This window comes from Grampus griseus, assembly GCF_964374135.1.
Source record: "Grampus griseus genome assembly, chromosome: 1".
Lineage (NCBI taxonomy): Eukaryota > Metazoa > Chordata > Mammalia > Artiodactyla > Delphinidae > Grampus > Grampus griseus.
Genome location: NC_139017.1, coordinates 101,049,711 through 101,293,503, shown reverse-complemented (window position 1 = coordinate 101,293,503; position 243,793 = coordinate 101,049,711). Strand labels below are relative to the sequence as shown.

At 46.4% G+C, this 243,793-nt stretch overlaps 1 protein-coding gene across 6 annotated transcripts; it reads right to left on the bottom strand.

Moving 5' to 3' along the window:
• Positions 1 to 452: 452 nt before the first annotated feature.
• Positions 453 to 117,139, bottom strand: BCAR3 (BCAR3 adaptor protein, NSP family member). 6 transcript variants are annotated; one of them, XM_082670547.1, is made up of 12 exons: positions 117,037 to 117,139; positions 109,068 to 109,395; positions 79,718 to 79,757; positions 30,142 to 30,270; positions 27,259 to 27,701; positions 23,952 to 24,055; positions 22,159 to 22,811; positions 16,718 to 16,833; positions 12,746 to 12,917; positions 9,956 to 10,067; positions 4,437 to 4,649; positions 453 to 1,097 (listed from the first exon to the last, which is right to left on the bottom strand). In XM_082670547.1, exons 2-12 carry the CDS (start codon positions 109,382 to 109,384, stop codon positions 919 to 921), a joined length of 2,478 nt encoding a protein of 825 aa, XP_082526673.1. In that variant the 5' UTR covers positions 109,385 to 109,395; positions 117,037 to 117,139; the 3' UTR covers positions 453 to 918. The 6 variants fall into 6 exon arrangements, with proteins under 6 accessions (XP_082526673.1, XP_082526674.1, XP_082526675.1 ...); XM_082670548.1 differs by lacking the exon at positions 30,142 to 30,270; XM_082670549.1 differs by lacking the exons at positions 79,718 to 79,757; positions 109,068 to 109,395; positions 117,037 to 117,139 and adding an exon at positions 52,560 to 52,794.
• Between the last annotated feature and the right edge of the window lie 126,654 nt (positions 117,140 to 243,793).

Genomic DNA, 243,793 nt, shown 5'->3' with positions numbered 1-243,793 from the left:
GGATACTGATAAACTAGAAAGTATCCCCTTTGGGAAGTAAGTCAAAAAACCTAGAAAACAAATCTGGAAAACTCATACTTATCAGCTAGAGGAAAAGGTAATTATTTTGAAATATGTGAAATAATGTCATGAAATATACTAACATCTGGTGCTCACTTTGTACCAGGCGCTGTGCTGCACACGGGACTTGACTTGAGGAGGTTAACTTGACCAAAGTCCAACTGCTAGCAAGCACCACAGCTGTTGTTGGAACCTAGGTCTTCTGGAGCCAGCTCTACCTTGTATTCACCTCTGTCCCCTAAGCCAGAAACCTTAAAATTTCCATACCGCTCTCATTGATTTTGGTTTACTATCATCAATCAGGATGTAGTGGCACGGGAAGAGGGTGCCCCAGGAAGGTAGGAGGTAGAATTATTGTACTACAATGAATTGTTTAATGTTAAAGAGACTGGATACAGCTGTTTCACAAAAAGATATATTTTCATATGACTATTTACATTTTTCATATTTAGTTAAAGAATATCATACAACTGATACCTTCTGAAATGTTTCATGCTTTTAAACTCTTCTATTTACACTTATCTGACATGGAATTATTAAAACTAAAATGGTCAAATACCTCGGTAATAGAAAGCAACCAGCCAATGTAGCTGGGTCTTCACTTAAATTTGTTGATCAGCATTAGCAATAGTTACCTTAATAAATTATCATTCATTTTAAAATCAGTAGTAATTTTAAACAATTCATAAATAAGTGTGCTCTGTGCAATTTACATGTTTAATATCCTGTGGATACTAAAAGCTTGTATATTGTCAGATTTGCACATTATTACTTTACTTTATCAAATGATAAGCTTTCTCAAAGAAGAAACTGGATAAGCTTGAAATTATATCCTAAGGTTCTCTGGAGAGTTAGTTATCAAAGCTCTGCCTGCTTTATAGGAGGAGGTTCCAATTTACGTGAGAGGGCAGTTAAAATCTGGTTGAATTTCTCATATCTCTCTGTCTGATTGACTTGTGCACCTTTGCTGCCCCATAGCAATCTCATTTGGAATTCAGTCTTGAAGAGTTCACTCATTTCTTCATCTGGTTGAAAACCTAGTAAAAACAAAACCAAAAAAACTTACTTCAGTTCTGCTTGAAACAGTGTTGAAAATAGACTGAAAACTTGCTTGTTTTAAAGTAGGAGCAAAATGAACATCTCTCAGAACTTTCAAAAAATGCCCCCAAGGAAAAAAAATATAGGATCTACTCTATATAAAGGTGGGCAGAGCCCCCCCCTCCCCAGGACCTGAGCACCTTCAGAGAAAGAATAACAAGTAAACTCACTAAGACGTGAATAAAATTCGTGTGCACAAGCCACCATGGGCCGTAGTGCTGTGAGAAGGAGTGTTCAAAGTACCTTTTTTTTTTTTAACAGCTTTATTGTTGTATAATTTACTTGTCATGATTCACCCATTTTAGCTGCGGTTTATACAGTTGCACAACCATCACCACCACTTTAGAACAATTCCATCAATCACCGTAGAAAATCCCCTCGTACCTCTTTGCAGTCAATCCCTGTACCTACCCCACACCACAGCCAACCACTAATCTGCTTTCCATCACTGTTGCTTTGCCTTTTGTAGAAATTTGATATAAATGGGATTATATAACATGGACTTTTTTTAATGTCAAGCTTCTTTCACTTTGGCTTCTTTCACTCAGCATGATGTTAAGATTATTCCATATTGTTGTAGTTATCAATAATTCATTCCTTTTTATTGCTGAGTAGTATTCAGTTATGTGGACATAACATACCACATATTGTTTACCAACTGATAAGACATTTGGATTGTTTCCAGTTTCTGGCTATTACGAATAATGTGAACATTTGTGATTAAGTCTTTGAGTGGACATTTGTTTTCATTTCTCTGGAAGTGGAATTACTGGGTCACATGGTAAATATATGTTTACTTTTAAAGAAACCATCAAACTCTTTTCCAAAATGACGTTACCATTTTATATTCTCATCAGTAACATGTGAAGAGTCCAGCTGTCAACTCTTGGTATTGTCATTCTAGATAGCTCGTGGTGGTATCTCACTGTGGTTTACATTTACATTTCCGTAATAACTAATGCTTTGAACATTTTTCCATGTAGTTTATTGTCACTGTATATCCACTCTGGTGTAGTGTCTATTCAAATCTTTTGTTGATTCAAATCTTGTTTCTCTTCTCCTTGAGTTGTAAGATTTCTTTAGATTCTAGATATAAGTCCTTTATCTGATGTATGTTTGCCAAATATTTTCTTCTAGTCTGTGGTGTGCCTTTTCACTTCCTTAATGGTGACTTTTAAAGAGCAAAATGTAAAATTTTGATTTATCAGTTTTCTTTTATGGTTCATGCTTTTTGTATCTTAAGAAATTTTGCCTAACCCAAGGACACAAGGAATTTCTCCTATGTTTTCTTATAGAAGCTTTACACTTTAGCTGTTACATTTTGAGTGTATGCTGTGACGTAAAGATTGAGATTCTTTTTTTGTATATGATAATCAGTAGTTCCAGCACCATTTGTTGAAAGATTACTTTATGCAGTGAATTACCTTGACACTGTTGTCAGAAAACAATCTACAGTCACATGTGTGGGCCTGTTTCTCAACTCTCTTTCCTCTTCTGTAAGAGAAGATCTGCTCTACTTATGGCCAAGGATGCTCAGTCAACTCTATTAGAGCAGGGGAAACCTCTAGCCAAAGCGTCATGCAGGCATATGTTTCTCATCCTTGATTACTGCTGGAGTAGTTGGCTCTGTCATTAAATATATTCTCATCATCTAGATCATAGTATCTTCGTGACGGAGAGGATTATAGAAGGCTTCTATTCCATTCATCCATGTGATGCCAAAATATCTTTGGCAGATAACCAGCCAGAGGCCAGATGACAACTTCCACTCATTCAGTTAATATGCTTTGAGCCCCTACCCTGGGCTGAGTGCTGGGATATGTTGGTGAGCAAATCTCTGCCCTTACTGGGCTCACAGTCACTTCTAGCAATGAGAACTTGCTATGAAAACCAGTAGCAGGATCAACTGAGAAATACCATCAGATGCCTTTAAGGTGATTTTCTGTAGAACAGCTTAGAGCATACTTTTCTCAAAATCCACCCTAATATTATTGGCTTAGGCAACATCTAATGTAATATACTTATTGGTTTTGTATAAGCAGGTATTCCAGTATCTGGTGAGTTGAATTACAGGCTTTTATGGTTTGAGTCCTACACTGCCAACCCTGAAGAACTTTCTGAGGAAAAGAAAAGAAACAGGTATGTAGTGCTTATACCTACAGCAGACACAGTGCAAATTGTTCAGTCCCAAATTCTGTTCTGAAGTAACAACTTTGTTTCAGGTTGAAATAATAGGCCTCTTCTGCCCCATATAGTTCTTAACCTTGTGGATCAAACTGGGGGCCCTTGAAGACTGTTAAAAATTATACAGTGAGGGGCTTCCCTGGTGGCACAGTGGTTGAGAGTCCGCCTGCCGATGCAGGGGACATGGGTTCGTGCCCCAGCCCGGGAAGATCCCACGTGCCACGGAGCGGCTAGGCCCGTGAGCCATGGCCACTGATCCTGCGCGTCCGGAGCCTGTGCTCCGCAACGGGAGAGGCCACAACAGTGAGAGGACCGCGTACCGCAAAAAAAAAAAAATTATACAGTGAGGAAGAGAAAATAGTCACCCCTGATAACTGTGTTGGTAAAGCCCTTATTCTTGTACTTGCTTCCTAAATGGTCTTTTTGCCTGCAAGCTTCAGTCTTCCTGCCTTCCTCCACAAAGATGGCAGACTGAAAACAAATCTGACCATGTGATAACATCCTCCCATGTTTAAAACCCTTCACTGGCTCTTCCTCAGCCACAGTCCTACATGGAAGGCCTTCCCACCTGTATCCACCTTCTTCTTTAACCTAGCTGGCCACTCCTTAAGACACACTTTACACTAATACAAAGCCAAGTACTTGTGGTTCATACTTTTCTCCAAGCTCTCTCTGCCTTTGCTTATGTTGGACCCTCTGATGCCAAGAGCAGGGGAGCTCACTTGCCAGTGTGTCTGGGAAGAAATAGGAATACAGATAAGTCAGATAGAACCCCCAACTCCTCATGTTGGCCCATCACCTTTTCTAATAGTGATTATCAGAGGTACTAATGGTAAACAAGCTGACAAATTCTTTCTTGATCCTTTCTCTCCGTTTATACCACTGGCACAAGAGAGAGAATACGTAAAAGCAAGGGAGAAGTAGGATCCCTAAGACAGGAACTAAGTAAGTAGTGATCAACCATACAGGAAATGGAATTCCCATGCCTTAATCTTTCCTACTTGGTCTCTTTCTTATTGAGAGCACCCATGCTTTTTCATTCCTTCATTCCAATTACTGTGCAGAGTAGACAGCTTACCAAAACCAGCTCTTACCTGCCAGGATCCTCTCAGCATTCATCCGGTAGCTGTCTGCAGCTTCTGCCATGAGTCGGGCTGTTGCCAAATGGTTCAGCATAATCTCACAGCTTTCATCGTTTTTTTCCCACATGTCAGTTCCTTCAAAAGTGACAGCCTCGCGCTCCATTAAGGTCACAAGAGGCATCAGCAGTGGGACTGATATATTGTTTGGGGGAACACACGTAGACTCTGAAAAACAAGGGGTAAAGTTTTCCACGTCATGCTTTCTTTCCAAGTTAAGCGCAAAGAGCTCCAGTTGAAGATGGCAACTTAGGAGTGTCCTGGGCTCACCTCCTTCTGTGGACACACTGAATCTGTGGCTAAATATGGAGCAACTGCCTCTGGAAAAAAACTAAAAACTGTCTGAATAACTGTCCGAATGCATAAATGAGAGAAGGTCGACATCAGAGCAGGTAAGAGAGGCTGGGAGACTATCTCTCTATAAACCCCACCCCTGGCACAGTGACCCACAATCGGGAGGGAACTCAAAACCTGGTGCTTCTCCCTGAGGAGCAAAGGGCTTGAACCCCACATGGGGTACCCCAGCTTTTAAGACCAGCACCTGAAAGATAAGCCCCCAAAACATCTAACTTTGAAAACCAACAGTACTCATGTCTGCAAGACCCACAAGGCTATAATCATCTGAGAAACAGGTCTTAAAGGGCTTGCAAGCTTGGACTCACCTGCCCCAAGGCTCAGTGCAGAGGCAGCCAATTGAGAGGTGCCTGGACATTATGCAAATGAGGCTCATTTGCTAATCTTAAAGCTTTAGCCCGAGAGGCAGGCTTCTGGTTTGGCAAACAACTGGGACCTATGAGGCTCTCTCAGCAATGGAGGTTAATGGATGACGCAATCTTTGTGCTCTCCCTCTGCCTTGCTCCACCTAACTCATATATCCCAGAAAGTAGCTCATACCCTTGTCCGGCATTCCAATATCTCCAGCCTTCTCCAGAGGACACCTCTAAATTGCCTAGCTCTGATGGCCAATGGGGCTTATTATGCCCATGGGTCCTATTGGACTGTAACCTTTGTAATGCCACAAGATAAGAAAATTACAGGCCAATATCTGTGACGAACACAGATCCACAAATCCTGAACAAAATATTTGCAAACTGAATTCAGTACATTGAAAGGATCATATACATTGATCAAGTGGGATTTATTCCAGGGATGCAAGCATGGCTCAACATTCACAAATCATTATGATATACCACATTAATAAAAGAAAGGTAAATGATTTTTCTGCATCTACTAAGATGATCAAATTATTTTTAACAAAATTCAACATCCATTTATGATAAAAACTCAACAAAGTGGGAATAAAGGGAATGTACAACAACATAATAAAGGCCATATATAATAAGCCCACAGCTAACATCATACTCAATGATGAAGAGCTAAAAACTTCCCCTCTAAGATCAGGAAAAAAAGGATGACTATTCACCACTTCTATTCAACATAGTATTGGAAGTCCTAGCCAGAGTAATTAGGGAAGAAAAAGAAAGAAAACCATCCAAACTGGAAAGGAAGACGTATAACTATTACTATTTGCAGATGACCTATTATATATAGAAAACCCTAAAGACTCCACCAAAAAACTGTTAGAATAAACAAATTCAGTAAAGTTGCAGGATACAAAGTATACAAAAACCTGTTGCATTTCCATATGCTAATAACAAACTATCAGAAAGATATTAAGAAAATAATTCCATTTACAATTACATCAAAAAGATCAAAATACCTAGGAATAAATTTAACCAAAGAGATGAAAGACCTGTACACTGAAAACTGTAAGACACTGATGAAAGAAATTGAAGACAACACAAATAAATGGAAAGATATTGTGCTCCCGGAATGGAAGAATTCATATTGTTAAAATGTCCATACTACCCAAAGCAATCTATAGATTCAGTGCAATCCTTATAAAATTCCAATGGCATTTTTCACAGAAATAGAACAAACACAATCCTAAAATTTATGTGGAACCACAAAAGATGCCAAGGAGCCAAAACAATCTTGAGAAAGAACAAAGCTAGAAGCATGACATTCCCTGATTTCACACTACATTACAAAGCTATAGTAAAACAGCATGGTATTGGCATAAAAACGGACACATATATCAATGGAACAGAATAGGGAGCCCTGAAACAAAACCACACACATATGGTCAATTTGTGACAAAGTAGCCAAGAATATACACTGAGGAAAGGACAGTCTCTCCAATAAGTGGTGTTGGGAATACTGGACAGCTACATCAGGGAAGTGCAAATCAAAATCACAATGAGATATCATCTCACATCTGTTAGAATGGCTGTTATAAAAAAGACAAATAACAAGTTTTAGCAAGGATGCAGAGAAAAGGGAACCCTTGGGCATTGTTGGTGGGGATGTAAATTGGTGCAGCCACTATGGAAAATGGAGGTTCCTCAAAAAGTTAAAAATAGAGCTGTCATATGATTCAGCAATTTCACCTCTGGGTATTTACCTGAATAAAACAAAAACACTAATTTGAAAAGATACATGCACCACCTCCCTGCCGCATTCACTGAAGCATTATTTGTAAAAGCCAAGACATGGAACCAACCTAAATGTCCATCAATGGACGAATGGATAAAGAAGATGTGGACTCATGCTCCTGGACTGGAAGAATTAATATTGTTAAAATGGCCATACTACCCAAAGCAATCTACAGATTTAATGTGATCCCTATCAAATTACCTATGACATTTTTCACAGAACTAGAATAAATAATTGTAAAATGTATATGGAGTCACAAAAGACCCAGAATTGCCACAGCAATCCTGAAGAAAAAGAACAAAGCTGGAGGCATAATCCTCCCAGACTTCAGACAATACTACAAAGCTACATTAATCAGAACAGCATGGTAATGGAAACAGACATATGGATCAATGGAACAGAATACAGAGCCCAGAAATAAACGCACACACCTATGGTCAATTAATCTTTGACAATGGAGGCAAGAATATACAATGGAGATAAGACAGTCTCTTCAGCAAGTGGTGGGAAAGCTGGACAGCTACATGCAAATCAATGAACTTAGAACATTCCCTCACAGCATACACAAAAACTCAAAATGACTTAAAGACCTAAATATAAGACATGACACCATAAAACTCTGAGAAGAGAAAATAGGCAAAACATTCTCTGGTATAAATCATAGCAATGTTTTCTTAGTCTCCCAAGGCAATAGAAATAAAAGCAAAAATAAACAAATGGGACCTAATCAAACTTATAAACTTTTGCACAGCAAAGGAATCCATAAACAAAATGAAAAGGCAACCAACAGACTGGGAGAAAATATTTGCAAACACTGCAACCAACAGGGCTTAATTTCTAAAATATACAAACAGCTCATACAACTCAATAACAAAAAAACAAACAACCCAATCAAAAAATGGGCAGAAGACCTAAATAGACATTTCTCCAAAGAAGACATACAGATGGCCAATAGGCACATGAAAAGATGCTCAACATTGCTAATTATCAGAGAAATGTAAATCAAAACTACAATGAGGTATCACCTCACACTGGTCAGAATGGCCGTCATCAAAAAGTCACAAATAATAAGTGCTGGAGAGGGTGTTGAGAAAAGGGAGCCCTTCTACATGGTTGGAGGAAATGAAAATTAGTGCAACCACTATGGAGAACAGTATGGAGGTTCCTTAAAAAACTAAAAATAGAGTTGCCATATGATCCAGCAATCCCACTCCTGGGCATATATCCAGAGAAAACTCTAATTCGAAAAGATACATGTACCCCAGTGGTCACAGCAGCACTATTTACAACAGCCAAGATACGGAAGCAACCTAAATGTCCATCGACAGATAAGTAGATAAAGAAGATGTGGTATACGCGCGCACACACACACACACACACACACACACACACTGGAATATTACTCAGCCATAAAAACGAATGAAATAATGCCATCTGCAGCAATATGGATGGACATAGAGATTACCATACTTCATAAGTGAAGTGTGTCAAAGACAAATATATGATATTACTTATGTGTGGAATCTAAAAAAAATGATACAAATGAACTTATTTACGGAATGGAAACAGACTCACAGTAATAGAAAACAAATCTATGTTTACCAAAGGGGAAAGAAGGGGAGGGATAAATGAGGAGTTTGGAATTAGCAGATACAAAGTACTATATATAGGGACTTCCCTGGTGGTGCAGTGGTTAAGAATTCGCCTTCCAGTGCAGGGGACACGGGTTTGAACCCTGGTCCGGGAAGATCCTACGTGCCACAGAGCAACTAAGCCCGTGCGCAACTACTGAGCCAGCGCTCTAGAGCCCATGAGCCACAACTACTGAGCCCACATGCCACAACTACTGAAGCCTGTGCTCCACAACAAGAGAAGCCACCGCAAGGAGAAGCCCATGCACCGCAAGCAAGAGTAGCCCTGCTCACCACAACTAGGGAAAGCCTGAGTGCAACAATGAATACCCAACACAGCCAAAAAATAAATAAATTTATAAAAAAAATACTATATCTAAAATAGATAAATAACGTCCTATTTTATAGCATAGGGAACTACATTCAATATCTTGTAATAACCTATAATGAAAAAGAATATGAAAAATGATACATATATATGTATAACTGAATTATTTTGCTGTACATCAGAATCTAACACAACATTGTAAATCAATTATAACTTCAGTAAAAAAAGAAGATGCATGTGTGTATACACACACACACATACATATATACACAATGGAATATTATTCAGCCATTAAAAAATAATGAATCCTGCCATTTGTAACAACATGAATGCAACTTGAGGGCATTATGTTAAGTGAAATAAGTCAGACAGAAAAAGATAAATACCATATGAGCTCACTTACATGTGATACCTAAAAAAAACAAAAACACCCTTTGAGCTCATGGATATAGAGAACAGATTGGTGGTTGCCTGAGTTGGGGTAGGGGGAGAAGTGAAATGGATGAAGGGGATCAAAAGGTACAAATTTCCAGTTATAAAGTGAATAAGTCCTGGGGGATGTAATGTACAGCATGGTGACTATAGTTAATAATACTGTATTGCATATTTGAAAGTAGCTAGCAGAGTGGATCTTGAAAGTTCTCATCAGAAGAAAAAAACGTTTTGTAACCATGTATGGTAACAGATATTAACTGGTCTTATTGTGATCATTTTGCAACATATACAAATATGAAATCATTACGTTGTACACCTGAAGCTAATATAATGTTATGTAAATTACACCTCAATTTATAAAGTTAAGCACAAAATAAGGTAACTAGTAGCCTATGTCTTGTTTTAGCAACTGCAGACCTACAAAGCGATGCTGTCATCTGATAAAAGCCTTGGTGACCCATCAACAGTCCTGCACATAACTGAGAGCCTCATAATATGCCCTGCTAAATGCTTCAATCAAACCAGAACAGATATGACACTGCCAGAGCTGCCACCAGACCCCCTTGTCCTGATCCTGTGCTCACCTCTGCCTTCGTGCAGGATTTTGCTAAAAGGCTTCAGCTGTTTCTCATAGAGGATGGCGGTTTGTGTGTACTGGTGCCGCAGGGCAGTCCACGTTTTTTCTAACCTTGTGATCTGGAAGAAAGAAAGGTGTTATCGTTTTGGAAAAGGCTCTTTTTAAAACTACCTTTTTGCTTAAATTTTGGAATGGGTGATAGAGGTACATGGTAAAAACTCAAAGCAGTTGAAAGGAGTGTAGAGAGAAAAGCTAATCCCCACCCCGACCCTGCTCCACATTGTTCTAATAACCCATGAGACACACACACCTTTTACAATAAATGCGTATCATACTACACATATTTTTCTGTTCATTGTTTGGAAATTATTCCGTGTAAGTACATATAAAACAGCATAGAACAGTCTTGTTTTGTTAAACTTTTGCCTAGTGTTCCATTTATGCATAAACCATAGTTTAACTAGTTTCCTGTAGATAAGCGCTTTAAACATATTTTTCTATTACCAAATATCTGGAGGATAAATTTCCAGAAGTGGAACTACTGCGTCAAAAAATACATGTATTTTGAGTTTTGATAGGAGTTGCCAACTGTCCTCCATAGAGGTTATACTGATGTAAGGATGTAGAATATGACATACAGCATTTTAATGTTACTTGTAAGTAATAAAGTCTGAGACGTGGAAAATTGCCTAGACCATATGATGCCACTACTCATTCCTTTTCATTTCTTTGGGAACAATTTAGTCAAAACCAACATATGCCACTGACTCTGACTGCCCTAGATAAATGGTCCCCCACTCACACCTTAAAACCAGCAAGCCCGTGTCTGACCTTTTCTACATGAAACAAGGAAGGAGGGAAGGGAACTAATATTTATGGAATGAGAGCCAACTCTGTCAGGTATTTGAGGAATTTCATTTAATCCTCACCATGCCCTGTGAGGCAGGTATTTTGGCTTCATTTTACAGGTCAGAAAACAGAAGAGATTAGGTAACTTGCTCAAGGTTTCACAGCCGCTAAATGGCGGAGCTGAAATTCATTTCCTTGGGCTCTAAGAGCTCCCTGTGTATTCCAAGAGGAAGGTGAGAAAGGATCACCATCAGCAGATTTGTTGGGAAGGAAAGGATGTGGCTGTTTTTCCTCTGGCCTCCTACCACCCCGCCCTCTCTTCTCTTCCCCCTCCCTGAAGCGTCCGCCTTTCTGAAAGGAGCCCTTGTCTCTGGGCTAGGCCCATCTCCTGGATGCTCCCTCTTGACCCCAGAAGCTGAGAAGAGAAGGAGCAGGTTTAGATGATGGCGCACAGAAATGACATGACTCCTCTCGGGTTTTTCCTAGGCCTGCCACTCCCCTCCCCAAGCAGGGCCCTGAACACCCTAGAGGACTCTGCCCCCTCATTGCTGAAGTACTCCAGAAGGGAGGAGTCTGATGCTGCTGTGGGGGGGGAGGCAGCCATCTATAAAGGCATGTTTAGGTGCTTTGGGGTAAGTCCCTAATTGCTGAGTTTGATGTCATGGACAGCAACCTTGTTAATGCCACAAAACACCCCCTTCACTACTCTCGGAGAAAGCTCTGGGCTGGGGGGCCTATGCATACAGCTAGCCTGTTAGCCCTCAAAATTATAGGCAGTTTTGGATAAGAGGAAATAAATATGATGTAAATTAAAAACACCCAAATGAAAAATTATAACTCCTGTTAGTATAGCAGAAGTCAGTATATCATGAAAATATGGCTGAACTTGCTTATTTCAAATATCACCCCTATACAGTTCCAGTGCATCTAAAGAATTTTGAAAGCTCTTGGTATATGATAATTGGCATTGACCCCTCTCAAAATTTCCTGGTGAAAGCATGAGGTTTTTCAGCTTCTTGTTTGAAAGGTGACCTCGCTTTCGTGCAAGGAAATTATGTTCCTAACATGCCCTGACTTAGCAACAGTGCCCCAGTGGCAATGGTGGATGTTCAGTGAGCACCCGGCAGGATTTCAGAGACAATCTGTGGCTGTGAAACAGACAAGCTAAATGAGCTGCGCTTTTGATGTTAGGGGTTGCACACTGGGCTTGTGGGACTGTGGTCTCATACTCGAAGTCGCCGAGTACCTAGGGGTTAACACGACGGAAGTCTGAAAGCTGACTCCTAGCCGTCAAGACAACAGGACCACTTTCCTCTGTGAGGTCCATTTGACTTCAAAGACAGGTTTTCAGTTTTGACCCTCCTCCTAAGAACAGTCTGTCAAAGCAGATAAATTCAAAGTGCCTGATTTCAGAAACTCTGCTTAGGGGGTTATATAGCAGATGGGCCAGGAATCTGAATTTTTTAACAGCAGAGTCTGTTTTAGGTGATCTGAGGAACATACTTTGAGATAAATCACTCTAGGGATTCTTAGAGATCAGTTCCCCAAACGTCCCAGTTTGTCAGTCATTACCCCAAACTGCCCACACGTCCGGTGACCCAGACAGAAGCAGCCTCTTTCTTATACAACACACCCACGCCAGACGTGATCATCCTAACTGGTCCTTCAGGAATATCTATAGTTCCTGAGGATGACTCTTCTTATCGTATATCAAAGAGAAAGTGTAGGTTGTCAGCAATTATCTGCTGTTTTTAAAAACAGAGCCAAAATACTTGGGACACTGCTCTTGTTTGCCCCCTAATTAAAGCAGCTTTCACTAAGATACGATTTACCTTTTGAGGTTAATTAAAATCATCTGTGATTTGCTAAGCATGGGCTTGCAGACCACTTTGCAGAACATTAAGTACACGCAGGCCCACAGGGCCGCACAAAGCAAGCGAGAATTTACCTGCGGCATTTCCAAGGCCTTCATGATGGCCGAGAAAGAATAGAGGTCCCCCATGGAGTCTTTCAGCTCCACTGCCACCTGGATGATCCTATTGAGGGTGGCTGCTCTGTCCTCCAAAGTGCCCGTGCAGCCCAGAATGTCCACCGCAATGCCGATGGCCATCGTGTTGTGTCTGAGAGGGAGGAAAACAGCAGTCAGGCCCAGGGCCAACAGGACTAAGAGGAAACGAAACCAAATGGGCCAGGGCAAGGACTGGCTTTCCACCGTTTGCTGCTATCGCCCTGAGATGTACTGGCAGCTCAGCCGGTTTGCTTGCTGATTTCAACAGAGAGATCGCCCCCATCAGGTTGACTGCAGCAGGGCCCCGGGGAGGCCTCAGTGGGTGTCCTATGGAGAATCAAAAAAGACAGATGCCCCAGCACAGGGCTGTTCAGCCCTGGAGCAGGGGATGTGAAGAGGGCCCTCCTGGGGTGAAGCTGCTCAGAAGTGCAAGTGGCTCCTTGTACCTTCCACCATGACAGGTCTGCGGAGACGCCAGGTCCCCCAACACACTGGGGAATCCCTTCCTCAGGGAAGCCCTGGGCCACCTCCACTGAGCCCCCTGGACTGGAGGATGCAAGGGACAGAAAAATGAGAGAACATGCTTGATTCAGGAAGACGACATGGATGTCAGAACAAAGAAAGAAATGAGGAGCTAAGAACAGAGTGTCTGTGGCTCCGGTCAAGGGGCCAGAAAGGGAATGGAGATGTGGACAAAGACTCAACAGTGGACCAGCAGGACATCCCTGTAAGGTCAGACCTAATAAAATTGAAATCTTGTATCTGCCAACAATCCTCCCTTTTCTCATCCTGAACTACACAGGTCAACCTCGCAGACCCAAAACAGGAAGCAGAATGGTCTTTTGTCTACAGACAATGGGACCAATATGAATGGGGTCGCAGAGAGGTCTCCTTCCTGGTGGCAGCAGCACAGCCTGTAAACCCGCCTCTCCTTCCTCCTGTGGACCAGGAGTTCCTGCCTTGGGCCAGAGTAGCCTCAGGTAAATTTCTCCAGGTGCTGGTACAGTGCTGGAGGTGAAGCCCTGATTCAAAGCGATAGTCGAAACAATAAGACTTTGCCTTTGAAACTGGGCCACCTTGTCCTGAAAGTTCACAGTTAAGGATGTTACTCCAAGACCATGCTTCTCTCTGTGCCCACATGTGCTGGTGTCTCTCTCACTCTTCTAGAGCAAAGAGAGGTGTGATTCATCTAGTGCTTAGCATTACTAGTTTCTCTAATGATTGTTAAATCAGTAACGGGCTCTGCTGTCTGTGAGTGTTTGCACATGTGGGTATGCGGTGTGCTTGCTCTGAGTGTGACCTTAGGCTGTTACCTGACTGCTCTACTCCCCCATTTCCTCATCTCTAAAATGGGAACAAGGGTTGTTGGGAGAAAGACTGTGTGTGTGTAAAGATAATTAAGGCGCCTGGCACCACAGCACCCAGCAAATAGTAGTTACTAAAATTGTATCTATATGTGCATCTCTCCCTCTGTATCTTGGTCCCTTTTGCCTGTTGGCCTCTCTTTCCTTTTTCTTTATCTTTTTTGCTGATTTCCTATCTTTCCTAATTAATGGATCCTAAAATAGGCTTAAAGTATATTTTTATTATCTGTTGTACTTATTGAAGAGTTTTGTTACCCATTTGCAAACTGTTAAGGTTGAGCCAAACATTTTAGATGTTTAGTAGTAAACTAACTTCCCATGTTGCCTTCAACTGATTCTTTAATTTAGTGTTTTTTCCTATGTTTTAATGGCCCTTAATAAAAGACAGGCTCTCTACTTCTTTAAGACCTGGCATTATATCAACAGCTATTTGCGTAATTATATCCATTCGTTTAACCAACATTTGCCTCAAGCCTCCTGCATACACCACCACGAGGAAACCAGCTCAGCAAGGCGGCCCTACAGCAGAAGCTCCCGGGGTCGGCAGTGGGAGGCACTAAACGTTATACGAAGGATATCTCTGCTTGCTAGGCTTGGAATGGGTGAAGTGGTAAGTTTAAAATGAAGGGTAGTTTGTATTCAATTCTCAAACACAATAATGTCATTTGATCCTGCAGGACTGCTACAACCTTGGCCTTTATTTAGTAAACACACTGTAATGGAGAAAACAGCCCTCCAAGCCCTAGCAGGTAGATCCTACAGGTCAGCCCTGAACAGGAAACAAGCCAAGGAGCCAGACCCCAGGCAGGCGGCAATCAGGAGAAAGAGGAAACGGATGTAGACAAGAGTGGAAGTCAGAAAATAGCCCAGAGAGAAGCCTCAAGCCTGCTGACCTCAGCCTGGGCCTAGAATCCATGCCCAACACACCTAATGACACTGATAAAATAAGGCCTGCGACTGGGGAGTTTTCAGGCTGAAATGTATCACATGAGAAGCTGGGACGCATGGCAGCACAGCTGTCTCTGTGTAAATGATGACCACCGGACCCAGACCAGGAAGGAGGGAAAGTTAGTGGAAATGAGAAGCCAGGCCCCTGCGGCATGGGGAGGGAGGAGGACGCCTGGAGAGCGGGGCTAGCATCTAGAACAGTCTGAGCAGGGAAAGTAGGGAAATTCGGAAGTCGGACCTACAATTGCCCGAAGACACTGAACAACAGGCCAACAAGCACCCACCCTGGCCTCTGATCAAAGGCATCAGGGGCCATTTCCTGTCCTCCTGCCTCCCAGAAGTCTTCCATTTGGTACTCTCGATGTTTCCTACGGGCTGCATCTGTGGCTGTGAAGCCAAGGCAATAGCAGTATTGGAGCCATTTTATCTGCTTCATAGTCAGGTAACCTTGAAAGCAGCTGTTATCGACCCTCCCAGGCTATTTAAAATACAATGTTCACTTTCTAGGGGCTGACAGCCTAGGACTGCACTGTCCACTAGCCACATGTGGCTACTTACACTTAAAATAGTACACAGTAAAATTAAACACTGCATCCTTCAGTTGCCACATTTCAGGTGCCTGGTAGCAACATGTGGCTAGTGGCTGCTGTAATGAGATTTCTGCCATCACAGAGTGCTGCTGTACTGGACAGCGCTGTGACCCAGAACATCACGGAAAGCCATGGGCAGGGGATGACGGCACTCGGGCCCCCGGCCCCTGAATCACCCCTGCCCTCTTCTCACAAAAAGCCAGGGCCCTGGCTGTCCATTAAAGACCGCATGTGTGTTGTGGCAATTGGGAACCTGGTTGGAGAAACAGAAAACTTAAGATAACAAGATAGTCTCACACACAAAAAACTATCTTTTCTTTTGTGTCGAAAAGGCCAACTTCTATGGTAATATGAGAATCTAGTCTAGTGCTTCTTTTCTTAAAAACATGCCTCACTACTTCTATCTTTCTAATTTCTCAATATCCGATGTTCAAGTGAGTGGGTTTTAATGGACAGCCAGGGCCCTGGCTTTTTGTGAGAAGAGGGCAGTGATGCTTCAGAGGCCGGGGCCTGAGTTCCGTCATCCCCTGACCTCTGATCCCCCATCTGCCCTCCCTTCAGAGAAAACATTGTTCAGACTCTGTTCTTCCCAACTCCCCCACAAACTCCCACTTAATTCCTAAAGCAGTCTTGAACTCCGGAGACAAGGGGGCCGCAGCTCAGTGAGCCGGGCTGGAGGTGGTACGGCGTCCGTGCTCCGCCTGCCTGCAGTACTGCTCCCACCCCAGGCTGGCAGGGGCCGTGGTGAGCTGTGCTCCCAGGCGGGTCGTCTGTCCGCTCCTCCACCTGCTCCTGGAGCAGGGACGGGAACGTGCTCTCTGTTCCCTGACTTCCTCTTTGCTGTCTCTTTGAGCTTCTCCAGGAATTCTCTGACTACGGCTTCTGGGCCACCCGCCCTCAAGCGAGGCAGAACTGGGGTGGTGGGTGCCTGGCCTCTCCCAGCTCTGAAACCTGTGGCTGTGCAGCCTGTGGAGTTGAAAGTGCCGTAAACGCAGAGCAGCACTGCTCACCTTTCGATGATGTCCAGGCGCAGCTGGTGGCCATAAGGCAAGGTGATGAGCTCCAGCCCTGAGCTCATGCCCATGTTCTTCCTCATCTCTTCAGAGACTTCAAGTATCCTCGCGACCTGTCAAGAACACAGGTTGAAATGAACTGGACCAGGACGTGGGCTTGCTGCAATCACGAATTTATCACATGGAAAGAAATACACTCAACTGGAACAGTGTGGATGCACTTGACTTGTTGCATTTCTTTTTAAGCAGTGGCATCTTAGGATACAGTTTTAATATATTTGGAGGATTTTAATACACATACTGGAATGTAAAACCTGGGAGGAAAGCACCTAGATTGTTCTGCAAAGTCTGCAGATTTGGTGTTTCTGCCCGGTCAGAGAATGGTACAGTTCTTCAAGCTTTTGTCGAACACAGGCTGGATCCTGCTGTGATGTTTTGCTGCCAACAGCAGGGCTGTGTGTGCACACAGCAAATGGATCCCCTGCAGTGGAAAAGCAGAGCTGCGTCCAAATGCTGCTCTGCTGCAGGCTCTGCCGTGCATGTTCTCACTTAACGGCAGGGCTGGCTCCTATTACCCTTAATTACACCTCTCCTGGGCTCAGGAAACGCAGTGTACGTCTGGAAACCATTAGAAACGTGTATAGCGATTTGAAACCCGAGGCCTCAAACACACCCACTTCTCCCCTCCACCACCCCGAGAGGTCTTCCTTAAAGGAAATCTGGTTTGTTTGTCCCAGCCAGCTCTCCCCATCTCAATTCTAGTGTGTGATCACAGCTTATTGGAATCAGGTATTAGTTGACCACTTATGGTTATTACATGCTACCTCCAAATACTACAACTGAGTTAGGCCGTCTCTAAAACGGTGCTGGTGACACTCACAGAGCACTGATGTACTAACAGTGCAACTAGCAGATACAGTGGGTCAAACCAACCCTGGACACGCGGCAGGCGCGGGACAATCCCTCTCCTTGAGCCAGTGTTGTCCTCAACTATAATTATCCCGGGTATATGAACAGTCCAGGTGTCTTCATAACAGGCCACGAAAAACATCTGGAAGTTCAGCTGATATTATTAACCTTGACCCTTAACTTCTGTGGCTGAGCAGAGGCACCACTGTCAGCCCCGGGGATGAACTGTCCAGCACAGACTCCAGAATAGGATGCAGGATTCATACTCTGCTCTCTGGGCCTCAGTTTCCCCTTCTCTAACACAACGGCTAAGTTCACCTTTCTCAAAGACTTTGCCAAGGATCAAATGGCCCTAAAACCCCAGCTATTTAAAAAAGTCAAGTTGTGAATCGTTGGCCACGTGGAAGGGGGAAGAATTCCGGCCAGATCTCTGGAAAGAGATTTACACCTTGACCATGACAAGACAGCCCTGACGCACACCCCGGCCACCTGCAATCACACACATTTTGCTTGCTTGTTTAGACACCTGTCCTGTCAGAGCCTCCAAACCCAACACATCCAATTCATGCACACTCTGTGTAACAAGAGTCAAAGGCTTGTCATTGACTCAGTTTTATTCTGGAAGCTGTTTTCCTTTCCAGTCTGTTTTCCTTCAGTGTAAACGTGCGATCCCCTGGTCACTTTCCTGACGTATTACCAGGAAATGCTGACACCTGCTTGCCCCAAGGCTGAGCTATGGAACAAGGGCGTTGTCGTGAGGTCACAGTGCAGAGCCTGGATTAGGTCTCCTGGAAAAGCCTGGGGCCATGCAGCTCAGAGATGCAGAGGAGGGATGAACACTTGTAGAGGATTTACTATGAGCTGGACCCGGCAGTGCAGGGTGACATCAATGCCCCACGATGAGTTATTCTAGCCACCCTCTGTTCTTCTGATCTCAGCCATCCTAGCTTTGCAGGATCTCAGCACTCTGCTGGATCCTTATCCCATTGCCTCGGGAGTTGCTGCAGTGACCCAGGGGAGCCCTGAGAGGGGCCTGGCCCTGCTCTCCTCCCAGCTGCCAGGGACCTTCTCCATAGAAATGAGATTGCCTGGCTCCACTATCCATGTCTGTTGTCCTCTGCAGAGGACTCTGATTTGCACTGTGCTCTTACGGGCCTGTCTCCCTCACTGAACTGCAAAGTTCTTTGGAGGCAGCAACCTGGCACGAGCCTAAAAGTAGACTTAAAAACAAGAAGGAAAGGGCTTCCCTGGTGGCGCAGTGGTTGAGAGTCCGCCTGCCGATGCAGGGGACACGGGTTCGTGCCCCGGTCCGGGAAGATCCCACATGCCGCGGAGCGGCTGGGCCCGTGAGCCATGGCCGCTGAGCCTGCGCGTCCGGAGCCTGTGCTCCGCAATGGAAGAGGCCGCAACAGTGAGAGGCCCGCATACCGCAAAAAAAAAAAAAAAAAAAAAACAAGAAGGAAAGACCCCAGGCCCTCCCCCAGCTGACCCCATGTGCCCTTCACCACCCATACAGGGTGAATCCTCCATAAACCAACCCCTCCCCCCACGGCTTTTGACCTCTGAGTCTCCGCACGTGTGTGTTGCCTGCCACCTGGAAGATGCCTTTTGTGTTCTTCATCAGGCCAACTCCTATTCAGCCTTCAAAACTCATCTCAGACATCTCCACCCCGATTCCCTCCCTCCCCTATGTTTAAGACCCTACCCCAGAGGCCCTGCAGGTCCTGTGCTTTTCCCTGCAGAGCATTTCCCACCTGGGCTGTGGTCTGAATTTCTGTGTCACTGTCGCTCCTGCCTCTCCCACCATGACCTGGCCTGGCTTGGCCCATGGTTGGTGCTCAACCAAGGCTCAGTACAGAACACTAGTGAACACTTACTTAGCTTCACTCTGGGGCAGGCATGGTATGACGGCTTTGGTATTCACAACCAGCTGGGCTATGGCATTGTTCTCCTTTTAGAGACACCGAGAGGCAGGGGGAGGTGGCATTAGACTCAGGCAGTTCATCCCCAGAGGCCAGGCCCTTGGCCGCTGGGCCTCCCTTCTAGCTTCTGCAGAGCCCAGCAGGTGAGTGAGGCCAAGGCGGCGCCCCTTTGCAGGGTGGGAGGGGCTCAGCCCGGGGAGGGGCTCACACTGCTGGGCAGGCAGCCTCCAGGCGCTCAGGGCCATCCACCTGTCCCGATACCCCAGGCTCTGTGCACAGGTGGGAACCAGCACTTGGGCCCCAGATGCTGCCCAGCGCCTGCTCTCGGCTTCTGGTGGCCCCATCTGGTTGCATTTAGAGTCAGTAACAACAGCCTTTGTTTTGTTTCCCTCTTACAGACACTAGTTGTGCGTGATTTGTTGGCAAAGCCCTGAAGTCAGTGGTTCAGGAAGAGAATAAGGAAATGGCAGGGGACTCTGGAGGGAGGAAGGAGGACTTAACAGCCTGCCCTTGGGGGCTGGGAACGGGGGTCAGTCAGGGGGCTCCTGCTCAGGTCTCTGCCTCGCTGCTTGGGGGATCTGTCCAGCCCCTCTTCCAGGGGTGCCTGAAGGCAGACAGGGGAGTGGGACCCTCACCAGGAGGACAAAATGCAAACAGAGAAACAGAACAAGAAGGAGGGCAGGCTGCACATTCCTTCAGTTGAGAACAGACTTCCAAGGCAGTGGGAAGGTTCCAGACTCTCCTGCAAAGGGTGGTCAGGCATCTCACCTCCTCCTAGACTACCACCAAGCCCCGCCTGAGGCCACAACAGGGAAGGATTCATTTCCTCCTGGAAATTAGGCTGTTCTGTAAACCCGGACCCATGGTCCCACAAGGAGCTTCCTCCATGGAGAACCCAGACAGGTTCACGCCAGGCTCCTGGGCTATTGGTGTGGTTCTGCTCTCAGATCCAGGGCCCAGGATGAGAGCTACTTGCTGGAACAGGAGACCTAAATCCTCTTCCTGCCCAAACAGGTTTAGCTCACATTAAAGTGAGGTAAGGTCTTAACAAGGCAAATTATCTGACCGCTTGGGGCACTGCCCAAGGACACCCAGCCAACCACGGGAACAGCCCTTGTTCTTCCAACACAGCCCCTTTCCTGGCAGCCCCCCAGACTGTTCACCCCAGAGCAGCCAGCACCTGCTTAACGTTCCTCATTAAGGAACATTGGGAGGCCCTCTGCGCCCCCGTGAGCTTCCATCAACTGAGGAACTCACTGGGGGAGTACTCGGAGATTAGATTTCCTGCCATGATTCATGACCCAGGAAATTTATTTAGGAAAACCCAATTCCTCAATAAGCCCTGATCTTTGAAGCTAATTGACTCCACTGAGCTACAAATGAAAAAGGACTTTAAATCTCTCTAAGTCCTTATCTGTTGCTCAAATGAAGGGATCTGTCTCCTTATACTGAGGCATGGGCTAAGCACACCTCAGCCTTAAACACCTACTTTCTAGAAATTTCTCTCTGAAGGATGAGGTTGTCTTGGGGCCAGCTATGAACAAAAGCCACCCATATCTAAAAGAAATGCTTCCTATCAAAAATGATGATGATGTAAACACAGATTTATGTAGTCACATGGAAACATAGTCATGACAATGTTGTTCGATGGAAGACAAAAAGGGTTTGGAATGGTATGTATAGACCTGTGCCATTTCTGTGGTAAACAAATAGATATGCATGCAATTATTATTTACATGTACCTATTTGCAGAATAAATGTTAACAATAGTGATCACCAAGAAGCTGGATTTTGTGTGACTTTTAGTTTTTCTTTTCTCTTAATCTGTATTGTATAATTTTTCTAAAATTGTATCTTATAATTATATTTTATAATTTTTCTAAATTGAGCAAGTAACTTTAAAAATGTTTATCCTGGGGCTTCCCTGGTGGCGCAGTGGTCGAGAGTTCACCTGCCGATGCAGGGGAGATGGGTTTGTGCCCCGGTCCGGGAAGATCCCACATGCTGCGGAGCGGCTGGGCCCGTGAGCCATGGCCTCTGAGCCTGCGCGTCTGGAGCCTCTGCTCCGCAACGGGAGAGGCCACAACAGTGGGAGGCCCGTGTACCGCAAAAAAAAAAAAAAAAAAAAAAAAAGTTTATCCTAAAGACCATTTTTGTAACAATAAAACAAATATATAATGTACATATGTAGCATGTACAATGAAAATAAAAACAACCAAGGCTCTGCTACTCCAGAAACTACATTTTCATCTACAATCTACTCTTCTTTGGACTTGCCTTCACCAGTTCTGATGGAGTTGAGGCTGTGGGAGAACTTGAAAATCTACGCCAGCTGGGAGAAGGACACAGCAGGGGTGGGAGAGGGAAGGCACGGCCCTGGGTAGCAGCCTGTGTCCCTCTGTCTCAGGTGAATTGTACAAGCTTCCTGCCTGGGCAAGGGTTGTCCCGGCCTGTAGTCCCCACCCCTTAAATAAATCCCCACACCCAGGTTATCATCTGAGTTTTCCTGTGAGCAAAGCAGTCACAAGGTAAGGCAAAATGAGGCCTAGATAGATCCCCCTTCCAAACATTCGGCAGTCTGACCAAACCCACCCGCCGGGCACCTACCTTGCAGTCCATGCTCAGCATGTGCTGGGCGATGACCTTGGGGTCGTTGTTGGTGAACAGTTCTTTCGCACGCTTCAGCATCGCGGTTTCCAGGGGCTTGTTCTCAGGAGGAAGGAGCTTCGACTCAAGGTCGTTGGGCTTGAAGGAGGAGGCAGTCTCCAGGAGGGGTGTCACGAATGTACCCTCGTCCTCCTGCCCCTTGTCCCTCTGGGTCGGCAGCGGCTCCCAAGGCTTTGCCCCATCATCGTCATCAAGGATCAAGTAGCTGGTGTCAGAGTTCCGGGCAGCCGGCCCGCCGTTCTGCTTGGCGGTCAGCAGGTCCACGTAGCTGTCCTGGGCACAGAAGGGCGGCCGTGCTGCCCCATCGCAGCCTGCGGCCAAGGCTGGGTTCAGTTCGCAGTAGTTGGCCTCCGAGTTGAGCCAGGTGGACGGAGACCGGGGAGCCTTGAGCATGGGCGCTTTGCAGGGCTTGGGGGGCGGTTTGGGGCATAGCTGGCTGTCTGAGCCCCTCAGCGCCCCCCCTGCCCTAGCGTCCGAGGAGACCCTCCGAACCACTGCTGGGCTCAGGGTGGGCTCGCTGCCTGTCCTAAAAACCGGTGAGTTTGGGCAGGGTCTTGTGCCCACACCTGGGGACTGAGGGGGCAGCTTACCACCTGTGGAGGATAAGAGAGGGTCAGAAAAAGCTCAGCTGTGCGAAAAACATGAAACGGACAAAACTAGAGTGACAGCTCCTGGCCCTCACTTCAGGGCCTAGGATTTTGATTTTTACCCACAAAAGATAAGTCAGTATGACCACCGCAGGCCCGATCTAGAGCAGTCTAGAGCAGTCTAGAGCATGAGCAGTCTAGAGCATGTCAAGGGCTAAGATGGCCCCACCCCACTTCTGGGGGAATTCTAAATCCCAGCGACCACCGACAGCTGGGCAGCAATGTCATTTTATGGTCACAGAAGGTTAGTACAGGCAGAACAGGGAACTACATTGAGCTTGGAGGGCAGTGAGTAATCTAACCTTGCCCTAAAAAACACAAGTCTCTAGCCACATAGCATAAAGCGGGGGGGGGGGGGGGGGCCTGATTCACTCTCAAAGCCAGGGTGGATCCCAGCCAGCTTTAAGAAAGAGACAGAGACACACGTGGAAGGGAGAAAAAGACACTGAGATAACCCACATCCAAGCGGTTTACAAAGGGGCAGCAGGAAAATCAACTTGTGGTTCCCCAAGGAAGGTCAGTTACAAAAATAATGAAAAACAATCCCGTCACCTATTAAGATAATTGCTTACTTGATTTCCCCACATTCCATACCATCTCACTCTTCTGATTGTGGCAGGAGAATGGAGAGGAAGAGGGGTCTCTACCAGGAGCCCCAGGACTGACCCACTCACCATCTGCCCAGGGAGGAGACTAAGGGGGAGGTGCATTCGTTATGAAGACCACCAGTTAGCAACTGGGCTTAGAATCAGGAAACCTGGGTTCAAATGCTGGCTTCACCACTTACTAGACAGAAGAATCTAGGCAGATCACTTAATATCTGCGCCTCAGTTTTCTCAGCCACAAAGACGATGACCATGCCCACCTTGAAGGCTTGTTATGAGGCTTAAAAGCTAGCGCCCATAAAGCGTCCAGCTCAGTGATTTGCATCTGGATAGAGTTCTACAAACCCCTCATCCTACAGCCTGCAGACATGGAGTCTTCTGTCATTCCCAAATTACGTGACCAGATGGGGCAGGGGAAGCAGCCTGAAGGAAGTCAGGGAAACACTGTCACCCTCTCCCTCCCAATTTCCCAAAGACCTACCAATTGGCAGGTAACTTTCCGACTGGTGGGCTTTGAGGGACAAGGCTCTTCTGTCCTGCATGTGATCCAGGCAGGCTGGCTGGCTACCACTCTTCTCTCTATTTCTGAAGCAAAAGACAAGTGGGGCAGGAACATGTCATTAAATCGTAAAACCTTTAGGCAACGTCATGGAAAGTTTAAAAAAAAAAAAGATTGCTCAGAATGAGAGTGTTCCCGCACAGCCTAAGAGTAAAGGAATGTCTGGTGGAGGGTGGAAATTACTGATGGAGGCGATTAGTATGTGACTCTGCCGTGGGCTCCGACCCTGTCTCCCCAGGACCAATCCAGTTAGGTCCTAGGCTGCCTCCTCTGAGCCTTTCCATCCTGTTGAGCAGATCAGGGTAAAGGTTTCAAGATACTCTCAGGAAAATCTGATGAACTGGAATGTGTACTTTTAACGGTGCCTAAAATTACTTACAGACCCAGAAGGAAAGACTTGTGTAACTAACATGCATTCTCCACCGGGCCTCACAGTGCCACGGTTAGGAAGGAAGCTGTGGGGCAGTTTCCATTTCAGTGCAAATCTCAGCGTCCCCCAGATAACCTGCAGGGTTGCCCGAGGAGTCTGTCCTACGCATCTAGGAGGATCCCACAGCCAGCCTCCTCGGGACGAGTTGGGAAAAGGGACTTGGCGGGGTCACCAAGCAGCGGCTGCGAGGCACGGAGCACAGCCGCACAGGGAAAGGTGGAACGAAACAACAAGATCAGCTAGCATTCCTCTGTCCCTTGCCAGTCCAGACTGGGAATTTCTCTAATTAGCACCAAAGAACAGAATTTCTCTTTTGCTAAGACAGAAAGCACTGCACCAGCCAAGTCGTAATGAACTTTAATCGGCCTCCCCCTCTCCAACGTCCCCGACAAGCTTATGTTACAGACATCGCCAAGTTCTTTCCTACCTTTGCAAGCACCAAAGAAATAAAACAAAACAAACCACCCCAAACTTCCAGCAACAGAGAAATTCCAGCAACCCCTCAGAGATAAAGCAGGGCAGAGGGCAAATTCCAAAAGGCAGTAGCTTCAGCAAGGCGATATTTAAGCAGTGATCACCGCCAGCGGTCGGACACCAGGGCCCCATCACCGGCCCGGAATGCAACCTGGCAGAGCGCACGCCTATGCCGGCGGAGGGTAGCCAACCAGCAGGCCCGACGTCAGGGAAGGTGTGGAGCCGCTGACGCGGAGGGGCGGGGCTTCGGGGCATCTTCCGTGCTGAGCCCACGCCACCCCTACCATTAGGCGTCTCTGAGCCTGCAACCTGTGCCAATGGGTGACAAGGCTTAGGGAGCTCTGCTCTCAAAGGGCAATCCGAAGAGTGGCTCTGTTAGGTTTGTATCGTCGACTTAGTGACTTTCTCAGCCTTTCTTTTATTTCTTATCTTTAAAAAAAAAAAAAAATCTGTATTTTAAATCCAGGCTGCTGAGGGCTGACCAGGCGGCCTTCCTCCCCAGCACCGTTCCTGGCAGGGGTTCTGTGGGTCATCCTGGCTCTGTTCACGACACTGACTGCCTGCTCACCAGTTCAGCAGCCAACCCCCGCCCACCACCAAAGAAACAGGAGAGGCCCCCTTTTAATATTTTAAGGGATCTCACTTCCGATCTTATTACCATGAAAAGGAGAATTTCTAAATGTCAGCTCTTGCCTCCTTCCCTGCAACTGCCCTGAGTCCTGCATTCTACTGCTCTCCAGAAAACAATAATAACTAGGATTATGAACACTCACCTAGCACTTTCTATGGGCCGGCACTGTTCGAAGCACTTTGCAGATCTTAAACCATTTAACCCTCAAAAGCCCCACCTTTCCAAAACACGGAGGCCCAAGGCAGGTAAGTAGCTTGTCCAGGGTTGACCAGGTCAGGGGTGGACCAGCGTTGGAGGGCAGGCGGCAGGGTCCACCGCCAGACACTGACTAACATCTACCAGAGCTTCCTAGTAGCACACAGCCGTCATTCGTATTACCCAGAGTCCTGTATTTTGCTTCTGAATTGTTGCAGTCTAGAGATTACAGTTCATGACATTTTCTCCTGGCCCAGAAAGAAAACCAGTGAGTGGAAGAAAATGTGTTGTGCAAGCTTGGACGCCAGGGAGCCGGAGAAGGGGACCCGTGTAACTGAGGGGCCGGGACCCTCCCATGCCTGCCTCTTGCCTGCTTTCCTGTCCTGACAGCTAGATAATAGGCACAAGGCCTCCTCTCTCCATGAGAGACAGGTCCTGTATTAACACAGGGCACACCACTCATAGTCGACAGCGGGGCGCCTCAGCGCGGCCTCCGCTTCTCTGAACTCTTCTCCCCGAGATTCCCCGAGGGTCAGACTGCAGCCCCCGGGCTCTTGACGTCTCCTGTCTTAGGAATCTTGTCTGTTCCGACCTAGTCAACCACCCTCTCCCTTTGGATCAAGCCTTCATCTAAGCCTTCAGGCCTAACTTCCCTCCTGAACCCCAGAACTGTTGCTGGACACTGGCCCTCAGCAAGCCCACAGTCGCATCTCAGATGGAACAATTGGTTTTTCCTCCGAAGTCCACGCTCTCTGGTCCCTCCCGCGGTATCTGACTTGCCCTTCTCCACCTTCCCCTCATGCAGAAGAGCCTGGGGAAGGCTGGTTCTGAGTCTCCTGACCCTCGCCCTACCCCACCCGCACAGCCTGACCCTCCGCGGCTCACTAGCTGCTATCCCTGCCCTCCCCTTCCTCACTCCTCTCGCACAGCGCTGTCCCGTCCAATTCTTAGGACATCCCGTCCCCCACATTGAGTCTCTGAGGCTCCTTCAATCCCCTAGCCTGGCATTAAGGTCTCCCCGATCTGGTGGGGGTCAGTCACCTCCCTAAACCTCCCCCTGCCAGCCCCCTGCACAGCTGCACCCTGTGTTCCAGCTCCACCAGTTTCCTCACTCCAAGCAACACTCGCCCCTTTTCTAACTCTACTCTTCTGCTCATGCTGAGCCCCCTCCCTCCCTGGGAATACCCTTCCCTTTGCAGCATCTATCCACATTTTCCCTAGCCTTCAGACTAGCCGGAATCCTTACCTCCTTCGCTGGGAGGTCTCTCCCAGTCAGCCGTCCCCTTCCTCAGCAACTGCATCATTTATTTTTGGCACCAACTCAATTGGGAACTAATCACGCACTGCCTTGTGACAGTAATTCCAATGACACTTGACATTCTTCTTAACGTCGTTCATGGTTCTTCTGCTCCTGGGGGAGCACGCCCGCCTAGCTAAGCCTGGTCCCGGCCAGAGGGTCCCCCACACTCCCAACACCGACCCAGGAGGCCCTGACCCACCTGAGGAGGTTGCCCCTGGGCAAGCTCTGCTCTCGGGCCTGGGGGCTGCCCATGGTGAGGCTCAGCCTCTTGGCCACGTCCGGCCTTCCATCGACGAGGCTGCCCTCCTGGGCCTGGCTGGGGGAGGTGTCATACTGCTCCTCCAGGCACCGCAGGGGCACCGTCCTGTTGATGGGCTGGAAGATGATGGCTCCGCTCTGCTGGGAGATGGGCCGCCGGTTGCCCACATAGCAGCGCACCAGGCCAGGGATGGAGTCAAAGCTCTCCATCTCAAACTGGTACTGCACTCGGCTGTAGGCCTCACTGAGCCGCAGGACCGTCCGGCGGATCTTGAAGTGCTGAGGGAGGTTCTTCCACTGGCAGGTCAGGACAAAGTTTCCGGGGCTGGACAGAGAATCACGAACCAGGAAGTCACCGTCTCGCTGCACGAGGTTTTCTGACACCTTTGGGACAAAACGGTGCGTGAGGAGTAGGCAAGGCAAGCTTAGCTGCGCTGCTCCCCACTTCTTTGGGCCAACAGAGGACAATGCTATTATGTCTCTTCTTCCTCAGTCGACTCTTTATCAAATGCCAAATTCTTAGAACACCCACTAATTCATTTAAGAGCTATTTGCTGATCACCTACTATGTGCCAAGTACTACTGTAGGCACTGCGTTTACAGCAGTGAATGAAGCCCACGAGAGTCCCCGCTGCCTCAGAGCTTCTGTTTTTAGTGGACAGCTTCTATTTTAGTGAGGACAAACAAGCAACAGGTACGGTATGTCAGATGTTGTCAAGTTAAGGAAGAAGTAAATCAGGATGAGGGCTGTCCTCTTAAATACTGTGGTTAGGAGGGTATCACAAGAAGATGATATTTATGCAGACCTGAAGGATATGAAGTGATGGAAAATACATAAGAAAACTTGTGTCTGGTGGGTCTGATTCTCCCCCTTCCCCCAACAATTGGAGGAGGGTGTTTGTTGTCATCTACGAGTCACCCTCAGAGCCCTCTCCTAAGACACCCCTCTCCAGGCCTGGTCGATGGGGGAGGAGGGTCCACACGCAGGTGGAGTCCAGGCACTGTGGAATCGACCCTTGAGTGTGGTTCTGGGCACACCGATTACTCTGGAGGGCCTGGAACAAAGAGGGCCAGGTCTCTCATCTCACAATGTTATTGGGAAGATTATATACCTGCATACATACTATATGCAAAGCACTAGTACAGTGCCTGGAACATAGCAGATGCTAAAAAAATCACTAGCTATAATGATGCTGATGTTTATAATAAAAGGAGAATTTATACTGTGTTGCAGTATGGTTGTTCCTGTAGCTAATCTGCCTGGGTTTGCATTCCGGCTCGTCTGGGTGACAAGTTACATGGACAAGTTACACTCAGTTTACATCATCTGTAAAACGGGGATAATATCACCTACAGGATAGCTATAAAGGTTTAAAGGACTAAAGTGTTGGCTATAACTATCGTTATTATTGTCACAGTCTTTAGTTATACAATCGGGAGTGATGTATAGCTGAAAATTTACACTCATGGCAAATGGGAAACAAATTTTATGATCACGATAAGGAGAATGATGGTGGTGACAGACATCAGATTTATAAACTTTGATAAGTTTTCTAGGACGTGCCAACATTTGATCAGCTAGCTTAGAATAGTATGCTACCATGGTTACCTTAAAATTGCATCTTAGCCTTAAAAATGTTTTCACACAGAAATTCCATTTCTTGGAATTGAGCCTGAGGAAATAATCACAGTCATGAACACAGTAGTTATCTGCAAGGATGTTGGGGAGAGTGCCCAATACAGAATGCAGAAAGCATACAGTGGACACAGACAATGGAGACTGGTGTAGGAGAACATTTCAGAGCAGGAGAAAATTCCCAGGAAATAGCATTAAGGGAGGAAAGTGGGCTGCAAAGTTATATGCAGCATGAGCTCATACTTGATTTGGCAAAGTCTGGCAGGATTTATATCGAAATGTTCATAGTGGTTATCTCCAGAAGGGAGAATTACAGGTAAGAGTTTAATTTTCTTCTTTTTACTCTATTTTCTACAATCGATTTTACACTAAAAGAAGAAAAAAAAAACAAAGTTAGAATCAGGATTATTTCTTTGATGGTGCTGAGAAAGCTGCTACGTTAAAAAAAAACATCCACAACACGATGCCCTTCCCTCACCCTCAGCCACCCCTTTCCTGTCATGTTGTCCTGCGTGACTGGTCAGATCAGGTTACAGTGAAAACCCAAGAGAAACTCTATACCTCAATTCTGCACTTATTCTATTTTTCAGTTTCTATACTATTAAATACAAAAACATCATTCATGGCTATGGCCCAAAGGACTATCACACAAAGTACATGCTGGCCATGAGACTGTGGTCGCTGGTATGATTCCTCTTCTTTCCCACCCCCCGGGCCAGGGGCCGGGGAGGGGAGGGATGGAGAGTGGATAAGTGCCAGCCCCACTAGGGCACAGGCGGCCTTGTCGCTCTGGGTCACCCGCCCTGATGATACCCCCTCTTCACCTGAAATTAAACCGCTGCCTTGAGAAGGAAGCAGGCTCCACAGGGTATGAGGCTGCAGGCAGTCGGCCAAGAGTTCAATTATCTGAACCACAGCCCAGCCTGATATTCCCCAGGTATCACCCTGCGCGGCTGCCTCCTGCCTGCGCCTTGTTTACAGAACCACAGAACAGCTGCTCTCCCTTCATCCACTCACCGGCCACGGGGAAATGTACTTTGGATTCCTGACCTTAGCTCTTCTCAAGGTCTCCTTAGAGACGCGCCTACGTTAAGTCACCACAGGCCACCCTGTAGTAGTGCGGCTCTGGCTGAACCGGAGCTTGCGCCTGGTAGCCTTGGGCGTGTGACCCTGCGCGGGGGCGGGTACCTGTCGGGGGATGCGGCCGTGGTACCAGGCATGGCTGCGCAAGTCCTCGCTGCTCAGCAGCAGCTCCTCTTCCAGCTCCTTCTTCAGCCTCTCCTGGGTCCTGTCCATGACGTGCCTCTCCTTGGAGAACTGCAACACAGGGTCACCAGTGATCTCCCAGCCTGCTGGGGCCGTGAGCCCAGGCCAGCCGGCTGGAGACGCCAGCCTTGCGGTCGGCTGCTTTGCTGATCAAACCAGTATATGCCCAAAGCCCTGGTCAGGTAGAGGAGCCTGGATAATGATTACAATTAGCTGTGAACTTTCATTTCTCTGGCTGGAGAGAGCATGGAGTAAAATTTTCACCTGCACTCGGGGACTATGATAGGAGAGTAAGCCAAGCCGTTCCTTTTATCAGTCGACTCGGGTAGCAGCTGAAAACATGGGGAGCAGGGCAGGGGGCGCCAGGGAGAGACGTGCCAGGCCACCCAGAGAGCTTCCTCATCCTCCTTCAGAGCTGTCCTAACACAGAGCTGGGAAGGACAGAGTCCCAGCCGGCCCATGGTCCCAGGCCCGCAGGACAGTGCTGCCCAAAGTGCAGTCCCAGGGCTGTCGTGATGGCTCTGAAATCTTTGCTACTGGCAAACTCCAGTTCAGGACCGAGTTTGCCTTTAGAAACGTTTAGAGCAATTGGACAGAGTAATGTCTCTTGAATCTACTAACAGAAGTCTGAGTGTGTATTTTGTATGTGATTTTAATTTCATTTTTCTGCTATTTCATTTTTTACGACAGATTGGAAAAGGAAACTTAAATCAAAACAAAGAACTGGCTCTTCACCTCAAGTAGTTTGAGAATCACTGAATCTAGGTCACTGCACAGCGGCCGGGACAGGAGTTCTGGGTGGGTAACACTTGTTCCGGGTTTAATTTAGAACCCACGCCCACTTACAACATGTGAACTGAACTTGGACACCTGCCTGGTTCCCAGCAAAACCGGCCTCAGGGACTGTGGCTGAAGGTCATATGAGCAGGAAAAGGCTGTGTCCTTATGTTTTCTCAACTTCCCCAGCTGGGCCTCAAAGGCCTGTAGGAATCACAAAACTATCCTCATCACACTGCCCTGCACCTTAGCAAGGAAAGAGCCCCCCAGACCTCCACTCAAGAAGAAGAAAAATACCTGGGATTTTATAGCTGGATTCTGATCCTCAGCCCACGAGGGCACTGGCCGCAGAATGACTCCCGGGCTGTTTTCAAGGTGGGGTTCTGGCTTACTAATTATTTACTTCTCCCTCCACCTCTTCCCCACCACTCTTCTCACAGTGCAGGACCCCCCCCCCGGAGTGTTTGACAGATGAGCTGAATTCCTATCAAAGAGATACTGATGTTGGCTGCCCACAGCGCCCGCAGGCATTATTAGCATTGATGTTTGACACTGTCGGCTTCGATCATTAATTATGTACAGGTACATCTGAAGACATTCTGAGTGCAGAATGTAGATTGTCAACCAGGCCACATCTGCTATTTGTGTATTGTCTGTCTTGCCTCCTGCTAGGTAACAAGCTTCCCGAGACCAGAAGCCCATCTGCCTTCTCCCCTGCTGCCTTCGGGCAATGCCTGAACACAATGGTTACTGCGTACTCACTGAATGAACAAATAACCCAATGTCTATGACTTTTCTTAGTTATGGAGGTTCTCCTGTTTCCTCTCAAATTATTTGAAGCCCTGGTTTAACCGGGCGGGTTGCCACACAGCTAAAGGATGACTGACATTCCTCAGTCTTTCTCTCTTATAGGGAGATGTGGCCACGTGGCTAAGTTTTGGCTAAGGAAGGGTAAACTGCCATGTTGGTGGGACTTCCAAGCTGAGATGTGATGGCCGGAGCTGCAAAACCATCCTGGATAATGAGGAAGAGGCCAAACCAGAGGAATAGGCGAGCAGAAGGCCTGAACGAGCCCAGGTCCCTCACAAGGGTGAGGCCAACACCCCGGCCCTGGACTGCCGGCCTCCAGGTCTTCCATGTGATCTTTTAGCTTTTTTAAGCCTGTTATTTTGGGTGTTCCTGTCACTGGCAGCTGAGCTAAATCCTAACCGATACTGTGACCCTGGCCTCTCTTCAGCCACCCTGACAGTCTGTACACCTAGCCTAAATCCCTTGTGCCGAGCCCTGGGTCCACTTCTTCTTGGTCTGAGCTCTGAAAATGCAGCAACCAGCAGGTCCTATCCTCTGTGTAACCCTCCACTGAAACTGTGTTCGCCCAGACCCCGAAAGCTATCCCCGTACTCTCCTCGCTCCCTGATAGCCAACACCCAGGCCACGTCCCATCCTCCACCCCCTCTCTCTTTCTCGGCATCTCATAAACATCAAAGGTCTTCTGTAGCATTTTATATGGGACAATCTTTTACTTCAGGTTTTGAGATAATATTGTTTTGCACTTGTTACCAAAAAAAAAAAAAAAAAATCAGTTCTCATTACTTCTGTCCTAACTCCTTAGAGGAAAGTCCACAGTTACTGTTCTCTCCCCCTGCAGACTCGGGAGCTGGGGCACTCTAGGGAAGTACCTAGAGAAGAGAGAAAAGATCCGTAAGACTGACCCTCTCACATAATCTGGGACAGAAGACCAGACTTCAGAAAATATGCCCTCAAGCTCTTGCATAATTTGTGAAAAGTTAGGGAGTTCCACAGTTGTCCAGACTTGTATTTTAAATGGGAAGAGGAGAAGGGAAAGGGAGCGAGATGAAGAGGGAGGGGGTGGAGGGGGAGGGGCTTCATTTCAAGCCAGTGAGGGCTGGTTCTGCATTAAAAGGAGCCAAGGGGGCCGCTGGGAGCTTCTGCGTTTACAGATGATGTGGGCAATGTCTCCCAAACAACTGAAGAGGCAATTCAGAAGTCACCCACATATGGTCATTCTCATGATTAAAGAGTGGTTATTTGGGAGAGGATGCCTTCTAGAACTTTCACTCATTGTTTTAATCACATATATTAACGCAACTTTTATTTTTCCCAGGTGCCTATTTTATGACAGCTCCACCTTGCTGACTCTGATTTTGCCGCTGTAGGTAGGTACTTTGATGTGCTGTCAACCCCGTGGTTGGTGACGGGTGACCATATAAGAAAGCAGTTTACACTGAATGGAAGTGCAGTACTCACTGACCTTTGGACCTTATGTTCTTCAACTGCCAGAGAAAGCAAGAAAATAATTACAAATAATCGATCTCTCAAACAAATGCTATAAATATTACTAATGACCACCTTATAGTAACACAACGTTTTCTTCAAGCTCAAATTCTCTAACTATTTGCTCCTAAATTTGAACTTCATTCCTGGAAGATAAGTCTGATTCTTTGTTTCTCCAGTCTCTTATCTTGAGGGGAGGAGGGGGCAGCGAGGGGAGGCCAGAGATGGAATAGGGTTTCATTGCACCAGCACGGGCCCTGGCCATCCTGAGCTCCACCACACACAGCAGCTGGGGCACAACCTCCGGAGGAAGGGAAACTGCTAGGCTTTGGATCAAGAACATTCTGCCACAAGTCTTGCCAGGTTCATTCCAGGGACCAAATCCACCCACAGCCACCATAAGAGAAGGATCCAGGCTGGACACGTATCTTCTACTCCAAGTCTTGCCTGAGTCTGACCCATGAGAGATTTGAGAGCAGTCCTTTTTTTTGGGGGGGGGGAGGTGTAAAAAAATGTGCTATGTATGTAAATTAAGTAATAAGTATACCTTGAGCAGGAAAGAAAGGAAAGAAGAAAGGGAGGGAGGGATGGAGGCAGGGCTTAGTAACTACTGTGTCACGGTTACCCACTCACATGGCTCCACTTCTAAAACTTCTTCCAGTCCCAGTCATTGGCTCTGGGGTCTGAGACGAGAGGTAGGTAAATGGATAACTACAGCAAATGAGGGGATGGATGAGGCCCACAACTGTCCAACCGAATTGAAGTTTAGCCAGAAAGTTCATAAATTACTATCATTGTTGCTTTTCATGGAAATCTGAGTCTAGCTACTACTTTTCTACTGCCAGCATTTTCACAACCCTGACCTCAACGGATGTGACAGCACGGTGTTTAAGAGCTCAGGCCAGCCTGCCCCCTCCATCCATAGGCCACTGTGCCACTCACCAGCTGTGTGGCTCTGGGCAAGTGACTTTCCCTCTCTGTAGAGCTCCTGGTCTGCAAAATGGGGATAATAACATATGACGACAGGTTAATAGGGATGAAATGGATCGATATCCATAAAGCGCTTATGACATACCGTGGTACACAGACCGCGCGAACTGTTCACTGTTTTTATAGGCCTATATCAGAATGCCATTCACCTGGTGAAATAAAATGAACAGTTTACGTTTGAGGTGTTTAAGGTCTGATGCACAGGCATGGTGGGTGGGTCAGTATTTGGGAGGAAAGCAGTTCAGGAAAGCAGCCTGGTACTTGTTTAAGTGCCCACTGGCTACCTCAATCCTCTTCAGAAGCCTGCTGTCCACCTGCCCCAGGCCCTCTGGTCTGGTTACACGGCCAGGACCAGTCCTAGCTTGCTGAGGCCGCCTCCGAAAATCACTCTAATCTGGAAGGAACATCTCTGGAGCCCCACACCGCAGGCAAGTCTGGTCTTGACAGGCTGGAATAGCTGGAGCCCAGGAGATGGTTGGAAAACACATTCTGGAGGCACAGAGCCAGCTCCACCGACGTGCTGGGAACCTCGATTAACAAGGAAACCCACATTTCAACAGTTCTCTGAGGAAGAAAAAGCTGTCCCAGCCCAGGGAGGAATGGAGCTCAGGGTCTCCTCTCGCGACGGCTGTGTGAGGTGCGATCCTGCATTTCAAATCAGGCACAACAATGGGACCCAGACTCTCCGGAGGTTTGTGTTCCTAAGTCCGGGGGATGAAGGACGCGTGCTCACCACCATCGGTGGGAAAGCCCCAGAGCCGCCGTGGGAGACCATTGAGGGGATTAGGAAAAGATGGCATCTGCATTGTAACTAATATTTTATTCCCTCCCTGTGTGAAGGAAAGCATCCCAGTTCCCACAGAATTTTAAATTGTGCAAATCATCAAGAAAGACCACATCCCCAGGCTGGGAGCTGTGGATGGAAAGGAAAAGACTGCAGAGGCACCATCTTGGGGCCAACAACAATGGTGACCAAGCAGTTTGCCAACCCTCAGGCTGCTGGCGGGTGATGACAGGCTGGGTCCCTACCCTCAGGAGGGCACATTCTCCTAGAAGCCCACACAGGGAATAGTTTAACACATCCCTGAGCTCTGGAGACAGAATGCAGGGATCTCATCCCTGCCCCTACAGCTCCTTAGCCTGGGCAAGTTACGCCACCTCTTTATCCTTTGGTTTTCCCATGTCAAAAAGGCCCCATATGGGGTGGGGGGGTAGGAAGGAGAAGACGGGGTATCAGGGTTGGCCCTTGAGGATAAAACTTGAGAACAGTAAGGGTGCTTTGGGCATGTGAGCTAAGAGCAGGTGGGCCTGGTCAGATAAAGGTGCTGTCTGAGGAGGAGAGGGCTAGAGCAGGCGGAGCCTCTCCCCCTAACACCCCAAGCACCCGTTTTCTCTCCCCAGGAGAGCTCCATCTTTTCTCTAAGTATGTGATTCAAACCTACCTCCCTGGACATTGCTGGCTGGCCTGGCTAAGTCCCTGACCCAAGCTGGCCTCACCAAATTTCTTCCTGGGATCTTTCTAAGGGAACTGAGTGAAGGACACCCTACCTGCTTGTGAAAACGTCATGAGACTGGAAGAACGGAGGTTGCTTCACCTTATGTTGACCCGACTGGGCTGAGAGAATGAAGTCACTGTGCAAAGAGAAGAGAAGGAGGAGATGGAAGGGTCCGAGCGGCACACACATCCCTAACCCCAGCTGATCATGTTAACTGGCAAACTCCCCTGATACCTCAGTTAGTTTGTGCTGGACTCCTGTCACTTGTGACCAGAGAAGTCCTGACCCAGGAAGGCAGAGATCAGACAGATCAGACAGAGGGGCACTGTAGACTGAGAGGTTAGACCTTCACACTCCAGACGCTGAAGGCCATTGACACTTTCTGCCCGGGAAGGCAACAGGTACAAAAAAAAGATGCTTTTGGACGGATCAATCTGGCTGCGGTGAGCAGAAGGGACTGGATGGGGCTGGGGTTAGCGGCACGAGGCCAGTTCAGAGTCTTTTGAAATGTGCTGATGATGCCCAAATCCCCCCCTCCAGCCTTTAGGGTTGCTGCTGTGGTAGGGATATTTACCAGAATCCACTTCAGAGCTCAGATGCCGATATGGATAAATGGAACTCATCTTTTCTGCAAAGCCTGCTCTTCTCCTTTCCCAGTCATTGGCACCTCCACTGCCCTCATTACTCAAACTAGAACCCTCAGAACTGGCTTCCACGGATCAAGAAATTCCTGATTATACCTCTCACCAGGGCCCATTCTAATCCCCGTGGAGGTTATCATGTCCTGTTCTCCCTGAACTTTCACAATAGCCTCCTGATAATTTCCCTACCCCCATGTCTAGTGCTGCAACCCACCACCTACAAAGCCACAGATCATCATATCCTCAGAGACTTTAGTCAAGGGGTGCCCCAGCTGGGGCTGACATGAGATCCAGAGTCTCTTCTAGCTCCCCCTCCCCCAAAATGGATCGGCTGCTTATGTCTGGTTTTCGCTCTCCCAGGGCTCAGACCTGGCCCATAAGGGACACAGACCCCCATCGCCCTCTCCTCCCAGATCCCTGAGCTTTGAACACATTACATTCCTTGAAGCCCGGTGAGCTGATGCACCGCTCTTGCTATATACAGACACCTCGTACAGGGACCCAGGTCTGAATTTGCCAGGAGGCCCAGGTCACGAGAAGGCTGTGGATGCCTATGTGAGGCATCTTTGTGGGTCCCCAGAAATAAGTGGCAGAGGCTTGATGGATGGGGGAGATGGGCAAGGGTACTGCCATTATGCAGTGGGTCCATGAGTGGGGTCCATGAGTCAGCAGATTTGGGGCATTAAAGTTTTGTGGACTTTATTTAAAGGGTCCACATGTTCCAAAGGGCTCACAGTATCCTACACATAAAACCCAAAGGCAGGAGATGCCCTTCTCCATCTGGCCCTGAGCTCCCTTTCTGAGGCACACTGACACAGGGCCCTGGTCATAGGACCTTCCACAGCTTCATGGACACACAGTCCCTTATGTCCCTCCTCCATGCCTTCTCTCATGGTCCAGAGACAGTGACCCACCTGCAGATGCCACTGTGTATCCCGGCTGGAGCCCAAGCTGGGGGATGGGGAGAGGCCAGAGGGGAGTTGGATGAGGCAGGCAGGGCCTTGAAGGCCATGCTGAATTAGTCTGATTTTATCAAAGGGAGCAGGGAATCCACTAACACACAGGGGGCAATGCAGTCTGCCAGGCATGAGCTCCTTGAGGGCAGAGGCCATGGCTTACTTGCTTTGGGCTCCCAGAGCCTGGTGGCTAGCACGCAGCAGGTACCCAGTAAACACCTACTGACTGGAACCATGCTTGCCATTTCACCCTCCGTGTGGCAGCTTCCTTGCCACTGGGTGGGGAGAAAAAGAAAGAGTTTGGAGGTTGGTCAAGAACAGGTGACAAAAAACAGAGTCATAGGTCAATGGAACAGAATAGAGAGCCCAGAAATGAACCTACCCTTGTGTGGGCAATTAATCTATGACCAAGAGGCAAGAATATACAATGGAGGAAAGACAACCTCTTCAGTAAATGGTGTTGGGAAAACTGGACAGCTATATGCAAAAGAATCAAACCGGACTACTTTCTCATGCCATATACAAAAATAAACTCAAATGGATTAAAGACTTACATGGGAGACCTGAAACCATAAAACTTCTAGAAGAAAACATAGGCAGTACATTCCTAGACATCGGTCTTCGTAACATATTTTTGGATATCTCTCCTCAGGCAAGGGAAACAAAAGCAAAAATAAACAAACGGGACTACATCAAACTACAAGGCTTTGCACAATGATGGAAACCATCAACAAAATGAAAAGGCTGCCTATTGAAGAGAAGATATTTGCAAACGCTATACCTGATAAGGGGCTAATATCCAAAATAGACAGAGAACTCATACAACTCAAGAGCAAAAGACCAAACAACCTGATTTTAAAAAACGGGCAGAGGATCTAGATAAACATTTTTCTGAAGAAGACATACAGATGGCCAACAGGTACGTGAAAAGATGCTCAACATCACAAATCATCAGGGAAATGCAACTCAAAACCACAATGAGATATCACCTCACACCTGTCAGAATGGCTATTATTAAAAAGACAACAAATAATAAGTGTTGGTGAGGATGTGAAGAAAAGGGAATCCTCATGCACTGTTGGTGGAAATGTAAATGAGTGCAGATGCTGTGGAAAACAGTATGGAGATTCCTCAAAAAATTTAAAATAGAACTACCATGTGATCCAGCAATTCCACTCCTGGGTATTTATCTGAAGAAAACTAAAACACTGATTAGAAAAAATATATGCACCACTATGTTCACAGCAGTATTATTTACAATAGTCAAGATACGGAAGCAACCTTAGTGCCTATCAATAGATGAATGGATAAAAAAGATCTGGCATATATACACAATGGAATGTTACTCAGCCATAAAAGAGAATGAAATCTTGCCATTTGACACAACATGGATGGACCTAGAGGGGGTATCATGCTAAGTGAGATAAGTCAGACAAAAAAAAGACAAATACTGTATGATTTCACTTATATGTAGAATCTAAAAAACAAAACAAGGAACAAACATAACAAAACAGAAACGGACTCACAGATACAGAGAACAAACAGGTGGTTGCCAGAAGGGAGTGGGGTTGGGGGATGAGAGAAATAGGTGAGGAAGATTAAGAGGTACAAACTTCCAGCTGCAAAATAAATGAGTCAGGGGGTGAAATGTACAGTGTGGGGAATACAGTCAATAATGATGTCATATCTTTGTATGGTGACAGATGGTAACCAAACTTACGGTAATCATTACGAATGTAGAGAAGTATCAAATCACTATGTTACATAACAGGAATTAACAGAGTGTTGTAGGTCAATTATACTTCACAAACAAACAAACTCATAGAAAAAGAGATCAGATTTGTGGTTACCAGAGGTGGGGGGGGGGGAGGGGGAATTGGATGAAGGAGTCAAAAGGCACAAACGTCCAGTTATAAGATAAATAAGTCCTAGGGATGTAACGTACAACATGATCAATATACTTAACTCTACTGCACATTACATATGAAAGGTGTTAAGAGAGTAAATCCTAGAGTTCTCATCACAAGGAAAACAATATATTTTTTCTATTTCTCTAATTTTCTATCTACAGGAGATCATGTTCACTAAACTTATTGCGATCATTTCATGACATATGGAAGTCAAATCGTTATGCTGTACACTTTGAATTTAACAGTTCTGTATGTCAGTTATACCTCAATAAAACTGGAAGGGAAAAAAAAAAAAGAACAGGTGACCCTGACCACCTTTCTAGACTTCTTTTAACTTGTGTCTGTCTGCACCTGGGAGTAATAGCGCCCACGTCACAGGACTACCTGACCTGATGTCCCTGGAATTAAAAAAAAAAGGAACTGGCACAGTGCCTGGCACACGGTAGGTGCTCATGTGGAACAACGTAGAATTTGAACTCTCTAAAGATGCTTCTTAGCTAAAAAATAGAAAGTTACTTCACTAAAGAGTTTTTCTAAAAAACGAATTATACAACCCATCAGAAGGTTTGAGAGATATTTGGTCTTTGAGAATTTATCAATAGTTCTGATGGAATAAAAAAAGCTAGAAGTTGGAACTACCAATTTCTACTTAGGCGTAGGTATGTTTATTCTGTTTATTTCAGTTCCAAGTCAATAGTTGCTGGGGTTTTGAGCAGCACTAAACGGTTCCACCTGTGCAGGGTGACGCGTCACTGAGCACCCGTAAGAAGGCACTTTGCTTCGGTGGCACGCGTCTCAGTACTAACATGCACACGTGGTTACTCCAGCCGGCCACACGTCCACAGCACACAGGACAGAGTGGCAGCATGAGAGTGTAAGAAAGCACACAGGACAGAGTGGCAGCGTGAGAGTGTAAGAAAGTTGTGTGTTTTGCCCGAGGGCTGAGACGTCCTGGTACAAAGATGATGTGTCCTTTAGGGCCTTGGAGGCTTAGTCATCAATATGTTTTTTTGTTGAATTTTTAAGGTTGGGATGATTTTCTAGTCATTCATTCTATGACCAAGGTTGGGAATTAACTTGCTTGAAATAAAAAAAGGAGGATGGGAATGTGTGCAAGAAAAGAGGAAGGGAGGGAGCAAGCTTCTGGGCTATTCTGTCCTAGTTCAGAGGGTCGGGCCACAACACCCAGAAAGCTATCAGGCTCTCAGACAAAAGCTTCTCTCTTCTGCCCTAGGCCGCTTTACTCAACGGAGGGAGAGGTCCACAAAAGTCCAGGCCACTCATCGGGTTGTACCAAACAACTCCACAGGTCATGTTTTTCCATAAATCTCATCCAGAAATTACGATCACAAACAAAATTGTAAGTCCGACTGCATGTAAAACTGGTCTAATATCTCAGCAAAGACCATGTCCTCTGATGAGCCGATGGGAAACCCCTCTGAGTCCGCTGTGAACTGCCCCCGGGTGGCCAGGGCAATGCCAGAGTCCGGAAAGACCCTCATCTCAGATCCACTGAACTCCAGCAAGACATGTGATGACGTGACAGCCGTGCCATCTCGAACCCTAACGAATGCTGTAAACACATGAAGAGGCGGAGCTCCTCCACCCTGGAAAACGCACGCTTTTGATCACCATTACAGGAGTATTCTGAAGGCTCACCGAGCCTCTTAGCATCTAGGGTTGGCTTACAAGTAAACCCGCCTGAAAATGAGATTCTTTGGGGATTTCAGAAACTCAGACCCTTTGAAACACTGCCTTGTGCTGAATTTTAAGCAGTGGACCAGTTGATGACCAAATTCCAAAGTATATCAAGGGCTTTCAGAGATCCAAGTGGTATTTTTACTGTTGAAAACCTGCATAAATTGATCACGAAGCCACAGAATGAATAAATCCCAATTACTTCTGCCACTCTTAACCCTGACCACAGGCTGAAAAACAAGAATCCACTTCTCCACCAGTTTCAGGCCCAACAATTTCTAGTACAAACCTTCAACTGTTTTAATCTGAGGTAGAATAGAATGAAAGGGGATGGCATTTGTGGCAATCCTAAGGCCTTGAAATGAAACTATTCGTATATTGGGTTCTGCGCCACCTTTGACTGACACTCGCTGGCTTTATGGCTTGCCTAAAAATATTTTATTATAATCCAAAGATAAGTGAAGAAAGGCTTGAATTTACTAATCCAACTTTTCCCACTGGGGTGCTAGGCTAGACAAATATAGTTTCTCATGCTAATAACTGTGATTAAAGTCAAAGTCTTTACCTAAGTAAAGAATTAATTTGTAACTAAAAGTCCAAAGAGAAAAAATGTCACATTCAAATTTTATATCTCCTATTTGGTAGACAAAAGCAAATGGCGGCATGGGCAGTTGGGCATTTCAGCCTGGCCCAGAGCAGTGGGGGGTGGCCACACCGTGGCCTGGCCATTGGCTCCGGGATGCGTACAACAGAGGGACATTATATCTAAGGAGGGGCCCTTCGTAAACAGCCATTGAAAATTTGTATACCACAGCCGCCTGGCAGGTGGCAATAGAGCGTCTTGAGGAAAGGGTGCCTAATTCTAATTCACACAAGGTACTCTGTGGGCCAGCGGGGAAAGGCCCTGAGCTGTCCCAGAGGCTCTCTGCCTGTTAGGTGTTGGGCTCTTGACAAATGGGGACCTCTGGTCTCACTTGGGCCCCTTGCCTCTGAGCCTGCTCCTTTCCATCCTGAGATTAAAGCTCAGTGACGCAGTCTTTGGAGGCAGCTTCCTAACCCACACAGTACTTCACCCTGTTGGCCAAAGTTCTGCAGAAACAATCAGGTAGTTAGTTTTTTTTTTTTTTTAATTTTTGGTTGCGTCCGGTCTCAGTTGCGGCACGCAGGATCTTTCGCTGTGGCTCGCGGGCTCCAGAGCACGCGGGCTCAGTGGTTACGGTGGCCGGACTTAGTTGCCCCGCGGCGTGTGGGTCCTTAAGTTCCCCGACCAGGGATCGAACCTATGTCCCCTGCATTGGAAGGAGGATGCTTAACCACTGGACCACCAGGGAAGTCCCAGGTAATCAGTTTTAAATCAAGAGCTTGATAGTCACTGGAACACTGTGCCTTTGATTAAACTCGAGGACTTACCAAGTGCCTGCTGTGCCGCTCGGCCTCCTAGGCTAGACCTGAGGGAGATGCAGACATGAGTAAGAAATATTCCATGGCCTGACATGGGCTACAGAGCCTCTTTGAGGAGACGAGACATCCGAAGGGAATGAACAGTAATAAATCACAAGTTGTTTTGCTGAAGTTCTCAGTGTTTATCTTCTTTGAGGTCAGTGAGGGCCTTTGGCTCCTTCTGAGAAAGGACTCAGTAGTAAAGAGATTTCATAAAATTTCAATAAGTTTCAGCATTCTGAAACACTTCAATTAATTTGCTGCTAACCTTTAAGTTCCTTGAAGATATAAATTCCTCTTTTCTAAATCCTAGAAAGAATCTCATCTTCAGCAAAGATTCTACAGATGGGTTTTGATGCCATTTTACCATTTTATAATTAAACCTGAGTAATTCATCACACTTTACATCAGATTCTCACTCCAGTGCCATTAAAAACTGATTTGCAATTTGCTGTTAAATTAAGATGCTTCATTTTTTTACTTTGTGTGATTTTCCTTTTCACAGACAAATGATGATACAGGGGCCGTCAGACACTAGCACAGATAGGAAAATGCCATCAACCCCCCCAGAGAGCCCAAGTCCAAGAGATTTCATTTTATTCATTATCAAACCTTATCAAATGCTTATTAAAAGAGGCTCAGAAACCATGAATAAGAAACATGAAGAGGATATCTGTGGAACTCCGTGCTTATCAAGGTTCTGTGAAATTCGCATTAAAATTCTGCTTTCCATATGTGTAAATGAAAAAAGACTAATTTTAATTTGTGCAGACTGGAGCCTTAACGCAGCGCACTCTCTAAGCAGGCAGCAGTAACTTAATCCTCCGTTCCAAACTAATTACATTAGAATCATTCTGATTGGGACCCACGGCTCCCTTTGATGTTAAACTCCTGTTGCCTTTCATCCACAATCATTCTCTGGGCAAGATCTTCCCCACACCCTCCCATCCTGCTAGATCATGAAGCTATTGCTTTTGAAGTTCAATTTTATTTTGATGAAATACCAAGGGACTGAAAATTATTTTTCACTGAAGGAGACCGATTTCGGTCTGAAAACTGCAGGAAGAATTCTAAGTGTGACAGAATGTAGCACATCCAACACCAAGAATAGCGTTTTTCCTTCACAAAGGTTACTCACATGTGAAAGAACTTGCTGAATGCACTCATTACACCATAAGCTCTCCTCCCCTCCCCCTCCCTCCCCTGGCCCCAGTCGGTTTGTCCATCATGTTTCTTACCCTTTTGACAAAGCATTACCCAGGGGCTCACTCAGTGCTCAACTCCAAGGGGGTCTCACCTTTCTCTGGTAATAGATAAACTGAAACACGATAAGATTTTCAACAAGCCATTTGTTAACATCCTGCCCTGCTGAAAGCTATGGCAGGTACCCTCCCCTCCAGATCAAATGTAGGTGGTGACTCCCTGAAGCAGACATCTACATCACCCCCATGAGGCAGCCCTGTATTCTGATTCTTCCCAGTGAGAAGTTGGATGTGCCACACTTACGATGAAGGCTGAAGGTCGCTGGTTGCACTTAATCCTTTATTGGGTCAGTGAAATGAAGGGCTTCAAATAAAAGCCAAGTACCAGTTCGACCGATGAAAACCTCCTCTAAACTGCTTTGGTCCCTTTAACCGTGTCCTCAAGTGACTTCCGATAACACCTCTCTCTCACACACACACAAGCTAAATAAGACAACGCAAGTGAAATATTAATCGCTCCGTCTGGCAGTGAGATTCCATTCAGTAAGAGTAGTGTTTTGTTAACATCTACAGCGAATGAAAAAACAGAGACTGCCCTGGCTAAGGCAGACCCAGGATAAGGGTTTGAAGACCAGCTGACCAAATTTCAGAACACAAAGAGAGCCAAACCAGAAATCTTTACCATTGGTAATTCAAGCTTGTTAATTCAACATTTAATTCAAATTATGAGTGATGTGGAACACAGCTGTTCACCAAAATGGATTCCCTATTTCCTCTTCAGAATATCAGAAAATAAAAATCAACTTAATTTAAATACTATCCTTTTCAAAAACAAAAAACCACCCAAAACCCCAATTCTATCCTTTCCTTAAATTCACCTCAAATGCATGAGGCATTACTGAATAAACAAAATGCATTGTGATTGAAAGACACTAGGAGATGTAATTGGAAGGAAAAACGAGATATGCCAAACACGTGGAGGAAAATCCAAAGATTCAGAAAGCCCTTCAGTGTGCGGGTGGAATAAATGACTTTCCAAATCCTCTCTTTGCAAAACAGTACGTGACTAACAACTGTCTCAGAAAGTGCATTATAGATCAGAGCTAAGTACGGAGTAGGTTTTCAGTAAAACGAAAGGACTCATCACAAAATGGGTTTTGGCCAAGCATCGACTTCACTGCTTCCAATATACACCTCACACACATGCCACTTTAAAGGCATATATTTCTCCCAGAGGAGTTCAAAGTTCTTGACACCCACATAATTCATCTAAACAAGTTTTTTTTTAAAAAACACACAAACACCATGTTAGATGTCATGGACAGGATCAGGAAAGCAGCAGCTGGACTCAGAGGGACAAGATACCTAATACAACACAACTCAGATCTCATGAATCATATGATGTCCCTGGAATTAAATAAGTAGCAAGAATATTTATATCTCACAAGAGAAAACATGACCAAGGCCCTGAATTTTCGTGACTTGCTCAGACCTATGCAGTAAAGGATTGCCTGAAAACTAGAATCCAAGTCTCCCAAAGTATATGAAGAACCAGACATGTTTACGGGAAAGACCTGGGGAACATGAGGGCTGTGTTGACATATATGAAGGTTTGGGATGTTCTCGTCCCAAGATGGCAGGTCAGATATTCTTGGTTCAACTCCCTCCTGTCTTATTCCTAGGTGTCTACTCATACCAACTAATTTGGCCTCAAATAGACATGGTCATATTATGGAAGGGAAAAACATGTATCTGAAGGGTTATTATACTCATTTAACTTAAGAATAAGGTGGACATTGCAAGGTACAGATTTTGACTCAATACTAGGAGGAACTTTCTAGCAATTTAGAGTTTTCAAAAGTGGGACTGTATTGCCTTTAGGGTACAGTACACCTCCCATCTCTAGAAATGTCAAAAAGAAGGGTAATAAAATGACCTCCTATGAAGATTTAGGGCCAGATGACCAGTTAGGAAGTTACTGCAGAATTTTAAGCAGTAATAGATAATGAGGCCTGAAGTAGTACAGTATTGGTGGGAGAGACAGGAGGAAAGGGTGGATGAGAGAACAGTTTAGGAGTAAAATCATGAAGACATAACTGATTAGACATGGAAGATGAATAGGGGGAAAAGACATGGGAGCTCCTGGAAGATGACTGAGCCATCAACTTCCAGTACAGAAGCATGAGCGGGGAGCAAGTTTATGGAAGAAGATGTAGAGCCTGAGGTACCTGTGGGCCATCCAGATGGAGTGGCTCACGAGGCCATGGGATCAAGGTGCTATAGAGAAGGGCTTGAGAATCCTCAGTGTAGAGGGCGTATGCTGTCTCAAATGCCACGTAAGGGATGGGTTATAGAGGGAATATGAGAAGAGGGCTAGAAGACACTGGCTTTTTTAAGAGGCAGGCTAGAAAGAGAAGCTGAAGACAGGTGTCTTAGTCCATTTAAGCTACTATAAGAAAAATACGATAGACTGGGTGGCTTAAACAACAAACATTTAGTTCTCACAGTTTCTGGAGGCTGGGAAGTCTAAGATCAAGGCACCGGCAGATTCAGTGTCTATTGAGAGCTTGCTTTCTAGTTTATAGATGGCCATGTTCTTGCCATGTCCTCACATGGTGGAAGGGATAAGAGAGCTCTCTGGGATCCCCTTTATAAGGGCACTAATTCCATTCACCAGGGCTCCACCCTCATGACCTAATCACCTCCCAAAGGGCCTACCTGTTAACATCAACGCATTCGAGGTTAGGATTTCAACATGAATTTTGGGGGGACACAAACATTCAGTCTATAACAACACAGCAGGATGGGTTGGGCAGGATCTAAGAGAAACAAGTAGAGTTCAGTGTCCTAGAGGTTGAGAGGAGACTTCCAGGAAAGGATGGCCAACAGTGCCAAGTGCAGCAGAGAGTTCTAATAGCATCAGAATTGGATGGCAGCCACAGGACTTTGCGAGGACAGGTCGCTGATCAGGTCAAGGGGACTGAGTGGCCAATGGGAAGTGAGGAAGCAGAGTCTGTGTTAACCAGCTTTGGGGATGGAGGAGGTCAGGGACCAGGAAGGAAGACATGGATATGATGATTATTTTTAGAATGGGGAAGACTGAAGCATGTCTAAGCTAAGAGGAAAGTGCTGGTAGAGAGGGACAACCTGAAGGTGCCTGAGGAGTCTTTGGGGAGGAGGGTGGTCACGGACACAGGTGGCAGGGCTGGGCTTGGTCAGGGAGAGGGACATTTCATCCTCAGAGGCTGCAGGAAGGAAGAGAGGGTCATGGATATGGACACAGGTAGAGCTGTAGCTCGTGGGGGCAGGGGTGCAGATGGAAAAGTATTGGGCCTGGGGCTTCCCTGGTGGCGCAGTGGTTAAGGGTCCACCTGCCGATGCAGGGGACGCGGATTTATGCCCCGATCCGGGAAGATCCCACATGCCGCGGAGCGGCTAGGCCCGTGAGCCACGGCCGCTGAGCCTGCGCGTCCGGAGCCTGTGCTCCGCAACGGGAGAGGCCACAGCAGTGAGAGGCCTGCGTACCTCAAACAAAAAAAATAATAATAAATAAATAAAAAAGTATCGGGCCTGATGGTCTGAACTGTTGCTGTGGAGTAAGAAACAGGATCTTATTATGAGTGTTAAAAACAGGCTTAAAGAGAAGGTGGAGAGAGGAAAATACGAGTGAGCTGAGCAGGGACAAGCAGAGAGGACGGGAGGCTTCAAGGATGTTGGCATGAGTTAGGGGAGACGCTGGTGATGCTCCTCAAACGCATCCTGCACACAAGGGGCCGACCCCAAACCCTCCCCCACTCCCATCCGAACTGCGTGCTGGCTCCCCGCTGCCCTGTGCCGTCTGTGCACTGACCACCTCTCGGATCTCATCTCCTTCTGCTGCTCAACTTCAGCCTGAAGTCCCGTGTGTGATGCCCTTTTTCTCCCCAGGGCCTCTTCAACCTACGGCTCCTTTAGGAGTTGCCCAGTGTTACCTGCTCGGGGAAGTTCCCTGACCCAGAAGTGGGTTAATACCTCTGCCCAGCACCTCGCACTGTGCTGTGCATTCTCCCTGCCTTTGCACCACCACGTGATACCTCTCCGTGGTACCTTGGAGAGAGCTGCCTGCGTGCCCATCTCCCCATCCGGATACGGAATTGCTCCTTTAGGACAAAAACTTTCACTCTGTCTCCCCAGCACCCACAGGCCCTTGATACACATGCTGGGCATGGGGGCGGGGGTGGGGGTGGGGGCAGGGAATGAGTAGATGAGTTCTGAGTGGGAGACTGGCTCGCTGGTCCCTCGCTGGTCCATCTTACTACAGTTAAAGGATCTAGGATTCTAGCTTGTTGGTTCTCTCTGTATACCTGCTTTTGTAAAAGCACACACGTGTTAGAGTGGACACTGGGGAGAGTTCTCCATACAGACTAAAAGATTGATCATAGCCCTTTCATAAGATAGAAAAATAGGCCATGACATTCTCGTGGCCAGAGCCAGATTCCAATAGTAGCTCCCGGGGCTATGGACATGCACTGAAAATCCAGATGAGGACAGAGATGCTGCAGTGATGTCCAACCCCAGGAGGCACTCCTCTCCTCCTCTCCCCCACCAGGACAGCCTGAGTCTCCTCTGCTGCCCTGGGGACGTCCAAAATGTGCATCAGGTAAAAGGCCTCAGCTCTGTCTCTGAAGGCATCTTTAAACCCAGCGACAGAGGTCAGGGTCCTCCGTGTACGGCTGCCCTCTCACACGTGGGTGCGTGACGACCGTTGTGGCGCACGCACCCCAATGACTTACCAGCATCCTTTCCAGTGTTTGGCACAGCTCCATCTCTCTGCGGTCCTGGAGGTGCTGACCCGCTAACAGAATTTTCCCAGGATCCCAGTCTCGTTTCTGCTTCCCACCCACGACTCTCCAACAAAAACAAGGTCTCAGCCAGGATCCAAGCTCCGGTGTCTGTGGTGAAGGGGGCACTGGGATCCAGCCCCTGTCAGGCACGTCCTTCCCTGATGCTGAAACCAGATCCCCATGGCCCCCAGATGCCAATGAAATGCATTTAGGTTTCTTTTAAAAAGCTGTGCTAGGCCTTTTTTTTTTTTTTTTGGAGAGCAGGAGAAATAAGTGAGCAACTACTAAGTGCTACAAAGATGGGCTGAGTCACTTCGAAAGACATTTCCCCGGTGGCTTTTTCCACCTTGCGCAGCTTGTGCTGGCGATGCATCAGCCCCGTGACAAAGGCAACCTAAGCCACTGTCAACACCAGGGTGTATCACCAGTAACCAACCTGTCACAACAGCAGACAGACCAAGGGATGGGCCACAGGGAAAATGAGCAGGACTTTCACTCTATTACATGACACTCCAACACAGAAAGGTAGTTTCCAATGAAATCAAGTTCTGAGGGCCCAACCCTCCACGGATGGGCAGATGAGACACCTCAGGCTATAATGTGCATTCAGAGAGGCTCCAAATACTTTTTCCAGAGGCAAGGGAAATGATTTAAAGCAAAACAAAACACCACGATAGCAACCGCACGATATAAGCTCTTCCCACCATAGGGCACTTTGTGGCTGCAAAGACAGTCACACCTCTGTACGAGAATGTAAATGCTTAAAATCCACTGCCTTCTAACAATGACTTCTCGTTGACAAGAGCAGTGCCGCTGGACTTAGTGACTGGCTAGCCAAGACTTACTGATTCATTTATTCACCAACTCCCTACTCCAACCTCCTTGTTGGTGCTCTTTCAGAAAGGTGGCTATTCTGCACTTGCAAGGTAACTCCAGTCTCTTTGGTTCCCCTGAAGTTTCCTGACACAATCACACCCACCTTCATCAGGAGTAGCCACTGATGAGGCAGCAAGTTTCAGCTCCGGTTCCCCTGCCCACACACAGGGAGAATCAGGGACTCGAGGGGCCAGAGAAGCGGGCGTTTGTCCCCACGGCCAGTTCCAGAAATGGGATCTATTGTGCTTCTCCTAAATTCCTTCTGCAGTTCTCTAGGAACCGGAAGGTGGCCCTGCCACTGCCGCAGGAAGGCGACCTAGTCTATGAAAACCAGTGCTGCGTCCTCCCTGAAGTCTTTCCTGAAGCTGAGGTTCGCACTATGCTTTCCCAACTGAACAGTTAACTGAAGTATGAGTAGGGACAGAATCATCTTGTCAATGTTCACTGGTCTTACTATGGTATCGGAGAAAGGACACTTGGCTTGAGGCCACAAAATCCGATTTCTACTCCTGGTTCCCCACTAAATGATTCTGGAGCAGGGAGCTTCTCTGAGCCTCGGCTTCTCCTCTGTGGAGAAGGAGTAAACTACCGTCCTGCCTGATTTCAGCTTGTCTTGAGACCCCAGGGAGACAACTTGTGAAGGAACCTCAGACATTGGAAAGCCTTTTGCAAATGTAACGAAATGACACTATGGACTAATGGTCTTGTGGGAAGTCCTTCAAAGGCAGGAACCTGCCTCAGTCATTAAATCACCCCCCACCACCACCACCTAACAAAGTTCTTACACACGGAAAGGCTACGACATTTGCCATTCAGGGATTTTCAAACATCCCCACTAACGTTGCGGATCTGGAATATCTTCATGACAGACTCTTTTCCATTGGCTGTAAGCAAAATGTCCTTTCCTTTTCTTACTCGAGATCCAGAGGTCTTTTGTGAAATGAGTGCCTTGTGTGAACCCTTCTGGGATGTTAAAATCGTGACCCTTGACATGGCCTCAACTCGTGAGGACCAGCAATGACTGCATATTCTTGACCTCCTCTCCATTCTTGGCCTCCCAATTAATTCTTTTCCAGGGCCTTTGTATTCAAGTCCACACAAGGCCCTTAAACACATACTAAATTCTGCAGAATCTCTGCAAATGAGATCTTATTCCCTGAAAGCGCCTGTGTGATTGGTCCCCTATGTAATGAAGGAGCTTTTATATTTTTAGTTTTCTTCCCATACAACAAACACTATTAATAACATTGTACTTTCGCCAGAGATGATATGGATTAGACCAAATGGAAAGTTACCATGGCTACCACAGTGTTATTTTTGGTATGAGAAATTCCTGCCAAGGGAAGTAGCATCATGGTCAAGAATTGGAGCTCTATTTCCGCTTTGCTATCAGGCAATCAATCCCAATTTAACTTTGAAGCTCTAATTGCAACAGAAACTAATCATGGGCCGCAAGACCTGAAACCCCTAATTAAAGTGGGAGTCAATAAAGTGATGCAGCGTTACCACTGGGGCAACACTGGCAGGATGAGGGATTTGAGCACAGGTACGTTTTCTTTCCCAGGTAACTAAGCAAAACCAGACAGGGAAACATATCCCAAGAGTCAGAGGGAAAGCCTGAGCTGGGTTGGAAGGCTTCAGGTTCTGGTGAGTGAGCAGGTCAGGTCTTCTCTCTGTGCTATGAAGATGCAACATACTAGGGTGGGATAGGAAGCCCAGGGGGGAAGGAGGGTGTTTCCACCGACGGTCAACCACCAAGAGTGGCCGTGGTGGGGAGGCCGAAGGATGGTTAGGTCAGACCAACCCCATGTGTTACTGTGGCCTTTCTGTGCAGGCCCTGGAGAAAATAACTGCAGAGGCGCAGTGGTCTCAAAACAGAATCTCATCACGCAGACCCAGATATTTATGGGCTGTTTCCTCAGATACCAAATGGTGAGTTGCACTCTTCTGAATTAGCAGAAGTTGGCTTATGCGAGGACTTCTATTAGAGTGTACATCTACTGCCAGTCCCTGCAGGGCATGATTCCCTTCGGGATCTCCCCGTCTATCTCCGACAGCTTTAAAATACTGTTAATGGCATGACTTCATCTGCCCCACTCTAGAACGATCCATATTTAGGCCAGAAACCACATGCTCCTCACGTCACCCCACTGGGCTCCAGGTTAGAAAGGGGCTCTTAAATCAGGGAGGAAACACTCTTAACCTACGATTACTCACTCTCCTCCAAATTCCTTGACAAAGAGACAAAAATGAACTTGGCGGAACGGTTAGAAAGCTATTCTGAACGCTCCAAAAGGGCAGTAAAATTAGAAGAAGCCTCTCCTCTTCATATTCACTGTCTATTTTTCTACAAAGGGCTCTTTCTCCCTGTAACAGGGTCTCCTATGAAATTTTCCTGTTGTAGCTCTTTCAATGGCACCAAATAAGTCAGTCCCTTAGGAGAGGGAGCTCTGCTGTCAGGGTGGGAAGAATTCCTTGAGAGCTTTCTGATTCCTATTTCCCATGAATAAATGAGGTCCTTAGTCATGCTGGGGCCGACAGGATTTTTCCAAGGCAGACAAGCCCCCAGATCAGTGACAGCGTATACTAAATGCAATTCTTAGTTGTTGTCACAGGTGGGCCACAGAACAGAGGCTTCGTCTTGATTTAGTCCAATGAGGTTCTTTGAATATTTTCATCAAAATAAATAGTGTATTGACATATTACCTTTGGTATTGATGTCTTGTAACAAAGGTTAAGAATGGGAGCATTCTTTAAATTAAAAAAGAAAAAAGACAGTTCTGAATACAGAAACGTTTTGGAACGTGACTACAATTTGAAAGGAGATATTTGGTGGGTTCTGTACTTATATACGTTACTGACATAATGGAACAGCAGGGTATGTGGAGAGAGGGGCTCAGCCTTCATTACAAACAAGGGGAGAGAGAGAGAGAGAGAGAGAGAGAAAGAGAGGGAGAGAGAGAAAAGAAAAATAGTATTGAGCTACCTTGGTATAAAATTTCAGCCCAAGGAAACGGAAAGTCTCTTGAAAAACAGAGCTTCATCCTAAAGCACAGACAAGGAGCTCCCTTCTGTGCGTCCCGATTCTGCTTCCAGAGGAGACGCACCACTAGGGGCTTATGAAGATCCATACGTCAAAGTCAGCACCTCTGTTTTTACAGCCAGCGGGCTGCAAACTTTTCTAGTGCTTTCAAGGCCCCCCAAAGAATTTTAGATGTACCTTATCTCACACCTACCTTTACTCCAAGGAAAGACTTGCGGTGATAGAAGCAGCACAGAGCAGCCGAGAGGGCGTGGAAAGCATTGCATTCCTTAGGCATCTTTCAGTCTTCAGTCCCTGGACCACACACTTTCTTTAGGGTTAAAGGAGAGGGGGCTTGAGGCGTGAGAGCTCCAGTCCCACTGCAGCAGCTGTGCCGCTCCAGCCCGCGGGCCGCAGGGGAGTGAGAGGCTCCTTCTCCCCGGCCGGGCTGGGACTTTCCCTCTCCGCTGAAGCCAATACGATCCACTCGCTCAATTCTGGCAGGCGGCTGTCCAGCCTGCCATGCACACAGTGCCAGAAATCCTCATGTGACCAGACTCACTTTCTGTTGAAATTCTAACCTCTTTTAGAAGAGGCTTGGGGCTTTAGCTGTCCCCTCAATTTAGAGACCCAGCAGAAATCATTATCCCCCCAGGCAACCTTTCCTCCCCAGGGCTGAAGTCACCAGGCAATCTGCTCCTAGAGGCTCTGTCTGTTTGCTTGTCGCCCCAGCACCTAGGAGTTCAAGAAGCACACATCACACCACCTTGTGATGAGACAGAGGCTCCTTTGAGAAAAGGACCCAAAGGCGAACTGGGTGTGACTTTCCCCTAGGAGCAATCCTAGAAGTCCCGAGAAACCTAGGCAGGATCCCCATCCCACTCTCTCAGCCACCCCCAGAACTGTTTATTTTTAATTAGGATGCTCCTGGCAGCCAGTTTGCAGCTGATAACGTTGGCATAGCCATCACTATTGGCAAAGCACTGTTGCCCTTAGGTGTTTAATTAGCAAGTCTGTCAGCTAACACCCTGAGCAGCGGCCGTCCCCACCTGGCTGTGCAGCCTGTTGGGAGGATGGGGGACAGGCTACGTACCCTCTTTTGACCCAACTGTTTGTCCCACTCTCCTCCTTCACTTTAGACGCTTCACTGTAATTGCCCATCCCGCCTAACCCAGATCCAGCATGTGAACCTCACGTCCAACGCCACCAAGCGCCACCAAGCGATCCTCCAGCGCTAAGAGACCTTTACCCCTACCAAGAGCCTCCCGACACCTTAGGGAAAAGGAATTGCTTTTCTTCTTTCATTCCAGTCAGGGTGGATTCTCAACAATTCTGTTTTTTTTTTTTTTTTAATTTTTAATCAAACCCAGGTTTCTGCCTGGAGCGCTTCCTCTCCTACCGTTCCAAATATTAACTTTCTGTGGCTTCGGCCACTCAAAAATGGAATGTGTCCTGAAGCTTTCTAAAACTTCACACAGGCAGAAACTTGTAATGAGGAAGAAACAGAACCTATTCAGTCCAGAAAGGAACAACACCAGATGAGGCATGAGGGAGGTATGAGAAATATCCAACAGGATTAGTGTCAAATCCTCAGGAGGCCTCGGCCTTTGGACTAGGTCAAGTCAGCCTGTAAAAATAGCGAACTGTTTGTTCAATGCCTAGTGTGTGGCTTCTGTGCTTAAATGAAGGCTCTGGAGAGTGGTAGATCTCACACTCACCTCAAGGGGCAGAGGCTCAGCCTAATAAACACCTCTAACGTGCGGATGGAGCTACAAAGGGCCTGTCATCACAGGAACAACCGGGGAGGCTGACTTCCTTTCTGCTTCCTCAACTGGCTCCCCACCCCCCATGATTCTGGGGCCCAGATGTGCAGCCCTGGGTCCTGGGAAGTCTACCTGAGACCTTGGAAGCAAGCACCAAGGGTGGTAGAATTCACGGGGTTTTTGAGCTGGAGGGGCCCTTGGAGATGGTCCAGTTGGTGGGTCAATACTGTCCCCCAAGGTCCATGAACGGGACCCATGAGGAAGCATTTTCTCTGTTTGCCCTCATTTCCATTAGATGGGGTTCAAAGAGTAAGTCCACGTGAGCAGCCAGGGCCCACGGCCCCAGGAGTTTTATGGGGATGACTCATCAATCAGGCCAATAGCCACCAGGTAAGGGGCCCAGTTTGCACCTGTTGTTCCCCTTTGACAGGAAGTGACAAGCTCTGTCAGAATAAGAAACTCCCGGGACTTCCCTGGTGGCACAGTGGTTAAGAATCCGCCTGCCAATGCAGGGGACACGGGTTCGAGCCCTGGTCCAGGAAGATCTCACACGCTATGGAGCAGCTAAGCCCCTGCGCCACAACTACTGAGCCTGTGCTCTAGAGCCTGAGAGCTACAACTACTGAGCCCGCGTGCCACAACTACTGAAGCCCACGTGCCTAGAGCCTGTGCTCCGTGACAAGAGAAGCCACCGCAATGAGAAGCCCGCGCACGACAACAAAGAGTAGCCCCCAACCGCCGCAACTGGAGAGAAAAGCCCCTGCACAGCAGCGAAGACCCAACGCAGCCAATAAATAAGTAAATAAGAAGAAACTCCCCAAGAGGCTAGCATCCCCAGCTCAGAAAAAGGGAGGGAAGCAGCTCCTTAAATCCTGCACAGAAATTCAGTGAGATTAGTCAGCCAAAGCCTCTGAATTCTGATACCCTACCCACAGAAAGACTGAATGAAGTGCATTCTTGAAAGAAAATATACTTAAAATAACTCAGACATGTAAATTACATAGAATTACGTAGTCAAGTGCTCCAGGGCCAGGTAAAAGCAAAGCAAAAGACAGGTCACTGCAGAATCACAGCTCTTGTCACCTGAGGCTTTCCCTGTTGACTCTAAAAAATGTCTCCATAATGCATGAAGAATTGGTTCTGTCAGGATTAAACAGTGAGCTAATCTTATTAGGTAACTGTTTCCTAAGCACTTTTTATTTTTTTGTTCCACACAAAAAATAATTTCTAAAGCAGCACTCAAAGGTTTTAATCAATTTTCCCCTGAAATGGCCAAGGAGAGAGACTAAAATAACATGTTGTTATTGTCACTAAAGATGATAGTTGCATGAATTCGTAAAGTGCCCTTCACTGACTTATGTTTTTTGATGTCTCCCATCCACACCGATCAACTCCCCCCCATTCTCCCCACAATGATGATTCTATTCTAGTTACAAAGAAACAGAGGACCAGAATGGCGTGTCATGCAGTAGAGGACAGACAAAGGACCAGGAACTCCAGCCTGTGCTTTTGCCAGAACCTGGTATCTGATCACCAAATATGAGATTTTTTAACGTCATATAATTAAACCGGTTACTGACACAGCCCCATGAAAAAGAGTTGTGACCTGGGGTAGGTGGCCATTGTCTGATGATTTGGTACATGTGATCTAGGACCAGTCAAAGTTTGTATTCAGGGCTTTCTAAACACCATGCTCTTCTGGGGACAGGGGTCAGCATCTCTAATGCAACCCCAGGGACTGATGGAGGCGGGGTGGCCCGGAGCAAGCAGCACAGAGCTCTGGGAAAGCGCCGTGCTCTCCAGCGCCCCCTCTGGCCTCCTGGGAGGCTCACTCCTCTGAACCAAGAAATACACCTGTGAGAAAAGCCAAGGCTGCGCAGCCAGGTGAACCCTTGAAGAAAATCCTCGTGACCTCCCGTCAAATGTTGCCCACCCTGTCTGGGAATAGGGTTAAAGCAGACCAGAGGAAGGCCCCTGCACAAGCATTGCCATCAATGCCATTTTTGCCTTGGGCAGCCTTAATATTAACCTGCCCTATTTAGTAACCATGGAAACAGGGGGTGCCTGCCAGTCATATTCCACAGACAAGTGCTTCTTGTCAGCAGCAGCCCTTGGGCTGGGAGGGGCTGAGAGGCACACCGAGTCCCTTTCCCAAAGTGCCACAGTCCGCACTAGAAGCTCAGCCTCCCCGTGAGGTAGACCCTCTCTCCAACATGGCATGGGGTGGGGACGAGGTCTCTGAGGAGGAAGATGTGCCTACCAGGTACCTGCTTTTCCCTGTTTCAGGGAAACCGAGAAAATAAAGCTGCCCACACCTCCACTCCCCTTCCCAGGGCCAGCCCGGAATCAAGGCATCAAGCCTTAAACAACACCAAGGTGCTCTCGGTCACTGTCAAGCAGCCCTGCAGACAGCGACACTGCCCGAGGTGGGCGGCAGGCTTTGATCGGAGGGCACTGATCCAAGGCCACGAGGCCCAGCTGGTCTCTGCCCACAGGGGACACACTCGGAACATGAGTCAAGAGATCAGCACAAGTCTACGTGGTCAAAACAGCTCCACCTTTGGGGCAACTGCTGGGACTCCTCACCTCCCTAGAAAGATCCATCCTTCCTGGCTTTTTGCCTCCACTAAACCCCAGTGATCTGGCTCTTAGTGAACAAAAACAGCTTTAAGGAGCTAGGGAGTAAGACATTCCTCCTGGTGCCCTAGAAGCAGGAAGATTAACCCAGACGGGCCCAGTCCTAAGGATCCGTGGCCGCCTTCCGCAGGCCCTGCTCCCTGAAGAGTGTCCCGCCTGGGGGGCCCTGGGCCACAAAGGGGCACGTTTATCAGCAGCCCTGCTTCCCTGCGTGATTCTGATCACAGTAACCAGGAGGTGAGGTGTTAGGGGAGGAGGTCAGGCATCCGAGCACCTGCCCTCCCATAAAAGCCACAGGGCTCGAGGAGAAGGGCTGGGAAACCGCTGAGGGAGGAGGACGCCGTCAGGAAACAGGTCACCTCCTCCTCACGCGAGACTGAGCAGCTTCACAAGCCGCCAAAGACAATTCAACACATTTTCCTACATGCAAACGCAATTGATTTCCTGCTCCAAAAGGGAATGCAAACTGGACAAGGCGAGAGGAGGGCAGGAAGTGCCGGCTGAGCTCTTAGGGCCGGGTTGTGTGTCGCTGGCGAACACAGAGGGTGCATTTACGAGCCTTTGCTGTACGCCCCTCCTCTCGCTCTGACGGTTCCCCCAGATTCCTCAAGGGGATGAAAGAGTATGGCTGTTAAGTGGTCTCTCTCCGGAAGCGGTATTGATCTGCTTAGCACATAAAGAGAGACCAAGGACAGTATTCACAAACAGATTGCTCCCTACCGAGCCTTCCATCCCCTCCACAAATTTGTTTCTCTAACCGGCTATTAAAATTGTATAACTGATAACATGAAGCAAAATCAGGTGAGCATCCAGCCCTGACTGCTTTCTCGCGCTGCCGCGTACAGTCCCGTCCCACACATCCCTCCACCACCACCGCCACCTATTGCCTGATATCACCCCAGAAATCCTATATTATGCAAGCTCAATTTTCTATTTTTAGCATTACGGCCAAATTAAAAGAACATGCACAGGGCGTCATTCCAGCCTCTCCAACAGCAGACTCAGACTTTCTGGCGGCCTCAGCCTTCTTTGAGAGTCTGTGAAAACCACGGACCCTCCTCTCAGAACAAAAGGCACATATTGCAAAGTTTTACATATAATTTCAGGGGATTCCTTGTCTCCTGAAGCCCAGCCTTACACCCGTGGGAGTCTAACTCATCCAAGATGATCCGCCACCCACCTCCCAAGCTTCCTTCCATTCTACACCCGCTGTGCAGGCGACACACCCAGAGCACTCATTTGTTCTCCTGTCATTGTAGCGCCTAGGCTTTCTTTGCTGTACGCTTTTCTCTTTCCCCTTCCAGCAACTAATAGTGACAGCAAAAGCCCCTCAGAGGCCCCTCCCATGCAGAGCACCGCAGAGATGGCCTGAGGGGCATCCGCGAAGCCAGAATGTGCAAAGGCTCACCAACCAGATCCAGCGTGGGCTCCCATCTCGGCTGCCACGGGCTCGCCCCTCTCACAAGCACTTCTGCAAAATGACATCTGCCAAAACGGAGCTGTGAGACACATATCTGCACATTTCAAGTGCTGCTGGGAGGTGGCAGGGTAGAGGGAGAGCCAGGGTGGGTTCAAGTCTTCATTGTACCACTAGCAAGCTGGGTGACCTTGGGAAATTTCTTAACCTCTCTGGGCCCCAGTTTCCTCCTCCAACTTACTGGGTTTTTGTGAGGATCAACAGAGATAACACATAAAGAGCCTGGCAACACAGAGTCTAGGCACTCAGCAAAAGTGAGCCTCCCTTCCCCTCCAAAGGAAGGGACCACAAAACCTGTTTCTCCGGTCCATTCCTCCTACAGGGCACATGCCCAGCTGCACCCTAAATCTCACCCAAAGGGCAGGCTATGGGACCCACGTCCTGCAAGGAGAGTGTGGACAGCACCACCCTGAGCCACTGACCGACCCCAACTGGTACTGAGGTGACTCCTGAGCCTTGAAAGCCAGGGAACAATGAGGAGGAGTTTAAGAGGTTTCTTTAGCCTTAAAATATTTTCTAGCCTTCAGATTTTAAGACTGTGTATTAAAATTGGTTTGAATCACACTTGCTCAGATACCTAAGATGATCTTCTACTGCAGACTCTCTGTCATTTGGGGAGTTAACAGGCAGCATGTGCGTCCAGAGCATCTGCCCACTCGGCCCTCACCCAAGGGGACTCCTGGGTCCACCTGCAACTACCAAGCTCTCCATGTCCCACCACTGTCCCAGCTAGTCTGACTAGGGATCCCGTGGCCCCTCCTTTCCCACTGTCCCCACATCAAGTGACCGCAGAGCTGGGCTTCAGCCTATGTCCCACCTGGGTGCCCTGCCTGATGCTCCTCCAACCTTTCCCCCTACCCCCTGCCTGGCTCTCCAGGCTCTTGCCCTGGGACTGGATCTTCCACGTATGTCTAGAGTCCCCAGAAGGGCCACCTCTCATGTGCCTGACTCCTTCATACTTCACCAGTCCATATTACTGGGTACTCTGATGCCAACCATTTATACAATTAGAACTGTGCCTGGGATAGCCCTTGGACGTGCCTGCCTCGCCCAGCTACCTTCTCTGTGTCATCTCTGATTCTGCTTTCTGCCTGCACCTCCTGCTCTCCAGCCCCTAATGGCAGGGATCGCCAGAGTTACAGTGCACTCTTCCAAGGCCACCACACACCCACCTCCCACCCAGAAAGGGTACCAAAGTTCTGAGTGGATGAAGCAGACTGTGAGGGATGCCTGAGAAGGCAGGAACCCTCGGACAGAGGGCAGGGTAGGCACCAGGTAAGAGGTGGAGCCAGGACTACCTCGACTCATTCCAGCCTTGAAAGCTGTGGCCAAGTGAAAGAGAAAATGATCTTAATGAATCCCTTCTTCTCTGTTTTCAAGCAAATTCCAGCCACCTGAATACAATACTTCAGTGGGAAAATATCATTTTTTCATGGTCATAAACTGATAATGGGTATCATCTGAGGGACATACCAGATAATTATGCATCCTGCCCAAAGAGCTATGAGAACCAGTCAGTCTAGGTCAGGAATTCTTAACCTCTGGTGGGATGGGGCTTCCATGAACCACTGGAAATTGTATATCAGCTGCTGTATGAGTACTGTTCACTGAGGTGAGGGGTCCATGGCTTTTACCCAAGAGTCATGTGACATAACAATCCCCACTGATCCAGAAAGACTTTCAGTGGCTCCTAAAGATGCAGCTCCTGAGGGTCTTAACTTGATCTTTTTTCTAGTGGAGAGGGAAGGGCAGAGGATACCCTGGTCATCACAGACATGGGCAAAGACAGATAGCCCCCCTTCCCTTAGTCACCTTGGACACAGTCAGGTCTTGGCAGGGCTGGGGCTGGTAAGAGGAGGAGATAGAGAGCTTTGAGGCAAGCAGTGCCACTTTCCTTCCTGCTGCTGGAGTAGCTTTAAACACCTGCGAGAGGAGGAGAGCCCTCTCCCCCAGCTGGCGGAAGAGCCTGTCTGCATGCAATGCTTAGTAAACGCTTAGTGAGACCCTCAGCATCCCCTCCCCAACCACAGACTCCAGGGATGCGGTCCCTCCCATTAGACTTCAGCAGTCACAGACATCGTTCCAGCTCTCAGCCGGGCTCCTCAAAGGAGCCTTCACCACCCCATGTGCAAGGTCCCCAAGAGCCAGCATTTATACAGAGGACTTTTACCAGAGTGTCTATTTAATACTCGTGCTAGGAGACACGTATTATTATCTCTATTTCACATATGAGATCAAAACAGTTCTTAGAGTTAATAATTAAAACGACTGTGAATCAGAGTGGCTGGCTCTATCGCATGTGATCATGGAAGCATGGATACCACCTGGTGGCCTAGAGTACCTTATCTTGTGCAAATCCAGCAGGCAGAATTATAGCTGCCGCAAAAACCCTCTCCCTCCGACCGAGTGACAGATATTTTTGGCAACATAGACAGCTGGTCTCTGAAATATCCCTGGTCAGAAGTTCTCAACATTACTGATGGGAAAGGGCAGGACATGTACAGATGGATACTGAGGCCAGAATCTGAGAAAAGCCAGGAGGCAGCAAAGCCCCATCACACAGCTGATAAATGGAGGGCTAAGGGACAGACCATCTTTGTCGTATATGAAGATGTCAGCTGGGCCCATTTCTCTACAGGAAAAGGCCGAATCAGAGGGTGAGCTGCACGGGAAGGACTGTACTGATTACCAGCTCCTTTCTTCACTTCCTAAGGCCGTCAACTGCTAAGCCCAATGCCACCTCAGAAGTGACATCCAGGCAGTCAGCATTCATGCGGGTAATAGGTTCCTTCTGTCAGTGGCTCAAAGGACAGTACAATCCCTGGCCTTACATGTACACCCAGAGGAGTGGGAAGGCAGGGGAAGGAAGGGAGAGTTACCAGGGAGGCAGTAAGAACTCATCTGGATCGTTCTTGAGGATCAACACACCTGCCTCAGGGTTAGGCCACTTGTGACAACAGATGCAGGAATTTTTCCAAAGTCAAACTAGAAATCAAGGGGAATTCACAGCCCCTCTGCACCACCTCCTCACCTCCCACCTATAATTTCTCTGTAACAGTAGGGGTATCTGGGGATCTGCCTCCCAATTAAACTGGGAGGCAATGGATATCCAGCATATAAATAAACCAGGAGGGAGATAAGCTAGAGAAAGGTGAGTATATGACTTGAAAAGATCAAAACAAAAATATCTCTGTAAAACCTAGCATGCATATGCCAACATGCGCCAGCATTTTATATATGTACCCTGAGTAGACAGAGACAATTAGAAACATAGCCTAATAGATTCTCATCCTAAAAATTCAGGGAGAAAAATGATGTAAATAGCAGATAGTGATTATTACATTTAAAACCTTTACCCCAGGGCATGTGTATTCATGCTTGTAATGGTTGTGAAATCCAATCAGAATACTGAACACCTAATGGTCCAGGAGTGGCCATGTGACCTAAGTTAGACCAATCAGAGTCCTTCCTTGGGATTTTTCAAACCAGAGCAGAGGTAGAGGTCCCCTTTTCCCTTTGGACCATAAGCTTTAAGATTATAAGCTTAGAATAGCCAACAGCCATGTGCCCCCAACTACATGGAGAAGTTGATCTGAGAGAATGCAGTCAACATGCTGAGAGAAGCAGATGCAAGGGCTGAGAGTCCAGACGTGTTTTCCTTCCTGAGAACAGTCATCGACCCAGGCCACTCCGCCCCTGCCCTTCCCAGTGATAAATTTCCTAGCTCACATCATCAGTTTGAGAGTTTACAGGTTCACCTTATCATTGTGAGATAAGGTAAACGCTTGAGAGTGAAATATAACACACTGTGTTGGGCTCTGCTAGAGTTCACCTGTATAAAACACGATCCCTAAATCTGGAAATGCTAAAAAGGAGCCAATATAAACTGATGCTACACGAAAACACGTATGATACATGCCCATTAATAACAGGGTGATACACTCATGTTGCAGGGATGGGTGGATATTAATAGTGTTTCATAGCCTACTCCAAGGGCACTCCTTTATAGAACTGGGTTGTCTTGAGTTCTCAAGGATAAAGCAGACATGAATTTGCCTGTAGGAAAAGGGAGAGGGATTCACAGAGTTAGAATGTTCTGTGCCACTGAGTACAGGTGTAAGTTTTGCTCCCACAACCAGCATCCCGCCTAGGCTACAGGAAACTACTAATAAATGGCTCTCTCAATCCTGCTTATACAGGCAACAGCAGCATCTTATGTTCCTGGAGAACATTTCCAAAGGCTATTCTGTTTTGTAGAAAGCCAGAGGACCTGATTCAGAGGCAAAGGCTCAGACATTCCCTTACAAAGGAGAACTTCACCAGGTACGATGGATTACCTGGGAGGGCAACTCTCATGACTCCTAGATCAAAAGAAAGGAAATTTGCATCACTTCCAAATTATATTTACATCTTCCCAAATTTGTTCCCTATGTAGTCCTTAGGTGGGCACGGCCTGGAAGGAGCCACGGATCCCTGGTTCTCAGCCTGTGTGGCCCTATGGGGCATCCTTCACCCATTGCTCTTGTTCTATTCATCCCAGTGAGGAGCCTCAGCCCCAAACCTGTCTTCCAGCATCCAGCTACTGAAGCACTAATTAAAATGATGTGTCCTTGTCTGGTGGCCTCAGGACCCAGGCCTCAGTCATCATCTTCACTCCAATGCCCAGTACAATACCAGAACATTTGAAGATAGCACAGGGATTCTCAATCTCGATCCACAAACACCTTAGAAGATGCACAGTAAGCGTGTGTGCATATTTGTAGAGACAGGTTTCTTATTCATCATATTTGCAAAAAGATAGGGGACCACCCCCTAGACAGTTAAGAACCACAGAAGCATGAGACGTGAATTGCCACATGGGGGTTGCTGTCCTCACTGGTGAACCCACCTTGCCGTCCCTGTGGCTGGATTAGGGCTGGTTCCCACTTCATCACTTAGAAGCACTTTACTCTTTTAAACTGTGACCTACCCGGGTTCCCAAACGGGAAGAGGCTACCAAGACACAGTAATTCCCAACGTCCACCACCTGCTCTGAGTGAGCAACCGTAGAATGCTCTGCAAACTGGGAGAGAAGAGGATACGGCACTGTTCTGCTTAGGCTCCTGCCAGTAAAGACCATGGGAAGACAGAGAGGAGGAGACTGGACCACGATGGACACAACTGGACCACACAGCTCCTTTCAAAAAGCACCCACCTGGGCCTCTGAAAAATAAGGATCCAGTTGGAGACTGGTGGCCACAGGAAACAGTCCATCAGCTTTATCATTTCTTTTGTACAAAAAGCTCTTTTGAGAGTGTGAATGGGGGCTTTATGTAGTAAGTTCTCATCCACGAGCTAATAAATATGTGAAATAGCCTCTCAGACCAGGTTCTTACAGCCTGGACACTGAGGTCATTCAAGGAACAATTAGATGCCATCTGGAGAGAGCTGGAACTCGAAGGGCCAAGAGGCATGCTCTGGTTCCCAGGGTCTGACACATCCTTATCTTCACTGACAGAAAGGATGAATGGAGTCAGCTAGCTAATCCATGCTGGGAGCAGAGAATGGGCAAATACACAGCAATTAACAAAAGCTTAAGGATCAGGGGAATGTTGAGATCAGCCTGCCCCAAGCAAATATACCCCTCGACTGCATTCACACATCCAAGCTGAGCATCTCTGCCATAAACCCGGCATTGACCTCACCAAGCTCTGGGCTTTCATGGTTTTCACATAAAGCAATTAGAGCAGAACAGCAACTGCTGTGGCCCAGCTCCTTACAGTATATAATGAGCAAGGACTTGATCGTGTGAAATAGATTTAGTACTTACCGAGGCTTTACAATCCACTCGATTGTAAAGAACAGGCAGACAATTGTGAACCCTTATTTCTGGGATAGACCCTCAATTTTTTCTTAGTTTTAAATGAAAATGGATGTCTCTTCTCTATTAATAATCAGTATTTTAAATGTAAATGCTATTGTTGAGCACGCTGGGTTTTTTCTTAGCTAGAGAAAAAATATGTATTTAGATAAACAGACAGTGATTATTTGTATTCGTGTTTCTGCAGCTTCATAACAGCTCTTTAGTAGCAGGAGACCCTCTAGGACGGCAGTGCTCAGTGTGGTCTGCGGGCCCACGGGAGCCTTTCAGGGAGTCCGTGAAGTTAACAGTATTTTTGTAATGATACTGAGAGCTTTTTTTGCCTTTTTCACTGGGTTGACATTTATGCTGATGGAGCAAAAGCAATGATGGGTAAAACTACTGGGACTGTAGCAGCAAGCATGGGGGAGGCACCAAACTGGATAAGTAGTCACTGCATTTCTTGACCACCATGCTTTTTAAATTTATTCTTTAAATATTAGAAATTAAAAATATGTATTTCTTTAAAAAATAGCCAGTTCCACTTAAGAAGTCCTTGATGAAGCAGTAAGAATTACAATAGTCTCCCCTTATCTGCAGGCAGTATGTTTCAAGACCCCCAGTGGCTGCCTGGAACCACCCATAGTACCAAACCATATATATACTATGCTTTTTCCTATACATACATACCTATGATGAAGTTTAATTTCTAAATTAGGTACAGGAAGAGAATATCTGAATTGCCAACATCACTACTCTTGTGCTTCGGGGCCATTATTAAGTAAAATAAGGGTTACTTGAACAAGCACTGCAATACCTTGAGAGTCAATCTGATAAAAGATGGCTACCAAGTGACTAACGGATGGGATGCATTGGACAAAGGGATGATTCATGGGTTAGGCAGGAAGGAGATTTCATCAGGCTACTCAGAGTGGCACACGATTTAAAACTTACAAATTGTCCGAAAAAGAAAAAAACACTTATTAGAAAAGATACATGCACCCCAATGTTCATAGTCGCGTGACTTACAACTGCCAAGATAGAAACAACCTAAGTGTCCATCAACACTTAGGATGGATAAAGAAGATGCACACGCGCGCACACACACACACACACACACACACACACACACACACTGGATACTACTCAGCCATAAAAAAGAATGACATCTTGCCACTTGCAGCAACATGGATGGACCTGGAGGGCATTATGCTAAGTGAAGTAAGTCAGACAGAGAAAGACAAACACTGTATGATATATGTGGAATCTAAAAAATACAACGAACTAGTGAATGTGACAGTAAAGTAGACTCACAGATATGGAGAACAAACTAGTGGTTACCAGTGGGGAGAGGGAAGAGGGGAGGGGCAATATAGGGGTAGGAGATTAAGAGGTACAGACCATTAGATATAAAATGAGCTATAAGGATATACTGTACAACACAGGGAATATAGCCAATATTTTATAATAATTATTTATGGAGTATAACTTTTAAAAATTGTGAATCACTATATTGGACACCTGTAAGTTATATAATATTGTACATCAACTATACTTGAGTAAAAAAATATTGTACCACCACATAAAATAAAACTTATGAATTGTTCATATCTGGAATTTTCAGACCATGGTTGACTATGGGTGACTGAAGCTACGGATCAGGGGGACCACTGTATTCACTTTATTACATCCTGGCCCTTGAGTCCATGTCTCGAAATTTCTGTGTGGTGAGACAGGAAGCAGACATACAGCACTTCTCCTGCACACCCAGCACAGTGGTTGTCTCGAGGGAAAGCAATTGTGCCATTAAGTTGTAGGCTGCACTAGCTGCTTTTTCATGGAATGCCATTTTTACTTCAAAGAACGTCTGACAAACAATGGTTATGCAGACACGAGTATTTATTTGGCAGACATTTTCTACAAAATGAACAAAGTGAGCCTGTCACTTCAAGGAAAACAACTGACAGTGTTTGTTGCCAATGCTAAAACTTGAGCTTTCAACTGAAAATGAGAATTTTGAGAAACGTGTATTTACCACCATGAGTGGTAAATACTTTAATGATTTTTTTCATGAACGACGATAATAATGAATGTGAGTTTTGGGTATTGTATAGTGAAATATGTTAACATTTGGAAGATCTGCATATCTCAGCAAAGCAGTATTTTTCAAATGACCAATGCACGATGGTACAAATCATGCATGGGTAAGATCCATTCACATGGCCAGAGAGACCAATGGATGTTAAGGGAATAGAGTAAAAAAAAAAAGTTCATTGATATGATTTCAGATTCCACACTGCAATTAACATTTACGGAACTGCAACTTTTCAAGTTTTAGTATAATAATAAAGAAGAATATCTCTAATGATCTGAAAAGGCTATTAAAATACTATTCCTAGGGGATGAGGAGTGAGCAAAATGGGTGAAGGAGATCAAAAGGTACAAATTTCCAGTTATAAAGTGAATAAGTGCTGGGGATGTAATACACAGCACGGTGACTATAGTTAATAATACTATATTGTGGGCTTCCCTGGTGGTGCAGTGGTTGAGGGTGCGCCTGCCGATGCAGGGGACGCGGGTTCGTGCCCCGGTCCGGGAAGATGCCACATGCCGCGGAGCGGCTGGGCCCCTGAGCCATGGCCGCTGAGCCTAAGCGTTCGGAGCCTGTGCTCCGCAACGGGAGAGGCTACAGCAGTGAGAGGCCCGCATACCGCAAATAAATAAATAAATAAAAAATAATAATACTATAGTGCATATTTGAAAGTAGCTAGCAAAGTGGATCTCAAAAGTTCTCATCAGAAAAAATTTTTTTATAACTATGTATGGGGACGGATGCTAACTGGTCTTATTGTGATCATTTTGCAATATATACAAATATCAAATCATTACATCGTATACCTGAAACTAATATAATGTTATGTCAATCATACCTCAATAAAAAAAAGACTATTCCTCCCTTTTTGAATTACATTATCTGTGCAAGACCAGATTTTCTTTAGACTTCAACCAAAATGATGTAACACAACAGACTGAAGGCTAAAGCAGACATGAGAATCAAGCTTGTTCTATTAGACTAGACACTAAAGAGATTTGCAAAAATGTAAACCAATGCCATTCTTCTCACTAAATTTTGTTTTGGAAAATGAATATTTTTTATAAAACATGCTATTTATAGTCACATAATGGGTTTAATATTGTTATTTTAAATGAATTAAATAAACATTTAAAATTCCTACATTTTAATTTCTCATACAATAAACCAATAGCTAAAACCCACATAACAAAAGCTCTCTGGGGTCCTCAATAATTTGTAACAATTGAAAAGGGGTCTTGAGACCAAAGAGTTTAAAAACTTAGGCTCTCATATATCTAACCTACCTGTTTTACATAATTTTGATTAAGCCATAAGTTTTCAGCATCAGATCTGTGGAGTAGACTAAGGTATATAAATAGAGGAGTATCTATTTTTATAAGTAACTATCATAAAAGCACTAATGATTATCAGAGGAAATTTGGAAACAGAGAGAAATGTGAAAAATAAAACAAAACTCCTTAATTGCCAGGAAGTTAATTTTGACTTATTACCCAACACTCAATCATTCTACTCATACGTGTTTATCTTACAGAAATTCTCGCACAAATGCACACCAAGCCTTCTCAGTGAGGCAATGTATCCTTCCAATACTGAGCTTCACGCTTCTTTTCTCCCACCCATATCCAGCCCCTCTGGAAATCCTGAGGCTCTGCCTTCATATTTTATGTCAAGAATCCCCCTTCTTCACCACCCCTTCTGCCATCACAGATCCAAATCATCACCATCTCTCACCTGGACGGTCACCACGGCCTCCCATCTGATCTCCCTGCTCCTACCCTTGTCCCTCACAGTCTGCCAGCAACATACAGGTCAAAGTGATCCTGCGAAGGCTCCCCATCTCACTCTGTAAAAGTTAACATCTTTACTGGGACATCCAGGCCCTGTGCAACCTGCCTCATCCCCCTTCCTCATTCTCTCACATCAGCTTTCACCACTCTCCCTCAAGGCCACGCCCTCTGGCCCCACTGGTCTCACAGCTGTTCCTGAGTGGAAGAGGTGAGCTCTGGCTTTCACGGCCTTGCCCTTGCTACATCCTCCCCCCATCAGACACCACTCTTTTTTTTTCCTTTTTTTTGGCCACGAGACTTGCGGGATCTTAGCTCCCCAACCAGGGACTGAACCCGGGCCCTTGGCAGTGAGAGTGTACAGTCCTAACCATTGGTCCACCAGGGAATTCCCCAGACATCACTCTTGACTTGCCCCTCCACTAGAAAGTCGCCCTCTGGGTGAGGCCTGCCCTGGCCACCCTACTTAAATTCAACGTCCCCTTAACTCCAACATTTAGTAGTTCTTTCCCCTGATGAATTTTTTTCAGCTCAGCACTATGTCTACCGAACGTGGTGTACTCGGTCGTCTTCTCTGTCTTCTCACCATTCCACCCCATAATATGAGATCCATAGAGGCAGGGACATTGTTTTCTTCACTGCTGTATCCTCAGGCCCTCGAACAGTGACCAGCAGATGGCAGATACTCAATAAACATTTGTTAAACGACTATGCCATATATAACAAATATGACTATATTTGTTAAATAACTGCAAAACTGTTTTTAACAAGAATCCAAATGACAGTAGGAAATTGGTTAAATATAATTGTATTTCACACAATGGAATACTGGATAACCATTCAAAAGAAGGAGGTAGGGCTTCCCTGGTGGCGCAGTGGTTGAGAGTCCGCCTGCCGATGCAGGGGACACGGGCTCGTGCCCCGGTCCGAGAAGATCCCACATGCCGCAGAGCAGCTGGGCCCGTGAGCCGTGACCGCTGAGCCTGCGCATCCAGAGCCTGTGCTCCGCAACAGGAGAGGCCACAACAGTGAGAGGTCCACACACCACAAAAAAAAAAAAAAAGAAGGAGGTAGACCCACATGTTTAACAGGGAATGATGTCCAATGAAAACAGGAAGTTGCAAAGCAATATGTAGTTATACACAATTTTTGGCAATCAATCAAATTGTTCCCCAGCTCAGCATTCTTGCTCTCTTTAACAGTTTGACCATCTCAGAATTTCCTAGGAACACTTGAAGTTTCCTCACCCTTCCCATTCAATAAATATGAGAGTCCCTACTCTTCCCAGAAGACTCCGCCTGCTGTTCTCTCCTGCCACAGTCAGCCTGGGCACACACTTTCCCGCATGCTGGGGTGATATCTGTCTTCTGCCTCACCTAATACCAGCTTCCTTCCTGTCAAGTCACCATTTTTTTCAGCTGTCAAGTCACAATTCAAATATAATTTTTTCCAAGAAAACTTCTTGGTAATGACATGTGAAACTTCAGATCGATGCCAACTCCCCCTCAAAATGTACATACAGTATTGCAGCATCTTAGAGCTGTTAGCCCAAGAACGTTAGACAATTAATTCTAATAATAAAATGCCTTGACAATTTTAATGTCTTATATGGAGCTAATGAAAATGACTTGCCTTCTTACATAATTTAAACACAGACCTTAGTTCTGAGGTTGTAAATATAATGCTATGGCACACTCTTACATTTAATATTAAAAGCTCCCAGAACACACAGAAACTGTCTCACAGCCAAACGCTGTGCTGTTGTGTCATTCAGTTACCACTAGAGGGCAGAGCTTAACAGCAAACGATTCCAATGCTGAAGAGCCTGGCCTCTCATTTGCGGGTTGATGAGTTACTGGGCCCTCACAGCTGATAACAAGATCCCTGAGCTGAGGATTGAGAGATCAGAGCCATAGAGGTTGCCAGAACCACTTTTTAAAAGTGTATACCTCTGGGCTTCCCTGGTGGCGCAGTGGTTGAGAGTCCGCCTGCCGATGCAGGGGACACGGGTTCGTGCCCCGGTCCGGGAAGATCCCACATGCCGCGGAGCGGCTGGGCCCGTGAGCCATGGCCGCTGAGCCTGCGCGTCCGGAGCCTGTGCTCCGCAACGGGAGAGGCCATAACAGTGAGAGGCCCGTGTACCGCAAAAAAAAAAAAAAAAAAAAAAAAGTGTATACCTTTGCCTACATGTGTGAGTATTTAAGATGACAACAGTGATTCTGCAGTTTTTATACTATACCAGGTTGGCAAGAGAAGACAGAGTGAGGTTAGGGGTGGGAACCTCCTTGCTGTCATGAAATAAAATCACTGAAGAATTTCTGGAAAATGTTTAGAGATCTGTGTGTGACTTACTTCAGGAAACTTAAAGATCTTTGGGACAAGCTCATTCCCTCGCCCCTGAATTTCAATGCCCTTCCCATCTGGCTGTATATGGTCATCAGTCAGTTACTAAATATTTATTAAGAGGACAAGAAAGGGTCCTTGCCCTCAGAACTCACATTCTAATGAGGAGTGGTTATTGTTGTATTTAACTAAACAAATAGAATTTGGCACAAGTGCTGTGAGGATAATACTCAGAGTGATGAGGCTGCGGAGGCTGCTTTTAGCAGGGGGTCAGGGAGGGTCCCTCTGAGGCAGTGACATCTGAGCGGGGATGCACCAGCCACCGGAGAACTAGGGTGACAGCTACAAAACCAGCATTTCCAGAGTGCCATCTACCTAGCAGGCACTGTGCTAACAACTTTGTGTGCATGAACTCATTTAAGCCCTACATTCTCCCATTTACTGTTAAGGAAATTGAGCTCCAGAGAATTTCAGAAACTTGCCCAAAGTCACACAACCAAGAAATGGCTAAGATGGGGCTGTGCCTCTGTATTAGTCTCCTAGGGCTGCTGTAACAAATTACCACAAACTGGATGGCTTTAAAATAGAAATGTATTCTCTCACGGTTCGGGAGGCTACGAGTCCAAAATCAAGGTGTCGCAGGGCCACACTCTCTCCGAAGGCTCTAAGGTGGGACCATTCCTTGCCCCTTCCTAGCTTGCGGTGGTGAACACTGGCAATCCTCAGTGTTCCTAGGCCTGTGCACACAACAACCCCAATCGCTGTCATCACATGGCATGCTCCCTGTGTGTCCAAATTCCTCTCTTCTTATAAGACACCAGTCATTGGATTAGGCCTACCCTCACCCAGCATGACCTCGTCTTAATTTGATCACATGTGCAAAGACCTTATTTCCAAATACGGTCACATTCACAGGTACTGGGGGTTATAGGACATCAACACATCTTTTGGGGAACACAGCTCAACCCACGACAGCATCCAAGCACCCTCTTCAAACCACTCAGCTGTTCTACCTCAAAAGAACCTTCCAGGCTTGAGGGAAAGGCAAAGACCGGTGGCAGCAGGAAAAACCAGCATGGAAAAGTTTGTGAGCAAGGTGGATGGCAGGAGATGAGCTTAGAGGTGAACAGGCCACCAGAGGATGGCTGCGAAGTCCAGTTACAAAGCTGAGTCTGGTCAGAGGCCATAGCTTCAATCCCTGCTTACATGTTAGCTCTCCAGTCTCTCCACCAACTCTCCTACTATTGGGGATCTCAGAGGAGTCCTCTTCCTTCAGCCAAGGATGAAAGCTGCAGCACAGAACATGAACGTGAACCTGCCGTTATTCCACTCACAGGCCACCCCGGGCTCCCTCAAGCACCTCCAGAGGGCAGCTCCAGGGTCTGACCTTGATTCAAACCATCAAGTTCAGAAGCCTAGGGGGAATTCACTTCTGACTTGGGACACTGAGAAAACACATCTCAGGCTGTACTGGCAGAGCAATATCTGGCCTGAGGAGTTATCCAGACAAGCCCCAGGCAAGAGCAGTCAGGACTCAAGCTATTTCCGCACACCTGTTCACCCAGAAGAGCTGAAGATGCTAATGCGACAGGAGAGATGCTGCCGCTCAGAGCAGACGGGTCTGCCTGATGGGAGGCTGAGGTGTGTCCGGATCACGCAGTGTTGCAACAGCATTGTCTCTGTGATTGTGCAAGATCACACAACTAGCACAAGGACTCACTGCTGTGTCCTCGGGCAAGGTCAAGGTGATGTCGATGACCCACGGCTGCATCGTGGAAGAGGCAGCATGGAAAGATGGGATTTTTTGTGGAAAGCCTACTACGTATTGTTCAGAGGAAAAACAAGGACAGTGTACGTGCATTCACTCTAGAGCAGGGGCCTACAAAACTTTTCTGTAAAGGGACAGAGAGTAATTAGTTCAGGCTTTGTTCTGTCACAACTACTCAACTCCATCATTATAGTCAGAAAGTGGCAATACATCAGTGAATGGATGTGGCTGTGTTTCAATAAAACTTTACGCACATTGAAATTTGAATTATACAACTTTCACATTCTTCTTTTGATTTTTTAAAAACCCACTTAAAAACATAATATCCGTTTTCAGCTTGTGGGCCTACAATAGACAGCAGGCCACATTCGGTCGCAGGCTGTAGTTTGCCAACTGCCCACCCCACACCCCTCCCCCAGGCTAATGATATCCCCAGCTGCTCATGAATTAACTTAATGTCATCGTGGTAACAAGGTCTCCAACTGGAAATCTTTCCTCCCCTAAAATCCTTACCGGCTTTTGGCAAGATGCCAGGCATTGTGTGAACTCTGGAATTGCCCGTGGCTTCCTCTCTGTCACCACCTCCATTTAAGTCCTGCCGGGAACTGTCAACACACCTTATAAAACAGCTCTTAATTCTGTCTCTAAAAGGCCTCCGGCACCTGCCCTGACTTTCCATTCCCACTGCCACTATCTTAGGTTAGGCTCTTGATGACACTTTCCTCCTACTCGGCCTGACTCGACTGAACAATTACTAACACATAGAATCTGCCCCAAACTATCTGTCGAACGAACAAAGGCAGTAAAGTAGCCACAAGCTCAGCACTTTCTCCATCTGATCGGCAGTCCGATGTGGCCCATCTCAAAACCAAAAGTTTCCCCTAGTGAGGCGGCAGCGCTGAAGGGCTAAACTATGATAAGCATTTAGCTTGCTTTTTTGAAAGTCAGGCTCAGCTGAGGTATAATCTGCCAGGAGTAAAAGTCACCCTTTTCTGTACAGTTCTGTGCGCTTTGAAACGACCCCAATCAAGGAATTCCAATCATTGCCCCGAAGTTCCCTCATTCCCTTTTGCAGCTGACCTCTCTCTCTACTCCTTTCAACCACTGATGTGTTGTCTGTACTGTACGGTTTTATCTGCATCCAACAGTCCAGTTCCTTTTTATGGCCGAAGAGGATGCTGTTGTGTGGGTCTGCAGTTTATCTGCTCGCCAGTCCAAGGACGCTTGAGCTGTTTCCAGTTTTTGTCAATGACAAATAATGTCACCATCGGCATTCACATACAGATTTCAAAATGGACGTACGTTTTCATGATGAGGTTTTACTTTGTATAAATGGCCGTATCTTCACAGACCTGCAGGATAGGATTCCATTGAATGAAGGCCTGTCCTCCATCCCTATTCTTCTGCCTTCTCCCCCTGCCTCAGCAATCTTTTACAAATGCAGTAACATTAAGCCTCCCAAGAATATCTGCAGAGAACTTTTTGGGGTGGGGTGGGAGGAGCTGGATGGGAGCTGTCTTCGTTGCTCCCAGGATGAGCCCCAAAGCTGCTCCCCACTCATGGCGGGCGGTGTTTGGCCTTCTCATCCACAGGGGGCGGTGCTGGCTCTCTGGGTGTGCAAGCTCAGGCAAAAACCTGCAGAGCCAGCCATCGGGCCATTATCTGCTTCATGTAACTCGTTAAAATCTCATGGAATGCACAGCGCACCATTGTTTTGGTAAGTCCCTTTCATGGCTTTGTGAGCTGGCTAATTCAGAGCAGACTGGCCTGTTTTCCCCGCTGGAAGAAAAAGACTCTCCTCAAAGACGGCTATTTAACCGTGACCATGGCTGCAGCCATCTTGAACACAAAGGTGGTGGGGGGGGCGCTACAGCCCCCGCCGCCCCCGCCCCCAGCGAGGCTCCCACAGCCCGGGCACTTATTCTTGGCGCTGGAATTCGCATAATGACTCCTCTTTTAATCTGCTGGGTGACCTCATGTAGCCCCGGCCGACTGCAGGAAACGGCCTTGCTGAGATCTGAGCCTTGGGCAGTCTGTCAAGTCTGTAAGACCCTCTTAGAAAGCATTTTCAGAGTGTTAACCCCATAAGGACCGATCTCCGGGTAGCTCTGGGCTCCTGAGCTGCCGGTGTGCACCCCAGAGGAAGGAGAAGTCCAAGGGCGCTGGTCGCCCCTCGAGATACCGCTCCAGTCCCATCCCTTCTCCTAACCCACAAAGCAAGCTCAGAAACCGCAAATCATCTTAGAAAAGCTCGCCAAGTGGTTCCAGCAAGAGTCGACCAGGGCTGACGACAAAAGAAAGGATATTCGTTCACTAGGGAGCTCATGGGAACAAAAGGCTGCATTCAGTCCTGACACTTGCTCACTGCAGAGCCTGGAGAGCAGGCTCTGTCCGAGGGCACCGTGCTGTTCACAGCCTGGCCTTGCCTACACCTTGCTTAATTTGAAAAAACAGGCTTCCCAATGTCTTCTCGACTTTGCTATTGCTATATTTATTTTTCAATTTGTCTTTCTTAAGGACAGTTTATTTTAAAATGAAAAAATCTATAATAAACATTTCTTCTAAAAGAAAAATCGCAAAACCGTAATAAACATTTCTTCTTAAAAAAAAAAAAAACCACCCAGCTCTGCTGTAGCTAATCACCTCCTCCTCTAAAAAATATACTTTTAAACCACTCTCAGAAAAGAGACTCTATACTATAACTGTAAGGCTGTGTGTGAAGAAGCTAGAAAGAATTTGAATCTTCAGTCTAAAAGGAAGATAGGTATTAAGAGGAAGAAGAAAGGAAATACTATAAATTTATAGTTTAGTGAGTATGGGGTGGGGGAGGGCAACTCCCAAAGGTTAAAGAAGTAGCCCCAGGAAAAAAATGAAAAGAATGATAAAGAGTGAAAATGAAAGCAGGTTTCATAGGTTCAAGAGGCATTGCTAAAGTGAAAGCAAGGGGATCATAATAGCAAATGTAGGAGGGTTGTGGGTAAATCTCCAACCTTTTGAGGTAATACGATGGGTGGGCACTTATTATCTGCCACATCCTTGGTCTCAATGTCTGAGACACAACATAAAATGCCACCCTTGTTCCAATCGATGTGGCAATTTTATGATCAAGAGTGATAGATTTATTAAGAACCCCTTACCACTTGCAAAAACCGTTCTGCTCCAGCTTGTCACAGGCAGAGGGGATCCTAGAAGTCTTAAACTAGAAGAGACGTTGGCCCATCCCCTGGTTTTCTAGTTGTGGGGAAGATGGAACCGATCTCGAATGGTCTTGGCCTGCGGTGGCTTGAAGCAGGATTTTGGTTCCCCGGCCAGAGACTGAAGTCAGGTGGCGGCAGGGGGAGTGCTGAATCCTAGCCACTAGACCATCAGGGACAGTGGCCAGTGACAAGGCCCTGGCCCATCAGCTTTGTAGAAATGAATTCCCACAAAGAGACAGAAAGTAGTGAAATAAGTGTTCATTAGGAGGAAAAAGGATACATGTGAATAGACTCATACAGGCAGACTCAGAGGAAGAGTCATGCCCTCATGGTAGTTTGAATCACTTTTACGGGGCATTTCTTCCAGGCTTCCTTTGGCCAATCATCTTGCTTTGCCTGGTTCTGAGTCTGTATTTGGTTTATCTCAGGGTCTTCCCCTGTGTGTGTGCGCGCGCATCTCTTAGCCAAGGTGGATTCTAGCAAAGAGACCTATATGGGTAGGTTGACATCACCTACTATGGTGTGGTGCCCCCTCCTTTTCTGACCTCCGAGGATCCTTTCTGCGCCTGTGTAGTGGGGAAGGTCTCCTTGACTTCGAGGATGAGGAATATGGGTCTCTTTATCCCTTATCTGGGCAGGGCTCAGCTTCTCCTCCCTCCTGTCTCCCTAGAAGGGGACAAACCCCAGCTGCTCAGCCTGGGGCCCACCTATCTCCTGCCTCAGAACCCACAGAGAGAAGGTGGAAAGTCCAAGGTCATGCTGCTAATTAGACCAGAGCGTGGACCAGGCTCCCCTCCCTGGAGGGTCTTAGGGGCTGTGTAACTTGGAGTCTCCTATTGGAATGCTATCTGGGAAGGATAACACGCTGAGCTATTACCATGTATTCACATTTTAATACAATTATTTTTATCAAATGTTCTAAGCAGCTACCTGACACAGGTCTAAGAAATTAGACACAGAGTAAATACATTTTAAAGGCAGTAAAAATATGGCAAAGACTAAATGGGGGGCAGTAAGCAGGTAAAGCAGCCCAGAAGATAAACTCTACTGAACAATTTTGCCTAGGGCTATTTCCTCTGTTTAAAAAAAAAAAAAAAGTTGGTTTTTATCTAGGGTAAGGTATGCTAGGTACGCGGAGGAAAATTCCAGAGTTGCACACTACTAGCCAAAGTCACTACCTTAAGAGCAAGAGGAAGGTGCAGCTGCTTGGAGGTTTCTGCTTTCCAGTCTGGAAGAAGTGGTCTTGTTCAGATATAGTGAAAGAGAAACAATTATATTTGATTACAGAAAAGGATCTCATGACTCTACAAAACAGTTAAACTCAGACCTTCAAGATGATCATGTTTTAAGCTACTGGGTCGGTGGGAGTGGGGAATGTGGAGAGAGGAGGGGGCTAGGGACACAAGGAAAAGGTAAAAAAGAAGAAGAAGAAAAAAAAGAAAACTCCCCTCGCTAACAGTCAGAATTAAAGAGACAGAAACAGTGGAGAATAAGATTCCAAAATCCCTGGGGGTTCTTTGGATCTATTCAAATTTTCTTATCACATCCAAGCAGGGAATTCATCACTTAGGGTAACCAGGTGCCACTGGGAGGCTCCAGCAGGAGGTAAGCCTGCTGAAGAAATGAAAGAACTACCAAACAGCCCTAGGGCTTCCCCGCCAAGCACTTTTCCCTCCATTCCTCACACAGAGGAGCTCCTCGTAACCTAGCAACCACCTGCCGGGTCCCCTTTCACGCTGCCTTACTGACGTGCAGCAATGCCAACTGTGGGAAGTGCTAGGAGGACACAGAGTACAAACTGGACACGACTGAACGGTGGAGTCACTCCCTGTCTCCTGCCACGACACAGCAGCCCCATCACCCCATGAAGTATGGGTCAGCTCAAGTGCTTCCTCTCGCCCAGACACGAGGAACCAGGGGTGGTCCCGGACCTCGCTCTTAATCAGAGCACTGGGAAAACCAGGTGAAGACGGTTAGAAAGTCTCCATGGTAAGGGAGACTTGGGAAGGCGGCTCCTAAAAGGATGAGAACGGCTGTCAGTTGGCCCCAACTGGGTGCTTCTACTGCCGAGATGATACCCAGTCAGATATCCGCTTGCTCCCCACCCCCCCCCCCGCCCCCATTCTGAGGTCACAATGAACTGCTAAAACTCTGACTCTACCAGAAAGCGCCCTACAGGAGGCAACATACTTTACATAGAATACGTTTGTCCGTGCCCGAGAAAGGGGATGATAGGGAAGAAACAGCTCAAAGTCAGAGGGCCAAACTGCATCCACTTTATCTGCACCTCTCACCTCCCTCAATCATCTTCAGCCACCCTCCAGGCTCTAGGCACCAGCTGGCACAGATATACGAGGGCTTGGAAGCATGGGCTGGTCAGCAGGGCTCAAGAGGGTAGCTAAGTCTGAAATGCTAGGACGGGCCTGCGCTGGCCCAAGACAACTGACACGTGGGTCCATTCAGACCTTGAGGCCCAAGGCCTCTATGAGTGTGTTTTCAGAGCTTTAGTGCCCATGGAGGCAAATGAAAATACCCTACATTCACTCAGCAAATCCCCAAGCCATTCCTCCAAACCAAGGGCAAAGTGAGAAAGAAAAAAAAAATGCAATGCATCAAGGAGGGACGTAGAGATTTCATCTCTAAAGCTCTGACCGGATTCAGATGAGGATGGGAGGAAAGAGTAACCTTCGGAACACCTCAGCGAGTCCTTGAAGAGGGTACTCCTTGAGCCACCAAAAGCAGTTCTATCACTGCCAGGGAAGGCAGGGGGAGCCCAGCTAGATGGAAGCACCGACAACCTCACACCTCTTCTCAGTCAACACGACAACTCACAATGACCAATATTCATGAATGAGATGCAATAGCTTAGATAATACTAAGTAAGTCAGTCCTTCCCAAAGCCTCTGCTTAGGTTTAGAATTCATCACTGGATTATCTTAAAAAGCTGGGACTTCAGTAAAAGAAAAAACTGAATTATGGAGTAAGGGGAGCGGGTGAGCACAGCTTGAGTGAGCCTGCAGTGGGAGATAGTCAGTTTCTGGAACATGGCGTGCAGTGAGTTCTAAAGGACAGCTGTGATTTACACACTGCAGAAGTCTAGGGCACATTTTTTATGTTATGGTCAAGTCAAATCATAGTTTATGTGGATAGTGTCCCCAAATTCCTTGCAGTGTACAACCTGCACAAAAGCGTATGTGATGCCGCCAACACATCATTTATAAAGCCCTGACCAGAGTCTGACACAGCAGCCCTGCTGGTTTAGGATTACACGTTGGCTGCAGTTAAGCTACAGCTTAGACGTAGTGGGGGTAGAAGAGAGGGGAAAAATAAAATCCACCTCCATTCCAACAAACTTTATTATGACCGCCTCCAGTGGCCACGTGGTTCTACTAGAGTTTTCTCCTCTAGGAGAAGCTTTAGACCTTCCATTCTCTGGTCTAAAGGGAAGAAATGCCAAAACCCTGGGGCAGGCACAGTCACAGGCACACAAAAAGCAACAGGCCGAAATACTCCGAAGCCAGGATGCGGGAATAATAAAGACAAAATGTGGCTCCTAGGAGGCAAGAACCTTAAGTCCTAACTTGTACCATGATTTCTCCTAAAATTTAATGATATATTTTTGTTATGAGAAATCTGAGTTCTCTTTTCTGTTGTAGGTGCCAGACGTAATTACAGTTCTCGAAAATAAAATAAAATAAAACAAAGATACACACCTGAAAAATGGGGGGGGGGACAGAAGTGAAAAGCATCATTTCTTTCTGTTCAGAAGATTGTTTAGAAGCGTTGAGTATTTGGACGCACTGAATGTCAGCCTCACTGGAAAGTAAAGTATTACACAGCTCATGGTCCCAGATTAGCCACTGAACAAGAGGGTGGCTGCTGAAATGGAAAGGATGGCTCAGGAAGCCTCAGGGAGCCTTCAGTCCTCCACTGAAGGTAAACACAGCTTCACAACTCCTGTCTGCCATTCCAAAATCCAAAAACTCTGAAAACTGACAATTTTAAATAATTCATTTAGCAGCAGAACAAACCCAACCTCATTTGGTGGCAAAATGTGACCTGAACTAGGTAAAATCATTTGTAGTCTATTTATCCCACTTCACGTGAACATTCTCACATTTCACTGCTGAAATGATGGGCTTGATTGTGGGATGCTGACCCCAGCTCCCTTTGGGGGTGTTATATATATATGTACCATATTACCTTTCCGAAAAATTCTGAAGTTTTAAAACACATCTAGCCCCCAGGGTTTCAGATAAGGGGAAGAGTTTGTAAACTTATAATAGGGTGACATAAGACCCCTGCAAAGATTACTAAAAGCCCAAAACAGTCAAATTACATCCTGGTGGTTTCAATCTAACCAGCTTCCTACACAAGCCAGATGGTGACATTATCTGGCAACACTGTGTTAGAAATGGGAAATCTATTACCACAGGCTCCCTACTACACGTTAAATCCTGGTTTCCTACCTTCACATATTCCAGAGTTGGGTCCAGAAGATGCTGATCCCTGAAAAGAGAAAATATAAATATGAGAACAATTGGGAACAATGCAATCTTACCCTGGGTAAAATGTACCCAACATTATTTCACCCTGTTCATTCACATTATTGAGATGGCCCCACCTCCCAGGCAATACCCACAGCAGACAGATAAGGAAGTTAGAACAGACAGAGATTTCTTTCACAGGTGTCTCCACGGGGTGGAGGACGTATAGGATACCACCATGACCTCAGTCTAGAAGCTCCACATGTTTTCCTGTCAAATTCAAGCTCCAAGAGTTAGACTATTCATATGTGGTAATTCTAGATTCACTCTGAACATAGAAATTAGCCTAACGGTCCGAAGCAAAGAGCTGTGAGAGATGCAAGTAAAGCAGGGCTGGATGCCCAAACCTGCAACACTTTGGACCAGGCAACTGTGTCACACCCACTTTGACAGAAAACGGAGGCTCAGGTGGGCAGATCGGCTGCTCAAGGTCACCCAGCACCCGGGTGAGTGAGTTCTGAACCCAGCTCTGCTTCTAAATCACCTTTCTCTTTTGCTGTCAAGCTGAGCAATTCATCCTAATTTTCTTTGGTGCCCCGGTGTTTTTTCTCTCCCCATTTAATGTCTGCTCATGTCTATCATACTGTTAGGATTAACCAGACAATTAAAAGTAAACAGCAGTGGTGTCACTGAGGAGGCTGACTTATTATAGTGGAAGAGGATCTAAGGCAAAGGAAAAGAGGGAGAGACATGAGAGCTGACGTTTCCAGCACCGGCAGAGTTACAGCAAAGTGCCCCCCTTAACAGACTATGTGAAAAGACAGCTGCCTTCAGAGACTTAAACTCCACAAAATCAACACATCACCCTGCAGAGATGGGATCATTTTTTAAAGGACAGAATGGCTCTGTAGCCGACAGGAGTAGTCTTCTTAAGGTGGGGGTGGGGTGTCAGTATACCTACAAAGTGGACGCATCCTTCAGAAGGCGGGGGATCACTACCGGCAAGCAGCTGCCTCTGGAAGGGTGAGCTCAACCCCAGACCCTTGGGGGCTTGGATGCTTCCCTCTGTGGAGAGACTGCAGCCCTTCTCCCCTGAACAGGGGCAGCAGGACCCCTGCTGGGACACAAGGAGTCGATCCCACAGCTCAGGGGCACACCATCTTGTTGTGAAATGGATCCAACCCCCAAAGCTATTCCTGGAGTGGTCTGTCCACTTAGGGCTGCACACAGGGCACACGCACAGAGGCAGGCTGGCCTCGGAGATGCTCCTCTCGGATGTACAAACGGATTAGGTTCTGAAATGAGTCCCTTTGTAAGGCCAAAGTATCTGAGAAGGGCTTAAGCTCAAAGTCCCTGGTGCATTTCCATCAAAGAGGGGTATAAATCAGTCTTTCAGAGCCTGAAAACCAGGCATACTCTTTGCCTCCAAGCTTGTGTGTGTTAATCAGGCATCTTTTCCCAAAGCAGCCGAGTCCGTCTGCTGTGCTGGGTCACCACCTCTTCTGCTGCAGTCTGGACATTGCATTGATATCATCAGACTTCGCGACCATGGGACCACCCGGCTAGTGACTAAAAACTTTGTCAGCAGGGCTTTGGTCATACTCCCCTTTAAATTCGAAAACTCCTGGTTTTCTACTGAATTAACATTTTAGGCTTATAGGCATCCGGTCTTATGCTAATCATCTGGCCCAGTGGCCTGGCCCTGGGCGTGCAGAAAGATGTTAGAACCACTGAAATGCCGTTTCTCATCTTCTTCAAGTTTCTATTTTTACGTAAGTTCTAAAATGTACATTATATACATTCAGACACATATGTCAATGCATGGATAAACCGTGTAGGTGTGTGCTTTTTAAACCAATGATTTGGTCTCGGGATCTCTTTACACTCTAAATAATTGAGGACTGAAAAATTTTGTTCATGTGGGTTATATCTACTGATTACTGATATTAGAAATTAAATCCGAGAAACTTGCAAAATATTCATACATATTTTTAAAGTAAATCCATTATATGTTTAAATAAATAACGTTTTAATGAAAAACAGATATGTTTTTCATAGCAAGAATTTAGTGAGAAGAGTGACATTGTCTTACATCTTTGCAAATCTTTTAAACATCTGGCTTACCAGAAGACAGGTAAATCCTCACATCTACTTCTGCATTCAATATGTCGTGATATGTCTTGGTTGAAATAAATGAAGAAAATCCACATTCACAGTTATGTAATTGGAAAGGGAGGGATATTTAATAGACTTGCATATAATTATGGATGTTCTACTTCGATAACATGCCAAAACTTGACAAGTAGTAGTTTCTTAAAGGTTAGCTGTGATGTGGAATCTGAAACCATATCTCTTACTCTTTTCCATCTGTCCTGCACTTTGAATGGCCATTTTGTCCATGTGTGATTCCATAACCACTATTCTGGAAAACACTGGTTCACTGAGTTATACAGATTTTCCAAATTTTGACCCATTTCATTATCATGTAAAAGAAGAATCACATTGGTTAATACCATCACTGATCTCATCAGAAGTTACTAGGTACTGGGAATTGCCAAGCTTATGGCAGAGGATACAAGTCTTCTAACTTGAAAGCTTGAATTTTTTCATTGGCAACTAACATTGTCAAATATTTTCCCTGAGCTCCATTCCATTCATTTTGGGGAACCTATCTGCCAAATACCAAGACCACACAGTCATGATCGGCAATTTTAACTCTTTTTTTAGGTGATCAAAGGTCATTCTTTTAGTAAATTCTTTTTAGAATTTTGTCCAGGATCTGCTCTCCGCACCAGATTTAGCTGTAAAAATCCTTTTCCTTTTACCTACTGGAAGCTGAAACGTTCCTCTCTCCCTTTCTCTAGAGATGTACCTGAAAACTCTGAGCTAGTTCTCTCAGGATAGACCCCTCAGACTCTCTTGGGGAGGGTGTGGGACAACCAACACGAGTGCTGTGTATGAGTGGCTCCTGAGGCAGCCCCAGCTGCAGCAGGGTCGCCGCTCAGAGATGGGGTCACCTCAAGGCAGGGTGGCCCATGTAAGACAGGCGGGGACCTGGGACCCATTACTGCAGTGCTTGCACCTGGACAAATATCTCCTGGAGCAACGGAATATAAAGAAACTATAAAGAACTAAAGATAACTGCACACGTGCACGGTTGGGGCAAATTATGAATAAGATACAAAAAGGCCAAAACCCAGCTGCCACTTCTCAGGTGCCAGGAGCAAAAGCAGGGTACTGCGCATGAGCCCTGCACACAGCACCACCAAGAGGATGGGCAGACCACCTAATCCACTCTGGCCCGACCCACCGATCTGCGCCTGCGCTCACCCCGTTTAAGGGACCAGCTCTCCCCCACTGAGGGAGCGAGCAAGGGTACCTGTTACTTGTTTTCACTCCCTCGTGCTGCAGCACGAGTCCCAATAAAGCCTTGCCTGAATTTCTTGTCTGGCCTCTCATCAATTTCTATTGATTAAAGAGTCCGAGGACCCAAGTCAGTAACATACCTGCTCTCCCCACCACCCTGCTCTCCTGCCCAGAGACCCCTGCACCTAGGAGCCTGGGGTGTTCTCCCAAGTGTCTCCCCAGCCTCGGATGAACTCCCGTGTTCCTATGGCGCTCCTCCACCACACACACTTCTTTTGGCAAAAGAGAAGGAAAACAAGAGCTGCTGGTTAGGGATAAAACTGAAGTCCCCTCTTGACCCCGCCCCCAAATGAACTCTGCTAAGGAAACCTTGCTCATTCTGTTCCCAGAGCAGAGGGGGATCCAAGTTCTAGTTCAGTGCACCAAGGGGTGCCCTAGTGGATCCTTGTGTTCTTCTACTCGTCCTTTTTTTTTCTTTTTTTTGCGGTACGCGGGCCTCTCACTGTTGTGGCCTCTCCCGTTGCGGAGCACAGGCTCCGGGAAGCGCAGGCTCAGCGGCCGTGGCTCATGGGCCATGTGGGATATTCCCGTACCAGGGCACGAACCCGCGTCCCCTGAATCGGCAGGCGGACTCCCAACCACTGCGCCACCAGGGAAGCCCCTACTCGTCCTTTTTAGAGAGACGAGGGAAGATAAGGAGAGTATGATAAAACTGAGTGAGTGTGTTATAAATCCAAAAGCTTTAAAAATCATTGCCTCGAACCAAATTAAAATTATATTTAAATGCAGAAGTGCTGTGTCTCCTTTCTCAGCCAGCCTAACCCTAGCCCTAACCCATCTAACCAGAAAGAAGACATGAGCTGGAAAACATAGCAGTTGGCCCTGTAGCCCCAGCCTCTAATTTGAAATCGAATACCCTATTATTCATACAGGACTGTGCCACAAACACTCCTTAAACCATATCTTTATATTCCCCAAAAGAGATCACTGGAAAACAAACACAGAAACTTGGCAATGTAAATGAAAAGCTTTTTTAATCTTTTTTTTGCTTATGTCAATTATGAATCTCCACCCATGTGAAACGGTGATGTTGTGTGCATCTCTCTTTACAACTGCAGAGTCTGGCAGGCACCGTGGCCCCTCCGTCAGGCAGGCTGCCCCGCTGAGCGCCATCCACAGACCGCAGGAAAGCAGCAGGATGAAACTGGACTCTCCTGTTATTTTGTTCTTAGGTTTATTAAGTTTCAAATAACATCACTGTGTTTACTCTGGTTAAATCATTCTTTCCAGCATCCCACTTTCTTAAGTTCATACTGAGGGATGTTTAGCTGGGAGTCACAGAAATGTTATACATATTTACTATTTTAGTTTGTTTCTCATCGGTAACCAGGTTAATAATATCCTCCCTCTCAAAAGGACACTTGATGTATAAGTGGTTGCTATTTTGAGTGAAGAGGTTTTCTGTCTTGAATACACAAACAAAATTTCACTAACATAGATCTTTTCTGAGCAGTTCGAATACAGATGGAGATGGAAGTGCCCTATGTCTGTCTTCAATTAGAGAATGTTTTAAGTGAATGGATGTTTCCTTATTTAAATACTATAGACTAACTTAATGGCTAATGGTGTTGCCACACAAATGTCCCTTTGGATAAAACATAAAACGGAATTGCTTGTAATACATGATTATTTCATACAATGGAGGGATGTGAGAAACTAGATCCAGCTATTCCAGACTGAGGCTCCCCTTAAACTCCACGCACAACAGTGATGTGCAGAGCTGGCACACTTCCTCTGTGCAGGTGGCATGGTGTTTCCATGCATGTTCACTGTATGTTTATTTATTTATATATGGTCTCTCCCTCTACAAGGTGAGCAACCCAAGAGTAGTGATGTGTCTACTTCATGCCCAGTATGTCCCACAGTTCTTGCATTCATCCCACAAACATTATCAAGCATCTACAATATGCTATGCAGTTGGCCAGACAACAGAAATACGAGAACCAAAGACAAAGGCCCTGCATTTAGAGAGGTTGCAGGCAAGTGGGGAACACAGATCAATTGATCCAGCACAATTCAAGTTAGTGAGAGTGTCAGTGGGAGGTTTGAGGGCTGAGTAGGGACTTGTCCCAATGAAGAAGCTGTGGGGTAGATGGTGATGAGACATGCCCAGGCAATGAGAGAAGCACGTGACAATATGGTACGTCTGAGGAACCACAGTGTTGTGGAGTTAATTCCCCGCTGGCCCAGGCCACCATCATCTCTTCCCTGGACGCCTGCATTACCCTCCCCAATTCTACTCCATCTCCACAATCTCCACGATAGCAGCCGTGCTACTACTCAGATCACTCCCCTGCTCAAAATCCTCTAACATCTCCCATCCAGTCAGAACAAAACCCTGAGGTCCCCACCGTGGCCTTCAATGCCCTGGTTGGCATGACCCCAGCCAGCTCTCCAACCTCATTGTGTTAGGCAGAATTTCAAAGATGCCCCCTCCCAAGATTCCTGTCCCTTGGTGAGTCAGTCAAACACTAATCTAGGTACTGCTGTGAAGGGATTTTGCAGATGTTATTAACATCGCAAGTCAGCTGACATTAAGACAAGGCAATTATCTGAGGGGACCTGACTTGAAGAGGGAGGGGGATTTGACATGAGGGACACTGTTGCCAGTGTGACATTATGAGAGGGTCTGTGATGAGGCCCAAGACACAGAACCTCCAGGAGATGGGAGCTGCCCCTGGCAGATGGCCAGGAGATGGAGACCTCAGTCCTACAACTGCAAGGAATTGAATTCTGCCGACGACCTGAATGAGCGTGGAAGCAGATTCTCCCCCAGAGCCTGAGGTGAGAACGCAGCTGTTGACATCTTGAGTGAGACCCTGAGCTGAGAACCCAGTTGAGCCATGAAGGACTTCTGCTCTATAGAAACGGTGAGGTAACAAACAGGTGTTAAGTCACCAAGTTTGTGGTGGTGTTACTCAGCAAAAAAACGCTAATACGCTTGTCTATTCCATCCAAGCCCTACTGACTTTTCTTTCTGTTGCTCAAACATATCAAGCCGGCTCCTGCTGCTGTGGCTTGGCACTTACTGTTCCTTTGCTTGGAATAGTCTCCCCAGATATACTCGAAGGCTCACTCCTCACAGCTCTCAGGTCTCTCTCAAACATCGCTTCCTTAACCATCCCATCTAAATGAGCACCACCACCCTCTATCCCCTTTTCTGGCTTCATCTTCTCCCATATTATCTGATATTATATGAAATGTTTATTTGCTCATGGTCTGTCTGTTTCCCAGAATATAATCCTGCAAGAGTGGGGCTTTCTCTGCTTTGTGTACCTTGGTGTCCCCAGTACTTTGCACATAGCAGTTGTTCAGAAACCACTTGCTGAATTAACGAAGAAAAGAACAACTAACGGAAGCACAGGGCTGGGGGAAGCAGCAGGACTGGTGGGGGTTGGGAGACCAGGATGAAGAAGAGGCAGAGCCGGATCATAAGGGGCTTGGACGCCACGTAAACACATTTAGACTTTATCTTGAAAGCAGCGGGATTTGTTCAAGGCTCTTAAGCTGGAGAATAACCAGAGATTTGTGTTTTAGAAAAATCCCCCTGCAGCAGTGTGGAAAATAGATTAGTGGGGGGCAAAGCGGAGTCAGGAAGACTAAAGGAGAGGGTACTAAAGGGGTCTGGGTAAGAGATGACGAGGCCTGGATTAGAGCGATAGAGGGAGTGGGGGGATGGTGTACAGACTTGAGAGACTTTTAGAACTGTGAATAGATAGACCTTGGTAAATGGCAGGATTTGGTGGGTGAAAGGGAAGAAAGAGGTAAGGACACTCACTGAATTCTTTCTAAGGGAACTGGGTAGATGGTGCCTAGCACTTGGCAGGGACTCCATACATTTGTTAAGAATGAATTAGCAGGGACTTCCCTGGTGGTGCAGTAGTTAAGAATCCGCCTGCCAACGCAGGGGATATGGGTTCGAACCCTGGTCCGGGAAAATCCCACATGCCACGGAGCAACTAAGCCCGTATGCCACAAATACAGAACCTGCGTGCCACAATTCCTGAAGCCCACGCGCCTAGAGCCCGTGCTCTGCAACATGAGAAGCCTGTGCACTGCAACGAAGAGTAGCCCCTGCTCGCCACACTAGAGAAAGCCCGTGAGCAGCAACGAAGACCTAACACAGCCAAAAATAAATTAATTAATTTAAAAAAAAAGAATGAATTAGCAAACACCTCTGCCTCAAGCACCATACTGTACTAACTAGACTACCAGGTTCTGAATTAATAGGACTTTACCTCATTACCATCCATGTTCCAGTTAGCAGTCCACACGATTGCTGCCGTTTAGCTACTGAATGTCTCAAATAAGTTCTCCTTCCTTCTCAACAGATAAATAAGTTACTTTCAGGAGAGTCTTTCACATCCCTCAGATTATGAACACATAAATCTTTCCCTTAAAGTATGATGAAATATAACATTTAAGGGACCCCTTCACACCAGCAAAAGTAGTTAACTCATGAAGGAAAGCCAGAGAACAGCAAAACCAAGTAGCTGTGCAGAAGCTAGACAAGAGTGCCCGATTTTGGGCTTCCCTGGTGGCGCAGTGGTTGGGAGTCCGCCTGCCGATGCAGGGGACATGGGTTCGTGCCCCGGTCCGGGAAGATCCCACATGCCGCGGAGCGGCTGGGCCCGTGAGCCATGGCCGCTGAGCCTGCGCGTCCGGAGCCTGTGCTCCGCAACGGGAGAGGCCACAACAGTGAGAGGCCCGCATACCGCAAAAAAAAAAAAAAAAAAAAAAAAAGAGTGTCCGATTTTATATAACCCTTTGGTCTTCTCCATCACCCCTACCTCAGTTGCCACTGCTTGCTTATGTCTTTTCCGCAGGACTGTAAGCTCCCTGAGGTCAGCGGCTACCTCTGTCTTGCTCACCAATGTGAACAAGCACATACAAAAGTATTTGTCACACAGCAGCCAATTAATAAATAAACAAGGACAAAAATGCACAAATGAAAATATAAACCACAATTAATCACCCTTATATCTATATAATCCAAATAAGGCCTCAGAAAATTCGAAATTTCTACGATGGGACCTCCCTTTGCTAAATCTGGTAGACCAGATATTCTCAAAATTAAATGATAATCAAATTACAGATGTATTTCCAAATACATGTTGAAGTCACAAGAAAGGGAAAGTCTCAGGAAACACATACAAAACAGATACAGAAACAGAACAAATCAAGAACACAAAATGTGAATAACAGCAACAAAAAGGTAAGGAGGAAAGCAGGGAGGCTAAGCCCTGGGTTCATACGAGTGAGCAGCTAACCCCAAAGCCCCACATAACACCCACCTGAACCATCAGAACGGGACTACACCACCCACTACAGAAGGAATGTGCTAAACACAACACAACACGAAACAAAAAACAAGCTCTAGCAAAGGGAACCAAGGAGAGCTACTGTCTCCACCACAGATTCCGATGGAAAAAAAAAATAATAGTCTCCCCTAAGAATCTGTAACCACAAGTAAGCCTTTGGGATTCATATTTATATGACCTGCTTTGACAGAGAATCCAAAACTGAAAAAAAATTAAAGCGTCTGGGTTGGTGGCACCATTAGCAAGGAAACAATGTAAATCCTTTCTGGAGGAAAACTAGATCTGCAACAGAAAGCTACTCAGGATATCCACAAGTTTGGTTAAATACAAAAATTCCCTTTCAGAAATAACCATATACATGAGAAAACAAGCCCCAATGACTGAAAGTTAGCAGAAATGACAATAGATTGAGATCCCCAAAGACTTCAGATATTGGAATTTCAGATATAAGCTATAAAATAATGATGTACGATAAATTTTTTTTAAAGATGGAATAAAAAAGTGACCTAAGAAGAAACAGGCAGACATAAAAATAATCTACTATAACTTCCAGAAATGAAAAGCTAATTGATCAAAATACCTAGATATAAAGAATTATAAAGATAACCTTTTAAATAACTTAGACATGACTAGAGAAAACATTTATGAATTAAAACAAATATATAAAGAGATTACACAAAACACAGCTCAGAGAGAAAAGGTGAATAATAATATAAAAGAGACATTGAAGGTAGAATGAGAAGGCTTAATTAACCAGAACTCTAGAAGGAGAGAATTGAGAGAAAGGCAAAAAGCAATAGTCAAAGAAATAATGATGGGAAATCTTCAAAATTAATGAAAGATACTAATTATCAGATTCAGGCATCCCATGAGTCCTAAGCAGCGTAAACAAAAATAAACACATTGTAATGAAACTACAGACCACCAAAAACAAAGAGAAGATCTTAAAAGCAGCAGAAGAGCAAAGAAAGTCTTCCCCGAGATCAATGACAATTAGACTGACAGCAGATTCTCATCAGTCTAAAGGGAAAGTGAGGAGCACAAAATTTCTTGCTCAGCAAACTACCTAGAACAAGGGTGAATAAAGACAATTTGAGACAAATGAAAATCGAAAATACCCTTCAGGAAGCAGGAAAAGGATGCCAGAAGGAAAGCTTAAGATCTAAGACTGAATGATGCACGAAGAACTGGTAAACACGTAGGCAACTCTAAACCAGCACTGACAGTGCAAAACAAGACAAATATCTAATAACAGTATGGTGGTTCTTCAAAAACTTAAAAGTAGAATTACTACATGATCCAGCAATTTGCCTTCTGAACATATACCCCCAAACACTGAAAGCAAGATTTTGAAGAGATATTTGTGCACACATGTTCGTAGCAGCATTATTCACAGAAGCCAAAAGGTGGAAGTAATCCAAGTGTCCATGAGTAGATAAATGGATAAACAAGATGTGGTATATACACAATGTGGTATATATACCATGGAATATTATTTGGCCTTAAAAAGGAAGAAAATTTTGACACATGCTACAATATGGAAGAAACTTGAGGACATTATGCTAAGTGAAATAAGCCTGTCACAAAAAGTCAAATAACTGTATGATTTCACTTATGTAAGGTACCCAGAGTAGTCAAAATCATAGAGACAGAAAGTACAATGGTGGTTGCCAGGGGCAGGGGAAGAGAGAATGGGGAGTTGTTGCTTAATGGGTGCAGAGTTTCAGGTCTGTCACACAGAGTGAAGTAAGTCACAAAAAGAAAAGGAAGTATATTAATGCATATAAGTGGAATCTTGAAAAATGGTACAGATGAACCTATTTGCTGGGCAGGAATAGAGATGCAGACGTAGAGAACAGACATGGGGACACGGTGGGGAAGAGGAGGGTGGGATGAATTAGGAGATTAGGTTTGACAAAAGTACACTACCATGTGTAAAATAGATAGATGGCTAGTGGGAAACTGCTGTATAGCACAGGGAGCTCAGCTCGGTGCTCTGTGATGACCTAGATGGGTGGGATGGGAGGGTGGGAGGGAGGTCCAAGAGGGAAGGGATATATGTATACATATAGCTGATACACTTCATTGTACAGCAGAAACTAACACAACATTGTAAAGCAATTATACTCCAATAAAAATAAATAAAATAGGACTTCCCTGGTGGCTCAGTGCTTAAGAATCCGCCTGCCAATGCAGGGGACACGGGTTCGAGCCCTGGTCCAGGAAGATCCCACATGCCACGGAGCAACTAGGCCCATGCACCACAACTACTGAGCCTGCGCTCTAGAGCCCGCGAGCCACAACTACTGAGCCCATGTGTCACAACTACTGAGCCCATGTGCCACAAGTACTGAAGCCTGCACGCCTAGAGCCTGTGCTCCGCAACAAGAAAAGCCACTGCAATGAGAAGCCCGTGCAACACAACGTAGAGTAGCCCCCGCTCGCAGCAACTAGAGAAAGCCCACATGCAGCAACTAGAGAAAGCCCGCATGCAGCAACAAAGACCCAACACAGCCAAAAATAAATAAATGAATAAATTTATTTAAATAAATAAATAAATAAATAAAGATGAAAAGAGTTCTGGAGACTGGTTGTGCAACAATGTGAATGTACTTAACATTACTGAACTGTGCACTTAAAAATGGCTAAGATGGTAAATTTTATGGTATGTGTATTTTACCACAATTTAAAAAGACAAACTAAAACACAAGGCAACATTGACGTATGAGCCAAGTGGAAGGTATCCAAAGCTTATGTTCTAAGTCCTGCATTGCTCAGGAAAAAGGAGAGGTATTGTTTCACTCTATTATGTTGTTTAAAGTCATATAAAAGTATTTTTTAAATAACCACTTAGTGAATAGGAATAGAGTATTTTTTAAAAGCCAATTTAAAATAAGGCAATTAAAAAACCCCATAGGTTAAAAAAAATGTACAAACAGTACAGACATACAGAATAAGAGGCAGCTATAAACCCAAATGTATCACCAAACATGGTAACTGTTGACCAGATTAAACTCACAAGACAGATTTTCAGAATGTAGGATATAGTACCTGTAGGATACAGTTAAAGTGGTATTTTGGAGGAAACGTAGAGACTTAAATGCTTACTTTTAGAAAAGACTGAAATTAATTCAGTGTCCAGTTTAAGAGAACAGAACAAACATTAAAAAAAGACTAAAGATAAAAAGAGCAGAAATTAAATTTTTAAAAAATGATACAGTAAGGGAGCAACAAATGAAGCCTGGTTCTTCAGAAGCCTAGTAAAATAAACCTCTGACAGAGATAATCCAGGGGGAAAATGAGAGAAGGCACAAAACAATAGAGAAATGAAGTGGGAGCATAATCATAGATAACAAGAGAGCACTGTAAGAGAATACTATGAACATCTTATGCCAATAAATTTGAAAGCTTAGGAAAAACAAATTCCTGGAAAAATAATACTAAAATAGACCCAAACAGAAAATCTGAAGAGTCCTATAATGATTAAAAACTTGAATCAGTTGTTCAATATCTACAGACCTGGATGGTTTTTCTAACCAGGAAGTTCTGCCAAACTTCGGAACTTATTACTTTGAAAATGAGAGACCTGAAAAAAAGGATACTATAAATTTGATATCAAAAGCACACCAGGTCAATAAAAGAAAGCAAAGGTAGCCTAGGCTAATCTCACACATGAATAGATACGAAAAAAATCCTAAACAAAATATTGACAAACCTAATCCAAGATGTACAAAAATACATCATAATCAAATTGGGTTGACTCCAGGAATATAGGGTCAGTTTAACATGAGAAAATCTATTCACCACATTAACATTAAAGGATTAAAGGAGAAAAATCATTTTGGGCTTCTAATTGATGGGGGGGTAAGGATTTTAAAAAATATCATCATCTTTTCATGATCTCAGCAGGGAAAAAGCTAACTCTTCACAAACTAGAAATAAAAAAGGACAAGTGTACCTATGAAAAACCTCATTCTTAATGGTGAAGTATGAGAATCACTGATAAAATCAATCAATCAAACAGAAACAAGACAAGGATGTCCACAATTACTGCTTCTGTGCACCACTGTCCTGGAGGTCCTAGTCAGTGCAGTTAAATAAACAAAAGAAATAAAAGGTATAAGAATTGGAAAAGGGAGAACAAAACTGTCATGATTCACAAATGATGACTGTAGAACACACAGAGAATCTACACGAAGCTGCTCAGTACAGCAGGGTTCCTGGATATGAAAGCACTGTGCAAAAATCTTCAACTTTAAAACTTAACTCAGGTCAGGGACTAGAAGGCTTATGTGTCTGGGATGGAGTTCTTGCTGATGGGTGTTCATTCATCACAAATGAACTCATTCCTAGAACATATAACTGAAATGCAGCACAAAAAGACTTAAGATGGGTGTGACCAGCAGGTTGTCTCTCTGTTTACATACATGTACTAGTAGGGACAAGGAAGACCAAAACTGCAGCCTAGGGGTCTGCTGGTTCACCATTTTTAACCAACCCATGTACCAGGGCACATCAACGATCAGGAAGGGTGAACCCAACGACCAGGAGAAAGTTCGCCCTTCATTGGCAACCTCAGCCTCTTTGCATGTGGATAGGGCCTTGGAACCTAGAGCTGTCAGTCACCCTTTGTTCTCCAGCATGAAGCTCAATTAACAACTCAACATCTTGGGGAGATGTGGGGATGGAGCGATGGGGCAAGGAAGAGACAGCAACAGGCTTTAAATCTACTAAGATTTTGCTTCCACCGGACGATATTCCTGACTAGACCACATGTTCTTTTAGGTAAGATTAACACGTGAGAGAGTCTAGCATTCTCATTTTAAATTTTATTAGATGATATCGGGGTTCGAAGGCCTTGCCTATCTCACCAGCCTCATCTTGTCACCTTGCTCCTTTCATTCCAACAAATCCAAACTATTTGGAATTCCCTGAACCAAGAAGCCTAGAGTCCCCATCATCTTCCTATTCATTCCCATCTTCTCTGACCACTGTTTCCCCTGCTTCCCTCCCTCCCCAGCACCAACCCACAGAATTAATACATCTCCTCAGCACTTATTTTCTATGCATTATAAAACCTTATTATAATAATTATAATTCAATACGGCATATGTACTCCTGTCTATCTCCCTTACTGGACTATGACCTCACTGAGAATAGGGACCATATTTTATTTTATTCACCTCTATGCCCAGAGCACAGTTGCTCAATCAATGTTGGTTTGAATGAATGAACGAGTATGAGTGTGTGTGTGCGCGCGCGCGCAGAAGATCTAGAATCTAACCCCTCCCATCCACCACACTCATGGGTTCACCAAGGGAAGAATAACACTGGAGAGAGAGAGAGAGAAGGAATAAGAGAGAAATGTTGTTCTTGGACTGATGGGCCTCCACATGAAGGAGATAAGTTAGCCACAGGCCTGTGACTGAGCCATGATGGCCTCACAGAACTCCCTCAGCAATGGAAGGTCACTGCTGTCAGGGCAGCGCCTGGCTCCCCAGCCCCACTGAGACTAGATGTTTTCAAAGTGGTCTTGAGAGGCTGGCTGCTTCAGCTGAATATGAATCTCTCTGGATACATTTGAAATGCCAGGGAGGAGGTCAATCAGGGAGATAACCAAGAGGACAGAGAGTGTACTACAGGGCCATTTCCAGCTGTTTATGGGAAAACGAAGAAATAGATGGTTAAAACAGGGTTGGCCTGGTGGACAGAGATATGATATCACTTGGAAAAATATGAGCTAGTGTGTAGTTAGATGGACAGTTTCTCTGCTGATACTGGCAATCACATTAAAGTCTCAATAAAGAGTTACTTTCTCACTCGAGGTGGGGGCATATTATGTGCATTGCTTTGAAAATTAAAAAAGGGATGTAGCCTGTCAACACTTAAATCAAGTCTACTTGAATAAAAAAAAAAGCCGCCCAAGGGGAAAAAAAGAGAAGTCACCCCAAAAAGCCAATTCTGGAATTAATTATAAACTATAATAAAATATGCATATGATTGTGCTTTGGGAAAAGGGATGGAGCTTTTTTCTTGAATTTTATTTTATTTATTTATTTTTTATACAGCAGGTTCTTATTAGTGATCTATTTTATACATATTAGTGTATACATGTCAATCCCAATCTCCCAATTCATCACACCACCACCAGCCACCTGCCACTTTCCCCCTGTGGTGTCCATACATTTGTTCTCTGCATCTGTATCTCTATTTCTGCCTTGCAAACCGGTTCATCTGTACCATTTTTCTAGATTCCACATATATGTGTTAATATACGATATTTGTTTTTCTCTTTCTGACTTACTGCACTCCGTATGACAGTCTCTAGGTCCATCCACGTCTCTACAAATGACCCAATTTCGTTCCTTTTTATGGCTGAGTAATATTCCACTGTATACATGTACCACATCTTCTTTATCCATTTGTCTGTCGATGGGCATGTAGGTTGTTTCCATGACCTGGCTATTGTAAATAGTGCTGCAATGAACATTGGGGTGCATGTGTCTTTTTGAATTATGGTTTTCTCTAGGTATATGCCCAGTAGTGGGATTGCTGGGTCATACAGTAATTCTATATTTAGTTTTGTAAGGAACCTCCATACTGTTCTCCATAGTGGCTGTATCAATTTACATTCCCACCAACAGTGGGAATCCCTTTTCTGGGATGCAGCTTTAAAAACAGAGAACTATAACACTTCTAGATGTGCACTTAAGAGAATATATTTTGTTTCATCACCTTGCAAAGTAAATATGAGATTTACTCTTCCACATCTCAAGACATATTTCTTATTTGTTAAAGGAGGCTCCCTAGCAGTTGACAGGATTAAGTTTGGTGCTTATTTTCTATTCTTCTCCCAGGGTTAACACATGACATGAGGAGTTCCTTTTCGCTAATACAAAGAAGCTGAGGGGTATTCCTTAATGATTAAGCCAACAGATCTGCTTTAGAGCAGATGAGTGGTCTAGCCAGAAGCTCACTGCTCTGTAGTGGGGGAATTCATCTTCCATTTTTGTTGTTTAGGCCTAAAAACAATTCACCAGATGGGATCTGGGCAGCCAAGTGTGACCACTTCCCTTGGTCTGATTATTAAACTTCAATTAATGCTTCTAAAATCACATTAGCTTTCTTGACAACCATAATATACTGCTGACTCATTCTGAGGCTGCAGTTACCTAAATCCTGAAATACTTTTTCACATGTGGCTATTAAGCCGAACCCCTTACTTTTACTTTGTTTTTTGGACTCTAGTGCAAGTCTCTGTCTCTCCCCATAGCCCTTCTAGGTAGGTTTGGTCTGTTGTTTCAAAACGCCAAGATCTTTTTTGGATCTTACTTCTGTCACTTTGACATTAGTTATTCCTCCAAGATTCGTACCATCCACCAATGTGATTTTTATGTCAGTACCACTGTCTAAAAGATATTTTAAAGTTGGCTAGAAAGGGGCTACGGACACAGCCTACAGCGTGCTTTCTGTACCATCATCTGGCCCGAATCTCTCTCATGCTAAGGATATCACCGATGATTGACATTTGCATATACACTTCCTCAACATTCCTCTAATCTACCAACAAAGTAACTCCAGGAAGGAAAGTTAATCTAGTCTGACTTGCTTTTGGCAAAGCCCTGCTAATTACTAATGGCTGTCGCTTCCTTCACCAAGTATTCAAAAATCATTGTTCTAATAATCCTTTTTAGAATACTTCCTGAGAAGGATGTCAATCATACCATTTTATAGATTCATTTTATCTCCCTAGTTCCGTTTTTGAAATTTAAATACTTATCTATCTGCATCTTTCCTGTCGCTCTTGGTGATGCCAACATTTCTCCAATGTTGTATGCTGGTTTGATGGTCTCAGCCTCAAGCTCCCTCTGTCTTCTTGGGCCTTGGGGCTTCACCTCATTTGGGGGCACCACAGCCTCTTGTCACGGCCTCATCTACTCTCTTCCTTCACCTCTATCCTACCCTTTCCAATCAGAGAAGTCATTTCCATGGCAGAAAAAAATGCAAGCCAAACAGCAGCTCAGCAGTTTGGTTTCTCTCACATTCCCCCTCTCTTTGGTTTTATTATTCCAAACATAATTTTTGAAAGTCCTTTTTGTTACCTGTAGCATTTTTCACAATCCTCTGCTCACTCCGCCCTCTGGTTCTTTCACAGCCCAGAAGCCACTCTCTGATATGGGCCTCGGCTGCATGGCCCAACCTTTCCTAAGTCTGGGGCCAAGGCCAGAACAGCACAGAGGAAGTGGCGGCACAGACGAGGCATGCCCTGAGGGAAGGGTTACCTAGAAAGCACAGCCTGCAATCATCTGGTCAAGGAGAAAAAAAAATAACACAGATACCTGGAAAGATGTTAGGGTCAGAGGTCAAGAAAAGCAGAATTGCTTATCAAGCTAGTGGAGTGATACAGAAGGCTAGCTACACTGTGGATGGGAAGTTAGGTCAGCAGCAAAGAGAGAGAACAGCTGCAGGTAAGCTCAAATGGTTCCAAACCCACATCCCCTTCTCCCTGGGCTATGAGCTCCTCAACTGGACAAAAGCCCTGGACTGTCTTTGAATCTCTAGCATAAAGCCTGTCACACAGGTGCTCAATGAATTCATCAGATTGGCCCTGGCTCATCAGACCACACTGGGGGGATCCTGTAAATGGATCAGTCCAGGCTGGAGACAGTTCTTCCTACACATCCTTAAACAAGAGAGCTCCCTGGATGGTCACATACCTGTTCCTCCTTTGAACTGTGGGCAGCATGTTGTTGTCACTTGTCCTGAAATGCGTTTCCCTTTCAGAGCCTCAGACCATGAGATCCTTGTTATTATTTCCCTCAACTTGGGGAATCTTTCCTCCTACAGCCCAGGGTAGACTGTGGATGAGGACACGATTCTCTCCCTGGCTACCAGAGATCCCAAGGCTTGGTTGCTTCTCAGACTCCTGCTTCTTTCACTTCTAATTCCTGCTTCTATGAGTCAGTTTCTATCTCATCTGAAAATACAGCCATGCCTGATGAATGTGTTCATGACATATTCTAAAAGAATGGCAATTAAACCGCCTCCTCAGGCAGATTCCCTAATCATGTTAAAACAGCACCATTTAAATATCCTACGTATTACACTGTGGTGAGTCTCTACAGGAATCCAAGGCTAATACAAAGTGGTACTGGTTGATGAAGATTTGACGCGGTCATGGGTTAACTTGTGCTCGGCAGAATTCTAGGACAGCATTAAGTTAAAAGCCACTGTTGAAACCTTAACTTGGCGGCAGTCAGTCAAACTGAATAGAGTAACAACAAGAAAAGCCGTATCAAGGCCACTATGTCTCTTGGCAGGCACAGAGGGTCTGGAATCAGTGAATCATCAGGCTTCAGGCTGGCTAAGCCCAAACACAGCACTTTTGATAAAAGCAGATGCTTTGTTTGCCTGGTATCTATCTGCCCCTCCTCCACTCCCACCCGCCCCATCCACCCTGCCCCCAACCATTCCTCCTCCCCTTCTAAAGGAGTGTGCTTGTAAAGGTTTCTTCTCAACTAATTCAAAGGCAGAATACAAGTGCTATGGTTTTGAGCGAGCCTCAAAACCTCAGAGCCTCTGCAAGGAAAGATTTCGCTCAACCAAACATATATAGGAACATACACCCTAGGCCCCTTTTCCAGGGCAGGCACCTTGGAAAAGCAGCCCTCACCCCTCAGGCACAAGCCTGAATGTCAACCACAGTCGGCCATGTACCTCCTCTTGCCCACAGAGCTGTCAGGGAACGTGTAGACCCGTCGGGGAAGGAATTGCGGGCTTAATCACCTTGTTGCTGACACAGGCCCACAGGAAGGGCAGCCCCGGGAACGTGTCTGCTTTAATCAGATCAAAAACTTTTTTAAAAAGAATCAAGTAATGAAAAAATGTGCTTTGTTTTATTACATGCTTAAAAGATTAGATATTTTCCTATTGAATTTTGTCTCTCATCTTTAAAAAACCCCACCTTCCTTTGAACACCAACCCCGTGCGGCTCCTGCCTCATTTCTCTGCTCCCCACCAAACGCCCAGCCTCCTCTGCTGGCTCCCCAGAACAGTCTGTGCCACGATTCCTCAGGGCTGGGTCCTAGGGGCCCTTCCCTTTATGCTTTACACAGCTCTCTCCTTTGCTGACAGCATCCATTTCCGGCTTTGATATCATTTCTATGCAGACTCCTAACTTTATAACTTTTAGCCCAGACCTCTCTCCACAGCTCCAGGCTCATAATACCAACTGGTATTATGATTAACACCTCCACTCAGACACACACACATCTCAGACTTAGCACACGCAAGACGGACGTCCCGATTCTCTGCAATCTACCGTCACCTCCTCCTCCCAGGAAAAAGCCGCCCAACAACCAAACGAAGCCCTGCTCTCTCCAATCTTCTCTGTCTCCGTAAATGGTCCCACCCCCCCCCCCCCGCCCCCAGCTACCCGAGCCATACTTGACTGCCCCTCTCCGTCATCTCAGTCCTAACCCTCGGTATGTCTGGTAGACTCTACCTGCAAAACAGATCTAGAATCCACCCACCTTCATCTCCTCCACTGTCATCCCAGAGCAGACCCCACCGCTTCCCGTACTGCTGCCATCGCCTCCTGCCCTCTCTCCAGCTTCTCTTCCATCAATCACTTCTCCACTGAATCTTCTAAAACTGCATCAGACCATGCTATTCCTTTGCTTAAAACCCTTTAAAGGCTTCCCTTGGCCCTATGGAGAAAATCTAAACTCCTTAGTGAGGTCTAGACCGGTACTGTCCAATAGGAATACAATGTGAAAAACATGTAACTTAAACTTTTCTGGTCGCCAGTTGAAAAGAAATAGATGAACTTAATTTTAATAATCTTTTAACCTAATATTTCAAAATTATCAATACATAGTAACATAAAAATATGAATGAGGTATTTTACATTCTCTTTTCATATTAAATCTTCAAATGTTCCCTCCCGCAGAGAGCCATTCCCTCCTCCCAGTCCAAGGAACTCAGGGCTCTCTGATGTGACCTTCCTTGCACCTCCTCATTCTGCAGTTATGTATCTGTTGATGCATTTGTCTGCGTGCCACCTAAACTGGGCGGTCCCTAAGGACAGGGCCCACATCTATTTTCTTCTCCACTGGGTACCTGGTGCCTAGCACAATACCTGGCACTAACTAAGCTCCATAAATATTCATCAAAGAATAAACAGTGAAGACACTGACATTAAGTACTACAATCAGACAATCAGACAAGGGCTGGGCCAGTCCACCAAAGGGAGGCTCTGTTCTGGGTCTCAGCACAATGGTGTGCTAATCTTTCTGTGCACCGATGTTTCTGTGCACCTGTAAGCACAAGCGGTGGCCAAGATGCACTGCTGTAGGGCAGCTCAGAGCAGACCCAGGTAGAGGGATTCCAGCCAGACTCCGTCAACACGTGGGAAACTTTCTCCCCCATTAGCCGCAGGCATGGAACGTGATCTCAGGTTACACACGAGGATTAAGAGCCTCCCAGGAGGAAGGAAGGGCGGAAACCAACATCTGAGCCCCTGCTTCATGCCAGGTCCTGGGCTAGGTGCCCTCACTTGGGATTGTATTTGACCCCCACAAGCCACCCTTTGAGGACGTGGAGATTCAGAAAGGTGAAGGAACTTACATAAGGTCACAAAGCTACCAGTCTGGTTGCTGGAATCAGCATCAAGGTCGCTAGCAGCTTTCTTTGATGTCCGGGGCTAAATCAACGTCCCAGCAAAAGTACCAATGGCCTTCAGGGTCAGGCGTCACACAGCAGAGTTGGCAGGAGAAGAATAAACAGCTCTGATCAGGTGGAAGCTGAGACCTGCTCCACCCAGAGCCCCAGAAGGCGGTGCCAGGCTCAAGAGTGAAAGCCAGAGTGCTGACACTCGGTGGAGCCTTCGTGTTTAGTGACCAGTGAATCCTCACAGCACTCCTCAGAGGGGATTATTTTCACCCTATTTTATAGTTTAGAGCTTGCCCTAGTTCACACACCTAGTAGTGGATAAACAGGCATCTGAACCGAGACCTCTCAGTTACGTGACTCGTGTTCTCGCCTCTTACCTCTTACTATGTTTGCAAGTGATTCTGGAACCGCAGACAGTCCGCTGCATAAAGGCTGGGTCAGCACGGAAGGTTTCTCAGCCTTCTGTAATTTGTCAATAACGGCACAATCCGTAAACAGGAATACCCTCAGCGCTTGTGTTTGGGGCCTCCAAGGAGAGAGAGCTTGAAATTCTGTATGCAATCCTGCAGCTAGTCTCTTAGAGACAGACTGGGTGGTGACAGCATTACAAAACTGTGAACAGCAGGGTGGCCACGGCCTGAGGGCTTATCACTCCTGTGGCTCCAGTCCAGGCCCCAGGAAGGAATCTCCTTCCAATCAACGAGAGTAACTACAACTTCTCTAGCTCCCATCTCTGGCCAGGCTGGGATGGCTCTCAAATCCACATGTGATAAGAACATGAGTAGTCTGTAACTGCAGAGCGTCTTCTGTTTACAGTATGCTTTAACCTATACTGAGGGGCCTGATAAACTCACAGTTTCTGACTCTCAGAAGACTGAAAAAACCTGACTTTTCTCAAACAGCATGCAGGAGGCCAGAAAAAAAAGGATTTAAAGCAGGTCAGTTGGGGTGGGGTGTGAGGGGTTGGGGGAAAGAGAAGATATTGAACAGCTCCACTCAACAAGGACAGCTTTGTGTAATTCTCTGACCATTCTCTTGGTTGCGGTTTGCAATCAGTTAAAAAAAAATGTCCTTTCGTTTTTCCCAGAACAGCTGAGAATGCACAGATCCCAGCCTTTAGGGCTGAAATCATCCCTGCTAGTAGAGGATTTAGGACTACTGTCAGGCAGCTGGTGGACCTGCAGGCATTTCCTATTCTCTGGGCTCCCCCAACCCTGGGCCGGTACAAGATGCCCAGCAGGGCTGAGCTCACCTCTGACCCAGCTGCTCCTGGCCTCAGCACACCAGGGGCCACCGGAGCCTGGACGTGCACCATTCCTCGGAATTCACTAACCCATCCACAACAGCTGCGCTCAAACACCAAGGGGCGTTTCAAAATGTTAGTAAAACTCAACTTGAAAGTTTAAAAATAAAAATTCAATGCACGGGCTCTTACATTCTGGAGACATTCTTGGCAGTTAAGCCACGGTTATTCTGCTAACTCAATAAATGTACCTTCTATTAAATAGAATCTATTAGTCTATTAAATAAATTTGTTTCAACTCTAAACCCAACTTTTCCTCCGTGCACAAAAAGCTTCCAATTTGCAGACAGCAGACATGTCCATGTATAATAATGTGCAGATGTTTGTGTGTGGACCTTCACACTGCAGAGCCTTCTGATTACCTGTGAGCTAAAGGGTGATTTATTTGCATGTCTGGGGGAACATCTTGCTTTGCTAAGGAGAAAGCAATAGTTATAGAACTTGGTGGTTCTGAAGAGGAACACATGAAACAATTTTTCAGAAGGGGTCACCAACACAGCCCAGAGTTAGGTCTTTAAAACAGCGTTTAGAGAAGGGTCTGCACAGATCCTGCGCCTTACACTTTTTCTTTAACTTTGAAGAGCTGACACCGTGACCTGGTAGGTTACTTACTGCCTGGGAAAGGATACCGGATTTTAACTTGGGATAATTTTGCAGACTTTCTGGCCCCCATCAGTTAAAACACTTGTGACTAGTCAGTCAGCTCCACTCATGCAAATTCATGAAACACCACATTGTCCAGCCACATGCTCCCTCAGCACAAGGGGCAGAAGGAATTAGGCTCTCAGCAGCTGTTCCCCGGAATGCGTGCCTCCACGTATCCACAAGCAGGAAAAGGACCCACAGTGGACTCCAAGCGCTGAACCTTCAGCTCTCCTGGCAACACAGACCTCTCACAACAGGAACTGGTCCCCTCTCAGCCCAAGGAAGGCCCCAGATTGATATAAAAATTCATCCTTGAAGATAGATGAATCAAAGGGACACCAGCCAAACAATGCTAATGTCAAGAGGAAATCCCGTCGGCAGACCTCTCAGAGAAGCCTTGCTCTGCTTGCAGAACAAAGGCTCCTTCTGTGACATCAAGCAGCACGTTTAAGAGCGCTGGGCTTCTTGCTTTGGCTACCTTTCAAAACCACAAGTACATCCAAGGGCAGCCAAGACAACAACAAAGCCAAGAGATACAGGTCTCAGAACGAGGAGACCAACTCCCCTTCCAGGCCCGCCTTCTGCCTGCTCTTGGCAGCCAAGGCTCTATCCTCCTCAAGGGGGTGTGTCTGAGATGCTGCAGTCAGACCCCAGGGGGCCCGAAGCTTTCCACGCAAGAGGATAGCTCAGAGGATGCCCACGGCAGGGCCAGCCTTCTTGGGAGGCTACAGAGCGCAGCATCTGGGGAAGTCCCTACAGTAGTTTCCGGGTCCTAATCCCAGCTCAGTTACCCACTAGGGTCTAATCTCAGGTACCTCAATATCCCTGAACCATTTTCTCAACTGTGATGATGACAACACACTGCTGCTGCTAACGATGAAATCTGCTGTCCCTCTCACAGGTTATGATGTTCAAACAAGGCAATTAATGAACATATCCTTTAAGATGGTAATAATTCATGTGGATATGACGTATGTTTATATGACAGCTTAATAATGCAAAGGTCAAAGGGGAGATTTCCTCTGCTTTGCCTGGGGCCTCCCACAGGTTGGGTATTCAATTGATATTCAATCATAATAAAGGTGACTTTTTAATGACTAACAAGGCAAACATGTTTGTTGGGAAAACAGCGAACTTGCAACTTAGAGTATTTCACAAGACAAGGAGGTGCCGTCTGAAGGGCTTCCCTCTGAGTGTAGGCGGGTCCACATGAAGAGTGGGTGGGGCCCTCCAAGATGGCTCCACCATCATCATGCCAACACCAAATGTGATGGAATGGAAGGCTTGCAGACTTGACATCTGGGCAAGTCACTCCTAGCTGAAGTTAACCCCTGAATGCACTATGAAAAGAAACAAGTAAGGCCAAAAGAGTTTGCCTGAAACAAGCCCCCCCAAAAAAAGAAAAAGAAAGAAAAAACCAATAATCTTGGGAATTCCCTGGTGGCACAGTGGTTAAGAATGCGCCTGCCAATGCAGGGGACACAGGTTCGAGTCCTGGTCTGGGAAGATCCCACATGCCATGGAGCAACTAAGCCCGTGTGCCACAACTACTGAGCCCATGTGCCACAACTACTGAAGCCGTCGCGCCTAGAGCCTGTGCTCTGCAACAAGAGAAGCCACCACAATGGGAAGCCCACACACTGCAACGAAGAGTAGCCCCCACTTGCCGCGACTAGAGAAAGCCCGTGCACAGCCACGAAGACCCAACACAGTCAAAAATGAATGAATTTTTTAAAAAATCAATAATGTTGTTAAAGACCTAACTAGTCTGAGGTCCCTAGACTCAGGGATCCAAAACTCTTAACTTTAAAACACATATGGCTCCCAGCTTCCAGTGGTGAGTGAGCTCGGGTGGTGGGTGGTTGGTGTTTTCACAGCTCCACTGGGCTGTCAGAGCTGAGTTAGGAATAGAAATGCTGTTTCTCTCTCACAGTAGTTCTGTCCAGCACCTTAGTCACACTCTCTGCTCTAGAGCCTCAGGTTCTCATTCATATATCTTGTCCCCAGCTTTTCACATTCACAGATGTTACTTGTTGACACTGTGGATTGTTCCAAAGAATAAGTGAGGCAGCTCATAATCTTATTAGGAATACTTAAAAGGATTAAAAAAAAAAAGAATATACGGTACTCTGAACTCCTCAAAACTGGGAACACCTCAGGATATTTTTAAAATGTGCCAGGTAAAAAAAAACACATTAACAAGACTGCGGAGCAGGGGAAGAGGACTTTATGATCCTGTGACACAGAGCCACTCGCCTTCTCACTCAGCCTCATTTTGAAGGATGTGCATTTGTCACTCTGTACTGACCTTCAACAATAAGATACTTTAAGTTAAGGAAAAAAGATGTGAATGTGGACGAACGTAATTCTGAATCCGAAACAAACGTAAACCAGCAGTGCTTGTTAAATCTTCCACAGCCTGGACTTGAAACTCATGACTTGTGTCCACCTCCGATAAGATCTTTTACTGAGGTCTGATCTATGTCCAAGTCAGTTTTCAAGTTAAAAAGCTTTGAACTGCTGGCAGGGTGACAGCTGGGGCCTTGGGTGTTTATCGAGAACGTCCTCAAGCTAGAAAGGGTGGCTCCATTTCCACCCTCGGCCCCTGGGAGTTTCCCCTGGTAAGGGCAGACACCCAGCCTAGACCTTAGAACTTCAGGGAATGAGTTTGTGAACCGTCTCTATGTGGTACGTCATGGATACCTAGCTCAATATAGAGTTTAACTTAATGAATAAAAAGTGGCCACAGGAAGCCAGCTGGTTCTGACCCCACATAGTGCAGCCTGGCATTTGTGCTTAATTTTGGCTAGCCATAAGTCATGGTTCTTTGCTACCTCATAACCTTCCTAAGAGGGAGCAATGATGGCTCTGCTTCTGCATCCCAGAGTGTTAGGTGCCAGTGATGCGACATTAACATTACCGTGCACAGGCATGCACCTCCACGTGCACCTGTCATCAGCAGGCCACCCGGCGAGACTCCACAGAGCAGAACCTTCTGACCCCCAGAACACGCTGGGGAACATTGTGGTTTGATGTCAGAAACTTTGCAGACTCTCCAGTGCTTTCTCCAGAGAATATCTGGGCCTCAACTTATTTTCTTCTTGTAATACTGCGACTACACAACTAAAAATAATTCTGAACTCTTGCCTGCCTAGCTCTTTCCCAACATGTGTACTATTCACCTCTCAATGTGCTACATCCCAGCTGCAGGTCACCGCAGCTTGTTTTGGGTTTTTCAAACATGCCAAACTTGTTCCCACCCCCGGTTCCTTGCACTTGTTCTCCCTAGGCCCAGAGAGCCTTCCACTAGTTCTTTACCTCAGAGACCTGTCCACCCTATAAAAAAGATACAACCCCAATAAATCTCTAGTGTATCACTCTAGTTCCTCTACATCACTGAGTATAATCTGCAATTGTCTTGTTTATTCACTTGTATTTATTATCTGGGTCCCTCACTACAATGTTAGCTCTGGAAGGACACTGTTTCTGATGTTCCATTGTTATCCTGTTAGTTTACGTATTTCCCCACCCTGTAAGAGGGCAATGATTTGACAGCTAGAATGTCTACTGTGTCAGACCAGCACTTCAGCTAAGATACACAGAGGAAATCAGCAGAATTTTCCTGGTGAAGCAATGGTGCTTATAAAATCAATGTATTCTAATTAACACAGGTGCTCAATATATAGGCATGGAACAAATAAATGAGCTAGGATCAAAATGGCTTTCCTTGCTACAGGGTAGGACAAAAAGAGAGACACCAGGTGATACAGCAGAAGAAACCATCCCCTGCTTTACCCGATAGCATCACAGGTTGCTGGTCTTCCTCAACAGGAAAAGGGGTGCAGAGTTTCTAAACCAGCTCTAACAAGCAGGGTCACAACCAGGCCCATTATAGATGCAGAGAAGAAGCCTTTACAACAGTGAGGCTTATTTACCCAGCTCCCTGGTGGATAGAAGGAGAAATCAATTCTTGGTCTAAAGTATCCTGAAGCTGACCCGATGATACATCCACACACAATTTTACTTCAGCGTGTTGACAACTAAATACAGGTATCCCTGCTTTTCGAGAGTTTGCTTTACATCACTTAGCTTTTAGGAAAAGACCTATGTTAGTACCTGATTTCAGTAATCAAAAGAAATCTGAGGAGGAGTTTTGCTTTTGTGAAAAGAGGTGAAAAGTGAAAACAGTGTTCAGTGTCTGTTTTCAAGAAGTTGTTACAGATGCAGTGTGTACACAGAGCAGCAGCAAGAGCGGCACCACCAAGCTCCTTCTCTGGAACTACACTCAGCGTCTCAGCATCAAACTGCCCTAGCTTTGAACTGTCTGTGAGCACCTGGGCTTTATCTCCATTTATCTTGTGCATCCTTTAGCAAGATGTGTCCTAAGGTAATTGTTTCTTCATTTCACACCGTTTCAGCTTATGGAGGGTTTCACAGGAATGCTCTGGATAGTGGGGGCCACCTACACAAGGAGAGGCAGCTCCTGATTTACAGACATCCTGGCATCTCTATAGAATTGGATGCACGAGTGCCTTTTGTGAGTTATAGTCATTTTTATAAAGGGGGAAAGTGTCTAATGGGAAGAAAATGAATGCAGATGAACTGGAGTGAAATCATCTAAATATGTCCTTGAGAAGTGACTGAGGAGCAACAGCTTCTGTTCTGAGGAAATAAGATACACTAGTTCTACACAGGGAGATGGATACACATTTGCGGTGTTTTAAAAGATTTTGAAGATTCACTTTCAAAAAACCCTATTTCAACCACGCAGTTTAATTTCTGTTCTCCGGGCTTTCGCAGCAGTGTTTCCTGGCTTTGTTCACACTGTATCCTGACCTGGAGGTGCTTCCCCCTCTTCAACACCTGCGGACACCTTCTCTTTACTTTTAAAACACAGATCAAATGTGAAACCTTCCCTGAACTTCAATTTCCCTCCAAGAAGGAATTAAACATTTCCCTCTCCATATTTCCATAGCAACTTACATACACAGGCCTTTCACCTACAGTTGGTTTTCATATTGCAAACTGGATGTAATTAAATACATAGAGAACGTGAATTGCAGTGCCTAGACTGGCTGCAGGTTCTATTACATGATGGTGCTATGGAACTGCTGCTGCTTGTTGCTACAGAAACGTAAGGCTGAATGAATGGCTGGCGGCTCATTTTGTGAACTGGGCTGGAATTTATTTTGCATCTTATTTCACTTGTGTCTCATATCTTTCATTACAATGGGTAATAAAAGTGATAACAGTGTGTATAAGAAGTCCTGGTTAATGATAATATTGTGTAGAGCTAGGAAAATAAAGGCCATGACTTATGCAAAAGTCAAGGGTAATAAATTCTTTGAAAAGATAAAAAAAAGAATTGGATGGATGTAGTTCATAACCTGATGTTATGATAAAAAGAAATGCTGTGGTTCCTTTTGAGGGACTTAATGATATAGGAAGTTGGCCTTCAAAATACTCTCAAATACTGGAAGATATTAAGAAATGGTTCTTTTTTTAGATGTTAGTTATTTTTAAATAGATCTTTTTTTTTTTTTTTGCGGTACGCGGGCCTCTCACTGTTGTGGCCTCTCCTGCTGCGGAGCACAGGCTCCGGACGCGCAGGCTCAGCGGCCATGGCTCACGGGCCCAGCCGCTCCGCGGCATGTGGGATCTTCCCGGACCAGGGCACGAACCCGTGTCCCCTGCATCGGCAGGCGGACTCTCAACCACTGTGCCACCAGGGAAGCCCTAAATAGATCTTTATTGGAGTATAATTGCTTCACAATACTGTGTTAGTCTCTGTCATACAACAAAGCGAATCAGCCACATGCACACATACATCCCCATATCCCCTCCCCCCTGAGCCTTCCTCTCACCCTCCCCATCCCACCTCTCTAGGTCATCGCAAAGCACCAAGCTGATCTCCCTGTGCTATGCTGCTGCTTCCCACTAGCACTTGGTAGTGAATATGTGTCTCTCACTTCACCCCAGCTTCCCCGCCCTGCCCCGCCCTCCTCCATGTCCTCAAGTCCACTCTCTATATCTACATCTTTATTCCTGCCCTGCCACTTGGTTCATCAGTACCATTCTTTTTCTTTTTTTTTTAGCTTCCATATATATGTGTTAGCATGCAGTATTTGTTTTTCTCTTTCTGACTTACTTCACTCTGTATGACAGACTCTAGGTCCATCCACCTCACTACAGATAACTCAATTTTGTTTCTTTTTATGGCTGAGTAATATTCCATTGTATATATGTACCACTTCTTCTTTATCCATTCATTTGTCCATGGGCATTTAGGTTGCTTCCATGTCCTGGCTATTGTAAATAGTGCTGCAATGAACACTGGGGTGCATGTGTCTTTTTGAATCATGGTTTTCTCGGGGTATATGCCCAGTAGTGGGATTGCTGGGTCATATGGTAGTTCTGTTTTTAGTTTTTTAAGGAACCTCCATACTGTTTTCCATAGTGGTTGTATCAATTTACATTCCCACCAACAGTGCAGGAGGGTTCCCTTTTCTCCACACCCTCTCCAGCATTTATTGTTTCTAGATTTTTTGATAATGGCCATTCTGACGGTGTGAGGTAATACCTCATTGCAGTTTCGATTTTCATTTCTCTAATGATTAGTGATGTTGAGCATCTTTTCATGTTACAGTTTTTTATATTGTGGTTATTATGTTTTTTAAAATAAGAGTCCTTGTCTTTGAAAGACACATACCAAAATACTTACAGATAAAATGAGGTCTGAGATTTGCTTCAAAATAATACCAGAGGAAAGAAAGTGGGTGGGAGTACAGACATAGCAGGCCTGGCCATGAGTTGATAACTGTTGAAGCTGGGTGATGGGTCCACAGGAGGTAATGAACCTATCTTCTCTACTTTATGCATATATGACATTTTTCCTAAAAAAAGACTTAAAAAAAAAAAGCCCTTTAAAACAAATCATTTTCACCCATGAAATTAAAGAAGCTACCTGAAGGTGAAGGTTTTGCCTTTCCAGTCTCGCGGTGGGTGCTCCTGGATGACGTCTTGGCTCAGAGGTGAGTGCTGCCGTGGGGATTTGGAATGGGGGAGGGTCCCCACGTGACTGAAGTTATCACAGGACCTTACGGGAGGAGGGCCTTTCTTCTTCCGTGGAAGGGTGCCGTGTATAGACACGTCTTGATAGGCATCTGTGCGATGCTCAGCGAGAGGTGACTTGCTGCTCAGGAGGTCCATGGTTGAGGCCAGGGGGAACTGGTGATTCACTGGCATGTTTCTAGGAAGGCTTGCAAACTTTCCCGCAGCCATGATTCTCAACTCTAAGTGGGGAAGAAAAGAGTGAAGGTATAAATCTAAGAAAAGCACAAGAACTGATTTCCCACTTACAAAAGGAAATGGAAATAGACCACATAACAAAAGAAAATGTTCACAGAGTGTTAAAGGACAAACACTGAGTAGCATCACTCATGACATTTAATACGATGGGCAGTTTACTCATCTCCGTTTTTCATCCTGCAGAAGAATCCTCCTGGGTTGGCAGCAGATCCGCCAATGGAAAAGGGCAAATACGTTTCAGGGACTTTAGAGGCACATGAGCCATTTTATTACTTCAGATGACTGAAGCCGATGGAAAAGCATGACTAACAAAAAAGAATACTGAGGAAAGACTCAAGTTTCAGTAATAAATGCATTTGAGAAAACGTTCAAATATGTTAGATAATTAGCTCACGCATTCCCACCACCCTGTAAACAATAAGAACAGGTGAAGATGACTGGAATTCCTTAGCTGCTAGAACGCCTTCAGCGCCAGACCAGCCCCTCAGTTGTGCTACCCAGAGAGACAGGACAGATTCTTTCTGGCAAAGACCTGCTGCTTATAAATAAATCAATGTACGCTAATTAACGAAGACGGCCAGGGTCAGGGGTCAGGAGGTGGGCTACTCCTCCATACATCAGGGGCTCAGCGGGAGAGGAAAGCCACTGGGGTGGGGGACCTCCATGTACAACCAGCCCCCGGAGGGGTCAGGGACCTGCTTGCCACCAGCAGGGTTGAGCAATGCACATGGGTGTCTGTATAGTCAGGGAAGAGTGGGAAGGGCGGAGAAGGAAGAGAAAATAGGGTTGGGGGGCACAGATCATGGAAAGAAAAGGAAAATGCTCTGTGCAAAAGCAGCCCCGACAGTTGTTCCCAGCTATGAACGCTAGCAGAAATGCTCACCCTGAGCAGAGTTAGCACCTCCGCCCCCTAAAAAACAAACTATGGTTTTGATCTAAGCCAAATTATATGACATTTTAAAGGCCAATATATAGAGATAAAGAAACACAAGACTGAATAAAAATTCGGGCTAGTCCCAGGAGACATAAGGATCCAGAATGTGCACCACTAGTCGTGGTATCAGACTGGTCTAGAGATCACAGCTGCGTAGCTAAGCGCAAAGCACTGGTCTTCCCCGAGCGTGGTGAGGAGATCATCTCTTTGCACTGTGGTCTCTTCTCAAGCCTTGCAGCACCCATTCCTCACAGACCACCCTTTCCACTGCAAAGGGAACGATCTGAGTGAAAATCATCACTCACTAGCACCACCGCAGAGACAGTTCCACAAAGGAACTGGGGACTTGGGATGTGGCTTGGAGACAACCAAGAAGAACACAGCCCTCCAGAAGCTGGTAGAGTAAGAGGTGGAACCAGGACCAAGACAGCAGGGTATGCAAAGGAAGCAAATGACTACACACACACACACACACACACACACACACACACACACACACACACACACACACACACACACACACACACACACACACACACACACACACTCCACTGTTTCTACAACAGAGACAGACACCCGAGTGCTGGCAGCTGGGTGGAAGGAGACCCTCCACGCAAGGCATATAATCTGAACCCTGTCCTCAGTTCTTTGCCAAGCCTGGTAATTCTGAGGCCTGTCTGCTCTGTGTCTAACTGGGACCACACAGAAGGCCTGCCTCCCAGCGGGTGCAGACAATGGACTGTGAGTCCCCACGTGGGCCCCTCCCGGGTCTGGCCAGTACCTGGTGCACTGTCAGCACTTGTTCAATGTTAATCATCGTTATTAAAAAAGAAACCAAACTCCCCAGCCCTCCCAGCCTGACCACAGTGGCGTAAGCGGACGAGGATTCCCTCACCCTTCGTGCACACACTCACAGCTATGAACTCTCACCTGTCCCAGCTATCAGCACCTTCCTTCTTTATAGACAGGCCTGGATCATTCCCAAGAACCTGGTGGCAAGGCCCAAAGCCCCCCACAGAACCTCTTCGGGTACAAAGGCCCACAGTGTTGGTCACGTCTACCTTCAGGCTAGGACGACGGACCAGAGTTACCCTGGCTCCAGTGTCTCCAGTAGCCTGTTTCCTCTCTGCTTATCCAAGGTCTATCTATTTCAAGATTGAGCCAAAGTGCTTCAGAATGCCCTTCAGCAAGCTACCCTCACCTCAGTGTATTCTCAAGGGATGTTAACACTGCCCTTCCTATTTTCAATTCAACAAACATTTAAGTGCCTACTCCAGATAAGAGACTCAGAGAAACAAAGATGCATAAGCCTCAATCCCTGACTATGAACTCAAAGAGACAATACAGTTGATACCTGAACAATGAGGGGCTAATCTGCATGTAACTTATAGTCAGCCCTGCATATCCATGGTTCCCCCATATCCACAGATTCAACCAACCACGGACCATGTACTGTAGTATTTACTATTGAAAAATATCTGTGTATAAGTGGACCCATGCAGTTCAAACCTGTGTTGTTTAAGGGTCAAAACTGTAATATATTCATCAATGGGACCCTTAACATGCTGGAGTGAAGAATAATTAATTTTGAAAAAAGGGCTCAAGGAGGGCTCAAGGAGGATCTCAGAGAAGGCATCACTGGAGATGAAGGATTTTGAAAGGCTGAAAATTGTAGGGAAAAGCCCTCCAAGAGGATGCGACAACAGCAGATGCATAAGGGCAGGAAAGTGCCCCTACAGGCTCAGGAAACTGAGTCACACGGTGTGGCTTGAGTCACGTTGAGAAGCATTTCCTGGAAGAAGCACAGCTTAGGACCAGACCATGAAATCTTGAAGGCTGTGTTGAGGTGTCTGAACCTGACTGTCAGTACTAGGGAAGCTCGGGAAGGGTGGGACGGAATCCAGTCTGTGCCTGGGTAGGGAGCTCCGGTCACTCTGGAGGGAGAGAAGGGAGGTGGGGAGGCCAGTCAGCAACAAGCCAGCAAGGAGTGATGGAGGGCTCCGACCTGGGGCAGTGGCCACGGGAAGGGAAAGGAAGGGCAGAGCGAGGGGCTAGAAGCTCGAGGCCTCTGGCTGGGAGGAAGGAGGCCACAGCCAAGGGAGGACAGGGCTGTGCTGTAACACACTGAGTAGCACAAGAGGGAACCCCTGCGGGCAGGCGAGAGAGTAACAAGCTCACCACTGGGGCTGCTGAGTGTGAGGTACCAGTAGGGCAGTTCCGTCTAGCAGGCTAGATACTGGTAGGTGCAGTTAGGGGCCAGGACAGGAGGTCGATTTTTAAGAGTCATCAACATAAAGGGAATATTTAAACCAGTGAGTAGATCCCTCCGCTTGTTATTATCAGCTGTGATAACAGTTGTGAAAGTACCTCTTAAACTGTCAGGAACCATACAATATCCATGAATTATATCCTTGCCCTCTCCCACCTGGGCTGCTTCAAGCCTAGAAGGACCAACGCAAGGGATAAATTCTGAAAACTTAAATCGGCAGCTCTCAACCTGGCTGCACATAAGAGTCCTTGGAGAAGCTTTTAAAATCCCGACACCCAAGCCGTGAGCCAGACCAACAGAATTACAATCTCGGTGGGTAGGACCCTGGCATCAGTCTTGTTAAAGCTCCCCTAGTATTTATTGTTCACTGTGGAGCCAAGTTTGAGGACCACCAGGTAAGCGAGTTTCTTTGGTACAGAGCAACTGGCACCCAGATTAGTTTCTGGGTAACAGAATAGAATAACAACGAGAAAGCATCACTCAGGCAAAAGAAGCGTTCCCTCATTCATTCTTCATTCAACACACATTTAAGGGCGGGCCTCCTGGGTGGTGGGGACTGTGTGTGCGTGTTGGAAACGGTGTCAAACGACTATCCTCACGAGGTTCCTACCCTGCAAAGGAAGCAGACAGTAAGTAATGACCATGCGTGTTGGTGATTCCCAGTGCCGTGGGAGCACGCAGAGTGGGGACTGGGGGCCTCGATTAATCTAGCAGCCAGGAAAGCCTTCCCGGAGGAAGGGATGCTGACCTGAAGGATGTGAAGTAGGGTTTAATTACCAGAGGGAGATCATCCAAGCTGAAGTTTCCAGAGTTACAGTTAAATTTCTCAGCTGCGGTTAAACTGGAAATACACAGGCCAGGCTCTCCTCTACAGCTTGCTGCCTCTAACTTGGGACTCTTTCCCATTTAAAGTACAGCCTTGCCCTGTGTCTAGTCACTTGGAAAGACTGGCTCCAGCCTGGGCCCTATGTCAAGCTTGAATCGATCCAACGATGGGGGAGGTGGGCCCTGGCCAGAGACCTAACTTTAAACAAACAACCAACAACAACAAAAACACTAAAGCGGGGCAGGGAATGGCAGGGAGAATTATAGGTGGAAGAAACTCATTTGCAGTCTGTTGGTTGCTCTGTTTCCTACTTGAGTTTTATTCACTTTTATTTTTTTCTAGACTCCAGGAACCTGGAGGAAATCCAGGGGTGGAAGCGCATGGAATCTAGGTTCAAGGTACGTACTTTCCATTCTGACAGAGGAACCACAACCCCATTTGACCACTAGGCAGAATCTCAACACGTGATATGTAGATGGAATCTCAGAGAATCAAGCCCCTCTCTTTTTCCAGATAAGGAAAATAAACGTTCATTCACTCAATAGAGAGTCTCCGAGAGTTTACAATGTACTAGAGCTGAGGATATAAAAAGCTAGATGAGGTCCTGATCTCGTGGAGCCTACACTGTGATGGGGAAGTCCAACCAACACAGACAACAAACTAGATAATATCCCAGTCGTAAGTACCCTAAAGAACATGAAACAGGATGACATGATAGAATACACTTGTTGGGGACGGAGGGCTATTTTACACTACAGTGGTCTGGGAAGACCTCTCTGAAGAGGTAACAATGACATGAGACCTGAAAAAAGAGAAGGAACCAGTAAGAGAGGATTAAATGGAGTTCCAGGCAGGGGATTCGGCAAATGTGAAGGTCTTGAGGTGGGAACATGTGGTTGGAAGAGCACAGTGGAGATTAAGTTCAAGTCTCGAGTTTTTGGCTCCCATGTTTTCTCCACTTGGGGATGTTTCTGTCTTGATGTTCCTAGTCATTATGTACTTCTTATGTACTATTTAATTTTTTTAAATCAAACATGGGTTGACTCAGAACCAAGGCTTTGAAGTAAGACACAAGTTCAAATCCCTACTGTGCCAATGTCTTACTGTGTGGCCTGGGACAAGTGACTCAACCTCTCTGACAGTTTCTCATTTGTAAAAATGGGTTAACAATATCTATTTCATGGAGTTGTTGTGAAAAGTAAATACGATTGTGTATGTAAGCCCTTGACATACAGCAAGCATTCAAAAAATAGCAGGTCTCCTCTAAGCAGGGCGGGGACCATGTCTGTCTTGCTTGTAATTGTATCCCTATCACAAAGAGAGTTCACAAATGAAGTCACTGCTCTGGGAAGACTGCAACCAGGAAGGGTGAGGAGGGAAATGTTTTAACCTAGAGCAATATACGTAACAACAGCAAACCAAGTAGAATGTGAGCATAGATACACAGGCACACTAAGTGAGCTCATATGCCGTCTTTAAATAAAAGCCCAGGTAAGACTTTGGCCATCCGACTTCCCCTCTCTCTACTGTGCAGGTAAACAGACACAGTGTCCTGATTCAGTCTAATACAAGACCTTGAAATACATACAAAGGTCAAAGACTCTACATCTTGATATGAAAACTCGAGACCCATGTGAACGTTCAAAGAGCTGAAATCCTGATAGGGATGAGAGTGAGCTCGACACACTCCCAACCTATGCGCTACCTTCCTGACCCCGGTCAGCGGCTATACTCTGAAATGCTTGTGAACAGCAGGACTGACTCACTTGCTTTATAAAGATGTCTCAAAGAAACTGATGATCACACACAAGTCGAGACAGAGATGAGACGCCCACTTGTTTGAATTTTTCTATTTTACTTCTGAAATGAGATATTTTCAAGTTAAATTCACAGATGGTCATCTGATGTGGGCTTTAAGAACTTTTTATCATATTTTAAACTCTGGAAACGTAACCTCCTCGTTGCCCCATTATGACCATGACAGAGAATGTACAATCCAGATCTGTAGTTTTATATCTTCTCTGCAGAGGCAGACAGGAAGAGGAGATGGAAAAACCACACATATAAAATTGGCTTATCCGCTAAGAATGAAGTTTTGCTTGGGTTTAGGAATTAAGAGTATCCCTTTATTTTGAAGTAAATTATGAAGTCTAGCCAGATGATTGAAGTATGAATAATTCTTCCATGGATTGTATTTCAAGCAACACAGCACAGGATCTACATGATAAGGGTCTTAAGATTAGCATCCATTTGACAAGCAGTCCTTTCTATATGAATAGGAGATTGAGATCTTGGTTAGTCATTCTGGAAATGTCAGGCTTCTCAGAGGCAGTTTAGGGAAAGTTGGAGTCAGGGAATGAGGGAGCCATTGGCATGGCAAGTTGTTTACGTTATATTCCATCCGTCCCCTTGCACACTCACGTACAACTGCTTGGCCGGTGGCTTCCCCCCGTTATTAACTGGGCAGCCCCTTGCTACTTGGGACTCTCTGAGCCCAGCCCCCAGCACCGAGGGCTCCCCCTGGATCTCGCTTCGCTCCTTGGCAACAAGCAGGGAGATTATCCGCCCTCAAACTGACCTCCCCTCCGCCGATGTGTTTTCCTTGGAGAGATCAGCGTAGCTAGCCTTGGTATATAAGGGTCAAGGTTTAAAAGAATCTCTGAATGCATGGCTCTACTTTCTATCTCAGCTAATGGCTTTAGGTGGAAGCAGACATGAGGTTAGGCGAGCAATCTTTCACCTTCGCACGTTGCTTCAAGTGAGTTAAAACCAAAACCAGAGTTTTCCACCCCCCAACCCCCAGCCACGACCCACTGTTAGTCCTCCAAAAACCACGCCGGCTCGTCAGCTGCTTTGGAGCCCACTTGACTTCTCCCCGACGAGTGTCTACACCTGATCAAACTTTTAAAGTGGAGGCAGCCTTAGCGGGTAAGGAAAGACAGGCTGAGACCGGAACCTCCTGCCTGTTGCGCCCACCGTCCCTTGTTTCCCAGCCTTCACCTCCCCTTCCCTCCCCTCTCCGACGCAGTGGGAGCGACACAACCAACTATTCATTCCTTCTCAACAAAGGGAGCGAGGGAGGGAGATGTCAACAGTTACGGGGCGGGCTCCTTAGCTTTCTCTGCAAGCTTTCCAAGAGATTAGTGGAGAAACTCGCCTCCTCCAAGCCCAGGGCTTCCCCCTCCCCGGCCCTCGCATCCCTCGACCCCCACCGGCTTCTGGGGCAGAGAGAGACGGGACCAGGAGGCGCGGCTGGATGCGCAGGGGGTCGGAGAGGCCAGCGCCCGGCAAGATGCCGCTAAAGAGCAAAGAGCAGAGATGCTCGCCGCACGTCGCCTCCCGCCTCCCGCCGCGGGCCCCTCCTGGGGAATCCCAGCCGGTTCAGAGGCCCCTAAGGGAGCAGCCCGGTCCCCCATTCAGCCACTCCAGCCCCCAATCGCCAACTCGGCTGGGGGTGGGGTGCGCCGGCTCTACTTTCCTGAAGTAGTAGCCTGAAGTTCGCCAACAAACTTCCCAGTCTGTCCTGCAAGGGGAGGGGGAGGCCGAGGCGCCCCGAGAGGAGCCGCACGCCCGCGGGACACGCGGCGGAGACTCACCTCCCCGCGCGGCGCCCGGGCTCTCCGGCTGGGGCTCAGAGGCGCTGCTCGTTCTGCCCTGCGCCGCGGCTGCTCCCAGAGCAGGAGCCGCTCATGATCGGTGGGGCGCGCCGGCCGAGAAGCCCGCGCGCGGCTCTCTGTGCGCCCGGCGTTTGCGGCTCCCGCTCCCGCCCAGGCCCCAGCCCCGGCCGCGGCAGCTGCAGGAGCGGCTCTAAGCCGGCGGCGCGCACTCCGGCCCTCAACTGGTGATTTGCGGCTTCCCGGCCCCACCCCGGCGAGCCTATTCGCGCAGCCTTGCAGAACCCCCCGCGACATTTACATGCGCTGACCTCGCCTTGCCCTCCTCTGCCCGGATTTTAGAGTTTGGCTCTCTTCGTACCTCCCGAGAAGCCAGTCCTCAAGTGTAGATCGACCACTTCCTCAATGTACGCCTCACGAGAGACAACCCCACCTAATCCACTCCTCTCCCCTCCCCGCGCTATTTCATTACCCAGCAGATCTGCTTTGCTTGTCTGCAGACACCAGGCTGGCTTTCAGTTTAAAGGGGTTTGATGGGATAAAGACCAGGTAACCACAGATGACCAAGCCATGGGAACAAGCAAATCAATCACACCCACCTGGACATATTGAAAGCCAAGTGCGAGGTGGAAGTGGCACCCCAGTACTAGATGGCTTGGTGGGGTAAAAAATTGGAGTCTGGTGTAGGACTTACACTACCAGATATAAAGACCTATTATAAAGCTGTAGAAATAGTAATTGGCAGCAAGGATAGACGATAGAATAGAGAGGCCAGAAACAGACCTATAGTATATGGTCACTTGATTTACATTCAAGATGCTGATGTGTTGCACTGGGGAAAGGGTGGTCTGTCTTTTCAGTAAATGATGCTGGATCAACTGAACACCCACATGGAGAAAAAAGAAGAATCTTAACCTCTACCTTATACCATACCAAAAAAATCTATTCCAAAAGGATATTAACTCTAACTGTAGAAGGTAAAACAATAAAAACATCCAAAGTAAATATCAAAAAACATCTTCATGACCTTAAGGTAGGCAAAGACTTCTTAAACATATACAGCACTAACATAAAGGAAAAAAACTGATCATTGGATAACATGACAATTAAGAACTCCTGTTCATTCTAAGACACCATTAGTGAAAAAGCACGCTACAGAGTGCTTTACACATATCCAAAAAAAGGACTTATATAGAATATATAAAGGACACTCACAAATCAACAAGAAAAAGGCAGAAAAACCTAATTGAAAATAAGCAGAATATTTCAACAGGCATTTTTCAAGAAGGGATAAACAGGCATTTCTCAAAAAGTCAAAAAACATATGAAAAGGTTCTCACCTTATTAACTATCCCAGAAATGCAAATTGAAGTTGCAATGTGATCTCCCTTCACACCCACCAGAATAGCTAAAATTAGAGAATTTTGTATAACACTTTAGAAACCTGTTTGGCATTATCTACTATATTAACTTAGAGTCTGTGACCTACCAGTTCCATCCCTAGTTGTATACCTAACAAAGATATATACACATATTCACCAAAAGACATGTTCAAAAATGCTTATAGCATCTCTCTTTATAACAGCCCCAAAGAAACAACCCAGATGTCCATTAACAGAAGAGAGAGAAACTCTGTAGAATACTATAAGAATGAATGAACTATGTCTACACTCAACAAGATTCATGACTCTCATGAATATGACGTTGAGTGAAAGAAACTGGACACAAATGGGTACATGTAAACTTCAAAAACAGCCAGAACGTATCTATGATGTTAACGGTGAAGATAGTGGTTATCTTGAGGGGTGTGTAGTGATGGAAAGGGAACCCAGAAGAGTCTCTAGGTGCTGGTAATATTCTATTTCTTGATCCAGGTGCTGGTTACATAGATGTGTACTATTTAATAAAAAATAACTATCCCTCATTTTATAAAAATTGATTGGTTTGTGCACTGCTCTATACATATGTTTTACTCCAATTAAAATATTTTTTAAATTGTGCCATGTTGGTATACTTTGTATCCTTTTCATTCCCCTAAGAAAGAACCATCAGCAAGGCTGCAAGATTCTAAATGCAGCATTCTCAAGAATCAGTTTCTACCTTTTCCTTATGGGTGTGTTTGTGGGTTCGTCTTTATCTTCCCTGCCTCATTAGAAGCATAAACTGTTTTTGTAAGTTTTTTTTTTTTTTTTTTTTTTTGCAGTACACGGGCCTCTCACTGTTGTGGCCTCTCCCGTTGCGGAGCACAGACTCCGGACGTGCAGGCTCAGCGACCATGGCTCACGGGCCCAGCCACTCCGCGGCATGTGGGATCTTCCCGGACCAGGGCACGAACCCGTGTCCCCTGCATTGGCAGGCAGACTCTCAACCACTGCGCCACCAGGGAAGCCCTGTAAGATTTTTTGATGTGGACCATTTTTAAAGTCTTTTTTGAATTTGTTACAATATTGCTTCTGTTTTATGTGTTGGTTTTTTGGCCCCAAGGCATGTGGGATTTTAGCTCCCCGACCAGGGATCGAACCCTCACCCCCTGCATTGGAAGATGAAGTCGTAACCACTGGACCACAGGGAAGTCCCTAGAAGCATAAACTTTTAATTTTTGTTCGATCTTCCCAAAGTATTTAGTGCAGTGAATTTCAAACAGACTAGCTGGTACATTTCTAAACTGAATTATTAGAAAGACATTTACTGACTTCCTGTTGCTCTGAAGTGTCACTGAGAGCAATGGTAAAACTTTGGTTTTTCTTGATTTTCAAAATTCCCTGAGCACCTACTATGGGTAAAGTTTCTACTGAGTGACGCACCATGGCGAGGTAGCAATAAAGACTAGAAGACAACTTACATCCAGAGAGTCCTTGCACAAGTCACTATCCCTCTCAGTCCCTCTATTTCCTCACGAATGAGTGAGTAAATAAATGTTAGAAGTCAAGGAAATAATAAATGTGGAAGTGCCTAGCATATAATAGTTCTCATTAACTATTACTAGAACTGATGACACATCCTATTATTTGTCTTCACAATACCCCTGTGAGATAGGAGGCATCTCTATCCTGATTTATATGGGAGGAAACAGACTCAGAAAGATTAAGTAATTTCAACTACAAATTCATTCAACAAACATTTGTTGTTTACCTACTATGTGCCAAGATCCATAGCTAGTGAGAAGCAGAGTCAGAATTTGATCAGATATTTTAACTTCAAGTTCAGTGGACTTTCCACCACATCACAACTACTTTCACATTTGTATCCCCAGTGCCTAGCACATAGTAGGTAATCAATGCATTCATGGATGAACAATAGGAGGTGGTTTTTTTTTAATTAAAAAAATTTTTAATTTGTTTTTGGCTGTGTTGGGTCTCTGCTTCTGTGCGCGGGCTTTCTCTAGTTGTGGTGAACTGGGGCTACTCTTCATTGTGGTGCGCGGGCTTCTCATTGCGGTGGCTTCTCTTGTTGCGGAGCACGGGTTCTAGGTGAGCAGGCTTCAGTAGCTGTGGCTCGCGGGCTCAGCAGTTGTGGCTTACGGGCTCTAGAGCGCAGGCTCAGTAGTTGTGGCGTACAGGTTTAGTTGCTCTGCGGCACATGGGATCTTCCTGGAGCAGGGCTCGAACTCGTGTCCCCTGCATTGGCAGGTGGATTCCTAACCACTGCACCACCAGGGAAGTCCCATAGGAGTATTTTTAATATAAGATTTTGATTGGGTAATATGGTTCATATATTACACATGGTTCACAAATTACACACACACACACACCGTTTTATATATATATTAAATGGTATACAGTGAAAAGTCCCCCTCTTAACTCTTTCTCCCATCTGCCAGTCCCCTCCCACCATAGGTAACAACTGTTTTTAATATGTGTGCCTGCCAGAATTTCTCCAAGTGTGTGTGTTATTCCCCACTCCTACACAAAAAGTAACATGCTATACCCATAGTTCTTCACTTTGCTTATTTTTTTCACTTAATGTATCTTGGAGATTTCCCCATATTAGTGCACGGTATTCCTTTGAAGAGATGTACCAGAATTTATTCAATTAGTGCCCTATTGATGGACAGTTAAGTCGTTTCCAATCCTTTCCTATTACAAACGGTACTGCAATGAATAACCTTGAACATGTGTCATTGGTATGTGTAAGTATATCTGTAAGATAAATTTCCAGAGGTAAAATTGCTGGGTCAAAGGGTATCTGCTTTTGTAATGTTGATAAGTAATGCCAAATTTCCATCCATAGGGACTGAACCAATTTACACACCACAGCAATATAAGGAAACGTTTATTTCCCCACATTCTTTGCAGAAGGTATTAAACTTTTGAATTTTTGCCAATCTGGTAAGTAAAATATGAATTTTAGTGCAATTTAAATTTGCAGTTCTCATAATAAGTGAGGCTGCTCATCTTTTCATGTTCAGTAGCTATTTGTTTTTCTTTTTTGGAATTTGCACTTCTGTTTTTCTATCTATTTGTAGGTCTTTTTATTATGACTTTTTTAGGACCCCCTTCCATATTAGGAAGCTTAGCTCTTTGTGGTATGAACTGCAAATATGTCCTCAATGATAATATTAAAGAAAACAAGTGATATACATAAAGTCCTGTTATTTTAGGAAGCTCATTCCGGAAGCCATAAGGAGTGAACTAGAGAAGTGAGAGCCAAGGTGGGACACTGGTTAGAAGGCTATAGCCATAGCCTTACTGTCACATGACAAGAGCTTTGACTAGGCTGGGGGCAGTGGAAATGGAAGTTAAGGACCAAAGTTATTACCAAGAAATAAATGGCAAGAGTTAATTATTAGCAATGATAACAATGACAATAATAGTAGCCACAACTGGTTTAGTAGTAACAACCACCAAGAACTATGCTGAGTGCTTTACCAGCTTTAAGCTGTGAACTGGTACTACTACTGCCCCTATTTCACAAATGAGAAAAGTGAGTTTTAGCAGTTAATGCAAATTGCATTTATAGCAGCATTTATAGCAGCATTTATAGCAGTTAAGTAACTTACCCAAATTCACTCTAGATGTAAGTGGCAGAACCAAGGCAAACCCCAGGTCTATCCGACCCAGCTGCCTCGCAGAGTGAAGGAGAATGATCAAAGGTCTGCAGGCTGAGTACCTGGGTAATGCCTGGCTTGATGACAGATGTAGAAGCCAGAGAACAGCTGCCGCTGGCTGGAGAGCAACGTGCTCACTCTTAGGTACACCGAGCATTTTTCAAAGCCTTTCATGTATATGATCACTCTTCCCACAATGTCTCTGTGAGTCAAAGGGGGTAGTATTAACCCCATCTTACTGATGAGAAGACTGAGGCACCATGAAATTAAATAACCAGTCCCAGCTCATATGTCTTATTCTCTGGGACACCTTCCCTAAAACTCAGAACAGGGCAGATTCCCTGATTATATGTGTCTTACCGTCTCCTTTCCTTCCTGGAATTTGTCACAGTTCATAATTACACATTTATTTCTGTTATTTTTGTTTAACATCTGTTGCTCTATAGTCTCTAAGATCCAAGTCTGGTTTTGCGTTTGCTTTGTTCCTAGTTTGGCACACATGATTGGCAGGCAGTAGATATATACTGAATGAATGAATGAACTCCAGGCCTCTAGACTGTTTATCCTTTCATCTTCCTACTGTATCATAAAGCTTCCTATAAGATAAATAATATAATTCCATAGATGTGGGCTGTGTTATAAAATCTGAGGATTCAAATTTCTTTAAGTCTACAGCTAGCTTCCACATTCATGTTTAGACAGCAAAACCCTGGGCTGCTTCAACCAAAGAGACAGAAGAAGGACAACATAGCCAGTGAGTTGGAGTTGATGACTTCAGGGCAGTACACGAGGCTTTGTCAGGGAGTACTCACCCTGGAGTAGGTCCCCTCCTGCCACAAAGTAATTTGTTGAGCCTCACCCCATAACATCATTAGTTAACAGGTAGCTGGGGCATGCACTGGGCAAAATGCACTTTAAGGAAGAATAGCTCCTAAAATTTCAGCTTTGCCCAGCTCTAAATGGTAACAAGGAAGGAACAACAGATGCTTAAGCTATCACTGATGAAGACCAAACAGAAAATCTGAACCTGAACAATCACAGAAAAAGAGACTGCGAATTCCCTGAGTTTACTATATAATAAATCACTGACCCAAAGAAGGGGCAGCTCTGACATGGACCAGAGCAGCAAATGCTGTGGTATTTTCTGAAGCCTCACCCTCTAGGCTCCTGGCCCATGAAGAGTTAGCCATGGACTCGGTGTCATGGGAATCCCAGTCTACCAAGCAGAGAAGTCAACTCAGCTTCCAAAAGGCCTGTATGATGGCTGTAAATGCCCTGTCGTATTGGCTAGAGAAGTCACTGTAGGACGGCTACATTTCGATAGATCCTCAATAAATACTTACTGAATGAATGAGTGAGTGAGTGAAAAAGCGATGGATTTCTTGGTAACAGGCTCATTTTCTATACAAGGTGCACATTTGAACTACCTGTTCACCAAACTCTGGACCCTCGTCCCCAGTTACTTCCTTAATCAGATGAGCAGCTTTGCATTAATTAGCTTCTCAACTTATGCAACAGTTGGAAGGAAATACTCTAAAATGCCTCTGGATAATTATGGAATACCAGGTGATTTTAATTTCCTTATTTACACAGCTCCCCCTTTCCATTTTTTTCTTCAGTAAGCATGTATTATTTTTATTATTAAAAATGCCACTTAGGGCTTCCCTGGTGGCGCAGTGGTTGAGAGTCCGCCTGCCGATGCAGGGGACACGGGTTCATGCCCTGGTCCGGGAAGATCCCACATGCTGCGGAGCGGCTGGGCCCATGAGCCATGGCCGCTGAGCCTGCGCATCCGGAGCCTGTGCTCTGCAACGGGAGAGGCCACAACAGCGAGAGGCCCACGTACCGCAAAAAAAAAAAAAAAAAATGTCACTTAGAAAACCAATTCATTGAGCCCTACCATATGGAAATTATCACCAGCCCAGAGAGAGATGAAGGTGAGTACATCAACAGGAACTTCTGTCCTTGGGGGGAATACAGCACAGGTACAGAGAGAAGGATTGGCTGCAACAGAGGTTCCTGTGCTGTGGGAAGGCAGAGGAGGGAGGGATGGGGGCACAGACTCTTGATGCTGGTGAAAATAAAGAAGAGAAGTTTTGAAGAAGAAATGCTTTACTATGGAAATGAAGAACAAAGAAACAAATGTATGTGAAACCTAGTGCAATGGTCACCTGGCTGTCCTCTTGAGTTACAGTGGGGAAGGTCTCAGTTTAGATGCTGCAGACTGCCCAGTGGCAGGTGGAGGTGAGCTCTGCCAGCATTATTCTAGTGCAGAAGAAGGAACCTGGACAGTTAGAGCAAATGAAGGGAGCATGAAGCCTACCAGCTCCCCTATACAGGAGAAGCCATGCTGACGGAAAAACCTCACTTACTTGGATGTACTCATTCAATCTTTGAGAGCAAAGTTGGCCTTCCAGATGAGTGGGCTTCAGCCCAAGAGCATGGTTTGTGAGATGTGGCTAAGACTCTCACACCTACCATCTTAAAAAAAAAAGTCTTCCTAGCAATCTTATCACTTAGAACTCTGTCTTTAGCTGCTCATTCCTTTGTGTGAGGCGCTGACCTCACTCTGCCATCCTCTTTTTTGTAAAACAATGTTAATCCTTAATGGATGACTTAACAGAACACAGGCTCTAAATGTGCCCTTTGCCCAGTGCCTCTACTTCCAGGAATCTGTCCTGCACAAATGCTCACTCACCTGTACATACCAAGATATTTATAGCAGCATTATTTGCAGTTTTAAAAAAGTGTTTGCAGAGGGATGGCTAAATTATAGCACACCTATACTATTCAGCTGATATGAATGAGGTAATTCTATAGGTCCTGACACAGAAAGGTATCTGTGAAATATTATTAAGTGAAAAAAGCAAGCTGCCGCATTCATGTAAACATAACAAACTTGTTACTTGTGTGGGATTATGTGTTTACATGTACAAAACATCTGGAAGAACTTCCTTCCATCAAACTGAGGGGTGAAATGGACAGGAGAGTGAGAGGGGACTTTGCTTTTCCCTCCATGTTATCCTAAACTGTTTGCATTTATTCCAGTGAGCACTGATTGCTTTCATAATTAAAAATAATTTATACAGCACTTACTATGTGCCAGGTACTGTTCTAAGAGTTTTATGTATATTCACTCATTTAGTTCTGACAATAATCCTGTGAGGTGGCACTGCTCTTATCCCTTTTTATAGATAAGGACTCAGTCCTTGCCCAGGTCACACAGAGAGATATAAAGGTGCTGAGCTTTGAACCCACGCCAGCTGGCTCAGACTTTGTGCTCATAGATCATAGTGCCTCAAAAAGATGATGTAAATAAATAAGTAGCACTGCTTTTAGAATCCGAAACACCTGCATTTGAATCCCAGTTTCTCCTGATTAGTTGGGGGATTCTTAGCAAGTGTCTTACTTCTGGCTGTTTCCCCACCTGTAAAATGGAGATGATCGTCGCATACCTCATGAGACTGTTATGAGAACTACACAGATACGTTCAGCGCCAGGCACTTAGCAAGTACTTGATAGACTATTTCCTCTATTAAGATTAAATTACCAGTCCTTTAATGCCTGATCATTTGATTGGCTGTTTTCTTGATTGGCTGCCTGACAGCATCTGGTGCTTCAAGGTAAGTGCAGAAGGAGGACTTGGGAATAAGGGGGGAGCTGGCTCAGACGCAGGACACGAAAAGTGCTGAATTAACACGTCACTGTTTTCACAGTTTTGCCTACATTCAGTCCAGTTAAGAAAACAAAATTCATAATATTTATGTGAGTTTTGAGATCATTCTGGGGTAAAAGAGCACCATTCCATTTTGAGAACGAGGGTATTAAGTCTCAGGAATTTGTCCAAAGTCACTGAGCCAATTAGATAACAGAGGCAGGACTGAAATTTAGACTTTCTAATTCCACATCCACCCTCTTTTCACAAATCCCACTGAGTTGGTGTCGGGATACCATGGTGGGGAAGTGGTGACTGCAGCCTCTCAGAAGGAAAGTGCTAGAGAAGTGGTAAGAGTCTGGTAGTAACAGTACCACTGGGGGGAAATGTGCCACCAATTCATGTGCAGTGTTGCTGAGGGTGGGAAAGGGCCTTGCCCACACTTCAGAGATGACAAGTGTGACAGACCCACTCCGGGTGGGGTCCACCCAGCCCAGGGTCAGATTACCCTATCCCTTTCTCTCTGCCCTTTATAGCCCTTAACTTAACAGCAGTCATCATTCGACCAAACGGGACCCAAGCCCATCTGGGAGGAGACAGGGGGCCACAGGCACGTGTCTGCTGGAAGCTGGGGGAGGATCCAGAGTGCGCGCTTGCTCACGCTCTCCGCTTGGCAGCCTCCTGCCTCAGCCTGATCCTTCCTTATTTTCCAAAAGCCCCGGAGGTCAGGCAGGAGCCAAGGAGGGACTGTTCTCTCCTTTTGTGAGGGTCCAACCCCGCCACCCATTTTTCAGGCTTGACCAATCCCTGTGAGGTCGGGGTCGTTACCATTCTCCAGAGGGAAGAGATGGCGACCAGAAATGGTTAAGAGGGCTTCCCTTCCCTGGTGGCGCAGTGGTTGAGAGTCCGCCTGCCGATGCAGGGGACACGGGTTCGTGCCCCGGTCCGGGAAGATCCCACATGCAGTGGAGCGGCTAGGCCCGTGAGCCATGGCCGCTGAGCCTGCGCGTCCGGAGCCTGTGCTCCACAACGGGAGAAGCCACAACAGTGAGAGGCCCGCGTACCGCAAAGAAAATAAAAAATAAAAATAAATAAAAGAAATGGTTCAGAAAGAGCCAGAGTTCTTGACCTTTTTTCCAACCAGACATGAACATGGCACAACTCACTCCCACGTGAGTACAAGGGGTGTGCGAGCTCAGGGCATGAGGTGTGATCTCACAACTTTCTCTTTCACTCAAGACACCCTCTGGTTACTAAAATGTGGGTAACTATTAAAGCTGGGTTTTTTATGCTATTATCTCTACTTTTGTGTATGCTTAAAAAATGCCATGATGAAATGTTAAACATTTTTAAAAGCCCTTTGGAACACAAACGTGTGAAAGCAGTGTTATCATAAAAACAATCTTGTATCCACCAGTTTATTTTTTAAATAAATGATTTAGAGTCTGTGGTACTGCATTATCGGTAATGAGGTGCTTACCACATACCTCAGTACCCCAGCGGCAGAACAGCTGGGACTGCAAGTTGGAAAACTGGCCAAGGTCATCAATTTGGTCCTTTCCTTTTCTCTGATTCCTTCCTCACGTGAACCCCTCCCTCTCCATCACCCCCCTCCCCTCCACACACTCGGTTGGTGAGGGGCACTCCTTTTACGTGGTGACCATTTGGAATTCCTCTGAGTGGCCCTGTTGACGGTATTGAGGTTACCAAATAGAACACAGTCAAGCACCCTGGAATTGGCATAAGTATCTGCAACAAGGAGCAGACCAAGGAGGAGCAGACCTCCTTGTGGGAGGAAACAAAGCCTAAATTTGAACGATGTCAGCTGTGTTTCCCAGCACCGGACTAAGAGCTTTACATACATCTCAGTTCATCCTTTCAGCAACCCAGAGAGGTAGAGGTTAGTAAACCCATTTCACAGGTGAGAACACAGAGGCAGAGTAACTAGCCAAGCTAACATGGCTAAGATGTGATGACCCCTCGACTGGACTCCCTGACATTACTGCCGACATCACATCATGAATCCCTGTTTCTTAGAGCGAGGAGGAGAGTTTGGGTTGAATTTCTCGTGGGGTGGGGAATAGCAACGTGATTCTTAAAAGAAGCAAGCTAGGTGGGTTGGAGTAAGACTTGAACTCACTGCCTGGCACTTGGTAGGTGTTCAATAGATATTTGTGAACTGGACTCTTGAACAGAGTTTCAGACACAGGATGGGGGTGGGTGGGAGTCTCCAGTGTATTGGGACCATAGTCTGGACCTCCACACACTCTTGAATTTCCCCCATGGCAGAAAACCACGTAGACAGGTCACAGGTGTAAGTCACAAAGTCCCAGCCTCCTGTCCTTGAGCTCTTCCTACCCTCAGTGGTCTGGGAGCCACAGCCTCGCCATCTCTGGGGGCTTGTCAGAAATGCTGAACCTCAGCTCCACCCAAGACAGACTGACTCAGAACCTGCATTTTAACCAGCTTCCCAGGTGACAGGTGCAGAGGCCCCGCCCTGGCTCAGCAACCCTCCAGCAGGGGAAGTGCTAGCAGTCATCCTGGGCATCCCTGGGCAGCCTGGGGAAATTTCCTTTTCCCTGTTCTAGGCTTAGGGGAGCTAAGACCATGTGCTACCCTATCCTCCTCCCGCTGGAAGGACCCGTCTAAATGGGAGTGGGACTGCAGTTGTCAGCATTTCCAGGAAGTTCAAGCCCCTGTGTGTTCCCCATGTGACCTCGCCTGGCTCAGGGCCCAAGAACTCGGAGGGTGTGACAGGAGTGCTTCCTCACAGTGTGACCAGGCAGTGACAAACGCGCCACATGGAAGGAAATTAGTGAATAATCCTCACATATTCTGCACTGAGTCATGTTGGCCTTTCCTGGGACTTGTGCTTCAGATGATTAGACTTGTGGTTTCTGTTTCTTTGTTCAGTTACACCATTAACGTTACACCGTTAACAAACACCTAGAGAGTGTCCCCCGAAAATAAGGTGCTGGGGACAGCAGATCAGGTGGTTTCTGACCTTGAGACACTTTATAAAGAAATAATATTATACTACCACCTTTGGTAACAAAGGTAAAATAAAGGACAGGTAAGATGCTCTGTCAACACAGACCGCGATGATTTAGTAACTACAGGGGACAGAAACTAGTCAACAGGAAGTCCAGGGACCCTCCCTCCTCACCCCACACCCCCCCCCCGTACACTCCCTCCCGTCTCCTGCACTGTCCTCTCCCATTTGCTCTGGGCCCTCAGTGCAGAGTGTAGTCTATAGTGACCGACGGTGACCAGCCCTGCCCATTGCTCGAGCACCTACAATTGGCATCTCTGCGTGGTTTGGCAGTTCAATCCTCATGGTTGTGCCCTGAGTTAGTATTATTATCCCTCCTTTACAGATGAGGAAATTGAAGTTAAGTTGCCCAAGGTCACAGGTCTAGAAAGTATTAGAGGGATATAGATTGGACAGGGTTTCTAAAGCCCAGATTGCTCCTTCCACACTGGCTGCTTCAACCTCACCTGGCTCCTTGTGGTGTTTCAGGTGAGGGATACACACAGGGAGTGGGGTACAGTGTAGCCCCACACCGGGGGCTGTCAACTCCACTTATGCACTCCTCCGGTGCCCGATCCAGGATTCCAGACGCCCTTCATGTATCACCAAGGGGTGAAAAGGGGACCCACCCCGGTTCTCAGAGGATTATCGCAGCCCATAAAGTTTGCGGGATGGTGTAAACTCCTTTTTAGAATGGGCTTTTTACTGGCTCTGTTTGGAAACAGAGATGAGGTAACTTAATAAAGCACTTTTGCATTTGAAACCCAGATGACAAGTACTGACCATCTGCTCTTGGGGCCTGAGGGCCAGACCATAAAGGCATAGAAAGATGGACAGGAAGTTCAAAGGAAGAGAGGTGAACGAGTTGATCTAAGTTTCAACCACCCTGTTTATATCTGAGACGACTCCTCAGAGGAGAGGTGATCCAAACCCAGACCCATAAATGTTTCAGCTCTTCACGTTCCAGGGCACACTATTAGGTCTTCCCTATCGAGACACCAGAAGTTGAGTCTGCTACACTTCTTTCACAGTAGAGCTCCCTGCGGGTGGGGGGCGGACCCTTGCTCATCATCCAAAATGTGGGCCCTCTGGACATGAATCCTCTCCTTCACCCCTCTCCAGGGCTCTCCTCTTACCTGGCCCATCTCTCCCTGCTCCTTTCACAGGTGTCTTCCAAACCTCCCCTCCATCCATGCTTCTCTAAAGCCCTCTTCTCTGCCCTGATATCAATGTTCTCAAACTTGCCTGATCATAAGAATCACCTGGGAAATTTGACCTTGCAGATCCCCAAGGTCCTCCCCTAGAGGTCTGGATTAGAAAGATCCAGGTGGAGAGTAGGAGACCAGGAGACCCCATGTTTAACCAGATACCATGTGTCCTTATAATCAGACACATTTGGGAAACTTGGATGGTTTCTGGATGGAAACCAGAGCCGGCTACAGTCCTCAAAGCCACCCACTCCTGTCCTGTGACAGCACCTCTGATGCTCAAGGGACACTGACCCCCCCAGCTCCAGTGACCTGCACCTGTACTCCACTTCCTCCGTCATCTACCATCCTATCTCTCTTCTTTCTTTCACGAAAGGCTCTGAATTTCTGCAGTTGCCTCTGCCCCAGGCCCTCCACTGAAATTATTCTTTCTGAGGCTGACAATGACTTGCAAGGTACATGATCCAGTGGACACGATTCAGACATTGTGTTCTTGACCTTTTTGCTACGTTTGACACTGGTGACCACTTCCTTTTTCGTGAATCTTTCTACTCCCTTGACCTCTGAGACATCATTTACCACTGATTCTCCTCCTACCTCTTCCTCATTTTCCAGTCTGTCTTCCTTGTGGGTCCACTTTCTCCAGCCACCTTGAAAATGGATGTATCCAGGTCCTGAACTCAGTCTGTTCTTCCTGGTCATCACACAAGCTTCCATAGTTCTAAAGCAACCTGCTTCTTACGCTTCAGTTTTATACCCAAATGGCCTGCTAAATGTGGATTATGGCACGGACAGTTCAAAATTAGCATACACAAACCTAACTCACTGAAAAGCCAGGTCCTCCTTGTTTCATATTTTCATATGTCAAGATGGGACCTCCATCCAACTGGATGCCCAAGCTGGAACCCTGGAAGACATCCTGGGTCCCTATTTCTCTCCATCACCACCCCACACAAATACCCACACAACCAACCACTCAGCAAGTCCTGAGGACATTATGCCTGACTAGTCCTCAAGTTCATGCCCTCCTCTCCTTCTCCCCGTGATCTCCGGTCAATTCCTCATCCTCTCTCACCTGGACATAGTCTCCCAGCTGGCCTCTCTCCCTCCCATCCTGCCTTCCACTCAGCCACCTGAGTGATGTTTCTAAAAGCCTGATCCCATCTTTCCATCACTTAAAGCCGCTCAGGAGCTTCTTGTCACCCACAAGTTGAAGTCCATACTATTCAGGATGGCTCCCCCCAACTCCCCACTTTACTCCATGCCTCTGTGTCAATGCTCACAATTTCCTCCCTCCTAACCAACTTCCACTCCTCCCTCAGCCAGGCATCATGTCTCCAACAACTTCTTTTCTGACTCTGTGCAGTGAGGTTAGTGACCCTCAAAAGTGGTCCTATAACACCCTACATTTACCAGATTACATTGGCAAACTCAGCTATTAACTGTGGAAAGAGAAAAAGTTTGAGGATAGTTTTACAGGTTTACAGCCTCCCTCCAGCCCTAGTTGTTACCACAGTGGCTGAGAGCTGGCTCTTCCTTGTACCTACAGATGTCTCTGAAGCCAATCCTCCCCTCCCACTGCCTCTCAGAGTGAAGCATGAAGACCACCCGGAGATCAGCCCACCTCCATCTCTGCTCCTCAAAGGGAGTGGCCTCTTCTGGCTATTGGCCAAGCTTCCAGAAACTTGGCTTTGAACCTTTCATGTCTAACAGGTGGTCCAGATATTCTGGCAGAGACCATGAGTTTAAAGGAGGGGAAGGTAGAATCATAAAATGCCATGTTTCTGGACCACCTTAAACCCTAAGGGCCAGGTCACTGGTAAGGGAATACTGTGTTTGTGGATGTCCAGGTGGGAGGGAGGACACTAAACTACATACCTGCCCTCCTCAGGAATCCTGAGACATCAGAGCAGGCCTTCAAGAGGGCTATTTACAAGCCAATCTGCCAGCCCTTCTGGGAAGAAAAGTAGAGAGACTGAGACTGATGCTAGAACCCCCAGGACCCCAGGGTGTACGCTCTTGAACACAGTGGAAGCAGATGCTGCCCTCAGCCTCTGTAGAAGCTCCTTGGATAAGCAGGGGATTCACAGTATTATAGGAGACAGGATAGACCTTCACCTGCCTGGAGTGCTGAATAATGTCAGAAAGAATATTGTTGGATTGGAGGCTGTGGAGCCCTTCAAATGTCCACTGACCCGGCCCTAAGGTGAACGTGTCACAACTCCTTCAAAGAGGGGGCCTGGAAAAGCTGACAGTGCCAGGCTATCTTTCATAACCTATCAAAAGCCGGCCATGCTATGGGAAGGGCTAGAGTGGAGGCAGGAGCAATGAGTTCGGAGGAGGCAACAGAAGCAGCATGACCAATCCAGATCATTAAAGCAGAAAATGGAAAACAGGGCTGCCATGTACAGCTGTGCAGGTTGTTCACTGCACAAGGTTGCTCAGTTGAAGCAGCAAATGAGTCCTGAAATCCAGCCTGTGCACCCATTTGCCAAGCTGTGTGTCCTGGTGTAGAACTGCATTTTCTGGGGAAAGGGGGTGCTTGTTTTTAAATTTGCAAAAAGGCCTCATTTGGGATTTTCACAACCTTGATGGCGAAGACATTGGTAACAGCAAAAAAGCTTAGGTGATGGCCAGAGAAACCCAGGATCTGGCAGAAAAATGACAAGGGTTTTGGGGACCCGAGGGACCCTACTAGGTGGGGGCTCAGAATTTCAGCCTATTGAGATGCTTCCCAGGCCCAGTGATTGTGTCCTCCCCCTCCCTGTCACCCCCTCACCAACATCCCACTCCCTCCTTCCCACCTCCAGTCATCCAAGGCCCCCCTGGCCAGAGGAAGGAAGGTCAATATATTCGTGACTGTGGCCCCAGCCACCTAAACCCTAATGACCCATTCCTGAATGGGCTGGAGGACATCTAGTAAAAAGAGGTGTTCTCCTGAACTCCACCTGTGACCACCGCTGCTCTCAGCTGTTAACGGAGCCCTCAGCTGTAGAGCGAGGCCACCAGCTTGTGGCCGAATGCCACGTGAGAAGAGGCTGTTGAGTTTTCCCACTTTGTTCCTTTCCTATTTACAGCTTCTCCTTAACAGCATCCACTCCTGGTTGTAACTCCATGGGTTCTAACCTGCCAGGGGAACTTATAGGAGGATTATAGCCCCTTTCTGAAAGCTAACAACACACGATGTAAGGGAACCTGGGGATTGCCTCCTGCCTTTTTGCCTTGGGACAGAAGGTGAGTACATCTTCTCACCTTCTGAGAAGGTGAGAAGCCTTTTAGGCACAGTGGAGGAGCCTTTTAGACACAGATGTGGAGAGAAGGTCAAGTAGGGGGAGCTAGCTTTTCTGAGCCCCTGTTTATGCTGTACATACACGGTCATATTTAGTTCTCCAACAACCCTATAAGATAAATATCATTATCTCCATTTTACAGATGAAGAAACTGAACTTCAGACAGAAGAAATCTCCCTGGCCAGCTAGTAAGCTCTAGGGATCCATTTGAGTTTCCTGGTCTGTCTGCCTCTTACACATGTGGTTTTTTAACCAACAGAGCGTGTCACCTGTAAAGATTCTCCCCTGAGGAGAGAGAAACTCAAAATAGTGAAAAGGAACTGAAAAAGCTTGAGGAGTTTTGCTTTAGCACCTGAAGCCAATCTCCCTACAATTTCCCTTCCTATTCATACTTCCAGAACATTCTCGGGGGAAATTTCACTCCTTGCCTCTCCCACCACGCCCCCAAGGATTTTTACACAGGTGAAATCATTGCATTAAAGCTGCACCTTGTGAGGGGGAGAAGGAGTGGGTGGAAGAACTCTTGAGCTGATTACATATGAACCAGCAAGGAAGCAACCTCTTTCTCTCCAGCCAGTTTCTCAACCCCCTGCTCAGCCAAAGCATCATCTCTCGGGGAACAATTGTAAGACCCACAGTTTAGTTACTAAAATGTGAGCAGGGAGGGGCCGTAAACGTAATAGCAATGTTTACTGAGAGCTTGTTACGTAATAGCCAAGCACGCTCCAGGGACATTACGTGGAGACCCCTGTAATCCTCGCACACATGCACACAAAGTACAAAAGAGGAAACTGAGACCCAGAGAGGTGACGGCACTTGCCCAAAGTCTCCCAGCTTTTACGGTGGGGACTTGTAATCAGACTCACACAGCCTGGCTCTTAGGGCTGCCCTGCGTCCCAAAGATCGTCTCTCCTTGCTGCCCCTGACTTCATTTCAGGGGTGAGGAAACAAGTCCAAGGGCAGAGCCAGGCAAGATGCGGGTCTTCTGACTGGGACCCAGGGCTCATGCCACCACCTAGGGGCGCCGATGCACCCAAGGCTCCAGCAGTGCGCTAACTGCCCTTCACTTGGCTCAGATTTTAGATCCCAGCTAGCGCTCCGATCCAGAGAATTCTTAAATACCTATTATCTGTCTGACATCTGTACTGTACTTGAGTATCCCTAATGGGCTCATGGAAGGCTAAATATAGCTCCCCTCTCCCCTGCTCAGCAGCCAGCTACAAACAGAAGTCAGGAGGGACGGTGGCACCTCCCACATCCTGCGGTGCTTGGCCATGATTCTGAGCACCTCCTGCAAGGCCAGCAAATATTTTGATAATCTTTCCCCTCCAGGATTCTCCTGCGGAGAACAAATGGACACGGTCGGGAGCGATCTTTCAGCAGATTGCACAGGAAGTTACATCAATGGAGGGGATTTTGATTCTCAGGACTTTGGGGAAGGGAAGCGGTTTTGGAGGGAGAGTTGTGGGCAGCTGGCAGCCGACAGTGTCAAGGCGGAGGCAGCCGGGGTGGTGGGTACAAAGGCAGCCTTCAGAGTCAGCCAGACCTGGGCCTGAGGACCAGCTCTGCCGCTGGAGGATGTGTGATCTCCCAAATCGCTCTGCTTCTCTCTGGTCCCCAGTTTCCCTACTGAAAAATGGAGATGATAAGAGCATCTCCTAGACTGGCCCTGGGGAATTAGACACAATAACATCAGGGAAGCACTGAGCACAGGGCCTGGCACTTGCAGGTGCTGAATAACCGTAGATATAATTGTCCTCGTGGGATCCTTCACTTTCCTTGAAAGAAGCTCACAGGGTGTGTTGTCCGCTGTCACTGGTGCACTTTATTGAGCTTCCCTTAGGGGGTCTGACCCACAATGTGCCTTCTGGGAAGGAGGAATATCCCTGAGGGATGGGCCGCCCCTTGGCCACAAGTTCCTGCCACTGGAATAGAAGAAACTAGGGGACCCATCCCCGCAGGCAACCATCTCCCCACATGTGTCAGGTCAGCTGGGCAATGAGGACAGCCCCTCAGATTCCTGGCGTGGACCATTTCTTCACAAAGGTATAGTATTTTGAAAAAGAGAAAACAAAATGAACAAACATTTATAAAAAGCAAAATAATATAAAGCCGTTGAGACAAAAAAGACTTGGTACAGACTGAGTAGCATGGTGTGGAGTATGGGTTGGGCAGGACCACAGCGGGGGGGACCCATTTGACACTGGTGGCCTTTTTTGCCCCCCTCATGCCCACTTTCTGGGCCTGTCCCCAGGGCCTCTTTCCAAAGATGAATTTGTCTCTATTTCCTGTGTCTACAGGCCCTGAAGGACAGGGACACAGAGGGCCGCCCTGGGGCCCAACATTCTTCTGGTGACTCACCAATCAGGCAGTGGGCGCCTGAAGCAGAAGAATCACTTCCTGTGTCCCTGAGCCAGACACCAGTCATCCACCTGATACCTGCCCCATTGCCATCTTCTCCTCTGAGAGCACTTGAGTCACTCTCGGGGGCAGGGTGGGACCTGGCCCAGGGAAGGGGCTGGATGAAGAACCCAGGCCAGGCGTGAACCTATGGTTTGGGGTGGGGTGAGCAGTGGACACACCGCTTTGTCCACAAAAGAAACCTCACCTTCCTAAAGACATTGACCCCTCCCACCTGAACCTGAGAGGAGACATCGTCACGGTGGAAAGTCTTGGGGCCAACACACACGCCCTTGTACACATCCCACTCCCATCACATCCACACCATCGCAACAGATGCCTTCCTGAAGCCGCACCCCTGCTAATACTTCCTTTACACGGTCTGAGAATCCTGTTTGATGTTATAGGAAGAAAGTATGTGTCTAGATGTAGTGGTGTGTGTAGGGGGGTGGGAGGATGGGGCAGATTTTATGTAGGGAGGGAGAACGTTGACCAGAAATCCAAGCACATGGGCTAGAAAAATCTGAAAAACAGCTGCAGACTGTCTCTTCTCTGTGCCCTCAACTTATCAGCTCAGGCCCAGGGTCAGGGGAGGCACATGGCCAGCTTTGCACAGCAAGCTGATCTGGTTCTCGGACCTGGCACCTGGCTTTGAGCAATGGAAGTGGCTCCCGTGGCCACCAGCTCCTGCAGAAGTCTGTGGAGGCCCTTGGCTGAGGCCCAGGTCCTGCCTGGTGGAAAAATGACGTGCCCTGTCCCTGATTTGTCTCTGCGGCTCCAGCCCCAGCGCTCCCTCAGAGGCAGCCGTGGGCCACGACGGAGGGCAGATAACAGCCCAGGTCCTCTTTGGAAACCACACGCTGGCCAGTGGCACGGAACCGACGAGCTCCCAGCCCTCCTAGGAGCCCCGGGCACCGTATTTCAGCGCTTCTGCTTCAGCTACTCCCACAGGAAGGAGAGCGCCTGCTCCCACCTTGTTTTTAATTTCAAGAATTCTGCAGTACCCTTGGGAATACTCATGTTTTCATTACAGTCAGAGTGGCAGCTACCCGTGCACTTCAGAGGCTCTAGGGCTAATCCCCGTCAAGCCCAGAGCTGTGGTCTCTGGGAGGAAGGCAAACAGGCCCAGAGACCCGTGAAGCATCCTGCTCTCTGTGGTGAGGGATCTTATTTGGAGAGATAAAGAATACATTCACAAAATAAGAAAACTATCTTTTTTTTTTTTTTTGCGGTACGCGGGCCTCTCACTGTTGTGGCCTCTCCCGTTGCGGAGCACAGGCTCCGGACGCGCAGGCTCAGCGGCCATGGCTCACGGGCCCAGCCGCTCCGCGGCATGTGGGATCTTCCTGGACCGGGGCACGAACCCGTGTCCCCTGCATCGGCAGGCGGACCCTCAACCACTGCGCCACCAGGGAAGCCCGAAAACTATCATTTTTAAAAATTATTCACTTTTTAAAGATCAGCTTTGTGTGTGTGTGTTTGCGTGTGTGTGCACTCATGCTAGGAAGTTTTCTAAAAGTGGAACACCTACACAGGCTTTCCTATTACATATGCATATAATGATAATATACAGTACATTTATATAATGCATTATGGTTACAAAGTACTTTTATATGCCCATTCGTTCATTCTCTTCATGAGCCCCAACAAAGAACCAGACACTTTTCTTAGGCACGGCTGATGGGGGACACAGTGGTGAACGACGCAGGAAAGACCCCACTTCCACCGAGCGCATGCTTTAGCTGGGGACACAGACCATAAACAGCAGACAACAGGTCAGCAAGATAAGTTCAGGGAGAGGTGAGTGCGTTGAACATCACGAAGTCAGGTAAGGGCTAGAGCTGTGCTGTCCAGCATGGCAGCCATTAGCTACACACAGTTATTTCCATTTAAGCCCAACTTGATTGAAATTGAATAAAATCAAATATCCAGTTCTTCAGTTCACACTAGCCACATTTCAGGTCCTGAAGAGCCCCCTATGGCTAGCAGCTAGTGGTATAGCGACAGAACATTTGCATCATCATAGAAATTTCCACAGGACAGCAGTGAGCTAGAGTGACTGGGGCTAATTTCGCCTGGGCGGTCAGGGAAGCCCTCTCTGAGGAGGTGTCTTGAGTTGAAACCCCCAAATGAGAAGGAACCAACATCTCACAGGCCTGGGTGAGGGTGCGGGGGTGAGGGTGGGCAGACAGTTCCAGGCACCCTGGGGCAAAGGTCCAAATGTAGGCATGAGCTTGGCAAATTCGAGGAACAGGAAGGTTAGTGTGACCGGAGTGTAATCAGCTTGGAGGCTGGGGAGAACGGAGAATGGTGAGGTCAAAAGGAACAATAAAAACAGCTGGTGGCCAATGAGTGCAGGATGCCAGGTGTCCATGAGGCCAGTTCTATTACCCTCTTTTCACAGATGAGGACACAGACATAGAGAAGTAGACACTTTAGCCAAAGTCACACAGCTCCTGAGGGGACAGAGCTAGGATGTGCACTGGCTGTGGGACGCGTAGGCCCTGTGCAGTGCTGCCTCCCCACAGAGACGCCCTGTGAGGGCTTGGGACCCCATCTGGACGTGACGGAGAGTCACTGCAGGCTCTTATGCAGGACAGTGACCTGACCTATTGCCCTTTTAAGTGCTTGGTCTGCTCATAGTGGGAAGAATAGACTGCAGAGGGGGTTACCTCATTAATCCAGGAATAACATCACTGTGGCTCTGACTAGGATAGCAGCAATTCTTTGTATTTTTTTTTAAAGCCTAGCGAACACGGCACTTCTATTTTGGGGAGCTATCTTCAAGGACTTCGGCAGAAAAAACAATGCATCCTTTCTTTTAAAAAAAACAAAATACAGTAGACATACCCCAATAATCATTTAGTGACAGGAAAGCCAGTTTTTGCCAGTCTCACCTAATTCCACTCAAAGATTCTTTTCTGTATTCTTTAGATTGTTGTCAAATTAAGCCAACGAACTTTCTAAATTGGTAAGTTGGTTCCAGCTCCACCCACGGTTGCTGCTACAGCTAGGAGAAGAAGGTGGAGTCTTAACTCAGGAGGGAACCCAAAGTGTAGGGTTCGTGTGTGCCAGAGGACCTTGTGGACTGTGCAGTATCTAAACATCCTGATCTTGAGCATTTAGAGGGGGAGTTGCTAGGACTGCAGTGATAACCATGTCTCTCCAGACCAGTACATCCTGTGACACTGACGTTGGATGTGGTGTGTGTGTTTTTCAGGTTCTTTTGTAACAGAAGGAATAAAGGCAAACTGATAGACCTCCCAGGGAGAGATGCATGAAGGTTGTTTCACATAAATCTCTGAGCTCCTGCACACGACTGCCTAAGGTGCTTATATAAAACACAACTTCTAACCCCCTCCAGCCGTTAACACTCCTCCTCATCAAATTCCTATTGCTTCTTTTCCCACAGGGGATGGGATTAAGGGGCACAAAATGGCTCAGCTAGAGTTCCCCTTCTAGCCACAGCTGCTTCCTGAGGCCCAGAGCGTGGTGGACTGTTTTGGGGTGCAGGTTCAGGTCGAGGTCACATTTCTGCGGTGTTCCCCACACCTGACACCCTTTCACCTGTGTCAGGTTACCTGACCTCTCTGTGGCTCCCTTTCTTCATCTCTAAAATTAGGATAATTATTGTTAACTATTGTTCTATCTCACAGTGCTGTTGTGAGAACTAAATAAGTTAGAATTAAATAAGTAAAACAGAACGATTATCATTGCTAGTGATGACATTAGATTATCATTACCGGAAGGGAGAGGATAGGAAAAAAGGGAGCCAAATCCAAAGCCCAGTCTCGAGGCAATGACCAATAAGGATCCAGAATCACCCAGGAAACAACCACCCCGGAGCCTCTGCAGGTTAGTCAGGGGATTCTCCTAAGCTCCAGATGCTGCCCCGGAAGTAGTCACTTCCTAGGCTAGATCAGCACCACCCTGCCGCCCGGGCCACAGCTTCACTGGCTCAGCATTGCCGGCGCTGTGGGGCAAAGCAGCAGCCAGCCAGGCTGCTTCCTACCTTGCCTGTCCCCCTCCTCCCAGGTTGGCTTTGGTCAGATGCAGCAGCTCCTACAGGCTTCTCGGTTTGGTGTGAGGAAGTTAAGGTAGCACAGGCAAGGCTGGGGCTGCTTTGCGTGGTTCTGCCAGAGGGTGAGTGACCCAGGCCTCGGGGTGGTTGGACCTGGGCCTGCAGCCTCTCCTGGGATTGCCTGCCCGGGCGGCTGAGCTCACACTGCCCATGCCGCCCAGATGCCTCTTTGCCTATTGTCTCAACAGCTGACGATATAATTCTAAGTAACAGTGACTCACAGGAGAGCAGTTCCTTTTTTTCGCCAGAGCTGTCTTATGTAGATCGAGTCTTTCTCCCAGGTAAAGAAGGCCTTTACCTTTCAGCAGAAGTAGAGGGAGGCGAGGAAAATGTTGTGATTAGGAACAAAATAGTCTGAGTTTGAATTTGGCTCTACCACTTACAAAGTCGTATGACCTTGGACAAGTTATTTAATCTCAGGTTCTTTACCTACAAAATGGGGATAATAACAGTACTTACATCATAGGGTTATTATGAGAGTTAAATGAGTTAATATCTATACAGAGCTTAAAGCAGTGCCTGGCACATAGTAAATACTTATATAAATGTTTTAAAAGTAAATGTCCAATAATAGGAGATTGGTTACATGAAATCTATATAACAGAATACTACACAGTCATTAAAATCTCTGTTATAAAAGAATTGTGATAAGGAACTATATTCATGATCTCTTACTAAGTGAAATGACAGACTCTAAAACAAACCACGGTATACCATTATTGTTGAGAAGAAAATAAGTCTATATACATTGAAAAATACACCAAAAGCATATACACCAAAAGGGTGTTTTTCTATCTTATAAAATATCTATGTTCTGTGTGTTACTTTAGTAATAAAAAGCAATAAGAAAACAATAAAAATTATTCAGTAATAAAAACAATAACAATTATTCAAATGTAGTAGATATACATAATCTAGAATAAGTGATCATGCTTTAAAATGATGATGATGATGATGATGATAGTAATAATGATAGTTCCCAAGCCCAGATCATTCAAACCTGAGGCTGACACGTGACCACCACCACAGGCTTTAATGATTAGCCAAACGTTATTATTAAAAAGAAAAAATAATAATATCGCATGCTTAAATGGCTATAACATACTTCTGGGAATAATCAAAAACTGACCATACCAACACAGCCAGATTTAAATCTTACCTAAGCAACAGGTGACCAACATATGTAAAATAAACAAAGAAAGGAATGGTAGTGTGTAGAAACAATGAACTGAGCGTGCTTTGCAAGGTGACGAGTGAAGGGGAGTCATGAAAGTGGCCTGTGTAGACAGGATGGGGTGGAGAAGCATTCCTCCAGCCATTGAGTCAGAGGTTTCAAGAAGGAAACGGAACTTCAGGGGCTGCTAAAATAAAGGAAGGAGATAAACAGCTCCCTTTTACTGCTCACTTGTGTAGAACTTGAATGGAGAAAAGGATAAGAACTGCTCCCTGAACCATGACGTTCAGTAATGAGCAGACTTCTCAACTCTGTCCCCAGGCCACTTCTCACCACTTCTCACAGCCTCACCCAGAGGCTTACAAAACAATTAAAACCCCAGACACACTGCATCTGGGCTCTGGTGGATGGGGCTAATGTGAAAGTGAACCCTCTGTGTGTCAAAGAACAGGCAGTAGGCCGAATCCAAAAACCGTCCTAACTTCACTTCCAAGACCTGGCTGTGCCTGGTTCTCCCGTAACACTCACCGCTTCACACAGCCCTTTCCCAGATCCAACCAACAGTGGGTCCTGGGCAAGTTGTCATGATCTTTTTCATCTCCATGTTCTTAGCTCACAACTTTTCTCCACAGCATCCGTTACCCTCAGAAGATGTAAAGAACTTTGAAAAAAAAAAATACTTGTTGTGAATTCTGAAATTGTGCTGGTCCAATGAAACTTCGGACTGACAGAAACCGGTTTCAGTTCCCCCTTCTATCTTTGCAATGTCACCCACATAAAGTCCCTCATATAACGGACCCTATTCACAAACCATGTTGAAATCCACATGAAAAGATCATTGCAATAATCCACTAAACGCCTGAACTAGCTGGAATTACTTCTTCTTTCCAAAGCACCATGGGGTCCTGGGCCTGCCTTAGCCCCTCCCAGGGCTGTGCCCAGCACACAGCGGGAGGAGGCTGGCAGGCTGTTCTGTTTCTCAGCGAGAGCTGGCCGTGATTAGAATACCCAGATGCTTTCTGTTGATGCTTGTGCGGGATCAGCTTCTAAGCTTATTAAAACGGGGGTCACACAATTTGTATCAGGAGAACTGATGGCACATTGGAAGAAGGCAATGAAAAGAATCACTAGGAGAAGAGGCACAATCACCTGAAAAAAGAACTCCCTGTGTTTAGACAAGGGAGGGCAGGGGAGCCCGGATGAAGTCAGAGCTTTTTCCTTCCAAAAGCTTCTGGTTCGAAGCCAGGGAGAAGGAAGGGACAAGCGCTGTCACGGGCTTCCTGAGGGCCCCTGACTGTGAGGCGCATGAGGTAACACCAGGCCTTCCCCGAGGTGAGGATGTTTCCCTTGTCCTTTCAGCAGGACCGGCTTTCTGACCCCAAGAGTTGGAGAGGCTACACTGATTTACAGCCACGTCTCTTTTCCCTTCCTTCTGATCCTCCCAGTCTGTGGTCTGTTCAAAGCACCCTCAAGGGAAACAGAGGCCAATGATTCTGCCTAGCCGGGAAGTGGTTTTGAGCCAGCACCGACACTGTGACACACGCTTTGTCTTAAAACGGGTCCCTTGCGCTTCAGTGGAGCACAACTGCGGTCTGTGCAGGTGTTTGCAGAGGTTCCCAGAACAGAGAGCCCTCTGCCTCTGTGTAGGGGACCCTGTACAGGGATGTCTTCAACCATTGGCGTTGGATGAGGACCGGCCCTGGTGAGGGCTCAGCGGGCAGCCCTCTTCTCAGTTCCCACTCAGAACAGCAAGGAGGAAGGAGGGGAATATCTCCTGGACTAGAGATGGAAAGAGAAAAAAGAAGGCAATTTAGGGCTTCCCTGGTGGCGCAGTGGTTGAGAGTCCGCCTGCCGAGTCAGGGGACGCGGGTTCGTGCCCCGGTCCGGGAAGATCCCACATGCCGCGGAGCGGCTGGGCCCGTGAGCCAAGGCCGTTGAGCCTGCGCGTAATTTAGATGGAAAAGCTGTTGTGTTATTTTTTTAAAAATTCTATTTATCATTTACAACTTTAGATTGGTGGGAAAAAATTCTTTATCTGATCAACGTAAGCTTTCTCTGTAAGAACTGGAGTTTTGCTTCTATACCGTTATCTCGGTGGAATCTATTTCCTCGAAGGAATAGCATGTAATTCTTTCACATCTCTATCTCAAATATATATTTTTGAAAACAGGAAAAAAATATGTTATCTTTCCATAATTAAGTCACAAAATAAATAGATCTGCTTAGTGCTGTGTTCGCTTTGCTTTCCTTCTGCAAAGCTGTTTTAGGGAACACATATCTTCAGATTCCTTTTCACGAGACCAAAAAAAAGGTTAGGCCAGCTTGACCAAATCCACAAGGGAATGAAGTGAGTCCAGGAGCCCCAGTATTTTCAAAACAGTACAAATCCGTTCCTGGTGGGACAGGGTATGGACGAGTGAGAGGTTGAAACCCAAGAGAGGATGGCCAAGAGGTGGATTCTTCCCTTGTGTGTCTTGCACCTGCTGGAAGGGCCATCCTGGAAGCCGGGCAAGCATAGCTATGCTGTGCCTGGCACAGCTGGGGCTGGAGAAGCCTTCCCCTCATGGTTCAGGTTTTTGCCACCTCTTCCTCTGCCCCTTGAAGGGTACTTCTGAGTGGGGAGGACTAAAACCCCAGCATCACTAATTTGGAGAGAACTTATCCTAGCAGGGCTAATCGGAGAACTCAGTGCAGAGCCTGAAGAACCCACCGAGCTCTGCCCAACCCCTCAGCTGCAAATCTCATCACTCTTCCCTAAAGGATGGCTGGTAAGGCTGAGAACAATTCCCCAAAGTGCAGCCCTGAGTGACGGCTGTGAATTCAAATTCCTGAACCGTGACTGTGTTCCAGCCCAGCGTTAGCTGCTCCCCTAATCCCACTTACCTCCCTCTCCTCTCCATCTGTTTATTTTCCATTGAAGTGACCGTTCCACTCCTTGAACTCTTAACACACACTGTTTCATGGCTGAGTTTTTCAGGTTTCTGAACACCAGTGTCTCCAAGAGCCTCCTACACCCGCTCTATGTTTCTAACTCTCTTTTTTTTTTTTGGTACGCGGGTCTCTCAGTGTTGTGGCCTCTCCTGTTGCGGAGCACAGGCTCTGGACACGCAGGCTCAGCGGCCATGGCTCACGAGCCTAGCTGCTCCGCGGCATGTGGGATCTTCCCGGACCGGGGCACGAACCCGTGTCCCCTGCATCGGCAGGCGGACTCTCAACCATTGCGCCACCAGGGAAGCCCTCTAACTCTCTTTAAGTGACCGTTTCGCAGGCTCCCTCCGCTTCTCTGTGGCGCCTTGTCCCTCTCTCACCTCCCCTGACACTGGCCTTCCCTCTCTGCCTTCTCCTTTCTGGCTCCTCCTCCTTCCTGCCATTTTTCTCTTTTCCACACTCTTTCTTTACTCCCGCCCTCCTCTGCTGCCCACCCCAGCCCCAGCACACCACTGACCCCCAGGGTACCTGGATGAGCCTCACGGGAGATGAAGTGCAGCCCCTACTGAGGATGCCTGACTTGGTTTCTAAAGGGTTTTCCCCAATTCTAATAGTTACAATTCACGATTAAGGCCAAAGAAGGACGGTATTCTTGTCACTGTGCTGCTACCCTCTTCACCTCACGAGTCGAAGGACCTGGACTTCCTGGGGCCCCAAGGCCTGGTCCCCTAATAATCTAGTTTCTTATTGTCCCTAAAGGAAACTTCTTAGTAAGACTCACTAGGCCACACCTGACGGCTCTGGTCTCCACTGACCTTTCAGTCTCATGCAGTGTCACGCTTGCTCTCTGAACTCCTGCCACATGGTCCTCCTTCAGTTTCTCAAATGTGCTATATATGCTCTTACCGTAGGACCTTGGGTCATGCTATTCCCTCTGTCTGGAACATTCCACCTCCTCCGTCTGCTTTGTCCAGTTAACTCCTTTTGTTATCTGTGGCTGTGTAACAAATTACCCCCAAAACCTACCAGCTTAAAACAGCAAACATTTGTCATCTCACAGTCTCTTTGTGTCAGGAATCTGGGAGCAGCTTAGCCAGATGGTTCTGGGTCAGGGTCTCTCAAGAGGTTACATCCAAGCGGTCAGCCTGGGCTCCAGCCATTGGAGCTGGAGGATCCCCCCAACAGCTTACTCACTTGGCGCTTGGTAGACCTCAGTGCCTATCAGGCTGTTGGCATGGCCTCTCCGTGGGCTGCCTGAGTGTCCGTAGCATGTGGAAGCTGGCTTCTCCCAGAATGAATGATCAGAAAGAGAGAGAAGGAACCCAAAACAGTAGCTGCAGTCTTTTGTAACCTAATCTTAGAAGGGACACATCAGACTTTTGGCCATATGCTATCGGCCAAGCAGACCAACCCTGGCACAGTGTGGGAGGAGACTACACATGGTCTGAATACCAGGAGGCGGGAGTCACTGGGGACCATCGTGGGAGGCTGGCTTAATGATTCCTTTCCCTTGACATATATCTGTAGGATTTTGTGATTAAAGTGTATGGTCCATTGGACCATAAGCTTCCTGAGAACAGGTATCTGCTTTGCTCATGTATCAGTCAGTTTTTGGTATAAAACAAACCAAATGAAAACTTAGTGGCTTTTAAAAAAAAGTGCTCATTTATTATTCCTCAAGTGTCTATGGGTCACCGGAGTTCTGCTGACCTGGACCAGGCTCTGCTGATCCAGCCAGGCTTGCTCATGCACCTGGCATCACTTCTTGGGTTAGCTGAGGCTGATGGGCCTGAAATGGCCTCCCTCCTCTGTCTGGCAGCGTGGCTGGCCATCCACTAGGACAATGAAAGTGGATGGGCCTGTGTCTCTCATTATTCAGCAGCCTAGGCAGGGCGTGTCTGCATGGCAGCTCTAGGGTTTCAAGAGCACAAGGCCTCTGGAAAGATTTGGAAAAGGTACAGTGTCACTTCTGCCACTTTCTATTGGTCAAGGCAAGTCACAAGCCCAGCCCAGATTCAGAAGTGGAGAAATAGACACAACCTCTAAAGGGAGGAGGCGAAAAGTCACACCGCAAAGGGGCTTGGATAATGGGAAGGGGAGAATGCCACCGTTTTTGTAAACAATTTTCCACAGCACACCATAGTACCCCCAGAGCCTACCACAGTGCCTGGCACATAGTAGGTACTCAATTAAAAGAGTATTTCTTTTTTTTTTTTCCTTTGCGGTATGCAGGCCTCTCACTGTTGTGGCCTCTCCCATTGCGGAGCACAGGCTCCGGATGCACAGGCTCAGCGGCCATGGCTCACGGGCCCAGCCGCTCCGCGGCATGTGGGATCTTCCTGGACCGGGGCACGAACCCATGTCCCCTACATCGGCAGGTGGACTCTCAACCACTGCGCCACCAGGGAAGCCCAAAAAGAGTATTTCTTGAATGAATGGGTTTGAGCACTTTACCTTTAGTTGTCCTTATTTTGCTCTTGGCTTGTCTCCCTCACTGTTATGCCAGTACCTTGGAGACAGGGAGGAACCTGTCGTATTCATGTTTGGGGTCCCACAGCATTGACATGGCATTGGACTTGTGTGGTAATGAATAAATGTATCGCCAGCGCTTTTCAAATGCTCTCTGTGCAGCTCTACTGCTTTGCCTTCCTCAGAGCTTAAAGTCTTCCACAGCAGATTTGCATAGGCTTTGCAATTTGACACCACAGGATCCTAAATCTGTCCTTTACCCGCTGTGTGACCTGGGCAAGTTCCTTCACCCAGCTGAGCCCCATTTTCTTTTTCCACAAAATGGGGGTGCCCATCTCAGAACTGCTGTAGGGTGCAATTGGACATGCGAGTGCTGAACACTGTGGCAGGTACTGAATAAACGTCATCCCCTTCCATTTACCCTAATACCCTGCATCACCTTGACCTCTGGCCTCTCCAGCCGCAGCCCTGGCTCACTCCGCCTGTCCCTGGAAAGCCACGTCTGTTCCACACCTCTCTGGGTCTCTTGAACACTATCAGCGGCATAAACATGAGTACAGCTAAGCTCCAATTAGCAGTGCAGTTCCTGCTGCCCCAGATGGGCAGGACGACCACCAATCACAGGTGATTTTTGCCACCACCTGGCTCAGCTCTGTAATCCTGAGGCCAAGAGGATCTTCCTCTGTGCCCCTCAGGTGTCTAGAGGCCCAGCTGCCTTCTGGTGCTCTGTCCTACTGCTGTCTGCCCTCCAGCCACTGTAACTGTGCTAGCCACTTAGGTCCACTTTGTAATCCTGGAGACATTTCTTCTTCCTAGGCTGGCAGTCTTATCTCTATGTCTTGTCTTTTCCTTCTTTATGTCTCCTTCTTGCCTCCTGTGTCTCGACGAACTCCCATCTGTCTTACCATTGTCGAGCTTTTTCCATATGTCAGGCCATAGGCTATGTACTTGATGCTAACTGTCTCAGGAATTCTTACATCAACCCTATGGCGTAAGAACAATTACTACCATTTCCTTGAGGAAGAGGCTGGGACTCAGAGAGTTCGCATAACTTGCTCCTGGCGACACACTGGGTGGGTGGTGGAACCAGGGTGAAACCTGGGTTCTGATCCCAGAGCTTTTATCCTCTCCCCCACTTTATACCCTTTATCCTCTTGTTGCACGTCTCGTGGCAACGTCCTGCTAGAATGCTCCTTCTCCTGTGAGGCTGGTCTACATGTTATTGGTGTTTTCTTAAAAATGACCACCTTCCTCCTCAGCTCTTTATTCTCCTTTTCCTCTAGGGCAGTGCAGTTCCATAGAACTTTCTGTAGTGATGGAAATGTTCTCTGCATTGTCCATTATGGTAGTCACTAGACACATGTGGCTTTTGAGAATTTTTGATACGTGCCTAGTATGACTGAGAAATTGCATTTTAAATGTTATTTAATTGTAATTAAGTTAAATTTAAATAGTCACATGTGGCTACTGGCTACTGTAGTGGACAACTCCAGGGTCTCACCTTCGTGGAGAGAGGATGGGGCGTCAGGGTGGGGAAAGGGAGATGGGGAGAGAAGCAATTTGATGAAGCCACAGGACTATTTTCTCATGAATATTGAACTAAGACTAAGGTTCTCATAAGGAAAAGTCATTTAATGATGTCCTGGCCCAACATGCTTTCCTGGACTTCTGCCCTCCAATCACCAAATTCCTGGTGATGTCAGCAAGAATGCCAGGGCCTAGGAATTATGTTGAGCCTCTTCAGAGAGATGGCCTTCCTCTGCAACACGCAGATTGAAATGAACTCGTTCCAATTAGGGAAAGAGTGAGAAATCACTGCCGTGAGGTCTCCTTCTGTGTGTGCTGCTGAAATCAATATTTAGTCAATACAACCTTTGGCCTGCCATTTGCCATTCTATAGATCTTCCCACACTATAGAATTTAATGCAGATTTTAAAACTCACAAGAAATGGTTCCAGAAACTGAAATGCTATTTTCTTTCTTTTTGAATCAAGACAGTTTCCAGGACTTCCATACAAAGAGACCTCAGAAATGGTTTCTTGATGGATATAGTGAGCCTTCAAAGGTGAACAAACTTCTATTGGGAAAATCTGTCCAGTTCTGGAGGCAAAACAGTCATTCTTTTACCCATTTATTCATCCAGCTTTTCATCTATCCACCCAAAAACATTTTCTGAGTTCTTAGCAAGTTCTAAAATGCAGGTAGGGAAGGGGGGGTTAAAAAATGAGAAAGACAAATAACTTTTATACATTCAACTTCTTTTTAATTTCCAAAGTAAATAGGTAAGTTTCATGCTAGTAACCCGAAGGACATATGACATTAAGTCCGTTCTCTTAGTATCTTCTACCAGGTATTTTTTTTATCCATTCATTTAATTATCAAATATTGTCAAGTCCCTTTAATGCACATTCTGTCCATTTAGTTACTGTCACAAGAATTTTGAGGTTATAAAGCACTTAAACTGTACTTTTATTAGGGAAGTTACCTCAATAAACCACAATTTCTCTTCACATATCTGCTTCTCTCTAGGGCGGGGTTCCTTGAGGGTTGGAACATCATCTTCTTGACTGCAGTGTCTTTGCTCCCTAGAACACTGCCTGGTGCATAGTGGGTGCTTATTAAAAGTTCCCTGAAGAAACATCAAACCACAGGAAATGTGACATTTGTCTAGATCCGTGATCCACACTGCCGGTGGTCTGTCTCCAGCATAGAAGTCAAAATCCCAAAGGAATCTGAAGTAACTTACGCTGAAATCAGCCCCCCATGAACTCATTGAATCCCTAGCTTCCTTAGTGATATTTTCATTCTCTGGTGTCTTAAAGGATAAGAAACTCTCTAAGGGCACTGATCACAAATAGGACCTTCTTTCTTTCTTTCCTTCTCTCTCTCTCTGCATATGTTCTGAAACTTCATCGAGTTCAAAGGTTATCCTCTATCAACTCCTAACAACACAATATTTGGTGAAGATTTAAAGATTATAATACTGTCATCCATGATTTTCATAGCTTCATAAACTGTCACACCCATTTTTGACTTGTGCCTTTACAGATCAAAAGGTGTTCTTGGGCTTCCCTGGTGGCACAGTGGTTGAGAGTCCGCCTGCCGATGCAGGGGACACGGGTTTGTGCCCCGGTTCTGGGAAGATCCCACATGCCGCGGAGCGGCTGGGCCTGTGAGCCATGGCCGCTGAGCCTGCGCGTCCGGAGCCTGTGCTCCACAATGGGAGAGGCCACAACAGTGAGAGGCCCGCGTACATATTTCATAAAGTCCAGTGACAAAAACTGTATAAGGTATTTATTCATTTATTTGAACACTTGCTCAACAAATGTCTATTGCATGCTTACTATGCACCAGGCACTGCAATTCCATGTTGAGTTAAGACCTAATAAAATTATAAACCAGAAGTACCTTTTTGTTTTCCCTCCCTGCTTTGCTCCCTTGCTCAACTTCTAGAGCAAACATTATGTTGCCTGTTATGGGCTGAATTGTTTACCCCCCAAATTCAGATGTTGAAGTCTTACCCTCCAGTACCTCAGAATGTGACTATATTTGGAGATAGGACCTTTAAAGAGGTAATTAAGGTAAAATGAGTTATATGGGTGGATGCTAAACTAATATGGCTGATGTTTTTATAAAAAGAGGAGATTAGGACACAGACGTGTACAGAAGAAAGACCATGTGAAGACACAGGGAGAAGATGGCCATCTATAAACCAAGGAGATAGACCTCAGAAGAAATCAACTGTGCTGACATCCTGTTCTTGAACTTCCAGCCTCCAGAACTGTGAGGAAAATAAATTTCTGCTGTTTAAGCCACCCAGTCTGAGGTACTTTGTTATTACAGCCTTAGCAGACGAATACTTTGGCAATTCATCATCCCTGTGTATATCTTCTCTTTTTTCTTCTGTTGTTTTCTCTTCCTTCTTTGTTTTGTTTTATTTTGAACTGTTGATGATCTCTTAGAGATGTTTTCTTTACTTTTCACTTGTGTGTCTTCTTTCTCTGACTAGTTTGTAAGTTCCTCAAGGAAAAAGCGAGGGAAACAAAGCACTGTCTTTGGGATTTTCACCTGCCCCTGTGCAATAAATGGGGCCATTTTAAAGGTAAGGAAACAAAGGTCCTGGGGAGATCAACTAAATTGCCCCAAATCTCCCAGCTGGCCGGTGGTAGGGCTGGGGTTCTCAGCAGGCCTGCCTTGCTCCAAAAGCTACCAGACCTGCCACCTCACCAGTCTGCCTCCTTGAGAGCCTGAGCTGGTGGCTCACGATTACTTGAACACCCCAGAGAGCTGAGCTCCAGGCTGGCCCACAGGAGACACTCCAAAACTATTTATGGACTTGATTGAAATAAATGCAGATGGTTTCGCTGATCCAGGGCAATTAACCCCAGAGCACTCCTTCTCTCACATTAGGGACAGATGGCAGCTCTTGGGGAGAAATGTAAAGACCTGAGGTGTTAGGAACCATTATCTCTTCCTCTCCCCAGCTGACAGATAAAAGCTGCAGGCTTGGCCTTCACTATGCACTTTTTAGATTTCTGTCAGAACAAGCCACAAACCTTAATGCATTTGAGAAGCGCTCAGCCAACTTGCAATTATTTGTGGTGACAGGGAGCAAAGATGGCATCTGCCGAGGATGTTGACATCTGCCAACAACACCAAGTTTCCCTGGACCAAGAATGTCAACATTTTTCTCCAGCTGGAGGACAAGTGTTTCATCTCCTGCAGAGAGGTCTGCAAGCGGTGGATGCCGCGAGAGCCCCGGCCAGGCTGCTGGAGCGGGAAGGGCACGAGGCAGGCCAGGAGCAGCCTCTGAAGGAACCAAGCTCTACTGTGGTTGAAAACACTCTGGGAACAATGGCTATTTAACTGCTCCTTTGGCAGTGAAAATGCTTATAAAAATAGATCTGACCTTTTGTGCTTTTCTAATTTTGCACCATGTGTATTTATTATCTATTCAAAAATCAATGAATTTTTTGGAAAAAAAGACCTGCATATTCTTACATCCAAAGCCTGAAACAGTGTAAAGTTGACTTAAGAGCGCTGGCCTGGAAGTTTGTGGAACTGGATGTGAGTTCCTACACTGCCATTAATTTTGTTTCTAAAATACAGATTTCTCCTGCTTAAAACTCTCAGAAGCCCAATCACTTACAGAATAAATTCCAACTCATTAGCTTGGCCTATAAGATCGGGGGTGATCTAACTTCTGCCTACCTGATGTAGATAGACACTTAGATAGGATTTTTTTTTTAATTTATTTTATTGAAGAATAGTTGATTTACAGTGTTATGTTTATTTTCTCCCGTTGCGGAGCACAGGCTCCGGACGCGCAGGCTCAGCGGCCGTGGCTCACAGGCACAGCAGCTCCACAGCATGTGGGATCTTCCCGGACCGGGGCACGAACCCGTGTCCCCTGCATCGGCAGGCGGACTCTCAACCACTGCGCCACCAGGGAAGCCCTTAGATAGGATTTAGGTGCAAGTTGTACAAGATCCCCTGAGGGAGGTGATCTTCAGAGCAAGGTAAGGCTGTGGGGATGTGAGAGGCAGGGAAGGGAGGAATGCCTATAAGGGTGCTTTATGAGCTGGTGGCCACTGTGGGAAACTTGGTCCAATTTCCCTGGGTCCCTCCGAGAGACTGTGTAGCGTTATCTGATCAAGGGCTAGGAAGCTGGGGAATTTGCTCATCAGCTCCCTCCCTCGTTGACTGACCTGAAGGCATTAACTCCTCAGCCCTTCTGGTTTGCTTCATATGAGAGATGAACCCACTCTCATGACCAGAGAATGCATTGAGGCAGGGAGATTGGAGGTGCCTGAGCTAGCAAGCTGCAGATGGGCTGCATAGAACACAAAAGTGGCCACAATACTGCACAGTTCTTTCCATCAGGAGGTGGAATCTATTTCTTTACCCCTTGAATCTGGACTGGCCTTTTGGGGAGTAGAATACAGAAGTTGTAAGGTTATAGGAGGTCTTGGCCTGGGCCTCAGGAGACCTTACAGCATCTGCTCTTATACTCTTAGAACTGCTGCCACCATGTGAATAAGGCCAGGCCAGGCTGCTGAATGATGAGAGACCACGTGGAGCAGAGAGGAGTCATCCAGTTGAGCACCCCCAGATCAACAAGCTCCCAGCCAGCTGGCCAGCTGACCAGAGACACATGTGAGCCCCGCCCAGTCCAGCCCAGAAGGGCAACTCAGGTGAGCCTAGCCTAAATTGCTGAGCTTGTAATCACAAACTAAATGGTCATTTCTTTAAACCACTGAATTTGGGGTGGTTTTTTATGTAGCAAAAGCTAATTGATATAGCGTTTAAGGGAACTGTCCAAAGCTACTGGTAAGCTCTGAAGTAGGCAAAGGGGCACCAACATCTTCTACTACACCACCTGTATTAGCTAGCTATCACCGTGTGACAAATCACCCGAAAACACTGCACTTACAACAGTGAACATTTCCTATGGTTTCTGGAAGTCAGAATTTGAGAGGGGCTTAGCTGGGTGGTGCTGGACCAGGGTCTCTCCTCAGCTTACAGTTAAGTTGCTGGCTGGAGCTACAGTCATGTAAAGAGGATCTGCTTCCAAGCTCACTCATGCAGCTGATGACAAGAGTCTTTAGTTTCTTATGGGCTGTTGGCTGGAGGCCTCACTTCTTCACCAGGTGGGCCTCTCCATAGCACTGCTCTCAGCACAGCTGTATTCTACTGGTCAACACAGATCAACTGTGGAACAGTGCAGGTGAGGGCTACACAAAGACGTGAATACCAGGAGGTGGGCGTCACCGGGAGCTACTGGGAGGCCGCCTACCACACTACCTTTTCCCTGTCATTTACCAATGTCCTCTGCCACATACTCCACCCTTCAAATGATTCATTCATTCCCTGAACACATAATAATGATAACGACTGTTACTGGTTTTGCAGGCCTACTAAGTGCCAGGCGCTGTGATGGCCAGTTTATGTATAAAAGCTACATCTTTCTTGATCCATGAGCCCTTGTCCTCCGGCAAAAGATCTCCTGTTATATTGTGATACAATAAGAAATATAGGGACTTCCCTGGTGGCACAGTGGTTAAGAATCCGCCTGCCAACGCAGGGGACATGGGTTCGATCCCTGGTCTGGGAAGATCCCACATGCCGCAGAGCAACTAAGCCTGTGCGTCACAACTACTGAGCCTGTGCTCTAGAGCCCGTGAACCACAGCTACTGAAGCCCATGTGCCGCAACTACTGAAGCTCGCATGCCTAGAGCCTTTGCTCCACAACAAGAGAAGCCACCACAATGAGAAGCCCATGCGCTGCAACGAAGAGTAGCCCCCGCTCGCCGCAACTAGAGAAAGCCCACGCGCAGCAACAAAGACCCAACGCAGCCAAAAATCAATCAATCAATCTGTGACTCTGTTTAAAAAAATATTAGAAAAAAAAATAAAGAACACTACCTCTTTCTAATCTTTAAAAAAAGAAAAAATATATATATTTGGTCTTCATCCCCAGTTCCTGGCACAGAGCTCTTAAAAAAAAAAAACCCTTGGAATTTCTGAGTGATAGGTGTAAGAGGAGTGTCTTCTGTTATCCATAATGAGCCCCTTTCAACCAACCCCACCTCCCCTGGATGGCAGTGACTTCACACATCACACAGCCAGTCCCCTCCCCGGGCCACAGCACGTAGGAGAACCAGTCAGGGGGGCGCTGATGGGCTGCTCCCTGCTCTTGCAGCTCCACGGGTGAAGAACATGACTGCTGCCTGCTTTTGTATCTTTTCCAATTTAAGGAACTCAGAATCTTCTATTTTAGTTAAATGAACAACAACAAAAGGTAGAAAAGATGAGGACATTCTGAGGAGCAAATGGAACACACACCCACCCATACCACACACACTGGTCCTGGGAGCCTGGTCCTTTAGCTTTCTTGTTACCTCTTTCTTGCTTGGGAGGCGAAGAAAAGAAGGAAGAAGCCCGCCGGAACCCGCAGTGCTCTGTGCCTTTCCCTGTGCTCTTGAGGTGCACGTCTGCTGGGAGTACTGGGAGAGCATCAGGGTGCTAGGTGGCTACAAAGAGCCTGAGCCAGCTCCCTGGGCGCTGCTGGCTGAAACCATGCTCACCCCTGGGAGCGGTGCACGGATAGCGGCCACCGCAAGTGGCTGGACTGGCAGCTCTGGATGCCTTAGATGTTCAGGGATGCCTCAGGCTGGAAACATTTCAGAGGCATTTAGGTGGGGCAGGAAGGAAGGGTAGGGAAGGCTCCTCTGAAGTCAGCACAGTGTGAGCCAGCAGTGAGGGGGATGGGGGGTTGTTACTTAGTTCCTGCTGTGCCCTGCAAACTGGAACCCAGGGCCAGTGGTTCAGAATCCTCAGGAACCTCTTGAGTCTGGTGGAATACAGCAGTGGCCTGCCCATGCTGTTCCCTCTGCCTAGAAAGTCCATCTTCACTTTGTCTACCCAGAAAAATCTCAGCGTCCTTTCCGATCTAACCTGAATGCCCCCTCCCCTGGGAAGCCCTCCTTGACTGCACACAGGAAGCATTCCTCCATAAGAGCACACATGGCCTTGTATTGTGACTCTCCCTTTAATGACATTGAACTTTTCATAGAGACCCACTGCCTGGTGGCCCAGAGACATTGGGAACAGAGTGGGACACTCAGTAAATGTTTGTTGATCTGAGTATGATGGAGAATACTAAGGAAGGTTCTGTATGCGCGCCAAGAAGGAGGCACGTCACTCACCAGGGCCGCTCTTCACTGATGAACTGAATGCATCTCTCCCACAGATTCCAGTGGGAGCTGTTCTTTCTGAGCCTTTGAATCTGTGACCAGTCTTCTCCTGAGAGGCTGTGTGGTGAAGCAGGGAAGGGGTAACCCCTGCAGCCAGGATTCCTTGCCTTCAAACTCTGTGTCCACCACCTACCAGCTGTGCCGCTCTGGGCAGGATAGAAGGTAGCAAAAGTACTGACCACGAGGACTCCTGGTGAGGACTGAAGGAAGTACGATGGGTGTGAGCACTTCTGTAATGTCGGCTATTACTATTATTTGCCCTGTTTCCCCGGATCACAGAAGCGGAACTCCAAACTATCTCAGGGACGACCCTGAATGTGTCTGGGGACAAAGAGTGTGGTGGGGACTGGCCATCACTGCTGTTCCCACAGGCTCAGGCCAGTCCAGTGAGGCAGAGGGCAGGCCTAGGCCAGTGTCAAAAGAAAGACCTCTGTAAGGGGGCAGGGGTGGGGGAGGACCCCAGCTCCAAGTACCTGATCCCATGCACTCGTGAGCCTCCCCCAAACTCTGCACCCTGCTTTGGGACTCCAAACGAGGGCCTGCTTGGATATCAGGGCTGCCTTTTTGTTTTCGGCCTCCTGGCCTTTGCTGCTGTCCTCAGGGACAGGCTATTTTAGGTAGCAGTCAAAATAAAACTGAGATTAACCCAGAATTCTTGGCAGTCAAACAATACCATAATTATGTGCTTTTTAACTTCAGAAATCAGACAGCCGAAGCTGACCCGCAGGGGTCTGTGGGGTGCTTTGAGGATAACAAGGCCTCCGTCCTGGGCTGTGTCACCTTCGTACACCCTTGGCTGCGGGCGGCCATCAGGCTCTTGGGGACACTGTGACTTCTCCGGGGAGTCACGCTGTCCCAACAACAATACAACTTGCTTTCACACTAGACGCTGGCAAGTTGGAAGGGCAACTTACCACTTTCTATATCATAAATCCCCTCTCACAGAAGTCCTGGTCCCAGGGGCTGATGGCCGTGAGGGAACAGAGGATGCCTGTCCTCCAGGGCTGGTTTTCAGGGCAGGAAATCACCCGCAGGAATGTGTCTGTGCTTTGATTGCCAACAAGGGACGCAGACCCCCTAGTCGGGCAAACAGGCCCCTTCCTCTTTGCCGGGAGCCGAGGGGGAGGGGAGGGAATTAGTCACACACAAGAACGACAGGATTGGGCCCCTGAGAGTAAAACCCTTACTCCAACCAAGAAAGGGGAAAAAGAATGGGGGATTCAAGGAGTTGGGGGCGTGGGGTTGAGATGATGTAATAAAGGTCACGGCCTGAAGAACAAAGAGGCAGCCGTGATTAGAAGCTTCGGGCAGATCTCTAAGCTCCCAGCAGGACGTCAGAGCGTCTGGAAGAGAGAAAGGAACCACCAGCCCCCAGCCCCAGAGCAGCCCCCCGAGGTATGGCTGGAAAAACACAATTTTCCCTCAACACTGACTTGGCCCTGGGAACAAAGTGCTTCAGGAAACATGATGCTCCTAACAGAGTGCTAGATATTAGCCAGGAAAGTTGACCTTGCAGTGAGATTGGAAATAGAAAAACACACGCCAGGGCCCTCTGGCAGAGCAGCCCTGTCGGCAGGGAGGCAAACAGACAGGGCACCCTGCGCCGCGGCAAGGAGAGCTGTGTGGGATGGTCCTGAGCGCCCCCCCCCCCCAACAGGAGTGCCCATGGCTCTACTGTTACTGTCATCGAGGACTGTGTCCCTGTCACGCCTTCAGGAGCCCTTCATTGCCCGCGGCCCCCAGGATCTTGAGGCCAAGTCTTCCTGCCAGCTCTCCTGGGAGTTGCCCCCAGAGGACTGCATATCTTTAACGATGGTTACCGACTTCCTGCCTGGTGTTAGTTTCTTTTTATTTTTGTCTCAAAATCCTGACATGTCTATCTTTCTCTGCCACACAAGCCACAAGAACGACAAGCCCTGGGAGGCTGGTCGTGGGGACCAGACATGTCCAGAGAAATGAATCTTGTCTCAAGGTATGACCTTGAGTTTGGGGGCAGATAAAGGAGAAACAGGCTGAGTGATAGCGGCTGAAGGAGGTCAGGGGTTTTATACAGGTGGGACTAGAAGGCAGGGCCTCCAGCTGCTCTTGCTAGTAAAGGCTGATGGGTTTTCATCCTAGAAGGGCTGCCCTGCTCGCACTTTCCGTCCTGTGTGGTCTCTAGTTGGAAAGGGAAGTCACATTCCAGTATGAAAAAGACGCCATATGAGCCACCTGCCTCTGGGGACCACATGGCGGCACCTTTGTCCAGCAGAGCCAGAAGAACTGGACCGACCCCCTGTCCAGGGTGGAAGGGGCTTTGGACCGACAGTTGCGTGGCAGTAAAGTGATGAACAAGGGCTGGGAACTGATCCAACTGGGCCTTGGCCGGTGCTTGGGGGCTCAGCCAAAGTAGAGACAGGGAAGCCTAGAGGGGAGCAGAGGCCCCTCTCGTAAAGACACCCGCTGCCAGTGGCTGGGGCTCCTGTCCTGCCTCCCGGGTTGGGAACATTTATAAAGAAAGGGCTGCCATCACACCAGTCCTGTTGCAAACGGATTTCCTGAGGGCTGCGTCCAAATGCCTTTGGAGGGAGTGTGGCCCTGTTGACTTAGATTTTGGAGTTCCGGCCTCCAGAACTGAGGGAGAATAAATTTCTACTGTTTTAAGCAGCCCGGTTTACGGTCATTTGTTACAGCAGCCCTAGGAAACCAATACAGCATATATCTGTATTTCTAATACAGGAAATAGATTCTAGGACAGAGATCTGTCTACAGGTAGTTTATTGGAGAGTGCTCTCAAAAAAGTGTGAGAAAGTGGGACTGGGCAGAGGGGGAGGTTGAACTGTGATGCATTTGTGACAGAGGCCTCAGCCTATCCTGGGGTAGTGCGGCTGGGACAGCCCTTCCTTCTGAGTCGTCTCAATTTGAGGCCAGGGGCCAGGCCTTGGTACCTCTACCAGCTAGTCACTGGATGTGAGCAACCCCCTGGGAGGGGTACAGCCTTGGGGAGGGACAGCTCTCTTCAGAGGAGAGCAATGCCTGGGAGTCTCAGTTGTGAAGCAGCCACCACTCCCACCATCCGCGGAAATGAGAGCCTCCGTCCTAAAATGGGGAACTGGGGACTCATCAGCAGGCCCTAAAATACCCTTCCAGGCTTTTCTATCCTCTCTAATACATATTTTCAGTTTTGTGAATGAACTGAAATTGAATGTCTGAAATACCTGAGCTTTCCGTGTGTTTGTCCATAAATTTAGCAGAATATTTAAAGTAGAAATCTACTGTTAAAACATCACTGAGTTTTCTGTGTTAAAGCCTATAAAACAAGTTTATTTTAAGGAAGTGGAACTATTCCATATGACTAAATCATCATGTGATTTTTCCAGGACACAGAATTTTCTTTCTATATATACCTCTTTCAGTTCCAGACATACTGGCCGTCTTTCCGTTCTTCCAGATGTCTCTTTTTAAGCTAGTTTGTTGGATTTTTTTTTTTTTCTGGATGTGGACCATTTTTAAAGTCTTTATTGAATTGGTTACAATATTGCTTCTGTTCTTTATGTTTTAGTTTTTTGGCCCTGAGGCATGTGGGATCTTAGCTGCCCAACCAGGGATCGAACCCACACCCCCTGCATTGGAAGGTGAAGTCCCAACCACTGGACTGCCAGGGAAGTCCCTACACTAGTTTGTTGTTTTTTTTTTTGCAGATATATGATTTTTATTATTTCATTGATTGCCATATAATTTAATGCTTTGCATCTTTGCTGGGCATTTTATTGTCTACCTGGCTTGTGAAACAAATAATGAAATCACAACTTAGTCTTTGGTGGTAGGTTAATGATATTAATAATCTTATACTTTTTTTTAACATCTTTATTGGAGTATAATTGCTTTACAATGGTGTGTTAGTTTCTGCTTTATAACAAAGTGAATCAGTTATACATATACATATATCCCCATATCTCTGCCCTCTTGCGTCTCCCTCCCTCCCACTCTGCCTAGCCCACCCTTCTAGCTGGTCACAAAGCACCGAGCTGATCTCCTTGTGCTATGCGGCTGCTTCCCACTAGCTAGCTATTTTATGTTTGGTAGTGTTGTATGTGTCCATGCCACTCTCTCGCTTTCTCACAGCTTACCCTTCCCCCTCCCCATATCCTCAAGTCCATTCTCTAGTAGGTCTGTGTCTTTTATTCCCGTCTTACCCCTAGGTTCTTCATGACCGTTTTTTTTTCCTTAGATTCCATATATATGTGTTAGCATACGGTATTTGTTTTTCTCCTTCTGACTCACTTCATTCTGTATGACATACAGAGTGAAGTGACTCAGAAGGAGAAAAACAAATACCGTATGCTAGTTTGTTTTTGATGAGACCTGTTCTCTCTGCCTTGTGAACTTTTCCCCTGCAGCCCCACCCCTGCCCCTATACACCTGGCTCCCTCTTGCTCATCCTTCATGTCTCAACCGAAACCCCACTCTCACAGGGAGGCCTTTGCTGATGCCCCCTAAATTAATTCCTCAACAGCACCTTGAAATTTCCTTTCTATTCCTCATCGTACTTCCAGTTGCTGTCTCATCAGCTCCTGGCACTGGGCTGACAGTGGGTGTGCAGAGATATTTGCTGAATTGCGGATGTAATCTCTTGTGTGGTGCCTGCAGTCTAGCTTGAACCTTACTTACTGCCCTATGCCTTCAGTGCTCAGCAGAGTGCTGTGAACTTGTGGACACGTGCTAAATGTTTTTGAATGACTCAGTGGTTTTAGATAGATAGATAGATAGATATCTGCATGTGTATCTATGCATATACACATATCTGTCTCTATCTCTATCTCTATCTCCAAACTGCTTCCCCTAATGCCCAGGAACTGAAAACACACAGGGTATGGCTCTATGAGATGCTCTCCTTGGGGTCCCCATGACCAGCCCTGCAAAATCCATGCATCCAGCACCACTGGTCTTCTAGAAAGTGTTAGAGGGAATTTCTGGCTTACTTTGAAAACATCTCTGGAATCTTCCCTACAGAAGATTCCAAATAATATATGTGATGCTCCCTCCTGCAGGAGGTGGTGCTTAACTCCTTCTCCCACCTCCTTTGAGTGTGGGCTTGCTTTCCAAGAGTACAGTATGGAAGGGAGGGAAAAGTAACTTAAGGAGAGACACAATCACTTGGTCAAGTGATCCAGGTTAAGGTCAGTGATAACTCATGTTGATAATGTGTACCCTTGGTTTATTCTGATGAGATGGTCCTTCACCTCTGTGGTCTTCCCAAAACTCATAACCTTGGTCTAACTATGAGAAAAGCATTAAACAAATGCCAGTTGTGGGACATTCTACAAAGTACCTGACCAGTACTCCTCAAAACTGCCCAGGTCATCCAAACACGGACAGTCAGACACTGTCACAGGCCAAAGAAGAATAAAGATGTATAAATGCAATGTGGAATTTTCGATGGAGTCCTGGAGCAGAAAATAACACTGGGGGAAAACTAGTGAAATGTGAATGAAGGGTGGAGCTTAGTTAATGGTAATATACCAGTGTTGGTTTCTTAGTGTGACAAATGTTCCTTGCAATGTAAGATGTTAACAACAGGGGAAACTAAGTGAGGGGTATAGGGGAATTCTGTACTATCTTTGCAACTTTTCTGTAAATCTAAATCTATCCTATTTTTTTTAAAAAAGCTGGGAGAAATCCAACACCAATTGCATGCCAGGGGGAAGCCACGGGGCCTGAACAGTCCTCTGATGAACTATTTTATTGGGTGGGGAGTAGGTTAGAAAGGAAGGAGGTGCAAGGTCAGGGGCTCAGCTATAAAAACACATGCTAAATGGGAGAAAACATCAGTGGGAAGCCTGTGTCTTACATAAATAAATAATAGATATTAAAAAATTTATATATTTAAGGTGCCGCCTTAATCAAAGCAACTTTCTCTGCATTTGACATAGTGCATGGCTGAAAGATTCCACATGGAGGTTCAAAAACCCACACTCCACTCCTTCTCTATCTCAGGTCCAGTGTGGACAGTGTTAACACCCAGCATCTCCTCACAAAAAGTCCTATTCAGGAGTGAGTAATGCCCCAGCCCCAGGGCAGGAGGGAGTGGAGGGACCAGTCCTCTGAGGCTCAACGTTTTGAGAGCCTTCTCCTCGCCTGTCCCCACCTCATCATTGTCAGAGCAATGAGGGCTCTGACACTGGATCCCAATCCTGTACCTCTCCATCCCTGATCCCCAGGGCGAGGCTCAGCAGGGGGCCCAGTAGGCAAAGCTGGGAAACAGGACTCAGAAGAGCAAATCTCCTGGGCAGGTGACTTCTCCCCAGTGTCAGGAGAGATGCTCCTCTCCAGGGAAAGTGAGAAAGAGAAAGAAGGTAATTCGCACATGTAGAGAAAAGAAGGAGGTTCACAGAACCAACCTCACAGTATGGGGCCGAGATGAGCAGGGCCGGTGACCCAGGACGGGCCCTGGGTAAAACCTGTTCCCAGACAACGCGCTCGATGCCAGACGAGCTGTGCGAGGCCAGCAAAGCCCCGGCAACAGAAAGAGCAGCACGGAAAGGTGGGTGTGAGCAGAGAGTGAAAGAGGACTGGAAAGGAAAACCTGAGTGAAAAGACCTGAGCTTTGAAGAACGACTTCAGCAGTTGCCATGGAGTTAGAACAGCGTTTCCTCATCCCTTGTGACACGGCCAGTCCACTCTTGTCACCAGGATCATGGCCAATGGCTCCCTGCCACCTTCTCCCTCCCTGAGGGAGCCCCCATTGTCCTTCAGCCGCATCACCTGCTCCAAAACCTCAAACCCCAGAAAATGTCCTCGAGGAAATAAAGAAGTCTCCTTCCCCTCTCGTCTGACTTCTCTCTGGGCATCAACTCCGGAATCCCCTGATACCAATCAACCCGTGCCAAATGGGCCTCTCCCCTCCGTGACCTGCAGCAGTGGTCATTTCCAAACAAGTATCAGCCTCGTTCAAACAACAGCTGCAGAGAGAGAAGCGTTTGCCCTGCACCCAACACCCTTTATCAATGGGGTTAGTATCTGAAATCCCTGCGAAGCTGCAACACAAAATACAAAACTGAATTTGGGAGTAACATGTACACACTACTATATAGAAAACAGATAACCAACAAGGACCTACTGTATAGCACAGGGAACTCTACTCAATATTTTGTAATAACCTATATGGGAAAAGAATCTGAAATATATATATATATATATATATATATATATATATAAACACACACACGTGTGTATGTATGTGTGTAACTCAATCACTTTGCTGTACACCCAAAACTACAATATTGCAAATCAACTATACATTGATTAAAAAACACAAAATTGACACCAAAGTGGCATTTTACTGAGTGTTTACAGGAAAAGAGTTTGGGAAAATGGATATTCACTGGATTCTACTTTGTAGGCGGTTTTAAACAAGTCCCCAAGGATTCAAGAGCAAATGAGACACTCCCTCCACCTGTGGTGGCCCTGCAGGGTCCACTCCAGCCCAGTCAGCTAGACTCAAACAGTTCCCTATTTGGAGGAGGGATTTAGATGAGATGAACACCGTAGGTTTCCCCTTAGTTTATAAAGCTTCAGAAACAGCTTTCTCCTAGAAGACAGAAGGAAACTCAAGTTCATCGAAGGCTTACTCTGTCCTATAAAGCATCTCTGAATCACTGAAGGTTAAATGACACCACCATGCAATTCTTTGAAAATATAATTCTTTTCAGAAAGACTATTTGTGGATCTAAAGGCTCTGGAATGAAGATATTATAAGGGAATCTGAAGTCAAAGCACATTACTTCAGATTCATTCATACATATGAAATACAACGTGAGAAAAGATTTTTTTCCCCTGTAGTTCATAGATCTTTGGTCATTTATCCTCGGGTTGATTATTCAAAAAAGGCAACTTCTTCTTAAATGGAATATGTGGTTTACTAAAGTATATTGGATGTAGATTTTGCTTTTTAGAGCACTGAATTTATACATGAAAACTAAAGAAGCAGAGGCATCATGGGACATAGGAACTGAGTCTATATAATGTGCATGTAAGGTCCAAAATTAAACCACTGATATGGAGATCAAAGATCCAAACCGGTCTGATAATATAAGACCTGGTTTGGACCTGTGAAACCCATCTGGACTAAGGCTGAGGCAAACAGAGATCATATGAAAAGAGTACATGTGGGGACCTCCCTGGTGGCACAGTGGTTAAGAATCCGCCTGCCAATGCAGGGGACACGGCTTCGGGCCCTGGTCCAGGAAGATCCCGCATGCCGTGGAGCAGCTAAGGCCGCGCGCCTAGAGCCCGTGCTCCGCAACAAGAGAAGTCACCATAATGAGAAGCCCGCGCACCGCAACGAAGGGTAGCCCCCGCTCGCTGTAACTAGAGAAAGCCCGTGCGCAGCAATGAAGACCCAATGCAGCCAAAAATAAATAAATAAATAAATTTCTAAAAAAAAGAAAAGAAAGAAAGAGTGCATGTGAATGAGAACTCCCAAGGAAGAATAGCTCTTAAAATCTTTTAAAGCAGGTCTTCCCTGGTGGCGCAGTGGTTGAGGGGGGTGGTCTGCCTGCCGATGCAGGGGGCGCGGGTTCGTGCCCCGGTCCAGGAGGATCCCGCGTGCCGCGGAGCGGCTGGGCCCGTGAGCCATGGCCGCTGAGCCTGCGCGTCCGGAGCCTGTTTTCCACAACGGGAGAGGCCACAACAGTGAGAGGCCCGCGTACCGCAAAAAAAAAAAAACAACTTTTAAAGCACATGAAGAAGTCCATTATCATAAAGATATTTGGTAAAAAAAAAAAAAAAAAAGTCCCCAAGGTATAGGCAGAGCACAAAGGATTTTTAGGGCACTGAAAATACTCTGTATGCCACTATAATGATGAATGTATGTCATTATACATTTGTCCAAACCCACAGAATGTATAATACCAAGAGTGAACCGCAAGGTAAACTATGGATTTTGGATGCGTCAATGTAGGTTCAGCCTTGGTCAAAAAAATGTGCCATATGTGAGTGATGTTGATAATGAGGCTGCTGTCATGTGTGGGAGCAGGCGGTATATGGGAAATCTCTGTACCTTCCTCTCCATTTTCCTATCAAAAGAAAAAGTCCCTAAGGAATAAGCACACTGAAAACCCCAAACATTTATTTTCCAAATCCTCTTCTGAAGCAGTGGCGACCCCTCCCCAGGCCACTGTGTGAAAGGCACAATGTAAACACAGGCCAGAACCCTTCCGCCTACTCGGAGACTTTAGTGCAGCTGGGTGCAGGGTGTGTGTGAGTACGTGTGCACACACACATGCGTACCCGTGTATATGTGGGTACCCCTTTTCAGATCCTCTCATTTGTTCAGAGCCCTTGGCCCATTGGGTACTAGTGCAGTTTAAATATTACTCAAACATTGTTTTTTTCTTTCAAGCATTAGGCCACATAGGCAATAGACGAGTTAATTTGAAGAGTAGAACTTAAAACCAAAGTCCAGTCTGAGTAGAGACCCGTGGCTTTTCTCCTAGAAAATCTGGCCTTACGTCATTTCCGCAGGGAGAAGGGGAACTGGGTCTTTACTGGAGGAGAAAGTTCAAGGCTACTGAGGCTGTCAGCTGGCAGACAGGATGAAGACAAATAACAATACTTCATATTTGTAATTAAATGGCATCTTCAGGTGAGTTCACAGTGTTCTACATACCTCAGTTGATATTTACAACATTTGGGAGGTATGTAAGAGGTGGGCAATGTAAACCCATTGCTGAGATGGGAAAGTTTGAGGTCCAGAAAGGTGAGGTATTTTCTATACTCTAAGGCCATATGTTTCAAATGAGGTTTGCAAACCCCTGAGGGTCCAAGGAAGTATTCTAGAGTAACCATGAGCATTCTCTGTAAGAATTATTAATTTTTCGTTCATTTTTATGCTAATCTAAAAGAATAAACATTTTGTCATATGTGTGACCCCCTGACAACAGAGTACTGACATGGTTTCAAGGTACACATTTGCGTTTATAATCATGTCATCTAACAGTGCCTGCATTTATCTTTTAGTGTAGTGTTCCTCAAACTGGACTCCATGGGTATGCGTGGATACCCTAGTTTGGGAAACGTTGCTTTATGACACAGAGCTTTCCTGTAGGATCTGCCTCACTGTGGTTGAATCTTAGGCAAGAGCCAGACAGATAGGGTAGTTCCCACAGTCATAGAGGCCAAAGTGGGCGGCACATGAGGCTGTGATCTGGCCTGGGCTGACCTCTGGGGAGGTCAGATAGGGTGGTGGGGACATGATGTTCCAGGGCAATGGTGATGCTTGTAAACAGGTGGTGGCAGCCTTACAGCTTTGCATGGGCCACCTAGGGGCCAGCCATCATGGGCAGAGGCTGGGACATCCAGGCAGGGCACGGTCCCAATGAAACAGGCAGAGCTACTCTAGTTGCAGCAGAATTCAGGGCAAACCAGGAAACCAAGGCACAGAGTCAGTGTTGTTACTGGACCAACCTGGAGGGGATGCAGAATAGTGGGCACACAGGGGACGCCCATCCCTGGCATCCCAGCACTAGGTTTAAGGCAGGACAGGGGCTTTCTGTGTGGAACACTCTCCACTCAGTTAGTTCCTACACACCCTTCACTTATCATGTTAGATGTCAGTTCCTCTGGGACATCCTCCCTGACCCCAGACTAGACGAACCTTGCTGCCACGTACCCACAGCAGCCTGCGCTTCTCTGTCTCTTCCACTGGTGATTAGCTGCTCAAGGTGTGTTTCCTTAACTGGACTGCAAGCTCCCTGAGGACAGGGGCTGTGCCTGTCCTGGTGACTGCTGTATTCCCCAGAACGAGCACATAGCAGGGCTCTGTAAATGTTGTTGATGAAATAAAAGCAATGTGAGTATCAGGGCTTTCTGGTCTGAGTCTTTGGTGCGCCCTCTGGCTTGGTCAGAAGTGGTCCGGACCTGGACATGCTGGGCCTGAGGCTGCAGAATCTGATGCCGAAAGCTTGAAAAGCAACATTCGACAGAAACGCTCTTACAACCCCATGCCAGAAGCCTGGATTGTAGGATACATGTGCTGTCATCCCTCGTGATTCTCCCGATCTGACTGCCCAGACAGAGGCCCTCTTCTCCCACTCCTCAGCTGTGACCTTGGTCCCGGCAGACAACATGAGGCCTTTTTGAGACTTCCCTCAGCACCCAGCACTTTTGCTTTTGGAGACCACATCCCATATCAAAACCTCCAAAATGCTCTTTCACCTCACACGAAATAAAACATATTTAACCATGTAAGAGGTCAGTTCAGATGCAGTTGACGAGCTGGAATCCTATTCCATTTTGCAGACATTTACTTAAACATTTTTCAAGTTTGATTTCATGATTTCCATTTCTTTAAAAAATTATAGTGTTTTTTCAAGTCTCAAAATTGTTTATAGGCCCATGAAAAGCTCATGTATCCATTTATTGAATAATGTGGTCCTGGGTCCAAGGTAGTTATCTTCCATGACCTGAACCACCAAACAAGCTCCTAGCATCTGCTGGCAGGACCCACACTTCCTTCTGAGGCTCAGATACCTCTATCTGAAGCGCAGCATTCAGCAGCCTCCCTATGGATTCTGTAGGCAGAGCAGAGGAAGAGCATTCCTGCCATCAGAATTAAGGGCTGTGTCTACGAGTGGGTGGTGAGAGCACTCATTGCTAAGTAAGGCATTTGGAGTGCACAACAGTCCAGCCAAGCTAGTCGCTGCACACGGACCGCAGCCATGAAACCTGGAGGATCTGGGAGAGAGAGAAAACAGGGAGTGTGGTAGCCAGAGGTGGGAAGATAGAGGAGCTAATTTAATAGCATAATTATTAAATTAAATTAAGAAAAAGCTCCCAAACCTCCATTTTAAAATAACAGATTGAACATCCAATTTTATGGAATGAGGACCGGTGATGAGTTTAACTATAACACGTGCCAGACATTATACTAAGTCCTACAGAAAGCTAGGAGCCCTCAGGTGGTTCATGTATGTAGACAGCGTAGGTGTGATTACCTAGTACAATATGATCGTGTGAATAGAGAACACAATACTCATGGGGGAATGGATGAGGAGACGTCATCAATGGGACCCGAGGGGGCTCAGGTAGTTCTCACAGAGACTGTGGCTTCTTAACTGGATGTTCAAGGATGAATGGAATTCTTCCAGATCATAGGAGGAGGGGAACGAAATCCCAGGAAGAGGAGGCAAAATGAGTAAAGCTATATAAATAAAAAATAATAATGGCTAACTTTCACTGAGTGCTTTCTAAGGGGCAGGTTCTGCTCCCGGTACCTCACAGTTAGTCACTCTCTTCATAGAAATGTTACGGTGATGCCGTTATTCCACTTTATGGGACTGGGGGGCCTGAGGCACAGTCAGGTTACAGAACCCCCCTCCTTAGCCCTTTGCCCTGACCTATGCAGGTTTGGGAGGGAGAGGAGTGGGGCGGGCAGGGAAGGTGAGGGAGGGAAAGAGCCCCCTCGGCTGGGACTGGAGAATCAGATGAGGAGACTGAAAATAGAAATTGGACCAGATTGGGAGGATTCTTAACTGCCATGCTAGGATTTTAAATTTTATGCTATAGACCTTTCTCAGAGTGGAGTCTATGGGTCATCTGCGTAAGCACCATCTCGAGCTTGCCGAAATGCAGCACCCTGGGCCTCGACCCAGACCTACTGAGTCAGCAACTCTGGGATGGTGCCTGGTAGCCTGAATTTTTAAGAGCTCTTCAGGCAGTTCTTCTGCACGCTCAAGTTTGAGAACCCACAGCTGTAGGCCGTGTGGATATATGGCCATTCTTTTTTTTTTTTTTTTTTTTTTTTTTGCTGTACACGGGCCTCTCACCACTGTGCCCTCTCCCGTTGCGGAGCACAGCCTCCGGCCGCGCAGGCTCAGCGGCCATGGCTCACGGGCCCAGCCGCTCCATGGCATGTGGGATCTTCCCGGACCGGGGCACGAACCTGTGTCCCCTGCATCGGCAGGCGGACTCTCAACAACTGCGCCACCAGGGAAGCCCAATGGCCATTTTTAAGTTGTGGAGTAAATGGTCAGATACACTTTACAGAAAGCAAAGTTTTGAGCAGTGGATGAGTTGAGGGGGAAGCCTCGAAGCAGAGGCCCAGCCAAGAGTCTCCTGTCCTCTCCAGGCACGGCGACAGCCTGTATAGAGAAACAGTGGTATCGAGAGGGGTTGCATTGGCAGAATGATAAAGACAGGGATCCTATTGCAGAGAAAGTGAGGTATGGACGATTATTTAAAAGTTTCTGCTTGGGTGGCCAACGATGAAGTTGGGCAGTAATGGAGCACAGGCTCGGATTTAGAAGACTTGAATTCAAATTCAAGCTCTGGCACCTGCCAATAGTAAGACAGTGGCACCTCAGTTTTCTCGCTGCAAATTGGGGACAATATCACCCATTTCATAGTACTGTTGTGAGGATTAAATGATATACCATAAGGAAATATGCACATCCTTGACACTTGATATGTTTCATGCTTGTTTCCAAAAAGGAAGATTAAAAATAAAACTAAATTGAGGAGAAGAACTTGTCTAACAAGCATCTCCAAGTCACAATCACAGTTGGAACCCACCCAAGCCCGTCCTGCAGGTCAGTGAAGGAGCTGTGCTTATAGCCCTTCTCCGCTGTCGGTCTCCGCGCCAAGGATGAGCTGAGCTGGGAAGGAATGCGCGGAGGCCGAGCAGAGCTGGCTGCAGGTCAGAGATGAGTCTCTGCTTGGCACCATCATCCTGCACGACGGGTAACAGATTCTCCCACAGCACGTCTGTGAAGTCCATCACCAGGAGGCTGGGCAGGCCCGGGGCGGACCCGCAGCCAAGTCTAGGAAAGCCTGCTGGAAGACGCATGAGGTCTGGGAGCGTTTATAGTGGCAGAGAAGCTGTCCTGAGTCAGGTGAGGGTTAGGGCTCGGGTTGTCAGATAACATACCGGACGCCCAGTTAAATTTGAATTTCTGATAAACAGTGAGTCATGTTATAGCGTAAGTATGTCCCATGCAATATTTATACTAAAACGTCATTCATCGTTTACCTGACATTAAAATTTAACTGAGGGCTTCCCTGGTGGCGCAGTGGTTGTGAGTCTGCCTGCCGGTGCAGGGGATACGGGTTTGTGCCCCAGTCCGGGAATATCCCACGTGCCGCAGAGCAGCTGGACCCGTGAGCCATGGCCGCTGGGCCTGTGCGTCCGGAGCCTGTGCTCCGCAACGGGAGAGGCCACAACGGTGAGAGGCCCGCGTACCGCAAAAAAAAAAAAAAAAATTAACTGAGTGTTCTATATTTTTGTTTGCTAAATCTGGCAACCTTAGTCAGGACCCTTCAGGTCTGCACAGGTTAACCTTGGAGCCAGGACCAGAGAACAGGAAGCAGAGGAGGAACAGGGAGGTCAGGGGAACTTTGCCTGAGTTCTCTGAGGATGACACATTTCCTTGACCCCATATAGGAGACTGGTGGGTCTGGACCTGGCACTGCCTCTAACCTAGAATTCCAACCTTGACTTGCCCGTCAAATCTTGAACTTCTTTCTTCCTCCTTGTCATATGAGTTTATCTCCCAGATTCTGGTCCCTAGGTTTCTAGCTGTACAGCTGGGAGATGAACTTCCCTTCCCTTGGGAACTGGTCCTTCCTGATTGGCATGGCTTTGTGGCAGCTGCCACATCTTAGGTGACCCCCGCTCTGGTTAGAGGAGGTACTTCAGGGCTATAGAGAAGCCTGTGAGACGGAAAATACAGTGCCACCAAAGCAGGGAGAAAATTTGGTTTATGTTACGCAGTGATCAAAACCAGTTACGTGTTAATGAGTGATGTACCTAGATGCTCATACCTCCGGGGTTTAAGGCCCTGTACATTTTTATAAATCCAGTAACGACTGGTTAAAATCTTTATGCTTTGATCTTTTAGTACAGTGTTATACTCTTCTAAAAATAAAATAATGACTAAAAATATGTACTGTATAACGTTTGGCTCAGTTAGCCTTACCTACAGAAATTCAGCCTCTTAGGCCCTGAGGCAGGGCCAGCTTCATAGATAGGTAACATATGCAGAGCCCAGGCTCAGAAGGTTCCCGTGCGTGTTAAATGCTCTGCTGCTGCCATCTTGTTATTGTTCAGAAATTCTGAACAAGGGGCCCTACGCTTTCATTTTGTACTGAGCCTCTCAAATGACGTACTCAGCCTTGCCCTAAGGGGATAGAATGTGCCTAGAAATCGAGTTTAGTACATGGAAGAAGAAAACAGTTTCTGAAGTTCCAGCCTTGGAAACCCTGAACATGCGATGTGGTGGCACAAAATCATCAAGAGGAAGGCAAGTCAGATCAGGCAGGTATCTTGTCACCTGGAAGGTCGCTCGTGGTGACACAAAAGGCTGACAACAGCGCCCAGGCCTAGCAAAGTCAGCGCACAAAGTCAGTCCACAAAGATGCTCTTTCTCACGGATACAGGCGTAAACAGCACAAATCTAAGGGGCTGGCTGTGGGGAGGAGCCTTCCCTCCTCGTCCACAAGCTGGGACATCCATTTAATCCCACAGAGCACCACCTCTGAGTCCTCAGCGAGGATCTCCCTACCCCCATCAGCCATCAGGGTTGGCACCAGCTCTCACCTGGTGGACTTGGTCAGTGTGCCCTGGGTGGGCCTGGGACTTCCAGCGAGGTGCAGGGCAAGAGGGCGCTTGGGCTTGTCTCCTCTGCTCACTCAACATTCTTTTCCTTCTTTTGTCTTTGTATTCAGTCCTCTCTGCTCCCAACCCCCCGTCCTCTGTCCCCTTCCGGCCCCAAAAACCCTGATGCATCTGGATTCCCACAGGATCAGTTGTTCTGTGGAGCAGAGGTCAGGGAGGGGATGGCCTTTCCCATCCTTTTTTGTTCTAGTCCAGTGCTCCAGCCTAATATCTTTGCTATCTTAGGTGATAGGCATTAGGGACCAGCTGCCAAGCCGAGAAGCTGAGTGGGAAATTCAGCAGAGCGGGCTTTTTGTTTATTTCTAATAGGAAGTTAGGAATTACTCCAGAGCCCCGGCTGTATTTTCAGCTGACATCCTTGTGTTCAGCCTCGGATGAAAGTGCTCCTGCTGACTTCCACATCCTCTGTCACCGGCTTCATTGATAGCAGCTGCAGATGACCCGGGGTAGAGCTTGGCTTTCTGCCTGCTGGTCTCTGCTCCGGAGTCCTTGCTTGGCTGACATCAAGTGACCAGCGCCGAAATCCGCCAGATGGCTTCAGAAAATATGCTCACCAGAGTCAGATGTAATTCAAGATACTAGTACTTGGAGGAAGTTCTAAGACCATCAGTTAGTGGTGGAGGTTGATGGTTGGGTCCCATATCCCCTCGACATCCCAATGTCAGCAATGTAGCAAGGCCCAGACTAAGACAGTAGCTTGCAACTTGGGAAGAACATGCCAAATAATAATAGATATTATTATTAATGTCTGATACCTCTATGGAGACATTACAGTGTAGTATTAAGATCACCAGCTCAGGTCAGACCACCCGGATTTGAAACCTCACTCTGACATTTGTTAGCTCTGTGACCATGGGGATGTTTCTTAACCTCTCTGTGCCTCGGTTTCCTCATCAGCTAAGTGAGGATGAGGAAAGTGCCTATTTCATGACGTTGTTGTGAGGATTACATGTGTCAGTATCCAGAAAACACTTAGAACAATGCCTGGCATATATCAAGTGCTCAATAACTGTCAACTATTGTTATCATCATTATTATTATTTTAATCCTTACAATGACACTGCAAGGAATGCATGTTGAAATTTAAAACTAGCTTCAAAGAGGTTAAATAACTTGTCCAAGTCACACATGGTAAGTGATGGACTCAGAGTCCATGTACCAACCTCCACACCATGATGCCTCAGTGCAGAGAGAGGAATGAAGAGTTGTCTGGGTCTGGCATCTCAAACCAGCATTCCTAACCCCAAAGCGTTTACCCAGGGCACTGGAGAGAGGGAAGTGGGTGGTGCAGGCTGTCAGAGTGAAGACATCTATTTGGATGCACAGTTAGCCAACTAGAAGATGGTAGGAGCAGAGAGAACTAGGGTGAGGGATACTACACTTGCTCCATCCATCCTTGCTGCTGTAATCCAATGAGCTTCTTACAGTGGAGTTTTAGAAGCAGAGTAGCTCCATGTGACTACCAAAACCTGGTCTATCACAGTCGAAGGGAAAAGGTGGAAGGCCATAGTTTAAGGTTTAAAGCAAAAGACACTCTTGATTGCTGTGGGTGACAACGTGCTAATGCTTTCTAATAATGTCCCAAATCTCCCTTAAGTGTTTGTCACGTGGGCTGTGATCAAAAGCCCTGCTCCCAGGGGACTCTGGTAGTAACCTTCTCTCCATCTGCCAGGTTCCATTTTCTCTAATTGCCTTGAGCACCTGGCCCTCCTTAAATGGAATTTACACCTATTAGAAGCAGTTTCCCATATACTATACAGATACCATCCTTGCTGTCTACTTTTGGTAAAAGAAATTCTTCCCCAAACTGAATAAGACTGAGAATTAAAATCCCCAGTACTAAAAATCTCTTGTGTTTAAGATCACTGACAAAACCATCCTAGGTTTCTGCTGAAGTTCATTGTTTTACAAATTGAACAGGGCGCTTTTTTTGTAACCTACTATTTAGAAAACAAACAAACAATGAAACCCACACAAAACTATTTCAGAAATGCTACCACACAGAAAAGAAATCCTCTTGCCAAAATGCCACCATATAAAGAAGGCAATTGAAGAAAAGGGCACTTGTTGAAATACCACCACCATCATATTGAATTGGAAAGAAATTAATATCCTGCTTAACTCCATAAACCTTTTTTTCAATCACTCCTTATTTTAAAAAATGCAACCTATGTTTTAAAATTATATTTACCGAATGTCAACTTCCTTTATGTAAGGATAATAAAAAATTATTTGATCAGTTTTGGGTATCAGAAAAACTTGGGGTGCTAAATTGCAAAAATAGTCCAGAGATTACTGGGTTGGGTAACAGAAGACCTGTGTTCTAAACACGGGTACTACGTTCATTATTTATTGCTGCATAACAAAATTACCCCAAAACTTAGTGGCTTGAAACAAAATCAATTATTATCTCTCATAATTTCCATGAGTCAGGAATTTGGTTCTGGCTCAGTTTTGCTCATGAGACTGTAGTTGATGTCCAGCAGGGCTGCAGGATTAACTCTCAAGAAGGCTCACTCACTTGGCTGTTGGCAGGAGGCCTCAGTTCTCCACATGGGCTTCTCCATGGACTGCCTGCATGTTCTCAACGTATGAGGTCTGCCGCCCCCAGATGATTCAAGAGACTGAGGTGAAACCCACAGTGCCATCTGAGACCTCCACTGTGCCATTTACCAGACTCTATTGGTCACCCAGGCTGGCCATGATTCAATGTTGGAGGGACTACACAAGAGCATGAACACAAGGAGGCAAGAATCACTGGGGCCACCTTAGAGACTGGCCACCATGGGTGGCTCTAACACTAACCCATTCCAAGAAACCTTCTGTTGGTGCCAAGTATTCCTTTCTTATTTTCCCATAACACCCAACTCCACTCACCACCCCACTAAACGCTTCTGCTTTCAGTTATACATAGAAATTTAGAGCCGAATAGCACTGTAGCAATCACCTATTCCAATTCCAAATGCCCCTTGGGATTAAATATAAAATGATATGTTTATGTGCTCCTCTACTAGATTCTAAGCTCCTTGAGGATGGGAACTATGTCTTATTTTTACGTATTCCCAGTGGCCAGCATAAAGCCTGTAATGTAGAAGTGCTCCATGAATGTCTACTGAAGTTTTACTTGTCTTGGATGAATTATTTTTGTTCTCTGGACCTCAGTTTTCTCACTTGTATCGGACTGGATGATTTTTAAGCCATTTGCCACTTGATCACGTGAAGAGCTTTTTCCTAGTGGAGTGTGGTCATGTGGCATGATAGCTCTTCACCGATTCCTGGAAGAATCTCCTTTTGGTTTGGGATAGAGAGAGTCTGCTGGCTATTGTACTGTGGAAGCAGAGACCCTCAGAAGACAGGGGTGGAATAAATCATCATCCAAGGGTTCAGTTTTTGAGCCAAGACTAATTCAAGAACACTTCCCAGGTGTGTTGTGGGAAGGGGAAAGAGGGATGACAATTCCAGACAAAGAGCCTCCCTCACTCTGTGAATTAATTTGATCGTTTCTCCCCTGCTAGAAAACCCTTTGGTTCCCTACTGCCAACAGAGCAAAACTCAGATTCCTTAATCTGCATCCACCTTCCTCTTCATGGACCCCTTGCTCCAGGCATGCTGCACGCTGGCTGTCCCCTGTCTAGAGCAGCAGTTCCTTTATCCATGGTAATCCTCTACTCCGATGGAGCCTCTGTCAAACAAACTCTAGGCCAACACTCTCCAAAGATCTCTCAAACTAAGTGTAAGTTCTTTTGGAAGTTGTATTCCCAAAAGACACTTGAAATTAAAACTATATTAAGATGCATTAAAAAAATTATGCCATATAATTTTTCCTAAAATATTTCATCTAATAGGGAGTGGGAAATAGACTATAAATTAATTAATTGTGTCTTCTCAGGGTTTTATTTGATGTACCAAATCATGCTAGGGAAAAATTTGAGCCCAGGAAAAAGAAAGATCTGGAGGTGACCTTCCGTAACAGTGGGCTTGTAGCATACGCAGAGGCAGGTAGCCCTGTAAACAGCCCCACTACACCGTCAATCTCACACATCACAGTTTCCACTGCTTTGTAGCATACGGCCTCTGTATTGGGAGCTTCATAAAAATGAGTTCACTTAAACTTATCCAATAAGCCTCTTTCACTGTTAAAATATGGCCCATAAGGGGGAACATGCTGATGTGGCTTTTCCTCCAGGCACTTGTCTAATGTGGTTTCAAGCAGGTGGTGTTTTCCCAGGTTCCCTCCTTTGGAAAATGTTGTGAGGACTTTTCTGAGAGCAGTCAATCACCCAGGACGTACAGACAAGCCCATGCTTACCAAGTTACTCCTAAGTACACTGACTTCATTATTTGCTCATAATGTGAACAGGTATTTATTTAATGTCTCTCTTTGTATAGAGATTATCAGTTGGCCTGTGGGCCTTTCATCTCTCTGTCTACATTATTGTTGTCTGTTCCTTAAAAAGGAGGGTTACAGCTTAATGGTGGCAGCGTATAATCTCACATAAAGGTGCTGGGGAAGGGCAGGAGGATGCAGAGTAGGAGATGACAGAAAGTGCAGGGAAAGCCTGTGGATCTAACCTAGCCAGTCCGGATTAACCCACATCCTGCAAGGCAGCAGGCTGGATGCAACATTACGTAACCCCGACCACGCTGTACACAGCAGTTTTCCAGAGCTTTCACGTCTTCCATCTCATTTTACCTTTGCAATTGCCTGGTTAGATAGGCATTATTATCCCTGCTTTACAGATTGGAAGAGCCAAGGCTCAGGGTGTGATGAGGGTCTTAGTCACACTGGAACTTAGTGGCAAAATCACTTATTCCCAATGGTGCTGGACTGCAGGGCCAGCTCTAGGGAGAGTATGAAGTTGGCAAGGTTGTCCAGATCAGGCCTAGTCTCTAGATCTCAGGACGAACTCTAACAGGGGTAAATATCCGTATCGCTAGCCTACTTTAGGGTCAGGTGCCTTGAGAGGCCCATAGCGCTTCTCCAATAGTGGCACTTTCCAGAGCAACCAGTGAGTGTAAGAGAGAATGTGGGTCTCTCTCTTGGGCAGTCTCCCTTGAAACCTTGTTTTCCCCACTGTATTGCTGATGATAAACGGGGCCGAGCCTGAGGCAGATGTCTGCCCTCCATTCCTACAGAAACCCCTGTCCCGCCTCCCTTGGTTGGGCTCTCCCAGACCTCCCTCACTGACATGATTTACTGCCCTCATTAAATGGGATGCTTAGCCAAATTCAATGGATTTCATGTCTTGCCCACAAGGAAATCCCCTTAGGAAGCAAGCTGACATGGTGTCTGAAAGAAGAAAGAAACTGCAAATGAAAGCCATTAGCCCAAAGAGAAACTCTGCAGTTTCTCCTTCCAGGCCTTCTCTAACTTGACTCTGAGCTGGGCCAAGACCCAAAGGCATTTCTTTTTAATTTAATTATCTCCAGGGAACCATAGCTCAAAGCAGGCACAAACATGTCTGCCCTACATGGCAGGTACACCACTTCTTGTGTGATGGCTGGGGCTTCTGGGGGTTGGAGGTCTTGTGGGTAACATCAACTCTCTTCCCACAAACAAACAGACCCTTTCAGAAAGCCAGGCGGAGCCACCATGTGGGGCAGAGCAGACTCTCCGTGTTACCTGCTTGTTCTGTCAGGAGACCATAAGGTAGAAGAAAAGGGGAAAGGGATGCTGCCGGCTCGGCGGGGCCAACAGAGATTGGCAGCTGGATTAAGCCTCTGCCTGCCTGCAAGGAGTTGGGCACTTTGATGACAGATTATTTCACCCTGCAGCAAATGAAGAGAGCTTTTGTCCACATCATCTGTTGGGGAGCAGGGTGGCCCACTGTTCAGTTGCTTCCAAGGACTGCTTTGTCATGGACTTCTCTTGCTATTCAGAATTTACTAAACATTAGCTTCTTGGGCTAAACTCTTTCATGCCAGTGAAAGGTGGGTGATAAAAATGCATTTCTCTCTCTCCCAGCCACTCACCATCATTTTTTTCCTGAATCTATCCCCTTCACTCCAACACAATTGAATAAACATGCCACAGTCTCTTAAGACTTGTTAGGCAGAAAAAAGGGTCCTGGATTCTGGTTTTGTCTCTGCCAGGTGTTCATAACTGTGTGTGTAGGGCAGGGACACCTTCCTGCCTTACTCACTCCTTCGTTGGTTTCCTCATCTAAAAAGTGAGGCTATTCACAAATTTCACTCCTGGGCATATTTCTGAGGGTATGTGATGAGGGAAATTGCTTAGAGCTCTTCAGAAGACAGAAGCTTTTACTCACTCATACCCAGTACTTGTGTGAGTTTAGAGGTTAGTTAGAGGTCTTTGGAGTGATAGAAGGCTGCAACTTTTATGAATAATTTGACAGAGGTCTGATGCTCTTCTTGAGCTCTCCCTGGGCAAAGGCAGCTGACTGTGGATCAGATCTTGGATTTGTAAGCATGTGGGGCCGGAGGAGAGCATCCAACATGCTGAGCCTCCCAGGACAGGCACAGAAGGAAGTGGGCAGCAGTGGCCACCAGCTCATGTTCCGGAGGAGCCTGAGCTGGGTGTCATTACTGTCCCAGAGCTGGAAAGGATGCTCCAGACACAGATACTACAAGGTTGTGCTCAATCCCAGGGTCCCCCTGCTGAGCCACAGACCCCCTCCACCCTCTCAGGATGCCTTTTGCAGTGAACATTTGCAAACGCTAGATGTAAAGTTGAGATGGTCTGTGTTCTTAATCCCGAAAAAAGGAAAGCTTCATGGGTAGTTTAGAACCTTAAAAAGAACATGAATACCTTTTGCTGAACACAGCAACTTTCTTAGAGCAGCAGAAAGGGAGAGGCTGTTACTAAATTGGTTCTCCGCACAGCCCGTGGGCATCCTCGGGAAGCACAGGGTTGGCCCGGCATGTATTCCTATAAACATACTTGATGTGCTCCAGGCTCAAAAACCCAAATCCACACCCTCCCACTCAGTGCCGCTCCTTTCTGTTTCTTTGTTCTCCCCTTCCAAGCCAAACTTCTTGAAGAGAGGTCTACACTCTGTCCTCACTAACACAACTCGCTCCTGAGCCTCCTGGCCTCTGGCTTTCCACTTGCCCCTGAAAATGCTCTTTCACAAGCTACTGACCACCTCTTAATTGTCCAGTCCAGGGGCTGTTCAGTCCTGCTCAAAGCCCTCTCTTCCCAGGGCTCCTGCCACACCGCACCCTCTACTCTTCTGAATCTCCTTTTAGTTCCTGGTTCTTCCTTCTTGGATTCCTTCACTGACTCTATACCCTGTACCCCTTAAATATTTGCTTTCCTCTGGGTTCTGGTCTTGGTCTTCTTGATCTTCCTCATTCTTCATATTTTTAGTGAATATGAATTCACTAAATTCAAGTGAATATTTGTCATTTTTAAAAATGGTTGACAAGCCCCCCTGAACGGAGAATTCTTCAGAGAATTCTCCACCTTAAGAGTTTAAGTGGAAAGCAGACAGAGTCTAGGTGCTCACTTTCCCACCTTCCCTTGAAGTGCAGGCATGTGACCTGGGCTCTAGCAAACAGATACACCTGAAACCTGCCTTTGAGTGGGAAGCCAGGCTCAAAAAGTCACGCACTGAGGGGCTCCATTCTGGCGAGGATAGGTGCTGCCATGTCCAGGTTCTAGAAGTAGTGTCCAGTGTCCAGAAGTACTAGCTGTGGTTTCCATGCCCTGTGTTGCTACGGTCAGTGTGAGGACCACCCCCTGCTTTCCACCAGGATCCGTGTCTTGAGTAACAGCATCGCATCATCACATCTACAGGACTTGCTGTCTTTAACCCCAAGTCGTTGACTGACCCTCCTGAATAGCTCTTGATTTTGTCTCCTCCTGTGTCCCAGGCACCACTACGTTAGATTAGGATCTCGCTTGCACTATTGAAACAGCCTCCTAATGGGTTTCCCTGCCTCTTGCCTTTCGATCTCATTTGCACGGCTGTCAGAGTGGTCTTTCCCAAATGTGAAATTGACTTTGTTGTTCCTATGTTTAAAACCTTCCGGCAGCTCCCCATTGCTTTCAGGATAAAATCTGGATCCTTTAACATGACACTCGGGTTCCATCTCCCACTACTACCCGCCCCTCCCGGACACACACCATGCTCCGGCCATAACTAACTGCCTGTGTTTCCTGCACATGCCACCCTGATTCATAGCTCTAGACCTTTGCTCACTAAGGTCCTGGAGATCCCTGCCTGCTCCAGTCTCACCCACCCGCCAGCAGGATAACAGAACCAGAGTGCCTCTGATTCTGACCGAGAGCCAAGCCTGCTGGTCCATTGGAAGGTCCTCACCTTAAGAAAATGGAGATGCCTGCTTCCCTGTGTCCAGGGTCTCTGGAATAAACAGAACCCTAGGAGAACAACAAATAAACAGAACCCTCATTCATTTATTTCTCCAGCCCATATTTATTGAATAACCACTCGGTGTTAGGTACTGAGCTAGGTGTTGGGACTAAGCAGTAGACAGTCATCGTTCATCTTCATGGAGCACAGAACCAGCTGAACTCACACTGTCTGAGGCTAGCCTGCTTATCTGGACTTCTGCACTGTCTTCTGAATTCCACTCCAGTTCCCAGCTCCACCACTGCCCCCACTGGCCAGCTCCCACCTCCTCTCCTCTCCTCTCACAGAGGGTTGCATCCTAATTGCCGTGTCCTTTTCTCCACCCAGCTTGATCTCCTTGATCTCTTTCATCCATCCATCACAAAGGACTTGTTCCTCCTAAGTCCCCGGTGCTGTGCCTGACTCCATTACTTGAATCAGATACCTTGATTATTAATGCCAGTCCAGGTTGGACTTGAGTTGGCCACACTCAATAACCTTGTGAATTTAACTTTTAACTCTTCTGTAGAGGAAAGTATTTCCTTTGATCACCATCCTTGTCAACCTCCCATCCATACACCACTCTTCACTTTCTTCTCTCCCCATTGGGTCTCTGCAAGTCTTGCCATTTAAACTGCCCTCTTCCCCCATGATTTTCCATGTCTAGCAAATGTTTACTCTTCCTTCAGACTGAGCAAAGATCACCTCATCTGGGAAGTCCTCATCCCACCCCTACTTTTCCCACACATTATCTTCGTGATATGCTGTATTTTTATAAGCACTTTCCCAATTCTACTGTAATTCTGCCTTCCCCATGAAGCTGAGACTACGTCTTTTTTTTTTAATATTTATTTATTTTTCTTTATTTATTTTCTTGGCTGCATCAGGTCTGAGTTGTGGCATACGGGATCTTTGTTGCGGTGCTCGGGTTTCTCTCTAGTTGTGGCACACGAACTCAGTAGTTGTGGCGCGAGGGCTTAGATGCCCTGCAGCATGTGGGATCTTAGTTCCCCGACCAGGGATCGAACCTGCGTCCCCTGCATTAGAAGGCGGATTCTTTACCACTGGACCACCAGGGAAGTCCCCGAGACTACGTCTTAAAGCATTATTGTATCCCCTGTTCCTGACCCACCCTATGACCTAAAGTAGAATATAATATACATATAAATAAAGTAAATGCCAGGAGGAAATCCAAATCTCACACTGAATTCAAAGCTATAAAATTAGATCACTTTCCCGATGTTCCCCTTTCTTTTGGTGGCACATATGTTTATGCAAGGAGTGAGATGAGCAAATGACAATGCTGGTCTTCTAGTTCTAAAAAGAATCCATCTTCTGTTTTTTTCTCCTCCTTTTACTCTGTGGCAAATGTTTAACAACTGGTTCGCTGGCAGAAAGCCCTGTTTAGTAGTGTTTGCCAGTCTCCAGGGTGTAAATACTCTCACCATGGCTGATTTCAAGCTATACCAACACGATGGTTCTGAATGTGGACTGGGGGAAGACGTGCACAGTGACTCTTGGGAGCCAGTAGGAGCCAGCTCCTGGGCACCATTGCCTTCCTTCACTCTTCACAGCGAATTAGACCAAGCCCAGCTCATCCTTGCATAATTCTCAGCATCCCAGCTCTTCTTCAGCACTTCATGCCTGACCACATCTGCCCTTCCTTCCGTATCCCACCTTTCTTCCAGAGGAGTCTACCTTTCCGGTGTTATAGTTTTTCATTGCATTAGTTTCCTGTGGCTGCTGTAATAAATTGCCGCAGACTTGGGGGCGTAAAACAACACAAATGTATTCTCTTGTGTTCTGGAGACCAGAGGTCTGAAATGAGTTTCACTGGTCCGAAATCAGGGTGTTGGCAGGGCCGTGCTTCCTCTGGAGTCTCTAAGGAAGAATCTGTTCCTTGCCTCTCTCAGGTTCTGGCGACTGTCGGCATTCCTTGTCTTGTGGCTGCATCACTCCGATCACTGCCCCTGTGGTCACATTACCTTCTCCTCTTCTGTCTGTGTCAAATATCTCCCTGTCTCTCATATGGACACTTGTGACTGCATTTAGGGCCCTTCTAGATAATCCAGGATAATGTCCCTATCTCGTGGTCCTTAACTTAATCACATCTACAAAGACACTTTTTCCTATAAGGCAGCATTAATGGGTTCCAGAGATCTTTGGGGGCCGTTATTCAGCCTACTGCATTCATTATTTTTAAAATAATAATTGTCATACTGAGTAAGTCAAACAGAGAAAGACAAATATCATATGATATTGCTTATACGTGGAATCTAAAAAAAGTGGTACAAATGAACTTATTTACAAAACAGAAATAGAGTCACAGATGTAGAAAACAAACTTACGGTTACCAAGAGGGAATGGGGGGTAAGGGATAAATTGGGAGACTGGGATTGACATATACACACTACTATATATAAAATAGATAACTAATAAGAACCTACTGCATAGCACAGGGAACTCTACTCAATACTCTTTAATGACCTATATGGGAAAAAAAAAGAGTGGATATATGTATAACTGATTTACTTTGCTGTACAGCGAAAACTAACACAACATTGTAAATCAACTATACTCCAATAAAAATTAATAAAAAAAGATAAATAAATAAAAATAATGGCTTTCCCCATTAGAGTTGCCATAGCCCTAACTCAGCCAGAATGGAGAATAAGCACTGTCTTTTGCCCTCGCCAGTGCGCTGGTGTGTTCTCCTGTGCTTTCCTCCGCTCGCCTGGCTTTTTCCAGTCTGTTTGGCTTACCTCTGGTGATCTCTCAGCCATTAATAATCCTAATTTCCTGTTGGCAGTCTTTTGACTCATAGTAAGTAGAAGGTTTGTTTTCCAAAGAAAAACACACATGGAGTTATTTTAATGGCTAAATAACCCACTAGATATTAGCTTGTGAGTGTGCTGTGCTCTAAAGTGGTGTGTGTGTGTGTGTGTGTGTGTGTGTGTGTGTGTGTGCATGCACGCATGTGTCTTGACTATGTGCTGCATCAGAACAGTTCTACAGGATGCAGAAAAGATAAAGACATGGGCCAATCAACCCCAAGGGAATGCTGATAATAAACTCATCATAAATTATGTCAGGAACATATCTCCCTGGGGACCAGTTATAATGGCCTCATAGGATGCTCCTTCATAAATGTTCATGTACCTGGAAGCACATCGCTATCCCCAAATGTAGAAAATTTTGGAAATATGGGAATAAAAAAAACTAATCATAGCCTAACCTAACCACTACTGGCATGTTGGTGCCAATAAAGCTGTGATGAGCATCTTTCTGCAAATTGCTTTTCCATATTTAAGGTTATTTCTTTATATCCATGAATTCCCAGAATGACTGGGTCCAGTTGAAGATTGTTAAAAATACTTCATATCACTTCTGGGTTCCAGTGGCTCCATACCATTTTCAGCCCAGAGATCGAGGCCTCCTGAGATCAGCCCACCTCTCCCTGCCCAAGCTCCCTGCACTTTATTCCCCCATAAGAACCAGCCACGACAGCCAGGCTCATTTTCTACTGCCTCCTCCATGCTGCCTGTCTGTCCTTTTGCTCTGGTGTAGCTTCTTGGGTTCTTCGAATGCCCAGTCTTCTCAGATTGCCCATCCCTTGCCTCTCCTTCAAGGCCCAGTTCAAGTCCCCTCTGGAGAAAACCCTTCTTTTAAAAGGCTGTCACTGGACTTTCATGGTGGTACAGTGGTTAAGATTCCACGCTTCCACTGTAGGGGGCACGGGTTCTATCCCTGGTCGGGGAACTGGGATCCCGTATGCCACGCGGTGCATCCACATGTCGGGTCAGTGTCATGCAGGGAAAAGAGGATCTGATTTGGAGTCAGAGTCTCTGGGTTCATGTCCATGAGATCCCTGAGATAAAAGTCCTTCCGGGAACTCAGTTTCCTCTGCTCATAAAATAAGAGTTATGATCCTGGCTCAGAGTTTGTCCAACGTTGTCATAAATATGTAAAATAATGAATAGGAAAATGTTTTTTGTTTGTTTGTTTGTTTTTGCGGTACACGGGCCTCTCCCGTTGCAGAGCACAGGCTCCGGACGCGCAGGCTCAGCGGCCATGGCTCACGGGCCCAGCCGTTCCGCGACATGTGGGATTTTCCCAGACCAGGGCACGAACCCGTGTCCCCTGCATCTGCAGGCGGATGCTCAGTCACTGCACCACCAGGAAAGCCCCCAGGAAAGTGTTTTAAAAGCTTCATAAACACAGGGCTATAATGTTATTTCTGCCTTCACCAATTCTCCTTTCATCCTTATGGTCTATACAACATAATTAATAGCACTTGATAGACTGACCTATTTATTCTTCAATAGCATCACATACCTGGAACTATGTTCTTGCCTGTTATAATGTTGTATAGGAAGCTGGCTTGTTCACTGTAGCCTGTGCGTGTGTCTCAGCCCTCCAGCTAGATTGGGATGTACAGGTGTAGAAATAGTGCCTTATGCGTCTTTTGTTCCCCATGACGCCTAGCACAATACTGAACACAACGAAGGTGCTGAATGAACACTTGACCAGACGCTTATGTAGCCTTACCACTGTGCCTGCCAGCTTATATTCTTCTTAAAAAGTTTAACTTATCATTAAGTTTCAAATTGCAAGGTGATCTGCATTAGCCACAGGGCATTGTGTACATCTCAAAAACATGTTACTGGGTCCTTCAGCAAAGAAGTAGTGGGGATGGTGCTGGTAGATTTGTACTAATCTCTCACTAGGCTTCCAAAGCCATCAGAAAAGAACATGCTTGGATCTAAGTTTTGGTCAATGTTCCTTCGTGGTTCGCCTTTTTATCACCCTTCCCCTAGTACTTTTTTTAAAAAAATACAAATCTTGAATAAAGTAAAAGGAAACAAACTCGGTTAATGTCATTTTCAACGTGGACGTTTCAACAGAGAAAAGATCCAAAATTTCTAAAATCAGAATTTTTTAAAAAAATTTATTTTTTTTATTTTATTTTATTTTTGGCTGCGTTGGGTCTTCGTTGCTGATCTCGGGCTTTCTCTAGTTGCGGCGAGCGGGGGCTACTCTTCCTTGCGGTGCGCGGGCTTCTCATTGTGGTGGCTTCTCTTGTTGTGGAGCACGGGCTCTAGGCACGTGGGCTTCAGTAGTTGTGGCTCACGGGTTCTAGAGCACGGGCTCAGTAGCTGTGGCACACGGGCTCAGTTGCTCTGCAGCATGTGGGATCTTCCTGGACCAGGGATCGAACCCGTGTCTCCTGCATTGGCAGGCGGATTCTTAACCACTGCGCCACCAGGGAAGTCCCTAAAATCAGAGTTTTAACAGTGACTAGGAAACTATGTGGTATAGCTTGAGCACTTTTTAAGAAAATCCAGTTTCTAGAAACCCAAATTTATAAAATTGAAATTAGGAAGCAAATTTCACAGGAGTCTTTTACTAGGAAATTCCTCATTCTTGTATCACTCTTGAGTCAATTAAAATGGACTTAAGGTAAAAATGTTTAATTTTCACTCTCCAATCAGGACCACAAGTATTGAGTAAAGTGAATTGCATCCATATAAATTTAATAATTTTATATTCATCAAAATCTTCATTCTTGATATATTTACTTGCTCAGTGAGTCATTTGCTTAAAGATGATCTTGATTTTTCACTTTTCCTGCTTTGGCTGAAATGTTTCAGCTTAAAGTTATGTGATAAATGGGGATTTTCTTATCTTAAGATGAGACACCAGAATTGATCTCTTTTGAAGGAATTTGTACTCCAATTGAGCAAAGATGATTCTTTCAATGCTGCTTTGATACTTGGCATTGAACCAAGAAATCTAAAATTAGCTGCCTTCAGAATCCAGGTGTGGACTAAGTGGAAGCAATTCAGTTTGCCCCAGGAACTCACAGAAATTGCTGAAACAGTAAATAGAGGTCTGGTCAAACTGCTTCCTTCACTAAAGCCAACTTTTCAGGACTGCCTCTTTCTGCAAGGAACAGAAAGTTACCGTAATTCAGAGCTGAAAGGGACCAGAGAGGGCATCTTGTATAAACACTTCAGGTCAGCGGAATGAAGTAACTGGCCTTTCTGAGCCTGTTTCCACAATGCCAAATGGGGTCATACTACTTGCCTGCCCACCTCTCAAAGGTACTGTGAGGATTAAGTGATTGGGCTTTTTCCATAAAAAGAATGAAATAATTGCATTTGCAGCAACATGGATGGGCCTAGAGATTATCATATTAAGTGAAGTAAGTCAGAAAGAGAAAGACAAATACCATGTGATATCACTTATATGTGGAATGTAAAATATAGCACACACTATTATTCAACATAGTTTCGGAAGTCCTAGCCACAGCAATCGGTGAAGAAAAAGAAATAAAAGGAAGCCAAATTGGAAAAGAAGAAGTAAAACTGTCACTGTTTGCAGATGACATGATACTATACATAGATAATCCTAAAGATGCCACCAGAAAACTACTAGAGATCAGTGAATTTGGTAAAGCTGCAGGATACAAAATTAATGCACAGAAATCTCTTGCATTCCTATACACTAAGAATGAAAGATCAGAAAGAGAAATTAAGGAAACAACCCCATTCACCATTGCATGAAATAAATGGTGAAAAGAATAAAATACCTAGGAATAAACCTACCTAAGGAGGTAAAAGACCTGTACACAGAAAACTATAAGACACTGATGAAAGAAATCAAAGATGACATAAACAGATGGAGAGATATACCATGTTCTTTGATTGGACAAATCAATATTGTGAAAATGACTATACTACCCAATGCGATCTACAGATTCAATGCAATCTCTATCAAATTACCAATGGCATGTTTTACAGAAGTAGGACAAAAAAATCTTAAAATTTGTGTGGAGACACAAAAGATCCCGAATAGCCAAAGCAATCTTGAGGGAAAAAAACGGAGCTGGAGGAATCAGACTCCCTGACTTCAGACTATACTACAAAACTACAGTAATCAAGACAATATGGTACTGGCACAAAAACAGAAATATAGATCAATGGAACAGGATAGAAAGCCCAGAGATAAACCCACGTACCTATGGTCAACTAATCTATGACAAAGGAGGTAAGGATATACAGTGGAAGAAAGACAGCCCTTCAATAAATGGTGCTGGAAAACCTGGACAGCTACATGTAAAAGAATGAAATTAGAACACTCCCTAACACCATACACAAAAATAAACTCAAAATGGATTAAAGACCTAAATGTAAGACTGAACACTATAAAATTCTTAGAGGACAACATAGGAAGAAGACATAAATCACAGCAAGATCTTTTTTGACCCACCTCCTAGAGTAATGGAAATAAAAACAAACAAATGGGACCTAATGAAGCTTAAAAGCTTTTGCACAGCAAAGGAAACTATAAACAAGATGAAAAGACAACCCTCAGAATGGGAGAAAATATTTGCAAATGAATCAACAGACAATGGATTAATCTCCAAAATATATAAACAGCTCATGAAGCTCAATATTAAAAAAACAAACAACCCAATCAAAAAGTGGACAGAAGACCTAAATAGACATTTCTCCAAAGAAGACATACAGATGGCCAAGAGGCACATGAAAAGCTGCTCAACATCACTAATTATTAGAGAAATGCAAATCAAAACTACAATGAGGTATCACCTCACACCAGTTAGAATGGGCATCGTCAGAAAATCTACAAACAACAAATGCTTGAGAAGGTGTGGAGAAAAGGGAACCCTCTTGCACTGTTGGTGGGAATGTAAATTGATACAGCCACTATGGAGAACAGTATGGAAGTTCCTTAAGAAACTAAAAATAGAGTTACCATATGGCCCAGCAATCCCACTACTGGGCATATACCCAGAGAAAACCATAATTCAAAAAGACACATGCACCCCAGTGTTCACTGCAGCACTATTTACAATAGCCAGGTCATGGAAGCAACCTAAATGCCCATGGACAGATGAATGGGTAAAGAAGAAGTGGTACATATATACAATGGAATATTACTCAGCCATAAAAAGGAACGAAATTGGGTCACATGTAGAGACGTGGATAGACCTAGAGACTGTCATACAGAGTGAGGTAAGTCAGAAAGAGAAAAACAAATATCGTATATTAATGCATATATGTGGAATCTAGAAAAATGGTACAGATGAACCAGTTTGCAAGGCAGAAATAGAGACACAGATGTAGAGAATAAATGTATGGACACCACAGGGGGAAAGTGGCAGGGGTGGTAGTGGTGGTGGGATGAATTGGGAGATTGGGATTGACATATATACACTAATATGTATAAAATGGATGACTAATAAAATAAATAAAATAGAAAAATACAAAAAAAAATATGGGGGCTTCCCTGGTGGCGCAGTGGTTAAGAGTCCGCCTGCCGATGCAGGGGACACGGGTTCGTGCCCCGGTTTGGGAAGATCCCACATGCCGCGGAGCGGCTGGGCCCATGAGCCATGGCTGCTGAGCCTGCGTGTCCAGAGCCTGTGCTCCGCAACGGGAGAGGCCACAACAGTGAGAGGCCCGCATACCGCAAAAAAAAAAAAAAAAAAAAAAAAAAATATGGCACAAATGAACTTTCCTATGAAAGAGAAACAGACTCACAGACATAGAGAACAAATTCGTGGTTGCCAAGGGGGAGGAGGGGTGGGAGAGGGATGGACTGGGGGTTGGGGATTAGCAGATGTAAACTATTATGTATAGAATGGATAAACAACAAGGTCCTACTGTATTGCACAGGGAATTATATTCAATACCCTGTGATAAAGCATAATGGAAAGGAATACGGAAAAAAATGTATAGTACATATAACTGAATCACTTTGCTGTACAGCAGAAATTAACACATTATAAATCAACTATACTTCAATAATATAAATTAAAAATTTTTTTAAGTGAATGGCTTTTTAAACTGTAAGCATAAAACGTTATTCTTTTCTACATTCACTTTGGTGTTTCTAAATCATGGCTACACATTCTTTTTCTTTTGGCGGTACGCGGGCTTCTCACTGTTTGTGGTCTCTCCTGTTGCGGAGCACAGGCTCCGGATGCGCAGGCTCAGCGGCCACGGCTCACGGGCCCAGCCGCTCCGCGGCATGTGGGATCTTCCCGGACCGGGGCACGAACCTGCGTCCCCTGCATCGGCAGGCGGACTCTCAACCACTGCGCCACCAGGGAAGCCCTGGCTACACATTCTTTAACACTCCTTCCATCCAGAAATCCCCTCCCTTTGACTATAAGCAGCCAGCCTCAAAGACTTTCTTGTAACCAATAGAAGCAACCCACTTCTGAGTCCAGGTCAGAAAAGGCAATTCAGCTTCTGCCTGGTTCTCTTGGGATGCTCACTCTGGAAGAAGCCGGGCATCATGTTTGAAGTTCAACTACCCTGAGAGGCCATGCTGTAGGGAAGCCACCTGGAGAGGCCAAGGGCAGGCCCTCTGTCAGCAGCCCTCATCTTCAAGTCTCACCCAGGCCAGGCACCAGACATGTGAGTGAATGAGCCTTCGGAAGACACTAGCCTCCAACCACTGAGATATCTCAGATTCTGAACTTCCCAGTTGATGTCCCAGATATCATGGCACAGAGATGAGCCTCTGTCCTTTCTGAATCCCTGACCCATAGAATCCACGAGCATAACAAAATGGTTATTTTTTGGCTACTAAATTTGTGCTGTTTGTTATGCAGCACTGGTAATGGTAACAGTCACACTGCAACCGCAGGAACAACACCAAGCCCTGTACTTGCTCTGTGCCGGGCACAGTGGCAAGCAGCTCACATACGGACTTGACTACATCCTGACCACAGCTCAGTGAGGAAGTCATGATTTTCCATCTCACAGTGAAGAAACTGATGATCAGAGGGGCTAATGATTCACTCAGGTTCCACAGGGACTAAGTGGCAGGGCCAGGACTGACACCTGGGTCTGGCCTGACCACAAAACCCACCCCTAGGCTACAGCTGAGTCCTCCCGTGTAGTGGGTGATAGCCGACTGTCAACGCACACCTCTCCCTGATGCCCAATGTGTTTGGTTCCTCTAGTTCCTCTCTTTTCCTATTTGCCACTTACAATCCCCTTCTTTCAAGAGCTGGAATGAAACCTCCTCCTATGTCTGACGTGGTCAACTTTCAAGCTGGCCTGGTACCACCAGGGAGGTTTTCAGACCGTGAGGCCATTTTGCCCATCCCTAAGGCTGAACCAACCACGAGGCTTTACCTCACAAGCCCTGCTTTGCCTCACAGGCCAAGCCCGTCAGATCTAGTTTTCTCCTGAGCCGTGGGGAGAAAATAACAAATAATTCACAGAACAACTCACTCATACATTCTAATCTCAAAAATATGCTGGGTGACCAATTTGTTCTTGGCCCCCAGAGCCATTAGCACACGTGTGACAAATTATCCAGAAGGTTCTCCACACATTGGTGATCTCAACCCACTCTTGTGGGCTGCCAGCCTCCAGACTGCTCCTACATGAGGGTGTGTAGCTCAGGCTGCCGCCCTGGCAGGGCCTTCCATATCTGGAAGGGAAAATCCACGCCAGCATTGGTCCTGGTACCCACAGATCCCCTGGAGCTGTAGGTCCACCCAAGGGTCCACATAAAAGCATGCGCCTTTGAATGTCTTCAGGAACAGCGCTCAGAAGGCACCTCTTTGCCTTGCACCTAAAGATCTACTTTGGCTGTTCTCTTGTATTCTCTCCGCAGTAGCACCTGCAAGCTTAGTTCGTCCAATCCCCACCAAGCCCAAACCTCAGGCACCTCTTGCTGGCAAGAGGCCACCTTCAAAGGCAGACGTGAAAGAAGGTAGGCACTAAGTCTCCCACTTAAATCTGTCACTACCACAGAATGTGAAGGGAGCTGGCTCCTCGTTCTAGCAGTGAAATCCCTCGTAGAGCCCCTGTCTCATCCTGTCACGTGACTGCAGTGCTCCAGAAAGGGCTCTGACTAACCAGCCAGCACCTCTGGGCTTGGAATTGCCCCACAGCTCATCTGTGAGGAGCTGGGAGGGTTCTCCTTCCAATTCAAGTTGGCACTGAGCTCCTACCACGTGCTGGGCATTGGAAATACTAAGATGCATGAGCCAATTCCTGACCTCACTTGCAGATGAAGACATTCGTTCTCAGTCTTGACTTCCATGTATACCATCAGGTGTCAATCGGTTGTGACAAGTCACTTACTATCAATAACAGGACGCATCAAAGATTTGAAATAAGAGTGGATGCGTGATTATACGCACAATATTGTTGCTTAGTGAGGGGGTTATGATCTTCCCATCTCACAGTGAGGAAACTCGTTCTGACACAGGAGAAGGGGCTGGAGAGAGGCAGTCTGAGCTCTGTGGGAAGCACACGGTGAATGTCACGCTTGCGAGCATCATCTGTCTTGCACCTTGAGGGAAAAGGCTGAGAACTGCTGTGAGCCCAGCGAAGGCAGGGTGTGGGCTACGCACAGAACCACAATTCATACAACCAGCAAAGGGGCTTCCTCTGCTGTTCCCCACACAGAAGGGACTAGCCAGCGGTAGGCTGCCTTTCAAGAAGCCAACAAAGCAGAAGGAACGGTTGTCTTTTGACTCTGGCAAGATTTTGCTCATTTGTTGTTTGTTTAGGAAAAGAACGGTGTACCAGTTCTAGCTGTGGCAATGTCTGGCACTGTGAGTGTCCCCTCTGTAGCTGATATCTCCCAGGGGACCCGTGATGAATCACATGGTGCGCCGTGCTAAGCTAATCTCTTCAATAACGTTAATAGTAACGTTATTTATTTCTACGGTGCTGTAAACTTACAGAACATGTCACATTCACCAGCAGTGGTAGGTTCAACTTTAAGAGCCTTTGGAGTGGGTCTTACCGCCACCTCCACGTGAAGAAATAACCTCAGAGAGGCCCTGGTCCACACCAGGTGAGTGACAGAGCTGGGATTTAAATCCAGATCTTCTGTTTCCAAACTGTATTTCTTGCATTAAACCCACGTGTGTTACACCCCGCCTCGTGAAGGTGAGGGACAAAGACGTGGCTACATCTTCAGTGGTGGCGTCTAAAGGGAACGGAGGCGGTCTCATGTTGTTGGATAAATGTCTCACTGGCTCACGGAAGCCTATTTCTCGGTAGTGGTGATACATCTCTCTGTTTAGTCTGTCTTCTTGGCCACCCTCCTGCAGAATTTCCTCTGCTTTCAATACACACATACCTCCCACCACACACATACCCAGGACTATTCCAGAACTGGCAGGGGGCAATGCTTCCACTTAGAGCTTTGGTAAGCAACCCAAACCGGTGATGGCCTGAGAGCCCACAGGTCTTACTTCCTGCTATTGGAAGACCGGAACACCTACCAGTTGCCATGGTCGCCACTGAGCTGGCATTGGGCTCTTACGCATGTAGACTTAAGTCACTTACTGCGACTTAAATCACAGGAAATCTTGCAGAGAAGAGGGAGTAAAAAATTCTCCCCCAGATTTGCCCCTCTCTCCCAACACACACACACACACACACACACACACACACACACACACACACACACACACACACACACACACACTCCCCTGTCCTACACACATGGATCAGGCATTGGCTCTGTGACTAAGGTGCTCCACTCAGGGGAGAACGTGGTGCCCAAACTGTGACATGGGCACTGCTCATCAAATGCCATTTAAAGCCAAGGACTTTTCACCCCTCATTCAAAGTGTTTCTCAGGCTTCCCTGGTGGCACAGTGGTTGAGAGTCTGCCTGCCGATGCAGGGGACGCGGGTTCGTGCCCCAGTCCGGGAAGATCCCACATGCCGCGGAGTGGCTGGGCCCGTGAGCCATGGCCGCTGAGCCTGCGCATCTGGAGCCTGTGCTCCGCAACGGAGAGGCCACAACAGTGGGAGGCCCACGTACCAAAAAAAAAAAAAAAAAAATGGGGCAAAGTTTTTCTCAAAGTGCTTATTGAACTTCAAACTGAATGGCCACTTAAAGGGTGATTGCAGCCCTCCCACTGTCAAAAAAATGAAACTTTTGGTTTTGTTAATGCTGAGTCTTGGCTCAAGGTTTGAAGGCTGCATGGACTCCTGCCCCGTACGTGCATACATTTGGAGAACTGCTCAGCTGGCCTTCCAGGAAAAACACGCTCGCGTCCTGCTGTATTCCTTCAGCTTTGGTCTTGTCAACTCAGGGATCATTGAGGGCCTAACCCTAAAGCTTTGGACCCCTTTGTTCTCTGAACATGAAGGGCAAGATGCAGAGCAATCACGTAACAAAGAGTGAAACTATGGTTGTCGGTGGGGATACCTGCCATTTCTAGAACACTTCATCCTTCCGGAGGGCTTGCATGATATCATTTGACCCACACAGCACATCTCAGAGGTGAAATTGAGCTAGACTTTTTAATCACCGTTATGTGGATGAAGCAGCAGAAATTTATAAATGTATAAAGAGATACAGGGTGAAAGTGTGTGTGTGTCGGGGGGTATACATACGCACATGCACACGCTCAGAAAGGAGGAAACATCTCATCATTTAAAACTACCTAAGACCCCCCCCAAAAAAAACCCACAAAAACGACCTAAGATGACATCTGATGATAGGGGCTTTTGTGTCATTTTAATTTTCTGTTTATTATTCCATATCAGGGTTATCTGGAGTCACGCTGACTCTGGGCTCAGACCAAACAGAGCGGGAAATCCCACAGGCAGGAGCCAGCCTGCAGCTGAAGTTCACCTGCTCTGGACAAACAAGAGAGCGGAGAATATGTCCCCTGTGCTGTGGGCTGCCTGGCTCTCCTATCTAGAGCCTCTGACAGTTTGAGTGGCTGGTGAAGAACTGTCAGCTGCACAGACAAAATTCATAGAACTGATGGTCAGAATTTTAGAGCTATGCATCACCTTAAAGATCCCAAGTAAGCTGCCTTTTAATTGCAGGTAGTGTTCCAGAATTGGGTTTCTTCCCCTGTGTGTTAGTAGCCTTGGTAGCATGAGTTACCCCTATTCTAGAAAACAGTGTCTGGTCCAGAGTCATCCAAGGGCTCTTCTTGCGGTGCTCACTCTTAGCCCCCTCCCCTCCACCCTATTTCTGCAACACCAGCCACTGGTCTAATAATCAACTCTATTACCTCACAGTAGTACAGAGCCCTCCTTCCCTGCATGCTAGAAACTAGCCCAGAGGCCAGCCTGGAGAGCCCGTCGTCACCCACTTTATGTTGCACAAGTTCTTGTAAACTTTGTATCTGACTTTTCCTTCTCCCTGGAGGATCTTGGGGTTGGATAAAAAAGCTGATGAAGCAAGTTCGTATCCTGTGCTTATTTTCCAACTTCATCTGAAACTGTTATAAAATACATTAAAAAAATTATTTTTAAACAAAACCACTAGCAGAAACTGAAGGGGCCTCGGTTAGCTCCTACGAGGTAATATATCCTTTGGACGGATGTGTGTCTGTGCCCACTGTCCCCCCTCCATTAAGCACCCCCTGGGGAATGCCCAGGTACAGCCTCCGGAAAGGATTGGGATGCTTTTTGGCACAAACAGCCCTCAGAAAATCCTATGGCTTTCACGACAGTTCCCTTGCATTCCCATGGCTGCTGTGTCAGGCACGGTGTAGAAGTTAGCCTCCAATATGGGGTCCCTGGCCTCATAAAAGTTACACCCTAAGCTTCAAGAGTTTTCTGGAATGCAAGCAGGAGGTGCTGAGCTGTTCTGAGCTCTTTGGGTTTGGGATGGGGGGACCTGAGGGGTGTGCTGTGAGCGGCTGTGGTTCCAGCTCAGCCTCCGGGTCTGGAAGCCATTGTGATCGGGGTCTGTTCTGGATCTGGCGGGCAGATGAGTGTGTCTGGCCTCTGGGTCCCTTGCTGAGGTGCAAAGAGGAAAACCCTCACTCCTGTTTCCTGTCACAGTCAGGGGATTTGCGTTCAGACCGAGGAAATTCCGTGATCTTCCAAAAGGAGCACGCATCACGGGGACTGGGGGGTGAGGCCAGGCTGAGTGGGGCGAGGCCTGGCTGATGACCTCCCTTCTACCCCCCTCTTCTCCCAAGGAGGAGCAGGCCATACAGCAGCCCCCCAGTTTCTCTTCCCTCTTATCTTTTCCTCTTATCATTTGCATCTGCATCTCACTCGCATGTTGAGTTAGCTCATGGTAAGACTAACTGCATAATTTCCCAGCTGACTTCAGATGGAGGGAAGTAATGCCCTTGTGAGGTAAATTTGCCCAGGCAACCAGGAGTAAGATGGATTCTGCAGTGTGTGTTCAGCCAGTTGTATGACAAATAGCCGAGCCTCTCTAGAGAGCATCAGGACTCCTCTGTACTTCTCTTCCTTTCCTTTTCCTTCAAAAGGGCCTGACAATCCCCCGCGGGCTGCAGAGGGCAAGGTGGGCATCCTTCAGAGTTAACTCCTTCTTCCCTGGGTCATTCCTTCACCAACCTCCCAACCTCCTTGACAGAGGGTCTCCCCACACTGCTTCTCCCACCACCCAGCCTCCCTGCGGACCGCCCTTGACTGGACCTCAGCGCCGAAGTCCTCCTGTCCAGTATCTCTAAGTCTCATGGGCTGGCTTCCCTGGGGGAAGAGACTCTGGGACAGAGATTTACATGCTAGTGGTTTACTGGGGAGCGCGCTTGGGGACTATAGTGTCAGGGAGGGAGAGAAGAAGGCTCACACCTAAGGATGAGCTGCGGCCATCAGCACAGAGACCTCAACCCATCCCTGAGGGAGCTCTGAGGCTGAGTTGGCCCTCAAAGGGCCAAGACTGTGCACCTCTGCATCGTCCACTCGTTGGATACAGTTGTTCCTGCCATGAGGACATAACCCTGGGCAAAGTAGCTCCTTTTGAGTGAGGGCAATTCCTGGGGAGGGACTCAGCTGCCCCCCATCAGCAGGTAACACTCCTGGCAGCTAGGAGAACGAGGGTCTCTGTTCTGAAGGGAAGCCTGGCAGCGTTGCCTGCTAGGATGTAGAGAAACAGGAGGATGAGCTGGGCCTCCAGTTCCCACTGCACCAGGTCATCCCCTTGGAGTTGACCTGACCTGTCAGGGGGCGGGGCCAGAGGAGAGAAGGAGGGTTTCCAGGGAGCCCCACCAGTGGCTGGAAAAGAACAAGCACTGGCTGAGAGCTGCTGGGCAGGCCTGGCCCGCAGAAGATGAACTGGGTGCCATCTTGGGGAAGGAGTCCAAATGGACCAAGTGGGTCCAACACAGCCAAGTAATTTGTCTGAGAAAAGCCCCTAATTGGGAGCTAGTCCTGGGATGGTCTAAAGCTATGCCACCCTGCTGGATTCCCAGAGGTTACTGCAACAGGTAACCAACACCCTGCTTTGAGCATCCTGGTGTATATCGTTTGCAAAGCATGGCAGACTCATGGGACCCCAGGAGGAGACTATCTGAGAAATATTCTGACCAAAGCTAGGAGCGATGTCTGCCTATCTTTTGACATTTCTTATATGTGTTTATGTTCTCTCTCCAAATAACTTGAGTTCTCCAAGTCACTTAATCGGGTCCAGTTTGGTTCTCTGCTCTCTGTTCACCCCCTTGACATCATTGCCACGTCTTTGTTTTTCCGTCTCGTTTGGGAGGAGAGACAGTGGGTGGTGGCTGAGGAGAGGCTGTGGGGGAATAGAATGAGAGAGAAGTCCTGCTCTCTGCCACTGCCCACCCTTCTCCAGGCTGAGTGGGGGATGGTTGGCGGAGGCGGGTGAAGGTGTGACTGCCAGTTACCCCTCTCCCCTACACTCCTATGCAGAATTGGATATAACACCAGCTTGTCACTATTCCCCAGCCAACCTCAGACTGTGGGCTGATGCAACCGCAGCCTGTGACACAGTTAGCCAGATGCTGGCAGCAGTGTTTCAAGGGTGACAAGGGTGAAATACTGCCCCAATGGTCTAGAAGGGCACCATTAGGACAACAGGAAGGTGCCCCAAAGCCAGGCGTAGGGTAAACAGGAAAGATCCCTGTCTCCCTCTCCCCTTCATGAAAGAGAGGGAGATTTTAACCCTCCAGCGCTCGGCTAATTTCCTCAGCAACACGGATCAGGGCCATTGCAGGGTCCCCACCCCCATCAGACCCAGGACGGGCAGGAGCAGCTCTGGGCTGGAAGGCTGCCTGCCTGGCCAGGTGAGGGGTGGTGCCTGGACCTGTCACCAGCTGGTTTCTTATGTGCTGGGGAAGCAGCATGTGGAGCTGGGAGTGATGTAGGAATCTTCTGAGGGATTTTTGACTTTTCAAGCCTACTGGTTTTTCTTCATTTTTCATTCCAGCTGCATCAATCAAACATTTAAATACTCACATGACACGTGTTGACTGAAAACCCATTAACCATAGCACTCTCTGGAAAACCCTTGCTCTCTTCTCACACGGCTTCTCCTACCCATAAGGTCCTCCTCCCTCTTCTCCGCAGAGATATCCCTTCAAGACCCACCTCTCTCTCAAAGCCTTCGCTGCTCACTACTGCTCATTGGTTGTGACCTTCCCTTCCTCTCTCCTTCCCCCTGCATCACATTCCCACCCCTCTCCACCCCACCTCAAGATCCCTCAAATCTACTCCCTTCTCTCCAGCCTAGTTGAGGCTCTCACCATCCCTTGCTCTTGCCTGCTCTTCCTGCCTTTTGTCTTTTCCTCTTCAATCTATTCTCCTCGTTGCAGTGTTCATTCCAAAAGACAAATATGATCATGTCATTGAATGGTCTAAACACTTCTATAATAGCTAACATTTATTGAATGCTTGCTGCATGCCAGGCTCTAAGTGCTCTACGTGTAAAACTTGTCTACATATCGCGATAAACTATGAAGCAGGCATTATTTCTCCCATTTCACAGATGAGGAAAATAAGGCTCAGAGAGGTTAAGTAATCTGCCCAAGGTCACACAGCTATTAAGTGGTAGAGCAAGCATTTGAACCTAGGTAAACAGACTTCAAATACTACCCTCTCGAGCAATGTACTGAATTATATGGCTCCTCAATGACTCTCATCAGCTCTCAGAATAAAGTCCAAACTCCTCAGCAGTCAAGGTCCCTCATTTTAGACTCATCCCTTTTCATTTGCCGACCTGTACCCTTTACTCCACCCCTGAGTGATGTGCTGGTAAATGTTTAACAATGGGCTCTCTGGAAAAGAAAGCCTTGATATGTAGCATTTGCAGATCTCCATCGTGTAAGTTCTCCCACCATGGCCGATTTCAAGCTGTGACTATGACATCGCTGAATGAGGAGCTGGGAAGAGATGCACGCACTCATCTGGCAGGAGCAGGCTCTGGGCTCAGGCACACCGCAGGCTCCACCCACTTCTATCACCCACCATGACTCTGCCCAGCAAGGGCAGTGTACCTTGGACCACAAACCACACATCCCCCTGATCACTGACCCATGGCTCATGTGTGGATCTGGAAAGTGCCAGTGAAAGTCCACATTCATTTCCTCTTGTTCACCACCCACCTCTGGCAGTCTGAGGGCAGGGCTGAGAACACCAACTAGGCCACGAAGGCTGATGCCCATCCTTCAGACAGACACCTGTCCTCTGCTTGCCGCAGCAGATGTGACCTACCACAGCCCCTGCCCTCCACCCAGAACACCCCATCCACAGCAGTTATGCTTTTCCCCTAAGAGGTAATGCACGACTACTGCCCTATCTGTGCTCTGTCCAGAGACATCCTGGGCTCTTACCTGTGGACATCCATCCTTAGCCTCTCCCCTTCTCAGCCCACCCACACTTCCAGGGCCCCATCTCTTCTCCTTATTTCATGTGATAATGGTCCCCAAATAAGGATGTCGCTGGCCCTTTACTCAGGAGTCCCACAGGCACCTCCCACTCAGCAGCTCTCACTGATCTCCCTGATCCACAGACCCGGTCCTTACTCTGCAATCTCATCCTCTGTGACTCAAACCCTCGGTCCCGTCTACCAGTCCTCTGGGGCAAGTGTCCTCCCAGCTGTGGCACATGTGTAGATCTCCCGTCCAAGCAGGAACTCAACGCATAAGTCAAGCAGCTCCCAGGATGGCTGTCCCTGCTCAGAGGCTGGAGGATCTTCCAGTCAGGCATGAGCTAGAACAGATGTCCTGGGGGATATTCCTAGGGAAAGGGGTTTCAGGTGTTTCATCCCAGTTCCTAATTAAAGACCAGGTAGTTCACCCAAGGTGAATAATTGCTTTCCCTTCATTTGTCCCTGGTGCAAAGTGCAATATCCCACGGGACACTGGGTGTGGCTTAGGAGTGACATTTTCTTGTTAACTAAATATTTAATATGACATCACTACATACATCATAGACGCCATATAAGAATGCCAGTTTCCACACGTTTATGACTGAAGGTTAATACTTCCCACTGGGACCACAGCAAACTTCCCCATTCTTGTGATTCTGAATCTTGTGGTACCTGGGGCCATCTCTGTGATCAACCAGTGAGCATCTTTAAATGTGGTGTCAGTTCACAGATATGTGTGGGGCAGCAGGTCAAACACAAAGAAGGTTTACTCAAGGGGAGGTTCTAGCTTCACAGCTGGGCCATCAAACAGCCGTGGTGACCCCTCCAGACCCATCCAGAGCCACTTGAGTCAGTGAACTGAAAGCACTTCAGAGAAGTGAAGACTTGGAACAAATGTATGAGGCGGCGCTAAGTGTGTGTGTGTGTGTGTGTGTATAGAAGGGTGGCTGCCCTGGGCAGTTTCAGAGATGGTGCTGATAATGACCAGGCTGCCAGATGTTTTTCCAACCAGACTCAGAGGTGAGAGTGCCCAGGAGGTGGGCAGTCAGAACTCTCCGAAGATTCATCCGCCCAGACAAATTTTCTTTCTGACTATCGGAATGCTGGTCACTCCTGCTGCCTGGGCCACCAACCTCTGTCCAAAGGAAGTCCTGGCTTCAGGGCGCACCCAGCCTGAGGCTGAGCACAGCTGCCTGCCCACACTTCACTCCTGACCCCTTTCTCCTCCTTAGAGCCCTCTTCAAGTTGTTTAGAGGACCACAGGGTCTCCTCCACTTTGAGGGTATCAGCTGTAATCTTGCTGTGATAAACGGATTGTGCTGGATCTTTCTAAGTCTATCTGTTGGAGGTTTCCAGGGAATTTTTCTAGTGCTTATCTGATTGACTGGGGCCAATTCACTAAGCTCCCAAGTAATGGAATCTGCTTTGAGCTTCAAGACATTGAAACAAAGACACGTAGACAAAGATGGCTGAGATAAAAATTCCTAGTACAACAAAGGCTATGTTGTAGAGACAGAGAAAGACCTTAGGACAGAATTTATAGCCACAGGGGTGGGTGAGGACCAGGTACCTCAATCCTAAAGGGTACATGTGTGACAGAGTGAGAGGCCTCCTTTTCTATCTAACTAGCTGGTACATCACTGTTTTGGGGGCACTCAACTGATTTTGAATCTAGTACAAGACTACCAAGAGCTACCAAGAACTAAGGAAGACCCACACAGTGCCTCCCCGCACAGGGTGGAAACCGGGCAGAAGGAACATGAGGTTAGGAGAAAGAATTTTTGCTGTATAAGAGTTTATACTTTTTGAGGTTTGAACCACGTAAATGTATTACTCCTTTGTAAAATTAAATGAAAAAAAATGCGTATAAAGTTTGATTTACTCTGCTATTTTGAAAAAATAAATATCATATCAAATACAACATTTCAAGTAGGCAGCTCTTCCGAAATTAGAGGTTACAAAAGTACATATTTCTAGGTGTGGAAAACACCATTCATCAAGGAGCTCTGAGCCTCTTCATTTGTGCTCTGCCTTAGTCTAGAGACAGGGATGTCATGGGGCTGGCACCCTTCAGGACTGGCTGAGGTCACACTCAGTGACAATCAACATGACAGGTGGGACTAGGTGGTGAGCAGGTGGCTACCTGCAAGGCTATAGCATAAGAGTCAACGCCAGGGCAGTGATTAATGACCCTATTGGCAGAGAGGAGGGCCTCTGGAGAAGCCAAGTGCCAAGGAGGGAGCCCCTGCCCAAAAGGCGAGAGAGGTAGGAGGGATAGGAATAGCTACCAAAAAGCAGATGTGCAGACAGAAGGAAACTAAGAGAGGAATTCCATGCCAAAGCATGACGTAAGCGAAGAAAGAAAATTTCACCCTGGTGGGTTTCAGCTGAAAAGCGCGGTGTAGAAACCTACACAGCGCATAGGAGCAAATCAGCAAATCAGAGAGGCCCTGGCCACACAGACTGAGCTGGAAGACATCTAGGGGAGAAGCCAGGGTAAAGAGGGGGATGTGCCAAAGCTTGGAACGTGGAGAAGTTAAAATAGAGCTGAAGTGTGATCTGGTCACCCAGAGGGAGGATGCATAAACAAAGTAAGGGGAGACTGTGTAGAGGAGAAAAGTTTACTCTAAAAAGTCAGCAGCAATGAGAGATTTGATTTCAGCTACAGCCATCCCAGAACCCCTATGGGGAGGTAGATAGGGCAGCTCAGAGGAAGGAAGGCCAGAAGGGCTCTCTGAGGCCTCTCCTTTCATGGGGATAAGATATCTGGCAGCCTCCGGAACGGGGCCCTGCATGGGAGACAAGCAGGTTTCCCTTGAGCCATAAAATCCCTCCTCTGGGCTCCCAGGGGCACCAGTGTGCAGTAGGTTGCCCAAGGGTACCGAGCAGTTACAGATGAAAACAATCCCTTTTAGCCCAAAGGCCATCCTCTCTCTCCCTGTTCAAGGACAGAGGGCTGCAAGACCTGAGATCTGAGTGTCACCACACTCATCCCCAGGGGCCTTTAAGCACTGGCTCAGAAAAGCCCTGGAGTGTCCGGGGCTCTGTGGGGTAAGGTCAGTGCACACACTTCCAAGACAAGCAAAGAAAGCTGGCTCTGTAATTTCCTAACACCGAGGGAGGAAACAGAACGAGCGCAGACCAGATACCTTCCCTAAAAGCACAGCTGGCAAGCACACCCACACTGTGAGGCTGCAACTCCCTGAACTAATTAAAAGGCAGAGCAATGAGAATGTCTGGATTGCTGCATAAGCATCTCTTGGGGAAAATACGTTTATGGTATTGCATACCCAGGCTCCGCCTTCACTTCTAAGAACCAAGTCAGACACAGGTGATTACAGTTTAGAGCTAGAAATGTATGTAGGGATGTGTGAGTGTGAGTGAGTGAACGAGAGAGAGAGAGACAGAGAGAGAGACAGAGAGAGAGAGAGCGCGTGCGTGCGTGCGTGCGTGCGTGATGGGTGGATAAGAGCTCAGGCAGAGAGAATTCCTCTGTGGGATGGGAGATAGCCAAGGCAGGCTACCATCTTCCTTCTGATTTCCCTTAAGGACAGAACAATAGGCAAAGGGCTCAAGTGGTACCACAAAGGAACTGGTGTGGCCATTAGGGGAGAAATAACCTCCAACCTATAAGGGGGCATTTTAGCATTTCAGTCTCTAGGAGGTGTTTTTCTCTCTTTCTTTCTAAGTTTAAACACTTACTGTTTGAGTCTAACCCTGCTTGGAGCCAGAATGGGCCAAATCAATATTAAGAGTTTTTTCTGCTTTGTGAATCTATGAAAAGGAAAATTATTTCTTATTCTTTCCTGACAATACTCTTATCAGGTTTGGAAAATTCCCCTGATGCAGAAAGCCTGAAGCACATTCATATCCGTAGATTGGGGGTCCCAGAGGGAGCCCAGTTGGCAGGTTCCCTTCAGGAGCTCTGTCCACCTCAAGGGCCACCAGGAGAGTTATTTGTTGAGTGTGTTGGGAATGTAGCTGAACTGCAGGATGCCAGATAAACTCTGACATCAAAAAAGAGAACAGAGGCAGCGTGCCCCTCATCTCTTCCCTGGGGAGGGCCCTGGTGGAGATTGAACTTTATCCTGGGACAGTGAAGGATTGCACTGTCCAGGCTTATGAGAAAGAAAGAAGACTTTTGAGCAAGATACTGGGAGGTGTCTTAACTGACCCTTAGCCCAGACTCCACTGGGAATCGATCCCAAGTCTTTGGCAAAGAAGATTCTAAGTTGGAATCGCAAGAGAGCCATTTGAGGCATCTAACAGAAGAGCTATGACTTTGGTGGGGGAGAGCCTGCCCCATCCCAGGTGGGTACCAGAAAGGAGGTGCAGCATCAGGACCAGCAGAGGTGGTGATGGTTGCTGCAGGTCACCTACAGAGTAGAGTGTGGCTCTGATCTCAGCCTCGGGAAAACTTGAATGGTCACTAAAAACTGTATGAGGCCCCTGGGACTCTGTCAGGTGAAAGCTGGGCTGTGCCTTCAGTGGGCTTGGAGTTTCAGTGACTTCACCAGGAGGGAGCTCAGAGTCTAAGACATATTCGTTGCCACTATGTTGCCCCTTTCTGACTGTGTCCCTCAGGCAGGCATCAGGTGGGGAGGTATTTTATACATAGGTTGGCATGTAAACTGGCAACATCCCTGGGAACACATCAGAAGGTATGAATTACCTGTCTTCGGAGAAGAAGAAACTAATGATTCAAAGGTTATCAACAATTTATCCAAACTCCCTTTTGTGGGAAGACTACCCATAAGCAGGGAATTATTGGGGAGGGAGGAAGGACATGGAGCTGTGTGTGCAAATCCCAACACACCCTCATTTTTCTAGAGAATTAAAAAATTGTCTTAGCACTGCAGACAGCAGCAGATGAGCTCCAGCTGTGTGCTCACCCCCCCCCCCCATTTGGTTCTTCTTTGCCAGTGGTTGTCATCTCTGGTCCCTTTCACCCTGCCCAGGCTCTCAGCAGAAGCTCTGAGGAACTTCTTTTGTTTTTTTTTTTTTTTGTGGTACACAGGCCTCTCACTGTTGTGGCCTCTCCCGCTGCGGCGCACAGCCTCCGGACGCACAGGCTCAGCAGCCATGGCTCACGGGCCCAGCCGCTCCGTGGCGTGTGGGATCCTCCCGGACCGGGGCACGAACCCGCGTCCCCTGCATCGGCAGGCGGACTCTCAACCACTGCGCCACCAGGGAAGCCCTCTGAGGAACTTCTGAGGCTGTGCAGAGAAGAGCTGAAGACCACTGCCCTATGCCTTTAGCACTGGAAAGAGAAATCAATTGTCTTTATTCCCAAGTCCTGTCCTCAACCAGTACTAATAACACTAGGTAATGTTTATTAAGTACTTAATATACCCATGTTCTGTATTCTCATTTTATCCTTACAACTCTATAAGGCTAGTTCTATTATTATATCCACCTTATAAATGAGGAAACTGAGTTATTCGCAGAAAGAGGAAGTGATTTGTCTGAGGTTGCACAGGCAGTCTAGTTCCAGAGCCCATCCCCACAGCCACTCTGCCGTGACTGTATTCTTGAACTTCAGGTATGGGATGAAGGCAAAATGGTAAGAAACATGAAACTTCTTAGGCCAACTTGGCTCATGGAGTCATCAGGGACCTGGAAAAGCTATTTGCTTTAATGACTCAGACTTGGGAATTCTGTTTCCTATTAAGATTCTGCCTCTTGGTATCCTGCAAACACTAGGGCAGATTATATAACTTCTCGATATATCCATTTCCTTTGCCAGTGGAACAACTAAGTGGACCACGCATCATGGGTGGATTTGGAATAGGTAAAGAAGAGAAGTCAGGAATTAGAATGTCTGTTCAGTTTTGTAAATTGTGTGGTGTTCTGGCCTAGATGAGAGAATCACAGACTTTTACAACTTTTAGAGCTTGCAGATCACAGAATCCATGTTCGGCAGGACCTTCAATATTATTGGGGTGAATGCCTCACCCAACACAAGTATCCTTCTAACCACAGTCCTGAGACAGTGCTGGGGCCCTTCAGGGCCAGGAGGCTCTTTAGGTCACCAGGAAGCCATCCCTTGTCTGCAAGGCATCCTTCTTCTGCCAAATGTACCCAGACACAGCACACCCTAGTGGTCTCCATCGCTGCTTCTTACATCACACCATGTCGGCCTCCCTCCCACCAGAGTCTAACCCTGCCCTCTGGGGAGCCTAGAGTAAATCATATCCCACGGCTCCGTGGCAGCCCTTGACACGAAGGTGAGCTGTGATGCCTCTCCTGGTGCTCTCTTTTCCGAGCTAAACTGTTTCAGCTTCTTCAATTGTCATTCAACCTTATTTCCACTGCCCTCACCATCTTTATTACTCTTCTCTGAATGCACTTGGTTTGCCAGTTGTTCCCCTAGCCTTCCATCTGATTCTACAGATATTGACTGAGTGTCTTCCAGGAAGATAGTAGATGCTGAGAATGCATGGAAAAAGCATAGTCTCTGTCTTGAGGGGCTCACTGTCTTGGGATGGGAAAGTGGAGTACTCACAAGCAATTGCAACGTGGCGCGGGAAGTGCTATGACAGGGGCAAACCCAGGGGGCTCTGAAAGCCCAGTGGATGGGAAAACTGACAAGTGGAGGGGTGTTTGTGTGTGTATTGGAAACTGCACTCCAGAGGGGAGAGAGAGAGGACCAGGTCTGGGAGCTACCTGTGGTTTGGAACTACTAGAATCAAGGTTGTGGGTCAGTAGAGGATAAGAGATAGGCTTGAGGTCCACAGGGACCAGATCATGAAGGACATTGTATGAGGCTATTCAGAGAGCAATAGGGAGCTACTGAAGGTTTGTAAGCAGGAGAGTGACACCATCAAATTTAGGTTTTTAAGAACAATCGCTCTACGTTGGAGAGAGTCCTGGAAGCAGCTGTGAGGCTGGAGGCGGGTGATTCCATCGCCGGATCAGAACAGAGCACAGCAGGTCTCTAAACTTACTCTGGCAGCTGAGATTCTGTGGATGCTGCCTGAAACTGTGAGCTATACTTGTGGCCACAGCTCACTCTTGTTTCACATTCAGGGGCAAATAAAACTTCTCTGTAGGAATAGCAATGTTAGCTTTTTCCCAGCATCTATCTCTGCAACCAATTGTTTTAAATTTAATCTCATCAATTTCAGCCCCGCCTTTCAGGTCATTGAAATCTTTGTGCATCGTGATTCAGCCCCTTCGTTTTTACTTAAGGGAAATACTGAAGGATTGGCCACAGGGCATGTGGGATAATCAGTGGTAGAAGCAACGCTGAATCCAGGTGTCCTGACCCCTAAACCAGGCACGCTGTTATTCTGCCTCTCTAGGAAATTGATCTGTTTAGAGGAACTAGAATCAAGATTGACTAGCAGCAGCTTACTTGGAAGAACAGGTCTTAGTTTACAGACCCCAAAGTCAGGAAGGGGGGACCCTGTACCCCTTTCCAGTATTTCTTCTTGTTGACAGAAATAATCCCTGAGTAAGAATCTACGATCAGCAGGGATGGCATTACAGGTCTTCAGGCAGCTGAAGGTCACAGCTGTTCAAACCCAATCATCGAGGCACTTGACAATGTCAGAAAGCTTGAAAGAATTTCATAGGGTGAAAAAAAAATTCTTACAAGCTTAACAAAAGGTTCTCTATGGATCTGAACTAGTTCAGAACGTAAAAGCTGTTCAGAGAGACTGGACAGGTGATGGGAAATGGGACACCCCTGCAGAGGAGGGGGAGTGGGGCAGGGGGCCGGCAAACAGAAAGCTTCCCTGGATGGATGCCTAGAGAATCAGGCTCCTTTCTCAGTTAGGACCTAATCCCCTGGGTCTCTGACCGACTTTTCACCATAGCCCCATGAAACCTGGAGACTGGTCTCCCCTGGGCCCTGCTCATTAAAGTCTCTGACCCTCAGTCCTGGGAATCGGCACAGACTGTGTGCAGGGCCCTGTGCCCAGGCTGACCAGCGTATCCTAGGTCAGTCCATCCGCCACCCAGCACCACACCTTCATTAGCTCTTTTCCTCTTTGTTTACTTTTCCTTGATGTTAATGCTTTAAATCTTTTTTTAAAACAGAGCAGACCTCTACTTCTAACCAGCTCATCCTGCATCTCCTCTGGCAAACTCATAGGACCTCCATCCTTTCCTGAGACTCAGCCCTTTCCCCATAACCCATCACCTCATTCCTCACTTGAATCCCCACCTCAAGTTCCACTAGTGCAATGCTTTCCCAGTATCCTCTGTTCTGAAGTCAAATGCCATTATGGAAACATCAGACTTGTCAGATGAGCAAGCACTTTATTGATGCCTTCCCAATAAGCATATGCTTGTCTTTGAATAACTGTGGACTGGCCAAATTTCACCAAGGTAATTTAGAGCAATGAGGAACAACCCCAAAATACACTCTTCAGGGAGAGACTGTAAATAAATCTTTATCTACTTTTCATATAACAGGCACCATAAGCATTATTTTAAGAGGAGAAACAAATCAAGTCATATGCATTTAGCTCTGAGCCCTGGTCCTTACTGTCCAAGCTGGAAAGGAAGCCCCACAGCCTGAACTGAGACCATGACCATCTCCCCAACTCTTTCCCTGTAGTCATCAAAGCTCTCCTCAGTGAAGCCGCGGCCTGAACTTATCCGGTTTGAGATCGGGTAGCAAGAGCTTCACTAAAGCCGTCATGTTTTTTAAAGAGCATTTTCTATAGCGTTCTGTCTGGTTTCTCACACATCTTCGATGACCCATGAAAAGCTTTGTTGAAGTGAAATGTATTTGTCTGTGCGCGGGTTACTCAAATTGCCTCTCTTCCTTGCCAGGAAATTCCGATATCTGGCAAGAGATGCCCACATAAAGTCCCACATAGCAGAAAAGAAAAGCCTCGCTGTCACACAGGACTTCCAGAGGATTAAACACAGCCACAGTTTTTAATTTTTTTTAAAGGATAAGATAAAATAAAAGCTTACTTCCCTCACCCACTCAGCACGCCGCCTTTCAGAGAGGACATATCACTGCCTGCTCTTGGCCATCGGAGACCCTGGCCACCGTAGCAATTTAGTGTCTTAACTTTAAACATACCACCAACTGAACAACTGCTGCATCCAGGTGAGTCTGAGCTTAACATGCCTCAGCCCCAGGCTCCTCCAAAGCCAGCGCGCACTTACCTAATGACATGGTGCCGATGGGGCGTCAGACATGGGGGACTCAGAGGGCATCTGCTTTCAACCACAGAGCTGGGGGTGCTGGCGTCTCCCCTCCTCGGGAGCGGGGTGCAGTCCTGACCGCCCAGCCTCCAGCTGCCCAGCGGCTGGGGAATCACAAGGTGATATGATCAGGTCCAGACGGTTTGCCACGTGATTGCTTCATACCACAGGGTGCTTCCTGCCCTGAGCTAAAAGAATGAAGGAGGGGTTTTCTTAAGAAATGCAGCTTTTCGACAAAATTCCTTTTCTCTGTGTGTACAAGAAGGTGCACTGCAACATTATCTGTAAGAGGAAATAACTGGGAAAAAAATGCTTGCCGACTGGGGACTGAAATAAATGATGGTATTTCCATATAGTGCAATTAAAAAAAAAAAAGAGGAGGATCTGTCTTTGCTGCTAAGGTCTCTAATGTGTACTGCAGAGTGAAAAAAAAAACATCAGATAGGACTTGCAGTAAGGTCCAAATTGCATGTATTTTGTACATGCTTAGAAAAAATGTGTAAAGCAATTCACAAGAAACTTGGAATAGTGGAGACCTTGAGGAGTAGAACTGGGGCAGGAGGAGTGATCTTACTTTTTGGCTCTTTTTTAGATTGCCTTTTTTACCTTGTGTATGCACATAGTACTTTTAAAGTAAAAGGAATTTTTAAAAATTCCTTTCTTGCCTAATGAAAAGTATTTTTTCAGCTACACAGGAGCCTCCAATAAACAAAACTAAACTTCTCCATCATCAATCAAGCTGCAGGGGATGACTGTGAAAAGAGAAACTCGATATCCTAGAAAAGAATATTGAACAGTAAATCTCAGTGAGTTTGGTGAAGGGAGAGGTCTTCAGAAAAGACATTCTGATACTGCTCCAAGTTGAGAAACACTGAATTAAATATACTGCACCTTATTTTTATAATTTTATATGATAGAAAATTTTAGCATATAAAGTAAATAGTATAGTGAACTCTCACGTACCCAACACCAAGCTACATTAATTTACATGGTTAATCCTGCTTCACACCTAACCCATCTCCCACTCTCCTGCCACCTGCCAAACATCATGTCCTTTTATCTGAGGGTATGTATTCTTATAAGAATGCTCTCTTTTTTAAACATTACCACCATACTACTAAGATATGTTTTTATTTTTATTTTTTAAAATTAAAAAAAATTATTTTATTGAAATATAGTTGATTTACAATGTTGTGTTAATGTCTGCTGTACAGCAAAGTGATTCAGTTATGCACACACACACACACACACATATATATACATTCTTTTTCATATTCTTTTCCATTATGGTTTATCACAGGATATTGAATATAGTTCCCCACGCTATATAGTAGAATCTCATTTAAAGATATGTTTTTAAAACTTGTCAATAATCCCTCATATCATTAAATATCTAGTAAGTATTCAAATTTCCAAACAAGAGTTATACAGGGTGTTTGGTTGCTATGTCTACTATGTCTATACTATGTTCTCTCTCTCTGTTTTTTCCTTGCAGTTTATTTGTTGAGGAAACCAAGTCATTTGTCCTGTAGAATTTCCCACATTCTGGACTTCGCTGATTATATACCTGTGGAGTTTTTTTAGCATGCTCTTCAGTCCCTTCTTTTTTCTGTAAATTGGTAGTTAGATCTAGACTTGGTTTGATTGGGGTCTAATTCTTTGGCCATAATAGATAATGTCCTGTGTCTTTCTGGGATCCTAGCTGCCCTTGATGATTATGATTGACTGAAGTGTATCCCCCCAAAAAAGATATGTTGAAGTCCTAAACTTCATGCCCATAGATGTAATCGGGTTAAAATGAAACCCACCCTAATCCAGACCTTATTAGAGGAGAAACATTTGAACATAGACAGACTCAGGGAGAAGATGTTCATGTGACCACAAAGGCAGGAATTGGAATGTTGTGTCTACAAGCCAGGGAATGCCAAGGTGTGCCAACAAACAGCAGAAGTTAGAAATGGAAAGGAGGGATCCTTTCCTAGATTTTCAGAGGGAGCGTGCTCCTGCCAACACCCTGATTTTAGAGTCTAGACTCCAGGACTGTGAGACATCAAATTTCTTTTTTAAGCTACCCAGTTTGTGGTTCTTTGTTATGGCAGCCCTAGGAAACTAATACTTTTATCTTTGCCTAGAATCATTATTTCTTTTAGGACTTGTCAAATGGTGACATTCCTTAATTATTAGCTGGAATACTTCTATAAAAAGAAACATCTCCGGGCTTCCCTGGTGGTGCAGTGGTTGAGAGCCCACCTGCCGATGCAGGGGACACGGGTTCGTGCCCCGGTCCGGGAAGATCCCACATGCCGTGGAGTGGCTGGGCCCGTGAGCCATGGCCGCTGAGCCTGCGCATCCGGAGCCTGTGCTCTGCAACGAGAGAGGCCACAACAGTGAGAGGCCCGTGTACCACAAAAAAAAAAAAACAAAAAACCCATCTCCCCCACTACTATTTTGTTACTCTGAAGTTCATACGGCAAAGATAGAAAACAGGTTTACTCGCCTGTTTTCAGAACAATTAAGTTGGTTTCCCAATATCATCCAACAGTGGTTATAGGATTCTTTTTTTAGCATGATTATAAACTTGTGAATTTTCAACATGATTCACATGTTTCAATTCTTTTCCGTTATTCATGTTTAAATTGTCCCATTTGTGGCTAGTTAGAGCCTTGACAAGTTGACTCTGAGTCCCTTTGACATGACCCCAGGAATTTCAAGTATGTTGTGATGTTCCAGGCTGATCATGTGCATTTCCTGCCTCAGACCAGAGCCATCCATTTCCCCAAGAAGCCCTGGTTCCATTTAGTGGGAAATAGTATTAAGAGACTATAAACTGGCACTAGATTGTAAACTCGCACATTCCGTGTGACTGATCACCGTTTCTAGGCCTCTTCAGTGGACAGAACTAGGAAATAGATTTTCAAAATAAGAAAATGTATCAACAGTTCATACTAATATTGTCCATTCAAATTTGATTATAAAATGTTTACTACATTTTTAAATTCTATATTTGCATCTCTGTCTCTTATGGTAAAATTCCTGGTTTCTATTAACATTAGCATAATTACATATTTCCTTATTTTATATCTAGCTAATAATTTCAGAATAATAACACAAATATTATTACTAACAACATGAATATTGAAAAGTTTAAGACTTTTTTTGGAGTTCTTCTTGCCTTAGGATTTCTCCCACCAGGATGTACTACAATTTACTCTGCTAAAAATCTCTTGAAATAATTCCCCTCTGTGTGGTCGGCCACCAACTCAATATACAGTTAAAAACATTTTGTTTTATTTTGATTTTAAGGAATTGCCTTTTTTCAATTTTGATTTAATTTAGTCTACATATAACATAATACAGTCTACATACAAGTCTACAATAACATAATACAATCACATGGGTATAAACTTGAAAGGCGCTAGATTATGGGAAAACAGATCTGTATAGAGCTATTCATGCAGGTAAAGGCACTTATTTTTCTGGAGGGACACACTGTTAACTGCTACCTATGGGGGCCGGGGAAAGGGCTGAGCCTCTACCAAGAGGAGTGGGTTTCTTGGTGGTGAAGAGTCGGGTGGCTGGAGAGGGAACCGCTACCTCTAGGACCCTGCAGTACATTCACATGTCTGTTGAGCACGCACCACGTGCTGGTGCACTACTAGCGCAGGACTAGTTAACGCAAGAGCACAACATACAATGAGTAGTTAGTGTGGCAGGCACTTTGTTAAGCATTTGGCCTATATTGCATCATCCTCAAAGCTACCCTAGAGACTAATATTCTCTTTCATCAGGAAGCTGATCCTTCCATGGGATCATTAACTTTCCCAGGGTCACACAGCTAGTAGTGTGGGAGCTGGGATTCCAATCTGCTTGTCTCTTGTCACAGCTCTAGCTTTACCCACAACTCCCACCTCCTGCTCTGTTTCTAGGCACCTGGCCCTTCCGGTTCCTCCACCGGGCCCCACTTTTCTAGTCTCCGCGACTTGCCCTGAGACACACTTTTACGCAACCCTTCCTTGCTCAGTTAACTCCTACCCATCCCTCAGCTTAATATTCAGATATCATTCCTCAAGGGGAGCCTTTCTGAAGGTAGCGCCTCCCTTGTTGTCCTTATGCTACCATAGCATCACGTGTTCAGTCATCAGTGCTCCCCACAACCTGGGCTCTTGGGGGAGAGGAGGGTGTCTGACTGTCTTAGTTATTGAAAACCACAAGTCTTGGTAATGGATCATGGTAGGGTCCCAATTTCCTGACACTAATATATCTCTTGGCCAACATGAGAAAAAGCAGTTAAGTGGGAAGGACAAGATGGGAAGGAGTGGTCAAAGCCAGCGGCTGAGTTTCTAGCAGTCAGATTTAATTGTAGAAAACTTTGAGAGAGACAGCGTGGGCACTGAATTTTAGGCAATTCATTCTTGTATAGGAGGCAGGGTGTGGAGAGACTACCCAGGGGTTAACAGAATCAACAAAGTGGCCATAACTTCTAATTGGGAGATGACATCCCTCAGGGCCTGTATGTGGCTAGGAGGCTAGCCTGCCTGTGCTCACCATCCCCATTCATCCATCCATTTGTTCACAAATATTTACTGAGCTCTGCTCTGAGCACTGAGGAAGAGGGCAGAGAACAAAAGAAAGCCCTTGACCTCAGAGGGCTTACATTCTATTGGAGATGACAGTTAACTATTAAACAAATATAGAAGGTGTCAGGTGGACGCAAGCGGCATGACGAAAATAAAACAGGGTAAGACAATTAGCAAGCGATATGAAGGGCTGTTTGGGCATAGGGGTCAGAGAAGACCCCTCTTTGAGAGAAACCTGGGTGAAAAAGAAAGTAAGCCTCACACAAACCGAGGGGAAAGGCATCCCAGGGCAGCATTAGTCATGTTGATAGAATGTCATTAGAAACCCGAGCCTCTTCCTTTCAGCGCTTGTAAGTAACTGCCTAGTATTTAAGTCGTTCAGGAAATGAGGATGCAGTCAGCAACACACGTACTCCTGGGTACAGGCACTTTGCTAAAGCACTTTCGGCCCCGGGAATGGCTTATGGCAGCCACAGTAGCCCCTTCCCACCCTTGCAGCGGCATCAGGCCTCTCATGCTCACCCCTCCCCACCTCTCCTGCCTCTAGGAAGAGAACCCTCCCCCCGCATTTCATCTTGAACTTGGGGCCAGCGAATCCTGGGGTGACTCATGCTCCTGTTGCCCTTGGCCTCCACCTGAAATGTGAACCCCTCAGGACACGTCTCCTTACCCTCAGCCCTGCCTTGTTTCACCGTCCTTCCTGCTGACTCCTTCTCCCACTGCTCCTGGGATTCCCTCCCGTCCTTCCCCGGTGTGACCTCTGGGGCCCCACGAAAGACAGATAACACCCCAGACCTCAGCCTCTCCTCCAAGTGCTCCCGCACTCCTCTGTGAAGGCTTCTCAGCCTTCCTTTACCACCTTCTCCAGGGAAGGCTGCCCATTCTCCTACTTCCTGTCCTAGACCCCCAGTGCTTTGCTTTCCCCTCCTTTATAGAAACGAGCTTTTGTTAGCGGAACCACTGCCTGAAACCGCCCACCCTGGCCAGGTACCACAGTAAGTATTTGCATGAGTTATCTTGTGACAGGAGGTCCTGGTAAGGAATGAGGAAGTAACAAGCTACCACCAACCGTAATAATTTGGGAAAGGTCAAAAGGAGAGAGGAGACACCAGTCCATAGGTCCTACCAACCTCCCAGAATCCTCCTCGCTGGAATCCATCTTGGCTGAGTGATGCTCGCGTCACCAGGAAGGACCCTGAGGCAGAATGATTGGCCAGAGACAACGCAGAAACCAACCCCACTACCGTAAAACCTGAGACTGTGAGCCACGTGGCAGAGCAGTCCTCCTGGGTCCCCTTACCCTCCTGCTCTCCACCCAGGCGCCCCTTCACAATAAAGGCTCTAGCTTTGTCAGCACGTGTGTCTCCTCGGACAATTCACGTCTGAGTGTTAGACAAGAGCTCACTCTCGGGCCCTGGAAGGAGTCCCCTTTCTGCAACTCTTTGATTTTCATACCATCCATCTCTTCTCCCCTCTACTTTTCTGGGTCTCCCATAATCATTATTAAGGGATTGACTCAGAAAGTTTCTTCCACTCCAACCCTCACCATCACCTGGGGAAATGTCAAAATCTGGCTTATGATTCTCTTAAAACCCTGGTCTCACAATCCCTTGGCTTTTTCAAATGCAATGACTTTTATCTGCTCTCTACTCAGTCACTTATGGCCATCCAGTGATCCAAAACACAAGCGCAGAGACTGGAAAAGAAGATGGAGACAGGTGAATAGGAAGCAAAGCCAAGATGGCGGGAGCCAGGATTTTCTCTAGAAGCAGGACTGGGAAGCTCAAAACTTCACTGTGAGGGTGAATTTGACATGCTTTATGGGTGATTTCATTTGGTTTAAAAACTTACTTGGGGGACTTCCCTGGTGGTGCAGTGGTTAAGAATACACCTGCCGGGCTTCCCTGGTGGCGCAGTGGCTGAGAGTCCGCCTGCCGATGCAGGGGATGCGGGTTCGTGCCCCGGTCCGGGAAGATCCCACATGCCGCGGAGTGGCTGGGCCCGTGAGCCATGGCCGCTGAGCCTGCGCGTCCGGAGCCTGTGCTCCGCAACGAGAGAGGCCACAGCAGTGGGAGGCCCGCGTACCGAAAAAAAAAAAAAAGAATACACCTGCCAATGCAGGGGACACGGGTTCCATCCCTGGTCCATCCCTACTGAGCCTGCGCTCCAGAGGCTGTGAGCCACAACTACTGGAGCCCGTGCGCCTAGAGCCCGTGCTCCGCGACGAGAAGCCACCGCAATAAGAAGCCCAAGCACAGCAACGAAGAGTAGCCCCTGCTCACCACAACTAGAGAAAGCCTGCGTGCAGCAATGAAGACCCAATGCGGCCAAAATAAATATACATAAATTTATCCAAAAAAAATTAAAAAAAAAAACTTACTTGGCCTGGTCAAGAATAAGAACATTCTGGTTAATAAAATAGTTTTGTTTAAAGATACATATTACTAAATGTACAAAAAATAATAAAATACATTGAAACCTCACTGAATATCACTTAACCATTGTTTGCTGAATAATAACATCCATTGAATTTTCAGAGCACTTTTGCACATCATATTTCATTTTGATCTCAAAACAGTCCTGTCCTGGCTCTCTGGTATGATCCTAAAATGAATCAGGCCCATTTTTTTGGAATCTAGACATCGGTACATTGGATCAACTGAGGCTGGCTTCACCAAAAGGTACTCTGGGGGCCCAGGGGAGGGCTGGTAGGAAAAGAAAGGTAGCCAGCATGTGGAGTAGAGAAGATAGACCAGTTCTGCAAGGTCCAGCTGACTGACTAATTTTCTCCTAGTCTGATGGGTCTATAACAGGGGTCAGCAAACTTTCTGTAAAGAGGTCAAAAGTAAGATAGTAAAAAAGAAATAGCATAGCTATGCTCCAGTAAAACTTTATTCATGGACACTGAAATTTGAATTTCATTTTTACACACCACAAAATATTACTTTTAATTTTTTTCAACCATTTACAAATGTAGAAACCATTCTCAGCTCAAGGGCTACTTAGAAACATCCAGTGAACAGGACTTGGCCAATGGGCCTCAGTTTGCCGACCCCTGGTCTGTGCAAATACACCCATAAAGGAACTTGGCAACTGGCATTTTGTTCATGGACTAATAGTGGTAACAACAGCTGCCATTCTGAACACTTTATGCCAAATACTATGAAAACGGTTTACATACTTATTATCATTTAGTCTTCATATAATCATGCAAGTTATGCCCTCCACACTTTATAGATGATGAAAACAGGGCTCTGGGTGGATCATCTGCCAGAGATCACACAAGTAAGGCTAGGAGATTCCCCATCTGTCTACAGAGATTATGCTCTGAACTAGTACACGTGAATGCCCCAGGCTAGCTCTCCACCATACACATGTCTGAGTCTCAAGTCCCCTCACTCTACCTATCCATCCTCCTACATCTTCCTGCTGTTTGGCTATTTTGACTCTGGCTTTCACCTTTGTTCCCCACCTTAAGATTTATCTTCTCCATGACCTGGCAATTATTCAGACTGGACACCAGGAAATCTGTCTGTTCAACTCTATATAAATCCATAGGTTTGGGTCAAGGAAGCTTAAGCAAGGATGAGGTGCCTTTTCTGAGGTAGATGGGAGCTGCTGGAGCCAAAAGGTGAGTTTCACCTAAAGCCCTTACAAAATGCTGAGTGTCAAAGCCAGAAAAACCCAGACCAATGTGAAGTCAAAGGTGGGAAGATCTAGGAGGGAGGGGCACCAAAGGTCAGGTCATGAGTGGAACTGGAAGGGAAGGGAAGAAAACTCAAGTCCAGGTTAAGTCCAAAATGGATAGATGGGAAAGATATACCATGTTATTGGATTAGGAGAATCAATATTGTCAAAATGACTGTACTACCCAAGGCAATCTACAGATTGCCATCCTTATCAAATTACCAATGGCATTTTTCACAGAACTAGAACAAAAAAAATCTCAAAATTTGTATTGTGACACAAAAGACCCTGAATAGCCAAAGCAATCTTGGAAAAGAAAAATGGAGCTGGAGAAATCAAGCTCCCTGACTTCAGACTATACTACAAAGCTACAGTAATCAAAACAGTATGGTAGGGCTTCCCTGGTGGCGCAGTGGTTGAGAGACCACCTGCCGATGCAGGGGACATGGGTTCGTGCCCTGGTCTGGGAAGATCCCACATGCCGTGGAGCGGCTGGGCCCGTGAGCCATGGCTGCTGGGCCTGCGTGTCCAGAGCCTGTGCTCCACAATGGGAGAGACCACAACAGTGAGAGGCCTGCGTACCAGAAAAAAACAAAACAAAACAGTATGGTATTGGCACAAAAACAGAAATATAGATCAATGGAACAGGACAGAAAGCCCAGAAATAAACCCATGCACCTATGGTCAATTAATCTATGACAAAGAAGGCAAGACTATACAGTGGAGAAAAGACAGTCTCTTCAATAAGTGGTGCTGGGAAAACTAGACAGCTACATGTAAAAAAATGAAATTAGAACATTCTTTAACACCATACACAAAAAGAAACTCAAACTGGATTAAAGACCTAAACGTAAGACCAGATACTATAAAACAGAGGAAAACATAGGTAGAACACTCTTTGACATAAGTTGCAGCAGGATCTTTTTTGATCTGTCTCCTAGAGTAATGGAAATAAAAGCAAAGATAAACAAATGGGACCTAATTAAACTCAAAAGCTTCTGCACGACAAAGGAAACCATAAACAAAATGAAAAGACAGTCCACAGAATGGGAGAAAATATTTGCAAATGATGCAACTGACAGGGATTAATCTCCAAAATTTACAAACAGCTCATGTGGCTCAATATCAAAAAAACAAACAACCCAATCAAAAAATAGGCAGAAGACCTAAATAGACATTTCTCCAAAGAAGACATGCATATGGCCAAGAGGCACATGACAAGATGCTCAACATCACTAATTTTTTTAAAAATTTATTTATTTTGTTTATTTATTTTTGGCTGTGTTGGGTCTTCATTGCTGTGCACAGGCTTTCTCTAGTTGTGGCGAGTGGGGGCTACTCTTAGTTGTGGTGTGCGGGCTTCTCATTGTGGTGGCTTCTCTTGCTGTGGAGCATGGACTCTAGGCATGCAGGCTTCAGCAGTTGCAGCACACAGGCTCAGTAGCTGTGGTGCACGGGCTTAGTTGCTCCACGGCATGTGGGATCTTCCCGGACCAGGGCTCGAACCCATGTCCCCTACATTGGCAGGTGGATTCTTAACCACTGCACCACCAGGGAAGCCCAGCAACACTAATTATTAATCAAAACTACAATGAGATATCACCAATCAGAATGGCCATCATCAAAAAGTCTACAAACAATAAATGCTGGAGTGGGTACGGAGAAAAGTGAACCCTCCTACACTGTTGGTGGGAATGTAAATTGGTGCAGCCACTATGGAGAACAGTATGGAGGTTCCTTAAGAAACTAAAATAAAGCTACCATATGATCCAGCAAACCCACTCCTGGGCATATACCCTGAGAAAAACATGGTTTGAAAGGATACATGCACCCCAATGTTCCCTACAGCACTGTTTACAATAGCCAAGACATGGAAGCAACCTAAATGCCCATGGACAAACGAATGGATAAAGAAGAAGTGGTACATATATACAATGGAATATTACTCAGCCATTAAAAAGAATGAAATAATGCCATTTGCAGCAACATGGATGGACCTGGAGATTATCATACTAGGTGAAGTAAGTCAGACAGAGAAAGACAAATATCATATGATATCATTTATACAGTATGTGGAATCTAAAAAAAAATGATACAAATTAACTTATTTACAAAACAGAAACTCACAGACTTAGGGAATGAACTCATGGTTACCATGGGGGAAGGGTAGAGGAGGAGGGATAGATTGGGAATTTGGGATTGACATGTACACATTGCTATATTTAAAATACATAACCAACAAGGTCCTGCTGTATAGCACAAGGAACTCTGCTCAATATTCTGTAATAAACTAAATGGGAAAAGAATTTGAGAAAGAATAGATACAACCATATGTATAACTGAATCACTTTGCTGTACACCTAAAACCCAAAATGCAAGGATGGATGGATGAAGCAGAGAGCTCCAAGGCCGTCCTTCAACTGTGGTCAGCTTTGAGGGACACTGGGCAGGCAGGCCTGACTTGAAGGTGCATGGTCAGAGCAGACAGGCTCATCTTGGGACTCCCCTACTGGGAGCAGCAGTGTTCCTGGGTACCACTCTGCATCTTCAGCTCCACTGTTATCGATCCAGGCCCTAGAGGAATGTTTCCCAGATGGGTCCAGATGAAACTAGCCATGTACTATAGAAAATTGGGGCTCAGTCCTAGGAAGGCTGATATCTAAGGGGCATTTTTAGCTGTGCTGACACTGGTGGGACACTGTGGTTCCAGAGAGTCAGTTCATTTTGAGGCCAGTCCCTAGACAGCAGAGTCCAGTCCTGTGGGGAGAGCAACAGAGAGGTCATGGAAGGAGTCCAATCCCTCAGAGAAAGTGCCGTCTGTCAGGAAATCAGTGCCGAAGGCCAGTTCTCTTAAGTACCCAGCAATCACGCCAGAAGATGAGGAGGGACAGTGTCCTCTGGGGCCACCAAGAGGAACACCATGTTCCAGGAGGTACCAACTCAAAGAGGTGAGACTCCAGTGGGTTCCCAGGCTTGGAAGGCGGTGAGGACCTCAGGGTAGGACAGGCTGTCTTAAATAATACCCCTAAGTCACAAACCTAAAGGTTAGTATAAGCTTGATAAATTTAACTGTAACCCTTAAGCACTTCCGTTCATCAGAAGAACCATGAAGAAGTGACAAGACAGGCCACAAACTGGAAGAAGATATTTGCAGCATATACAACCAACAAAGGGCTGATATGCAGAATATATAAAGAACTCCTACAAATCAATTCTATTTAAAAAGAAAGGGCAAAACGCATGAATTAGCAAAAACTAAGAAGACTGACAACATCAAAGGATGTGGAACATTCCACTCTGGCAGAGTGTAGATTAGTTTAAACACTTGGGAAACCTATTTAATATCATATAGTAAAGTTGAAACTATAAATACCCTATCACCTAGGAATTCCACTCTTACCCTAAGCTAGGGTTTCTCAACCTCAGCACAATTGACATCTTGGACCACATCATTCTTTGTTATAAGGGGCTGTCCTGTGCGTTGCAGGATATTTAGCAGTATCCCTGGCCTCTGCCCACTAGATGCCAGAAGCAATGCTCCACACCACAGTCATAGAAACCAAAAATGTCTGGAACATTTGCTGAATGCTCCTGACATTGCTAAAACATCAGTCCTGGTTGAGACCCACGGCCCTAAGCTCCTGTGCACCAACAGAGTTCTACAAAAATGTTCATAGCAGCACTGTACAAAATAGCAAAAAGCATAAGCGCACGCACGCATGCGCGCGCGCACACACACACACACACACACACACAAAGACTGGAAATGATGTTCATATCCAACAAAAGAATGGACAACTAAATTGTGGTAAATAAGTGCAATGAGATACTACACAGTTCTAAAATGTATAAAGTTCTCTCAACAATAAATGACCCTCATGAATGTTGGGGAAACAAAGTTATAGGAGAATATGTTCAGTGTGAATGTTTCTATAAAGTTTAAAACATGCAGAATTAAATAGTATACTAGCTAGGGTGACCTACATAGGTAGTGTGGTAGACTGTACTCCCACAAGATGGCTGCAACAGCATCTCTGGTCCCACCTGTTCTTCCAGAACCTGGCCACTTGGCCATCAAGAGGTAGAGGCAGTGATCCGTCCCCCTGAACCTGGTGGCGCTTTGTGTCTGCTTCAACTCACAGACGCTACGTGGCTTCTGAGGCTAGGTCACCAAAGGCCATATAGCTTCCGTCTGGTTCTCTCTCTTGGGGTGTTCAACCTGCTGTGAGGAAGCCCAGGCCACGCAGACAGGTCATAGGAGGAAGAACCAAGGGCCAGGCCTCAGGCCAGCTCCAACAGCCAGCTGGTACGTGAGTCATCTTAGAAATATGTAGAAGCCCCCAGCTGACCCGCCCCAGATGATGCTGAGTGAGGCTGAGGTGAGGATCCTGCCCACATTGCAGATACGGGAGGGAAGAAAGGTTGTTACTCTTTCATACCACTAAGTTTTGTGGTGGTTTTTTAACCAGCAATAGATTTCTAAAATGGACGGTAAGAAACTATAATGAAGAGCAAATGAATGATAACATAAAATTTAGGATCATGGTTACTGATGGGGAGAGGGTTGCGGACTGTGATGGATTAGGGGCCGTGTGGAGCACAAGTGGCTGAGCCTACTCTGATAGATGGTGAAACCACAGACCTTCCTACTCTTAGGCATCTGCTGTGCTGAGGGTGAGCAGTTCTTCCCAGCGTTAAAGAGCTGAAGAACAGCTCGAGCCCCAGAGGGGAAGGTGTCCTGATTACATAGCATGGGCACAGCCAGAGGAAGGGCCAGAGGAAGTCTGTGCGTGGAATGTTCTCCCTAGGCCGTGCTCATCTGGTTGTTTAATCAACACTTACAGTTATCTGTTGACATTTTGGAAACAAAACCAAATGCCCTTGAAAGGACAAAGTGAGCTTTGTGCCTCTGAGCCATTAGGAGTATTCAGATCTGGTCCTGAACTGTGGTGTGAACACTGGACACATCTTCCAGAGAGAAGGTCTTTGTGTGCAGACTTGGCTCTAGGTGAGGTTGTGATGTTGGAAAACTTGGACATTGGTGCTCCCTGTATGAGCTTCCCTTATCCCTCCTGAGAATTCCATGTTATGGGGATCCAGCATTTATCGAGCAGCGCAGACAGCAAACTCGAGGTCTCAAGGAGAATTGTGCTCAATTGTGGGGATTCCCACAAGGGCCAGCCTGGGGGGACTGGGGCTGGAACTGAGCAGCAGGACTCTTCTGGGAACTGGGGCAGATCACTCAGGTCTCTTCTTCTAATGAGCAGAGCCGCAAATGCCCTTCAAACAAGAAACAGTGCTCTGCTGGCTTCCCCCAAAGAATGATCAGATTTGAAAAGAAAGACCCTCCCCCAAAAGGAGCTCTCTATAGAAAGTGCTTTGAAAACTCAAAAAAAACAAAGTATTGCTATTATTTGTTACTTTTCTATGGTAGAACCTGTGTCTATGTTTCTAAAGCAGAAAGCCTCAGAATCAAATGCTTGTGAGGCATAAAGTGTAATGGGTGAAGGGTAACAGAGAGTGGTGAGGACTGTGGCAAATGGGCCGAGGACAGGCCTTCATTAAGCAGGCCACCACTACTCAGCTCCAGCCCACTGCTGAGAAGAGGAGAGCCTGGCCTCGATGTATCCAACCTTCTGATGGTGAGGAAAAACCAGAAATTCAGATACTTACATAATTTTTTCACATAAGGAATCACAATTTTAAAATAATGTGCCAGCTAAACCAGCTATACATATGAGTAGTATTTAGATGTGCCAAAAGGGATATAACTGCCTTGCAGGGTTGTGAAGAGGATAAAATGAGATAGCATAGAAATAACTGTAATTAAGTAGTGAATATGCATCAGAAAAACCTATATACATAATAAAAACAATAGGTCAGAGTCTACTGACAAACTGTATTTTCCAAAGACGACGGCAATAATATTTCCCATCCCACCTGCTATTTTTATTATGTAACCTTGACACTCCTTTCATCAAGTGGTGGGGGCTACTTTCCCTCCCCTTGAACATGAGAAGGACTCTATGATTTCCTGAAGCCATAGTACGGTGGAAGTGACACTATGTGGCTTCTGAAGATAGGTCACAGAAACACCATGCAATCCCGCCTTGCTCTCTGGGGTGCTCACTTCTGTAGCCCAGCCTCCATGCTATGAGGGAGCTCAAGCAGCCTGTGGAGAGATCCATATTGAGAGGAACAAGCCCACACACCCAGCTGGGCTCCCTGCCAGAGCCAGCTCCAACTTGCCAGCAATGTAAGTGAACCATCTCCAAGTGGGTCCCCCAGCTCCCATCTGAGCAGCCCCAGCTGAGACCATGTTGAGCAGACAAGGTCTGCTCAGGCCTGCCTGAATTGCAGATTCATAAGCAAAACAAATTGATACTATTCTTTTAAGTCACTAAGCTTTGGGTGGTTTTTTTTTTTAATAAATTTATTTATTTATTGGCTGTGTTGGGTCTGTTGGTGCGTGCGGGCTTTCTCTAGTTGCAGCGAGCGGGGCCTACGTTTTGTTGCAGTGCACGGGCTTCTCAATGCAGTGCCTTCTCTTTGTTGCAGAGCACGGGCTCTAGAGCACAGGCTCAGTAGTTGTGGCGCACGGGCTTAGGTGCTCCATAGCATGTGGGATCTTCCAGGACCAGGGCTTGAACCCGTGTCCCCTGCATTGGCAGGCAGATTCTTAACCGCTGCACCACCAGGGAAGTCCCCCTTTTTTAAAAAAATAAATTTTGGGTGGTTTTTTATATAGCAGTAGATAACTGGAACAGGGCCAAAAATTAAAATTTGAAGCCAGAGACATTCCTAGAAGGGTGAAGAAAGAGACCCAAGGCCAACTCAGGAACTCCTGAAGCACAGGAATGCAATTTTTAGGTCAAAAGGAAAAGGTGTTTTTCTTCCTGATTTCCCAGGCTGAGACAGGACCCACTGAGACAAATAATGGAGGGGAATGGACCATCTGAGCTTTAATTCAGTGCCAGGCTGAGGAGAGAGTTATAACCCTTCCACATCTGGGTGTGTAATCAGTCCACATCCTTTTCAAGTTTGAAGACTGAGCATTTTTATTTACCATCTAAGCCAGTACTCCTCAAACTGGCTTAGATGGTAAGTACCCCACACACTACTCCCCACAACCAACTTTCATAGACGGGGGTCTGGGAAGCTGCATTTTCAACTTCAAAGATGATTCTTTTGTACCAATTTAGAAACCTATAGTCCACTCACCTCCCATGTAACCCTTTCAGACACATTCTTGGAGTTTATTTCTTGGCAAAGTGCTCATGGTTTAACATTTAAGCAGCCCATGGCTTTGTCAGGGGAAGAAGCAGGTGTTTCAGGCAGTGGCCCTTCATCCTCAGGGACTGGATATAGTGGGCTTGGCATTCCACTTGAAGAGGTGGAGGGAAGGGGGCATCCTACACAGGTGGTGGGTGAAAACTTAAAATGAAATAAAATCAGAGATGGCTGTGTAGCAGAGCTTCTTCCGCTGGCAGAGACCTTTACAATTCCTCCCACAAACCCTCCTATAACCCCACTCTTAATCCACAGCAAGTCTCTTTCTCAGTCCTGACCGCCGCCTAGGACCCTACCTAGAAGTGCCTACCCTCCAGTAGCAGAAAGAATTTAGGCTGCCAGAACTTAACTAAAAGTTGGAGAGTATGTGATTTTAGTAAAAAAAAAAAAAAAGATAACTGAACATGTTGTTAAAATATTTTCTCTTGAAGCAAATGAAGACATGGAATCTAACATGTGAAGGCCTGTTATGTGCAGGGTGCTTTCTAGTCACTACAGGGGAAAGCAGATGGGCCCTTTGCATCAGACAAAAGCTGGAAGATGTTATATGCAAGTGGTAAGAATATGTTTGTAATATTATCCTATTTCTATAAAAAGTGTCCATGTAGCTCTCTGCTGGTGTATTTATCAGATAATCTGGAAAAGGAAGCACCCAACTGATCATTGTCATTGTAACTTGGGGTGAAGTGGAAGTAAAGGCAGTATGAGATTACAATGAAATTTCCCTTTCTAAAATAAGTGTCTGTAAAAAGTTTCTTTTTACTTTTTTACTTTTGGTAATGGCAACGTATTAAGAAAATATAATAAGAAATACTAAGAAATGTAATGAGAAAAAAAACCCATAAGGATTATTTAGAAATACATGTAATATTTTACTTTGGAAACTATCATTATGACAGTATAATTTGCATATAAAAATGCACCTATTTTAAGCATATGCTTTGGTTTGGTGAGTTTTGATAAAAATATATACCCTCCAAACACCACCTCAGTCAGGATATAGAACACTTAAATCACCCAAAAAAGATTTCCTGTCCCCTCACCCCTGTCCCAGGCAACCATTAATCTCTTTCTACCATTATAGATTATTTTTGCCTATTCTAGATTTCATATAAATTAGAAGAATAATACATTATTTTCTCTTTTGTATCTAGCTTCTTTCATTCAGCATGTTTCAGATTCATTCATGTTGTGATGGTACCAACAGTTTGTTCCCTTTCATTTACGAATGGTATTCTATTGTATATAACAATTTGTTTATCCATTCAGCAGTTGGTGGGCATCTGAGTTGTTTCCAGTTTGGGGCCATCTTACATAGAATAAAGTCATTATGAACACTTGTGTACAAGTCTTTGTGTGAGAATATGTTTTCATTTCTTCTGGGTAAAGACCTAGGATTGGAATTGCTGCATTCTAAGGTAAATGTATGTTTAATTTTATTTAAAAAAAAATAGGTGCTTCCATTTTGATGCAGTAATTATTCTCACAATTTATTCTAAATAAATAATCATGGATGTACGTAAAGATTTAGCTACCTGGATCTTCAACACAACACTGTTTACACATTTGCTACAATTTAAGGTACAGCCCTGCTGTGGAGTACCACACAGCTATTGAAATGGCTATTTCAGGCTTCTAGTTCAGGTTAAGGACTTAGCATATGTATTTATCTTCTGAGACTCCACCATTAAAATGACAATAAAGGGATCAAAATGGCATAAACCGACAGTAAAGACGAAAGCAGGAAAGGGGCCATCAGCAGATAGGAGTTTCAACAAATTCCTTGGAAACAGAAAGAGCTGGGTGAATACTGATAAATACAGCAGGTGGATGGGCTGCAGGCAATGAGGGCTCAAGTCTGTCCAGACACTGAGAGATGCCGCAGCCTGGTAAGGAAAAGGATCCCAGAAAGCAGGAAGGGAAAATGGGCTGAAAACCACTGAAGTTCTATATATGCAGCAGATAATACCTCTGTTTGCCCAAATTAGACATTAGGTGCCAGTCACTTTCTCTAGGTCAAACATTAGAGGGCCCCTTCCTGAAGAAATTGTACAGACCACCTGGGGAAAATTAAGTGAGCCAATATGGAGTGAGGAAGTCCAGAGTGGAGCCTTCGGCACTCCCGCCTTTAGGAACCCTTAACAAGAACAAAAAAACTAGCTTCCTGCCAACTTTCCCTGGAAAGGAGCCTGAGAGGCTCTGCCCATGCTCTTCAAACTTCCCATCAGCCTCCTACTGCCTCAACCTCAATCTTTAGTAGAAATGAAAAACCAAGAGTAAACAGATACAGAGGAAACTTGGCGATAGGAAAAAGTACAAACAACAACAACCACCAACAAGCAAACGTGATTCTAGAGGAAACAGAGACAATTCATGGAGCAGGAGAGGATAAAATAAACAAATAAAAGAAAAACTTTCAAAAACCTCAGAGACAAATGGGAAAATACATCACTGGTAAAACAAGAAAAGGGTGCTATGAGAAAAAAACAGAGAACAAGAAATAGTTCTTTGAAATTAAAAATATACTTGCCAAAATAATAATAATAATAATAATAATGTTAGATGATGAAGTTGAAGAAATCTCCCAAGTATAGATTTTAAGATTTTAAAACAAAAAATGCATGACAGACAATACAAAAGACATAAAGGGATGATCTAGAGGTTTGGGATCTAAATAACAGGAATCCCCAAAAGAGAAAATGTTAAAACAGAAGGAAGGAAGTTATAAAAGAAAGATGGTAAATAATTCTCCAGAATGAAGAAGGGCATGTGTCTTTGAACATTAGGGCCCATGGAGGCCCAGCACAACGAGTGAGAAAAGATCCACACCTGGACATGATCACCAAAAACTCTCAATACAAGAATAAAGAGGGCTTCCCTGGTGGTACAGTGGTTGAGAGTCCGCCTGCCGATGCAGGGGACACGGGTTCGTGCCCCGGTCCGGGAAGATTCCACATGCCGCGGAGCGGCTGGGCCCGTGAGCCATGGCCGCTGAGCCTGCGCGTCCGGAGCCTGTGCTCCGCAGCGGGAGAGGCCACAACAGTGACAGGCCCGTGCACCAAAAAAACAAAAAACAAAAACAAGAATAAAGAGCCGATACTACAAGATTCCGGAGAGAAAAAACCAGATTCTACTTTGAGAGATATGATGTTTGACCTGGAATTTTATACACAGCCAATTTATTAATCAAGTGAAAAAGCAGAATTAAGGCATTTGCAGTAGGAAATTACTGTAAATTTCACCTCTGTATAGTTTATCCTCGGGAGTAACCCAAGGACATATTCTAGCAAAATGAGAGTGTAAACTAAGAAAGAGGAAGATATCAGGGTCTTGAAAAGAGTGACTCTGATCACTGAAAGCAGCGAAGGGAAACTGCAATAATGGCAACTGTGCTGCAGACCCAGAGAAAACAAGGGCAGGAAGACAGGGAACTGCAGGGAGAGGCTTCTTGTTTTGTTTTGTTTTGTTTTTAGGGAGGAGGTAAAAAAGAGAGAAATAGAATCAATAGAAAAATAGCATGATCGAAAGCTCGGAAAACATGATATGAGGCTAAGATAAAGGAAATGGGTGGAATGTAAAAAAAAGAAAATAAATTTGTTCCAGAAACATTCTCTGTTGAGTAGGGACATTGGTCCCATAAAGAAATGTGGTCCTAGTTCACTACTTTGATCTGCTGTGAACTATGTTTACATCGGAAAAATAAAATAAACACTATTTTCTGGCCTTCTACTCTTAGAATCAACCTCAGACAAACGTAAACAAGAACAAAGGTGTCAGAACAAAATGTAAAGTATGGAACAGGCTGACAGAGGTGGGGAGGTGGAGGAAGGAAAGGAGGGAGTGCTGTCCTTACCTTATGAAGTGAAGAGTAAAGAGATGCTATCTATAGTTGATGGAGCGGGAAATGGGGTCTTAATTGTGTTCTTTGAAGTTGAAGAGGGGACCTGAGGTTAAGCTCTGAAAATAGTCATCTAACTATATTTAGAAGAGTCGGTCGAGGAGATTGGAGCAGGATAGCAATGAACTGATGCCTCATCTATTACAGAAGGAAATAATAGAAAGCACTGAATTTGCTAAATAAATAAATAGCTTCTTCTTTAGAAATAGGGAGGTAACTCCCAAATGAATTCTAAGTAGAAACGCTTGGACTTCCCTGGTGGCGCAGTGGTTAAGAATCCACCTGCCAATGCCAGGGACATGGGCTCGAGCCCTGGTCCGGGAAGATCCCACATGCTATGGAGCAACTAAGCCCATGTGCCACAACTACTGAGCCTGCACTCTAGATCCCGCGAGCCACAACTACTGAGCCTGCGAGCCGCAACTACTGAGCCCACGGACTGCAACTACTGCAGCCCACGCGCCTAGAGCCTGTGCTCCGCAACAAGGGAAACCACCGTAATGAGTAGCTCCCGCTCGCCGCAACTAGAGAAGGCCCGCACGCAGCAAGGAAGACCCAACGCATCCCCCCCAAAAAAGAAATGCTTAGAATTTGTCTCAGGGGAGCAGGATTGTGGGTGGGGAGGGAGGGGTGGGGCAGGTGACTTGTTTTTCATTATAAGGTCTCTGGTATTATTTGATCTTAAATCATTTGCATACATTACTAATTAAAATCTTTAATGAGGAATTTCGGCGATAAGTAGTTTATAAGACTGTGTAGAACACAACGGCATGAAAAAGAGGGGTATAAAGCAAACTCTTTATAATGTATACATATCTATATCTTCCATACTAATTAGTTTTTTACCCATAATTTTAAAAAATAACTTTAAAAAAATAATCTCTTAAGTTTCTCCTGGGGCACAGGCAAACTATCTCTGAGGGGGTCATGCCTGATTTGAAAATGCATTTATAAGGTCCTTGCCTACCTATAGAAGCAGCCTTCTCCATGGCAGCACCAGCAGTCAGCGGCCTTCCACCAACTTCCCCAAGCTCCATGACCCTCTACAACCATGTATCTGAGCCAGCTGAGCTCTCTCACCCATCTCTTGTGCCCAGATTATCTTAGCTAGGGAGATACTAAGGGATGTCCAGATATGAAGATCTCTGGTCTTCAAAACAAACTCACTTGTGAATAATGAAACAGAGTAGGCATTTCACTATAACATACCCCATATTCGGATAAAGATACATTGAATAGAGCTGTACACGAGAGTTGAAATTCACTCCTTTCATTTCGTTCATCTGTTCAGTGTATAGATGAGAAATCAAGACCCAGGAGGTTACGTCACTTGCCCAAAGTCAAAATCCAGACCTGATTCCCAGTCTTTTGTCTACACCAGATTTTTAAAAGAAAGATAATTAGGGTTTCTCAGGTCTCTGGGTTACAGGTAACAGAATCTCAATTTCAAGCCAAAGGAAAAAATTATCAGAAAAATACTGAAATCCAAGGGCAGGCTATGCAGCTCGTCAGGGACCAAAGCAGGGTGGAGAAAGCCCACAGGATCACAAGCAGCTTCCTTCCCTCTGCCCCTCTCTCTGCAACTGACTGACAAACACGGCTCCCAGGCTCTACCCCGAGTGTGTGGGGCAGTCCTGAGGGGATAAGGATGGGTCCTGCTGGGCAGAGACAGGGCCTGGGCCAGCGTAAACTCAAGGTGAGGAGGGGGGACACGTGGAATGCTTTAGCATGGGAAAGGAGAGAAGGGGAGGGAAGGGAGAAGCTCTGACATGTGTTGAATGCTTCTGGGCTCTGCATTCTGCTGGGGACATGGTTAATACCATCCTCATTTTAAAGGCAAAAGACTGAGGCTTGGGGCAGTTAAGCACAGACAGGGCGGCTAAGTAGCAGACTCGTAACTGGCTCTGCTTCCTCTTAGTATAAGACTCTTTCCTTTACCCTTCTCCTCTATCATATGAATTGATCCTCTTGGCACTGGGGGCCCTGGAGGAAGTCCCACCTCTCCCACTTGCCACTCTTTGGGAAGAGCTACATGCTAGCTGCTCAAAGCCATCAGTGCCCTGGGCTTCTCGCTGTGTCCTTGGACCGGTGCTGAGTAGCAACTCACCCACCTCTTGCCTTAGTGGCTCCAGGTATCCCCTGGCACCGGCCTCCATTCAGAAGTGTGCTGGAGCCCGCCCATACCACCTCCCAGAGCCAAGTGGAGTTTCCGGAATTGTGCAAGCTGGTTGACATCGTATCGGTAGCTTGAAATCAGACATCGTGGGAGGATTTTACAGCATGGAAATGGACAGATGCCACCAATCAGGGCTCTCCTCCACTCCCAGCTTGTTGTTAAATATTTATCAGCACATAACTGTCTCCATCTGCCCACTTCCTGCCTGGAAGACTATTGAAGATGTTCACATAGAAGCTCGCACTTAATGTTCAATTCTCCCTGTCTTTATATGTATTTAGCAGGTTGTTAAAAAAAAAAACAACTTTGTAATCTTGAATGCTTCAAATCAATTTCAGTGGTAACTCTAGACCCAAAGCTTAAGAGAACAAGTGGATTCTTTGTGTAACTCCATCCCCCAACTTAGCTGTAATGCTTAACCCCCCTTGTTTTCCACACTCACTGCTGTGCCCTTATCTCTCATGGAGCCTATAGCTGGGACCTCCTGTCTGGTTTCCCTGCCTCTAGCCTCCCCCTAGTCTGCCCTCTATATCTCTGCCTGGTCAATCTTTTGAAATCCCTGCCTCCACATTGGCTCCAAACATGGTTCAAATTCTTGACCTGGCTCTTAGCCTCCCCACCTCCCACTGCCATTGGGCCCTTTATTCTCCAGGGAACCCAAATGATGAACTGGACAGGACTGGTCTTTGCTCCTGTGCAGTTCCTTCTCCCTAGAAGACCCTCTTCCACCCCATTGCCTCTGAAACCCGGTTTCTGTGGCATTTCATCCACGTTACTGTGTCTGCATAATCCCCATTGCCCGGCCAGAGGCGACCTCAGTCGCTTCGGACCTCTTGGAATACTTTGCCTGAGGCTCTCATGTGTCTCTCACAGCTGTGACTCCTCCGAGGTGGACAGGACACAATCACCCGCTACGTCACTGCAACCCAGAATGCGGTGCAGGCAGCACCCTGCGGCCCATTAGAAATGGAAATTCTCAATCCCAATTCCAGGCAGAAACGAATCAGAATTCTGGGGTGGGTCGAGGAGGGAGCCCTCATTCCCATGGACTTTTTCTACTCGATGTGCTTTTAATGGCTGCTCCTCACTGTATCATTTTATTGTTAATACTTGTCTCTGCTCACTCAGATTCTAGCAGTCTTACCCATTAGAAGGATCACCTCAGCAGGGCTCTAGGTGGTGGTTCCATCCACCCCAAATTATGCTCTTTTTCTGTATTTCACAGGCCCTGAATACTCCCTGTGTCCCCAGCCTCTACTGAGATGTGGGCCTGCAGCTCCATTCTGCATTCAGCTGGGTCCACTGTTCTTCCTCCCTGCATAGGTGTGAATTACATTCACTTCTCAGAACATTGGCTGCAAAGGTCATCTTCGAGGTCAGGCAGTTCTATTATCAGGTAAGCTTTGTATGCAGCTGCTCTGCCCAGCCCAGGGCAAACTCAGGGCTTCACAGTGGCTAAAGCCACTTTCACTGAGAAAAGGCCCCTCGATCCTCCCCCCACTCCAACCCCAATGAAGGAGCTCTCTCTGCCTGGAATCACGTGTGGCTACCATAAGGCCCAAACCCTAGAGAACTAGGACAATCTCTTTTTTGTTGTTGTTAACTTTTTATATGGATATAATTTCAAAGTTAAGTATTGTATAAATAGAAATTCCATATACCTTTTATCCAGATTCACTTATCACTTACGTTTTGCTCCATTTCTTATATTGTGTTATTTTCTTAACTATGGGTTGTATTTTTTCTTAACTATGGGTTGGCCAAAAATTTTGTTCGGGCTTTTCTGTAACGTCTTATGGAAAAACCCAAAAAACTTTATGGCCAATCCAATATTTGAAAGCAAGTTAGAGACTTGTGCTCCTTTACTCCTAAATATTTCTAAGAACAAGGACATTCTTCTATATAAACACAGTACAATGATCAACTTTAGGGAAATTAACATTGATAGAATACTATTATCTAAACTACAGTCCAAATCAAATTTCATCAATTGTCCCAGTAATGTCCTTTCCATCTATTACTTTTTCCCAGCCCGGAATCCCATAAAAGATCAACCATGTATTGCATTTAGTTGTCATGTCTATTTAGTCTCTTTAATTTGGAACAGTTCCTTAGCCTTTCTTTCTTTCTTTTTTTTTGTTTTTTTGTTTTTTTGTTTTGTTTTTTCAGTACGCGGGCTTCTCACTGCTGTGGCCTCTCCCGTTGCGGAGCACAGGCTCCGGACGCGCAGGCTCAGCGGCCATGGCTCACGGGCCCAGCCGCTTCGCGGCATGTGGGATCTTCCCGGACCGGGGCACGAACCCGTGTCCCCAGCATCGGCAGGCGGACTCTCAACCACTGCACCACCACCAGGGAAGCCCAGCCTTTCTTTCTTGACCTTGACATTTAAGGGCACTAGCCAGTTATTTGGTAGTCTGTCCCTGAATTTAAGTTTATCTGGTGTTTCATGTTTAGATTTAGATACGCTTTTGGGGGGGAGGAAAATCACCGGAGATGATGTTATATCCTTCTCAGTGTATCTTAGGGGATCCATGATGTGGGTCTGTCCCAATAGCAGTGATGGTAGCTTTGATCTCCCTAGGGGCAATAGACAGCCTCTTTGTGAAGGCTGCCCTCTGCTGGCCATTTTCAACATTGCAGCTGCCGTGCCTCTGCGGCTGTGGTTGAGAAGAGGCCAGAAGCCCTGAAGCACAGACCTTGTCCCCTTATTGCTTGTGAGACCTTGGGAAAGCTATTCAACCTTATTGAACCTCGATTTCCTCATCTGTAAAAAGAAGATGACAGCCATGCTTCCCTTACAGGGTAGTTGAGTGTGAAAGAGTTCTGCAAAATTGGTCAAGGGTGTTTTAAGCTAATGTCTGTAACCGGCTGCTACAACTCCTGCACAGGCCCAGCCCTGAGGTCCCCGAGTACCAAATCCACCCCTCAGAACTGACGTCGCTACTTGCAAAGCCTCCAGTTGGTGCCCCATCTGTGGCTGCCATGGCAGAGCTGCCGCCTTACCTGAGGCTTCCATGAACAACAGGTTCCCATAAGTCGTGCTGTGAAGGAACACGGGTAGGTCTGGCCCTCAGTGTTTCTGCCCTGGGGGTCCAACTGGGGGTCACCGCTGGTCTGTGCCCCAGTCGTTACACCTGCATCCGCTGGGGTTGCTGCTACGCCGCTGCTCCCAGGCTGGTGGGACCGAGCCCTCCCCTTCCGCCTGTGCCCTCCAACCCACACAAAACCCAGGAACACCTGTGTCTTCAGCACATTTAGCCCTGGCGGTTTCACCTGCGTTAACCCCGGGACTTGTGCACACTCCGTTCTTACCCAGACCTTAGCTCTGTCTCCACATTTTCTTTGCGTACTTCTGAGAAGTTTAGGTGCCTTCTTGCCTTCTTTCCTATGTTCAATAAATATTTATTGATCACCAACTATACACCAGTCTCTGAACTGGAGCTACATGGAGAGAAGGATGCACACTTGCCCCACAGAGCTTATAGTTTTTTGAGTGATGGAAACAAGCAGAGCAGCAATTACATCATAAATGAGATCCCTGTGCCTTCCCAGGCGGGCTTTTCCCGTCCCATGTGACTCAGCCACAGTTAGTGTCTCCCACGTGGCTCAGAGCCTCCCCTTTATGGCTTTATATAATAGTTTCTGAGTGCTCTCCCAGGTCACCAGGGAGATTCATTTTGCAGGCCCAAAGGAGACGCTCAGAGAAGGAGAATTATGAGAAATAAGTAGATCAAGAAGGAGAGGAGAGAAATATTTCTCAGCATGAAATTAACTAGCTGTTTCTTTTCTTACTGGAATTTACTCTTGGAGCAGAGGCATCTGTAGTAGTGAACCTGAGCCATTCTCTGGAGCATCCGTGGGGTCTTCATTTGGGGGATCTTGGGATTCTTGAGAATCAGTGACTTAACAAATGGAGTTCTGCACCTTCTCAGAGAGAGGAACATCACACAGACAGGTGCACTTCACTTTGTAAAGGTAGAGCCCAGATTATTGTGGGAGGTCAGTGTGGAAGGCACTGGTCTGGGGCTGGGGGCAGCCCTGGCCTGGAATGAACAGCCAGCCTGCCCAGCTTCCCCTCATCTATAAGACTGGAGGAAGTCACTTCTCATCCATGTGATACCATTGCCTAACTCATCTGCCTCACAGGCTTCTTTTGAGTGGAAAATGAAATAAAACATGGGAAGGGCCATGTACCATTTGTGTAGAGATGCCCTATACACCAACAGATGTATAGGAAACATGTTTGGGTCAGAAACATGAATAAGGAGTCACTTTAGAATGTAATTTTACAGCAGTTTATTAGGGAGCTTGTCTCCAGCTGGTTAGGAGAGGATTAGAACAGAGTGCAGATTAAGCGGCAAGGTCAGAGCCTGCGCTGGGTGTACATTGGTCTGATTCACACCTGCCTGCTTCCTCATTCATGTGTGCATTCAATACACAAAGGATGCTGGGGAAGAATGTGAATGGTGCATTCACAAATTCATCACAATTTCTCAAAGAACAAGTGGGTGAATAATTAGGTCAGCCTGCTATCCAAAGGGCTGAATGCTCTTTGTGAAAGTTTACTAGAGAATTCCATGAGGGTAAGGACTATGCTCTCTTGTTCACCACTGTACGTCCAGAACATAGTGCCACACCTGGCACTTAGCACATTAAAGAATTAGCTGCAGTGGAAGCCCACCGTGACATAGTTTATTCTATTATTGTAGCATAATTGGCAGGAGAATAGTTTATGTTTTCTCATGACTGTATCCCCCAAGCAATACTTTGAAATGAAGCTGCAATTTCTAGCTTTGCTTTAATTGGTGAGTAATTAATAAAATACTTTAGAAATTAACTCTATTTAAAAATTAAGCAATTGATGGTAATATTTATTTATTTATTTATTTATATTTATTTATTTATTTTTGCGTTACACGGGCCTCTCACTGCTGTGGCCTCTCCCGTTGTGGAGCACAGCCTCCGGACGCGCAGGCTCAGCGGCCATGGCTCACGGGCCTAGCCGCTCCGCGGCATGTGGGATCTTCCCGAACCGGGGCACGAACCCGTGTCCCCTGCATCGGCAGGCAGTTTCTCAACCACTGCGCCACCAGGGAAGCCCCTGATGGTAATATTGAAGGCATTTAAGCTGTTTCCCATTGAGTTCTTGACTGACAATGTCAAAACAACCATCGTAGCTAAGGCTGAAATATTCAGGAATGCAGCCCCAAAAGTGAAGACAGAACAAAACAAAATCCCCTAAACTATCTTAGCTATAATTATTAAAACTGGTACTAAGTTGTATTTTGCTGAAGTCCTGAAACTGCCTTCAGGGGCAGGAGAGCAAACAGTACATAGGGGAAAAAAAGGACGATGAAGAAGCAGCAGCTATAATAATAGAACTAGTTTGTCTGTCCTGAGCCTAGGAGGGCAATACCTTCCTGTATTGTTCCATAACATTTACTTCTCAGCCATCTGTTTCCCTGGTCTCTCCACATCCTATTAAACCAACACTATCCTGGTAACAGGAATCCCTGCTGAGACTTTATGATATCTCTTCAGTTTCCTGTCCTGTTTCTGCAGGAGTTTTACTTAGCTTTATATATGAGTGTGCACTTACATATGTGAGGGAAGCCATGAGTGCCAGGGCATCAAAGCAGAAGCTGAAAGGGGTCACCCCAGGGGAGGCCAGCATGGTCTCGCCTTGCTTTCTGGTTCTTGGAACTGACAGCCAAGCATCCCTAGTGGATCTCCTCCATGGCTTTTGAAAGCTACCACTTACATTGTGCTAAGTGCTTTACATATGTTATCATATTATCTTATTAGATTAACTTCACAGCTACCTAATGAAATGCTTTGTTGTTGTCGTCGTTTTTTCATTTTATAGTCAAGGAAATAAGTCTCAAGAAAGGTTGAATGGCTTGGCCTTTCACATGACTCAGAAGTGGCAGGAGTGGAATTTGGACTCAGGCTGAGTCTAAAGCCTGTGCCCACAGCTATTACGTTCCTTAGGCTTTCCTTGGTGCCTCCACACCCTTTCTGGCAGGATGCCCATTTTTACTCTCCTTCTATTTTCCTTCTCTGTCTCTGGGTTGCTTCCCAATTCAAGATGGACATCTATCCATAACCTCTATGTTACATTTTTCATTCTGGCTTTCAAAGTCCTCCACAACTTGACTCTACTCCACCCTTCAGCTCCATCCTCTACCACTTCCAAGTCCAGGGTCTCTGCTGCAGCTAACCAGCTCCTTTTACCCTGCAAGTCCCAGCCCAGCACCTCTGCAGCACTTTGCTTCATAGCACTTTCTGCTCGAGGAGTTCTTCTGTCCCACCCTCCTCCTCCTGCTTCCTCATCCTCCTTGGTCACCTCCCCAGCTCTCCTGCTCTGCCAGGACCAGTGAAGCCTTGTCCCCTCCATGAAGCTTCCCCATCCACACCAGGTCTCAGAGACTCCCCCCTCCTTTAGGGTGAAGCACTTGTTCTTTGAGCCCCTGGTTTGTCTGTTAACCATGTGCCACTTTATGATATCCTTAATAATATTGACTTCACTATTTAATTTTTCATGTGCTACTGCTTTGTCTCCACAATTAGATTATAAGCTCCTTGAGTGCCAAGTGTCTCCTTTAAACTTTGTGATATTTCTCTTAACCCCTAGTTCAGTACTTTGCACACAAAAGGGGTTCAGTAGATATCTGTTGGTTTCTGTGTTTCTGTATTCATACCAGGTTGATACCAGCACTCTTAGCACAAGTGTCAGAGAGCTGATGTTAATCTTCAGTGCCTATGACCTCCCACTCAGGGCCTTCTTCTCCTTCCTACCTTCCAGCTGAATACTTTGATCTTCCATACACTACCCCCAATTCAGGCCTGCCCTTTGCTAGTCATGCTGTACTTGGGCTAACAGTCTGTTGTTGTAGTTATATGTCTTCAGAGCCAAGTTGCCTGGCTTTGTATCCCATTTCTGCCAGTTCCTAGCTATGATCTGAGCAAGCTACTTAACCCTTGGGGCCCCAGTTTCCTCATCTGTGAAATGGGGATAATAGTACTATCAATCATTCATCAACTATTTATTGAGGGCCTATTATATGCTGAGCATTGTTCTGAGTGCTGGGCATAAAACAAATTCTTACCATTAGGAAGCTAACATTCTAGTGGAGAGACACAGACAAGTAATGAAGTAAACATATAGTGTGTCAGAAAGTGATAAGGGCTGTGGATGGGGAATAAAATGGAGTAAGGTGAGGCACTGTGGTTTTAAATGACATGGTAAGGTGACACTGGAACAGACACTTAGGATTCTGTGATGATTAAATGAACAAAGGAATGTAAGGACTTAAAATAATGTTTGGTACATAGTAAGTACTGAATAATTGTTAGATATTAGGTGTTATCAACATACTTGAGGGGTTTTTGTAAACAGAAAAGTACTGATTAGATGTTTGTTAAAATAATTTTTAAATAGAAAAGAACCAATCAAATCATTGTTTTAATTATATCCTCCTTGCATGGTTCATGTTGCACAATTTTGCTAACCAATTCATACTTAGGAGACAGCAACAGATTTTTAGTCAAGACCAATGTGTTAGCCTTAAGGAGGACTCTCTAATGGGCAAGGGCTCAAGTCACAGGCAAAGACAGTTTGGGGCAGGGGGCACCTTCCCGGGTCACCTCCCACTCTGTTACTGTTAAAATATTTGGACATGGGTTGCTTCCTCTTTTCTGTGTGTGGTTTTTTGTTTTTTGTGTTTTTTTTGTAGGAATAAGCTGACTACTCAAGAGTGGATTAAAATTTGAATCCTAAAATATAACATGCATTAAATAATGGACCTTTGCAATTTATAAAGGAAATTCAGGCAGAAGCTGAGAAGTTCGTCTTTTAAATTACTTCCTGCCCCTGCACAAACACTGTGTGAGTATCTTTGCACCCACCACAAACATTGTGACTTCACTAGGTCTTTCAAGAGTCAACTCCAAACCTAGAAAACACACACACACACACACACACACACACACACACATCTGAAGATGACACTAGAGTTCTCAGAATCCAGCAGGGCCTCAATTTCTGCAGAAATCAGACGAGTACTGATGGCCTGACTGAATCTTCAATTCATCTTTGAGATTTTTCTCCAACACTGAGGGGTCTGGACGGGGTGACTCTGCCATCCTCCTCTGAGACTCCCCCAGAGATCTTTCTACCTCAGAATCCTTTGAAGTTCAGAGATGAGAGGAGAGGTCTCCTGCAGGGGCCAGGAGCAGAGCCTCCTCTGATCTCATCTAGGAGATAATCGAGAAGGGCAGGGCCAGGAAACAGCTCTGTGAAATCATGGGTGGGCGGGTGCCTTGAATTTCTCTTGAGAGACAGTCCTCAGGATGCAGAGAGAGTCAGTATGGTGATAAAGGAGGCCTCAGAAACATCTGCAGTGCCCACCACGCTGTCTGCCTGAACAGAAGACCACCACCCCAAAGACTCCAGGCCCATCTTGATGCAGCGACTGTGTGGTGAAACGTTAGGGCCTTTGGAAAAGTGATCAAATATCTCAGAATCATATTCTGGCACATCTATCAGACAGACACCCCTCCATGAGGGACCCAATAATAACTAGTACCAAGTACCAAAAATTGGCATTTACTGAGCACTTCTGATGTGCTGGCTACTGTGCTGAGCACTTTACATACCTGATAATCTTCACAATAACCCAGAAGAGGTATATACTATTACTAGACCCACTTTTTACCATCCTTATGCCCATTTATAGAAGAAGAACCAGTCAGAGTCCTCAGAGAGTTTAAATATCTTGCCTGCTTTTGGAGACTGGTCCTGTTGGCTAAAACCAAGCCGCCTGCAAAGGAGCAGCTTCTAACTAACTCAACCTGGAGGCGGGGGCTGAGGAAGGCTTTGGGAATTTGTGTGCTTGAGCAGGGTGGTAACGGAGGAAGAGTTGTCTGGAAGAACAAGATGGGAGGGGCCGGTCAGTGTGTACAAAGGCACTGAGGCCTTAGAGAACAAAGAGGGTCCGGGTCATTGTGATGCTCTGATGCGGCTGGAGAAAGGCAGTGGAGGTTCTGAGCAAAGGTAAGTTCAGAGGAGAAGGCAGGGCCTCACTCATGATGGGCCTTTGATGCCCTGCTTCTGAGTCGAGTTTTTTCCTGAAAGTGGAAGGAAGTCATCTGGGACAGGCACTGAGGTTGCCCAACCATCAGTCAGCCACCACGGTGCCTCCTTGATAAACAGAACCCCTCTTTTGACCAGGAAATCTAGCCCCAACATGGCCCTGTGCTCTCAGAGGCAACCATGAAGATGCCATCCCCTTGCCAGCGACTCAGGAGGAGGACTCACTCAATCCTGGTCCACGAGTCCTGAGGGAGAGTCTGCTGGGGGCCCCGGGAAAGCTTTCCTCCCCATGGTAGACACCCAGGAGGAAGTGCTGTGGTGTCTGGACGCAGTAACCATTGTGCATCCCTGAAGGAATCCAGCCTGGGAATGGCAGAGCAGAAGGAAGGGAAGGACTTGGGCTCCTGGTCACGGAACCACTGAATCCGCCTGTCGGGCACCGCCTTCCCCAGAGTTCTTGTTGGTTGAGATGATAAGGGTCTTTTTGGCTATGCAGCTGAGTCAGGGCTTTCCTTTTCTTAGGAGTCAAAGGCATCCTAACAATTGGTCATCAACACTTTTAAGCAGGGGATCACATGATGACATTAGCATGTTATAAAGGTTCCTCTTGGGAGTGTAGGAAGGTGAATTAGGGAACATGTTGGTGGAAGGAATACCAGTTAGGAGGCAGTTGACTCTCCTTCTGGAGACGGAAATGCTGGGGGAAAAAAATGCAAGAAATGTTGTGCCACATCAAGTTGGCATTGACACACAAAAATACTGATTGTGTTTCTGCTGGGTCCCGTTGCCATCAGAGTTGAGACGACCCTGTCCCAAGCAGCCTCAGTCTGGTTGAGCCGCGAAGACGAACAACAAAACCAAACTGTTTGTTTAACATCCCTGAAAAAGTGTCGTCTTGTTCACTCGTGTATCACCCAGACTATAACGTCATCTGGAACGTAAACTAGAGTCCAAGTGATAGGGACTCTGGCTTGTTTGCTCTGTTGTTAGTAGACACTTGATGCATGTTTGCTGAATGAACAAATGAAGCCTGGGCCTCACCTCAGGCCCCGCCCACGCAGCCTGCCCAACCCCACCCACTTCCTCCTACAGGCCCCCTGCCTGTCGTGCCCTGCGCTACCGGAGGACCCGCCCCGCCGGATGTTTAGGACTCCCAAAGAACAAAACAGTAGGGACAGAAATAACTTCTCTCCACCTTTGCCCTCAGAAGCCCCAGTGCCGCTACGCCTCCGTGAAGTGACGTGAGGCAGGTGTGCGCACAGGTCGGGGCCAGGAGCAAGGCTCCCTGCCTCAGCTACGGGGCCCATCCTTTTCCCTGCGCAGGGCCATCCGTCGGAGAGGGCCGGGCTGGGCTGGACCCTGCAATGCGTAGGCTCAGAGCGTGAGACCCTCCGGGCCTCAAACGATGACTCTGGGTGTCGAGAAACACTGACTGGGAACCTGGCAGCTCTTTTCTCCCACTGGGGCCTCCCTCGCTCTGGCCCGGGCACTTAGAGGCACCATCCCTCTCCTCTTTGTTCTCCTGCATCCTCCTGGCGGGCTCCTCCTCCTTTCTTTGTGGCCCTCTTTCTCTCCCACTCCCTTTCCTGCCTTTATTCCTTCCAGGTTTCCTGTCCCACTAACCTCTCTGTCCCCTCTCCCCATTCCTCAGATGACATTTTTTCATGCCCTCTGTAAGCCCAAAGCTGCCTGCTAGGGCCTCTCCTCTTCCTCATTCCTTCTGTCTCATCCAAAAAAGGCACTTAATCCAGTGGCAAGCTTCCTTCGGGGCACTTGGCTCTGCACGCCCAGGTGGTCCTAGAGGGAGGACTCTGTCGTCCTGAGAAGGGTTCTGTGAGAGAGGCAGCTTTGTCAGGCTTGGCTATGAACTGCACACCTGGCTTTTGTTCCAAGCCATACCCTTCCTCAGCTCTCAGGCAATCCATCAAAACTCAGAAGCACTGACTGAGATGCCTCAGCGGGTTTAGTCAGCTCTGGGATGGATTCCCTGGGTGACATTTACGTGGATGACATTAGCCCAACACCCAAGGTCAAGTCAGGGAGCAATACACACGAAACCCCACTCAGTGATACAAGATAAAATAACTGAGTGCCACACCTGTGTCCCCAAGTCAACCTCAGAGCCACAGTCATTTCCAAGGCTGTCACCTCTGAGCCTCCTCCACAGCTGGCAGCTGCGCGGGCACACGTCAGCCTGCAGTGCACTGGCCCTGGGCAGCCCAGCCCTTCAGAACTCAGCCTGCCCCACTCTGCTTTGCTTTTAGGAGCTAGGTAGCAGCCTCCATGGGCAAATGCTCCCTCCTACCCACAGGGAAGAAATGAATTTTGCAGGATTAAGCTCCTCCCTGGTAGAGCAAAGCAACCAAGGCATTTAAAAGTTTAAAGTCTCTCCAGAGAGAGAACCAGAGGTCATCCTGGCAGGAGACAGTAATATTTCTTTTGTGGAAAGCAAACAAGGTCACACTCCCTGCCTTTCTGCATTCTCTGCCTGCCCCTCCCAGCGGGGATTCAAGATGCCCTTTTCTCTATCCTGAGCTGGGTCTCCTGCCACCTCAGGGCCAAAGCTTTGGACCTTATTCTGCTCTCTCTTCGCCCCATTTCCATGCTGGCAGCTCCGCCAGCCTGGCCCCTCTAATCTGTGCCTGCTTCGGGACCCAGCCAAGAGCCTGTTTCTGCCTTGTTTCCCTGCAGGCCAGCCCTCCTCTGCTTCCCCAACCACAGTTCCAGCCCAGTGGAACCGCTTCTGGTTTCTGGCTGGATTCATTTTTCAAAGCTTTCAAAGAGAATGAGAAGAAAATTCTCTCTCCAACTTTTGACACATAAAAGGAGCTTGGTAAATATGAGTTGAATTTGGTAAAGGATGGAAGGAAGGGAGGGAGGGAGGCAGGGACCTCGGGAGGGAAGAAGGAAAGGAAAGAGGAAGAGGAGGCAGAATCCTGTTCTCTGGACCTCCCTGCCTTCTTAAGGACTACAGAGCCAGAGGTTCTGAAAGCTCTTAAGCAAGGTGTCCGGGGTGGGTGGAGGGCAGGAGAGGAGAGACGGAGCGGAAGGGAGAAGTGGGCCCGGGGCTGGGAGCCCACAGCTTCCCTGTGTCTGCCCTGCTGACCGTCTCCCCAGGCCCTGGGAATGTCAGAGGCCCCGCCCCGTGTCCTCACTCTTGCAGTTTCTTCTACCTGGGCTGCTCTTTCCTCTCCTCTTCACCTTTCTCATTCCTCCTCCTTCAAGACCACGTAAAGTTTCCCTTGAGGCCTTCCCACCCGTTCCTTCCCCATCCCTGCAGCCAGGGGCTCTTTCTACTCTATCAGCCTTTGTCACATTCCTGTCTGTATTGTCTGTATGTCTCTCCCTTTCATGACTTCATTCATGCATGTATTCATTCATGTGTCATTTATTGAGGGCCTACTGTGTGCCAGCAATGATTGAGAGAGACCTGGCCCCCCAGTGCCGCCAGGGAGGTCACAGTCCAGTGAGGGAGAAGAAGACTTCAGGAGGATGATGGTGAATGTTTTGAAAAGGAAAGTCAGGGTGCTATGGGAATATATAAGAGGGGGTATACTTTAGTCTGGGGTTGGGAGCAGGACAGTCAGGGAAGGTCTCCCTAAAGATGGAACATTTGCTGAAACCTGCAGAATGAGGAAGGCCTGGCCAGGGAGAGAGGGGTATGTGTGTGTGTGAGTGTGTGTGTATGTCTGTGTGTGAGTGTGTATGGGTAGGAGTGTGTGTGTATGAGTGCATGTGCATGAGTGTGTGTGACTATGTGTGTGATTGAATGTATATGAGTGTATGAGTGTGTGTGTGAATGAGTGTGTGTGTGTGTGTGTGTGTGTGGCAGGGGCGGGGCCCCAGTTCAGACTGAGCATGTCCATGTGCAAAATCCACACGGGGAAAGAGACAGTGTTTCAGGTGGGAGGAGCCCAAGCAGAGCCGTGTAGGCGGTGGAGGGAGATAGGCTGGAGAGTCAGGTAGGACAAGACTGTGGAACACCAGCAAGGCCATGTTCCGGGCCAGCTCCAGAAAGGGAGGGTCTGTGACTTATTTGTTTTTGTATTCCTGGGCCCCCTGGGAATCACAGGTGCTCAAGAAATGTTTATTGAAAAAATAAAGAAATGAAAACACTGTAACTAGAGAAACAGAATTTAACAGGACATAGGGATCTGAAAAATGAAACAAAACCACCCCTTGAGGCCAGCTGTGCCACCACAAGGGCCATTTCAACCTTCAGCTGGGAGCCAGGAGGCATCACATCCATCCGACTGGCACAAGGACAGGTTTGTAGTGAGCACATATAGCTGACTTGAGTTGGTGAAATTTAGCAAGACAAGAGTGCCATTCATCCAAAGCAGGCCTATCTGGGGCCCATGGGGGAGATCAGTGACATCTGTCAGGCTGGGACTTCACACAGCAGGGAAGTCTGGCAGACAGAAACCCAGCCAGGGGCTGTCTTGATGCCATTCAGAGAAGGGCTCTCTCTGCTTCTCCCCGCAGTCTTGTGGACCTCGGAGAGCCTGCAATTTTAGAGCGAGGGGGGACTCAAGCGATCATCTGGTCAGCTCCTAATTTTACAGACACTGATGCCAAAGAAGTTGAGTGACTCACCCTAAGTCAGTGGCAGAAAGAAGCTAGGTCTCAGGTCTCCTGGTCCTACATCCGGTCCTCTTATAAGAACATCTCAGGGAAGAAAGGAGGAAAAGAGAAGGAAAATAGAAGAACAGGGGGGAGGAAACTACATTTGGGCTGTCCCATGGGAATTAAAACAAAGAGCAGGTCTCCACAGTCAAGGGCAACTTGGAGTTCTACGCCTTGTAACATACTCATAACCTGAGTTCAGGTGCCGTGTTGGAAGGCAATGAGTGAGAACCCAGTGTTCATCTTTCTCAGCTGAAGGCTCAGCCTCTGGGAGGAGAGTTTCCATCCCATAGATCTAAGATGCCATTGGCTGAAGATATGACCACAGATCCTCCTACTTAGGGACGTTGTTCCGTCCCTAACCAGTAGGCTAGGCGCTAGGATCTGGAACGAAACAGCCAAAGTTTGGCTAAGCCCTTGCACTCGCATAATCTCCCTATACTTCTCCCTTTCTTTCTAGCAATAAAACTCCTGGGTTTTAGCTGGCACATTGCTGCCTGAAATAAAGATTACATTTCCCAGCTCCTTGTGGCTAAAAGTTGCCTCTGTTACTAAGTTCTGATCAGTGGTATGTAAGCAGAGGGATCAGATGCAGCCTCAAGAAGTCAATTAAAAGCAGTGGTTCTCTATCTGGATAGATTTTGCCCTCCAGGGGACACTGGGCAATGTCAGGGGACATTTTTGTTTGTCACACTTGGGAAGGAGGAAGTTACACCGGCATCGGGTAAGTAGAGGCCAGGGATGCTGCTAAACAGGACAGACCCTACAACAATGAATTATCTGACCCCAAATGCCAGTAGTACCAAGATTGAGAAACCCTGCCCTAAAGGGAGGGGGTGTGCTCATCTTGCTTCTCCCTCTATACTACTGACTGGAGTGTGGACATAAAGGCTGGAATCTGAGCTGCTATCTTTGTTCATGCAGTGGAAGCCACATGTTGAGGACGGTGAAGTAACAAGATTGAAAAAACCTGGATCCTTGATGATCCTGAAATTGCTCTATCAGCTAGGGAGGGCTCACTTCCAAACTTTGTTACCTAAAACAGAATGAAGTTTAAATCTCTCTTGTTTTGGGCTTTCTGTCACTTCCAGCGGAACTTCACTGATAACCTTCCTCCCTCCTGCTCCTTTTGCACTCCCCTCGACTTCCGTGAGCCTCTGTGCACCCAGCCCTTGCTCCTGGTCTCTCTTCCTGTTGCACCCCTTTGTTGCTCCCAGCTTTCACCTCCAGATTTACTCAAGAGCCATATTCATCCATTCTCAGTTTGATCTACTTTGAATTCTGATTGATACCTGCTCCAAGATCCATTTGTTGCAGCTCTATCAGGTCCTGCTCCTTCCAGATTCCCAGCCAATCAGTCTCTAGCCAGTCCTATGAGTAAGCCATATCAATTGGGTTCTAAACATTTCTTTGTAACCCAGTTTGCAACGTGGAGCCACGTTCTCCCAGACTAGGTACTGTCTGCAATGACCCATACAGTGTGGGTACCAGCCCAGCAGAGTGGAGGTCTGACCAATGGGAATGGACCCTGGCCCTCACTTGAGGCACTACCAGCTAGGTAAATGGGTCATATACCCATGGTCATATTTTAGC

Excerpts from the sequence above, each read along its gene's own strand:
- BCAR3 (XM_082670547.1), bottom strand. The coding sequence starts at position 109,384 with ATGGCTGCGGGAAAGTTTGCAAGCCTTCCTAGAAACATGCCAGTGAAT. Across the intron at positions 22,812-23,951 it reads GGAAAGTTACCTGCCAATTG|GTGGTAAGCTGCCCCCTCAG; the intron begins GTAGGTCTTTGG and ends TATCCTCCACAG. Across the intron at positions 12,918-16,717 it reads CGCCTGGACATCATCGAAAG|ACACAACACGATGGCCATCG; the intron begins GTGAGCAGTGCT and ends CCTCCCTCTCAG.